Source organism: Onychomys torridus, chromosome 4 (assembly GCF_903995425.1).
Source record: "Onychomys torridus chromosome 4, mOncTor1.1, whole genome shotgun sequence".
NCBI lineage: Eukaryota > Metazoa > Chordata > Mammalia > Rodentia > Cricetidae > Onychomys > Onychomys torridus.
In genome coordinates this window covers 14,010,163-14,259,348 of record NC_050446.1, presented here as the reverse complement: position 1 = coordinate 14,259,348, position 249,186 = coordinate 14,010,163, and the positions used below count along the sequence as shown (strand labels likewise).

General features: G+C 49.8%; 19 protein-coding genes across 25 annotated transcripts; 9 read left to right on the top strand and 10 right to left on the bottom strand.

Annotated features, from left to right (window-relative positions):
- Positions 1-7,258: 7,258 nt before the first annotated feature.
- On the bottom strand, positions 7,259-10,353 carry Lcn12 (lipocalin 12). The gene is made up of 5 exons (XM_036183198.1): positions 10,207-10,353; positions 9,658-9,794; positions 8,601-8,866; positions 8,366-8,467; positions 7,259-7,287 (listed from the first exon to the last, which is right to left on the bottom strand). Exons 1-5 carry the CDS (start codon positions 10,351-10,353, stop codon positions 7,259-7,261), a joined length of 681 nt encoding a protein of 226 aa, XP_036039091.1.
- A 3,960-nt stretch (positions 10,354-14,313) lies between these two features.
- On the bottom strand, positions 14,314-16,332 carry C8g (complement C8 gamma chain). Its single transcript, XM_036185813.1, has 7 exons — positions 15,714-16,332; positions 15,472-15,608; positions 15,218-15,288; positions 15,031-15,132; positions 14,675-14,776; positions 14,565-14,603; positions 14,314-14,481 (listed from the first exon to the last, which is right to left on the bottom strand). Exons 1-7 carry the CDS (start codon positions 16,041-16,043, stop codon positions 14,468-14,470), a joined length of 795 nt encoding a protein of 264 aa, XP_036041706.1. The 5' UTR covers positions 16,044-16,332; the 3' UTR covers positions 14,314-14,467.
- Positions 16,333-16,343: 11 nt separating this feature from the next.
- Positions 16,344-21,007, top strand: Fbxw5 (F-box and WD repeat domain containing 5). Its single transcript, XM_036185812.1, has 9 exons — positions 16,344-16,482; positions 17,516-17,731; positions 17,962-18,119; positions 18,423-18,597; positions 18,677-18,825; positions 19,009-19,441; positions 19,741-19,888; positions 19,972-20,184; positions 20,264-21,007. Exons 2-9 carry the CDS (start codon positions 17,539-17,541, stop codon positions 20,505-20,507), a joined length of 1,713 nt encoding a protein of 570 aa, XP_036041705.1. The 5' UTR covers positions 16,344-16,482; positions 17,516-17,538; the 3' UTR covers positions 20,508-21,007.
- A 13,401-nt stretch (positions 21,008-34,408) lies between these two features.
- Positions 34,409-63,442, bottom strand: Traf2 (TNF receptor associated factor 2). 4 transcript variants are annotated; one of them, XM_036186166.1, is made up of 11 exons: positions 63,387-63,442; positions 56,342-56,560; positions 54,500-54,578; positions 54,101-54,199; positions 46,944-47,105; positions 45,106-45,180; positions 43,400-43,474; positions 40,068-40,349; positions 39,495-39,672; positions 35,857-36,005; positions 34,409-35,172 (listed from the first exon to the last, which is right to left on the bottom strand). In XM_036186166.1, exons 2-11 carry the CDS (start codon positions 56,527-56,529, stop codon positions 34,954-34,956), a joined length of 1,506 nt encoding a protein of 501 aa, XP_036042059.1. In that variant the 5' UTR covers positions 56,530-56,560; positions 63,387-63,442; the 3' UTR covers positions 34,409-34,953. The 4 variants fall into 4 exon arrangements, with proteins under 4 accessions (XP_036042059.1, XP_036042060.1, XP_036042057.1 ...); XM_036186167.1 differs by lacking the exon at positions 63,387-63,442 and adding an exon at positions 61,366-62,213; XM_036186164.1 differs by lacking the exon at positions 63,387-63,442 and adding an exon at positions 56,904-57,182.
- A 13,808-nt stretch (positions 63,443-77,250) lies between these two features.
- Positions 77,251-81,649, top strand: Edf1 (endothelial differentiation related factor 1). The gene is made up of 5 exons (XM_036184696.1): positions 77,251-77,431; positions 79,719-79,770; positions 80,120-80,280; positions 80,564-80,657; positions 81,416-81,649. The coding sequence occupies exons 1-5, from the start codon at positions 77,354-77,356 to the stop codon at positions 81,475-81,477; spliced, it is 447 nt and encodes a 148-aa protein (XP_036040589.1). The 5' UTR covers positions 77,251-77,353; the 3' UTR covers positions 81,478-81,649.
- A 1,112-nt stretch (positions 81,650-82,761) lies between these two features.
- Mamdc4 (MAM domain containing 4) lies at positions 82,762-90,107 on the bottom strand. Its single transcript, XM_036184192.1, has 29 exons — positions 90,096-90,107; positions 89,779-89,932; positions 89,528-89,707; positions 89,303-89,428; positions 88,994-89,124; positions 88,825-88,909; positions 88,561-88,686; positions 88,194-88,331; positions 88,019-88,107; positions 87,748-87,921; positions 87,466-87,550; positions 87,196-87,381; positions 86,970-87,095; positions 86,747-86,878; positions 86,527-86,651; positions 86,335-86,446; positions 86,132-86,248; positions 85,904-86,038; positions 85,658-85,794; positions 85,367-85,586; positions 85,152-85,289; positions 84,947-85,065; positions 84,767-84,857; positions 84,489-84,635; positions 84,221-84,355; positions 83,993-84,120; positions 83,804-83,915; positions 83,143-83,318; positions 82,762-82,961 (listed from the first exon to the last, which is right to left on the bottom strand). The coding sequence occupies exons 1-29, from the start codon at positions 90,105-90,107 to the stop codon at positions 82,920-82,922; spliced, it is 3,678 nt and encodes a 1,225-aa protein (XP_036040085.1). The 3' UTR covers positions 82,762-82,919.
- Positions 90,108-92,657: 2,550 nt separating this feature from the next.
- Positions 92,658-94,402, bottom strand: Phpt1 (phosphohistidine phosphatase 1). The gene is made up of 3 exons (XM_036183945.1): positions 93,869-94,402; positions 93,376-93,500; positions 92,658-92,909 (listed from the first exon to the last, which is right to left on the bottom strand). Exons 1-3 carry the CDS (start codon positions 94,023-94,025, stop codon positions 92,817-92,819), a joined length of 375 nt encoding a protein of 124 aa, XP_036039838.1. The 5' UTR covers positions 94,026-94,402; the 3' UTR covers positions 92,658-92,816.
- Positions 94,403-94,585: 183 nt separating this feature from the next.
- Ajm1 (apical junction component 1 homolog) lies at positions 94,586-101,734 on the bottom strand. 2 transcript variants are annotated; one of them, XM_036183941.1, is made up of 3 exons: positions 100,842-101,734; positions 99,249-99,362; positions 94,586-99,163 (listed from the first exon to the last, which is right to left on the bottom strand). In XM_036183941.1, the coding sequence occupies exon 3, from the start codon at positions 99,103-99,105 to the stop codon at positions 96,178-96,180; it is 2,928 nt and encodes a 975-aa protein (XP_036039834.1). In that variant the 5' UTR covers positions 99,106-99,163; positions 99,249-99,362; positions 100,842-101,734; the 3' UTR covers positions 94,586-96,177. The 2 variants fall into 2 exon arrangements, with proteins under 2 accessions (XP_036039834.1, XP_036039833.1); XM_036183940.1 differs by having other exon boundaries at positions 94,586-99,362.
- A 518-nt stretch (positions 101,735-102,252) lies between these two features.
- Positions 102,253-129,377, bottom strand: Rabl6 (RAB, member RAS oncogene family like 6). Of its 2 annotated transcripts, XM_036183942.1 has the most exons (15): positions 128,943-129,376; positions 122,959-123,093; positions 121,901-121,948; positions 118,125-118,177; positions 116,289-116,380; positions 112,647-112,787; positions 112,149-112,254; positions 107,748-107,851; positions 106,279-106,607; positions 105,853-106,006; positions 104,821-105,030; positions 104,463-104,730; positions 103,941-104,112; positions 103,340-103,398; positions 102,253-103,220 (listed from the first exon to the last, which is right to left on the bottom strand). In XM_036183942.1, exons 1-15 carry the CDS (start codon positions 129,070-129,072, stop codon positions 103,023-103,025), a joined length of 2,199 nt encoding a protein of 732 aa, XP_036039835.1. In that variant the 5' UTR covers positions 129,073-129,376; the 3' UTR covers positions 102,253-103,022. The 2 variants fall into 2 exon arrangements, with proteins under 2 accessions (XP_036039835.1, XP_036039836.1); XM_036183943.1 differs by lacking the exons at positions 102,253-103,220; positions 103,340-103,398; positions 103,941-104,112 and adding an exon at positions 104,119-104,385 and having other exon boundaries at positions 128,943-129,377.
- Positions 129,378-129,467: 90 nt separating this feature from the next.
- Positions 129,468-137,973, bottom strand: Ccdc183 (coiled-coil domain containing 183). Its single transcript, XM_036183537.1, has 14 exons — positions 137,904-137,973; positions 137,312-137,433; positions 136,818-136,895; positions 136,449-136,616; positions 135,698-135,802; positions 133,781-133,903; positions 132,183-132,308; positions 132,027-132,081; positions 131,481-131,581; positions 130,697-130,857; positions 130,364-130,532; positions 130,165-130,275; positions 129,995-130,091; positions 129,468-129,659 (listed from the first exon to the last, which is right to left on the bottom strand). Exons 1-14 carry the CDS (start codon positions 137,971-137,973, stop codon positions 129,541-129,543), a joined length of 1,605 nt encoding a protein of 534 aa, XP_036039430.1. The 3' UTR covers positions 129,468-129,540.
- A 3,168-nt stretch (positions 137,974-141,141) lies between these two features.
- Tmem141 (transmembrane protein 141) lies at positions 141,142-143,040 on the bottom strand. Of its 2 annotated transcripts, XM_036183946.1 has the most exons (5): positions 142,913-143,040; positions 142,605-142,671; positions 142,351-142,434; positions 142,077-142,184; positions 141,142-141,596 (listed from the first exon to the last, which is right to left on the bottom strand). In XM_036183946.1, exons 1-5 carry the CDS (start codon positions 142,964-142,966, stop codon positions 141,583-141,585), a joined length of 327 nt encoding a protein of 108 aa, XP_036039839.1. In that variant the 5' UTR covers positions 142,967-143,040; the 3' UTR covers positions 141,142-141,582. The 2 variants fall into 2 exon arrangements, 1 of the variants encoding a protein (XP_036039839.1); XR_004944714.1 differs by lacking the exon at positions 141,142-141,596 and having other exon boundaries at positions 142,118-142,518; positions 142,605-142,980.
- Positions 143,041-146,904: 3,864 nt separating this feature from the next.
- On the bottom strand, positions 146,905-150,190 carry LOC118581614 (ficolin-1). The gene is made up of 10 exons (XM_036183944.1): positions 150,026-150,190; positions 149,696-149,809; positions 149,538-149,591; positions 149,190-149,225; positions 148,855-148,898; positions 148,357-148,384; positions 148,089-148,216; positions 147,549-147,678; positions 147,328-147,462; positions 146,905-147,203 (listed from the first exon to the last, which is right to left on the bottom strand). The coding sequence occupies exons 1-10, from the start codon at positions 150,111-150,113 to the stop codon at positions 146,953-146,955; spliced, it is 1,008 nt and encodes a 335-aa protein (XP_036039837.1). The 5' UTR covers positions 150,114-150,190; the 3' UTR covers positions 146,905-146,952.
- Positions 150,191-164,531: 14,341 nt separating this feature from the next.
- Lcn15 (lipocalin 15) lies at positions 164,532-166,746 on the top strand. Its single transcript, XM_036183536.1, is given in 3 exon segments — positions 164,532-164,612; positions 164,802-164,910; positions 166,721-166,746. Coding segments are annotated over 3 exon segments (216 nt in total).
- Positions 166,747-170,235: 3,489 nt separating this feature from the next.
- Positions 170,236-172,694, top strand: Lcn8 (lipocalin 8). The gene is made up of 6 exons (XM_036183534.1): positions 170,236-170,328; positions 171,233-171,363; positions 171,813-171,883; positions 172,175-172,279; positions 172,362-172,451; positions 172,546-172,694. Exons 1-6 carry the CDS (start codon positions 170,236-170,238, stop codon positions 172,692-172,694), a joined length of 639 nt encoding a protein of 212 aa, XP_036039427.1.
- Positions 172,695-175,323: 2,629 nt separating this feature from the next.
- On the top strand, positions 175,324-185,937 carry LOC118581426 (epididymal-specific lipocalin-5-like). Its single transcript, XM_036183529.1, has 7 exons — positions 175,324-175,434; positions 175,604-175,740; positions 177,439-177,518; positions 177,986-178,090; positions 178,259-178,360; positions 178,463-178,576; positions 185,873-185,937. Exons 1-7 carry the CDS (start codon positions 175,327-175,329, stop codon positions 185,935-185,937), a joined length of 711 nt encoding a protein of 236 aa, XP_036039422.1. The 5' UTR covers positions 175,324-175,326.
- Positions 185,938-189,747: 3,810 nt separating this feature from the next.
- Lcn6 (lipocalin 6) lies at positions 189,748-195,353 on the top strand. Its single transcript, XM_036183311.1, has 7 exons — positions 189,748-189,870; positions 190,060-190,196; positions 193,713-193,783; positions 194,398-194,508; positions 194,708-194,809; positions 195,020-195,045; positions 195,209-195,353. The coding sequence occupies exons 1-7, from the start codon at positions 189,778-189,780 to the stop codon at positions 195,209-195,211; spliced, it is 543 nt and encodes a 180-aa protein (XP_036039204.1). The 5' UTR covers positions 189,748-189,777; the 3' UTR covers positions 195,212-195,353.
- A 1,239-nt stretch (positions 195,354-196,592) lies between these two features.
- On the top strand, positions 196,593-199,436 carry Lcn10 (lipocalin 10). The gene is made up of 6 exons (XM_036183372.1): positions 196,593-196,694; positions 197,301-197,443; positions 197,825-197,895; positions 198,114-198,221; positions 198,949-199,047; positions 199,408-199,436. Exons 1-6 carry the CDS (start codon positions 196,593-196,595, stop codon positions 199,434-199,436), a joined length of 552 nt encoding a protein of 183 aa, XP_036039265.1.
- A 17,481-nt stretch (positions 199,437-216,917) lies between these two features.
- Positions 216,918-221,776, top strand: LOC118581425 (odorant-binding protein 2a-like). Its single transcript, XM_036183528.1, has 6 exons — positions 216,918-217,004; positions 217,533-217,666; positions 217,902-217,972; positions 218,422-218,532; positions 219,107-219,208; positions 221,685-221,776. The coding sequence occupies exons 1-6, from the start codon at positions 216,918-216,920 to the stop codon at positions 221,774-221,776; spliced, it is 597 nt and encodes a 198-aa protein (XP_036039421.1).
- Positions 221,777-226,022: 4,246 nt separating this feature from the next.
- Positions 226,023-226,989, top strand: LOC118582185 (protein B-Myc). Its single transcript, XM_036184831.1, has one exon. It carries the CDS (start codon positions 226,120-226,122, stop codon positions 226,714-226,716), a length of 597 nt encoding a protein of 198 aa, XP_036040724.1. The 5' UTR covers positions 226,023-226,119; the 3' UTR covers positions 226,717-226,989.
- Positions 226,990-249,186: the final 22,197 nt, after the last annotated feature.

Genomic DNA, 249,186 nt, shown 5'->3' with positions numbered 1-249,186 from the left:
AACGATGCAAGGTACGCCCGTTATGAGTTCCACTGCATTTACAGATGGTTATGAGCCACCATGTGATGGTGCTGGGAATTGAACTCAGGACCTTTGGAAGAGAGCCATCTCTCCAGCCCTTAAATTTTTGATAAGTTATAATACATGTGTATGTCCAGGAAACCATCACCGCAGTAGTAAGATGGTGACTGTGGTGGTTAGAATGAACCCCTGGCCCCCACAGATTCCTAGAATGATATTATTGTAGGTGTGGCCTTGTTGGAGGAAATGTGTCACAGGGGATGGGCTTTGAGGTTTCAGAAGCTCAAGCCAGGCCCAGTGTCTCTCTCTTCCTGCTGCCTGCAGATCTGGATGCAGAACTCTCAGCTACCTCTCCAGCACCATGTCTGCCTGCATGCTGCCATGCTTCCTGTCATGACGATAATGGACTAAATCTCTGAACTGTAAGCCAGCCCCAATGAATTGTTTTCCTTTGTAAGTGTTTCTGTGGTCATGGTGTCTCTTCACAGCAATAAAACCCCAACAAAGACAGTGAGTATGCCTGCCATTCCATGAAGATTCCTTGATCAGGAGGCAGAGGCAGGTGGATCTCTGTGAGTGGAAGGCAAGTCTGGTGTAGGTAGTGAGTTTCAGGCCAGTGAGACCCTATCTTTAAAACAAAACAAAACAAAAAAACCCTTGAACTGGGGCTGTTGAGATGACCCAGTGGTTAAGAGAATTTGTTGCTCTTCCAGGGGAACTGAATTTGATTCCCAGCACCGTGTCAGACGGCACATGACCACCTGTAACTACACATCCAGGAGATCCAACAGGGCCTCTGCAGTCATCCCTCTACCCCCATACACTTAGATAAAAGATAAAGATAAATAGTATTCCTTGGGGCTGGAAAGATGGCTCAGCAGTTAAGAGCACTGGCTGCTCTTCCGGAGGACTCCTGTTTGATTCCTAGTATCCACATGGCAACTCACAATCCCCTGTAACTCCAATCCTGGGGAATCCAATACCCTTTCTGACTTCTGAAGACACCAGGAATGCATGTGGTGCACAGATATACATGCAAACAAAACATCTGTACACATAACAAAAAGTTTTGTTTGCTTGGTTTTGGTTTTTCAAGACAGGGTACACTTTGTGTAGCTTTGGAGTCTGTCCTGGAACTCATTCTGTAGACCAGGCTGGCCTTGAACTCACAGAGATCTGCCAGCCTGTGCTTCCTGAGTGCTGGGATTAAAGGCGTGCGCTACCACTGCCCAGCCTAAAAGTTTTTTTTTTTTTTTTATAAAGACTCCTTAAGCTTTCTTGGGGATTCCTTCCTCTCACTTGCTTCCATAGCCCTCCAAAACCACGGGCCTTTTCAGTCCCTACAGACCAGTTTGCCCTTTCTGTAAGGGAGCCACACTCTACACATTCCCATTGCCTGGACACTCTCACTTGGCTCAGTGAACTGAAGTCCCAGCAGTTCGTGGCATCTCTAGCCACAGGGTGTTAGTTACATGGTACCGCCTTCCACAGTTGATCACCTTCCATCAACTGATGGCTGTGGGTATTATTTGCAGTTTGGGGGCATCACATATAAAGCTGCCAGGAACACTGAAGCACAGGTCTTGTCGGGCCATGTGCTTACTCCAGTCATTGGGAAACCAGTGGAGAAGTGGAGAGGCCCAGTTGGATCCCTGCTCCATCTAAAACCACAGGAAGGGGACAGGTGCCCACAATACACTCCGATCATTTCTCTCCACTGTAAAAACTTAGGCAAGGTTGTCACAGCTTGTGGATCTCCCACCTGATGCTGACCCAGGCCCATGAGGGTCCACCTCACAGTAAGGGACCCCTTCGTTGAGTCACTGGGAGGTGTCAGCCTGTGCCTATCTCACTGTCCGGGTGGCCACAGCTAGCTGCAAAGAAAATAAAACTCCATGAGATGACACCCAGCGGCTGTCATCAAGCCAGAGCAGAGGCGGCCTGACTTGGGGGCACCCCAGTGCCTCTCTCCCCCAAGGGCAGCCACTCTTGTGTCATCCTCTATCTCCCTGAACAGCACAGTGCTCCTTCCCCCAGCTTAGGACAGGGCTAGCAGAGACCACAAACTTGAAGCAAAGTGCCTTTTCTTCAGAGTGCCTCAGATTGGCATGAACACTGGTCACACAGAAGACCCACGAAAAGTCCCCTCCCAGCCAAAGGGGCAGTCCATGTGAGTCACTCTGGCGCCCTGCAATTCTGAACTACACCCAGGAGGCCAGGAAGAGTCCAGTTGGCCCTTCTGGCAGTTCCTGGCCATAGATCCTGGGGACTCCCTGTCCAACCTAAGGTCAACCCCCTGTGCTGTCCAGGTTCTGGCCACTGGGTCTCTCACGGCCACAAGGGTGCTGTGCCATGATGCCCACTGCTCTAGAGATGGAGCAGAAAAGAACTCACTTTAACCCTAGACCACCTCCAAGGCCACCATGAGCACCTCAACTTGCCTCTCCCCGGTTCCAGGTCTAACTGACATCTTCTGTGTCTGTCACAGGAGGTAGGAGGATCTAGATCTCTATGACAATCTCAGGCTTCTCTGGAGGGACTCCCAGACCTAGCATGGGATTCTGCAATTGAAATCGCAGATTCCATGGCGGCCTGCATAACTCTGGCGCCCCCACCTGGCCATCTTCTTATTCACCTAGAGGTTCCTGCAGACTCCCAAGGAAACACACACCTAGGCCCTGCCTGCTGCTGTGTCCTCTATCTGAGCCAAGAAGCCAATCTCCTCACTGCCCTGCCAGCCTCTTAGCCCAGTTGTCTCTTCCAAGTGGCAACAAGCAGCAGGCAGTGGGCAGTGCCTCTGAAGAGCTGTTTGGGCAAGTTTCAGTCATGGTGCTGACAAACCATGGCAGGCAGCCCTGGGGCTATACACCCTGGGACATCTCTAGGTCAGCACCCTCCTTGAGGCCATCCTCTCTGACCACCATGCTTGGCTCCAGCTGAGCCCCTGGTTACTCAGGCCAGGCTTTGACTCTGAAGCCCTTACCTGGTCGGTAGTCTAGGATCAATTTTAGCCCCGAATCGTCTGACGTGGAGTTCCTCCAGACCACAGCAGCGACCAGGGGTAGAAATACAGTATGGGGATTCTTCCCCGACAGCACTCTGACCACAGGCAAGCCCCTTCACCAAGCTGATCAACACATTGTCCAATCCTGAGAGTCCCCAGTGACTGGCCATGCCAGGGGACCAGGACCTCCCACTCTACCCCTACCCCTTCAGATAATGGCAGGATAGGCTCTAGCCTCCACCCAAGAGTTGAGGACAGGCCCAAGGGGCCGAGGAGAAATCCTCAGCTAGGGACTTGATTGTCTTCCAAGGAGGTGCTGCTGGTGTTGCTGCCCCATTTCCCATTGAGAGGGGGGCCCCATCCCATGAGTAGGACCTGTCCCTCACCCTTCCAACCCTCCTTCCTGGGCAGCTTCAGTCTGCCTGCCCCCATGTCCTTCCAAGCCTCAACCTGAGCTCCCTCCTGTTTCTCTGCCCTATCCTCTACCCAGACTTTCAGCTCCCTAGCTGGTTATCCGACTCTCCTGCTGAGAGATGAAGGGCTCCTGCCCAGCCTGGTGGGGAAGGAGGGCTGTCCCTGTCATGGTTGATGTTAAGGACCTACTTCCCTACTTCCTCCACTGGCTCCCACCCCAAAAGTAAACAGCCCGAAGGGCTAGGACTAGATCTCCAAGTCCCCATTTTAAGCATGGTAGAGATGTCTCATATCCACAGAGGCCTGGGAAGTGAGATGGTTATAACTCTTTATCCTTCCCCACAGACCAAGAAGAGCAAAGGGACCCTTAGATCATGCCAGCAGTACGCGTGTCCTGATCCTGTGAGTGTCCCCAGGGGGCTTCAGGGTGTGAGACACATGGATAACTCTAAGAGGAATTCAGAGGGGACAGGACAAGGGTAGTACTGGGAAAAGTAGATCCCCCAGGGAAGGAGTAGGTGTGAGACCTGGAGGTCTTAGGACCCGGAAGGGAGGGATAAAGTAGAAGTGTCTTGAGGGAGGGTCAGGTCTTTCCCATGCCCAGTCCCCTGTCTAGCTGCTCCCTTCCACCTCCAGGAAACTGCAGGCTCAGCTCTGAAGCCCAGCAGGCCCAGGTGGTGACCGCAGGGGCTGCTCACAGGCCTGGTCCTTGTCCAGCTGATCCCATTTCACTTCCAGCAAACTGCAGGCTCAGTTCTGAAGCCCAGCAGGCTGCTGCAGGCCCAGCTGGCCCAGGTGGTGATGGGAGAGGCTGCTCACAGGCCAAAGTAAAGAGACTTATGTGGCCACTTGGCAGGGCTTAAAGGCTGGGTGTGTTGTCCAGGCAGAGTTAGGCAGCTTCGAACCCAGGGTCTAGAATTGGCACCTAGAAGGGCCCGCCCTCATTTGGTGGCAACACCAAGCCCCATTCTCACCACAACCAGCTGAGGATCCAGATGAAGCTAAAACGTGTTCAACCCCCACACTGACCCATGTGTATTAACCTCCAACCCCCTTGCTGATATTGCACTACCCCCTGCTTGCCATCTGGGCTACACCGGCTCTTTCACTGACCCCTGCATGATATTGGCTGCATCCCAGCCCCTGCACACTCGCCTCTGCATACTGACCCCTTGGAAGCCTGAGAGGAACATGGCCCCCTCCATAGTGGGGTGGGAGGGGTCCTCTGATTTTCCTGTGTCCCCATATCCATGACTAGCAAGGGTGTGGAGGGCTCTGTGAGAGGCCTCTGTGAAACTGTCCCCGCACTCTGCACAGCATTGCTCCCGTCTCCCAAGACTACTCAGACTAGATCTCCAAGTCCCCATTTTAAGCATGGTAGAGATGTCTCATATCCACAGAGGCCTGGGAAGTGAGATGGTTACAACTCTTTATCCTTCCCCACAGACCAAGAAGAGCAAAGGGACCCTTAGATCATGCAGCAGCACGCGTGTCCTGATCCTGTGAGTGTCCCCAGGGGACTTCAGGGTGTGAGACACATGGATAACTCTAAGAGGAATTCAGAGGGGACAGGACAAGGGTAGTACTGGGAAAAGTAGATCCCCCGGGGAAGGAATGTGAAATGAAGGTTACAAAGTCTGGAGGCTGAGCAGCTCCTATGACTTTTGCATGCTGTCTGCCGTACCCCACCCTAGACATTGTCTCCTGTACATTGATGTGGAATCAGCTGGGGATACAGGTCAAAACATGAGTCCCCCCAACTGTGTGAGGTATCACATTGCCTCTCTCTGGAGTTAGAGCTCTGTGGCTGTTCAAATGTGTGCTCAGGCTGAGAGACATGAGACATGTAACACACACACACACACACACACACACACACACACACACACACCCCTCAGGGCTCTGTGGTGGTGGTGCCAGTCTGTGGCCCTCAGTGGCAGGCTGTTATGACAACCCTTCTTCTCTCCTCCATCCTCCTCCATCTATCTCCCCAGTACATTTTTTTTCCAGAAATTGGCAGGTAAGATTCTCATCCTCGTTAGGTCTGAGCTCTGGCATTTCTCCTTTGTCTTCTCTGGGGCTTCTTCTCCTGGTCTTTGTCCAATTCATGGCCAACGGCTAGGCTGGTCCACCTGTTATGGGAGACTCTTGAGAGGCAGTTTACAGAGGATTTTTTTAAGCAAACATTCCAAAGAGGACTGGAATGGGCTGCTATTGCTGCCAGAGACTGCCTAGGGGGTCCTGCATTGTGGATTTTAAAGTTTTTAAAAAATATTTCTGAGGTGGGTGGCATATTGTTTTAAGTGACCCCTTTCCTATCAAATCATGGTGGAATCTATCTACAAAAGCGAATGTGAAAATCACAAATGCAAATGGTATTATAATGGAGTAGGGTCTTTGGAGGATCAGACCTTCTGTTAGTGGGAGAATGTACTGGTGCCTCAGTTCCTAATATGGAAAGAGCAACCTCACTGCAGCTTCAAGGATGTGTAGTCACAAAGGGGAACTCTCGGTCAGGAGCTCTGCAGCCATGTGCCCTGTGGATGCCGCTGTAGGGTGAAAACAGAGCCAGCCCATGCTATTCTTACATCTGTCCAGATTCAGCACCTTCCGCCACTGCAGCCTAGCTAGGTCAGGCTCTGGTGATTGCGGCTGGATTGGAACCCTCTGGCATGGGCACATGGGTGGCTCTTCTGACACCTGTCCCTGATGTCACATGGTGGTCAAACTCCCTTCCCTACAAGGAGGGCCTGGTTGGCAGAAATGGCAGCTAAGCCTGCTCTGGTGTTTCATACGTCTCTGTCATTACTGTTCTCATCTGTGAGACAAAGCACCCAGCGAGCAGCAGCCTATCAGAGGAAAGGGTCACCTCAGTTCCAGCTCTAGGGAGTACATCCATCATGGCGAGGAAGAACGGAACCTGAGGCAGCTGATTGCATTGCACCCACAGTACGGAGGGACTAGAGGGATGAATGATAGCGTTCAGCTCACTTTCTGCTTTCTATCTCGTCCGAGATCCCAGTTCATCCATTCATCCATCTGTCCATCTACATACCTATCCATTTACCCATCTACTGCCCTCCAGTCAGCCACCCATCTGTCCATGCATTATCCAGCCAGCCAATACAGTAAGATAGGTGTCTGTCACTTTCTCCAAGAGGTGCCATCTTGGATACATCTGGGATACAATTGAGGATAAAAGAGACCATGCCTCCCTTGTAGAGTTTGATTTAGGGGTCAGATATACAATTATATACTAGAATGGGGGTTGGTCTTATTGGTGTCATCAAGCTTCAGGTCTATACCTACAGTGGTCCAGCCCTGTTCCAGAATGTGCTTGGTTTCTGTACAACTTGTTCAATAGGAAGGAAGTGGGCATGAGGCCAGGGGATGGGGAGGTCTACCATCAGAGGGAAGGCCTAGAAATGTTTGTCTCCACATCCCAGAGGAAGAAGACATACCCTGTCCTTTCTCCAGCCTGGGACATCAGCATCAAGGCTTCCTTCTGCTCTGGGGTCTGACTGTTCCTACCTGGCCTCTGCCCTGGGCCTACCACACCCCATCAGGTGGGCCCCAGAGCTCTGCTAGGTACAGGTGTGGCCCGTGGTTTCACACAGCTGGGAGTCAGGGAAGGTGTGGAATCTAGTTGTGGGGGTAGAAAAGCCAGTCTGGGGCTGCTCAGAGGATCAGAGGCCCATGTTCTTGCCTCTCACCCACCCCATGGTCACAGTGGTCACATTCTGGAGTCATAGGCAGCGTGTTTATTTGTGTGGAGAGTAGAGGCAGAGTGTGGCTGTACTGGCAGGAACCATTCACTCTTCAGCAGATGTTTGGATCAGGTAACCAGTCTAATGGGGTGGAGACAGACAGTGTTGGGATGGCGGATAAGGAACAGCAGGGGAGAGACTTAGGAGGGGTGAAAAGCAGAGAGGTTGGGAGTTGGGTGGGAGAAGAGATCAGAAGCAGCTCCAGGGAAAGGGTTTAGGAGACATGCCCCTTGGAGTGCACCTCCATCACCAGTCTGGGTTCCTCCAGAAGCCCCTCCATAGCCCTGCCTGTCCCCGCCGGACCCTAGATTTGTGGTAGATCTGGTGGTATGGCACAGTGAATATTATGGTTAGTGCAAACATGTATGTGATCCCAAATGCATGTTCTATGGGATGTGACCCAAGTGTGGTGACACAGGCCTAAAATACCAGCATCCTGGAGACTAAAGCAAGAGACTCGTGATTGCCAGACCAGCCTGGGGTATACCTCAAGACCCTATCTCAGAATGACAAGGGAGCAAGGTGAACGCACATGTGTGTGTGTGTGTGTGTGTGTGTGTGTGTGTGTGTGTGTGTGTATGTGTGCATGTGCCTGTCTGAATGTTTGTGGGCACATGCTCAGGTGTGTGAATGTGGCTGGGCATGTGCATACTGGAGGGGGTATGATGGGGAAGGTCCTTGGACAGGGTGGGGGTTGGGGGTCCTGATCCATCCATGAGAGGAGTGAGGCTGGAGAAGGGGGTCAGCTCTGAAGCCCCTTGACCTTGGGCTCTCAAGAGACTTTCCTGCCAAAAATAGGCTGTCCACATTCAAGGACTTCCCTGAATGAACTCCAGTCTCCTGTGAACAGAGAACTACCCTCCCAGGGCAGGAGAACCATTGTGGGGAGGGGCAGCCTCGGATAGGGACCAGGGTTGGGAGGAAGTGGCCTGGGACTCAGATAAAAGCCATGAACACCTGTCTTCTGACTCAGGCTAAACTCTGTGAACAAGTACTTGGGTTCAGACTCTGGAACCACAATACTCCATACATGTCCCCTGAGGGTCTGCAGTGCCTGCCTGGAGAGGTGCCATTGGACTTGTGAAGGCGGGGAAGGTACCACCATTGTCTCCAGATCCCATCTCCCTTTCCCATCATGTACTGCTTGCAAACCCATTACCGGTCACATCAGGGAAGATGAAGTTATTCTTGTTGAGGTTCTGGGTTCTGGTCAGGCAGATGAATCTGTCTAGTATCTTATGAGGAAGCCTCCAGTTTCTACCTGTGGCCAGATGAACACAGAGTGGCTCTCGGCACTTGGTGATGGTGAGGTATTGGCCCTCAAGCCATCCCAAACTCAGGAAGCACCACCCTGACCAGTGTTCTGCATAGGGGCCCAGGGAAGCAAGGCTCACCCAGAAGGCTGACCCTGGTGACGGTCTGGCTGCTTGTAGTTCTGAGGGACAGTAGCAGGGCGAACTTGGTATAGTCTGTCTCGATCACCTGCACATCTTCTTTGTCTGTTCCAGTCCCTGACCCAGAGGGACACACACATATAAGGTTTCCCAAGGCGGCTCTGGTCCTCCCACTCACAACGCACTTACCTTTGTTTTCCATGGTGAACTGCCCAGGCTTGGTTGTTGGGATCAGGACATAGGACCAAGTGTCACAGTGCTTGCCCCTGTGGGAGAGATAGGTGGGGGGTGGGAGGGCAGGAGTGGAGGTGGGGCAGAGGGCTAAGGAAGCCAGTCCGGCTCACCCTGGGGAACCATTAAAAAAAAAAAAAATCAGGGGGTTGGGGATTTAGCTCAGTGGTAGAGCGCTTGCCTAGCAAGCACAAAGGCCCTGGCCAAAAAAAAAAAAAAAAAAAAAAAAAAAAATCAGCTATTTATTTGCAGAGGCCTATACCCCAGAAGGCTGCAGAACTCGGGAACCCTCCCCACCTTTCCGGGCCTCAGCTCTGGGGTCCTTTTAGTTACTCTGTACCCTTCCAAGGCTCACCCCAGCACCAGTCCTCAAATCCACAGGGACTTGCCACGTCAAAAAGTAAGTTTCTGGGCATCAGTAGCTCACCTCCGCTGGCACCCAAGCCAACAAACTCCAGAAAGGGCCAAGAACAGACTTCAGGTAGGGGCTGCCTGTAAGTCTCACTGGTAAGACCGTAGAAGAGCCTGCCCAGGATATCAAGGCAGGACAGGCCGAACCATGACAAGGACAGAGAAAGAGGTCCCTGACCACACAAGAGTACCGAAAACCCATCAGCCTTCTCTCTCCAGAGTGACTCACCACATGCCTCTCCTCCTGTATCCAGCCCGCCACTGGGCTGAGCTTTAGCAGTGGTCACGAAGCAGGCTGTGCCAGACATGGTCTCTAGATGTGTTTCCTCAACCCACAGTGTGGCCGGGCCACGCAAGGCTCCTGAACACAGTCCCCAGTCCTTGACTGTTTGAACAGCAAAGATACCCCACTCACCGAGTCATGGTGTTGGTCACCTGAAAATGTCTGTTGGTTGTTAGCTCAAACAGTGCGATGTAGGGATTCAGCAAGTCCCGGTGCTCTCTCTTGTAGATGCTGCCCGCCAAACCGAGAACAAACCATTCTCCCTGAAACTGCATGGCTGGTGGTGGGCACAGCTGGCCCCTTCCCATACTACCCTGGGCAGCCCCCAGCCAGCCAGGATCCCTCCTCAGGAGGCAACCTCAGACCAGGTCAGCATCAACGACAGGGGCAGAACTCTGAACCTGCTTTTAATCTCTCAGGTGGCCTTGGTCGGTAGCTAGGTGGCCTTCCCAAACCTCTATTTGTCTCCCTTCACAGAGGGAGCGATTCATGAAAACACAGACAGTACACATGGTTCTACGTCCTTTTCTCAGGGAGGTCATGGGCTCGTTCAGGAGCTCTGGCTTCAGGTTCTGCCCTGGCCTCCCTGTGTAGGGCCCACAGGCCGGCATACACCTTCCCTCCACAAGCTGGGACCCCAGCCAGCTGCAACCTGTGTCTTCTCCTTTGAAAGCCCTGTACCTTGTCATCTTCAAAGTTCGTCAGCTGGGGAAAGCCTTGAGGCTTGGCTGGAGTCTGGCCCTCCGGGATTTGGGGAAGGGTAATAAGGATCAGCCACAGAGCCCACCAAGGGCCCATCCTAGCAGCGACCAGGCTCCAGAAGGACATGCCTAACCGAGGAGCGGCTATTGGTGAAGCTTGCTCAGAAACCTGTTCCCTCCTGGCCCTCCTGGCCAATGCTCCTCCCTGGGAAGTGTGGCAGGCCAGGTGGCTGTGGGAGGAGGGCAGGGCTGACCCTCCTTACATCTTAAACACCTGCCAGGGGCTCTTAGGTCCTAGCCAAGAAAAAGCAAGTCTGCTGGGTCCATCTTGTGATTCCAAACACCTGCTCTAAATGTCCCCACAAGTGGGTCAGAAATTTGCCCATGTCCACCCTATCTGTCCCTCACGCCAAAGAACTTCTTGTTCTAGGCAGGGAGCGTGACTATCCCTAGTTTCCACAGCTTCTTACCCATGGAAATGGACTGCTAGCTCCCAAGCAGTTCCATAGCCCCTCGTGTACTAAAACCAGCATAGCATAAGCACTCTGTTCACCGTAGGAACACAGAGCTAGTCAGAGGGAGAGGGAAGGGCCTCAGGAACACCAGGGCCAGGAAAGAAGTCCTGGGGCTATTTCAAAGGGACCTTCCATGCAGAAGGGAGGGAGGAGCTGGGGGAAGGACAGTGTGGGAGCGGGGCTCTTATGAGAGCAGGCACAGTGGGGGCAGGGCTTCTCCAAGTCTCATTCTCTCAGAGCAGGGACCCTATAGAAGTAGAGCCCCATGGGAGCAAGGCCCTACAAGAATGGAGCTCTATGGAAGTGGGTCCCTAGGGAAGTGGGGTCCTATAGTTGCAAGGTGCAATAGAGCAGGATCGTGGGTAGGATCCTGCTAGAGGCTGTGAGAGGTAGGTGCCATGCTCTCCCTGGTCACAAGCCGTTGGTTGACTCGAGAGACAAGTTGTGCAAACGTAGTGGAGGTGGTTCCAGCCCAAGCTTCCTGAAGGAGGTTCAATGCCACCTCAGCCTGTTCTTTCCTGTGCGGTCTTCTCTGCAGAGCAGGCTTGGGGAGCACAGTAAGGCCAGACCAGGCCTCCAGACCCGGCCACAGCAGGGCTCTTGGTGGACCAGGCCTTCCCAGGCTTGCTGAAACGTCACAAAGGGGACTTGTCCTCAGGAGATAAGCCCCATGGTGAGGTAGGGCCCTAAGAAGTGTCCTGACTTTGCTCTTTCCTGGGTCTCGGAGGCTGTTTCATTCGATCTCATCCAGACTGCCCTGAAATGAAGACTAGGCAGCTCCTCTACCTTTGATGTGACTGGTGGATCCTCCAGCCAATACCCAGGGTGCCACACTTGATTTACAGCAACCAAACAATCCTGTCATCTTGGGACTGAAGGGGGGCTGGGGTCCTGTGTAGTGTCCTGAAACTGACCAGGGCCTTCTACAAGACCAGGATTGGGGGAGGGGCGGGTGATGACAGAGATCACACCAAGCTTGGGCAAGCAGACAGCTCAGGGTGGAGACTATCCCACTGGCAACCCCTGGCACCCTGGAAGGCAGAGTTCTGCTCCTTCTCCCCTGTGGCTCCTCCCCATCCTGGACCTCTCCCTCGCTCTCCTTCTTCCTTCTACCTGCCCACTGTCCTCCTTGTCCTCCTCAGCTGCCTCCACCTTTCCTCCCAACAGGGACAGTCAGAGCAAAATGCCCCTCTGCCCTGTCTCCCCTCTCTGGGAAGACTCCTGAGTGCTGCCCTCTGCTCACACCCCTCACCCCAGAATTCTTTCCTAGGACACTGTCTTGAGTGGCAGGAGGCCCCTGAGAGGGCTATAAACCGTCCTCATATTCACAGGGCTACCTGTCCATAGGGCACCTGGGAGGACAGGAAGGCTTCTTCCTGCCTGCTGAGACGGAGCACAGCCCTCATGTCCAGGAAGGACAGGTCACCTGCTCTGTAGCCCCTCCAGGTCCTCTAGTCCTGTGGCCTCAAGCAAGATGGTCAATTACATAGTGGCTTCTACAGGTTTTTGGAAGTTATTTCTTCTCAGATATTATACATTATCTATTAGAATTCAAAGGTTATATACAAATTATAACACTTGTGTATGAATATGTGTATGTATTGTACATATGCACATGTGTATGTGGGTGTGCGAGCACACAGAGCTTATTCCATCAAGAATGAACCAGAACTATGCTGGACTGCAGCAAGCTTCATACTCCTTTTGTCTGTGTCCCCTCCCTTCAGTGCTGGGGTGGGAGGAAGGACTGGCCATGCCAGAGATCCAAGCTCATGTCTGCCTAATGGGGCCGCAAGCTTTCTTACTAAGCCATCCCTCCAGCCCTGTAAGAAATATTTTACAATAAAAAAGATACGCATGGGCCAGTGAGACAGCTCAGCAGGTAAAGATACCGGTCTCTAAGCCTGACATCCTGAGTTTGGTCCCCAGAATCTATTAAGGTGCCCTCTGACCACCACAAGCATCCCCCAACCCCAGTCGGGCAGATGCGTGAGCGTGTGTGTGTGTGTGTGTGTGTGTGTGTGTGTGTGTGTGTGTGGTCTAGCTATCATTATTTTACCTAAAATTTTCAAATTTAACTGGAGCTTTTAAAACACTTGTATGAAACTAAAATGTGTCAGTTCTAGAGCTCTGTGTCCTCAGGTTGGCACAGAAGTTAACGGCTGCATGGTCCAGGCTCAGCCCATTCAGACCCACAGACAACAAGGCAGAGATTCAGAGGGCAGGGCCCTGGCCATGTGAGCTCACCAGAGTGAGACCATCGCTTTCTGTTTGGGAACACAAGCCAAGAAGGAAAAGGTGTTCCTGGGGCCAGGGCAGTGAGGCAAAGGCCAGGTGCTCACAGGTGCTCCTGTGAGCTCTAGTTTTTGTGGGTAGGACAGTCTCCTGAAATTCCTCCTTCCAAGGCTCTTGGTGGTCCTCTTTCCTGCCAGTCTGTTGTCCTGCCCTCCCAAAGTCCAGCTGCCCAGAGACCCTGTGTGACCAGAGCCTCCTCTGGGGCAGCTCTGGCCCCAAGAGCAGCCATCCACTCCATCGCTACAGCGCTCATTCATTCCTCCAAAACAGGCCAGCAGACAAGACTTCTTCACCTGTCTTTGCTCTAGGAATCCCACAGCAGTCTTGCTAGTACTACAGCTCATTTGGGGTATCCCGGGGAGGACATAGCGGGCTGGGGAGCCTAAGGGCGAGCCCACTCTGCCTTCCTGTCATCACTAGATGGCTGAGCCTGGACTTTAAGCTCCCAGGAGCAAGGACTTGGCTACTTTGTGTCTCCAGGGCCTGAGGCCCTTGAGAAATGTTCATCAAACGAACACTGGGAAGCCTCAGGCCACCAGCAAGGCGATGTCTGAGGCAGGAGCAGAGGTAAGCCCAGCCATGTCTGGGCTGATGCCCAGTTCCCTGAACGCCAGCCCCGGCCTTCGGAGCCAAGCAAACCATCCCAGGTCTGGAAGGAACAGTGTCTAGAAAGGCCCAACTCCTCCCTTATAGGGATGTGCACAACTTGTTTCTGGGACTGGTAACCCTGACTCCAGTCTGGGTCAGAGTTGCTGGAGAACAGCTGTATCAGGGGTTCGACCCACATGTTGAGAGCCCCATGCTCACCCCTAACTGGTCCATGAAGTAGGCTGTCTGCTCCCAGTTCCTGGAGCATAGCTTTCCACTGTGTGTGCTCCAGCTGCTCCCTTAAACCCACACTGGTATCTTCCTGGCAAGTGCTCCTGGAACTATAGCTCTTTAGCCTCCAGGGTCAAGGGTCAGGAGGGGCCTAGAGGACTTGTTCGAAGGCCTGTGTCCCTCTCCAGAGAAGGTACCCTAGGCAGGGCCCTGAGTCCCACCGGTCATGGGCACTAAGCCAGCACAGTGGGCTGGGATGAGGGAGGCAGGGAAGGAAAGTGTCTCAGAGTAAGCCTTCACTGCAGAGAGGAGACAGGCTCAGGGAGAGCAGGGACTCTTGGTCCTAGGCAGAAGAAGCTGTTTCCAGCCCCACCTCCCTATGGCAGGTGGACAAGTTGCCTTCCCTTCCCACCTCAGCCTGGTGGAGCTCCCATTCAGGCTGACAGAAAAGACCCAGGACCAAGTCTGATGTTTACTGAAAAGCCCCAGAACAGCAGAGCTGTGTGAAGGGTTGCTTCTGGGGACAGACAGGAGAGACTCCAAGAGCAAGTTCAGGGTGCTCAGAACTCTCTGAGGGCAGTCCACTGTCCACAGCTTCTCCGCCAGATGGTCTCATCTCCGAACCTCTGCAGTAGACACAAGCCTCAGCAGGGGCAGAAAGGACCCTGACCCCAACCCTGCTGCTCTGCCCTGCTCACCCACCACTCACCATTCAGGATGTGGAACTGGTCCGCAGTCTGGCAGAAACCTAGGGGCCCAGGCAGTAGTAAGGGAGGGCAGGGTGTCAGTCAGGAGGGTGACTGGGCTGGGGACACTCACCATACTTGGGAAAGAAAAAGATCTGGTGCTCTGTCAGGTTGGCTCCTCTGACTCGCTGCTCAAACACACTCAGGACAGAATCACTCACGGGTAGTGAGCGGGCTGTGGGACAGACAGAGTTTCTGTGGTTTCAACAGGGCAATGGACCCAGGACCAGGTCAGCTGTTCCTGCCCCATCTAATCCCTGCACTAGCCCATGTGTAGCTGCTCCTTCCAGGGTGCCTGCTACTGAGAGTATCTGGATAGAAAGGGAATGGGGAGGGTGTGTATATCCATCTGGGGTCACCCAGCCCATCGGGACAGCAATCCAGGATGCAAAGCACAAGGCCATGTGTGGATGCCGAATTAGCACGCACCATAGAGTTTCACAGTCAGCTTCCTTGCCTTCTCCAGATACAGGATAGCAAAGCTCTGGTAGTCAGTCTCAGCGACAACCACATGCACTGGCCCACGGGTCCCTGGGGATGAGGCAGAACCACAGCAGCCACACATCAGCTCCTCGCCCCCTGCCTCCAGCCCTCTTGCTTGATGCCCTTGACTCACCTTGGAGCAAGAAGCGGCCAGGGACCCTTGTGCCTTCAAAGAGTTGGCGTACCTGCCAACAGATCCCATCTCTGGGGAGGGAAGAAGGTTTGGTATAAAGAGTCACCCAGACTCTAGGAATTCGAACCCAGGTGGGGCCATATGGGATATCTACCCAGGCCACAGAAGAGCTAAGGGTGAGGCTTAGGGTCAAGAGGGCAGGGTAAGGTGGGCTCAGGGGCTGGGATGAAGGTAGAGGCCGCACTGGGACTCACAGGTTTCGGAAGGTGCTGACAACCATAGCTGTACCCTGGGGAGCTGTGTGCAATGTGGTAGCCTCAGCCCTGTGGCCCTGCTCCTGAAGAAAGCGGCATGCAGAGCCCACAGCCACAAGGAGCCATGTCCCTGCAAACTGGCATGGAGTGGGAGGGCTCAGGACTGGCTGAGGGAATGGGCACCCTGAGCCAATCCTGCCAAGCTGCTCCTTTACCTACCCCCACTCACTCCTAGCTTTTACCTGCTGAGCATTGAAATTGGCCTGGGCCTGGATGGTGCTGATGGGGGATGTAGACCCGGAGGGCTTTCGAGCCCTTTGGCCCAGCGAACTGGTTGTCAAGAGCAAGATGAAGAATAACACTGCCCCAGGGGACAGCATGGCGGTCATGTCAGGCACAGCAGGTAACCAGACAGGGAGGTGGAGGGCTTCACTGTCCCAGGTCAGAGTCCACTCACTGCCCAGTGCCACAGGAAGCACAGCCCAGGAAGTCCACCTCTGTCTTCCGCTTACTGAACCCCTACCCCGAGCTAGGGACCATCCTAGAACCTGGCCTTGACAGGAGCTTGGCATTGTGTCCCAAGTGCAAAGTCTGAGTTGACTTCTGCACTCCGATTTCTACTTGAGGCCAGTGCTCAACCCTTTGCACGCCAGTGACTGGTCTTATCCCCACAGCCAACAACAACGTGCTCATAAAGCTACTTGTTCAAAGCCCAGCAGCCGAGAGAGCCGGCGCTGAGCCTCGAACCCGTCCAGCTGGGCCAGGCTCATTACTGCCGCCCTTTCCAGGAGCCAGGAACACGCACTGTTCTAGGAGAACGGGAGTACGAGCGCGCGCAGGCGCATAAAGACACGCCGGCCCCGACTCGGAGCCCGAGGCGCAGGCGCAAGGGAAGTGGCCATCGATGCCTCGGGGCTCAGGGCGTCGAGCCTGGCTCCTCGGTCAAGACGCGGAGGCGGGGGCCAGAGCGGCGGCGGAAGCGGGCGCAGCGCAGCGGGCGGAGGCGCCGCGGTGAGTCCCGGCTTTGGCCCCGCCGTGCTGACCTGTGTCATCTGCCCTGTCCCTCGTTACCGGCCTTGTCCCGCACTACGCCCAGTCCTGCCGTCACCAGCCTGGTGCCACCTTCGGGTCTCCCTTTCCCCCGGCTCTGGCCTTCGGTTATTCTCTCGGGCCTTGTCCAGGTCGTGAGCCTCGCCCCGCCTTCGCTGGCCTTTGCCACCTTCATGGACCTTGTCCACTGTCACCAGCTTTTTTCCTGCAATGCCTACACATGTACAGCTTTTGGTGGCCTTATCTGGCTCGTGGTGGCCTTGGCAGGCTGTCACCATCCTGCTCCACCGGGCAGTGTTCAGTAGGTGAATGAAGGAGCTGCTGCCCAGTCTGGCTAAGCAGCAAGGCGGGATCCCCGCTGTCTGCTCTATTCAGAAACCCCATACACTCTTGCCACCCTCCTGGCCAGCCTCTTTCCTGAGTCCACAAGGCAGAGGTCACTCACTGGCCAGGAGGAGCCCCTTCTCAGAAGAAAGTCAGCCCTGGCCTAAAGTCTTGGGGCAGCTCGGTCAAAGACAGAGAGGGGTATCTGTCACTTGGTCCTTACTGCTAGACCGTGGAGCTGCCAGCTTGGGCAGCACAGACCTGTTTGCCTGGGCTTGGTGCTCAGATGTCTCCCTGGGCTCAGGAGAATGGGGAAGGTGTCAACCCCCCCCCACCACCACCTGGGAGGTGTGAAGATGGGGTCCCATCTCCCACTCTTCAGGTTGCACTAGGCCGACTGGTACTGAGATGCTTACCCTCTGGTCCAGGAAGTCCTTTGGTGCCCCTGGAGAATGTGAGGTTACTGTTTGGGTGCTTCAAGAAGTGTTGGGCGGGACAGTGCTACTGGTACCCCCTGCACATGCTCAGTGCAGTGGAATTCTCAGCTGGGCAGTTGGTAGGGCTGGAGGAACAGCTAGGACTGCCATGTCTGGAGCACGGGGCCATCAGTCTCTCCCTGGGGTTGGGAGTGAGGAGGCCTGGGCTCAGAGCAGCCACTGGTGGGTTTCAGGACCGTCTGGGCAGAATGTCACGATGGACGAGGGGGGCATGCCCCTGCTCCCCGACAGCCTTGTCTACCAGATCTTCCTGAGCCTGGACCCTGCAGATGTGCTGACTGCTGGGCTGGTGTGCCGCCAATGGCAGGCTGTATCCCGGGATGAGTTCTTATGGAGGGAGCAGTTCTACCGTTACTACCATGTGGCTCGAGATGTGCCCCGCCATCCAGGTCAGTGCCCACACACAACCTGCTAGCCTCAGGGCATGGGGCTCAGGGCTCAGGGACCTGACACATGGGCCATGTTGGGAGGAGGGAGTCTCTGTGACAGGTGAGGCCTAATGGGCGAGTAGTGGGTTCCATAAGCCCTACAGTATAGCTCTTAGTAGCCATGCTGTCAGCTCTTGGTCTTTATTAGTAAGGGAGGCTTGCATGCAGGAGTGACACCATATTGCCCACAGCGGCCACATCCTGGTATGAGGAGTTCCGACGGCTCTATGACATGGTACCCTGTGTGGAGGTGCAGACACTGAAGGAGCACACCGACCAGGTCCTGCACCTCAGCTTCTCCCACTCGGGGTACCAGTTTGCTTCCTGCTCCAAGGACTGCACGGTGAAGGTGAGGGTACCTCTCTCATGCAGCAGAACTCAGTGGGAAGAGAAGCCACTGGGGAGAAAAGCAGAGAGGGTCCGATAGGCCCTGGAGGCCTGATCTGGACCACACAAGACCCCAAAGTAAGAACAGCTGGAATCTCTAGCTCCAGGGGCCAGCCCTCTACATTGGTAGGGTGTGATAAGAGTGGGTGGTATGGGCCTAGGACGAGATTCTTACCCCATGAGGACTCAACCCCCTCGGTGGAGAAGAGTCAGGACTGGCCGGAGTGAACTGGCCAGGTAATCACCGTGTAGCCCTCTGGTACAGATCTGGGACAACGACCTGACCATCTCCCTGCTGCACAGTGCAGACATGAGGCCATACAACTGGAGCTACACCCAGTTCTCCCAGTTCAACCAAGATGACTCATTGCTGCTGGCCTCCGGGGTGTTCCTGGGGCCACACAACTCCTCCTCAGGAGAGATAGCTGTCATCAGCCTAGGTGAGTGTGGGCACTGGGTTGGGCTGCCCTCCCCATTGTGCCCTGTCAGCCGCATGCCCAGCTGTGGCCTTCCCCACAGAGTCCTTCGTCCTGCTGTCCCGTGTGCGAAACAAGCCCTATGATGTGTTTGGCTGCTGGCTCACAGAAACCAGCCTCATTTCGGGGAACCTGCACCGCATTGGAGACATCACCTCCTGTTCAGTGCTGTGGCTCAACAATGCCTTCCAGGTTCAGACTGGGGCAGGGACAGCCTGGGCAGACAGGTGGGGTAAGGCAGGGGAAGTAGAGAGGACAGTGTGGGAAGGGCTGGACATGGAACAGCAGATGCAGGACCTGGGGTAGGCTGCTCTCCAGGTCTGGCTCTCTGGCCAGCACCCACCTGTTGCGGGCCTTGGCTTGTGTCCCATGTAGGATGTGGAGTCAGAGAATGTGAACGTGGTAAAGCGTCTCTTTAAGATCCAGAACCTCAACGCTAGCACCATCCGTACAGTAATGGTGGCTGACTGTAGCCGCTTTGATAGTCCGGACCTCCTGCTGGATGCTGGCGACCAGCCTGGGCTCCCCTGCCGAGTCTTTGACCTAGGTGGGGACAGTGAAGAGGAGGAGGCCCCTGACCCGGGTTTGCACACCTCTGGTTCTGGCCGTGTCAAGGAAGGTTTGCGGCGCATGTTGGATAGCATGTGGGATGGACATGCACAGCTATCAGATTGTGCACTGGAGACCAAGGTGGCTGAGCTGCTGGCCCAGAGCCACACCAGGCCTCCAGAGTCTAGGGATGCTGACACCAGGAACAAGTACCTCATCTTCACCACTGGCTGCCTCACCTACTCACCACATCAGATCGGTAATGATGGGCAGGGCAGAGCTGGGCCTGGGAGGGTCGACAGCCACTGTGGTGCTCCCCAGACAGCAAGTCCACAAGCACAGCTTGGATACAGCTCTGGCCTTGACACACTTGATTCTGTGTAAGAGTGGTGAAACCCAGGCAGGGGATTGGTTGGCAAGTGACCAGGTGGGCAACTGTGCTCAAGGCTAAGTGTAGGCAGTGTTTGTGGACCACTAGGGCTGTTCTTGGAGTGGGAGTGCCCTGGTGGTGATGTCCCTGCAGGCTCTGGATGACCCCTCACCCTGGTCTCCATGCAGGCATCAAACAGATCCTGCCACACCAGATGACTACAGCAGGGCCTGTGCTGGGTGAGGGCCGGGGCTCCGATGCCTTCTTTGATGCACTGGACCATGTCATTGACGTGCATGGGCACATCATTGGCATGGGCCTGTCTCCTGATAACAGGTGGGCCTGGTGTGCTGGGTGGGACACCACAGATGGCCCAGATCTAATAGCATGCTTGTACCTAACATGTATCCCATGCTCAGGTACCTGTATGTGAATAGCCGTGCCTGGCCTCCTGGCTCAGTGGTAGCTGATCCCATGCAGCCACCACCCATCGCAGAGGAGATTGACCTGCTGGTGTTTGACCTCAAGACCATGCGGGAGGTGAAGCGGGCTCTGCGAGCGCACCGTGCCTACACACCCAATGACGAGTGCTTCTTCATCTTCTTGGATGTCAGCAGGGATTTTGTGGCCAGGTGTGGGCTCAGGTGGGCCCCAGGGCTTGGGTACGGGCTCAGCAGGTGGGTGTGGGCTCATCCAGATGCTATCCCACAGTGGGGCTGAAGATCGGCATGGTTATATCTGGGACCGCCACTACAACATCTGCCTAGCCAAGCTGCGGCATGAGGATGTGGTCAACTCCGTGGCCTTTAGCCCCCAGGAGCAGGAGCTCTTGTTGACAGCCAGCGACGACGCCACTATCAAAGCCTGGCGTTCACCACGCACTGTTCGTGTTCTCCAGGCCCCACGCCCACGCCCACGCCCCTTCTTCTCTTGGTTTGCCAGCCATAGACGCTGAAGGCATCAGTGACTCGAGCTGTCGGGACCCACTGGGGAAAATCATACCCCGCGGTTCTTTTCTGCACCGGGGCAGAGTAGCTCATAGCAGTAATGCCTTAGGAGGGGACAGCCTGACCCCAACACACTCACATGCAACCTGCTCACTTAGCCGTCAGGCTCAGCACTAGGGTAGCCCTTGTTGGCAGCACCAGAGATCCCATGTCAGCCTCTTGGCCAGCTTGGGGTACACAAGATAGTAGAAGTCCTGTTCGTCACTCACCCCCTTCCCCTGGGCTGGCAGCTCACACAGCTCCAGACTGACCACTGCCTGGGTACCTTTTACACAGCAAAACCCACACCCTTGGATGTCCTGAGTGTACCTTGGGTGACAGGCCATAGGCTCTGGCCTCTGATAACTTGGATTTGTGCTACTGACTGAGCAGCCTGCAGTGGACCATGGGTGCTGCATGTTGCACTCATGAGCTGTTTGGGTTAATGAATAAACAGTTGGCAACAGCGCATGCCATCTAGTCTGTTTATAGGATGGGCCCTGAGCTCTGCCCGCCAATGTCATTCTGTGACCTCTGTGTCATCCTGTGACCTCTGCCCCAGGGATCCTCCAGGAGGCTGAAGAGGAAGTGCTGGTTCAGGTGTGCATCCCTGGACATCAGGGATGCCTGTCCACGACTGGCTGAGTGCTGATGGATGCAGGAAGGTGGACACAGCCAAGCTTGGTTCAGTGCTTGGGAGGGGTGAGCCTTAACACAATCAGTGCCATCCGGAGAGAGCTCCCAGAGCAGGGTATAGTGGTACAGGCCTGTGATCCTTGCTCCTCAGGGACTGAGGCAGGAGGATAGGGAGTTAAAAACAGGCCTGCACTACAGAACAAGTTCAGGGTTGATCTAGGCAACTGGGTTAGTCCCTGGCTTGGAAAAGTAAAAGAAAGTTGGGGGTTGTGGCTTAGTGGTAACAGTGCTTGCCTATCATGCCCTGGGTTCAATTTCCAGTGCCACCAAAACAAAAACTCGAATGTGTGAGGACCCAAGGTGCAGAAGGGTAGCTTTAGGCCATCCTGGGAGCTCCTGTCTTCTACCTTACTTAGTTAAGGGTTCCGTGTGTGGGGGTGGCCGTTGGGAAGATTTGGGGCTTTGGCAGGGCTAGCTAGCATCCAGAATGACCCAAGTGAGAACTGGATCTCACTTATAAGCTTCCCTGCTACAAAGAACAGAGGAAGCTTACCCAGGGGACTGAGCGAACAGGGCAAGTGTCCCCCAGGTCCAAGCCAGCAAGTGAGCATTCTTCTGGAGGGAACCACACTGGCTGCATATCAAGGCGATGAGGCAGGCCTTGTCTGTGGCCTGTTGCTGATGTTGGAGGGCAAGATGCAGCAGCAAGCACCAGATGAGCAGCAGTGCCAAGGGCATGGGGCAGCTCCTGGAAAGCACCAGGGCCACAGGGCAGTCCACAAAGCCTTTAAGGAAAGCGAGGAGGAGACGGTTGTGTAGAGGCTGGGCCGGGTCTCACTGGGGAGCACTTGCATGTCTTAGGCCCAGGTTCCCTCCCCAGCACGACAAAGGGATAGTGCTGACCGTAGGAGTTCAGCGTCTGAGTCCAACAAGTCCAAATACACTTCTGAGAAGTTGTAGCAACTGCCTGGGAAGGACTTTGGATTTGTCTGATTTAAAGAACAAAGAAAACAGCACCTGGAAAACAGAAACAATGCACTACGGGGCAAAACCAGTCGGGAACATGCAGGCACACACTACAAGTTCAACTTCTAAATGTTGGGCTTCACTTGTCAAGTAGACCGAGCATCGTGGGAGGGCGGAAGAGGTGTCATGGGGCAGGCAGGATGGCTCAGTAAGGGAGCCTGCTACCAAGCCTATCTGACTTTGTTCCTCAGGACCCACACGGTAGAAGAACCAACTCCTGTAAGTTATCCTCCAACCTCCATACACCACCATGGTGTGCACCCCATGTGTACAAAATAAAAATAGGATGTAAGAGGGAAGACGCCCATCCCTACCTCCAGCAGTGGTGGTGAGAGGTTCAGTGTTTAATTCGGCACATTGCACACTGAAACTGCAGCCGGCAAGGACCCAGAGAAGCCTGACTCTTAGGGAGACGGTCTGGTTCCAGAATAGACAGAACAGGTTTGGGGGCTCCAGCTCCCAGACATGGCTGCAACTGACTGGTGTGAGAACTGAGAACCTGGAGATGCGGGGCGGGAGGCAGCCCTTTGCTGGCAGCGTTCACTCTGGGCCTGACCCATGCAGCTAGAGCCTGTAAAGAGCACCAGCTCCAAGCACTGACTGAGCGAGCTGCATCCATTTGCTGTCTCTTTGGGGCACCCTAGCGGTGGTAGGAGACAGCTGTATTGTCTTATAACGACAGTCCCAAGAAAATGGGGCACTGTGTGACTTTTCTCCCTCTGTCCTTTTGCCATAAGGACCTTACTGTGCTTCCACCGAGGAAGGAGGAAGGCAGGGCAGCTAGGTGACTAGAACCCCAATTATCTGTCTACCAAATGAGGGGGAGGCTCAGAAAAGCGAAAAGAAGAAATTCTACATCTGCTGGTGGAGTTACGTACAGATACAGTAGAACACACTGTGAGAATTCTACATTTGAATTAAAGGTCAAAATAACTCCAAGCAGACCACTGAAAACTTAAGTGCATATTTAAATTTTCTTAACATTTTTTGGGGCACCTGACAGCACTTTGGGGGCCAGAGGACAACTTTTAGGAGTTGGTTTTCTTCCAATGTGGGTTCTGGGGCTCAGACTCAGGTCCTTAAACTTGGCAGCAAGCACCTTACTGGATGAGCCTTCTCACCGGCCCTACAGTGTATTTTTTTTTTTTTTAATCTTCGGAATACTAAAACTATGATACAAAGAGTTAACATTATAATAAACTAACAGAACATTAAAATGTACAAATAACCATTCCATTATAGGTAGGCAAACCAGAGAACCAGTGAACACAAAATCTAAGCATAAATCAAAAAATGATATATATAAAAAAAAAAAGAACCTTTTTTAAAAAACAGGTATCACTACATAGTTCAGGCTGGCCTCAAATTTGAGATCCTCCTGCTGAGGCCTCCTGAGTGATAGGATGGTAGGTGTGCACCACATACTGAATACAAATTTGGATCCAACTCTGCTGGCCTGTGAGACTTCCTGAAGTCTGCCAGCACAGCTAGGTTAGAGAAGAGACCAATGTCACCCCAGAACCCAGGGTTAAGAGTTGCCACCTTAGTGCCACCAAAACTGGCACACAGGAGAAGCGACACTGTCAGGAACAGTGCTCTCAGGGAACTTCAGCAAGAGCCTCAGATGCAGTCAAAAGTAAAGCTGCCCAGGGCTGTGGGGCAGCCTAGTGATAGCCAGTGTCCCAGACGGAGCACTCCAAAGTAGGGTCCTTGGCTCTGGAGGTCAACAGGCCCAAGGGTTGTCCTTGTCCTTCCTGGCTCCTCGTGACCTGAACCAATCTTAGTCTGTGGCAGCAACACTCCTGTCATCTGCCATCACACAGGTGTTCTTCCCTGTGACTGTCACCTTTGCTGTGTGTCTGTCAAAAGCTCCCTTTTTAAAAGGACATTAGGCCAGGGCTGGGTTAGGAACCACTTTGACGACTTTGTCTTAATTTGGTTACCTTTCTAAGGATCTTACTTCCTATTCTGGTGGCCTAGGAGTTCTCTGGGGTGGTGTAGGCTGTAGAATTCAGCCTCTGACAAGGAACTAACTGCATGGAACATGTCTGTGAAGAACATCCTACCCATTAGCAGAACATATACCTTCTACAGTGCTCAGAGAAAACCTACCAAGTCAGACCACAGCCTGGGCCACCAAGCAAATCCCAGCACCTCCCAGCTTTGTTAAAGACGAATATTCCTGTATCTTAGCTCACTCACAACTTTAAGGAAACACCATAGCCTGAGAGGTTCCTGGATGGCAGTTTGTGAATCACAGTGCTGGAGGCTGCAGGTTTAAGGGTTTAAGGTCAGGGCACTGCAGATTGGGTGCCCTGTGAGGGCCATTTCCTGGGTAAGAAAGACTATTTTCTGACAGATCTCACATGGTGGAGCATGAATGCACTTTCCCAGGCCCACAAAGGTTCTATTTTCACGATCCAATCACCTCCAAATACTGTCTCATTAGACACAAGCTTCAACATATGAATTTGGGTGAGACAAAAATATTTAGTCTTGTCTTAGTCTATTTTTGCTGCTATAAAAAGGACACCTGAGACTAGCTAACTCGTAACTGACAACGTAACTGGTTCACAGCTGTGGAGGCCAGGAAGTCCACGATGAGGGGCCAGCATGTGGTGACAGCCTCAGCACATCACTGTTTGGTAGAAGAGAGAACTAGAGATGGTAGAACTCACCTCTGTATAATGGCACCAATCGTGGGGGCTTTACCCCTTAATTTTCTCTAAATACTGTTACAATGATCATTACATTTCAACATGAGGGGCTGGAGAGATGGCTCAGCAGTTAAGAGCAATGGTTGCTCTTCCAGAGGACCTACATTCAATTCCCAGAAACCACATGGTGGCTCACAACCATCTATAGTGGGATCTGGTGCCCTCTTCTGGCACAAAGGTATGCATGCAGATAAAGCACTCATAAATAAATAAATAAATCTTAGCTGGGCTCAGTGGCACATGCCTTTAGTTCCAGCACTTGGGAGGCAGAGGCAGGTAGATCTCTGTGTGTTTCAGGCCAGCATTTTTTTCTACAAAGCAAGTTCCAGGACAGCCAGGGCTGTTACACAGAGAAACCCTGTCTTGAAAAACAAAAACAAGGACTGGGTGGTGGTGGTGGCAGCACACACCTTTAATCCCAGCACTCGGGAGGCAGAGCCAGGAGGATCTTTGTGAATTCGAGGCCAGCCTGATCTACAAAGCGAGATCCAGGGAAGGCACAAAGCTACACAGAGAAACCCTGACTCAAAAATAAAACAAAACAAAACAAAACAAAAAGTCAACATGAGTTTTAGAGGGGATAAACATCTAAACCATAGTATTGTATGCCCGTTTTAGCTCATGCCTGCCTTAGTGCACGCAAAGGCTGCATGTGGGAGAACTATAAGACACATTAAAAGTCTCAACTGCTGGGTGGTGGTGACGCACGCCTTTAAACCCAGCAGCATTCAGCAGTTGGATCTCTGTGAGTGCAAGGCCAGTCTGATCTATAGAGTAAGTTCCAGGACAGCCAGAGCTACACAGAGAAACCCTGCCTCAAAAATAAACAAATTCATTCTATCCAGAAAATTTGCAAATCTTTTATTTTTAAAAAATTACTTTGCTGGGAGAGGTGACAACACACCTTTTATCCCAGCACTCAGGAGGCAGAGGCAGGTGAATCTCAGAGTTTGAGGCCAACCTGGTCTACATACTCTGTGAGTTCCAACAGAGCCTGGGCCACATAGAGAAAGCCTGTCTCAAAAACAAAACAGGTTATCTGTGTCAGGCATAGTGGTACATATCTTTAATTCCAGCACTCAGGAGGCAGATGCAAGCAGATTTCTGAGTTCCACGCCAGTCAATGTTATATAGTGACTGTCTCAAAAAAACAGCCAATCAAGCAAAGGTATCTGTGGGCATGTCTGTCACAAAGTGGCCACCTGCAGCCTCCCCTGCAAATGGGCTCCTCAGCTTAGGTCCTTGGCCTGGAAGCATGGTAGCCTTCCTTTCCAGTAGCTCACTTATGGCCACCCATGACTTCTATACATGCCACCTGGGCCTGGGGCCCTGGTCCAGCAAAAGCTCTTGTGAAAAGTGCCAATTACTCAGGGGACATAGTGCCCCACCTCTCAGGTTTTCCTAAGGCTGACCCTGATCACTAGCCATCTTCTTCTCTCTTCTTTTCTTCTTCTTCTTCTTCTTCTTCTTCTTCTTCTTCTTCTTCTTCTTCTTCTTCTTCTTTTTCTTCTTCTTCTTCCTCCTCCTCCTCCTCCTCCTCCTCCTCCTCCTCCTCCTCTTCTTCTTCTTCTTCTTTTTTAAGATTTATTTATGTTGTATACAGAAGAGGCACCAGATCTCATTACAGATGGTTGTGAGCCACCATGTGGGTGCTTGGAATTGAACTCAGGACCTCTGGAAGAACAGTCAGTGCTCTTAACCTCTGAGCCATCTCTCCAGCCCCTAGACATCTTCTTTATAAATTCCACTCTCCCATTCATGGCCACAATGTTTGAGTCCTCTAATCAGCTGGATCCCACCCCCACCCCGCTGACCTCTAGCAGTATGGTCACTAGTGGCCTGGCTTCTGAAACCATGAGGAAATAGCCAGCCAGCCAATCCCAACAGGCCAATGTCAGCTCCCCCCCCCCCCCAAGCTGGACCTGCAGAACCACCAGTCCAAGGTTCTGTGGTCTGGGCTGGTATCCTGCCTACCTGTCCTTCTCTCTCATCCCACTGAGCTTTCCTGATCCCGGAACTATTGCCTTAAACCAAACAGAAAATGAATTCCCAGCAGCTGTCTTCCCTACTCCAGAAATTAAAGGCAGAGAGTGAGAGAAGACACCTAGGTCAGCTTCCAGTTTCCACATGCATGTATACTACATGTACCTACAACCACATTGAAAGCCTCACACTAACAAGTACACAATACACAATAAATAGACAAGTAAATACTCAATACAGCACATTTCACCTTTTCTCCAGCAGGCTTGAATTACCAGCGTCACTATGCCTGTGCTCAGGTACCCACTAGGTAAAACAAGGGCTAGAGATAGAAGGCCTACGATACCATGCATCCATCTGATACTTGAGATGGTTAAGTGACCGAGTGGGTAGGAAACAGGGTGGACACGCTAGAAGGGTGATTGACACTTCAGGTGCCATAGGCAGGAAGCTGAAACCAGGATGCAGTGAGATTTCATACCATGTAATAGTGCATATTTTAAAACTTAGGAATCGATTATTTCTGGGATTTCTTTCCATTTAACTATCTTTGGATCTGTAACTGAACTGCGGAGTAACATAAGTAAATCTGCAGACCAATACACTTCATGAACAGATGAAAGTCCTCAATCAAATGCTATCAGACCTAACCCAGTGAGATAGAAGAATAGGAGCACACCACAGCCAAATGGTGCTCATTCCAGGGATGCAAAGCTGGTTCAACATGTGTATATCAATTAGCATAAGCTGCCACCATATGAGAGGACAAAGAAAATCCATAGGAATGTGTCACTTAAAGCAAAAAGCATGTGACAAAACCTTCAGTCATGATTTAAACAAAACAAACAAAAACTTAGTCAACTACTAGGGAGCAGCTCATCAGGAAGGGGGCACCAACATCCTCCAGTGACATCACAGCACCCCTCCAGTGACATCACAGCACCCTCCAGTGACATCACAGCACCCCTCTAGGCCATCAAAGCACTAGTAAAGGCTGGAGCACACACAGCAAGGACACCCACTCACCATGCCTGCTTAGTCTCATACTGCAGCCTGAGCAGGTGGAACAGGGTGAGCGAAGGAAATAAGCGACACAATGGAAAGAAAAAAGTTTTTTTCCCAGAGGTGATATGTTCATTTACATAACAGTCCCCGGAACATAAACCAACACATGCCTAAGTAGAAGAACCACCAAGTGAGCACCTCGGGGCACAAGCTGAGAGAGCAAGGGACTTAGTACTGCACAGCAGTGTCAACTCCACATATCACTGGACTCGACACAGCCAATCAAAGCCCCGCAGATTTTTTAACTATAGGGAAGCTAATTCTAAGATTTGTATGTATTGCCCAAAGAATAAAAATAGTTCAGTTTTGAAAACTGGGAATAAAGTTGTAGAGAACAAACTGTACCATTTGAGTTAATACTGCTATAAACAAGATGACCAGAGCAGTAGTGTTGAGAAGACACACCGATCCCATGGACGTCACAAGTAAATGCACAACAGCAAACGTGAGTTCCCTGGGGAAAGGCTAATCTTTCTCCAAAAGGGCCAAAGCCAAGCCAGGGGCTAGAAAAGCTGCCTTTTACACACAGCTGAGGCACAGGCACTGTCTCAACACAGCACTAGGCAAGCCACCACCATATGCAAGAATTAACACAAACTCTGTATCTTGTGCAAAAAAGATGATTAAGAAACAACACACTGACTGTTATAAGGGAAACCCCAGAATGTCTAGAAATCACAGAAGGCTGTCATGATTTGATGCTAGCAAAGAATTCTGAGAGGATCAGGGAGATGGTCAATTGGTAACATGTTTACAATAAAAGCATAAGGACTCAACCTCCACAAGTCACACACACAGAAGCTAGAATGAGCCAGTGGTGGTGGTGGTGCATGCCTTAAATCCCAAGACAACATGGCACCATATTTAATCCCAGGACATATGGCCAGGACACTATGGCACCATATTTAATCCCAGGACATACGGCCAGGACACTATGGCACCATCGCTGAAGAGGCTTTGCAATCCAGAAAAGATACAGTACCCCTTTCTTTGAAGGCAGCTGAACAGGCAGTGGGCCGATGGCTCCTGGTGTGTAGGGGAACAGTAGCTGAAAGTTATTCTTGAAGAGTAACTAGGCTGACGGAGTCTAACCTCTCATTGGTAGACTGGCATTTAATAAAGGAGGTGAAGCCACCCACAAGCTGAGAAGAATGGGAAGCTGAATTCCAAAAACACCAGCAATTTCCAGAATTTAAAATCCTGAATCATGACAGGGCACTGGCAGAACTCAGGTTTATCTGGTACATGGAATACTCGCACCGAATGTGAGGTTGAGCTGTAGGCCTTGTGTACATCCTACTTCACAAATGAGAGTCTGAGGCTGGAGAGATGGCTCAGAGGTTAAGAGTGCTGCTTGTTCTTCCAAAGGTCCTGAGTTCAATTCCCAGCAACCACATGGTGGCTCACAACCATCTGTAATGAGATCTGGTGCCCTCTTCTGGCCTGTGGGGATATGTGCAGACAGAACACTGAATAAATACATCTTTAAAAAAAGATTTTAAAAAAGTAAACAAAACAAAACAAAACAACAACAAAACAACAACAACAACAACAAAAAACAAAACAAAAAAAAAAACAAATGAGAGTCTGTCAGATACACTAAGCCTGTAGGCTGAAGATGATGCCCCAATGTGCAGAGAAACTTTAGGTGACTGTCCAGGCAGCTGACTGTTTCTGTCATAACTCATTTTTTAGAAGTCGCTTGTTTGCACTTCATGTTTTACTAGGTAGTATTATTTCCTTCTCGGGTCTCTGAAGGAGTTAAAGATTAGTTACAGTTACAGTTTTCCTTAAGAAATTCAGAAAAGAAATTCACTAAGATGCGTTAAGTGTGTAAGTTTGAAAGACATCCTAAGATAGCTTTCTGTTGGTAATGTAAGTTAGGATAGAAAGTGAATTAGGTACATTTTGGACTTACCAAAATAGGATAATGGAATTTGTCCAACGCAAATGGACCAGACATTGATGTATTTATTGTTTGTATATAGTTATTGTACTTACACGCCTTTAATCCCAGGACTAACCATAGAGACCTGGAGGTCTGTACAGAAAGACAGACAGTGACAGCTGTGTAGAAAGAGGAAGTGAGGTAGCTGGGCTAAGAGCCAATGAAAGGGCAGAAAAGCAAGGCATATAAGCCTGGGTAGACAGGAAGTTGTTCTCCTTGGAAGCTGCAGAGTTGGTGAGGTTAGCTGGTGGCTTTCCATATTTCCCTGATCTAAGGCTTTAACCCAAATTTCTGGCTCCGTGTTTGTTATTTAATAAGACATTCAGAAATTCGTCTACACTATGTTGCTTTGGTGTATCATCACAGCCAATAGTAACCCTAAGACACGGGAGGGAAAACAGACTGGAGTACCAGTACAGCAGTGGTGGGTGAGCAGGAGGGGATCTGGGTTGATGGAGACACCCATCCATATCATGTTTACCATGGAGCTTACACAGAACCGCCCAAGGTTTAATTCTCATAACTTCACCAAGAAGAAAATCTGATTTTATTATGTGATGTTTAAAGAATCTACTGAATATTTTAGCTGTAAGAAGTGTGACAGACCAAGTAGTGATGTTTCATCCAGGTGACAGGTGGCTTGAAGTGCTGAAAGGCTGATGAACCATATGCAATTAAAAAAGAAGGAAAAAGAAAGTCAGGCGGTGGTGGTGCACGCCTTTAATCCCAGCACCTGGAAGGCAGAGGCAAGCTGATCTCTGAGTTTGAGGCCAGCCTGGTCTACATACAGAGTGAGTTCCAGGACAGCCAGGGTTACATAAGAAACCTGTCTCAAACAAACAAACAAAAAGAAAAATCATCAAAAAGAGAAGGCAAAGGCAGGATCACCTCTGCAGTCTGAAGTCAGCCCAGTCTCAGCTACAGTTTCAGGCTAGCCAGGGATACATAATGAGACTATCTCATAAAGGGGTAGGGCAAGTGAGCAAAGGAAGAAAAAGATGGCAGGGGCTGTTGTTAAGGTGCCTGCTTTGAATATTAAAATTTATTGTTACAAAATATATGACGGAACTAAAATTGCAGGTAACATGGGAGGAGGCTGGAGAAATGGCTCAGAGGTTAAGGGCACTTGTAGCACACAGAAGTTGGTTCCCAGAGTCCATGCCAGATGGCTCATAACCGCCTGTAACTCCAACTATCAGGGAATCCGACCCCCTCTTCTGGCCTCCCCAGCCACCTGCATGCAAATGTGCACACACATACACAAAAGAATAAAATCTTTAGGGCTAGAGAGATGGCAGGGCAGTTAAGAGCATGTGTTGTTCTTTCAAGGACACAGGTTCAGTTCCTAGCAACCAATTGCTGGTTCACAATCACTTGTAATTCCAGTTACAGGTGATCCGAGACCCTCTTTTGGCTTTCTTGGGCACCAGACATGCACATAGTACTACATATACATACATGCAGGCACTCAAACATACACCTGAAATAAAAGTCAATATATATATATATATATATGGTTTTTTTTTAACTTTTTTTTTTTTTTTGCCAGAGCTGAGGACCAAACCCAGGGCCTTGCACTTGCTAGGCAAGCGCTCTACCACTGAGCTAAATTCCCAACCCCTAGCTATCCAATTTTCTAGCAGAGGCTGGTGATTCGGCTCAGTGGGTAAAGCCCTCGCTGCACAAGCATGGAGCAGAGTTTTGATCTCCAGCACCCACGTACAAGCCAGACAAATATGGTGGTGGCCTGTCTTCCTGGCACTCAGGAAGCAGAGATCAGATTCTTGGAGCCCTGTCTCAATATGTAGAATAGAAAGTGATTGAAGACTCCCCACACCAACTTCAGAATTTCACATGGGTGTCCACACATTATGTGCACACATGCACACCAAACACATAAAAAAAAAACATTCTCGCTGGGCGGTGGTGGCGCATACCTTTAATCCCAGCACTCGGGAGGCAGAGCCAGGCGGATCTCTGTGAGTTCGAGGCCAGCCTGGGCTACTGAGTGAGTTCCAGGAAAAAGGCGCAAAGCTACACAGAGAAACCCTGTCTCGAAAAACCAAAACGAAAAAAAGAAAAAGAAACAACATTCTAAAATTCTAACACATTCTATAACATGGGTGGACCGTGAAACCATCCTGCCAAAAGGCATTATGCTTCTTTTCATATTACTATCCCGAATATATTGCGCATGTGCTGACAGGAGGAAGTGGTGTAGTCACAGGGCAATGACAGTGGTTCTGTAAAATCTGTGGACTCGTGAGGTGCACTGTAGCAGTCACTCCCCTGGGAGGCAATGCACAGCAAAGCCATACCTGCTCATGAGCTGTCTCCAGAGAGCTGGTGTGATAGACCCCTCTTCTTCCCTGTAGCCTAATTCCCTCATGGCGTCAAGGAAAGGGACAAGTCAACATCTGTCTCATTAGGCAGCAAGCAAGGTCAGCTGCAAGCTTCTCGCCACCCCCAGGGACTCAACAGGTGAAGAGCTGACTACCTTCACCCCGCTTCTGCTGTCAGCACCCCACTTCAGACAGGCTCAGATTCTACCTGTCGTGATCCCTCTGACTTTGTCACTACACATATTGATTGCACTTTTTGTTTTGTTTTGGTTTCTTGAGTCAGGAACTCGCTGTGTAGATGGCCTTGAACTCGGAGATCCAACCTGCCTCTGCCTCGAGTGCTGGGCTGAGGGTGCATGCCACCATGCCCAGTCCTCCATGGATACTTTTCTAGTCTTCCCATTCCACAGTTCCATCTCCTGTGTGTTAGATGCACACACAGTAGGGATGAAACCCAGGGTCTTGTACATGACAAGTGTGTTCTACCACTGTACTACACTCTCAGTCCCTTCATTTGCCTTTAAGGAAAAGAAGTAACTCCAACGTAACAATCTACCAGTTTGGAGCGGAGATTGGTAGAGAGCTTGCAGGAGGCCTGGAGTTCATTCCCAGTACCACATAAGCCAAGGACAGTAGCATACACTTTATGACAGCACCTGGAAAGCAGAGGCAGGCTACTTAGAGTTAGAGGCCGGCTGAGCCTAGAAACTCTGCCTGAAAAAAACAAAAAAACAAAAAACTACCAGCGGGGCTTGGTGGTAGACACCTTTAATCCCACTGGGAAGGCAGAAACAGGCAGATCTCTTTGAGTTCAAGGCTAGTCTGGTCTACATGGCAAGTTCCAGAACAGTCAGGACTACATAGAAAGACCCAGTCTCAAACAAAACAAAACAAAACAAAACAAAAAACAAAACAAACAAACCAAAAGACAAAAAAAAAAAAAAAGCTTCAACCTGAATTACCTAATTCTAGTTTTAAAAACAGACACATTTCTAGAGAAAAGAAAAAAAAAGTATACATTATATATAAATAAGCTGCCAAACACAGAAACTGTTAGAACTTTAAAACCATTATTTAACTGATCGTATCTCAGCTTTGAATTTTTCTACATCAAAAAGGTTCAAATATCGGGAGGCAGGGGCAGGTGGACCTCTGTGAGTTCAAGGCCTGTCTGGTCTACCAATCGAGTTCCAGAACAGCCAGAGCAGTTATACAGAGAAATCCTGTCTTGAAAGAAAAAAAGTTCAAACACAACCAAGTATCAATGTTAGAAAGATCAGAAGCTTTTACCAAGCAGGAAGAAAGTCAGTAGAAAAATGGACAGAAATGGGCAGTTCCTATGGAGAAATTCCGGAGCAACAAATCTGGTAAAAGTCCAGAGTCCTCAGAGAAGTATAAGTAAGTTATGACAAGACACACAGGTCACACACAGCTCACAGGCTAGGGCCCTTGATGTAGTTCTCTGCAGAGCAAGTACAAATATCTAAGGGACAACCATATAACCCCAACTCTCCTGGGGCCCACAGGAGACAGGCAGGCCTAGACCCTGTTCCAGCTTAAGAACTCAAGGCACAAACTCAGGAGAAAAAAACAAGATGTGTTCTCCACCAGAAAGCCACAGGGCAGTCAGGTGAAGCCAGTTCTCTGCCATGACGCCATCCCATGCTGTTTCTGTATACTTTAAAAGCAACATACAGCGTGAAAATTCAGACAGAACAGGAACATGAACAGGTCTAGACAGCAATGTTTCCTCAATCACAGCATGCTCACCAAGATGGGCATGGATGGGTCCACCCTGGTGCTCTCCCCATTTCCTATTGTGGTGACTTGAAAACGGACCGAGGGAGATTGGATATGCCTTCTGACTAATAGACATGCCCAGTACCCAGACCATGGTGCCTCCATTCTAACCTCAGTCCAAAGAGCGAACCAGGCCAGAACCCTGAGGAAACAACCTTGCACATGAGCCAGGCAAGGGTCAGTCCTTCATTCTACATAGGCAGACCCATGATGGAGTGCTCACATGGAGCCCTGGGCTTGAAGGGTATAAGGAACAGTCAATGTGAAGAGGAAAGCAGAGGCCCCAGAGGGTCATTACTATCTAGGCTGGACACAGCAGGCATCCTGGAGCCAGATGAACACCACTTGTCACAGACATCTGAATAGTTTAATCACTTCTCCTCAATACAGGCCACTTGGCAGGGCCGTGCAGCCCAGGCAGGCCCTTTTCCAGTTTGTGCCTATGTCTCAGAGTGCTTCTCTCCTGGGCTGTGCTCTGCAGGTGGATGCCCTTCTCTTGTGCAGCCCCTACCTCCTTTCCACAAGCCAGAATGGGTAAGTTCAACCACCACGCTCTTGCTGCTGGTGCAGCTCTAAACTCTCTCTCCAGGCACTTTCTGAGTACCCCACCCAAGGGCCTCTCCCTTCCCCAGACAGAAAAGATAGCAAGAGCTTTTCTACTGGAAAGCTGAGAAGACCCCAGCTGGTCCCACAAGGACCCTGAGCTGAATGGACCCCCCCACTCAGTCTACCAGTTGAGGACCAACTGGAGGCTCCTTCCTGCCTTTCTGTGTGATGGTGACTGGCTTTACGCTGAGGCCTTTCCCAGCACTTGCACCAAGCCTGCCCACCCTTGTGTGGCAGGGCCCTGGCCCAGTGTAGCAGCTCCTCACTGAGCTGCTATTCCTAGTACGGGTGGCTAGAGTCCTGTTAGGTCCACAATAGCTTTGATGAAGATAGCATCATCCCGCACATAGGAATTCTTGGCCTCCATCTTGGACACAGGGCAGAAGAGGGGGCAGCCGCTGGCGATATTCATGTCACTGACAGGCCTCTGAAAGGAGGATGAGGTCACATCAGGCCTGAATGCATCGATTACATGCTCCCGGTTGTTCTGGTCCAGCAACATCAATGTCACCTGAGAGAAGTCAATCCAGAAAGGGGACAATGTGCCTGTGAGTCACCTGAAAACCCCACATCAGTCCTATCCTACCTCTGCCACAGCAGTGTGCCTAGATACACTGGCCACAGAGTATTCAGCTCCTCATCTGGGAACAACGCATGTCCATGGTTGTAGTGCACGCTCACAGTGTCTGGAAATTGAGGCTAAAACTTAGTACTATACACTGTACTCCTGAGTGCTGCTTCTTTCTAGTGTTCAGCTACAGATGTTTCCTTGCCGTGATCCGGAAGCACTTTCCAACAAGTACGGGGTCTGACTGTTGGCCCTGGACTGGTCAGGGTCTCTGGCCTTCTACTCCTCATCACCTGCTCTGCCTCCTCTTCTGGGGAGAGAGCTGGGCCCTGAGTGCTGAAGGGACCATCCTCAGTCTGACCCGGTCTCTGGAGGGTCAGTTCCTTCATTAAGGAAGACCCTGGTTTTAAATGATAGTCACAGAGGGCTCTGTGGCTGTGGCCTTCCCCTGAAGCCCACTTACTTCCCCAGAGACTTACAAACATGTGTGAGTCAAGAAGCAGTCACATGTGTCACAACCAGCAGTATGCCTGGTTATGTACACTGTCTTGGACAACCTGGCTACTTGGAAGTGGAACCCAACCTCACTCACAGATTCCCCCTAGGATCCTGGGGCTGCCCTCATACCTTCTGATTAAAAGGCCACCGTAAGAGAGCATCATTAGGGCCTTTCATCACCACGAAGAAAAGAGACAGGTGAGTTCCCCGTCCAGTGCCATCGCCATTCAAGTAGACACGGAGACACATCTTGTAGCCGTATCTGCTTGTGTAGAAGGCTGGAAGTATGGAAAAGCGCCAGTGAGAACAGGGCAGGACATAGCTCTTCCACCTGAAGCCCACCCTCAGAGAGATGAAAACATAAACAATCACTCAGCTTTTGGGAAATATCAGGGGAAGGTTTTCCTCTCAAAAGAAACCCCCCAAGTCCCTAGACAATCTTGCCATGCAGCTCAGGACAGCCCCCAACTCCAACTTCTCCTACCTTACTCTCTTCAGAAAAGTTATTAATGTGTGTGCTCATATGCAATATTCCAGGGAGGGACACACATGCTATGGCATGTATGTGGAAGCCAAAGGACAACTCTGTGGAGTCATTTTTTTTCTTACAGTTTTTTGAGACAGGGTCTTTCTAGCTAGTCCTGGGACTCACTATATAGACCGGGCTGGCCTCAAACTCAGAGAGATCCACCTCTTAAGAGTTGGGATAACCTGGGTGGTGGTGGCGGCGGCGGTGGCACGCCTTTAATCCCAGCACTCGGGAGGCAGAGAGGCAGGAGGATCTCTGTGAGTTCAAGGCCAGCCTGGGCTACAGAGTGAGTTCCAGGAAAGGCACAAAGCTATACAGAGAAACCCTGTCTCGAACCCCCCCCCCAAAAAAAACCCAAACCAAACCAAAACAACAAAAAAAAAGAGTTGCGATAAAAGGTGCATGGCTCTCTCCTACCACTTTTATTTGTTGTTTGTTTGTTTTTTGGGGACAGTTTCTGTGTAGCCCTGGCTGTTATGGAACTATCTCTGCCACGCTGGCCTTAAACTCACAGAAATCTGCTTGCCTCTACATAAAAAATTAAAGGCATGTGCCACCAACACCCGGCTTCTCCTACTACTTTTAACGAGGATTCTAGAGAGCAGTCTCAGAAATCCAATGAGTCATCTTGCTGCATCCCCCCCCTTTAAAGTTAGAATTAACAATGATAATTTTAATAAACTCAAACTGACAATATTAAAAACTACGGTGGCAAAACAACAACAACAACAACAAACAACAGCTGAGGTCCTCAGCAGAGCTATAAAGGGAGACCAGGCCTGCCTCAGCAGAAGCATCTGAGGAGCAGAAACTCAGATCAGCAATGTCCCTCAGCCCTGCAGTAGCGGCTCTCAATCTGCAGGGTGCGACCCCTTTGGGGTAGCATATCAGATATCCTGCATATCAGATATCCCCATCACTATTCATAACAGAGCAAAGTTACAGTTAGAAGTGGCAGTGAAAACAATGCTATGGTTGGCTCACCACAACGTGAGGAACTGTTTTAAAGGGCCACAGTGTTAGGAAGACTGAGAACCACTGCCCTACAGGTAATAAACAGCCAGAACATGGTCAAGGCCGTGTAAGACAAGAATTGGACCTGGTAACAAGCTTTTCAATGAGTTCAAGTTCAGCTTGGGCTACACAATAAATCAGGGGTTGCCTTGGCTATGGGCTATAGTATGGAACCCTGCCTCAAAAATAACAAAAGATACACAATATACTATTAAGTGCAAACAAAACATGTAAACAGTTGGTTGTGAAGACTAATTTTAGTGTTAAGTTGACTGGGTCAAGGAATACCTAGTGGGGTTGGGGAAGCATTATCTCTGAGCATCTGTGAGGGCTGTTTCTAAGAGACTGGTAGATGAGTGGTGGACCACATGGGAAGACGCTCTTGCTATAGGTGGATCCAACCAACTGAGACTCTGAACAAAAATAACAGAGGAAACCAAACTGGTCTCCCTGCCCTGGGTGTAGGATCTGTCTATGGAGTTAGACATCAAGCTTTTCAGTATCTGGACTCCACAATTTATACCAGCAACTAGGGTTTCCACATAAAGTTGGCCTATTGTGGAACTTAGCCTCAGTAATCATATATACCAATCCTTAACCACCTTTAGGAATCTATAATTGCACATGCTGTAGTATGGGTTTGCAATGTCCCACACCATGGCCATTTGTTAAACATCTGATACTGTCTTGAGAGGGTGGAGCCTTCCTAAGGTGGGGCCTAAAAGGAGGTGTTTCAGTCACTGAGGGTATGCCCTTGAAGAGGACAGTGGGATCTCCATTCATCCCTCTTTTTTCTGATTCCCAGTGGGAAATGAACAGCTCTGTACCACATGCTGCTTGCCATGATGTACTGCTGTGAGTCAAAAGAAGTGTATCCTCTTAAGGGGAGCTGACAGCAGTATTCAGTTGGTTTCCCCCAAAGGCTGCCTGTTATAGTGACCCGCACAGCAACAGGACTACCCACGCTCCACAGATCGAAGCTAAGCCTCTGCAGCAGGGCTCCAAGGGCAGCGCTAAAGGACTACCTTCCCTGTTCCTTGTAGCCTCTGCCTGCCACATGGATGCCCAACCATATCCAAAGCAGACCTTGTCCACAGACAAGTTTTCCCTGTCCACATCTCCAGGAAACTGCTGCAAAGGATACGGGCTCCTCCTCATGCTGGACCCTTACCACACTCACTCTAGAACGCCTGTAGCCTGCACACTCCACTGGTTACCACCTACTAAATAAATCACTTGCAAGGGGAGGCATTGCCCACACAGACTACCCAAGTCTAGAAATAGTATCAGGGACCCCAGGCTGCCCACGTGTCCCTTGACTTCGAACGAAAACACTTGTTTTCCTAGTCTCAATCCAGAGAAGACAGGGTCTCTAGGTTTGTCTACTTCTAGCCTCTGCTGATGCTACTGTGAGGATATGCTACAGAGCTGAGGGGAGTGCTCAGTCTTCTATAGCAAGGCAGGGACCACCAGTGCCAAGGCAAACGCAGGAAGGAGAGGGTCTCCCAGGGTCTCAGCCTTGACCCAAGAACCTCCACTGTAGTGGCAGTTCTGTGAAGTGAGCCCCAAAATAAAGTGTGCAGGACAAGTTCGGACAGCTGATGGCTACACTGTCAAGTAAGTCGCTAGCAGGAAGAAGACACTGACTCACAAGGGCTACAGACAAAGACCTGGGCCACCACATGGTCCGGGGGCACCTAGAGGGACACAGCAGGTACTGTGCAGTGTACAGGAAGTAGGAACAGTGGTATGGGGAGAGGTGCAGAGCAGGCAGGGCAAGGGAAGCAGACTGGACCTGGCAGTGACACAAACCCTCCCCGTGGCTCCCAGTGCCACCCTTCAGAGGAGCTCAAGAGCGCCCTCTACAGCCCTGTAGATGGTCAGGAGGAGAAAGGAGACTGAGGAACATCCTCACAGGCTCGCTGCCTGCAGCCAATACCAAAGCTCAACCCAGTTGGAAGTTGGACAAGCTTGAAGCCATGGCCATGCTTGGAAAGGTCTGCCTTTCTTTACTCACCCGAAAGCCACCATGCTCATCTGCAGGCAACAAGGGACATGCATACTCTATCCACATCTAACTCCTCATGCCTATAGACTCCCAACTGAGTAGGGCACGTTGCCCAGTTTGCTTCTCAAGGAGATGCAGACACAGTATGTGCCCTGCCCCAGCCAGAGAACCATTCCAGAAGGTCTCTGAAGCAGATGAGAAGACCACAAATGGCACCTGGGGAGAAGATAGCAGGTGTACGGCCAGCTACAGCTTCCTGACGCTTCCTGGCAAAGTCTGAGATCTTCCAGATGAAGACTCCATCATAGGTGGATGCTTCCAACTCTGAGACCTTCTGCTCCAGGTCAGCCATGGCGAGGTCCTTGAGGCCAATGCTCCTCTCTAGTTGCTGCACCTGCAGAGCAGAGACCACTTCACTTCGATAGGAAGGCAGGGACCTGACTGCCATATTCTGTGCACCCTGAGCTCCTGTTCCCACACTGCTAGGCTTTAGAAGTCTCTCAAGTCTTGTCTGTCCCCAGGAGCTACCTTCCAAATGTGAGGTACATGTTCAGTCCACTTGGAAGGCTCTGGGCCTACATGTACCCAGTATATTGCATGACTGATGCTGTGCCCTCCTAGGCCAAAAAAAAGTTTCAGTTGCTAGCCCATCAAACCCTACGGTTGAGTCTCTCAGAGCATGAGAATCAGAAAGCAAGAGGCCCAAGTCCAAATCATGGGGTGTAGAAGGAGTTCTATGCTGTCCAGACTCCAAAGATCCAGGACTCACCATCTCCGCTAGGCACAAACCTTGTTACTCAGGGCCTCAATCTTGTCCTGGTCTAGCCGATGCTGCCGGCTACAAGCCTCTGCAGTCACTGCCACCCGCTCTACTTCGCGGTTCAGGACGCAGACAATGTTCTCGAAGGTGGCTGTCTTCTGCTCCAGAGTGTGGCACCGCCGCAACAGCTCCGGCCCCACCTGGCTCGGGCCTGCCTGTGAGGCTGGGGCCTCCAGGAACGAGTGCAGCAGCAGTGCCAGGTGCTCCCGTAGCCTCTGCACCTCATGCTCCTCAAGCTCCTCAGTCTCCACCTGTGGTACAGGATGGGGTTTGTACAGAATCGGCCCGGGTAGTGCAGCACCATGGGCCACACGGGCCTGAGAGACGTGTGGTTGCTATCTCAAGATGGAAGCTCTCAGCTACTGCTCAGCACCATGCCTGCCTGCCTGCCGCCATGATGCCCACCATGATGATCATGGACCCTTCTGAAACTGTCGAGTCACAAATTCTTTCTTCTCTAAGTTACCCTGGTCATGGTGTCTTTACACAGTAATTATAGAAAACTAATTAAGACACAACTAAATATTTTCCAACTTGTGTAAAAAAAAAAAAAAATTTTGTTGTTTTGTTTTGTTTTTTTGTTTTTTGAGACAGGGTTTCTCTGTGTAGTTTTGGTGCCTGTCCTGGATCTCACTCTGTAGACCAAGCTAGCTTTGAACTCACAGAGATCTGCCTGCCTCTGCCTCCCAAGTGCTGGGATTAAAGGCGGGTACCACAACCCAGCTTGTGTAAAAATTTTAATTTTAATTTTTAATTTGTGTAAATTTGAAGTTATACTTCAAAATTATAATATCCTTCATCACACTGCATGCTAATTAAGAAAAATAAAAAGGCACAGTGGCAAATGCTTGTGGTGATATACTGTGTACCTAATAAAATTTACCTGAAGATCCGAAAACAGAACAAGTCACTAGATTAAACATAGAGGTCAGGCAGTGGTGGCATACACCATTAATCCTAGCACTCAGGAGGCAGAAATCTGTCTGGATCTCTGTGAGATCAAAGCCACCCTAGACTACATGAGATCATTCAGTCTACGAGAGAAACAGAGCCAGGCAGTGGTGGCACACACCTTTAATCCCAGTACTTGGGAATCACATGCCTTTAATCTCAGCACTTGAGATCTCACACCTTTTATCCCAGTATTTGGGAAGCACACACGCCATTAATCCCAGCACTAGGAAGGAAGTGACGGCTGGGTGGAGAAAGGTATACAAGGCGTGAGGAGACAGGAACTAAAAGGCTTTTCGGCTGGAAAGCTTTCGACTGAGGACATAGAGGCATTCAGTCAGAGGATCTGTGGAATTGTCGAGGTGAGATGTGGTAGTGGCTTGTTCCTTTGTCTCTCTGATCTTTTAGCATTTACCCCAATATCTGACTCTGGGTTTTTTTGTTTGATACAGGGTTTCTCTTTTAGAGCCTTTCATGGAACTCACTCTGTAGATCAGGCTGGCCTCAAACTCACAGAGATCTGCCTGCCTCTGCCTCCCGAGTGCTGGGACTAAAGGTGTGTACCACCACCGCCCCAGTTCTTTTGTTTTTGTAATTAAAAGACCATTTAGCAAGTCATGTTACAAATGCTTTTAATGCCAGTATTGAAAAGGCAAAGACGGGGGTGGGGAGGCGTGGCTGGAGACTAAGCTCAGTGGTAAAGCGCTTGCAAGCGCTAGGCCCTGGGTTTGATCCTCAGCTCCAAAAAAAGCAGAGATGGATGGATTATGAGTGCAAGGCCAGCCTGGTCCACATACTAAATTTAAAGCTAGCCTGGGCTACACAGCAAGAATCTGCTTCAAACACAAAACACCAAACTCAAAAACCAAACCCAACCTCAAACACAATTAGGCCTGGCAAGATGGCTTAGCATGTAAATGTGCTGTCACCAAATCTGATGACCTGAATTTAATCCCTGGGACCCTTATGTTGGAAGGACAGAACCAACTCTGAAAGCTGTCCACTGGTTTCACATAGTTGTCATGGCACACACACACACACAAAATAAGTGTAATAAAAACATTTACAAATAAAAAAAATAAACTAATTTTATAAAGACACTCAAAACATAAAAAGAAACCAAGATATCTGTGTCCCCAGTTGGAGGCACAGGTGCCTGGATGATGGAGGCATGGCAGAAGTATCTGTACCTCACAGGGCAGGCGGTAGAGGTGGAACTAAGATGAACACAAAAAGGACACGCTATCTGGGAGCTTAGCTGGAGCACCCTATGATCTGAAGAGGCCCAGGACCAAGGTGACAGCAGCTCAGTTCCTGGAAGCTCTGAACTTGCTTCTGCAGGGACTCGGCTGCTTTGAAATGGAGGCAGCAACCCTCCAACCACCCAACAGAAGAGGACAGACACCACATCCTCAGCTTGTCTCTTCTTACCCCTAATGCACATAGCCTATAGGCCTCTATGGAGCAGCCCGCGGTCAGGAGTCATGAAGGGAAATGATGTCAATAAGATCCCATTGTACAGAGAGAGAGAGACAGACAATAAACAGAGAAATAGCTCGTACAGGATGAAAAGGAGGGGTCTGCACAAATAGAGAAGGGGGACATGTGAACAGGGACATGCGGAGGTCTGAGGGAGTCCCCAGAAATATAGCAAGGCAAAGGGTTGGGGTGGGGAAAAGTCAACTGTCCAGGCCAGTGACCAGGGCAGAGGGCAGAGGTCTTGGGAGAGGGACCAAACAACTGTGAATCAGAACTTGGGGAGGACACAGCAGGGCCAGGTCAAGCCATATCTTATTTTCTACTTTAACAGATCAGAGCAGCAGAGTGGGCAGTAGGTACCCAGCCAACACAGGAAGGCTGGGTATAGGCAGGAGATGGCGAAGTGACAAGCCAGCAGTGGAGGGTCAGGATCCATCTGCCAACAGTCAAGGATTTGTTAGCATGCACGTGCAGTATGAGTCAAGAAGAGGATCCAGCAGACCACTGGGCACCGAGGATCTGGCAAGACAACGTAACAATCAATGTGCTTTTCTTTCCTGGGAGATATGGGAAGAGGGTGGAGAACAAGGAGAGAAGGCCAAGGTGTGGGTCTAAAGTGTCCACTAAGTATCCTGGGAGGCTCGAGGTGTCAGAAGCATATATATAGGTGGTTATCAAAGTCACCTAGAGATTTCAAGAGGGTAAACCTGGATACCTGAGAGCAGGAAGAAGGGATGGTGAGAGAGACAGCCAGGGAAGATAAATACCAGAGAGGCTGAGGAACCTAGGAGGAGCCAGAGCTGAAGACTATTTTGGATAAGGGAAAGACCCACTCAGGTCCCTAGTCCCTAACAGCAGACCCTTGGCTTACCATCTCAGGACAGCCGATGGTGTGGAATCTGCAGGGAACTCGACACTTGGTGCATGATCTAACATGGTCCTGAAACTGGAGGGTCAAGAGAATAAAGTTACCAGGGTCATTGTCATTACCCAGGTTCTCCTATCCCAACCTGCCCCATTTTCTTAATGTACCGATTATGTCAGATTTAACAAAAGAAACCACTAGATGCATCCATCATCCTATTGGCCTTCTCACTGTCATGCAAAATTAAGATTAGACAAACCACTGTCAATTACTGTGGAAAGGAGACATTTCAGGATTGCTGTGGAAAAGTCTAGTTCATGGTTTTGGGGAGGTCCATGCCACACAGAAACCAACCCAGCTGTTATTTCTGTCAGTCTGGAGAGTATACACATTGAAATCCCTGGACCTCAGGCAGAATATTCAGATGCACAAGCATAGAGCATAAGAACAGGGCAGCCCTTTGTGTTATGCAGAAGCAGGATAGAATAAAAAAAACTATTGATGAACACATGAAACCTAAGCATACACTCCACTGAACACAAACGTGTCTGGTAAAGGCAGGAGAAAGACCACCTCTTTGAGACCCAGTGTGAGGGTAAGGAGCCATTTTTCTTCTACCTACAATTCCAGGCAGCAAGTATGGTCAGACTTGCCCTGTGAAAAGCTCAACTTAAAAAAAGAGACCAGTGGAGGTTGGAGAGATGGCTCAGTGGTTGGGAGCACTGACTTATTTTCCAGAGGAGCTGAGTTCAATTCCCAGAACCCACAAGGTGACTCACAACTCCAGTTTCAGGGGACCTGAAGCCCTCACACAGACATACACGCAGGTAAAACACTAACACACATGACATCATTTAAAAATAACAATAAGCCAGGCATAGTGGTACAGTCTTTAATCCTAGCACTTGGGAGGCAAAGGTAGGAGGATCTCTGTGAGTTCTAGGCCAGCCTGGTCTATAGAGTGAGTTCCAAAACAGTCAGGGCTACATGCCAAAAACCTTATTATATTATTTGGAGTTACTAAATCTAGTTCCTTGGGCCATAGTTATTTGTATTTAGCTCAAAAACAAACCACCTCTTATTTCCTGGTGGTGAGAGGTGTAGTTGTCAACAAGAAGGAAGCCCAGCTCAGTGACAGAAAGCCTGCTTGGTAAGCATGAAGCCCTGAATTCCAGCCCCAACACTACACGCCCCCACTCCCAAAAAGGAACCTGCTCACTCATAACAACATAACCCATGATTGTGTGTGCACACCTACAATCCTAGCACTTGGGAGTTGGAGGCAGGAAGATCAGGAGTTCAGAGTTATCCTCGACTACACATTAAGTTCCAAGCCAGCCTGGGCTACATGAATCCCTGGTAGGAATGGGGGTAGGGGTAGGGGAATGCCAGACAAAGTGAAAGGTGCCTTTAAGGCAAATCCATGACTTTAAGGCCAGTCTTGTCTACATAGCAAATTCTAGGCACCCAGAACTATATAATGAGATCCTGCCTCAAAACAAATGAACAACAACAAAAAAATCCAAATGAATATTGGAGGATAAGCCACATGCCCAAGAACATGCCCATCCTGGTAACAGCATGTAAACCTCACTTTGCTACTCTTCTCCCTCTGAGCACTAGGTCATAAACTATCCCAAATGACAGCCCTTCACCACTGCCCATCGGGTCTAGCACCCACGGTCTTCAGAAGATGGGAGGAATTGCTCTACCTTCTCCCGAGAGATCTTCTTCTTGCCACAGCCTTCACAGGTTAAGGGGAACTTCGGGCAGACCTCGTAGTGTACCTTAGAGAAAACAGGGACATTAGATGGGGATGCCAACACCAGGGCAGGGCAGGGCAGGAGGAGAGGACACATGAAGTACTCAAGACAGTAGCAGCACTTAGGAGGACACTGATGTACTCCTGACTCCTCAGACCCTCTCTGAAAGCTGTGTTTAACACTGAGTGAGATCCTGTAGGCGCCCTTACAGAGTCAGACTTTAGGACTTTCTTCTTCCTCTACAGCCTCCAGAAAACAGGAGAAAGAGGAGGAAAGGGGAGCATCACCACTTTGCAACTCCTGACTAGAACAAAGGGTCTTTGTAGAGCTTGAAATGGCAGTGCAGTGCAGGACTTTCTCAGAACTAGACTATACTGTCCTCACATGGGCCTAGAGCACAGCCAGATTCCCTTAAGAGAGACCCTGATAAGCTACTACAGTATGTCCAACATCCAGATGTAATCATCCAACAGAGGAACACAGTGCCAACACCCAGGATGTGGGGAGCAAACAGAGTAGTGGCTGAGAAAGGGCCTGGAAAAAGATGCTGATGACCTTGACTCCAGCAGATGTGAGTGAAGGATGCTTTCTCACAGTGGGATGTAGGCAAGCCAGAGAGGGACAGAGTAAATATCATTAAATTTTACATATGCTCCGGCTTGGAAATGTCCCCCAAGATCTACACACTGAAGGCTTAGTCCCTAGCACAGGTGTGCATGTGATGGAATCCAAATGAAAATTCTCTAGGCCACTGGGAACATGCCCTCAAAGGGGACACTAAGTCCTCAGTCCCTCCCTCTTTCATTACTCCAAAGCCAAGATAGACCTTCTCTTTGGAAAGTGATTATCTCAGGCCCTGTTAAAGCTATGGTAAGCTGTTGCTGAGAATACATCGTGAACTACTGTAGACAAAATAACATGCAGTCAGACTAGCTCATGAACAGTCTGGAGGACAGGCACACAGCTGGTGAATCACAATGTTGTTTTCTCTACCTGCTGTGTTTCAACTTTTCTAAAATAAGACACGTTTTTCTTGTTGTTTAGGGGGGAAGTGGGGTCCTGAGTGCTGGGATTAGGAGTCACCACACTCGGGTATAAACACTTGAAAAAGAAAAAAACCAGGCAGTGGTGGCTGCACACCTTTAATCCCAACACTTGGAAGGTAGAGGCAGGCAGATCTCTGAGTTCGAGGCCAGCCTGGTCTACAGAGTGAGTTCCAGGACAGCCAGAGTTACACAGAGAAACCTTGTCTTAAAAAACAAACAAACAAATATTTGAAATTTTTTTTAGTCCTGCATGGTGGCACAAACCATTAATCCCAGCACCTGAAAGGCAGAACCAGGAGGATCTCTCAGTTTGAGACCAGCCTGGTCTACATAGCAAGTTCCAGTCCAGCCAAGGCTACAGATGGGAACCTATCTCAAAATACACATGTAAATACCTTTAGATTTATTTATTTTATACGTATGAATGTTTTGCCTGGTAAACCATGTGCTTTGCTGGTGCCCACATAAGTCAGAAAAGGGCACTGGATCCCCTGGAACTGGTGTTATGGTGTGTCATCATGTGGGTGCTGTGAACTGAACCCAGGTCCTCTAAAAGAGCAACAAATACTCTTAACTATAATTACATACCAAAGCCCAGTCCCACCAAGGACCTTCTAACCTCCATGGCACCATGGAGACAAGTATGAAGAAGAAGCTAAGCAAACTCCAACCATGGCAGCAAACTCTAGCTGACTGCCAGTATGTAGACAATGCCACCCAGGCTGTACCCGCCCAGCGCACCTCCAGGTCTGCGTGGCTACAGGGTGCCCTGCAGTGCTGGCAGCTCAGGCTCCTTTTGGGGCATTCCTGCTCAGTGTGGTGCTCCTTCTCTCTGAGGCGGACCAGGACTTTACATGCAGGACACTCGGTGAGCAGGAATGGGCATAGTCCTTCGTGGCAGCTCTGGCAACAAAAGGAGGTATATGAAGATAGTATGCAGCCCCTGCAGGTAGCCCAGCACATGCAAGTGGCTTGGTGTTCCATGTTATCCTGCCTATTCATCATGGAGACCGCCCTCCTCCAGACCACTCACTGTGAAGACACAGGTCAGTGCACCCTCTTTCCACTTTTGGAAAGCAGGGATGCTGGCTCCTAGCTGCACTAGATAGAGCTGCTCCATTGCAGCTAGTCTTTGGGTGAGTGGTACCCGAGGACACTCACCTCTTCAACTGTACATCCACGCCACCCCTTCTCCCTGTGTTGGCTCCCAACTAAGCAGTGGACTGTTCTCCAGTACGAAGACAAACACACCGTGGGGCCATGCTGCAGACCTTACCAGTTCTGACCTCATTGCTGTTACAGTGGAGGTGGGAGGCAAAAGATGTACAAGGGAGACATAGAGATCATGTGAAAGTAGCCACCTGCAGCTCTGGGCATGGCTACCTAGCAAAGGCCTATCGTACCACATAGACAGCCGGGTTAAGGTGCTGGGAGGTCAGCCTAGAGCCAGCTGTTCTCAATGTACAGGATGTATACCTGAGGTCTATGCTGTGAAGGGCCAGAGTGATACACGAGACTGCCCCAGACCCCACCCCAGCAGACTGAACAACAGGAGCAAACCACACCATAGATGCACTGTGCCTCTCAGCTGACCAATGAGCACCAATACAGGGACATCCTACCCAGTAAACCAGGAGAGACAGGGCAATGAGCAAGCCCCCAGTTAAATGCTTTCCTTTGTAAGAGTTGCCATGGTCATGATGTCTCTTAGGTTACCAGAGAAACAACATTAGAGGTTTGTTGGCTAAGCTATCTTCTTGTTTTCCCTCCTTACACTTTTTTTTTTGGGGGGGGGGGGGATGAGGAATGAGACAGGGTTTCTCTATGTAGCCTTGGCTGTCCTATAACTTGCTCTATAGACAATCCACCTGCCCCTGTCTCCCAAGTGTTGGGATTAAAGGTATGCACAAACCATGCCTTGAGACCCTAATGTGGTGATATATTGTTGGTAATCTAAGAAATAAAACTTGCCTGAAGATCAGAAGACAGAGCCAGCCACAGTTAGCCACAGAGGTCAGGCAGTGGTGGCACACACCTTTAATCCTAGCACTCAGGAGTCAGAGGCAGAGATCCATCTGGATTTCTGTGAGTTCAAGGCCACACTGGGCTACATGAAATCAATCCAGTCTAAAAGAGAAATAGAGCCAGGCAGTGGTGGCAAACACCTTTAATCCCAGCACTAGGAAGGTTGAGACAGGAAATGATATGGCTGAGCAGAGAAAGGAATATGAGGCGGAAGGAGACAGGAACTCGCTCTCTTTCAAGCTGAGAGTTGGTGAGGGAAGAGGTGTGGCTTGCTCTGCTTCTCTGACCTTTCAGCTTTCACCCTGATACCTGGCTCCAGGTTTTTATGAAGACCAATGAAGACTGGTGCAACACCCTACAATAAGCACACAGGTCAGGAGAGGAAGCACGCTCGGGACTGTGCCGCCCCCACTCTCCATCCATAGAACTCTCACCTTCTTAGATGCTAACTCAGTCTCCACTAATAGACTCCTCTGCCCCCTGCTATGGACACATGTGTGCATGCAACAGCAGCGAACTGGTCCCTCTGTCCCTGGCTCACCGCACTGAACTCACAGAGAGGCTCTGAAGCAGAAGACACAAGAGGAGAACCACCAGGAGACGGTTAGCAGGCAAGAAGTAAGTTCCTGAGGCTGAGAGACAATCCAGACAGGGCAGGAAGGACCATCAGCAGGGCCATGAAAATAGAGGCTACAGCTCAGAGTTGTCCAAACAATTCTGGAGGAAGGTTGTTCGGAGGAGACAAGGGGGTGAGGGACCCTCATTCAGATCCCAGGAAGCAAGTGGGATTCTGGATAAGACGTGTACATTCAGTCTGAATGGTGGGCAACCCCCAAGACAGGACACACAGGAACACAGATAACCACACGAACAGTCAAGTCTAAGGGGCTCTCTGGCCCAGCACAGATGTGCTGCATGCTATACTCCCATAACTCTCTGAGTAGACGACAATTAGTTATTAAAACACACACAAAGAGGGGCCTTGAGGAGTTCTATGCTGCAACAGTTTCTAGAGTGTAAACCTAAAGCACAAATAGTTAAGTTACTACAATTTAGCTAAAAGGCTATTTATTTATTTGGGACTGGGGAAATGGCTCAGTTGATAAAGTACTTGCCACACAAACACACTGACTTGAATTTTTCCATGTAAAAAGCAAGGGAAAAAAAAGCCACAAACAGCAGTGTACTCCTATAATCCCAATGCTGGGGGGACTCAGGCAGGAGGATCTCTGAGGGAAGATGGTCAGCCAGCCTGACTGACTGGTGAGCTCCAGGCCAGTAAGAAACCCTTCTCAACAAAGTGAATGGCTCCTGAGGAACAACACTCAAGGCTGACCTCTGGCCTCCACATGCACACACAGATGCGCGCGACACAGACACACACACACACAGACACACACACACACAGACACACAGACACACACACACACACACACTCAAAGCTGTACGTTCGGTAGTAGAAAGCCTAGAATGCACAAGCCTGGATTCAGTCTTCTATACTGAAAAAGAAATGACTGACAAGCAGCTTAGATTTGCTCTGACGTAATCCATAAAGTAAACAAGGCAGAGGCAGCTGACAGAAGTCTGGTAGGCCCCCTGAGCCCTAGCAGTAACTTGACTCTCAGCTCACTGCTCAAAGCTGCCATATGTTTCTCTTACTTTTTTTTGAGATAGGATCGTAAGCAACCCATTCTGACCACAAACTTTCTATGTAGCTGAGGATGGCCTTGAACCCCAGATCCTGACAAATTTCAATAATAAAATTTTTCTCCTGGGTTGGGTATGGCTCAGTGGTAGAGTATGTGCTTTTCATGTTCGTGCCCTAGGTTCAATGCCCTGCATTGGTGCTTCAAATTCCCAGCTGAGCTCAGGCCCTGAGAACTGGAGCTCACTGATTAGTTGAGGCTGGCCAGTCACCAAACCCCAGGGACCCTTCTGTCTCTGTTTCTCCAACACTGAGATTACAGGAGTATGCTGCCATCCCTGGCTTTTTTAGATGGATTCTGGGGAAACCAGAGTCACAGGCAGAAGATACACTTGTCCCAACACACTTAGGCAATAAGGACAAAGCTTTGTCTCCCCAACAGCCCCAGCAGACAAAATCCAAATACTTCAGCATTTATTCAACCAGAATTCAAACTCAACATCTTTAGCAAATACAGTTGCCATAACTGATTTTTTAAAAAAGATTTGTTTGTTTTGTTGTTTTTTGAGACAGGGTTTCTCTGTGTAGCCCTGACTGCCCTGGAACTCGATCTGTACACCAGCCTGGCCTCAAACTCAGATCATCCTGCCTCTGTCTCCTGAGTGCTGGGATGAAAAGCAAGGGCCACTTGGTTGAGGGCAGGCAGTTGAGACAGGATATTGTATGAAACCTTGGCTGGTCTGGAACTCACTATGTAGACTAGCCTGACCTCAAACTCCTCATAGAGATGAACCTGCTTCTGCCTCCCAAGTGCTGGAATTACACCATACCTAGCTTAGATTTTTTTTTTTTAATTTTATGTGTGTGTGTGTGTGTGTGTGTGTGTGTGTGTGTGTGTGTGTTTTGCCCACATCTGACTATGTACTATGTGCGCATAGTGCCCAAGGAGGCCAGAAAAGGGCAATAGATCCTTTGGAACTTGAGCTGAGGCAGTTATCAGCTGTCATGGGGCTGTTGTGACTTGAACTCAGGTCCTCTGCAAGAGCAGCCGGTGCTCTTAACCACAGAGCCAACACTCTAGCACCATAACTCAATTTCTTAAGAACACATAATGTGGGGCTGGAGAGATGACTCCAAGTTAGGAGCACTTGCTGCTCTTGCAGAGAACTCAGGTTCTATCTCCAGAACCCACAATCAACCTTAACTCCAGTTCTAGGGATCCCGGTGCCTTCTTCTAGTTCCTCTTTGGGCACAAGGCACATATGTGGTGCGCACACACACACATGAAGATAAAACACACAAAATAAAAAGACTTAAAAGAAGAAGAAGAAGATACAATGAGGCCATGCACACTGGCACACTTGCCTCCCAGTGTGCTCCCTAGTATTTGCAGCCCTGGCTGGTCTGGAACTTACTATGTAGAGACCAGGCTTGCCTTGAACTCACAGAAATCTGCCAGTCTTTGTTTTCCCTAGTGCGGGAATACTGGTACGAAACACCATGCCTTGCCCTTTGAGACAGCAGATTTGCACAGGGCTTTCAATCCATCTTCAGAACAACAGGCATCATCATAAAGGAAAAAGAGCCAAAGGCTAAGCAGGATTTTTCTCCAACTTTCCAAACATTTTAAATAATTCAAACCATTAAAAGAAAAGTTTTAGTCACAGTCTTAGTTTTCAGTGAAAACCAAGAAATAAAAAGTCGGGTGATGGTGGCACATGCCTTTAGTCCCAGCACTCGGGAGGCAGAGCCAGGCTCTGTGAGTTGGAGGCCAGCCTGGTCTACAGAGTGAGATCCAGGACAGGCACCAAAACAACAGAGAAACCCTGTCTCAGAAAAGAAAGAAAAGAAAAGAAAAGAAATAAACAAACAGATGTGTGACAGGCAAGAGAGACAGGATCATCTGCAAAGGTAGTAACAACCACACACAGAGTATGTAATTTCTGGTCTGGTCTGTGACATTTGCTACCAGTGAGAAGTTTTTATCAATAAAATCAGCTAAGGCAGAGCTGTGCCTGCCCTCCCACGTGACCAAACCCAACTCATCTCAGGGACTTTCCAGAGCTCTCAAAGGGTGCAGCCAGGGACTTTCCAGCCTGCATGCCGGCAAAGCCACATGGCACCAAGCCCACAGCCTGGCTGCAGTCCCTGGCCGTCAGTCAGAGGCCCACACAGCCACTGACCTCTAGTACCACAAGCCTGGAGGCAACAGAAATCCCAGAGGAATCTTGAGCCTAACAATGCTGGGAACTATAATTTTCCACCTGCCCCAGGGATCTCTCAAGCACCTTCAAGGGCAATAGGTTATACGGGCCCACATGCTCTACACCCACATTTTCCTGCATCCACCCTATTTCCCTAGGGGGCCATCTCTTTCTGAGACAGATTTCACTTAAATATATTGTGGACTATGGCTCCTGATCAGGCCCTGACACCATGCTAGAAAAGAAGACCACAGTTTCTCTTGTTCACCCAAGTGAAGCCCAAACTGCTCAGCTTGTAAAATGAAACCCAAAGCCTGAGATCACAAAGTGTAATCAATCAACAGGACATGGGACATGTAGTCAGTCACACACATGGCAGAGCAAAGGTGAGATGAGGTCTCACTAAGCAGCCCAGGCTACCCTTGAACTCTCGATCCTCCTGTCTCAGCCTCCCAAGAACTAGGATTAGATGTACATCACCATGTCTAGCTGAGACAAAACCTTTTTGAAGGTTGGTGACTGAGACATCAAAGAAGAATGAGTAACTTGGTGGACCAGAGTGGCCTACCTAACCACCTGGCCTCTGTGATACAGGTTTAACTGAAAATATCTAAAGGTAATGTGACATGAGGCTCACATTAATGCTCCCACTACATTCATATATCACCTCTGCTACTGGCCTTTTATATGTCTTTCCATAACCACGTAACAAATATACCAGTTTTTTTTTTCTTTTTTTCTTTTTTTTTTTTGGTTTTTCGAGACAGGGTTTCTCTATGTAGCTTTGTGCCTTTCCTGAAACTCACTCTGTAGACCAGGCTGGCCTCAAACTCATGGAGATCGCCTATACCTCTGCCTCCTGAGCGCTGGGATTAAAGGCATTCGCCACCACCGCCCAGCTACAAATATACCTTTTACTTGAACAATTTCCAGTGTCAACACAAATCACAAGAGGTAGCCATGGTAGTGCTTGCCTTTAATCCCAGTACTCAGGAGGCAGGCAGATCTCTGTAAATCTCTGGACAACCAGGGCTATAGAGACCGACCCTGTCTAAATAAATAAATAAATAAATAAATAAATAAATAAATAAATAAACAAACAAACAAACCAGGGCTATAGAGACCGACCCTGCCTCAATAAATAAATAAATAAAATAAATAAATAAATAAATAAATAAATAAATAAACAAACAAACAAACCAGGGCTATAGAGACCGACCCTGCCTCAAATAAATAAATAAATAAATAAATAAATAAATAAAATTTAAAAAGATAAAATAATAATAAAAACCAAAAAACAAATAACAAAAAGGAAAACCCTTGTTTGTATGACTTACAACACAGAATTTCACTGACTTTAGAAGCTGCAGTTTCCAACAAAATTGGAGATTTTACAATCTAAGCCAATGTGATGCTACCCTGACGCTAGCTCCTTACTTAAGATACCTCCAATTCCACATACCTCTGGGATGAGAAAGAAACTAAGACATGGAAAGAAGTGACAAGCTCTATGGTACAGGCCTATGCTGCACTATCTGGGTTTCAGAAAGAGTATTCTTTTAAAAAAAATAAAATAAAAAGATAAAAACAAAGAGTTCTTTAAATATGGCCTAGATTACAGGCATGTGGCACCATACTCACGTAAAGGAACACTTACTAAGGAGCAATTCTTTTTTCACATACATTAGGCCAGTCCCAGCAGGAGTAGAGAACAGCTTCCATGAGAACTGTTTTGTAGGGCCCGGAGAGATGGCTCGAAGGTTAAGAGCACTGATTGCTCTTCCAGAAGACCTGGGTTCAATTTCCAGTACCTACATGGCAGCTCACAACTGTCTGTAACTCCAGTTAAAGGGTCTAACACACTCACACAGACATACATGCAAGAAAACCACAAATGTATATGAAATAAAAATAAACGAATAATTGAAAACAAACAAACAAACAAAAAGCTTCGTGAAGTAGAACTCCCCAAGGTCTACTGCTGAAGACTCAGCCACCAGGCCAGAACAGAAATGTCTCTCTACCTCATATTCTTTCAAGGTTCCTTTCCAGGTGCATCCATCGTTGGGACAGACAGCTGGTAGGCTCTCCACCTCCCTGCGGGCAGCATTATCTGGAAAGGCCTGGAACAGGAACGTCCTTGGGTTACACCTTCTCCCAGCACCCTACTGCCTATGAAGCAACATCTAGATCAGAGACCCTACCCAAAACAACCTGTGCCACCCTCCTGAGCCAGCACATGGAGCAGAAGATAACTAAGGACCAGCAAAGCCATGTTTCCCAACCTTCCCCTCCTCCCGCCCAAACAGTCACGAGGCCACTTCTAGCTCCCAACTTCTCATTCTGTTACCAATGTTACTAAACAAAATTTCTAAATATTTTCTGTTCATTTTAGCTTGTTTAGCTCAATACAGTGTACTTACCGAACTACTCTCTAAAATAGAAATGCCTTCTTCATATAGGCCTTCATGGACACAGGCAGCACAATTCTGAGGCCCAGAGCTGGTGGGAACAGAGGAAACAGAAAATCCCACTGCAAAACTTGTGGCATGGATTAACTGAGTACTGTCTGCTCAGCCCACAACCTAGCTCCACGCCACTCATTCTTAATTTTTCTCATCTTTGATCAACAAGTATATCAGCTACACAATATTTTAAAAATTCACAAATGAGAAGATTCAAAAGTGGAAAAGGGCTTGAACTTGCAAGGCCAATTCATGTCTTCCTTTTTTCTTTTTGAATTTATTTATTTATTTATTTATTTTGGTTTTTCAAGACAGGGTCTCCCTGTGTAGCTTTGCGCCTTTTTCCTGGAACTCACTTGGTAGCCCAGGCTGGCCTCGAACTCATAGAAATCCGCCTGGCTCTGCCTCCTGAGTGCTGGGATTAAAGGTGTGCACCACCACCACCCAGTTCTTTTTGAATTTATGATGTCAGGGATTGAGGTATGGCTTCATGAATGCCAAGTAAGTGCTTTATCACAGAGCCTCAACTCCATTCCTCCCACTTGTGAACAAGGCACTGGCTCTCTGAAAAACCTGACACTCGAAAACACATGGGTGTGTTTATCTTCTCCATATGCACTGCTGCTGCCCTTTCATACCACTGTACAGTGACACGTCAGCCAACCACCCACATGACATTCAACCTATCTACCCAGAGCAGCCTAAGGGAGCTATAATCCTCCCATTAAACTTTCTAATGCCTATGAAACCAACAACGATGTATTATACTTAATCTCCCACATCCAAAAATAATATTCTAATATATAACCTATGTTCCCATCTGTGTGCATGCCTCCAATTCCACATGCAGAACAGTATGTGTTCGTGCATGAATACAGGTGCATACATGTGTGTATGCAGAAGCCAGGGGTCAGGTATTCCTCCTCAGATACCATCTATCTTTTCTCAGACAGAACTCTCACCAGTCCCTAGAACACGCAGATTGATTAGGCTAGGCTAAACAATGAGCCCCAAGACTCCTCCCCTGTCTCCAGGCATCTGATGTGATTGCAAATGCACATTGTCGTGCCCTAGTTCTCACACAGGTGGAGGAGATCCAACTCACTGTGCAGCAAGCACACTTTACCATCTGTCCATCCAGCTCCACTGTGACGGTTTCCATGTTTTAATTGCATTTTTTAAACTGTGTGTGTAAACATGTACCAAGGTGTGCAGGTAGAGGCCAGCTTGTGGGGGTTTAGCTCCCTCCTTTCACTCTGTGTGGATCTTAGGACTCAAACTCAGGTCATCAGGCTTGGCAGCAAGTGCCTGAACCCACTGAGCCATCTCTTGGACTTTCATTGTTATTTTTTGAGACATGGATCTAAGGTTGGTTTTTAACTTACTATGTAGTCAATGATGACTTTGAACTTCTGATCTTCCAGTCTCTACCTCCCAAGAGTTGTGAACAAGAATATACTACTACTATACCTTGCTATGATCAATTCTGATTTTTTTTTTTTTTTTTTTTTTTTTGAGACAAAAAGTCTATGTAGCCCTTGAACTCACTTGTAGACTAGGCTGGCCTTGAACTCACAAAGATCCTTCTGCTTCTGCCTCCAGAGTGCTGGGGCTACAGGACTGTTTCACCACACCCAGCTATAATCAATGTTTTTAAATGGTTGATTTTACATTCCTGGTTTGGGCTAAGCCGCCAGAATCCAAGAAGAATTTGTACTGGTAACCACTATTCTAGACAGTGCAATCTAACATCAGAGCCACCCACTTGCCCCTGCCCACTGGGCAGCATGCCATGCACACCTGAGGATGCTGGTCAGGCAGAAGGAACAGTAGCGGTGACCACACTGGGCCTGGAAGGGCCTCCGCAAGATGTTTCTGCAGGCTGAGCACAGGTACTTGGCTTCTAACTTGGTCCCCAGGAGGTTCTTGGAGAAGCCAGGCTGCAGCAGGTCTAGGGAGCCAGGGGGAGTCACACTGGCTGCAGCCATGTGAGTTATAACCCCCACACGCCACAAAGCCCTAAAGAAAAACACAGACCATATCACATCTCAATTCAGAATAATCTTCTAAAGCAGTGGTTCTCAACCTTCTTAAAGCTTCAGTCCTTTAATACAGCTCCTCATGTGTGGGGACCCCAACCATACAATTATCTCCGTTGCTACTTCATAATTGTACTTTCGTTACTGTCATGAAACGTAATATAAATATCTGTTTTCTGATGGTCTTAGGCAACCCTTGTGAGTAGTTCCACCTCCAAACGGGTCACACCCCACAGGCTGAGAACAAATGCTCTAGAAGGAAAAGGAAGATGATGGAGTCTACCAGGAGGCACATGGTGAGGTGCCTGGGTCACTACACTAACCTTGAAAGAGGATCGAAGAAACAAGATTTTGGAGTTCTGGGAAGGCTTGAAGATAAGCCAAACAAATCTCCTGTTACAAATGTGGGAAGAGATGTCAATAAGGGTGACAGGGACCTGGTGGCACCCACAGTTACTATCCGATTCGTGAACTTCCTACCTTCTGGCATCAAATCAGTCCTGGCTGAAGCACTTTCTGCTGAAACTAAGAGTCTTCCTTCTATACCCACGGTCCTACACTAAGCGTGGTTTAACCTGGTGGACAGCTTCCTTAGGTCCTAAACAGCACCCGGAGGTGGACATACCTGGGCTTAGACATAGCCAGTATGGTGTTGATCACTGTGCTCCCTAACTGCTATCAGTTTTCCACACACTGCAGGGAGCCCACAGCCCGCAGAGCTGATACCTGCCATCCTCACCAAGATGTTTCCCTCAAAATCAACTAGAGCCCATCTCCCTGCCCTCCTCCCAGCACCCACTATACCAGAAGAGTCCCCTCTGCCCACTCCATCCTGTTTCCCTGTTCTATCAACTCTGGCTTCCACCCCAGGCTCTTCCTCATCCTCCAGCACAGCAGCCTCTACGGGGTTCCCTCTCAACTCCCAGAGTAATGACACAGCAATCAGGCTTTCCTCTCCTCCATTTTCTCAGGTAGCACTTGGGAGCCCTCACACTCAGTAGCCCAGGAAGACAGGCCTACTCAGGCTGAGGCAGGTGTGGAGAGGCCTGGACTACCTAAAGTAGCAGCATGGTACCTCTATGTCTTCCAATGGCCTCTTATACTTGTAATACACCATTTCCCAGTGACATCCTCCTTGTCATCTTTCCAAGTCTGAAGCGGCCTAAAGGCTGAGGGCAGCTGCTAACCATACTTTCTGCTAACCATTCCTCAGAGCCTGTGAGAAGGTGTGGGAAGAACACTGGCTCTCACTCAAAAGGGCAGGCTAGGCCGGGCGGTGGTGGGGCACGCCCTTAATCCCAGCACTCAGGAGGCAGAACCAGGTGGATCTTTGTGAGTTCGAGGCCAGCCTGGTCTACAGAGCGAGATCCAGGTAAGGTGCAAAGCTACACAGAGAAACCATCTTGAAAAAACAAAAAAATAAAACAAACAAACCAAAAAAAGCAGGCTAGTCCCAATGAGGGCAAAGAGGTCTGGGGTGAGGGATGGGAGGACATGGGCATGGAGTCCCAGGGTCTTTGCTGCCAAGAAGGGGTTTAGTTTCAGAAGGGGAGCTTAAGGAAGAAGTGGGTTATGTGCCCTGGGATACAGATTAAGAAGTGGGTGGTAACTTAGATGTACTGGAGGCAGGAAGGCCATAAGCAGCAGGAGCAGCAACATTCCCAGAGTCCTCTCTTCCCAGCAAATCCATGTCATGTTTCATTTAATTAACAAATCACCTCTTAGAACCATTCGCTCAGAGGTTAAGAGCACTGCTTGCTCTTCCAAAGGTCCTGAGTTCAATTCCCAGCAACCACATGGTGGCTCACAACCATCTGTAATGAAGTCTGGTGCCCTCTTCTGGCCATTTCCACATTTAAAGCCCCGAGGCAATTCTCTGGCTCCAGGAACAATGGCAGCATTGGCTGCCTCCCTCAAACCTTGCTGGCCCTGCTGACTTGCCTGCCCTGCTGTCTTGTCCCTCAAAGCCTTGGGGCACTCACATCCCCGCATGAACAAGGCCCCATCAAGTAGTCAAAGCCCTGGTAGAAGGCTACAGAGAGAAAACCAGAGTGTGGGTCTAGTGCCACACTGTAAGTCACTTGGTTCCAGGTCTACTGGCCTGCAAAAATGAGGGACTGGCCAGTCTGCCAAGGCCCTCCATCCTCTTTCCTGCCAAATGCCCTCAGGATTACTTGCTGTTCTCCAGGGACCCATCAAGCCCATGGGTTCTGAGCCCACTCCTTGCCCAACTCTTGGTCAATCCTGCTAATTCTGCCTCCTCTGATAGACACCCTGCCTTCTGTTCTCCTTCACACCTATAGCAAACACCATCACCCACAGTGCTGAGCCACACTCAGAAGACACCTGCACAACTCCTACACTAACTATGCCCTGATTCCACTGCTTCTTTCTATTGCTCCCAAACACTCCTGCCCTAGACCCTTCTTCTAACTCAATGTCACTTGCCTCTGCCGGTAATCAGGTGCTCAGAGTCCCAGGAGACCACAGAGAGACCCAGGCATCAACAGGACATGCCTGGATATACACCAGCATGGCCTTTCAAAGCAACGTTCACTATCAAGATGACTGTTACTTACAAGCAGCTCACTACCCTTTCAAGCACACCTTGATTCTGATTACACATATTAAAACAGTCCCAAGCCCTTCACAACGCACCGGGGACAGCTGTCACCTGCCACCTTCTTCTCACTCAACCAATGGTTTCCAGATGTCAGGCACCAGTATGACTGGTTTCTGTGAACCAGCCCTCAGCTGAGGGTGTTGAGTTCAGAAGCACGAGTCCTATAGCCTGCAGAGCTTTCATTGAACTCCTCTGTGCTGTCTGTATGTCAGAAAGAGGAGAGACATTTCCTCTGTACACCTAGATGGGGTAACTTAAGAGAGAGCCCAAGCAGAAGGCACTTTAACTCAGAACACCTGAGATCTAGGACAAGTACACACAGCTACTGCATTACAAACAGCATGTCATCTCCCCCTGCTCACCTCTGGGAAACATTAAGCACCACAATGCGCCCCCCCCCCCCACACACACACTCATGGGTATGCTTTACAAAAGAGGCACATGGATGTCTAAGGCAGCAACTCCTGAAGGGGACCTGGCAGGACAGAGATGAGAGCTTCCGTATGGAGCACCAGAACAAGGCTGTTGGGTGTCCCTAATCTGCAGGACACAGCTCACCTGGGCCCACATTCACTCAGTTCTTCTGTACATACAATTTAATGACTCCTCCATCCAAGTTCACAGAGCATATGTATAACCTACATCTACTCTAAGCACCCAACAGGGTGGATAGCCCTGGGCAGGAGGGCAAACCTGACTCTATCCCTTTCTGAGGTGGATGCTTCTCCTAGCATCACATGTACACCTGCTCTGTGGGAGGGAACTCAGTGAGACACCACGTCAAAAACAAAAGAAATAAAACAAAAACCCCAGCTGGCACAAAACAACCAGAGAGACATGAATGTAGGACAGGTTTTATAGGGAGTACTTCGGAGCTGTGTGTGGAACACCAGTACTCAGAAGGCATTTAAAACATACCCAAAGTATCAAAGAACAAATTAATTCAATAAACAAAGTGTAGGGCTGAAGAGATGGCTCAGCGGTCAGGAGTACTTGCTGCTCTTCCTGAAGACCAGAGTTTGGTTCCCAGCACCCACAAGGGTAATCAACAACCCACCTCTAACTCCAGTTCCAGGGGATCCAATGCCCACATCTGGCCTCTGCAGACACTGTACACATGTGCTACACAGACATCATGCAGATAAACACTAATGCACATAAAATAAAGATTAAAATTTTAATAACTTTAATTAAAATTTTGGGAGTGGTTGTGGTTTTGAGAGTTTCTCTATGTAGCCTTGGTTGTCCTGGAACTCCCTATAGATCCGCCTGCCTCTGCCTCCCAAGTGCTGGGATTAAAGGGGTGAGCCACCACTGCGTGACTAAGTAAAAATGTTTTAATTTCAGAAAGGCCACAACACACAATAGAGCTTTAACCTCCCTCCACATCTATCCTTCTCTCACATATGCCCCTCAGAATCTCTTCTGTTTCAGTCTCACACACCTGGCAACACAGATTTAGATTTAAATCACACACACACACACACACACACACACACACACACACACACCTCTAACCTGTGAACAGAGCACCTGGGCTGTCAGGACCTCAGCATTCAAACATAGCAAATGGATAGCTCCAGCCCTGACTGCATAGCTTCCCCCCTGGGAGCCAGAGGGACCTTCATCACAGCATGAAGTCTGGGCCTCTACTCAGCTCAGAACGTCAATGCTCTCCCAGCTCTGGTCATGAAACCTAAAGCTGCCCCAACTCCACCTGTCTTCCCTACCCCTGGCTCCCAAAAGTTCTTACAGGTCTGCACCATGCCATCCTGCCAATGCTTTGCTCCCAGGACTGGCTGTCAGGAGGAGCACAGAACTAGGAAGGGGGAGGAGGGGTGCCGGCTTCTACAGCTCTCCCCTCTTGGTAGCTGCTAGGGTAGCAGCCCTCCACTGATGGCTGCAGCCACATCAATAACTAGACAGCCAGCTCAGCTATCTCTGGCACACAGTGGCACACAGCCCCAAATCTCATTTCTCTGACAACTGGTCCAGCCTGTCAAACTCACCTCCTCACCCAACCCATGCCCTCTGCTCTAAACAGAGCACCCCAACTCTGGGTCATGTGCCAAAGTCCAAATTCTTGATTTTCTTGTGTTCAAGTTTCCAGTTTCCAATCACCTAAATTACAACCTGCCCCAAGTACCAACTACACTGCCTACCTGGGTCCCAGATCTTAGGTACAGACAGCATCCATTGGGTTTCCTCCCCTATGGACAGGAGCACAGTAGTGATGTGATGGATGCCCAGTGTGGCATCCAGGTAGAGCCTCCACCATCTGTAAAGGGGGTAGGGCCTGTAAACAGGGAGGAAGACGTCCAACAGAAGCCCTGAAGCTGCACACCTCATCTTTGGCATAATCTGTAGAACCTATGGGCAATTTTTTCCTAGAATTTTTTTCTTCTTCTCCAGGTTATCTTGTCCATGACTGTACAAGCTCACAACTTCCCATAAAATCCACCTGCCAAACCATTCTCACAATTTATGTAACGACCACACGAGGAGCGGGGGCCTGGCATTCCACTGTCAAGGAGGAAACCCCAAGTCCACTCCCAAAACAGTAGTGAGATGACAGGGAGGAAGCACTTCCTTCTTGGAAGGCCTTCTCTAGGCTGCCGGCTGCCATTCCAGTGCAGCCCGGTCTCTACTCCTCTATGGGTGCAGAAGGAATCACAGCCCAGCGATTCCTAGAGGGCTCTGACGGAAGGCGCCCAATGTGCCCAGGAGCCAGTGAGACTGGATGAGCATGTGCACAGACTTCACTCTAGACCTTTCCAAGCTCCCATCAGCCATCAGGTGTGTGGAGGTACTGAAGCCTAAGCTCTTCCCCACGATGACCAGCAAATAGGAAAGAGTAACAGGGTTCCTGGTAGCCTGCATTGTCAGAGAATAGTTTGTCCAGTTCCTGGGGGGTGGGGGGTAGAGTGCGAGGGGGTCCCAGGAAAAGAGACAGCAAATACATAAGCACCTCTCAGACCTGCCCTGCAGTTCAGACCAGCTATGCACACAAGGCTTGATAAAGAACTACCCTTGAGCCAGGTGGTGGTGGTGGTGGTGCAAACCTTTAATTTCAGCACTTGGGAGGCAGAGGCAGGAAGTTCTCTTCTGAGTTTGAGGCCAACCTGGTCTACAGAACTAGTTCTAGGACAGCCAGGGCCACACAGAGAAATCCTGTCTCAAAAAAAAAAAAAAAAAAAAAAAAAAAGCAAGCAGCAAATAAACAAAACAACCATTGAGCTCTGCGCTTTTGCTAAAACTCAAAAGTGCTTATAAATGCTGTGATATGCAAAGTATGCAGCAATAAAGGTAATTTTTTAAAAGACTTAAACACCAATTTAGGACTGGTTGGGGCCTCCACCGGTAACAGTAACTTTGGGTCACTAAATATCACTTTTCTCAGCCAGTCACAGGCATGGGGCACTCTGGCAAGGCCCAAGTGTGACCTCTCTGGGCGACTTCCAGCTAGTGAACTGCATGCACACAAGACGACCTTGCACTGTGTCCAAGGGGCCGAAAGTTTCCTGAGTCCCCCAACTCTGTGCTTCTTAGACTTTAGGGCCCGCAGGGAGTATGCCTTTGGGTTCTAATCAATCTCATGTCCTCACTACCTACTTGGGGCTTCGTGTCCATCATGAAGAGTGCCCACCAGGTCCAGCCCCCACTAAGCCACCAACAGGGAAGGGGCCTGGGGGAGGGGGGAGTCCGTGGGTTGTGGAGTCGAGTGTCAAGAGTCCGAAAAGGCGACGCCTGAGTACTGGGAGTGTCAGACCTAATTTGACCCCACAGGTCCAAAAGCCGAAGCCTTTGGTGGGGAGGTGGGCGGTAAAAGTGGCCTGGGAGACCGGGTGTTCGCACAAGAGCAGCCACCCCCGAGCCACCAGCAAGGCACAAGCCGGGCTCGTGGGTCCCACAGCCGGGAAGCCGGACCGAGATCCGGAGAATGGACCATAGTGCCGAGACGCAGAGCCACCGCGCCTCGGCCGCGTAGCCACGCACCGCTGCCGACGTCGCGAACTTTTCCGGCCCCCCTCCCGCCGACTTTCAGTTTCCGGCTCCGCAGAACGCCCCCCACCCCCGACGGCAGCCCCGCATCTGACCCCCGACCGCCACTCCCACCTCGCGCCTGACCCCGGCCCGACCCGCCGTGACAGTCGACCCCCCGCTCAGATCCGCGCCGCCTCACCCAACGGTCTCCGCGCGCCCGGAACTCAGCGCCCGCCGGGAACCACCCCCGCTGCCGCGGCCCGCCCCGCCTGACGGACAGGCGCACGAGCCTACCAGGAGCTCGCAGGGAGCGGCGGCAGGCGCCGATTTGTCAAATAGGCCGCCTCTTGGGCCTACCCTCTGACGGACGGAAGCAGGAACCTATCAGAAGCGAGCAGGGAGCCGCAGCGAGCGACGATTGGCCGGCGTCGCGCGGCGTGGTCCTAAGCTTGTTTCCCGGCTTCTTAGCAAAGTCGAAGAGGGGCTCACGTGAGCTGCCGTGGATTGGCATAGGCCCCCCTGGAACATTCGCGCTCCTAAGATATACTTGGTGCTCTGGAGATCAGAGGGTAAAGTCACTTGCCACCAAGCTTGATGACCCGAGTTTGGTCCCTGAGGTCCACATCATGGAAGGAGTGCAAGGAATCATGTTATTTAATCACACACGCACACGCGGAATATTTCATTTTTACTTAATGTGTATGAAGGTTTGCCTGCATGTATGTATGCATGTGGGCGAATGGTGTCCTAAAGCCCAGAAGACAACAACGGATCCCTTGGAACTGGAGTTATAGACAGTTACAAACTGCCATGTGGCTGCTGGGAACTGAACCCAGTACTCTGCCAGAGCAGCAGGTGGTCTTCACCATTGAGCCGTCTCTCTAGCCCTTCCTATTTAATAGGCTGGGGAAACGGATGGGCAAGAGTGCTTGCTGCCCAAGCGTGATGGATCGAGTTCAAATCCACACCCATGTCTGTTTAAAAAGCTAGGTGTGTATTATTCTTGCAGAAGAGACAGGAGATAGGATTAGTATGGCTTGCTGGATGTCAACCTAGCTCCAGGTTCAGGGAGAAACCTCAAAGGAATAAGAAAGCTGTAGTGGTACAGACCTTTAATCCCAGCACTTGGGAGGCAGAGGTGGGTGGATCTCTGAATTAGAAGCCTGCTTGATCTACAGAATGAGTTCCAGAACAGCCAAAGCTACACAGAGAAACCCTGTCTGGAAACTCTGACCCCCGGCCCCAAGGAGAGTGATAGAGCAGGATATCTAATGTTGTCTGGCCTTTGAATATGTGGTCACACACACACACACACACACACACACACACACACACACACACCATGTATACATAACACCACATACATATATGTATATACACAAAATAATTAGATCTCACCAGTCTTATACACCAGATCTGTACAACCTGCCATATGTATCCCAGGATGGCCATGAATGCATCCCAATGCTTATAGGTGTTATATCACAATGTCAAAAGGACGAACACTTCTGCACTGTACTCTCTGAGTCTCATCTGTGTTCATTCTGTAGCTGACTTTGAGAGATATTTGTGCCCTTCTCTTTGGCTATTAGATTCTTAATATACCCCAAGAAACAGAAATATTTTCCAGGAATCTCATGCAGGAGAAAAGCAAAGGCTAAAGCCTAGGCCAACCAAAGCAGAAACTTGTCTCCTGGAAAGAGATGTGCAGCTCCAGGCCACCTCGAAGGGCAGACTGGAGCTGAGACAATGAGATGGGTCAGTGATGGGCAGGACCACACTCTGACCTAGCCTACTTAGTGATTCATAACTCTGGACTCTACTTGAAGCTAAACTTCATGCAGGACCCTGAAGGTAGATGTGAGGGAGGTTGTGTCACTGGACTGCTTTTTTTCAGACAGGGTTTCTCTGTGTAACAGCCATGGCTGTCCTGAAACTTGATCTGTAGACTAGACTGGCCTCAAACTCACAGAGATCCACCTGCCTCTGCCTCCCGAGTGCTGGGATTAAGGGTGTGTGACACCACCGCCTGGCTTTTGTCTTTCTTTCTAATGTGGCCGCATTGAATAAATCTTTTTTTGCTTTTCACTGGTGATTTTTCTCTTTGATTGGCTTATTGAGGACAAGTAACTGAGCATGGCTTGCTAGGGATGCCGGAACAAGCTCTGACCCTAATAACTACAGCAGCAATATCATGAAGACTGCAAGGCTAGGGAGCTGAGGGGAGTCCAGGTGACATCCTGGAAACAAGGAGGTCCCCTGCAGCTGTGGAAACTGTTTCAAGCCGGGACTACTGATCCAGCCACACTGACTGCGCCCTTTCCTTGGTTAGGAGTTGGAATTCCCCTAACTGAGCCAGGAATCCCTCCAATAGGACAGCATGGTTGTCCCCCTCTGATCAAACTCAGGCAGCCATGGGCCAGTTAGCTTCTTAGAGCCTGTTTGCCCCAAGCAGCCCTGGGACTCACTCACACTAGTGAGTCCCGCTGCAGGGACTTCTTCAAGACCCCTAACTCAGCCCTACCAAGGTAAGGAGGTATCTCCTCCAGGCTGCACCTGAGAGGCCTGAGGGTGTCCTGGGAAGCTAGCAGCCTAGCCTGAGAGCAAGGAGGCTCATTCACAGCAGAACAAAATGCATGTCTGTTCCATCCTCCGGGCCTCCCCTCACCCATATCCACCAACAATTTCACCAGCAAGACACTGCCCACTGCCCTTAATGGCAGCCGAGCCAGAGATGGACATTACTATAGCAACCTTAACCCTAGTCTCCTGCCCGATGCTGCCACCATTAGTGTGTCCCTTTAGACTTCTCTACTCTTGAGATTTTGTGTGCACATTTGGTTTTTTGGACTGGTGTACAGAGTGTACAGAGTTAGACCAGGCCAAGAGATGGGAGGTGTCCTGAATGGGAAGTGGCCTCACTACTGCCCCACCCACCAGCACAGAACTGGGTGACACCTTGGGGACTCACCTCACTCTCTGGCTGGGAAATGGGTGAGTCATTGTAATTGTTAGACAACTCAGGGGATTCCCATGTGGGTTCCTCCCTGCTAAAAAGAAAGCAAAAGTTACCCAGCAAGACAACCACTGAGGGCCAGGCAAAGGTTGAGGGTGACCCTTGGGCAGTCTCAGGAGGACCCACACAGCACCTGCTCACTCCCTGAGTCCTGGGATCAGCCAAGAACCCCCTCTTCAGTAGAGCCTTTGGCTCTGCATGGGGCACGGTGGTATTTGTGCTGAAGATGGCTGAGATGACACACTGAAGCAGGTTGGGACCCCACGTGCTGACAGAGCTTGTTGGGGTGGACTGTGGTGATTGGACAGGAGAGTATGTACCACAACATGCGTGTGGAAGTCAGAGCACAACCTTGGGTGTCTTCCCTCACCTTCCACCTTGAGACAGGGTCTCTTGTTTGCCACTGATAACTTAGACTGGGCTAGCTGGCTTGTCAGCTTCCAGCAATTTTCTTCTCTCTGCCTCCTATCTTGCCATAGGCATGCTGGGACTACAGAGGTGAGCTACTGCATCTGGTTTTACGTGTGTCCTGGTGATCCAGCTCTACTGAAGAGGCCCAGCCTGGGCACAACCCTCTGCACTAGGCTGTACCACACTTCCTGTGCTTGCCTTGGGCCTTTTTCAGGTCTTAGAGACTCAGGTTAAAGCTGCTGACTTGCCTGGTGACCCTGGGTTCTCACAACCACAGACCCATCATCTGTACAAGATGTAATAGTAGCATTTCTGAACTGTGACCCGTGTGGTCCAGGGCCCCGTTCCATCATTCACACTGGTTGGCTGTCAGGTGATCGGCAGAGCGCAGGGCTTCCTAGCTTCTCAGAGAACAGCAAGTCTGCCACCTGCTGGCCAGAGAGGGTACTGGAGGGATCATGTTGAGAGGACCATGGACCTTCTTGGCATCTGACAGGTGACTGGGACCCCACAGGGCAGGCTTACTGTTGTTTCCCACACACCTGTACCAGCTCTGCTCCTCCTCAGACTTAGCAACTAGAGTCACCTGCCCAAGGCCATGCAGCCACATGTCTATGGTGATGCACAGTTGTAATGTCAACACTCGAGATCCCAGGGGTTCCCTTCCACCTGCCGCAGCTGGATGTCCCTGCCCCTCTATATCACATTCTCCATAGGGGCTCCCATTGTTGTAGGATGCTGTCCTCCAAGCATAGAAGCCTTATCACGGGCTGGAGAGATGGCTCAATAGTTAAGAGCTCTGGCTGCTCTTCTAGAGGTCCTGAGTTCAATTCCCAGCAACCACAGGGTGGCTCACAACCATCGTAGTGAGGTCTGGTGCCCTCTTCTGGCCTACAGGTATACATGCAGGAAAAACATTGCATACATATAAATACATAAATTTAAAAAAAAAAAGAAAGGAAGGAAGGCAGGAAAGCAGGAAGGCAGGAAGAGAGAAAGAGAGGAAGAGAGGAAGAGAGAAAGAGAGAAAGAAAGTAAGAAACTTTATCACCGGCACCAGAAGCAGCTGTGACTATTCACAGGTGATCTTCAAGACTGGGACTATTGATATCACTTCATAGAAGAATTGTGTGGGATGGTCAAAGACCTGAGATCTCAGCCTCTCCTCCCTTCACCCTCTGCCAGATATATGCAGTTCTGCCCCAGATATATGCAATCTTTTGTTCTCAGGAGGTGCTAGGGTATATAATGTGAAAGATTAACTGAAAGGGAGACTCCATCTATGCAGCCATAAGGAAGTCATTATCCATGCTGGGTGAGACTTCTATGGCTGTTTTGGGATTTGCTCCTCTAAGAACCACTCAGCTATGCTTTGTGAGTACCCAATAAACTCAATGGTTTGCCAAGTTGGACTTCAGTGGAATTGTACCTTCATCTCTAGTTGGTGCCTTATTTGGTATGAGTAGGCGCCTATGTGTGTCTCCCAGGAAAAGTTCGCACAACAACAACATTCTCTCAGCTCTTATGCCCTGGTCCAAAGAAGAGGCCAAATGGAGACTCTCTCCCTAAATTCGGACACAGTCTGCTGCTTTCTTAGTTGTTAGGCTATCTGACCAACTCTTCCCTCACTGCAGCCATTCACTCACTCAGACCTGTCCCTGTCTTCCATCCCACAGTCTGCAGCTGCCAGGGGCTCCCAGTTGCTGGTGGAGAAGATTGGCCTGGCAGCACTTGGCCGGCTCCATCACCATCCTTGAGCTTCCTCTGCACCATGATGCTAGTAGAAAGAACACAACGTAAACTTTAAGGTGGATTCAACACTCATTCAGCCAGGCCGGGCAATGCATGCCCCTAACCCCAGAGCTCAGGAGGCAGGCAAGCTGGAGAGCAGTTTGAGGTACACAGGAGGACCTTGTCTCAAAAGCAGCACGTAAACCAAGTGTACCGACTTTTGAAATAACAGTGTAGTCCAGTTTCTCTTTTGAGTTTTAATATTTGTGAATTTGACTTGGACTTTATCAAAACTGATCTTTTGAACCAAGCATGGCAATGCACACCTGTAAACCCAGCATTCCAGAGGCTGAGACAAGAACTCCAGGCCAGCTGGGAGCACACAGACCCTGTGTAATAAAGAGAGAAAACTTGGTTGTCTTTGGTTGTCAGATGCCATAGACAGCTCAGCCACATTTGCCAATCTATGGATCAGAACACCTTTTGCCAAAGTAAATTTTAAAAGTTTTCTTCTGAACCCACGAATATATGGGAAGAAGTTCAGTGGTGTACCTCAGATAGGGTATTTGGTAAGGATTCATGAATCTTCCACATCATAGTACATGCTACAAACTGTGACTCACAACTATCTGTCTGCATCTCCAGGGGGTTCATTGCTCACTTCTGGACTCGGTGGGCACCTGTTCCTACATGTGAACCCCTCCACATATACACATAATTAAAGAATAATTTTTTGGGGGGGGCTAGAGAGATGCCTCAGCGGTTAAAAGCACTGGCTGTTTTTCCAGAGGTCCTGAGTTCAATTCCCAGCAATCATATGGTGGCTCACTACCATCTGTAATGAGATCTGGTGCCCTCTTCTGGCCTGTAAGCATAAATGCAGACAGAACACTGTATACACAATAAACAAATAAGTACATCTTAAAAAATAATAATAATTTTTGTAGCCAGGCAGTGGTTACCCAGCACTTGGGAGGCAGAGTCAGGCAGATCTCTGTGATTTCGAGGCCAGTTTGGTCTACAGAGTGAGATCTAGGACAGGCGCCAAAACTACACAGAGAAACCCTGTCTCAAAAAAACTGAAAAAAAAATTTTTTGTTTTGTTTTTTCAAGACAATGTTTTTCTGTGTAGCCTTGGCTGTCTTGGAATCACTCTCTTGATCAGGCTGGTCTCGAACTCAGAGATTCTCCTGCTTCTGCCTTTCAAGTGCTAGGATTAAGGGCATATGCCACCATTGCCCAGCTTAAAAAAATGTTTTTAAAGAACTGTTTCCTAAAGCTAGAGACCAAGGGACAGTTGAATAATAAAATTCTAGAAATGCTACTTTTATTCATGACAAGATGGTAGGTGAGCTTTTCTGGGGATACTATTTTCATTCACCCAAGAGGTAGAGAGCAATGGCAGATCACAGAAAAAATTCTGTCCAAGTCCATTTTGGTGCACAATGAGTTTATTAGGGTCATTTACAGGAGTGTAGGCAACTCAAAGGCAGCTCTATTACCAGAAAGACCCTGTGCAACTCACAGGCAGTTATACTACCATAATCTCCTCCCCAGCAACCATTGGCTGCTTACACATCAAGAAGGGGCATACGAGCATCGGCTCTACATGAGGGAATGGCAATAGTTCTGATCTCCTGAGGGTCACCTATGGGTGATCACTGCTTCTCTGCTTCAAGATGGTAGTGATCATGGGGAACACAGAGGAAACAGCTACACAACGCAGTGTTGGGTCCCTGACTGGCCACCATGAAAAATCAGAGAACTCACTGGATATGAAAGCCACTGTAAGCTATGGACAACAGTCAGTACAGAACTGAGAATCTGAGAGAGGAGGGACAGGAGAGGTTGCCTATGTTCTCTCTGGCTTTCTGTTTAGAACACTTCTCCAATATCCTCACAGGGAGGAGGAGAACAAACACAGGGTGGTGATTTTGCTGTGCTGAGGAGGTCAAAAGCAAGCCCAGAGCAACAGGAGCAGCTGCATTGGTAGACTATGATGCTGCCTGTAACTCCAGGTCCAGGGACTCTGACACCCTCTACTGGCCTCTATAGGCACTGCACTCACATGCACAACACCCCCCACCCACCCACCCACACACACCACATATAACCAAAATTAAAAATAAAATATCTTGGGGGGGGGGGCAGAGGGATGTTATGGAATATTTAACTATGTAAAGATGTGTTACATTTGTTTATGCTGTGGCATGTTACTTTAACTGTGTAAAGGTGTGTTGCTTTTGTTTATGCTGTATTTGTTTAATGATGTAAGGATGTGTGTTTAATTATGAAAAGATAATGTTGCATTTGTTTCACCTTGCCTGCCTAAGGCACCTGATTGGTCTAATAAAAAGCTGAATGGCCACTAGCTAGGCAGGAGGAGAATAGGCGGGGTTGATGGGCAGAGAGAATAAATAGGAGGAGAAATCTAGGCTCAAGAGGAACAACAAAAGAGGAAGAGAGGAGAGGATGGGGGAGATGCCTGGGGCCAGCCAGGCAGTCGCCAGCTAGCCAGACACAAGAGGCAGTGAAAGTAAGATAAACAGAAGGAAAGAAAAATAAAAACCCCGAGGCAAAAGGTAGATAAAGAGAAACAGGTTAGTTTATGTTAAAAAGAGATAGCCAGAAATGAGCCTAAGCTAGGCTGAGCATTCAAAACTAATAATAAGTCTCCATGTCATGATTTGGGAGCTGGTTGGTGGCCCAAAAGAAAAAGCCTGCTATAGAGGCAGGTGAATCACTGTGAGTTCCAGGACAGCCAGAGATAAATAATGATATTCTGTCTCAAAATAAATAAAAATCTTTATTTTTTTTTTAAAGAAATGGGCTTATTTCCAGCTTACTGAGCTGTATCTCAATCCTATAATTAAGGATCCATACAATTATCTTTCTACATTTTGTAATGCTGTGGTGTTGTTTTTTTAAAAAGTATACTGACTTTTCCCACACAAGATTATTTTAAGATATTATGTAATTAACATAACACAAAACCTTACATATTAATAAAAAATATACACACTGCCCTGGAGTATGGCTTAATGGTAGGGAGGGGAAAGAAAGGAAGGAAAGAGGAAAGAGGGACTGGAGAGATGGTCATTCAGTAAAGTGATTGCCATGGAAGTCTGAGGACCTGAGTTCAGATCCCTAGCATCCCTGTAGGCATCGGACACTTACAATTCCAGTCCTGGGGAGGTGGAGACAGGAAGACCGCTGGGGCTTTCTGGACAGCCGGTCTAGTGGAGCTCCAGGTTCAGTGACAGACAAAACTAAGGTACAAAGCAACTGAGGAAGACGGCCAATGTTTATTTCTCTGACTTAAAAAATAATAAATAAATAAAAGGAATGAAGACAGGATGGGTATCCAGACTGGACTGGAGAGCACTCAGATCCTGAAAGGAATAAATAAATCAATCACCCTTTTTGTGTCCCAGCAGGCTACAGAAATGTGTGATGATTAAGTGACTGACGTTGGCAGCCTGCTTACATTGAATACTATGAACAGAGAACTCACTGTCTCTGGAGGTAGATATAGTTTCCCATGCTAGTTGCTGAGACTTCGCTCCAAAGCAGCAGCCTCTGAGCCCAGAACACACTGGAAGACCTTGAGCTGGGACTGAAAGTCTATCTGAGCCTAGAGGGTAGGGGGGTCAAGATTGGGTAGGAAACATCAGGGCTGGATTCCTGAGGAGAGCCATGTGGGACAATGGGTCTTTTGAACAATGGCAGGGAATGGAGGGGATCCTTTCCAAGCCCAAGCTAGCCAGAGCAGATGCACCATGGAGCTGGCTCAGATGTTCTTGCAGAGCTCACCCATGGCCTGGGAGATGCCTCCTAATGTGTTCGTGCATATCAAGCACCAACTAGGGTATCTGACCACAATTCCTTAGACTGCAGCCTCTATCGGGTGTCTAGGTGGACTCCTCATTTTACTCTCTTGGAGTCAAACAGTCTAGAGTGACTATGTGCGCTTGTGCCTCACAACTAAGAGGAATGGGTTAAGATGGCTTATAGACAGGCATGTCTCCTAAGGATGCCTCACAGTGCTTGGACACTTAAGTCAGCCAGAAGTGAAGGAAGGAGAAAGGGGTTTTGCACATGCCAGGCCAGTGGTGAATCTTTTCCAATTATTCATCCAAGTTACAAAATGTAAACAGAATTGATACTGCCCCCCACTTAAATAGAATCAAAACTCTTAGGCTGGTGAGATGGAGCAGATTAAAATACCTGCTGCCAAGCCTGAGGACCTGAGTTCCATCTCCAGGATCCATGTGGATCTGACTCTTAAAAGCTGCCCTTGGAAGTGCATCACACTACTCATGTACAGCCCTCCACCCACACATGAGTGCACACACAAAATAAATTTTTAAAAAATGTAAAAGAAAAACAAACACTCTCATCAGCCAGGCACTCACGTTCCCATCACTCAGGAGGCAGAGAGAGGAGGAGGCCAGACTGAGCTACATAGTGAGACCCTGTCCCCAAAACAAATGAGACAAAAATCTGTCTCATTGAAAGATGTGAGTTCAGCCAGGCGGTGGTGGCGCACACCTTTAATCTCAGCACTTGGGAGGCAGAGACAGGTGGATCTCTGTGAGTTAGAGGCCAACCTGGGCTACAGAGTGAGTTCCAGGAAAGGCGCAAAGCTACACAGAGAAACCCTGTCTTGAAAAACCAAAAAAGAAAAAGAAAGAAAGATGGGAGTTCAATTTACTAAACTATGGATGTTTTTTTCATTCATGGATGGAATTGTATTTATCAGAATTCTAGTTTCAGGGACTATAGTAGCTGGTTTTGTGTGTCAACTTGACACAAGGTAGAGTCATCAGAGGAAATGCCTCCAGCTGTAAGGCATTTTCTCAATTAGTGATCAATAGGGGAGGGCCCAGACCATAGCAGGTGGTATCATCCCTGGGCTGGTGGTCCTGGGTTCTATAAGAAAGTAGGCTGAACCGGGCGGTGGTAGCACATGCCTTTAATCCCGGCATTTGGGAGGCAGAGGCAGGCAGATCTCAGTGAGTTCGAGGCCAGCCTGATCTATAAAGAAAGGTCCAGGACAGCCAAGGATGTTACACAGAGAAAACCTGTCTCAAAAACAAAACAAAACAAAACAAAAGGCAGGCTGAACAAGTCAGTGAGAAGCACCCCTCCATGGCCTCTCTGCACCAGCTCCTGCCTCTAGGATGCTTGAGTTCTTCTTGTTCTGACCTTTTCCAGTGATGGGCTATGACCTGGAAGTATAAGCCAAATAAACCCTTTCCTCTCCTGCTATGGGCCATAGGAATATATCATAAGAACTCAGCTGGTTATGGCAAAGTCACTACACTATCAAGGAATTCCTTCAGATGAAGCCAAATTCCAAGGAGCATTTGGTGTTATTTGGCTTGCTATATATCAGCTGTCTTCTGTTATGAAAATCATGTGTACCTTCATTGTTTTCCCAATTGATTTTTCCCTAAGAATTGCTAATAGTGTGGACTGATCACTCTCTGGACATACACATTCCAAGTATTTGGAGAACAGCCTCAGGAAAGGCTTCCTTCCTCCCAGCCCATCCATTTCTCTCTTTTCCACACTGGAATCAGAGATCTCCCTTAGCCACTTTCAAGGACTAACAGAAATAACAGTCCAGACCACCACATGCTAGTCTCCTGATTTAAGGTAAATTCCACAAGGAGACACTACCTAGGTCAGGTGGACATTAAGTAATAGCTTTACACAATTTAGCTCGGACCCTCCTTTCTTACAGCCTTACTAACTTTATAGATCTCTAACTCTTTACCTAACCAATTCTAGGAATATTTAGATAACCTTCTGCGCTGACAGCTGTGCATTGAACCCCAGTTCAAGCCTCCCTGTAATTATCGTCATTGGCAGCATCTGGCCAGGTCCATCCCCAGATGGAGGAAAGAACCTTATCAGAGATACCTCTGTACTCTCTAAGAACAGACTTAAGTGTCCAGACTACCCGTTTGAGAAGGCCTGGTGGATGTACCAATTATGTTTAACTTCCTCCTTTCCCAAATCTTACCTCTAGTTCCAGATCTCCCTTTAACTATCACCAGAGGCATCTAGCTGTACACAGGTTGCCTAGCAACTGAGCACACTTTCCCCCACCCTGCAGAAAAATGGCAGATAGCTTAGACAGATAGGAGCCACAGGAAAAAAAGGCAGTTTTATTTTCTTCCATTGACCTAGCAACTTATAGGTTCTTAACATTTTCCACCAATCACATTTAAGATTATAGCTGAGCACATAAGATCCCTCTTCTCAGATATTACCGAATTTAGCCTTTAGTTCATTCATTTCCCCATTAGTCACTTCCCTTTGAGGTTGCAAATGATAATTAACAATTATTGCCCCTCTTTGTGATTATCACCCCTCCGTTTGACCCTGGAAGCCTGGCTTTGCACTGCCAAGGGATTACTGCTTGCAAGTGTGTATATGCCGGGACTGCCAGGTCATGGGACAGAAAAGATTTGGAAGAATAAATGACTGGATTAAGAGCTCGGTGTGCTGAGATTCTATTTCCCCGAAAACAGTCCTCGCCATTTGTAGTTAGTTCTCTCTCCTGAGCTCCTGGGATGTCTATATAACATTAAGGCTGCTCCTTCTAATATTATCCAAGACTCTCCAGCTTGCTTTTGGTCATGGTGTTTCAGTGCAGCGACAGAAACCCTAAGTCAGGGATCCAAACCTGTAGTGTCTGCTACCAGTGAGTTCATCAGTGAGAAGTTTTGAATTTTCTCAAGCTAATGCTGATATTGATAGAGAAAACTGGTCAAAAACTCGGAAAATGACTGAGTCATCTTTCTATTCTTTTCAGAAAACAATTCTGCAGAAAATCATAACAAGGCAATCAGAGAGAACACAGCTGAAAACAGCAAGCAAAAGCATAAAGAGATGTGTACAATATATATTACTATTATTATCATAATTGTTTATTTTCTGAGACAGGTCCTCAACTGTATGTCCTTGGCTGGCCTGGAACTCCCAGAGATCTATCTGCTTCCCAAGTATTGGGATTAAAGGTGTGAGGAACCACACTCAGCTTCTTACAACCCTCTCGAACTCCACTTCCAGGGCATCTGATGCCTTTTTTGACCTGCACAGACATGTATGTGGTGCATATACATGCAGCCCAAACACTCAAACACATAAAAATAAAATCTAGCCGGGCAGTGGTGCCACACACCTTTAATCCCAGCACTTGGGAGGCAGAGCCAGGTGGATCTCTGTGAGTTTGAGGCCAGCCTGGGCTACCAAGTGAGTTCCAGGAAAGGAGCAAAGCTACACAGGGAAACCCTGTGTCGAAAAACCAAAAACCAAAAAAAAAAAAAAAAAAAAAAAGACAAAACATCACCCCACCAGTGTGTGTGTGTGTGTGTGTGTGTGTGTGTTTAATTTTGTTTTATGCGTATGAGCATTTTGCCTATTTGTCTGTATGCCACATGTGTGCTTGGTGCCCTCAGAGGCCAGAAAAGGGTATCAATCCCCCTGGAGTTGGAGTTACAACTGATTTGGGTGTTCTTGGGTCCTCTGCAAAAGCAGCAAATGCTCTTAACCACTTAAGCCCCTCTATAACCATTTTTTTTTTCTCCCTCAAGCAGAGTTTCATGTAGCCCCCGGGTGGCCTCAAACTTGCTATGTAGTTAAAGAGAAACTTAACTTCTGATCCTCCTGTCTCCACATCCCAAGTATTGGTGTTACAAAGGTGAGTTTTTGTTTTGTTTTGTTTTTCGAGACAGGGTTTCTCTGTGTAGTTTTGCGCCTTTTCTGGAACTCGCTTTGTAGACCAGGCTGGCCTCGAACTCAGGGATCCGCCTAGCTCTACCTTCCGAGTGCTGGGATTAAAGGCGTGTGCCACCACCGCCAGGCCAAAGGTGAGTTATTTAATCTTTATTTATTTCAAGATAGGGTTTCTCTGTGCAGCTTTGGCTGTCCTGGAACTCGCTCTGTAGACCAGACTGGCCTTGAACTCATAAAGGTCCACCTGCCTCTGCCTCCCAGTGCTGGGATTAAAGGTGTGCATCACCATCGCCCTGACAAGTTTTTATTTTTAAACCAATTTTGTTTTCTTGTATTCCAAAGAAAGTCATCTAAGGTTCACATGTTTCAGAGCCCACAAAATTTGCCAACTGTTGTTTCTCTCTCCACCCCCCAACCCCCCCACCCCGCCCCGCACACCTCCAAAGGACCAGAACTTCAAAATGCTGGTAACAGTGCAAAGCTGCAGCTCAACAGAACCTGAATTTTATCTCAGGACCCCAAAAGGCGTGGCCTGGAAGACACGTGTACCAGTGTACCGACTAGTGTGTGGGACGCTGGCACAGGTTGCTCAGAAGTTACGTAGTGGAGACCCGCTGGGATCAGTAGGGTCTGTACTCCCTTCTCTCCACTAGTACACACCAGTGCTAGCACGAGGGGCGTGTGTCGCCTGCGCCCCTCTCCACCCAGTTCCCCACTCTCTTCTCAGGTCCCCAGCTCCACCACAAGTCCCCACTCTTCCCGCAGGTCCTCTTCCTCCTCTCTCCTCTACTCTCTCCTGTCTGAATTCCCCACTCTCCTCTCCTGTCTGGGTCCCCCACTCTCCTGTCTGTCTGGGTCCTCCACTTTCTCAGGTCCTCCCATCTTCTCTCCAGGTCCCCTCTGCTCTTCTCTCTTCCAAGGTCCCTCTCCTCTCCCTTTGGCCCCCACGTTCTTCCCGGCCCTGGCGCTCTGCGGCTCGTATCCCCATAAACCGAAGACTAGATGAGTGGCGAAGATCACACGTCGCCCTCCACGCGCCGTCCGTGTGCAGCCCCGGAGGGTCCCTAGACTAGCCCGGCTCGGATTGGCTGCGAAGCTCGGGAAGTGCCGGCTCCTGGGACCATCGACCAATGGGAGTCAGGGGCGGGACCGCGGCGCAGGCGCCGGAAGCGGGCAGGCGACGAAGGGACGTCGCGTTGCTGCGCCGGGTCTCGAGCAGCTGCCAGAGCCGTCGGACGGACCGCCGCCCCCGCCGCGCCATGGCCGAGAGCGACTGGGACACCGTGACGGTGCTGCGCAAGAAGGGCCCCACGGCCGCCCAGGCCAAGTCTAAGCAGGTGCCCAGCCGGCGGGGGGCGGCGGGAAACGGCGGGGCCGCGCGGTGCGCTGTGGGTCGCTGGGCCAAGTCTGGGGAATCCGCCAGTGGGTGGGGACCCGAAGGGAACAGACGAGGGTGGGGACCTTGTGGGACAACAGGTGGGGACGAAGTAGGGGGAAAGACTGGAGCAGAGGGCAGCTGACCTGGGCGAGGCTGGGGCAAGGGTCAGGGGTTGGGGGATGGGATGTGACCTGAGCTCTGGACTGGGACAGGCCTGGGTGGGGACCTGGATGGAGATGGAAACAGGGTTGAGGACAGGTGCAAGAGTAGGTCAGAGAACCTGGCTGGTCACTTAATGTGGAGTGGGGAGCAGGGGCGTTAGGCACAAGAGACTTGGAGCCAGGGCAGGGGCGGACTTCTTGCTGAAGGTTTTGTCCTTAGCTGGTATCAGCTTGTGCTGGCATCACTGGTGGCTTGGTGTCCATGAAGCCCGCTCATGCGATCTCAGCCTGTAAAGAGTGCTGTCTCCTGTAGCCTAGTGTCCTCCCCATAGGTGCACTCTGCTTTCTTGAGCCCTGAGTGCTATGGTTCCTTGAGTAGTACTGACCAGCTTTGGCTTTATTTGCTGCGTAGTCGAAACCAAATTCACAGTCCTTTTCAAGGGAACTTGGAGTCATCACAAGTGTGTAGAAAGTCTGAACATACTACACAGATAATGGCTCATAAGCCACTTTTCTGAAGCATCATATTAATACTCAGTGACTGTGACCCAGGCATCACTATTAGTGGCCTTGTTTCCAGGGAGACTGCAGGGTTCTGTGGGGTGTATCATCTCTTATTAGGAGTCATACTGGCTGAGGAAGCCAGGCCAGCATTCTACTCCTTCCTCCTTTATAGCAGGGTTTGGAAGAGAAATAGTTCTATTTTAAATAAAGAACCTGCTAGCACAGAACGTGTGTGTGTGTGTGTGTGTGTGTGTGTGTGTGTGTGTGTGTGTGTACATGTATATATACATGTATGTGTATATACACATTTGTATGTAAATATATAATTTATTTATTGTAGTGTTGATATTGAATCCAGGACCTTGTGTATTTAATACTAAGCAAGTCTTGCCTGTAACTGACACTGGCCTGGATTCCCTTCTGAGCCTCCTGAGTACTAGGATCACAGTCGTGGGCCACCACACCCAGCTCAAGCCTGTTTTAGTGTAGAAGTGAGTTGGTTCTTTTAGCAGTAGTTTAATGCACATTATCTGGATATTTGGATATTGAGGGTTTTGTGTACAGTGTACCCCTATTTCTTTGGGGACACATTCTGAGGCTGCTCAGTGGGTGCCTGAAACTGTGAGTTGTGCTGGATCCTGTATGTACTGTTTTTTTTTTTTAAAATCATATATAAACATGACAAAGTTTATAAGTTAGGCTCAGTAAGAAATAATCATAAGGGTTGGAGAGATGGCTAAGAGTGGTTAAGAGTGCGTGCTGCTCTTGCAGAGGACTCAGGTTTGTGTATCAACAAACATGGCAATTTACACCTGTCAGTTAATCCAGTTCTAGGGGAGCCAACACCCTTTTCTGGCCTCTGTGGGCACTGTATGAATGTGGTACACAGACATATATGCAGGCAAATACTCATACATGTAAAGTAAAAATAAGTACATCCAAAAAAGGGCCAGTCATAACTAACGTTTGGGGGAAAAAACCTGTTATAACAGTGCACTGTAATAGTTGTGCAAATGGTTTCTCTCAGGCTCCTACATTCCTCTTCTTTTAGGGATGGAGTGAAATGATACCTTATCTAATTTGATGCCCTAAAGTGATGTGAATCACACAGCCATTTTAAGGTAGCATTAGGCTCCTACATCATGATTTATTGAACGTAAAGTCTGTTTTGGTGCCTTGGCAGTTATCTGGTAACCAAAGAGGTTGCCAGGTAGATGAGTAAGAAGCAGGTAGCATGTATATAGCATGGACATAGCTGGACAGAGGCATGGTTTATGTCTCAGTGGGGATGGTACGAGACCACATCACACTTTTCAGAACATACAAAATTTCAAAATTATGAATTGTTTATTATCTGTAATTAATGTTTCTGAACTAAAGTTGACCATGGATTAACCAAAAACATGGAAAGTGAAACCAGAGTGGGGTGGAGGACACGCTTGTGATGAGTTTGGATTGTCACCAGCATTGTGTGTTAGTCTTTTAGAACAGTTAGCATGTGGTTGGCAAACAGCGGCCCAAATTGTGCCCCACTCCCCCGCAAAGCACCTTTTGATCGAAAACCACTTTCTGGTTTTCTAGGCCATCTTAGCAGCTCAGAGACGAGGAGAAGATGTGGAGACATCCAAGAAATGTAGGTACTCAAGTTTCCACTTGCAAAACAAGGAAGTGCTGTGGGATTGCTTGCCTGATGGTATGGTTGGGTAGTGCCCTGGGGACCTGTCAGGAGCAGAGACTACTGGGCAGCCAGGAAATATTCTTGACCTGTCCGTGCAGCCCTGGGTGGTGTGAGGTCAGCAGGGACTGTTAACTTTACATCTTCTTCTCACCACTGTGGGAAGATTCAGATTCAGGGCTCTGAGGTCTGAAGTCCAGGTCAGCTGGGCCTGGGATCCTGTCAGTCTGGTTTCCATTTGAAATCCTTTCCCCTGTGTTGACTGCAAACCATCTCTGCTCTGTTCTGCTCTGCTCATTGCCTCCAGGGGCTGCTGGCCAGAACAAGCAGCATTCCATCACTAAGAACACAGCCAAGCTAGACCGGGAGACAGAGGAGCTGCATCATGACAGGGTGACCCTGGAGGTGGGCAAAGTGATTCAGCGGGGCCGCCAGAGCAAGGGCCTGACGCAGAAGGACCTGGCCACGGTGAGGCTTTTTTACGGCTCTGGAGTGGGGACAGGGGACAGGTGCTTAGACAGCATAGGGAAGGTGGGCTTACTGCATGGTAGCTTTGGGACCTTACCCTAGCATACCCCAAATCCTCTGGGAAAGCTAGGCCAGAGAAGCTGTAGCTCTCCCTTGCACAAGACTTGTCTGTATGGGGGTACCAGGGACCCCAAACAAAAATGGCTGCCTGTGGGCACCTCCCCTGGCTTCTACAATACATCTTATTGAGCTATAGTATGGCTAAGGTGCATCTTTTCTTCAGAAAATCAATGAAAAGCCGCAAGTCATCGCAGACTATGAAAGTGGACGGGCCATTCCGAATAACCAGGTTTTGGGCAAAATTGAGAGAGCCATCGGTGAGTGTCTTCCCTGGCAGTCTTGAACGAGGCATTGCCCTTCTGTGAGGGTGGCAAGGGCTGAGGGGGCAGGCCCCTGTCCTCTTGAGGCCATACTACTAGACTCCTGCCTAAAGGCTGGAGGATTGGTGGATTGGTGAGACTCCAGAACCCTAAGGAAATGGGGTCTTGGGTCCTTCTATAGCTAGCGTCCAGCCAGAACACACTGCCCTCAGGGTGCCTCCATGGCACATGCTTACTTCTACAGTACACCTCCATGGAGGCCCAGTGCAGTGTTCCAGTTCTTCTGGGACAAGATATCAAGATGTTTGTCTTCTCATCTTTTTAGATTGTATTTATTATTATTATTTTGGTTTTTTTTTTCTGTCTGTTCTGGAACTCACTATGTAGACAAGGCTGGCCTTGAACTCACAGAGATCTGCCTACCTCTGCCTCCTATGTGCATTAAAGGCGTGCGCCACCACGTCTGGCTTAGATTTTATTTTTTTATAGTCTCTGTAGCTCAGGCTGGCCTCAACCCCCGTCAGTCCTCCTACCTCAGTCTCCTGAGCTCTGGGATTGCTGGTGTGAGTCACCAGCCTGGTCCTCAACCCTTTATGAGATGCTTGGCTCACACTCTGATGTGAGATGTGAAAGCAGCCCTCCGTGTGGAGGCCTTGTGACGCCAGTAGGCAATGATGGAAAGCTCGAGGAAAGCAGGGAGGTTGGGTAGGTGCAGGAAGCTGCAGAGTGGTCAGCGTCTTGCTGGCTCGTTTCAGGCCTCAAGCTCCGGGGGAAGGACATCGGGAAGCCTATCGAGAAGGGGCCGAAGGCGAAATGAACACAAAGCCTCGAAGCCAGTGGTTCCGGCTGAGCTCTTCTGGCTGGTCCCCCAGGACCACCAGCACTGCCGTGGGTCTCCTCACATGGTCAAACGGAACACGGGGGTCAGGCCTGTGTGCCCCCTCAACCCATACCTGCTGTCAAACAAAGCAAAACCTTGCAAAGTGATAGCCTCTTGGCTTTTTCCTCCCTGCTTTCTGACCTCAGCAGGGTGCGGACCTGCACCTTCTGTCCCATGGACAGCTGGCTGCAGCGGCGGGGAGTTCAGATCTGGGGAGGGGGAAGAACTCCCCGGGAGGAGGTGATGTCTTCTAAGGTGATGTCTATGTTCTGCTGGAGAGAAGCAGGTTCTAGCACTCTGCAGCCTCCAGTTCTCTCCACCATAGATCACAGTTTGAGGGATGAGAGCACTTCCTTCATTATCGTCTTATTATCTACCCATACCCCACAGGGACCTGAGGAATTAGAAAGTGCTTTCTCTGTCTGCTCAGAGAAGTGGGCATCAGTCAGCCTTGTAGTACCTGAAGATGCAAGGTGGTGCCTGGCCGTGTCCCACCACCTCTTTCCCATGGAGCTGAGTATTGGACAGGCAGGAGCCTGGCTTGGGACAGGTGAGGACAGGTTTCCTTGGATAGGAAGGGAGCAACTGATTGCTGAGGAGTAGATGGCCACTCCCTTCCCCTGAGGACAGCCTCAGGGCCTCAGTGAAGCCACAGCTGAGGCATATGTGGAAGATGGGACCGTCAGAAACCACTCCTGGTGTGTCACTATTATAAGATCCTGGTTCAGGGTGGCAGCCTGGGCTCTGTTTTCACAGCTCTAGTCCTTTAGTGCAAAGGCCAAAGAGCAGCTTCCCTCGGGTGTCTTGCTGTGACATGTGATGGGCATACCCAGTGACCTCAGCATCACCACTCGCAGCCCTAGGCTTGTTCAGGCCTTTATCTGAGGTGGTGGTATTTCTCTGCACCAAAACAGTTTCCATGGCACTGTATTCAGGTGCCTGTACACCTCCAGTTTTCCTGTATCTGTGGGGTGATTCCATCCTCGTTGGGTATAAAACCACCTGGTAAGTTAGAAGCTAAGCTCGTTCCTTGCTGGGTAGGGTGGTGGGTCCTTAGGTGGATCTTGTAATTTCTGAGCTGCACTAATTGAGGGGGTTCCATACCCCTTTTCTGAATTCTGTCTCAGGTTAGGTCTTGAACCCCGGGAGGGACACCCACCTTCCAGCTATGATATATCCTGCCAAGTACAGCATATATGAAGTGCAGCCTGAAAGCCTGGGTTGCCCTCACTGGTGTAGAATGTTTATTCACAGTGCAAGGACCCCTCTATCCTTGATCACACCAGAGGGCAAAGCCACAGATGGAGGAAGAGCTGTAGAAGCTTGGGTTCTGTGAGGGCCGAGTGCTGGGTGGCATGAGGGGCCAGGCCTTGTCTGGTCTATGAGCTGCTGGTGATAGACTCCGGGAGGGTAACTCGATCCTAGGGAGAAGGGAGGAATGTTGGATAATGGCTGCTGAAAGGGCTTGCTGAAAGGCAGTCTGGGCTTGGATGGATGGGGCAAAGTGTCTTCCTGAGTCCTGACCCACCACTTCTTGCTTTCCCATCATTAAGCATGGAGGTAGAATCTCCCACTTGCCCACCCACATCTGGAGGTTCCTACCGCATTGAAGAGGATATTGTCAAAACCAGAGGTTGCTATATCTGTACTCCTCCGGAAGGGGCAGTGTTGTTTCTGTAGCCAATGCCGACCCCCAAGGCCCAGGAGCACCAGGAACATGAAGAAGAGGAGGGCCCCCCCAACAGCTACAGGCACAGACACAGGTGCTACCCTTTCACCTGAGGGCAGAGAGGGCGCTCAAGTTCTCCACACAGCTCCCAGTCCTTATGTCAGGGCTCTGCGTCCAGGACTACTGGTGAAGCATGAGCCTGGACTGCCCAACCCCTCCAGCCCTTGTTGACTCCAAGGTTCACCCTTGGTGATCTGTCAGTGCGATGCTGAGAGCTGCTGCACCCCTTCCTCCCAGCATGATGGCAGCCAGTGACTGCCCAACACTGCTCCCATTGTGGTCTCTGGCTTAACCCAGAAGCTCCTTCAAGACAGTTCTTGCCCGGAAGGAAACAGTGAAAGCTGATGCAGCCCTTATGTACAGCCCACCCCATGTGGGTATGGTTCTGTGGGGAAAACCACAGCGGGAGAGCACAGCCCAGCCTCGGTTCAGCTGCTTTCCTGAGTGGCCACAGAGTATGTGCAGCCATTGGAGCCACCAACCGAAGCTTGGCAGGTTCAGGACAAGTCTGCCATCCCGGAGCCCAGTGCTTACCCTGGCTAGGTGGAGGCTGCTGCTGGCAGTGCCGCCCTGCCAAGTACTCCACGTCATCGAGGGCAATGGGCCCCAGAGCTGGCTGGCCACCCAGAGTAGCTTCAAAAACAATCTGACAGGGAAGGGAAAGGCAGTGAGTATCTGGAGGGACTGAAGAGGGAAGGGAGGACAGCTCCCCTGGGTCCTCACCTGGAACTCCTCAGAGTTGGACACTTCGATCTGGACTTGTATCCACTGGTGCCGCAAGTGCCCGCCCTGGGCCCACACAGCTAGTTGGCCTTGGGCACTGCTCAGGAGCACTCTCAACTCACCCTTATCTGAGAGCAGGAACCAGGGCAGGTCAGTTTAGGTTCCTGGGGAACACTTTTGTGCCTAACCTGAGCCCCATTCCCCTACACCCAGGGCCCAGCCACTCACAGAAATGCTCAGGAAAGCCCATGAAGTACCAGAAGTGGAGGCATGAGGCTGTAGTTGCTGGTAGTGGCTCACTGCGAAGCCAGGCTTTTTGGCCCCCAGCACCTAGCACGCTGGTTTCAAAGAAAGCAAAGTGGCCTGGAAATGAGAGGGTGGGATGTGCTTGCTCCCTTGACACGATGGTCTCTAACTAGAGGGAAGCTGGGTGAACACAGCCCAGGCTGTTTTGTGAGGTGGTATCAGCTTAGGCCCCACATAAGCCAGTGCGTACCTGCCTCTGTGCCCAGGGTGTGGTCCACTGTGGGTTTGGGATAGCGGGATGGGGTGGCTCCGCTGCTCCAGTCCCAGCTGTACGCACCTAGGCTGGGCCAAGCAAGATGGCTCCACCCACAGAGCCCGGATTCAAAGTCACAGGACCCTGCAAGGAACTAGCAGGTGAGCAGAGCTGCCCCACTAAGCATCACCATGACTGGGCAGGGCCAGGTGAGGCAAAATCAGAGAGTTGTTCTTGGCATACACAGGGTACTCGGGCCACAGCAAGCTGCCTACCTGGCTGAGCACAGGGCCCATCTTGGAGGAGAAGGTCGTCCAGAGCTATGTAGGAATGCTCCACACCTGCAGCCACAGCCTCAAACACTACCTACAGGGTATAGAGCCACAGATCATGCAGGCTGGTCCTGGCAACCCTTGAGGATGAGAAGGCTTTCCTCTTCCCACCCAGGCACTCACCCTCCACGTCTGCCTAGCCTGCACATTCACACTGCCCAGACGCCAGGCAAATCCACCATGGGCACTGATGCTGAGCTCCTGGCGCCTTGTACTCTCTTCCAGGTGTACCCTCAGGGTGCCTACCCACCAAGAACCAGCCAGGTTAGCTGCTTTGGGAGCTCCCCAGTCATGGACAGGGGCCTTTCCCTTTCCTATAGCCCTTCACCTGGGTTATGGAGGCTCAGATGGTACCAGAAGGTCAGGCAGGCAGGCTGGGTCAGGGGCTGGTGCTCCTCTGAAGTCAGAGAGGCCACATGACCCTTGGGCAGGAAATTTGGGCTGGTGTCCACCACCATGTAGTGCCCTGGGGGAAGGCAGATTGGCATCAGTTTTCCTTCCCTTGGCTAGCCCTACGTACCCCCACCCCAGCCATACTAGTACCTTGGGCTGTTTCTGTGGTGTGGTCTGTCCAAGGACCCCAAGGAGCATGGCCTGAGGCATTACTCTGGCGCTTCCACAGCCCCAAGCCCCCTGGAGAGAAGCCGCAGTCAGAGTCTTCAAAGGAACAGCTCTTGGGGGCCCAGCAGGGGCCTGGCCGTACAGCCATGTCATCCAGGGCCATTGTGCCATGGTACCCATCCCGGAGGCCTTCAAACAGCAGCTGAGGGTGGAGAGTGGTAATTGGCGGGGGCCAACCCTACACCATCTACCAAGTGCCAAGCTCACCCTCACCTGGTACTTGGTGCTAGCCTCTAGCTGATGGTGAAGAGTGACCCAAGCCTGGTGCCAGCGGTTGCCATGGGTGCCTGACCTGGACCACAGTAGTGTGCTTTCCTCCCCATCCTTCTTCATGGCCAGGCGCAGTGTCCCTGAAGAGGAGTGAGCGGAGTCTGGAGGGGAACAGCCCCCCAAACTCCAGGTGCCTCAGGCTGCAGTGGGCACCAGATACATCCAGAGGCTCTAGCAGCTGAGACTCACCAATCTGGGGCCCATATAGGTGGTACCAGAAGCTGAGACATTCCTTGGTGACAAGTGGCACCTGGGGTCTTGTGAGTAAGAGAGCGCCTTGTCCACGAGCAGGTGGGTCCGTGGGATCCAGGAACATGAAAAAGCCTACAGGGGATGAAAAGCAGAGCTGCAGAAACGCTCTCCCAGTTTGTACCCCCTTCCCAGGCCTCGGAGAGCATGGGTCTGGGAACTCCCTACCTTGGCCAGTGGTGTGGTCATACTCAGAACCATGGCTTTTGACACGGTGCCAGTGGGTATCTGTGAGGTGGCCTGTGTGCCAGCTGCATGCGTCCCGTTCAAAGTTACAGGAGACCTCTAGGGGTGGGGTGGAGTTGGGTGGGTGTCAGCATTCCCCCCCTCCCAGCTGTGATGGGTGGGGATGGGAGGTGGGCAGGGGAAACCTTGGTCACTCTCGGTGGTCACTATGGGGTTGCAGTCTCTCATGGTCACATTATCCACCTCAGCCCATTGCTGGCCAGGGCCATCCAAGTCCACCAGACCGACAATCTCCAGCTTTAAGCAGATGGAGGGGAAAGACTGTCAGTAAAGGGCAGGCTCATTACCGAGTCTCCATCCTGCACTGCCATCCTCACCTGGAATGGCCGGTGCCGTGCCCCAAGAAGAACCTTCTCCACAGTCCAGCCCTTGCTGCTGCTGCTTGGAGCCTGCCACACCATCTCCCGGAAGCCATTCTCCACCACAACCAGTGCCAAGAAGCCTGACCAAGGGAGTTGGTGTGGGTGGGTCATCCTCAGACCCTGTCCACCATGGAGGCTCCTGGGGGCTGGGCCTGGGCCAGAGGGCATGTCGCACCTTGAGGATGGCTGTGAAAACGGTAAGCCACGTGGAGTTCACAGCGAGGGCCTGAGGGGCCCAGGGCAGGCGTGAGAGCCCGGGCCGCAGATCTTAGCTGCCCCCAGGCCTTCTGTAGAGACAGGAAGTGCCCTATGGGAAGAGCAAGGCACCCCCTAACTGCTCTGGTAGCCCCAATTTACAGACTCTCTGAGGAGGGGCTCCTGTGGGGAAGTGGCCTCACCAGGAACATCCCGGTCGGCATCCCTGGCAAGCTTCCTGTTCTGGGTTGCAACCCGTTGCCACTGCAGCCTTCCTATACTTGTGTCCTCCCAGCCTCCAGCAGAGGCAGACTCGAAGTCTGTGGTGCCTGTAACAACAATAGTCTGCTCCAGAAGGCAGCAAAGCCCAGTTCTCTGGCCTGCCTGGGCCCCATGCACATGTGGAACCCAGGCTCTGACTGGCCTCACCACACTTCTGTTCATCCTCGCCCTCTGCACATTGCTGCTGGAAATCACACAGCTGCTCTGGGGGCACACACAGTTCTCCACAGGAGAGATGTCCTGGCTCACAGGCTTCCTGAGGCAGCTCCATGGATGTCTGGGGACAGAGGGCTAATGCCTCAGATCCAGAACATGACTGCAGAGTGTACACATCTGGAGAGGAATTGAAGCCAGGTCAGAATCAGTGAGGACCTTGCTTTTCCTGGGCAGGCCAGGGGAGGGCCTTAGGTAGATCACCTGGAACAAGTTTGCAGTAATTGGACATGATGAGGTCGTCCAGGCCCACAATGCCTCCTGGACCAGTCTCCCCAGCTAGAAGGATCTGAGGACAGGGAGGGCCAAGCATTATTCTGTCCTGTCTTCTTTCTGATACCCTCAGTTTATTCACTGTTATTGCCAGATACTCTCCACCTCTCCCACTGAGCAGCCCTCAAGAGTGACTGCAAAATGCCCCATGTTCTCCTGAGCATGCTCTAAGCAGGGTTCCCAGGATCCCAGTCACAGCCTGGCTAGCCTCACCCTGAATGGATGGGCACTCTGAATGTCAACACGGTCTCTGACCCAGGCTGTCCCCAGCTCTCCATGGTGGCTCCGCAGCAGGACAGGATCCTGGGGGGTGTTGAGCCCCTGTGCCTGCAGGAACAGCTGGAAGCGGCTAGCCTCAGACCCATGCAGATAGTAATAGAAGGTGAGCTGAAACAGAAGAAATTACAGGTTGTCAGGGGCCTCTGGCATCAGACAAGCAGGATGGGCAACCCCGTGTGTCTTTTTTCTCACACATCCATCTCACCGAACAGTTGTAGGGGACTGAGGCTTGGAATTCAGGGCTGAAGAGGACAGCAGTGGTGCCAGGCTTGGCCATAGAGACCAGGAAAAAGCCTGTGAGAGAGGGCAAATATGAGCCAGGGTTATTAGGAGACAGATGGGTGGAAAAGGCCATGGCCATGGTCCCTTGGAGACCTCACCGTATGCACTATTCCGGCTGTGATCTCGGTGGGGCCAGGCAGGGCTCGCCATGCTGCCAGCACTGTGGTTCCGGGTCCAGCCCTCCAACTGGTTCCACGGTCCCAGGCCTGTCTCAAAGTCAGTGGCCATGTGGTGGCCTAAGGAGTGGGGTGAGGGGTTATTGGGGACACAGAGCAGGGCTTCCTGTAGTCAGATGGCCCTGGTTCCAGGGAAACATTGGCTGTCCCACCCAGAATGGCTGTGCCAATGTCCACTTTCCTGGACTAGCCCCAGTGTTCTTTGGAGGACCCAGAGATCAAGGTCTAGCCTCCCAGTCTTATTCTGCAGTCCCTCACCCTGCCCGGCCCTAGATGGCCCCAGCCTCACTGCAGATGAGTGGGTCTTCATCAGATCTGTCTCCACAGTTGTCTTCTCCATCACACAGCTGGTGGGGCTCCACACAAGCCTTGTTCTGGCAGTGGTGGTGCCCCAGGGGGCAGCTGGCCTGAGGACCTGGGGTGGAAAAGAGTTAACAACTACTTTGGCCCCAGGGTTTGGGATGGAGGTATCCTGGGGAGAGGCTGAAGACTCAAGGAGGTGGGCAGTGAGGGTCTCCCAGCTTTGGACAGGGTGATGTATATGCAGCCTTACTAGGCAGCCCACAGTCCCGGAACTCCACATCATCCAAGGCCACAGCACCCCTGTGTGTGGCATTTCGGGTGGCAGAAAATGTCACCTGAAGAGAGGACAGATCCTTAGGATCTAGGTCGGTGCCCAGACCCTCCTCATTGTCCCCAGCCTGGAAGACCACACAGCTTACTTTGAAGTCACCCTGGACACGGCCAGTGTTCACTGCCAGCTCCTGCCAGCCAGGACCCCAGGGTCCTGAGCTCTGCCACAGGGTCAGTGTCTCTACACCATGGGTCAGCTCCAGCCGCAGCTCAGCAACATCTGCAGTATTTGAGTGGTCTTGGGGGGCATCGCCAGCCCCTTGATGCTTCCCTCTAGCCTACCAGCTGTACCCTGGCCCAGTTTGGAGTATCCGCCTGTTTCTATAATTGTACCTTTCCTCGCCCAGCCTTTTCCCAGAGCCACTTGGCCTTGAACCTCAGGGATCCACAGTGCATACCTTTAGAGGCTATGTGGTACCAGAGCCTCAGTTCACAGGTAGGAGCTGCCTCACGCATGACAGGGGAACGCAGAGTTGCAGTGGATGCCTCCTTCCCATTGTGGGTTCCCACAGCCATGTACCAGCCTGGCCAAGGGTGAAGAGGTTAGGAGGCCAGATGGAAAACCAAGACAGAAGGGTGGTGGAAGAATAATGGTGCATGTACATGGATTCCCTAAGCCTTACCCAAGTCAGTGCCATGTGTATGGTCAGAACGAGGCCCAGGACTATCTAGCACTGCCCCTGCCCGGTCTCGAAGCCACCTATAGCCTGAGGTGCTGATGTCCTGCCAGCCACAGGGGTCCTGCTCAAAGGTGCAGGTGAAAGGGATGCTCATGCTCGGGGTTGTTGACGCACCATGGAAACCTATGAGAATGAGTGGTCAGGGGTCTGCCTTTACACCGCCACTCCCTGCCACTCCCACCTGACCAGCTCACCACACTGGGCTTCATCGGAACAGTCTCCACAGTCACACACAAAGTTGCATACAGCTTCGATGGGACTTCTGCAGTGGCTGGGCACCCAGGTCCTGCCTAGGGACTGTGCAGCTGGCAGAGTATCAACCAGGTGAGCGGAGGGCAAGGTGACTGGCTGTTTTTATTTTTAAAACATATAGATGTATGTATTTGTGTCCATATATGTGCTGTGCAAGAGGTGTGGAGGTCAGAAGACAACTGAGTCATTTATTTCCTTCCACCGTGTGGGACCCAGGGACCAAACAAATGCCATCAGGCTTGACAGCCAATGCCTGTACCTTCTGAGCCATCCTGCCAGCTCTGACTGGCTGTTTTGAGCAGTATAAATTCTATGTCCAGAGAAACCCCAGACCTAAGCAGGCCAAGGTACTTAGCCAATTGACTTCGGGGCTCAGCCCTATGAGATCATATAGAGAAGAACATGATATCTACCAAGAACTGCCACTGTGGCTCTATATCAAGAGTAAACAGAATGCCTTCCCACCTTCCTAGCCCCACAGAGCCCCTGCACTCCAGGGAGGGTAAAGGGCTTTTGACACAAGAAACACCCCACGGGGAAGGCACAGGAGCCCACATGACTAGGAATTGGAAGTTTCCAGTAAGATCCTCCCCACCCCCCATTGAGGACAGCCAAGGAACTTCCTCCACATGTTCTAATAGGGAAGGTGGCAGGCAAAGGCTCAGGGAGCTGGGTAGATGGTCACCTATGATGTCCCATGGCCTCTCTAGGACAGGGAGATAAGATGTAGGTGGGCAATCCCCGGCCTGTTGGCTTGTCCTGGATGTCCCCATTGTAGACAATCTGCTCTGACAAGTTCCTGTATTGGCCGTGACACCAGCTGGCATTCAGGCAGGAGTTTACTCACCCACAAATAGGACCAAGGTTGAAAGGAGGCGGCTATGCAGGTACATGGCCAAGCTGGGATATCCCAGGGCTAGGAAGGCTGTGTAGCCTAGAGGAGACTGCACAGTTATCAGTCCACAGTGGCTTCACAGGCTGACTTAGCTCTCACTGCAAAGGGCTCAGCTCCTTTATACCTGCAGCCCCTTGGCTGGGTCCCACGCAATGATGACAGGCCAAGCATCCAGCTGTAAAAGTATCTCTGGAAGGGGGCCCCTGCTTGGCTCTTTCTGACCAAAGGTCAGGTCTTGGCCATCCTATGCATCCATCTAGCCCTGCCCTGCCCTGCCCTGCCCACCCCACTGGAAGTTTCTATTGGAATGTGGAAAGGTTGGGGACCCCACTTGCAAGGCTCTAAGGTTCTCTAAGGGGGCCTAGAGCCCCACCCTAGTGCAGGCCAAGGATGTCAAGACAGTCTACTCAGTGGCTGCACATGGCCATCCAGTACATGTTCACAAGCTCCCTCCTCTCTGCTTAGGGGATCAGATCAGAACAAGTCCAGGATCAACAGCTTGCCTCTGTGGACCAGGACAAGTCCTATGTCAGGATGTGGTATCCTCTCTTCCATAGCACCTGTAACTGAAGCTGTGCCACCCTGCCAACTATTCTGGGGTGTGTGGGGGGTGTGTGTGTCTCACATGGCCCAGGCCTGCCTGAACTTGCTATGTAGCTGAGGGTAACTTCTGATCCTCTTGCCTCCGCCTCTCAAGTGCTGGGATTATAGGTGTCCTTGCCATAGTTTATGCGGTACTCCAGACTGAATTTGGGAATTTCATGTATACTAGGCAAGTGCTCCAACCAGCTGAGCTCCATCTTTAGCCTCTTATTCATCTTTAAAAACTGTCCTGAGGGGCTGGAGAGATGGCTCAGCAGTTAAGAGCACTGGCTGCTCTTCCAGAGGACCCAGGTTCAACTCCCAGCACCCACATGGCGGCTCACAACTGTCTGTAGCTCCAGTTCCAGGGCATCTGATACTCTTACACCAATGCACATAAAATAAAGTTAAATAATAAATTATTTAATAAAAAAAAACTGTCCTGAGAAGCCATGTGCTGGGTGGTCTGTGATAGGAAAGTCTTGATGAACCCATAAAGTTCATTTTCCCACAGGTGAGGCAGGAGGAATGTCAGAGTTTTGAAGAGCTTGTCATATGTAGCTAGGCTCTGTCTATGGCTTCTTAGTGTGACCTTGGGACTTGTCCCACTTGAGCCTGTCTGCTGGCCTATTATACAAGGGTGTCTCAGTAGTGTCTACCTGCAGGCTACAGGAACGCCGTGAGCTGACAAACGCTGGCCCAAGGATGGTAAGGGATGCCCCAGCCCTGGCTTTCCCTGGTACCTACTATAATCGCACACTGTGCGTGGGACTTCTTAGAGCAGGGGTTAAGCTTGTCCTTAACCCCTGTCGTGTTCAGTGAGGTGGAGGTGGTACAGGGACTTAGGCTCAGGGGCTGTGAATGGTCCAGGGACTAAGACACATAAACGAAGTCAGAAATCCTCAGTGAATGAGACACAGGCAGTGAGTGTGCAGTTGCAGGGTCCTAGGGTTTGTGGGTAACATCCTGAACCTTCCCTGCTGGCGGGACGAAGAACAGATGAACAATGCAGCCTGTTAGCTAGCCAGGACAGGGACTTCCAGGACCCTTTCCTGCTGGGATTCCTAGATGAACTACAGGAAGGCGGCACTTGTGGGCACCCCAGGACTCGGTTGGCAGGAACTGACTTCTTGTGCAAGGCCTCGTGGGGCCTCCTCCCAGATGTCCTTGGAGATAGCAGTTCCATGGAGGAGCAATCAGGCCATAAATGGCAGCAACTCAGGGGCCCCTTTTCTGAACTCAAAGGGCTGAGTATGCACCAACAGTCCCCAGGGCCTCCTGGAGCTGAGTAGGTCTATCCTGTGGCAACCCAAAGGGAGAGAAGCCAAGACACAAGTCAGGGACTAGCAGGCATATGAATGCTTTTAATTCCTATGGACAGATTGGTTTCTAAGGCCTGGCAGGTGGCATGCTGCCCAAGGCACGGCAGGAAAGCACAGGGCCAGCCCCTCAGAGACAACACAGCAAGAACAGAGTCCTGACTTAGTTGCTGGGGGCAGGGCCTCAGTAGCCATCATCAGCCCAGGTGACCTCATAATCAGGATACTTGGCTTTGATCTTCTCAGTTGAAACAGAGTGCTGGGCACGACCATAACCCTAGAGAGAAGATGACTCTAGTCTGCCTGGCCTTTTGCTTTGTGAGCCCACCCAGCAGCCATAGCAATAGCAGGCATGGGAAAAGTAATCAAACCCTGCCATCCTAACCATGCTGGGAACAGAAAGGGGACTGAGGGGGTGGATAGGCGATGCCTGAGGCCCCAGAGTGTCTTCATAAAAAGAGATGGAGATGGTCAGGGCTGTGACTTGTCCCCAGCAATGACCACCCCAAGGGCCCTCCAAAGAGCCAGAACACAGGCCCATAAGGATCTAGGATAAGGAGGGAGCACAGCCCAAGGCAGGTGGCTTCCAACCACCCTGGTGTCATACAGGAAATGGAAAGCCACAGCCCTCAAGGGTTCTGTAGCTTCAACTTTGAGAGTCTCGGAGGTGGCCCGAGTGGCAGGACAGGGGGTCAGGCTCACAAGGAGGAGTTTTGCAGTCTGGGCTGGGGACTGGAGCTCACCATGGAGTAGCCATACACGTGGATCTTCCTGTCTTGGCTCTGATGGGAGATGCGTCCACCGCCTAGGCACTCACAGTCATAGCCATTCTTCTGCAGCTCGCCTGACACTTTGTCATAGATGTCCGCTGGGGTGGGGAGAGTGGCCTCAGGATATGCTCTAGTCGCCCTTGTTGGTCCCATAATGTACTCTAGCGCTAGATATGGGGGTCTGAAGCTCCAGGTGTTGGTGGTCTTTTTCCCAGTGGAGATGAGCCCCGCCCCCGCAAGCACAAAGATGAACGGAAGAAGTTACTTTCGAAGTGGGAGAGGGGATTAAAAAGGGTTCTGTCTCGCACTCCTGCCCAGAACCCCGACTTTTCTAGGTCAGCCTAGCTAAGTGTTAGTACAAGGCACAGTACATTAGCATTCACAGCCCTGCCACTAGCAACTGCTAGGTTCATGCCCCGCCCCCGACCTTCGTTCCACCCCTCAGGCGCAGAGGCCCCACCCTCACCGTGGTACTCTGCCCATTTGTAGCCACGCACGATTTCCTTGCACTCCTTCGTCGGATCCCCGGAGGGCGGTACTAAGTGGACTCGAATCAGCACGTACTTGAAGACGCCGTCCGAGTCGATGTCCACATCAGGAATCTGAGCGAGGTCCGCCGCCATGTTCCCCAAAGCGCTCGGCCTCAGGACCCCAGAACCCCCTTCCCAACCCGACCGAGGCCTTAGCGTGAGGGAGGCGGGCCCTTTGGCAGCCCTGGCCAATCGCGTGAAGGAATGTTTCCCGAGGCCCAGAGCCTCAACCAGTTGTACTTCCGACCCGAGGCACTGACTAGCCAATTGCAATCCAGTTCTTTGCAGCTTTGAGCTCTTGAGTACCAGTTAAAGGAGCGGCAATGTAGGGAAATCCGTGATGCTGCCAAGCAAGCTGCTGGAAGTGGGGCAGCAAAAGAGGATGCAGTGACTCATCCCGGCTCCACTCCTGGGTCCTAGGGCTTCAATCCCCTAGCATAAGCCATTAAGTCCGAAGTCTTCTCTTCCCCAACACCCATAAGCCCGAAGATCTATCTCCCACCTCTCCAAGTTCAAAGAGCCCCTTTACACCCTCGGGCCTCCCTCCCCTTCCACAGTACCCTCTCGTCCAAGGTCTCCTGTTGCTAAGCTCCTACGACCCAAAGCCTCTACCCAACGCTCCCCACCACCATGACCACAGAGTTCGCAGCAGCTACATTCAAGTTCTATTTTACTTGGTTCGAAAGCACTTGCCCTTTAGAAACGGGCGAGTTCTTGCCAGGGGCATTGTTGCCAGCCTGCCGCAGGAAGGAAAGTGGAGCCCCTGGGGAGGGCGGCAGGCTGAGCGACAGCAAGTGTTGCAAGAGCGGCAATGGGGCACACAGCAGGGAGGGTAGTGACGCACGCGCGCCTCGCGCGCTGCAGGGGAGTTGTCCCAGGCTCTGCACTTGACCTCCTCTGCCTCTGAAGGGGCTGCGGGCTCCTGGAGGGCACTTGTCCAGCTTCTGGTCTCAAGCCTCTCTGGGTCACACCCTCCACGGAGCCCTGGGCGCGGACCCCAGTGCAGTTAGGCCTGCACGAGTCCAGCAAGGGGCGCAGGGCTGCCTAGGCCTACGCTCTCCACAACACATCAGGCTTGGAGCTCAGCCAGGGCGTGTATGCGGCACTTTTGTGCATAGGATAGGCCTCAGTACCGGCTCCCTAACGGCTCCCACACCTGGTGACTCTGCACCCCAACCAGTTCCTAATTAGGGCCAGCGTTCCTTATTCATCCCAAGTCAGTCAGCAGGTAGGTGTTACTCTCTGTAGGGTCCCCTGCTAGGTCATTAGCACACACTTCCCACCTCCCTGGGAGATTAAGGCCTGAGCTTCCATCTCCTCTGGAAGGTGGGTTTTTAGGGCCATCTTGTTGAGTAGGTGTGGGGGAACTCAAACCCTCACCCAGTCAGATTTTGACTCTGGCCTGCCCACCACCCACACTCTGCTTCCCCTGCTCAGGTTCCCCTCTGGCTGGGTGGCTTGTGCCTAGGCCTTGGCCTGAAGACACCCCCCCCCCCTCCCAGTATTCCAACTGGTTCTGCAAGGGCCCAGACCAAGATGGCCAGAGGTGAGAGAACCTCAGGATAGGCAGAACTGTTAGTGTGTAGTGCCGGCCCTGCCCATTGCCTCAGTGGCATAGAGATGCACAAGGACTAGGCCTCTGAGCCCGACACCCCCCCGACACAGGAGAAGGGGTAGGGGAGTGCTTTCAGTAAGGACGTTAGGCTTTGGTCATCATGAACTGGACTAGGAGGAAACTGCATGAATCTAGGGTTCGGGAGCTACAGCAAGCACCCACAGTGTGTATCAAGTTTGTCCCCAGGGGATGTATGTAATAGTAACCTTCCACTAGAAGGCAGAGCCCAGCGGTCCTCAGGCCCACCCCACCTCCCAGCGGGGAGCACCAAGGGCGAGGACCGGGCTCTTGGGGAGCCTCCTCTCCCTGGCTGACTGGGGGAGAGCCCAGGATGTGGGATCTGGGTGGTCTGGCTGAGAAGAGGAAGGGAAAAGAAGCAGCTAATGGGAAACAGGGCGTCGTGGGGTGGGGTGGGGCGGGAGTGGGCTCCTAGGCAAAGTCAGAGGTTTGGAGTGGGTGGAGCTCTCAGGGCTTTGTTGAAGACTAAAGGAGGCTCGGGGGACTTGGCGGGGCGCTGAACCAGGTGGTTCAGATTCTGCGGGCGGTCTTGATGGATCAGGCAGGGCCTGAGTAGAGTAGGCAGGGCTCTGGTCAGGGCCTGGGCCTAACAGTCCCATGATGTCGTCCAGCTCACATGATGTCGTCTAGCAGATTGGCACTGGCTACCCAGTCGAGTGCTCGTGGCTCGGAAGCAGCCATGATCATGCACATGAAGGGGCGGCCAGTGCGCCGATCCGTGGGATAGATGGTGGTGGGCGTGAAGCGCCTGTTAGCCTCCACGAACTCGCAGAGCTGCTCGTAGACCCGTGGGAACTCGTGGCGGAGGAAGACGCCGCGCAGTCGCAGTTCACGCTGGATGTGGATGAAGGCCACTTCACGTGCACGCCGGCCGGCCTCACCTTCCTGGTCCAGGCCCGCAGTGCCTGGAGGTGGCGTTAGGATCAGCGTTTCCATGTCTGGCTCTCCACCACGCGCAGGAGGCGGCCGCGTCGGGCTGCCGGCGGCCAGGGCCACCTTGGCGAACTTGCGCACCGTGGGCCCAGGGCTGCGCGGTGCTGGCCGGGCAGCGGTTCCGGAAGGTGCAGCGCCGGGGCCTATGGCCACCGACACACTAAGCAGGAAGCACTCCGCGGGCTCATAGAGCCTCCCGGCAGCCGCCAGCTCTCGTGCATAGCTACCCAGGGGCGCGGCATGTGTAGCCAGCTCACGCAGTGATAGGTAGGTGGGCGATAGCAGTAGCCCTTCGAGGCCGAAGCGGAGGAAGTTGTCGGCAGAGCCCGGGCTCGGGAAGCCCAAGAACAGCACGCCACGGCCGCGCGACAGGAAGCCGACGCGCGCTATGCGCGAGAAGGCGCGATGCACTGGGCTGCTGTCGCGGCAGAACTGCAGCACGTGGCGGCACACGCTGCCCACACGGCCATACACGCAGCGCGCTTTGTGCGCATCCCAGTCCTCTCGGCGGCACAGACGCGAGCAGTAGTAGGTATAGCAGCTGTGGCATGACTTGAAGTAGAGGCAGGCGTTGAACATGGTCTCCGTCCGCCGACAGCGCGCGTTGGAGCAGGTCATCAAGTCATCCTCGTCTGCGCTGGGCTCCGGGGAAGCGTCGGCTGCCTCCCCCGAGCCGGTGGGCTCCTCATTGCTGCCAGCCGAGGCTGGGGGCGAGCGCGACGGCGCCAGCGCCTTTGCTCCTCCAGGGCCCACAGGCCGTGAGTCCAGCAGGCGGCGCAGTTGGCGGCCTAAACCTTCGGCGGCAGGCTCCGGGGCCTGGCCCGGTGGCCGTGAGTCGATGACCAGGTCGGTGATGAGCTCGTCCAGCTGCTCGAGGCTGCGCTGGCGGCTGGCGCCAGGTCCCTCGGGGACCGTGGGTGCGGGCTGCCGCGGTCGGCCTCCAGGCAATTCCCAGCCTCTAGCAGTCGGGCGCTCTACTGAGCGCAGGTCGTTGTCAGTGATGGTAATCTCCGGCGTGATGTACCAGTTGCGGCCCAGGCTTTCTCCACCTCGGCCCTTTTCTGTCAGTGACGTCTCGGACAGCGACAGTGCTGCATAGCGTCTGGGTGAGGTGGACAGGTTCACGACGACGGGTGGACGCCGGCCTTCTGGGGATGAACCCCGTGTATCCCGAACCTCGCGTCCCAGCAGGTTCTCATAGCTGCGGCCGCGTCCTAAAGGGTCTTCACGGCGAGGACCAGGAGCCAGGATGTTGTCCCAGGATCGAGAGTAGTGGCGGCTATCTGTCACCAGCCGAGGCGGGCTTGTGCCGGTGCCACCATGCCACGAGGCCAATAGCGGTCCAGGGGCGGGAGGAGGCACCACCTGAAGGGTGCGGTAAGGCCTCGGACCCCAATCGGCCCAGGCTGGGCTGCTGCGCGGATGCGGGTAAGTCCGAGCCATTGCGTCGCGTTCACGGACCCTCCCGTAGTCCTCTGTGTAGAAGGTGCGGGCACTGGGGTGTGCCCGGGGCTCTTCTGGGACATAACGGGGGACGAAAGGCAGGCCGTAGGCTCGAGGTGTCTCCCCGTAGTAGGAGCGGGAGGGGGGCTCCTGGATCGGGAAGGTGCGTACTTCCCCAGCATAGTAGCCGCCCACACGCCTTGGACTGGGTCTAGGGGGTTCTTCGGTCAAGTAGGGCCTGGAGCAGTAGCCATCAAAGGGAGGGCCTGGGCTTGCGGTAAAACTGCCTGCGTAGCCCTCAGGTTCCTCGGTGTAGAAAAATTGGGTGGGACCTGGGGGCGTCGTGAAGGCTTGACTGCGGTGCTCCAAGTAGTCACGGGGCCCAGGCAGCGGCCCATCGCAGTACACTGCTCTGGGGTCGGTACAGTACAAGTCACTAGGGGTGGGAGTACGTGACAGGGCCACATGGCGGGGCCCTGGAATTGTGAGGCCATGGAATTGTGGGGCAGTGCGAGCCCAGGGCGTCCCCTCGCTGGGCGCGCAAGGTCGCGAGCTTCGGGCGGCGTGCTGCAGCACTGCCTCATCCGGCTTGATGTCCAAACGGCAGCGGACGTGGGGGACAGGTCCTGTGGGTGGTTCGGGCGGCGGCGCGCAGCGGCCTGGGGTGGCGCACAGTGGCGCGATGCGTCCCGGGCCGCCCCGCTGTGGCTGGAGCTTGATGGGGTGCAGCTCATTGGCGAGAGCCCGCAGCGCAGGGTACGAGGGCTCCCGGTGCGGGGACCCCTCCAACCTCACCGAGCGCTGGGCCTCCCGGCCTCTGCGCTGCAGTACGGGCGGTGAAGCTGGAGCAGGCGCCAGGCCGTGGGGCGCACGGGGTGCGCTCTTGGAACGGGTGCGGCGCCGAGACTCGCTGTCTCGGGGCCGGGCACGCGGTGGTGCGGGCTCGGGAGGTGGCGGCTCTGGGTGCGTCTCCATGGTGGGCTCGTCCAGTGCCTCTAAGAAGTCGAAACTACGGCAGTGGCGCTTGTTGAAAGGCGCGGGCGCAGCTGGCCGGGTCACGGATCGCTCACATGGCTGGCGTTTGGACGTAAGCCCTGGGGCCACCACCTTGATGTCCTGGTACACGGTCGACACCAGCAAGTCCGGCGGGTCCGTGCGGGTCATCTTAAAAGACGTCCCCAGGCTGGCAGCTCCAGTCACTTGGCCTTTCGGGGATTTTGCCCTGGGAGGAGATACCGGTCAGGGCAGCCTCCTCTGCACCCCAAGCCCTTTACCTCCACCCCACCCCACGTACTGGTCCGGCTTACCTGGGGCATAGGGGATGGAGCAGCCCTGGCTGCAGGTCTTGGTCAGGGCTTCTGGTGCTGGATCCATATCTGTGTTAGAAGTACCTGCAGGAGAAACCTCACAGTCCATGCAGCCTGTGGGGACAGATATGCCAGGAGAATTGAGTTTACAGTGAACCCACCTTTGTCCCCGCTGCAGGAACTCCTGAGTCTCTCTCCCTATGCTAGGGTCTGCTGGCCAGACTTGGGTAGATCAACCGGGGATGTGTGGCAGGACTACTGCCCTCTGGTGCCTACGGTTGGAATGATGGGCTTTGAGATTTCCTTACAGGTGAGACTGTAGCCCCCTCCCACCAGCACTGCAGAGCTACCCCTCAGAGTGCTGAGTCCCAGGTGAGACAGTGGTCTCTGCCTGCTGACTAGGCTGGGCCGAGAACCCCTCTCTTAGCACTGCAAGTGCCCTTGCACTTGGGACAGTCCTTTTTACCCAAGTAAAGTATGTCCCCTCAGTTTGATGAAGTCCTAGGCAGAAGAATGACCCCAAAGCGTTTTCTTGGGTCTCAAATCCCTTTTTCTTTTGAATAAATCTCTGACCCCAGTTCCTTGGATGAAACCCATCGAGCTTGTTAAGGCAGAGAAGGCTGCAGAGCAAGCCCCTCCCTGTTTTGAGTAATTGCAGTGACCCCCCACCCCCAGTGTGTGCTTGGCGTTCCTGAAGCCAGGCTGCAGAACCACGTGGGGGCCATGTGAGCCACGAGCTAACAGTGTCATTTCCCTGAGCTGCAAACTAGCACTAGTGTACCAAGGCAGGAAGCTGCCAGCTAGGAGGAGGCAGAGGAGAGGGTGGGAAAGCAGAGGAAAGGGTGGGAAAGCCCCTCCCGGGGACAGAGTCTTCCCCACTCTGGCTTTGGAAAGCTCCATGGAAACGTGTGGTTGTTCATCCCTGGCGCTATGGACTGGAAAGGATCTAGGCTAATGTTCAGATGTGGGCCACCAGTGTCTGTGGTCCCCAGGGCCTGGAGCTGGCTGGAGAAAGAGGGTTTCAGAAGGTGATGACACTCCCTCCCCCCATAAGGCACCTACTCCCAAGTCATTTGCTCCAGAGTAAGCTGAGTGTGTTGGGGCCTGGCAGGACTTGTAGGTGGATGGGCCTTTCAGGGTCAATCTCTAGTCCCGGGTGTATAAGGGGCGTTCTGTTAGAGGGGCTGCATTTGGAGGCAGGGCTACTAAGTACTAAGGCTTGTTCCAAACCCAGGTTCATGCCGACCCTATTCAGACCCCTTTCATTCTAAACTCGATGCCAGGTCAGAGTTTGGGCTAGATGACAGGGTCTGAGGCTCCGCCCCAGGAAGGTGACAGCAAGCTTTGCTGGCTGCAGCTGTCAGGAGCTGGGCGCTGTGGCACCCGCTCCCTGTGGGCTGGGGGTAGGGCTTGCTTTTGTACCCTAGGTATTTTGAAGCCCCTTCCCACATAGCAACCCTTCTCTGGCCTGTCCCGGAGCAGCCATCACCAGGACCTAGTCTGCGTTGCTTGGGGGCGGGGACTCATCCTTCCGTGCAGCCCCCTCCCGTGCCAACAGCTCCACATGTTGGACAGTTTGGCTTGGCCTCTTACCTGGTTATTTCTCCACGAGCTGAGCCCAGGTAGGCTGCATAACCCAAGTCGGTTCCGGTGTGTACCTGGCCCCGCTATATAGCCGGTACCGGCAGAAGGTTGGAGGCAGCAGCTCTGATCCTGGCCTGGCTGCTCAGTGCTGCCCCCAGCGGCGATTAGTAGGATGGCACTTAAAGGGGCCGCGCTGAAAGGGAGGTGTATAGTGGGGGTCCAGACACTACTGGTCGCCCTAGCTCTCATTTGGGCTGTGTAGAGTGAAGGGTCACGAATAGCATACCCAAAGTACAAGTCTTTGGATCTGAACAGGGGTTCCCTGCACCAAGAAAAGCCTGCCAGCAGGATTCCAGGCAGGGCCTTGCAAGGGACCCAGAATCTTGGCTTGGCGGCAGAGAATCTGGGTTTGGGGAGTTTCCAGAATGCACGTCTGTGGTTGGACCCAGGTGGAAGAAGATGAGCATTGCCTGCCCCATTGGCCTCTCCCCAGGAACCGTCCTCTTTGGCTCTGAAGACGCCAAAATCTCAGCAGGTACCCGGGAGCCAGATGGCTTGCTCAGCCTGGAGTGCAGCTGCAACCTGCAGTGTCCAGAATAGCCTGGGCTGCCGCGGTCTGCTTCCTTTGGGAAAGGTTTCCATGTGGTCTCCTCATTCTAGTCCCGCATTCTAACTTGGTAGATGATGGGCCACAGATGTCAGACCTGAGAGTAAGACCCTGTCTTGTCAGGTGTTAGGACTGGCAAGATCCTTTTGCTATGGCTCATTGTGCAGTCCTGGGCTAATTTATTGTAGACCCTTTCTCCATATCAGGGGTCCAAAAGGCCAAGTTGCATGTCCTATAGCACCTGCTCAGCTACCAATTTGTAGTGTGTACAGCTTCATAGCAGAAAAGTAAGGGAAACCCTCCCTCCCAGGCCTAGGAAAGCACACTCAGCCTTGGCCCCCAAGAAAGCACAGCAATACGCCCCGCCCCCAACGTCACTAACAGTGCTAAACGTCTGCCTGCCTCTGGAGGGTTCTCATGGTAACATGTCCGCAGTGGGCGAGGATGGAGAACTGCCAGCGGGGGCGAAATATTCAGTTGCAGGCACCCCCGGCCTCCTAGCAGGCAGGGAGGTAGAGCAGAGTGGGACACTACTGCCTTCCCAGGCTGGAGGTCCCAAGGTACTCTCCCTGCAGTAACCCTGCATCAGCTTGTGGGGTAAAACCCGAGCCCTGGCCAAGCAGGTCCTCTGGCTGACATGCTAAGGCTAGGTACTGAGTCCAGACTATTTGGGCCAGGATTGTGGAGCGATCCTCTTGGAACAACTACCTCTCCAAAACGGCTCTTTCGGCTTCATGCCGGGAACCCGACCCACAGATTGGGTGGTCTTATCTTTAGCAGCTTAAGGAACCAGAAAACAGTCACACACCGCAGTAAAATCGGAGAGCTTTATAGTCTGGGCGGAGTGTCTAAGAAGGCGCCTTCTAGGCTCACCTGCGCAGGCGCTCAACGGGCAGAGGCACAGCTGGCACACAGTGGCAAGCTGTTAGTGCCTCTCCCACAGGAGAGGTGGTACATTGTGTTCTCTTGCCAGCCTTACCCAGTGCGGGGACTGGCCACTTTGCAGTAGCAGATGCTGCCACACCCTCCCGAGTACACATCTGTGCTCAGGGCATGACCCTGCTCTACTCTGGATCCATGGGGAAGAAGGTCCACACCCCAAGCCATGCTATGGCCCTGGGAGAGCTCAGGAAGGCAAGCAGGAGTGGGGCTGGGTGTGGACATCTGAGAAGCCAAGCAGTCCCACACCCTGCCTCTGTAAACAGACCCTGGTGGGTCCCTTCTCGGCCCCAGGCACATCCCTGAGAAACACCGGGGACTGGCTGCAGCTCTATCTGGGGAGGACCAGGTGGTCCACCAAACCAGCTGCAACTCTGTTCTGTCCCCTCCCTCCCTGCAGAGCAGGCTTCTGCTGGGTTAATGCCCAGTACCTGCAGCGCCTGACCCCAGGGCCTGACCACCACCAAAGTCTTCAGTACAAAAATCAATGTAGAGTGGGCCAGACCACATGAGGGCAGACACAATGGCTGGGGGACATAGGTGGCAGGGTGGTCCTGGGAATGTGGGTGCATAGGCAGCAGCCTCCTCAAATCAGCCACTGGCAGTTCCCCTCTTCCCAGGACAATCAACTGCCTCTGGCAAGCTTAGAGTTCCTCATAGTCCCCACCACCAGGGTGGCGGCTGCTAGGGGCCCCACCCCCCAGGAAGGCTTCCAGCTCATCTGCAGCCTTCTGCTCTTTGCTCCGAGGGGGCTTCCTCTTCTTCCTCCGATCCTCCTTGCCTTCCTCCTTGTCCTTGCTCTTCTTGTGTTTGCTTTTCTTTTTTGTAGCCTTTTCTTCCTCCTGAAGGTCATGAAGAGCAGATCTAGAGTCAATGGGCAACCCACAAGGCTATTTCCCACCTTCCAGGACCCTGGGCTGTCCAGGCTAGCTGTGACATAAGTGATGGGCAGGGCATGTACCTCTTTGCCCTTCTTCTTCTTTTTCTTCTTCTCTTTAGAGGAGAGTTTGCCGTCTTTATCTGTGCAAGGAAGACAACTGAGCTCCTACCTGCAACCACTTTGTATGGTCAGGCAGAGGCTGCTGAGATACCCCGTTCCCACCAAGGCCTGGTCCCACCAGCAATCTAGGGTGTTCTCATGTATTTTTGTGTTGGTGAGCTTTGAACTAGCCCGGGATGAAATTTTTTCCCCTCCTTTTAGGGCTGAGTTGGCTCAAATCTGCCCCTGGGCTGCAATTTCAAGCATATCTATTAGACAGCTATTATTTTTTTCCAAAACAGTTCTGTCCCAAAGGCCTGGGACACCTGAAAGCCTGGAATGTTGGCAGAGCAGATGGCACAGAGGGGGACCCATATGGAACTATGAACAAGGTGACGGGTGACAGTCTTAGATGGCAATTTTGGGCAGTTCCTCCCATTCTAGAGACTCATAGCTATGATGAAGAAAAATGGTAGGCAGGCTAGGATTTCTAAGCACAGGTCCCTGGACTAGCACAGGATGAGGACCTCCAAGTTATCCCAGGCCCCAAGGAGAGGGTCAAGCTCTCGGCCCTCCTACCTACCTTCATCACTGCTTTCCTTAGGTCCTGTCTCCTCCAGGCCCAGCCCGAAGAGATCTGAGTCATTCTTCAGTCTGAAAGCAGAGACTGGGGGCTTGGAGGGTAGGGGTAGCTGGGCAGAGCCAGTGTCCTCATCAGTCACATCAGAGAGGTCTTCTCTTACTGGGAATGCCTCCTGAAGAGAGAGATTAGCTAGTAGGCCGATTATCCCTGACCACTGCCCCTGGACCTTTGAAACAAGGTGGCAAGTCCCTCTGGGAATCCAGGGGCTGGGGTGGGAGAGAATGGGAGGGGTTAACCTGACCCAGATTTAGAAAGACCAGCAGGGCCTTCATGTGGACAATGGACCTCCTCCCATGGACTCCTGTTCACTTTCTCCAGCAGGCTTCAGAAACACGTTAAGGGACTGGAGCCAGGAACACTCTCCTGCCTCTCTTCAGATCTTGCTCTGGGAAACACACCTTGATTGTCCTCTATCTCTGGAAGGATGGAGGCTGAGCTTCCCAGCCAGCAGCCTGTCCTTACCACTCTCCTCTGTGTGTCCGATTCATCACTTTCAAAGTCAGGGTCATCCATGACGAAGGACAGCATCTGAGCAGCAATGGGCCCCTCAGGATCGCTTTCTGATGACACCTGCTTGTCCTTCCCTTCCTGGGGTCTATGAGAGCCATCAGTGGGTGGCTTGGTACTGCCGAGGTCAGGCCCTGAGCCAGCGGTGAGACCATCTGACCATGGGGGTATGGCTCGTGTGGGAGCTCCCTTCTTTTGTGGATGTGAGGCCTTAGTGGAGGACCTTCACATAAGAAGAAATGTCAGGAGTTCTGAGGCCACCCTAGGTTGCCACTACCTCAGATGGCCATACCCTGGGGACCTCAGCCCATACCATTTTGTCTCAGGCTCTGAGCACTGCTGAGGAGCCACTCTGGGGTGGCCTGCCGGTCCTTCAGCTTCCTCCTCACTGGAAAGACTGATGTTCTTACTGGGGATGGGCTCTGAGCACAGCAGGGAATTGCCATGTGGCTGGTCTTCTATGTCCACGTCATCCTGGAAACCTGCCACCATTGGGTTCCCTCCTATGGCCTCCCCATCATCACTGCAAAGAGGGGGTAGGCAGTCAGAAGTTCTGCAGGGGTCTACGTGCTCATTTCCCACCCCAGTGCCTGTAGAGCTACCTTGTCTATAGTACCGTATAGGGAAGACCTTCTGGGCTGTCACAGGGGCTGCTGAGTACAGGTGGGATAAGAGTGAGGGAAACACTGCCTTGTTGCTGGCCAATGGGTAAGTCAGTGGAGAGGAGCCCACAGTTGGAAGCCTCCAGTCTACCTGTTTCTGGAAGGGAAACCCTTGACCCCGCTGAATATGGTGATGCTGGAGATCTAACAGTCAACTAGACCTGCTAGAGGGAGTGCTCTCAGAGCTTAGCTGTAGACAGGTTTTAGGATGTTGTTAAAAGACAGACTGGGTTGTGGGAAGGGCTAGCTACAGGAAGCCAGACCTGGCCAAGGCCTGCTTGTCTGGGTCCAAATGGAAAGACTCCGGTAACCTTCACTATACCTACACAGACTGTGCCAGGATATATTCAGAGTACCCCTGTACCTGCTAGGCCATCTGCCAAGGTTCCTGCTGTCCTAGGAAGATTCTAGCTCAGTGTTCTCCAGTCGGCTGTGGGCCTGAACTGCCCCACTCCATGGTGAGCTGTCTGTCTACTCCAGGGTGGTGATTGGTCTAAGCAGGCCTTGGACACATGGCCTGAGCCCTTCCCTCAGAGCTAACTGCCAACCAAGCAAGCACAAGAAAGGCTGTGTCCACAATCCCCAGCAGTGTCTTGGGAGATGCAGGTATAAATGGATGGGGAAGCTGTGTTGGCCAGCCCTTGAGGTGGACCCTGTGCTGAGCTCCACCAACCCACCGTTACCTGTCACTGTCCTGCTGTGGGTCTCTGGCTCCAATTTTCTTCTTGTTTTTAGGCAGGGTTGTGTCTTCCAGGAAGCTTCGGTCAAGGCCATCTTCAGGGACAAAATCCTCAACATTCTGGACTCTTGCTGGGGCCTCTAGAGCTGGAGCTGGCTCTGTAGAGAAATGCTGTTTCCTCCTTATATGGTTCCTGACCCCATGCTAGGCAAGCCCCAAAACTGGGTTTGTAGGACTGGGACTTGATAATTCATACATCCTGGCTTAAAGTCATAGGCTACTTTAGAACTGGACCAGGTAGTGACTGGCCCATGAGGGAGGAGCGTGTCAGGGACACAGGGACCACATTCCAATCTCTGAGGACATGAGGCTCAGGATGCCAGAAGCTAGCCCCCAAACCACATGTTGAGAGGGCTGCTCCCAGGCCTACCTGGAGGTGAAGGGGTCACTTCTGCAGCTGGTGAGGTCCCAAACAGCCGAGAGATGATACTGCGACGCTGGGCTGGAGCTGGGGCTGAAGGTTGTACAGAAGAGGGCGTGGCCTCCAAAGGTGGTACAGGAGATGGTGTTTGGGGACAGGTGGAAGAGACACTGAGGGACAGCTGGGGGGCAGGCTGGGGGGTGCTGGGGCTGGAGCTCCCTGTGGATACAGCACTTGGAGGCACAACTGGCGACTGGGAGCCTGAGGATGGGCTCTGCCCATTGGCTGCCAGAGGGGATGCATGGCCTCGACTTCGAGCCTCCATCATTTCAAGGAAGCTAGGAGCGGCAAAAGGATAGGAAGTGAGGAGCTGGCTCCCCTGGACCTTTCTCCAGGGCTTTCAGCCGCCAGTGTCACTTTTGCACTCATACTATTAAGTAGAGAACAGGGCACGCCTGCCAATCAGCTGCCCCAGTCTTTGGGACCCAGACTACTGCCTCGCTTATCCTGTCCCTTTATACTGGTACCAGCCTGGGGAACTGAGTCTCATAGCAGATGCATGACCAGAGCCTACCAGGACCACTATTCTTTTTTAAAAATTTTATTTTTATTTTATATGCATTGGTGTTTTGCCATGGGTGTTGGGTCCCCTGGAACTGGAGTTATAGACAGTTGTGAGCTGCCATGTTGGTGCTGGGAAATAAACCCAGGTTCTCTGGAAGAGCAGCCAGTGAGTGCTCTTAACCACTGAGCCATCTCTCCAGCCCTCAGGACCAACTATTCCTACAGGATTTGGGTAGGCCAGTGGCTGTCAATAGTACCCAACTAGTGACCAAGAGGGAGGTGTGGCTGGTTATGGCCAGTGGGGTAGAGTTGCCGATCACACATGTGTAGTTTGCTCTAATCACAGGTTTGTGCTGATCCACATGTAGGAACCATACCAGATGTCTGAGTACTTTGTAGGTTCTGTTGGCTCCGAAGTATTTGGGGGTATAGAGTGCCAGAGTCAACACAGCCCACCCTCAGGAATATCTGCCCTCACTTTCTACAAGAACTCAGGGGGCTACAGGGAAATTAAAACTGTTCCCAGATCAGCATAGCTCAATTCACAGTATTAATCCACTTGTTCTAGACAAGTGCTGATCTGACTAAACACTTTATTAGATGAACAGGAAGGGCTTTGGCTAATAGCATGGAATACTGTCCTACGAGGTTGAGTTGAGCTGCTGAGCTATGTTACTCAGCTATTCCCCATACTGCTGCTCCACACTGAGTACTCAGGTCTTGGCTGAAGAATACTCAGATCTACCATGCATGCACATATATGGTGCTTTCTCCACTGCCTCACAGGTGCAGACCAAAGCTTGGCACCTGGCTCCTATCTGTGGACACCAGGGCCCATTGGCAATAGTGCAGTACCCTCCCTTCCCACTCAGGGCAGTCAGGGCCTGCATATCTGTAGTTGCTGGCTCACGTACATGCTGTAGTTCTGGTCCTCGGTTTCCTGCTGCACTGATAGCTCCTCCAGTGTGGCATCAATGTCTAGTTGGTTTGTCTCCAGCTGCCTCAGCAGTGTCTCCCTCTGTAGAGGAAGTGGACATAGCTGAGTATGCCTCTTCCTATGAGGCATGAGGTCTGGCTGGCTGCAAGGTCAGCGTGTGTGGCTTGGAGGATACAGGTCAGTCATACGGAGCCACACCAGAAAGCGCCACCTTCTGTTTCCACATCATACTTTCCTGTTGGCTACAACAGCCTCTCAGGTCATAAAACCATAGCAGCAGGTATTTAAGACATCTGGGGAGCCCCAGGGGCAACTGGATGAAACTCTGTCAGGTACAACCTGAGTAAACTGTACACTTCTAGCCTGATGACCAAAGCTGATCAGATCAAGCCTCTGGGTCCATTTGCCATGTCTTCTTGCATTTAGATTTAATCTTAAAATACAGCAGCTTTCAGGCCATGTGAGGGACAGCAGATGAACTAGGACTGCATTTTTAGCTGGAAAAGGTCCCGCTGGATAGACACCACTATCACAAAAAACACGACCCTGGCACTGGGCGTGTCTCAAGCTTACACCATGAGTGCTTTTCAGCACAGAGCAAACAACCCAAATGGAAAAAGTGGAGTGACTACAGACCAAGAGCCCTGGGGTTTGTTTATATTCTGACAAATGGAAAAAAATACATGAGAATGATGCTGATCAACACTCAGGACAAGCAGGCATATATAACAGACAGATGAGGGTCCTAATTTAAAACTAAAGATGTAGTATACCAAGAAAAACCCAGACAGCTACATCAAATACATTACATAAGTCTATTGAGACTTTACTCTGCATATTGACCAATAACTGGTGATTTAAATAATTCTGGAATTATAGTTTATTTTCTCAGACAGGGTTTCTCTGTATAGCCCTTGTTGTCCTAGAACTCGCTTTGCAGACCACCTGACCTCAAACTCAGAGATAAGCCTGTTTCTGCCTCCTGAGTGTTGAGACTAAAGATGTGTGTCAGCACACTCAACTTAGTTTGTTTTTTTTTTTTTTTTTTTTTTTTGAGCTGAGGATCGAACCCAGGGCCTTGGGCTTGCTAGGCAAGCGCTCTACCACTGAGCTAGATCCCCAACCCCTTTTTTGTTTGTTTGTTTGTTTTTCTTCCTTCCACCAGTGTTTCTCAGGATGTCCTGGAACTCACAGAGATCCTCCTGCCTCTGCCTCTAGAGTGCTGGGATTAAAGGCGTGCACTGCCACTGCCCAGCCTGACAGTTGTTTTTTTTAAAGATTTGTTTTTGTTATTTTTATGTGAATATGTGTGAAAGCCACATGTTTGAATGCCCAGAGTCTAGAAGAGTACATTGGATCTCTTGAAGCTAGAGTTACGACAGCTGTGAGATACCCAATGAGGTTGTTGGGAACTGAACTCAGGTACTCTGGAAGAGCAGCAGGCTTTACTAACCACTGAACAATCTCTCCAGCCTCATTGCTGTCTCGACTGTATCTGGGTCTGGCCTTGAACTTGCTATCTGACTAAGGATGGTGTTGAATTATTTTCTTCCTTGCCTCCACCTCTCCATCGCTGCAATTACAGGTATAAGCCCCACCTGGCTTATATAGCACTAAGGACTGAACCCAGAGTGTTGTGCATAGTAGGTAAGTAATCTAACTGAGCTACATCCTGAATCCAAAAAGTCACTCTAAAAAAAGTTATCATTTATTTAATGTATATAAATGTTTGGTCTGAATACCATGTATATGCCTGGTGCCCACAGAACCAAAAAGGCATTTTGGGTCGCTTGAGAATGAATGGAGTTGCAGACAGTTGTGAGTCACCTTGCGGGAGCTGGGAATTGAAAAGCCATCTTCTAGAAGAGCAGCCAGCCCCTCCAAGATGGAATGATTCAATCCATGGCTACTTCCAAGTAGCTACCACCCTGCCAGCAAACAGTAGCCATCACATTCCCTGCAAATAACCATGGAGGAAGAAGGCTATGTGGTCTAGATCTCAGCTCAGGCTTCTAACACCAGTGACTATCTTGGCATCTCTGTCTCCCTTGGCAGGAGGCAGTGGTAAAGCTTTCACAGAGTGGAGCAGTGTAAGGGGTTGTTTTCTCCAAGAAGGAAACATTCCACACTGCAGGCCTCTTTAAGCATGAAGGAAAACAACCTAAAACAGCTTCAGGACGTCCCTGAAACTGGCCAGATCCACTAGGTCCTTCCTGCCTGAGTAAGCAATAACAGCAGATTCTCCCTTAAGAGGGAAGGGAGCTGAGATGAAAAGAAGACCGTCAGAGGAGACAGGTTGCAAAGAAGACGCAGACCAAACCAGCTACAAAGAAGCTTTGACCGGTCACTTGGAAAGGACACTCTCTGACCTGTTGAGCTGCCTGCAGGCTGTGCAGTGACCAGCTTACCAGCTTGTATAAGCTGTGGACCTGTACTGGGGTGGGCTTTGGTGACGTAGCTGTCTTTGGGTCATTTGCTCCTATAAGTAACCCCAATAAAGCTCATTGGTTCACCAGGCTGGACTTTGGTGGTATCTGGAATTTGGTCTGTTGGGATCCCTGTCTGGGATGAGTAGATGCGTGTTGTGTCTCCCTAGGTAAAGTTTTGTCTCACAACAGGACTCTTCCGTGGAAAGGCATTTAGTAGAGGCTCCTTTTGATCCTGTAGGCTCCTCAGCATAACCCTACCTGCAGGAATCTCATCTTTCTCAAAAGGACACAGAGAGGAGGAAAAAGAAGGCTTTACTTTCCTGAGTTTGGTGTCCTGGATAAAATATGAAGGGCCCAATACACTTAGGGGAAGCTATAGGTCACAGGTCCAGAAAGGTGGCCAGGCCTGTTTGGCCTTCTTGTTCAACAGAGACCCCACACCAAGCTGTTTCAGCCCGTGTTTCCAAAAAGGATTGGTCTTCTGTTCTTATGCTTAGAATCCAGAGCCTTGTTCCACTTTCTGCCTACTCTGCTGCTCTCCTAATTCTCAGAAGCTACAGCATACCTCAGGACTAGAGAAGATGACCACAGCTTAAGCAGGCTAGGGTCCTAGGGCGAATCTGGGACTAGACGGAGCTTTGGGTTTAGTTTATAGACTTACACTGGTTCCTTGGCCTTGACAAATGTAGAAACATAAACAGGAGGCACTGGGGGCTGGGTGACAATATGGTCATCTTGTACTATCTCTGAAACATTTTGCTTTTTGTTTTTCTTTTTTTTAAAGATTTATTTATTTATTATGTATACAGCATGTATAACTGCAGGCCAGAAGAGGGCATCAGATCTCATTACAGATGGTTATGAGCTACCATGTGGTTGCTGGGAATTGAACTCAGGACCTCTGGAAGAGCAGTCAATACTCTTAACCTCTGAGCCATCTCTCCAGCCCTTGTTTTGTTTTTCAAGACAGGGTTTCCCTGTGTAACAGCCCTGCCTGTTCTACAACTTGATCTGTAGACCAGGCTGGCCTCGAACTCAAGAGATCTGCCTCCCTCTGCCTCCTGAGTGCTGGAATTAAAGGTGTGCACCACCACCATCCGGCTTGTTTTGTATGTTTGAGAAGGGTCTCATGTAGCCCAAGCTGGTCTTGAACTTGTTACATTCTAGGGATGACCCTGAACCTCTGACCCTCCTGCTTCTACTACCTAAGTACTGGGAGTACAGGTATGCAGCACCATGCCCAGCACTTTAATATTTTTGAGACCCCCACTTACTGAGCCTCAGAACACAGCCTTAACCCTGAAGTGGTCTTCTTGACTCAGTCTTCTGAATGCTGGGACTGCAGGTGTGTGCCACCACGCTCAGCCTATGCCACTTCTACTCATCTAATCCAAGAGATCCCGAGAGGAACACTCAATGAACAGCAGGGCAGGTGCAGCTATTCACCCTGGTAGGCCACCCTACTTGCCTCAACAGCATCAAGGAAGCTAGACGCTTCGGACAAGGGTGCAAGTTTTCTGTTCTTCATGAGATGGCCAGAGGGCTATGGGTTAGAGGACAGTCAGCACAGCATCTGCATGGAGAGTCACAGACGTTTCATGTCTTGGAACTTGCCTCTTGACAGATAGCTCTGTGTGACTGGGACCTCCATAGCTATGTGTGCATCTGGTGAAGGGGTCTGCACTTTAGTCAGTGTCCCACAGAGGCATAAGGGCTCTACATGGTGGACTGAAACTTCCAGATGCTCTTAAAGAGCAAGACATGTTACACACTTCTGGCCCGCTGCTTTGAGTGCTGTGTAGGCCATCTCCAGCCCACTAGATACATGTTGGTCGCCAGCTTCCAAGAAGGTGCCCAAGAATGCTGTCAGGCTCAGGGAGGCCAATCCTTATGCAGAGCCACAAAAGTGATGGCTACCCACTTGTCTGCCCTACCTGGTAAGCACTTACCTGTAACTGCAAAAATGGAATGTTGAAGAACTTATGCAGGTACTTTAGGCCAAAGCTGTTCTTCATGGAAGACTCAGCATATCGGAAATAGGAGGAACCTGGAGGTCTGTTTTCAAAGAAAGATAAAGGGACTTAGTGGCAGTGGCTTGATTCCTATGTCAAGGGTTACACCCAAGCCTGAGGTGTCCTGCCTACCTAGCTTCCTTCGGCAGAAGGTTCTTAAAGACATTCTGTAGCTGACTCCTCTGGCGCTGATCGGAAGAACTAGACAGTGGCCAGGAAGGCCCCACAGTCCTGGCATATGGTCCTCACATCTTCTATAGCATTACTAGAGACCTGGAACTCCTCACCCTCTGGCCATAATCCCTTTCCTGGGCCAGGATGCTGACATTTTATCTCCAACACAGGATGAGATCATGCCTTGTCTACAAGCTTCCCCCAAGACTTTGAGAGCACAACATAGGACCTTCTTACAGGAGCAAAACCGGCAGCACCCACCTGTCCAGGTGGTCAATGAAGTCACGCACATCATCTGGCAGAATGACTCGATGCTCGCCCATGTCACGGTAGTTGCCCAACACACACACCGGCACATGGGTTGGCACTTTGGGAAGCTCTCGGAGAACATAGTTGAAGGTCCTTCAGAAAGGGAGGGAGTGTTTTGCCTTAGCTGTGTGGCCCTTGGAATGCTGTGTACACTTCCTCTTTGTCTAACTTCCCAGAGCACGTGTCACTGAACCAACAGCAAGTGCTATAACCTCAGCCTGCATCCCTGGCCACTGACTCTCCCAGGCACCCCCTGCACTCCACAGCAAGGTGCTCCATTCTCCTGCCTTGATCGGTGTGCCACCTGTCTGTGTCCCTATGAAAGTGCTTCAAGGGCTGGTAGGATGGCTCAGTAGATGGAAGTGCTTGCCACTGAGCTTGATGACCTGAGTTTGATCTATGGGGCCACATTGTAGAGTAAGAGAGCTGACTCCTGTCCTCTGGTCTCTATCACATAACTTCCTACCCCAAAATTAATGAAAGAAAATCAATCAATCAATAAGAGCTGCTTGGAGCCTCCCTGTTTGTAGCATCATTCTGAACTGTACGTATCCTGGGGTAACATGTCCCTCAGTTCTGTGGCACATTGAGGCTGGGTTGCAGCTCATCTGCTCCTCCCTGCTTGTTGGCTCTTGCCTCAGGGATACCGTTACTGAAGTATCCTCAGTGAAGGCTACTTCACTTATTCTACAGTGAACCATACCACCTACAAAGTCTGCTGGTCTCTGCAAGACTGACTTAATGTAGGAGGGCCTGTAGCTCCACTTTACAAGTCATCACAATGTCTCCAAATGACTTATAAAGACACAACCAGGACTAAGACTTAGTTCAGTGTTGAGTACTTGCTTAGCATGAGTAAAACCCCAAGTTCAATCTCTGGTATCTGCCCTCTACCCCCAATTCCCCAACAAAAGCAACAACAACAAAAACCCAGAAATGGCAGTACATATTAATAACCCCCGTTCTCAGAAAGCTGGTAAGAGGATTATGAGTTTGTGGCCAGTCTGGGCTACATAGTTAGTTCCAAGTTAGCCTAAGCTACACAGAGACCTTGTTCCTATAAAATCCACTAATAGCACATGGGTGGGGGTGGTGGCCTTTAATCCCAGTGCTTGGGGAGCAGAGCCAGGGGGATCTCTGTGAGTTCGAGACCAGCCTGGTCTACAGAGTGAGATCCAGGACAGGTACCAAAACTACACAGAGAAACCTTGTCTTGAAAAACAAACAAACAAACAAAAAAACCCCCAACAAACAAAATCCACTAACACCTCCCACAAACAGTGAAATATGTATGACCCAGCTTCCCTGCCAAAAGAAAGCAATGAAAATGCAACATGCCTCTAACAATGACAGCCTCTCCTGACTGATGTATTCTCTTGAAGTGTGCTCACTGGTCTGTAATTGCAGCTGTGCTCTGAAGTGACTATTGCCTCCCAGCTACTAGCTGAACCAAACATGCTAGTGTCCAGGGATCTCAGAAACCGAGAAATGATTGATCCTTGTGGCCTGACAACGGGTATTTTGTGAACACAAGGGTCTACAAAGCCTCCTGGCTGCCAAATAAGCATCTGCATAACCTTCCTCATCTGCATATCCTTCCTGATCTGGCCGAGCCTCCTATCACTCTAGCCCCAAACTCAGGTCCTGATGCTCAGCCAAGCTGTCAGGTCCTCACAGCTCTTTGGTGCACTACCTGGTCCTCGGCATTACCCTGATAGCTGCAGGGCCTTTTGACGTTAGATTGCAAAGGCCATAGAGCACTTCAGTGGAGTACAGGAGCCTTCAGTGTCCAGAGGCAAAGCCGTGTCCTCACTACTAGATCACCCACAGAGGCAAAATGTACCTCTCTGCTCTGTACCTGAGATGGGAGTAGAGCTTTGAATATAATGTCCATGACACATGTTTACTGCTGAATTGGAGCTTGTGGCCCAGTCTGCCTCCTATAGCCCTAAGAGGATTCTAGCATGTGCCAGTTGCCAGCTTGTCAGGCAAACATATAGGTCCCTGAAGGTTGGGAGGGCTGGATCTGGGCCTGTGAATACCATACAAAGGCTGTAGGAAGTGTGTTAGTGTAGACTGTGGCTAGCAAGGATCTATAGGTTCAGGACCCTCAAACCACAATCAGTGTCATGCACAGTGCTAACTTCACTCCAAAGCACATTTTTTTTTTTTTTTTTTTTTTTTGCCAGAGCTGAGGACCGAACCCAGGGCCTTGCGCTTGCTAGGCAAGAGCTCTATCTACCACTGAGCTAAATCCCCAACCCCATTTGTTTTGTTTTTTGAGACAGGATTTCTCCGTGTAGTTTTGGTGCCTGTCCTGGATCAGGTTGGCCTTGAACTCACAGAGATCCGCCTTGCTCTGCCTCCTGAGTGCTGGAATTGAAGGCGTGTGCCACCACCGCCTGGTGAATACAAACCTAGACAGATAACGTCCCATTGTACATGTATGGGTCCAGGAAATCTAGCTGGTTTGCTCTGGCTATCAGCAATGATAGTCTTAGAAGAAGGAACAGAATGCTTTTCTCTGCCTTTTTCAATCCGAACACAGATTATACACGTAATACTAATAATAGAACTGTAAAAGCAGAGTTAAAAGGCAAGGTGAATCTCTAAGGCTACTTCTAAAGGTGTCAGGGCTTCTTATAATGTATGGGGTTTTTTTGTTTATTTGTTTGTTTTTTGGTTTTGGTGGTGGTTGTATTTATTTTTTGGGTTTTTTGTTTGTTTGTTTTGTTTTTGTTTTTCGAAACAGGGTTTCTCTGTGTAGCTTTGGAGCCTTTCCTGGAACTTACTCTGTAACCCAGGCTGGCCTTGAACTCACAGAGATCTGCCTGCCTTTGCCTTACAAGCACTGGGATTAAAGGCTGGTGGTTGTTTTTAAAGTAAGGTCACATTATGTATACTTGGCTGCCTTTGAACTCTCTAGACTAGACTGGCTTTGAACTCACAAGATCTGCCTGCCTCTGCTTCCCAAGTGCTGGGGCTATAGATGTGCAACTCCATGTCTGGCTAGTAAAGTGTTTTAAGAGATTGTTTTTCAGTGTATACAGAGTAAGACTTTGAGACATCTGGGAGCCTCTTCTGTGTTTTCCTGTTGTTTCTGACAGGAAGGCTCCCAGTCTCACAATGATGTGTAATGTAGTCTCCTGAGCACATTTCTCATGGTGTGCCCTCTCAATGGGAGTTTGGTGGTCTCAGGAGGCTTGCACCTGACCTCTGGACCCACTGCCCACTTTTTTCTTTGTCCTTTGTTGTCATTAATCTTAGCTGTGACTGAGAGTATGTATAGGAGCCTATTTCTGGTACCCTCCCCACCTCTGCAACAGGCCACCTGATTCTAATAAATTTTATATGGTATCTTCAGGACAGTGGGGTTGTGCAAGGTAGCACCTAATCTCTACCACTGTTGGCCATCAGCCTGCCCCTGCCCCACCCTCTGCAGAGGTATGAATCTATGCCCATCTTGTGGCTTAGATGCCTCAGCATCTAGGGGTTCTGCCCACAGCTGGCAGAGCAGGAAGCTCATACCAACAGAGGAATCACATTGTACTATGTGAAGGCATGCAGCCACTGCCAGCTGCCTGCCCCTCTTACCACTGCTTAGTGATGTCAAACATCATGACCACCCCATTACAGTTCTTGTACACGTCCAGGAACTCAGCATCCAGAGCCATTTCAGACTCTGCCTAGAAACAGGAGGAAGAAAGGGTAAGACTGTGTCCCTGGCCAAGTCCCACACCTGTGGACCCTGAAACACCCCAAAAATGCAGAACGGGCCTTTTCTAATCTAAAAAGTGATTTTGTTTTGGAAAAAAAACACAAGGAAACACCTGTGAGTGTGTGCAAGTTAGCTGTGGGGACTGGAGCAGCAAGTTTCATCTCTACAGGGGAGGCCTGCCCTAGGATTCCTAGAAGCAAGTACTGGAGCTGTCAGCTGCCCTTGAGATGGCTTCCAGAGGAAAAACAAAAACAATACAACAGTGCTGTCCAATCTGGTCAAACCCCATAGCTGGGAAGTCATAGGCCCTGGGTGGGGGTGGGTGGGTGGGTGGGTTCACAGCTGTTCTTTAGCTAAACTGGCATGGAGCCAAACTACATTCTAAACATTATGTTTATATCCATAGATAAACACTACTTTCATCCTTAATCAGGAAAAAATCTTTTCTTTTTGGCTGCTCAAGGTGTTGGGAATAAATGACAGTTGAATGCATAGCCCAGATCAGATTCAGGTAACATCAGGAAATAATGGGAGAAGAAAGAATCTAAGAGCTGGAAGACCGAGAGGACTGTGAAATGCTTTCAGCAGCCGTGGTGGCCTGCACAAGACTGAAACTCTCAACAGCCAATCATGGGTTAGGGAGGTCAGCTCTCATGGGGCCCTACCCCCGTTAAACTACTGTCTACTGACAGATTCCAGGGAGGGTAGGTATTATCTTCAGTTGTGTACCTAATAGTAAGCTCACCAAACGCCAAACATGTGGTCAGGCAGAGGCCTTAGTTTAAAATCATTGGTCGCACACGCCTTTAAGCCCAGCACTGGGGAGGCAGAGGCAGGTGGATCTCTGTGAGTTCCAGGCAGCTAGAGCTACACAAAGAAACCCTGTCTCGACAGCCAAAAAACCCAAATCAAAACAAAACAAAACAAATCACCAATGGGTCACAAAACCAAAGAGGGAAATGACGGACAGGACTTGTATAAAGGAGAGAGTGGATGACAGGGCAGAAGGGAGTTAAGAGAGTAGGTAGAGAGTAAACAGAATGCATTATCTGCACGGACGAAAAGGTCAACAAATATACAAAACCTAAAGAAATAAAAAATACGCAAATGGTAAAAACAAACAAACAAAATCAATCAAGATGTGTTCCAGAATACACACTCCATGGAAGAGGGCCAAGGAGGGTATATGTATCACTTAAGCTTCCAGCCTTGAAGCGGAATGAGGCCTTCTATTCGCCTTCTATTTACAGAGGGAGAAAACAGGGCAGAGTTCTCTAGAACAACTGGCAGGCAGGTGTGTCGGGGGACCACACACAGATCACCTAGCCCCACCTAGAGTGCCAGGGCCACATCTCCAAGATATGCCAGTGCTTTTAAGGACAAAGCCACCGTGACAGAGATGTAAAATGTGTCCCCTTACAGGCCATTCACATCATTCAGTTTCCTGCGATGTCTGCAGAGTGAAGCAGAGCAGCCATCACTCACATAGGGCAGGTGGCCTAAGTAATCAGTAACCCTAAGATAGAACACTGCAGCACGGGGTCGTGAGAGCAGTGAAGGACAGTCAGTGACTGCTACATCTATAGCCTAACGAGAACATCCAGGGTCTCAGGATGGGCAGGAGGCCCAGTTGAAAGGGTTGGAGACCACCGAGTGACCACAGGCACCCTGCTCAGGACACTGACACAGACCCACCTGACAATGTGGCTCACCTCCTGGGGGTCATTCTCCGTCTTCAAGCCATCACCTCGTTTTTTACATTTCCCTTTTTAAAAGACAAACACAAATTAGGAATGTAATTGCTGGGTCCAGGATTTGCCTAAGTGGGGGAGTATCCTTCCTTAGACCCATCCTACCTGTCACAATGCTCCACTCAGCCTGAAGAGATAGGGAACTGTGTGAAACAGCTAGGCCAGCAGTGGATAGGAAGTGCAGGCCTCAGCAGCTGATAAGACAGGCCAGGAAGTAAGATGCCCAGTCTCGATCTGCCTCGAGGAAAAGGGTCCCTCTTGACAGCCCAGTTTCCATGGAGACATAGGAGCCAGTGTGAGGTAAAGGGCTTCCACTGGGTCAACGCTAAGAGAGACCAAATCTGGAATTCCCTCAAAAGTTCTCCTGTATCACTAGGGCACTAGCACATAGGGAACAGAGAGGAAGACCAGCCCACCTGACACTGCCTGTCCTGGTTACCAAAGCATTTTATGTGACTGACAGCCACAGGTCCTGTCTGGGGTCCGAGGGTCTTGCTATCTAGAGATAACAAGATGACATCCATCACTGTCCTTCCCTCTTTTCATGTCTAAATTTCCAAATGGGCAAATGAGCTACTCACAACCTTGGGAATTCCATAGCAAACAAATATTCCCCAAGGACAAACTCAGATTTATTTGCTTAAAACACCAACTCTGTACCCCTCTCCAAGTCCTATCTGAACACCTATTACACTCTGGTCAGTCTGGGGAGTCAGCTTCTCCCCCTTGGGTGCAGTGGATGGTTCAGCCTGACCCTCATGGGCTGAATGGCAGGTGGGCCATTCAGGGTGTGCCACATGTAGGCCAGGAGCCTCTAGCACAACCAGCAACTTCCTACAAGTTGCTGTAGTGTCTGTGGGAACTACTCTTGGGGCACAGCAAAGTGCTGGACAGGAGCTGGTAGGTCTGGGAGGCCAGAGTAAGCAAACACTTGCCAAGCTGCTTTCCATCAAAGTTCCCTCTTAAAGCTTCTGAACATGTACTGTGAGCACTGCTGAGCCTGCCCAATCTTCTGGAGAACGTACCCACTGCCCTGAGCTCTTAGCTGCTTTAACTTCTCTCACATCTGAAGGTCCTCTGCTGCTGTGGGAACCAGGCAGACTGTGGACCATGGAGATGAGGGGTGTGTGGGGGGAGGGGGAAAAAGAGCCTTTCTATGGGCCCCTCTGGTAAATGGGTGACAGCAGCCATGATCATGCAGGCACTCCTTGAGTTAGGACCACTCTTTGCTGGGATCCAGCCTGATTTCATCAGAGCAAGGATATGAGTGGATCCCTGAGAGCGGGGGGAGGGTAGAGGATGTTTGAGTCTGACACAGTGGGGAAAAAGGTGCTCCATGACTCCTGGGCAGTGGAGGTGGCAACCTCTGCTTCATGGGCTCTTGGGCCAGCTGAAGGCATAGCATGCCACTTTGAAGGGTCCTGAGTGAGAGGTTGAGGTTGCTGCATTATGGTCCCAACTTCTGACCCCACTCTTCAAAACTTTGTCTCTAGGACAGTGCATCCCACCACAGCAGGTGCAGACATAGAGACAAGAGCAGAGGCAAGAGACAAGGAAGGCACTTTGGTTCCAAAGTGGTGGCCCCTCTGTGGACCAGCAGCAAGTATCTCCTCACTTGATGGGTTCATGGCTTGTGGAAGATAGCTGACCTAAGCCACCTGATGGCTTCATGTGGATGTGACTCTTGTCATCACAGTATATCCAGTGATGGGCCGCAGATAGCAGGTCACCTATCAATGCTCCAAAGATGCACACACAAACATGCAGAAGTGTACACACATACAGAGATCAACAGAGGCTCAATGGATGGGGTCCAACTAGGCTGTGTTACTGCAGGAACCACAGAAAAAAGTGGCTTCAACTGTTCGCAACACTTGACCCAAACTAATACTCAAAAGGAACTTGGCTGAGGAAGGAGGAGAAAGCACACCCTGTGCCAGAAACCAGAGCCCTGGAGACACATCTTCCTACAAAGTCCTGGAACCCCATGCTGATGAGGCCAGGGGGTCAGATCAAAGGTGGTGCCTACAAAGTCAGGGGTTGTGAGAGGTCAGAGGCTAAGGTGTGTGATTTCATAGTGCTTAGAACCACCTGCATGCATGTACACACACACACAGAACGTCAGCACTGGGGAAGACTATGAGCTCTCACCCTTAGGATCACAGAGGAACTTAATGACCCCACAAAAGAAGATAAGAATGAGATTAGTCCAGGCGGTCGTGGCGCACGCCTTTAATCCCAGCACTCAGGAGGCAGAGGCAGGTGAATGTCTGTGAGTTCAAGGTCTATAAAGTGAGTTCCAGAACAGGCTCTAAAAGCTACACAGAGAAACCCTATCTCAAAAAAACCAAAAAAAAAAAAAAAAAAAAAAAAAGAAAAAGAGATCAGATGCTCTCATGAGTGCACTCTGAGGAGTTCTGTTGATGCCCTCTGCAGGTTTAGATGAGACTAAGTCTCTGTGAGGCTGGTCTAGTTAGGTACTTGGACTTGGTGACCCACTCTGTAAGAAATGCTATATATGGGTCCCTAACCTCCATCACATGGATGACACAGATAGGCTGAAGTAACAACATGCAACTCCAGCTTGCCTTCTCTCTAAACCGAATTAAAGCTTCATGTGGGGAAAAAACACACAAAAAACTCCTTGTGGGAAATCTGAATGATATTCTGGACCAAACCAGGGTGCTGGCCCAAGATGTGGGGTTTTTTTTTTTTGTTTGTTTGTTTTTGTTTTTTTTTTGTTTTTTGAGACAGGGTTTCTCTGAATAGCTTTGCACCTTTCCTGGAACTCATTCTGTAGGCCAGGCTGGCCTTGAACTCACAGAGATCCGCCTGGCTCTGCCTCCCAAGTGTTGAGATAAAAGCATGCACCACCACTGCCCAGCCCAAGATGTGCTTTTACTCCATTTGACTCTGCCCCCACCTCTCACAGCCTTCCTGATTCATGCAATCTTGCATGTTTCTACTGTGCTGGTGCACTGCACTTAGACTATCCATCTCAATAATTAGGGCTGCCCCAGGCCAGAAGGTAGAATAGGTAGCTATAAACTGGACCAGAGTCAGACAAGAACCCTGTGGGTGTCTGCCTGTGAAAATAAGTTCTCATTAGAGGGATTATTAATCATGGTCAAAACAACATGGTTGGCATTAAGCCATCACCTAGTAAAAGACAGGTGGTATCCTATGAATGTCCAGGTTACTTTCTGGCTCTCTCAGAGCAGGGCTGCCAAACCACTAAGGCTCTAGGGACCAGTAGACTATGGGTTACCAAGGGAAACACACAGAAGGGCTTTGAGAACAGCTTCATATGGGTTAGAGTTTTAAGCTGACCAATGGTCAGCTGTTCGGTAACTAAACAAATACTAAAAATAGCCAAGTATATGTGACAGGTCCACTGTTGCACATCTACCATGCCTACCAGACATGGGAAGGAACTGACTAGGATCCAGAACCTAGATCAGGTAGGGATCAGACAGGGACTCTGATGTAACCTAGACATTAATAGTTGGTAGCAAACCCAAAACTCCCATATTCTTGAGTAGATATAGCTGGTGCCTGTGACATGTCTCCAAACCACAAGTGGTTCTGTGTGACAAGGCTAAATAGGACATGGGGCCCGAGAGAGAATAACCAGACCAGAAGTAATGGGAGTGAGGACACGCAAATAAGGTGCATGTATGGATACGGAGGGGCCCTATTTAGAATCTATTAAGCATTAAGGAGAAAATGTACCTTACCTTTGTCAACTACATCCCAGACTTCAACTTTCACTACATCATCAGTGGCTGAAACAAGGAAAACTCTCAGATTAGTGCCTAGCATCACAGCCCCTTCTGGGCTCCCAAATGGGGTCAGGGGTATTCTGGTGTCACTAGCTTCCTGGGACCTCTGTAATACATGCTGCAAGGTCTGCAAGGCTGTTCCTCAAGGCCCTGGCATGAGCAATACATCTACTGGCGCACAGACAAAGCCATCACACTCAGTAGTCTGTGGGGCCCTGGGCCAGTCCAGGGACCTGAGTAGATGCTCACATCCTAGACAGATTAAAAATGCAATTCAGCTGTCTAAGTCACTTGTCCCCCACCTTCACTACCTCATCTGACTGGTCAGTATTCAGTGAGGGTTGAGCAGAATCTAAGAAAGTCAGTGCTAGAGGCTAGAACGCTGATGTTGGGCCATCTGAGCAGGCCCACGATGGCTGCAGCCTTCAACCTACCTGGCCATTTGTTCTACAGTCTCCTAAGGCTTTCTCTGATACTGCTAGTCCTGAGTTGCCTCATGAGAACAGAAATGGTTTCCAAGTTCCTGTTATCTCCTCAAGCCCTCCTCAGCAACAATTCTCCATTCTGGGATGTCCTAGGGGCTAAGGGAGCTGAAAGGATGGTGGAGACCCCAGTACCCAGAAGGGGAAGACAAGGGGTAAAATAGTCACACTGTCCTCCAGGGATGAGGCTTGCCAGGGTTCATAGCATGCGCTCCTATGGGGCAAAGCAGGTATGTGTGCTGTTGATCTGTATGGGTGTGTCTGCTCCTAGAGGTGTCCAGGGAATTCTAGTCTTTGAAGGGGTAACCTTGCTTTTTCACTTGCAACTATGAGTGTCCTGGGCCTGAGGCTTGAGTGCTGAGGAACTTCACAGATTCAAAATGCTGATGGGGTGATTGACATGCAGTTTTAATTGGTAGGGCCTCCCACATGTAGGTATTATTTTCTCAGTTTCAGAAAAGTACCTTCCAAGAACCAGGGTGGGAGGCAGGACACTGTACTGTATAGGGAGAAAAGGGGTCCTGAACTCACTTTTGTAGTTCCAGTGGATGCTGGTGACTTGGATTTCCTGGGTGGGGATGTATTCTTCCACAAATTTCTTGCCCTGCAGTCGATGCCACAGAGCAGTCTTGCCAGTGTTCCTGTCACCCCGGATCACAATCTTCACTGGGGCAAGGATAGGCAAAGGGGAAAAGAAAGGAAGATTAATCCGTCACACTTAAAACCTTTAAAGTATCACATCTGTTCCATCTCACCTTGAACTCCTATTTTTCTCAGGTGATCAGCATGCAGGGGAAGAAGAGGTGAGACTGCCAGCAGCTTCCCAACAGGTCAACTGTAGCTCAGCAGGACAGACTCTCCCTAAGTGCAATGGTGCCCGGCAGTGGGCAGAGTGTAGCACCAAGAACAGAAGCCAGGGCTGATGGTAGGAGGTAGCAGTAGAGGACTTCCTCTGGGCGGGCTTTCTCCTGGAGTCATATACTCTGAGGGACTGCCAGGGAGCCTTAGGATCAGGGTTGGGCTGCACAGAGACTTAATCTGGCCAATTGAAGAGCAGGGCCCATGACAGCACCCCAGTACTTGGTTTTCCATTTACTTGTTCTTCTCATAGTTCTGATGTTTTGGGTACAGTTTTGTCTAAGACTGTATCCTACTTCACTCATTCCAATGTATACCAGGCCTGAATTCAGAAAGGTCTGCTGGCTTTGGCAGGGACAGGTGAACGGGATAGGGTGTTGTCCTTATGCCCCTAAACCTTTTAGACAGGCTCACCACTGGGCTTTTTGAAAAGGTAATAAAGAGCAGTTTGGAACTGATGCTGTCAACAAAGCCAGGAAGAACAGGAACGAGAGAGAGTGGGGACAGGCTTAGCATTTGGCTGGGAAGATTGACACCTTGGATGGGTGGGACAAGAGTCATGAATGACTGAGGATGCTGAGATGGGCAGGGAAGGCACAGGTGTTAGGCTGCTGCTTCCTGGGCAGTCCCATGGGACGTGGAGAGGGTTAATAATGCCACCAAAACACCTTTAAGGGCAGGAGGTTCAGGCTGTCTGTAAGACTTCCAAGGGCAGGTCAGGAAAGGGTCTAAAAAGATGTGGAAGCTTAAGAGGTAAAGCAAGGGGAAGCTGTGGGTTCCTCTGCCAACCTGCTTCTTTATCCTAGGCTGTCTAGTCTGCCCACAATCAAGTGCCTCCCCATTTCCAAACCATTCTATAGCACCAGAAGCCAATGGCCACCCTGGCCTCATAGCTCAGCTGGACTCCTAGGATGTACCTGACCTGGCAGCCCCAACACCCGCAAAAACAAAACAAAACAAACAAAACAAAACACCTGCCATTTGTGGTGATCTGAATGAGAATGGCCCCCACAGCCCCACTTATTTGAATGACTGAACAGTTGCTGGACTGATTAGGAGGTATGTCACTGGGATTGGGCTTTAAGGTTTTTAAAGTCTGTGTCAGGTCCAGTCTCTGCCTGCTGCTTGTAGATAAAATGTAAGTTCTTAGGGTCATGCCCACCTGTCTGCTGCCACTGTAAGCTCCAATAAAATCTCTCTCACGTCCTACTGAAAAGCAACAAGCACTCTTAACCACCAAGCATCTTTCCAGCCCTAGATATAAATTCTTTGTGTTTTGCTTTAAAAAAAAAAAAAAGAAAGAAAAGAAAAGAAAATCTTGCCAGGCAGTGGTGGCACATGCCTTTAATTCCAGCACTTCAGGAGGCAGACGGATCTGAGTTCGAGGACAGTGTGGTCTACAGAGCGAGTTCTAGGACATGCTCCAAAGCTATACAGAGAAACTTTGTCTCGGAAACAAAACAAAACAAAACCAAACCCACTAAAACCAAAACCAAAAGACCTTTTACTTTTGTGCATATGTATGTGTGGTTGTGTGAGTTTATGTGCCTCTAGGTGTCAGTTCCCCTAGAACTGGAGATATAAACTATTGTGAGCTGCCATGTGGGTACAGGAAATTGAACCTGAGTCCTCTGGAAAAATAGCCAGTATCTTAACCCCTAAGCTATGTCTCCAGACCCCCATCCCTTTCTTTTGAGACAGTCTCTCTATGTAGTCTTGGTTGGCTTGGAATTAGCTATGTAGATTAGATTTGCCTCTACCTCTCAAGTGCTGGGACCAAAGGCCTGCACTACCATGCTCACAGAAAGTACTTTCTAATTTCCAAGTAATTTCTTCACAGACTCATAAACTATTTGGAAATTGTTGCCATCTGGATCTTAAATCCCCCCAACTTTTAGCCAATGTGTTAAAAGTTTGTTAGGACATGATGCTGTTAGGAGGTCACCTTTAAATTGTGGGACCTAGGGCTAGAGAGATGATGGCTAATTAGTTAAAAGCCTCTTCCAGAAGACCTAGCTTTAATCCCAGCACCCACATGGCAGCTTACAACTGCCTGTAATTCTAGTTCCAGGGCATCTGATGCCCTTTTCGGGCTACCAAGCACATGGTGCACAGATATACATGCAAGTAAACCACACATTGTACGTGCTTGAAAAAAAAAAAAAAAAGGTGGAATCTGAGGCAATAGGGGGACTTGGGTTCTCTCCCTACAGCACATATTCATTGCCACACATCGAGTGGTCTTGCTTCACCATGCATTCCCACAATGACGTGCTGCCACAGGTTCAAAGCAACAGGCCAAGGGGCCATGAACTGAATCTACATGCCCCTCCACTCTTTGCAGAGCTAAAGTAGACTGGGTAGATCTCCAACTCAGAGTTCTACCTGCCTCTACTGCCTGAGTGCTAAACTTTTACTTTTTATAAATTGACCATCCCATATGTAGCCATTGGAGAATAAAGAACCACTATTAAGCTTCAAAAAGAAACCTGAGAGTTGAGTGTAGAAGTAGATGCCTGTAGTCTCAGCTACTCAGGGTACTAATACAGGAAGACCAGATGAGCACACAAGTCCAACAATTGGAGAATAGTAAGACTATTTCAAAACAAAACAAAAACACAGAATTACAGACCTTCACCTCCCTTACTACAATCCATTCTCATCACCTCTAAGTGTGTGTTGCATGACAATATTGAACCTACAGCTGACCAGGCCATAGTTGGGCAGTCTTCTTATAGTCAGACTTACCCAGGATCCTTTTCTAACTTTTATTTCAACCCTTTGCTGTTATATGCTAAATGTATCTTTTTTGTTCTTTTGAGACAGGGTTTCTCTGTTTAACAGCCCTGGCTGTCCTGTTGTTTTGTAGCCCAGGCTGGCCTTGAACTCACAGAGATCCGCCTGCCTCTGCCTCCCAAGTGCTGGGATTAAAGGCGTACGCCACCACCCTCTGGCCTAAAAGTATCTTTCAAAGATCATATCGCCCAATTAGAGGGAATTCCCCCCAACCCCCAATTTCTTGATTGCATTGTGACTACTAAAAGAAATGGAGTTATTCAGTAATTTTTTAGGAGCTGGGGATGTAGCTCAGCAGAAGTGTACTAGTTTAGTGGGAACCTAGGTTCAATCTCCAATAACAGAAAAGAGAGAAACAAAGTGACATTGGCGAAATGGCCCAGCAGTCAAGGGCGCTTGCCACCAAGCCTGACAACCCTAGTTTGACCCCCAGGAGTCACATGGCAGGAGAAAAATACTTCTACAAGCTGACCTCTGACTGTCACATGGACACCAAGACATGCACACTGCCCCAATAAATACATTTTTAAATTGTACTTTTTTAGTTACTATTGTAGTTCCCTTCTAGCCATCTCTGCCTTTTATTAAGTTGGCAAAACTTTTCCTCATTTTGCCTGGCAAATAGTTGGAAGAGTTGTATCTACATTTTAACATTCACACTTAATGTCTAGGGTTAACAAATTTCTGAATGCCATGCCAGCTGCAGTGGTGTACCATTTTAATCTCAGCACTTGGGAGGCAAAGGCAGGTGGGGGTCTCTACAAGTTCGAGACCAACCTGGTCTACACAGTGAGTTCCAGGACATCAAAGCTACATAGTAATATCCTGTCTCGGACCCGTCCTTCCCAAATCTGAATGCCTTAACTCTGATCAATTCCATTCTGTACGAGGGGGTCACTCCAACTGTTTCAATATTGTGAAAAAGAAAGAAAGAAACAAGCAAAAAACCAATTGCCCATAAAAACCATTATTACCCATGACTAGTATAATCACTGCTTATTTAAGGGCTTACCACATATGGACCCATTCTTTTGCTTACCTTTGCTTTTTTTTTTAAATCCCATGCTTATCTTTTCAGCTTAAGTTCCATTTATCTAAAGAACACCCTTCAGGCCGGGCAGTGGTGGCGCACGCCTGTAATCCCAGCACTCAGGAGGCAGAGGCAGGTGGACCTCTCTCTGTGAGTTCAAGACTAGCCTGGTCTACAGAGCTAATCCAGGACAGGCTCCAAAGCTACAGAGAAGCCCTATCTTGAAAAAACAAAACAAAAAAGAATACCCTTCAGTATTTACTTTCCCAGGAATCTGTTCAGCAAGCTGTCAGTGACACGCTGAACAGCAGCATTCTGGCATCAGTTCTCTGGAATATGGTCTTTCTACTCTGGTTGCAGTTTCCTTTTTGCTTTAGAAATTTATATAACTCACATGATGTGGTGATTTGCGGGTGCGTCAAAATGCTGGAATTCTTGGAGTTTGTTCTTTTTCTATTGCTTTTTTGAGACAGGGTCTTACTGTGTAGCCCACACTGTCCTGGAACTTGATAGGTATACCAGGAAGGACGTCTTTAAACTCACAGAAATCCACCTGGCCCTGCTTCCCAAGTAATGGATTAAAGGCGTGTGTCACCACACCCTGTCTGAGTTATTATTAGTTTGACACATTAAAAAAAAAAAAAAGATTGCTGTAACCCTGGAGGGACAGCATTCTACAATAGACAATTAAAAGTTTGGAAAGCATCAAGTTAACTGTGCCTCCTACCCACAAGAACCGTGAATCTGTATTATTATACGACTGATTTGTTTGAGTAAGATAGTTCAGAAAATTTGGAAGAGCAGCTCTTTTAGGTCCCTCTCATCAGGACCACCAGGGGGCGGGGTCAGTAGGGAGCAGGTTTAGAATGTGAGAAACTTCCAGTTTAGACCTCATTTCTAGGATTAGGTTTCAAGTAATACCATATAAAACTAAATAAGGAATCCAAATGTAGATTCCAAAGAACACAGACCTCTGAATATTTTGACTCCATATTGTCTTCTGTAGATTCAAGAGAAATACAAACTTTCAAGTTAACAGGTATGAAGTGCTTGCTTCTAATACAGTTCATAATGTTACCCAACTATCACTGACCATGAAAGACACCCATTAAAATGAGTAGTGTGTAGTGTGTGGGGAGTGTGCGTCAAAAACCTAGCAGTATACAAATAGTTGAGAAGTAAACAATGTCAGACCAGGAGACCGCCTAGAAAATAGAAAAGAACCTGCAAATGGAAAAAGTCTAAAGAGGTCAAGGGGACGGTCTGCTTCTAGCTGCATCCATACATAATTTATAACTAAGGATACAGCGGGCCTTTCTTCCTGTGGGGCCAGGGATGCAGTGAGTGCCTTTTGGAACTTTTAAAAAATATATCCCTTAAAAAAAACTCTCTTTAAAAGAAAAAAGGTGAGAACGTGTGGCGTGGTGGCTATTGTTTGCAAACTGGCTTCGAAGTGAACAACAACAAAAAACCCCACGGCTCAATGCCAAAGCCGACCGACTTTCAGGAGGCTCAAGAGCGAGCACGCGCCGGGGTCCGGAGGGGAGGCAGGCGGCACGCAGCCACGAGCCACAGACCCGCGCGTGCACCCTCGCGTTATGTAATGGTCTCTTGCAGCAGGGTACCCGCGCCAATCAGGGTCCTCCACCGCTGCTCCGCCAGTGTCGCTGCACAGCTCTTCTCTGGAGGTCTCCTGTCAGGTGACGGCCCTCAAGGAGCGACCATTATTCAGAGCCCAGGGACCCCGTCCACCCCGGTCCTCTAGGGCTGGGTGGACACCCCAGGTACCGCCAGCCGCCCCGGCCTTCCCGACGGCGCGGGCCGCACTCACTGTTGTATTGAACCCCCTTAGCGAAGCGCCTCTGCAGCGCCTGGTTCATGGACTGCAGCCCGGCGGGGATGTTCTTGTCCCGGCCCGGGGCCTGCTCCGAGCCCACCAGCTTCTTCAACGCCGAGAACATCTTCCTGCTGGACGTGCAAGCCGGGTGCGGCCCGCGAGCTCAGGAGCAGCGGCAGCGGCAGCGGCAGCAGCAGCAGCGCAGCGCGCCTCGCACCATGTCCGGCCGGCCCAGGCTTCCTCCGAGGTCAGGACAGGCGCGGCCGCAAGCCGAGGCCCGACGTGGGAGCGGCCTCGAGCGAGACTCTGAGGCCTTAGCCTCTGTGGCTCCGCTCCGGCTCCTGTGGCCCTCGGAGCGGCAGCCAAGCATCCGTCAGCGCCGCCATCTTGGCGCCGGCGCGGCTACGGAGCGCCGAGAGGGACACGTAGACGCCGCCTGCGCAGCGGGCGCACTAGATCCCGCCCCTTTCGAGCATCCCCTCCCCTCCCCGCCCAAGCCCCGCCTTCCTGCCCTCAAAGTACCCCTGGGTTTCTTGTTTCTCTAGAGTAGTTGTGGAAAAATGTTTATTTGTGTATTAAAGCCCGGCCCGGGCTACTTCTTCTTCTTTTTGGACACCTTGAGCTTCCCCTCGATCAGCCGTTGGCCCTGTTTCTTTATCTCAGCCCGCGAAGGGACGTAGCTATGGTCCACGTCAGCAAACTGGAAGGTTTCTGCACAGGCAAGAAGGGAGTGACTTTCCAGAGACCGACCCCCCCTCCCCACCCTTACCCGTTTGCTTTTTTGCTGCCACGGGCCTTCTCTTGCGTCTGGAGCTCATCTCACAGATGGATCGATGACTGAAGACTCTATGATCTGACCCCTGCCCTAAGTCACCCAAGGCCAGGTGCCAAGGAATCAGGATATGCCATACTAGCCATCCTTCTCTGTTCATCCAGTATGTTCTAGTCAGACAGTGTATGCCATCTCTTGCCTTGAGTTAGTTCCCGCTATCATCCCTGTTCCCCCTTTTCCATCTCCTCCCTGTGGCTGACATCTAGGGCCTTACCTATCATGTCCTCCTCTTGGTCCTCAAAGGTAATTCTGGTATTATGTTTCTCCTTTAGAGTTGAGGACTCCAGGGCGTCCCTCACCTTTGTGTCGACCTGCAGGGAAGCACCCTTATCAGCTCTGAGAGGACATGGGTTTTGTGGGTACCCCTCCATGGCCCAGGGCTACCTCCTCGTTTCTGGACAGCGTTTGCATGCGGTCAGCCAGATGTGTGAGCTTCCCCTCGCAATAGTCCAGCTTGCCATACACATCAAGGGTTTCAGATATTGATAATTGTTTCTGTAGGCCAGAGGAGCAGCTTGTTTTTCTGGTGGCCCCACCTGAGGACCCTCTGCACAGCAGCTCCCCCCATCCCCAGGGCTGGTACCTGGGTAGTTGGCAAGGCGATGCCGATGAGCCGGATGTAGAGGTTGTCAATGCCTGTCTGAATGGCCAGTAGTAGCTGCTGGCTCTTGGTCATGTTGTTTTGGGCCAGCTGGAGCCTTGCTTCTTCTTCTTCTAGCATGTTCTTCATCTTTTTTTCAATAGAACTAAAGCTGTGGAGGAGGTAAGCACAGCAGTAAGAGTGGGACAGTACTCAGGGCCCACGGGGGTCCCGAACCAGGTGTTGTGTTAACTTCAGGGTCTCATAAACTCAGCTTCAAGCGGGTACAGCTACTAGCTTGTACCCGTGGGGCCATCTGGCAGCCCTGGAACATACCCAGCAGAGCTGGGTATCTGGTGGAACTTGAGCAGAGCCTCTTCAAGTTCCAGCTTCTTCATCAGGGCCTCCAGCTGTGTCCGCCGCTCCTCACAATCCTCCATCTGTAGCTCCAGGTTCTCCTCTGTATTCTTCTGAGCCAGGAAGCGGCCCGCTATGTCCTAACCAGTCCAGGGCAGAGAGTAACAGGGGTGGGCCTGAAAGGCAGTAGGGCCACATAGCCCTGCTTTCTCCTGGGCTCCTCCCAATGGATAGTGCAGCTTCTTGGAACTTGGGGCCCAGTCATGACACTGAATACTTTTGGGTGCTAAGGTTTATGAGGTGCTGGGCAGAAGGGTAACCTGGGTATGTCCTGATACATAGCTTTCATGACAGGCAGAGGGTAAGTAACCCCATCTACCATGAAGAGACCATGTATCACCTTCAGTCAAGATGCTGTGGCTGGGAGCTCAAGGCCTGACAGTGGTAACTCAGGTAGGTCTATGACAGTTGTTTCCTGTGGCTGTCAACCTGGGAAAGGGCCTGAGCTGTGGTGAGAGGCCTGGCCCTTCGCATTTAGACTTTCAAATTCTGGCAGACTCTGCCCTGTATGTAGAATATGGTGAGGGACATGCCATCCATATGCTGGGGGTATCTTCAAACCTCAAAAAACCCAGACTTTTTCCAGGCTTGGGAGCATCATGTTTGGGAACGTCCAAGGGGAAGTTAAGCTTTGTGAACTTTTTGCAGAGTACCCCAGGCCCTGGCCTAGCTTAGTCACCCTCCCAGTGTCAGGGAGACTTACCCAGAGGTGGGAGCACTGCACAGCAGATTTAACCCTCTCTACCAAAGCAGTCACTTCTGTCTGGTATTCCATATCTGCTATGGAAGTTTCTCTTTTCCTCACTGGGCAGAACAGAGAAGGAGGGCCTAGTCAGTGTGTAGGAATGGCTACCTGGTGGCTTTACAGACACTTAGGCTTCAAAGAAGACCCCTAGGATGTTGGGTGCCCTCATGTGACCTGTACCTGTTCTCCCCAGCCTGACCCTTCAGAGTACCTTGGGGAACTCAAGGACAAACAAGGACCAGGAGCAGAATTGCAGCATGTGGCTCTGGGGAGCAGTTCTGAGATGTCACTGGGTGATTGAGCTCTAGCTGCTAGAGATAGCATCTCTGCAGCCACCTTGTGCCATAGGCTCTCAGATTCTTCAGGGACAGTCAGGGAAGAGGCAGGGGCTGTCTGTCTTCCTCACCCTAGTGACCACTGGCCTCATGGTACCTGGCTGAGCAGTTCCAATCATTGCTGGCTACTGGAGACCTTGGCTGTACCAGGCAGGGAGCTGAGACTCACCTTTCATGGTGTCCATACTCATCAGATTGGAGGGGAAATCCAAGTCCCTCCGGCCCTAATTGGGGAAAAGAACCAGGTGAGAATGAGAACTGAAGGGTCCTCCCAGCTCTTCCCCCAGTGGGAAAGGAGAGCCATGGGGTGTGGCTCCAGATGTACACGGCGGTACTTCTCGCTGGTCTCCTTGGTGTGGATCTTGTCAATAAGCTTCTTTTGCTGATTCAGCCGGTTCTCTCGTGCCCTTCGCTCCTCGATGAAGGTCGCCTCCCCTTGCCTCATGTTCCTCTGGGGACATAGAGATTCAATGGAGATACTGTCTCACCAAGGGTCCTCCAGTGGTTCTAAAGCCAGGGGCCAGTTTTCAGTCTTCATCTTATTGGATGGCGGGAGAAAGCTGGCCATTCTTTTCTTCTTACTGGCTGCCACTGTCCTCTTGGGTGCCCCATTGCCTCTGTAGTGCAGAGATTCCTGGCTAACACATGCCTACTGACTTTTCCCTCTAGCCCAGGCTCTCTTTTTTCCTCTGGGCCCTTGCCTTTAGTTGCTTCCTGGCCTGTTCCACTTAGAACCCGTTAAATTGGATTTAACATATCTGAAAGTAATTCACCCTTTAATTCTCAAAGCTGGTCTCTCCTCCATTCTGCTTTTGTGGCTGAAAACTATCATCCTTCACTCCTTCCTTCTGCTCTCTTTCTTTCACCCACTCCTATCACTAAAGCTCACTGTGGTCACCCCTTAAAGACTTCCCTGCCCTGTCTACTTCTGGCCACCCCCACTCTACTACTGGCCTGGCCACACAGTCAGTAGTTCTGCTCTGGCACCTTAAGTTAATGTGTGCCATTGTAAAACTCAATCTGGCCGGCGGTGGTGGCGCACACCTTTAATCCCAGCACTTGGGAGGCAGAGCCAGGAGGATCTCTGTGAGTTTGAGGCCAGCCTGGGCTACAAAACAAGATCCAGAACAGGCACCAAAACTACACAGAGAAACCCTGTCTCTACAAACAAACACCTCCACAATCTGTGGTGTTTTCCCCCCCTTTTCTTTTCAAGACAGGGTTTCTGTGTGTAGCCTTGGCTGTTCCAGAACTCACTCCATAGACCAGGCTGGCCTTGAAATCAGAGATCTGTCTGACTCTGCCTCCTGAGTGCTGGGATCAAAGGTATGCACTACCACACCTGGCATAAAGCACAATGTGCTCATGTGTCCCTCTGTGTTCTCTGAGGCTGTGAGCCTGAGGACCCTACAGCCTCCACTGACTCATGCAAGGAAGCTACGTCAATTTCTGTGCACTCACATGTGGCAACAGCCTTGGCTTTTCTGCGCTCTAATTACCTCTGGACTTCGCTGGTCCTTCAGAGCCCATTCAAGCACATTTCCTTGGAAAGCCGCCCTAGAGACTTCTGAAACCCTTTGCCTATGTCTGCCATACTGACCTAGATATGATGAGGTGTACTACTAGAAGAATTGCCCATTTCAGGAAGATGGAGGCTTGCTGGCCTCCCTAGTCCTATCTCCCTAGAGACAGGGATCTTAGTAGTGACAAGGTGAATAGACGCCTATTGTCCTGGCTACATCTATTATGGTCTCTGTGCCCAAATTGACTTTCTCTCCCTGGGTGAGCAGATCAGCTGGTAGGGCTGACAATGGATTTCTCCAGGGATGATGGGTAGTGTAGGCATAGGATGTCCAGATAGGTTCTGAACAAGACAGGATCAGGCAAGCCAGCTATTGATGGCTCCCCAGTCCTGGGACTCACCTTGACCTCATCAGTAATCATCATGGCATCTTGGGACATGACTGTCATATCTGACAGCTCTGAGCAGTAGTTGGTCACCAGGTTCTGAAGTTTGTCTAGCTCTGTGGGGTAGCCTGCCAGCACCTATCAGTATGGGCAAAGGCAACAAGGTCATGAGGCCATGGATTCCTTTGGTGCCATCATACCTTATTGCTGGCTTTCCCGAGCCCTCTGATTCTCTTCCATCCTTCACTCCCAGACTGTGTGAGCTCTGGGGATAGGATAGGGGTTCCGTCTGTGGCCCAGCCTCTGGGCAAGTCACAGAGAAGGAGAAATGTTCTAGTGTGGATAGTCATTGGTGACCTATGGACTCTCACTACCTAGGACAAGAGGATGTAATGAGGTCCCAGCAAAGGCCAACTCTAAAACCCAGGAGGGAGCAAGGCATTAGTGATGCACACCTTTAATCCCAGTACTCAGGAGGCAGAGGCAGGCAGATCTCAGTTCGAGGCCAACCTGGTCTACAAAGAGAGTTCCAGGACAGCCAGTACTGTTAGACAGAGAAACCTTGACTTGAAAAACCAAAATCAAAACAAAAGAACTCTAGGAGGGTTTGCTTGGGGGGCATCTTTGGAAGTGGAACAGAAGGGCTTGAAAGATGGGCTTGGAGCCAGATAGGGCTCAAAGCAAAGTCTACGTCTAAGCAGCTACTGTGTGATCTTGGGATTGCACCTAGCCTTTCTAAGGTGGTCCTGACTTTTTCGGAAGGTTTCTGTTAGGATGGAGGGATAAATAAGATAGCATATTTAGCACAAGGCTAGGTGCATCATGGGCAAGAAAGCTTAGCTATTGATATTTTGTTGTTAAAACCTGCACATGCTGAGTCTTTGCAGATTTTACAAAATGTGGATGTGGGGATTTGATTCAAGTATTGTCCTGGAGAGAAAGTTCTACGAAGAACACGCAGGTGTGTGGGGAGGGGTGGACACAGGAAGGAAGGGTGGGCAGGGCCTCCAGTTGAGCCTCCAGCATGAGGGTCAGGTAAGAAGGACAGACCAGAGCATGATGCTGAGATCCTGCCTGAGGGGTATGACCCCAGCAGGGAAAAGCTGCTACATCTGCCCACATACCAACCCTTTCTCTCCAGGGATGCCACACCACTCATTTACCTCCCTTTCTCAGGGCGAAGGCATTAGGGCTTTCTCCTGGACACCTTTCCAGGCCTGTCCACAATGCTGCTTTCAGTACCCTGCTGCCCTGAAGTCCTTTCTCCCTCACTTCCACTGCAGATGCTCTGCTCTATGGTAGCTATAGTGGGAATGTGCCCAATGAGATACACGGTCGTGGTTCCCTGGGACTTCCATGAGGCAGAATTTGCTTCCTTCTGGCTTCCAATACAGAAAGCAGGGTAGCCAGATCTAAAGTGTGCAGGAAGCTGTGTGCTCAGCATATTTTGAGAGGTGGGAGATGAAGTCCCCATGTTAGGGGACTTCTGGGAGGAGAGTATAGCCCATCTCTGACCCTCAAAGACCCAAACTAAACTATCTAAACTATTTAATATGTGAAAGAAAGAGTTCTGTGGTTTTGTGGTATGTGTGTGTGTGTGTTGATGACGATGATGATGATGATGATAATGATGATGATGATGATGATGATGATGATGATGATTTGCAATCTGTTTTTGAGACGGGGGCCTCACTGTGTAGCCCAGGCTGGCCTGGAATATGTAATCTTCCCATCTTAGCCTGTTGAGTACTGAGATCACCGACCATGCTACCATGCCCGGGCTTAAGCCCCCTAAATGAGTTTAACCCATAATACGCTTGTGTGGGGCAACAAAACTGAAGTTCTCTAGGCAGTTTCCACATACTTTTAGGGCTGCTTTGCTGGCTGCTTGCAAGAGAGTTGCAGGTGGGGCTCCCTGGGTGAGGGGCTCACCTTCTTCAGGTAATCCAGCAGGTCTGTGTACAGCATGTGGATGTTCCGGCTGGTGGTGATCTTGATCGTGGTCTTTTCAATGTTGTTCTCCAGCTGGCGGATAATCTGATGGTGGGGTTGGATCATTGAAAGGGCTTGGTGACAAGACCCACCTCCCCACAACCCCCGATCAGGTGTGAAGGGGGCGAACCCTGCCCAGGGAGGGAGCGGGGTGGGGGTGGGGGCTGGGCTTTCACACAAGGGTGTTGGGCTCCCCAGGCTTGCCCCTGCCACCAGGCCCTGCAGACCAAGTCATTATTGTACATCTTATCCACCACCCAGTCACCATGTGTAAAATGGCTTTGATTCCCAACTTCGTGTTTACAGCTGTGTGATAAACATTACCTCAGATCATCGGTTTTCCGCTCTTTGTTAGAAAGTTTTCCTGTTTGTACACAGCCATGTAAGGGCACAGACTAACCAAAGGGTCTTGTCCATCCGGAGGACCTACTCTTCTGATGTAGTCCCACCCCTCAGTTGGAGGCCAGTGGTTTACAAAGACCCTCACCAAAGGAGAGGCCCTTCCCGCAGAACCCTGCCTAATCAGCGGTCCAGCCCCGATACAGAATTCCTGTCTGAAGGTGGGACTCCGTCCCTTTTTCAGATCCTCCGGCGCACACCCACCCTTTGGGAGTCACACTCGCTGAGTCCCGCCCCTCCCCGAAGCTTGCGCGCACCGCCGGAGTCCCGCTCCCGCCGGGTCCCCGGGCACCTGCAGCATCTTTAGCTCTTCTTTAGTGGCATCCGGCTGGTTCCGCAGGCTGGCCAGCTCCCCCTGTAAGCTCTCCAGCTTCTGTCCCCGTCGACGAGCCAGATGAATCAGCACGTTGTGTGCATTCACACGGTCGAAGACGTACTTGCGCAGCTTCTCCCGAGCCACCTACGTCCAGGAGGGTGCCCGCGCGTGGGTGCGAGGCGGAGCGCCGCGGGGACCCCAGGAAGGCTGCAGGTCGGGGGCCCGCGGCTGCCCCACGGGAACACGCGTTTCGGCCTTGTAACCTTTACTTTGGGCGGGCCTCAGGGACTGGGGCTGAGAGGGACAAGGGATCCTTTAGGTACCCTCCCCGCTGCCTCACGTTACCTCCATAGAACTGCGGCAGTGTGCCAGCCTCATGGACGCGTCCTTCGCGCAGGCCTTGGAGATGGTCCACTGGTCATACTGTGGAGTGGGAGCATACTGCTGAGCTGGGAGCCTAGCCCTTTTGCGTTCCCCTTGGCACTGATATACTCAGACATATCCCCCAGGGCCTTTTACTCGCTACTAGCCCGGCAAGGAGACCATTGATCCTAGGACCCCTGGGCAGAGTGCGCAGGACCCCTCCAGGGCCATCCCTGCTCCAGTGTGATTCCCCCCCCCCCCCCCCCCGGAAAGGAAGTTAGAAAGCCCAAGGTAGTCCCTTACTGTAAGTGCTAAGCACTCCGGGTGGATGTTGGGGAACCTGCCCTGGACACCAGTCACAAAAGTACCCACCCCTGCAAGCCTTCTGGTCCAGAGAAAGGGTTAGGATGTATGCACTGGTTAAGTGGGCCACCACCTCCTATCCCCAGACTGCGAAGGGGGTGGGGCTTTCGCACCTTCTTTGCCAAAGCCCACTCATGGGCGCCTCGGCGCAGGTTGCTGCGCAGAAGGCCCATTGTAGCCTTATTCTGTGCTGTTTTCTCCTTCACGCCCTGGATCTGGAGCGCCCGACATTGTTCTGTAGGTGATGGAGGGAACAAGATTACCAGACGGTAGGCCAAAGCACCGGCTGAAAATTTCAGCAAAACATCCAGAGATGTTTTGTATCGGAATATGGCATTGCCTCTGAGATCATTTCTCCTCTTCCTCCTCCCTGTTCTGGAAGACACAGGCTTCCCTGCTCTAAGTGGTATTCTAGAAGGCTCTCCAGGGATGGATGCAGGGTAGTAAAGAAGGTGAGGCCAAGACCAGAGATGGGAAACTCTTGTCTCTTTCAGAGCTCCTGTGTCTAGAAACAGGCAGATCCCTTTTCAGCCCCTCCAACTTTGGAACAATATTGTGTTAAATGTACAAATCTCCCTGAAGTTCCCTTCACATGGCAGGCCCTTCACGTGGCGACTTTTGCCCACTGTGGGGGCCTGGCTGGGTAATAGGCTGGCAAGTTGCCTATTATCAAGCCCGAGTGGCAGTCCCCGGTGTGAGGCTCACCCTGGAGCCGGGTGATGGTCCTTAGCTCCTGTATCTGTGCCTCCACAGCTGCTTCGTTGTGAACCTTCATGGTGGCCTAAAAGTCCTCCAGGGGTCCTGTGTGCCTCTCACCCTCCCTGTGCAGATGCCTGCTCAACTGAGCCCAAGTTGAGATTGTCCTTGGAATTTCAGGTCATTGTGATGGGACCAAGGTTCTCAATGCCCAGGGAACCCTGAAATCCCATCCTTCTAGAATTTCCTTCTCAAGGTCACTTCTGGGTGCTTGCCCTAAGGGAAATGAGTCTCGAGGCTGCTGCTTAGGAGTTCTGTTGGACACCAGAGACCTCTTGGTGGTGGTGGGCAATTTCTGATGGCTCAGTATAATATCTCACCCACTACCCCTCCTGCTTGTCCCCTCCCCTGCTCCCAGGACCATAGAGCAGCTTGACTGTGCCTCCCACATCTAACCTCAGTGTCAGTGTTTGGTAAGACCTCTCTCCCCAACCCAGACTCCTAGTTCAAAGCCCAGGCACTGGGTGACCTGGCACCCCACCCCAGCTTCTGCCTATCACTGTTCCATCTCTTTCAGCTTTCCCAGCCTGTCTGGTACCACCCTACTTGACTCCTGCCTCCCTCAGCCCCCTGGACCTTGGATCACAAATTATTGGCAGAAGCAAGTCCACACATCTATACCCTACCCCTTCCCTTACAGCGGTGTGCCAGGAGCAATCAGCAGCCCAGAACACCATGGGGTATGTGAGACAGACACTTTCTGCAACCTAGTCTGCGTGGGTCTGCATAACTAAGTACCAGCGGGCAGCTTACTCTTCAGGCATTTAGTCTTTGGTCTGGGAGTAGAAGGCTGGATCAGGGTGTTACATGGCTGGTTCTTCCACTGTGTCTCCGCTTGGCTGTAGATGCTTTCTGCTCCTGTGATCTCATGTGGGTGGCCCTCTGTGCCCATCTGTGTCCTAATCTTCTCTTATAAGGATGCCAGAAAGACTGGATTAGTCCCTATAGCATGAGTTAGCCCTAATCACTTCATTAAAGGGCTCATCTCCAGTAGTTGCCTTCTGAGGTCCTGTGGGTTAGGACTTCAGTGTATGAATTTGTGGGAGGAGGGGATTAGGTAGTCAGAACATGTGTACAACACAGGACACATTAGTGTCTATCTTCCTATGCCTTCTCACATGAATCCTTTACCTTCTAGCCACTTTGCTGTCTAGTCTGAACTCTGTGTTCACCCCCCTGCCTCCCTTCTGGTCTATGCCTCATCCAGGAGGGCTGGAAGGACCTGCTATGGCCACGGCTGCTCACCTTACCTCCCTAGTTTTTCGTGGCCCAGATTGGTATCCAGCTGAGACAGAATCAACTTACATCCCCTAGTATTGGCTCTTTTCCCTCAGATACAGAACTCCTGAATTTTAGTGGGACAAATGGCTGTCCAGAGCAAGGCTGCCGTCCTGGTTTCCTTCCAGTAGATGCACCATGTGACTTAGTCCTGGCCAGGAGTGTGTATACAGACATGGTGGAAGAAATGCCCGCCTCCCTCTTTCTTCTTCTGGTTAAATGGGATGAAGATGCCGCAGCTGGAGCTGGTGGAGCCACCTGGCATGAAGAGCTGGATTGAGAAGTGGGAGCCAATACAACAGAGAAGAGGTTGGAGGAAGCCTGGGTCCCTGACCCCAGAACAGCTCTTAAAACATGCCTGGGGTTTGAAGATGGCTTGTCCTTGCAAGCTCTTGCTGGAGTCTTAAGCCCTCACCCCATTGTGAGGTTTAAGAGGGTAGAAAACAGGAATGTGTCCTTCAAGGTAGGGCTTTTGAGAGGTGATGAGAATTTAAGTTACCAGGGTACAGCCACCATGGTCAAACCTTGACGGCTTTATAGGAAGAGGAAGCAACGTGTGTGTGTGTGTGTGTGTGTGTGTGTGTGTGTGTGTGTGTGTGAGAGAGAGAGAGAGAGAGAGAGAGAGAGAGAGAGAGAGAGAGAGAGAGAGAGCTGTTTCTGGCCTTGTGGTGACCTGGGATGTTTCTGGACTCTTCCAGAATGACCACCACCAGGTGGCTGTCAGGCCTTGGGCCTCCAGAACCATGGGATAAAACAATTGCTTTTATTATAATGTGCCCAAGTCTGTGGTGTGTTGTTGGCAACAGCACACACAACTGATAGACCACCTGCCTAGATTTCTACAAGAAAACTAACGTGGCTCAAGCTTCCACTGTGTGAGGTCTGCTGCCACTCTGCCCACTGCTTTGTTCTCACAGACCATCTAATTGACAAGCTCAGTAGAGGCGCAGGAGCAGGCGAAGGCCAAGTCTCTGTGCTCCTGGGATGCCAAGGTTGGGACCATCTCTGTTCCTTCTAGTGGGGCTGGTCTGCCCATCCCCCAGGCATTTTCTTTGTCGCTCTGCTGCTTGGTCCTTCTTGGAGAAGGGGCCTCACTGAGCCCAAGCCCTGCCTGGGCTCTGGCTGCTCCCGCCTCTGTTCTGCTTCTCTGGCTGTGTTGTATAGGTGCAGACTTCCAGGAGGAGAGGCATTGGCATAACTACATGGCCCAGGCAGCTGGAGGGAGCGTCCAGTTCTGGGATTCTGCATTAGGAACTTCTTGCATGTCCTCCAATGTCAGCCGTGTGGCCACAGAGGTGCATGGTCACACCTTCTCATCCCTACATTCTTTTTGTTTGTTTGTTTGCTTTCCTGAGACAGGGTTCTCTGTGTAGCCCTGGCTGTCCTAGATCTCACTCTGTAGATCAGGCCAGCCTCAAACTTAGAGATCTGCCTGCCTCTGCCCAATGTGGGGACTAAAGGTGTGTGCCACCACCACTGCCCGGGCTTTCTTTTTTCTTTCTTTCTTTCTTTCTTTCTTTCTTTCTTTTTCTTTTTTTGGTTTTTTTGAGACAGGGTTTCCCTGTGTAGCTTTGTGCCTTTCCTGGAATTCACTTGGTAGCCCAGGCTGGCCTCGAACTCACAGAGATCCACCTGCCTCTGCCTCCAGAGTGCTGAGATTACAGGCATGCGCCACCACGGCCCGGCCTTTCTTTTTAATATTACACCCGTATTTATATTCATGTGTTCCTGTGCATGTGTAATGAGAACCCATATACTATAGTAGAGATTAGAGGACAATGTGTGGGCATTGTTACTCCTTCCACCATGTGGTTCTTGGGGATTAAACTCATTCATCAGGCTTATCAGCAGGTGCTTTAACCCATTGAACAACCTCACTGGCCCTTGTTTAATGGCTTTAGAGCTCAGGTGGGAAAAGGACAAGCTGTTTATTAGCTGCAACCCTTCACAATTCTCCTTGGACTTGGGGCACAGAGGTCAGAAAAGGGACCCCAAAGCACCAGAGAAAATACACAAGTCTCTTCCACCTCTTGCAGGCTGCTGCCCCCACAGTTGTGTGTAACAGGATATACAACCTTCTCTGATATCCTGGCTTCTTGCTCTCTGGAGGAGACCCCCATCTCTCAAGCCCTCTTCTGAACTGGACTCTTGGGCGGGCCCTGGATTTGGGGCAGCAGTGGTCTCACAGTTGCCAGGTAGGCCTGCCCATACACACTCCAGGGCTTGTCAAAGGCATGTGCGCATGTGTGTGTGTTTGGTGAGGTAGAAGGACCAGCCTGGAGTTAGATGGTGTCAAAGTCCAGGATTTTCTCAGCTTCAGCTCCTCCACATCCCAGCAGCCAGAGCTCTTCTAGTTGGGGTGATCTGTAAGAGGCAAAGGGAGACAGCTGATTCATATCTGTGGGTTTTGAGGGTCCCTGACCCTGATCTATCATGACAAGATTGGAGCTTCTGTCAGATGTGGTTACACAGGCTTATAATCTCAAGCCTAGGGGGTAGAAGCAGGAATTCAAGGCCAGTCTGGGCTATGGACCCTTCCTCAGAAGAACAAAATAAACAAAATCTGAGTTCTGTACCAAGGACAAGCAGGCCTGAGGGCCACCCACTTGGTTTCAGGGTCTCAGTCCTGGCCACTCTATTTTGGGTTGCCGGTGTAACTGCTGTAACCTGTCCCACACCTTACAAGGCCTTCCCTCTGTCTCAGGGTCACCAGGATCTTCCTCCAGGTGCTCAACCTATTAGCCTCAGCCCCTCAAGGGGGAAGCAAGAGTGGCTGGTGGGAAGGGGACCAGTCTATTTGAGTCTCGTGGGCTTGTCTTCCTGAAACTTCTGGGGCCCTCTTACCTGTGCTCACGTCTTTGGGGAGTTGCCCTGTCTCCAGGAAGAGCCAGAGATCTCTGCACTTCTGAGACTCCGTTCTGGTCACTTTGTAGCTGGCCACAGATCCTACAACTGGAGATCAGGAAGCAGGAGGGTGGTGGGTTGGGGACCTCAGCTTCCGTACAGGGTGGGTGGGCTCCAGCCAAAACAGGGGTCTTTATCGGAAACACACCAATACTGTAGAGTCCCCGGCAATGAATGTATTTCAGGGCCTAGGCACCCACCATGGAGAACTCACCGGCAGCCACCAGGAAGCTCCACTGCACAGGGTATGGAAACTTCCGTTTAATGAACAGCTGCAGGCCAAAAGTCGCACCAGTGCCTGCCCAGAGCCAAGGAACCACTGGTCAGCCTGCAAGGTGACTACTGCACCTGCAGTGCAGGCAAGATGACTTGGCGCCACCTTCTGGGCAGACAGGGTAGGACAGTAGGTTACATTTTTTTTTTTTCCCTTTATGGTGTTTTGCCCCAGGACTCCTGGAACCAGCCTACCTGTGACAAGGGTGAAAACGCCCTTCATGAAGGCGTTCGACTGGCACACGGCATATTCCTCGAGACCCTGGGATGAGGGTGGTGGTGTTCATGGCTCAGTCCCCTTTTCTTCTTCCCTCCTGCTTCGACCTGGCCTTGGGGAGGGGCACTGGGGACTGGATACAATCCCACCCTCCCCTAAACTCATTCAGGGTCTCTTTCCCTACGGTAGGAGGTCCCTCCCCCTCTGACACCCACTAACAGGGCTCCCCCTGCCTTCAGGTCAGCTTCTGAGGCCTGGATCCAGCACCGGAGGCCAGCCTTCTCACCGGGTGTTTGGCGGCCACCGCATCATCCACTCGGGACAGGCCCAAATTCACCATGGCTCGTCAGGTTCCGCCAGGGAAAATAGACTGGAGGTGGGGGTGGGGCCTAAGACTTGAGCCTGCGCAGAACGTAGCAGAGAGGGCCAGGTCCCCGAATGCCCCGCCTAAGGGGAGGAACCTGGAGCAGCTCATGTGGGCGGGGCGGGGAGGGATTGGATTTCGCCTGGACCCGTACAAATGTTAGAGTTGAATTTGGGGGTCTTGTGACTCCGAAAGCAGCCCTGGTTTTCGTCACTCCTTCAAGAGCGCAGTGGTCGTTTTTTCTTACGTGAGATGGGGCTTTACTTTAAGACTACAGTTAAGGGCTCTCCAAAAGTCACAACGAAGTAGAGACTTTTGGAATTCCACAAGTTCAATTGAGCCCCTTTTTGGTGCCCGTTCTGTGTCAGGGGCTGGGGTCTTATAAAGGAGTCCACAGAGCTAGGCTGGTTGCTCACAGGAGGTCAGAAGGCACTGGCTGGACAGGGAGAGGCCAGGACATCCTTGAGGCTCCCAGAAGGGAGCAGGTGGGCTGAGCGTTCTGGAAAGTACAGCAGGGGGTGGTGTGTGTGTGTGTGTGTGTGTGTGTGTGTGTTGTGTTATTAGATGGTATGTGAAAAAGTCCCAGCAGGGGGTGGTGTGTGTGTGTGTGTGTGTGTGTGTGTGTGTGTGTGTGTGTGTGTTGTGTTATTAGATGGTATGTGAAAAAGTCCCAGAAGGGAGCAGGTGGGCTGAGCGTTCTGGAAAGTACAGCAGGGGGTGGCGTGTGTGTGTGTGTGTGTGTGTGTGTGTGTGTGTGTGTGTGTGTGGTGTGTTATTAGATGGTATGTGAAAAAGAACTGTGGGGCTTGTTTCGGAGCTGGAGGGGGTCAAGGACACAGGTGAGTAGACTACCTGGTATTGACTTTGCCAACAGAGCACGAGAGGAGCTGGAGACGGAGAGGGCCAGTAAATGCGTTTCAGGGAATGCAGTGGGTTGTGTGGCTTCCATGGAGTGTCCCTGCAGATCCCTCACTCCAGATTAGAATCCCTGTTGGCGGCATAGCCTGGTCGTCTGTGGCAGGACTCTGTATGGGTTGGGCTCAGAGACTGTGGATGGCAGGTTTGGGTGGGGTTAGGGTTTGCCAGGTGTTTATGCCTAGGTGAAAAGTGTGTCCAGGATCTGGCTGTGGTGTGCACCGGAGTTATCTAGCACTGGGGAAGTGAAGGCAGGATGATTTTGAGTTCAAGGTCAGTCTGGGCTAAACTTAATGGCCTGTTTCAGAGAGAGAGGCGGGAGCGGGGAGGAGGGTTGGACTCAGGTCTTCATGGTTGTACAGTAAGCACCTTAAAGACTGGACTAACTCCTCAGTTCCATCTTTTCATTTTTTAGTTATATATGTCTGTGTGTGGTTATGTGCACATGTATGTAGGTGCCTGCATAGGTCAGGAGAGTGTTGAATTACTCTGGATCCAATTTACAGGCATCTATGAGAGGCTTGATATGGGAGTTGGGAACTGAACTCCAGTCCTCTCTAAGAGGAGTAAATGCTCTTATCTACTGAGCCATCTCTCCAGCCCCCCACCCCCACTGTTTCTTTCCTATCCTCATCTTCTTTTTGTTTTTGCTTTTGTTTTTCAAGACAAGGGTCTCTGTGTAGCCCTGGCTGTCCTGGAACTTGCTCTGTAGACCTGGCTGGCCTCAAACTCAGAGATCCGCCTGCCTCTGCTTCCTGAGTGCTGGGATTAAAGGCGTGCACCATCACCACCCCAGCAAAAAGATTGACAATTGGGTGCTAGAGATGTCTCAGCAGTTGAGAGTGCTGGCTGTTCTTGCAGAGGACCTGGGTTCCATTCCCAGCATGTGCATGCAGTTCACAACCATCTGTAACTCCAGTCCCAGGGAATCCGATGTCCTTATTTGGCTTCCATAGGTACCAGGCACACACATTCTACACAGACATATATGCAGGCAAAACACATATATAACATGGAATTAAAAAGGATTGATTATTGCTTATTAATTAAAGTAATTAGTACTTTGTATGAAACCTAGAGGAATGCAGATGCTCCTAAAAATAAAAATGCACCCCCAAGTCCCATCAACTGCCTTTAGCTGGTACCTAACGGTGGAAGAGACATGAAGAAGACTACAGCCAGTGTTAGCAGTGCCTGTTCCCTTCACGACTCTTGGGCGCCTGAGTGGGGATCCCTGTCGTCGGAACTCCACCCCAGCCTCTCTCTCAGGCTTCTGCTGCCCCCCTTCTTCATCAGCTTCTGCACCTGTTCCTGGCTCCTCCTGCTGCTCTGTGGAGGACCACGATTGGGTTTGTGTTCCCTGCTGAGGCTCTGAGATGCAGCCTCCCTATCATGGGAGCAGTGGCTGTCCCCTGCGTCCCCAGATTTGCCCCAGGGAATCACTTTAGTTTGTTGCCATGGCCTTGTGTGTCAGTAAGGATGAAAGTACCATTTGCACCCCCCTAGGACTGGACCCAGCCTACTCGTCCTCTGGCAGCTTCGATATTTTGGTGCTCCTCTTTCTTAGGGTCCAGGCCAGTAGGTCTCACCCACGCTGCTCCCTCTGCCTCCTGTACTTGCTGCCCATGGTGGATCCTGGGTTTGTACTCCATGGCCTGGGCCTGGTCATAGCCATAGCCCTGTAACCACTTGCTTGTAGCATGAATCTTAAAGGTACTTGTTAATAAGAACAAACATGAGCCCAGTTATTGGGGTGAATGCTGGAAGATCAGAGAAGCAGAACAAGCCACAGTTTCCTCACCTTGCCAGTTCCTCAGCTGGTCTTGCTTCCTCAGACTGCAAGCTTCTGAGTCCTCATCCAAAATGGATCTCAGCTGAACTGTGCTACTCCAAAGCCTGGATGCTAATCCAGCCAAAATGCTTAACTCTAAATGCTGCTAGTTTCTGGTCTTCACGCCTTATATATCTTTCTCTTTCTGCTGTCACTGCCTGGGATTAAAGGCTGAATTTCTGGGATTAAAGGCATGTGTCACTTAGCTGTTTCTAAAGTGGCCTTGAACTCAGAGATCCGGCTAGCTCTGCCTCCCAAATATTGGGATTAAAGGAGTGCATCACCACCTCCCAACTTCTGCTATGGCTTGCTCTGACCCATTTTCTAGCCACCATTTTTGGCTTTGTTCTAGTGGCTGTCTGTTCTCTGACCCCAGATAAGTTTATTTCGGGGAACACACAATATTTCGGGGAACACAATACCACCACACTTGCTCCATGGCTGTGGGGCTGTAGTGTAAGCCTTACCCTCTGAACCTTCGGGAGAGAGACACTTGTCCCTTGAGAGTGAGCCAGGGATGGCTCTCAGCAATACTCAGTTCTCTGGGCCTCAGTTTGCTCTTAGGTATAGCATGCATATCTTCACTGGCTTTTGGGTTCCTTCTGACTGAGTCTCAGACACCTAAAGCTTCCCTGTGCCCACCATCTGGGCCTTATTCATTCTACTGTCTTCCCAGAGTTCCTGAGGTCGCCACCCCTCATCTGTCTGCCTTTTGTTCTCTGGGGCTATATTCAGCACTGGCCACTTTGACCTGTGTCCTCTGTGCCTAGAGTGGCCATGGAGTTGCTGTGGTCGAAGAGGCTTTGGGAAGTGACACCAAGCCCCATGAGACCCTTGTCCAAGCTTGAGTTGGCTTCCCTTTGGTCTCTCCACTCATTAATGGGTTTGTTCCCCGAAGCGGGTCTTGGAAGGCTGTGCTGACTTCTCCCCAGGCTGTAGTCTTGGTGACTCTCTGGGTCTCAGCCTCGAGGTTGCGTGGATATTTGGGGGCCTCTCTTGCCTGCTGCCCTTTACTGCTACAGAGTTCAGGCCGCCATTTTTGCTACTTTGACTTTTATTAGTGCACACTGTTCATGTGCTGGACAGCGTCCAGAGGGGAGTGTAGGGAGCACACAACAGACAGCAGACAGACATACAGACATCATCTTCTCATGATCTCTTCCTTCAACACCTCCACCTGGCCTGGACATGGCTGCAGCAGGGAGGTAGGGGCACCTTAGGATGCCCGGATCTTCATCTCAACAACCTTGTAGGAGTAGTAGTAGCCTCCGCCTGTGTACCAGTTGATGCCATCCGCATAGCTTTTATGGGAGCCAGACAAGTAGCGCCCATTGAGGTTGGAATTGTGACAGTTTTGATACCACCAGGCCCCATGGTATAAAGTTGCACAATTCCCCATGCTATTTGAGTCATTATCCTGGTCATGGGTTGAGAATGACATGTTGCTGTGACTTGTCAGGGAGTCTCCTGGAAAAATTCACACTTCTCAGCCCTCCGGGCTAAGGCAGAGCTCATCCCAGATGGGCAGAGGCAGCTTGCAGGCCCCTTTCTATGTCTCCAATACTAGCCTCAAGCTTTCTGTGTGATTTACCTGCAGTGCCCTCCAGAAACTGCCCCAGGGTCAGCTTGTATTTCTCCTGTTCTCCAGACACCTGGAATGAGCTGTACTTGGCATGGGAGGTTCCACCTTGGAAATCTCGAAAGTCCACCCGGAGCTCTTGGTTGCCTAGCCACATGGGTGGGAGGAAGGAGAAGGCTGAGGCCAGGCAGAGCCGTGGAGGGCAGGCGCTGGCCGAGGCGCTGCTTTCTCACCATTGGCTGTGAGCAGGTGCAGGTAGTCATTGCCCAACCAGAACTCTGTGCCCAGGTTGCCAAAGCCTCTTTTATAGGAGTCCCAATCCCGGAAGAAATCGACGGACCCATCCACTCGTCGTTGAAAAACCTGTGGGGTGGGTAGGGCAGCCTGTGGGTGTGGGGCTGTGAGGAGTAGGGACTTGAAGGGTAACTAGGCTACCCCCCATAAGGAAGTGGCCGAGGACAAGGCTTCAGGAGGCAGGTGGCACAGGTGAATACAAAGGTGACTGATGGACTCTAAAGTCCCAGTGCAAAACGCAGGGGGACTGCCAAATGTTTTGATGTATCTGTCATGACTGGGGTCCTATCGCCCACTTAGCTCACTCCACAGAATTCTAGATTCTGGTCCATCGGTGCTTAGGCTTTCCTTTGTGGAGGCACTCCATTTTTTTTTTTTTCTGGTTACTTTGACATCTCTCTGGCATCTGCCTTTGTTTCTCCTGAGGGTGGCTGTCGTGTACAAACCTCACATGCTCTGCATTGAGCTTTCTTACTCACAGTCCAGCCCCCACCATCCACATCCATGTCACAGAGCACAGTCAGTGGCCGGCAGTCAGAAAGATAGATGGTGTACCAGCCGGTCAGGAAGGTTTCCCGAGTCAGCATATCTTTGCAGCTCCGGGGCCCTGTACCATGGGGAAGCAGGCAGGATTGGGCTGTGCCTGGGGTGTGCTCCAGGATCAAGAAAAAGGACCCAGTCATGTGGGTTCCTGCACTGTATTCTTGCTGGCAGGAGGTAGGAGGGGCCAGCTGGGAGGTCACTTACCTCTCTGGCACAGGGCGTCTCCTAGTTCCTTCTCATCTGGGCAGGAGACATGAGTGTCAGTCTCTTCCTTGGTCCCTTCCCAGCACAGATATACCCCCTAGCACTCCATATTCTACTTGGCATAGCTGGTGCTGACTCTCTTGCAGAAGAGCCCAGCACACCCGTCCTGGCTGGCCCCTGCTGCCCTCGGGCTCCTTTCTGTGTCTGGCTTTGTCCGGTCTGTGACTATGTCTGTAGTTGGGACAGGTCAGGGTTCTGCTGGGAGGCTGGCTGGGCACAGTGATGCTCCAGGCTCCGTTAACCCCTGCTGCTGGGATGGTGGGTGGGTGGGTGGGTAGGTGGGTGGGGGAGTCCTTCCTCCTTGTGTCTTTGGGCTTTGATACCTTTCTGCTGCTCTTTTGCTATCATTCAGGGCTCCCTGGGCCGCAGTCAGGGCTCATTTTCCTTTACTCACAACCACAGGGTGATGATGCTGGGAACTGTAAAGAGCTTCGGGACGGACTCACCCAGCGATGATGCAGCCCCCGTGTCGCCTTTCTGCCCTGGAGGAATACAGCGTACCAGCCTAGTCCCAGAGCTGGGATCCTGCCAAATCCTCTGTCCTGCACTGCCCCCAGCATCCAACCTCTCCTCTGGTCTGTGAGCCCCCCAACATTTGGATATGCATAGTGAGCCAGGAGACTTTGGGGGGGGTCCTGGAGTGGTGCTGCTGGGACCATCCTCCCCTCTTTGTGCTCAAGGCCTCCCTCAAACCAAGACTCGAACCCTGTATTGCTCCATGTGGAGCTGTCCTCCTTGCTCCCTTCCTGAGATGCCTTGGTTACCAGGCTTACCTTTGGCTCCTGGGGGTCCCGTGATTCCTGGCTCTCCTGTAGATAGAAGGGGCATTCGTACAGTGCTGGCCTCCACAAGGGAGGAGGCTCCTCTTCCCTGCAGTGTGTGTGTGTGTGTGTGTGTGTGTGTGTGTGTGTGTGTGTGTGTATGTGTTCACCTAGGTGTCCATGTGAGCAGAGCTTGTAGGAGGGAGACCTGAATACCCAGCCTGCTAGGAAGTGGGTAGGCATCATGCAGCTGGGTAGTGCATAGGGGAGGTGGGTGTGGGGGCCAAGGTGCTATGGGTACTGCTCCCAAATCCTGTCTGGATCTTGGGCAGATATACCCATAGGAGAGTTTCCTCTTACCTTTGCTGCCAGCAGGCCCCATCTTCCCTGGGCTGCCTTGGAAGCCCCGCTCTCCTGCAAACACAGGGACTAAACTGGATCCTATCCCCTAGGTGGGACTGGAGAAGGAATGGCCAAGCGGGAGGTCATACAGCAATCCTCCCTATCCAGATCTCTACCTTTCTGAGCGGGGCTGCCACGATCCCCTTTGGGCCCTGGTGGGCCAGGGAAGGCAGGGCAACTTTGGATGACAGCCACCTTGTCCTGGGCCCCCAGACCTACAATCTTAACATCTGCACAGAATAAAAAAGATAAAAAAGGGGGTGGCTTTGGAGTGACATTGAAAAATCACAGCTTTCTGCATCCACTCATACCTCAAGGAGGCTGAATGACAGCCTGCCTCTGGATGTGTTCCCAAGCTGCTCTTCTAATGTCCCATTTCCTGCTGCCACATATGCAGGCATCTTCAGGTATGCGTGTGCCCACATTCCTGAGCGGACCCCTCTCACCTGGACAGGCACCTCCCTCCTGGCCCAGGGCCTGGGAGGGGCCGAGACAGAGTAGTCCTGAGAGTGCCCACAGGGCAGGCCACCCCATTCCTCTGGGTACAGGAGCCACCCCTTGAGTCCCTGGCTCCAGAGTTGAGACACTAGCGAACGATGTATGAGGTGAAGGTTCTCCCTGCCTGGATTCCTCAGAGCTCAGCTTTTCCTGACAAGGAGCCCAAATTAAAGGCAGGCACACTTCCTGTGTGTCAGCAGATGTCCAGCTCCACACCCCGGGGTACCCTGTAGCACGTGAGTACAATACTCACAAACAGCCTTCCAGGAACCACATATGTGCAAACAGTGCTGTGCTTAGCCCACTCGCATGGCCAACACTGGGCATTTGTGGGCACGAGGACACCGCCACCTCCTCATCCTTCACCTTCCTCTTTCCCCCCCACCTTCCTCTTCTGCTTTTAATCCTTAGTGAAGACAGTTGCCCTTAACAAACTTGGAGACTACTGATGGAAAGATTCCTGAAGAACTAGCTCCAGAAGACAAGGTGGGACAACGGACTCCTCGGAAGCGCAGGAAACAGCTTGATGGTGTTGCTAACTACTGAGCCCCCTAAGAGCCAAGCGCTGTGCTGAGAGCTCCTCAGCCTCGCATTCATGGTGCACAACAGACAGAAGTAGCCTTGATGAGAGAGGGTATGAGGCACTAGCTGGCCACTGGGCCTGGAGGGAGCTGGGCCTGGGCCCTCCAGGCCATTCTGACTGCTCTGCATGTCTTAATGCCTACCTACTGCAAAGTCTGGCATTGGCCTGGCTAGGGTTGGGTATAGCAATCCAGAAGTCACTGCAGCCAGTGAGCAGGGTGCCCATGGGGACCTGAGTGGCTGAGTAGTCAAAGAGCTGGTGACAACAGATGGATACAGCTAGGGTGCAGAGTATGAGCTGAGGCTGCTCTGCTTGTGGTACTGACCTCCAGCTGGCCTTCCTTCTGTTGGCCCCTGGGCAGCTGCTGTGTCAGAAGCTCTCTAGGAGGCCCTGTATTTACAACTGGTGACTCTCAGAGGGTTCCTCTCTTTCTGTCTCTGGATTTGGGTCTCAGCCACCAGAGGAGCCTGCTTGCCATTACTACCCAGGAAGGAGCCAGAAGACTGTTGGTTAGAGCACCAGTCTCCTCAGCCATTTATTGGTCACCAAATTAGAACCAGTCAGGCCAGGTCTTGGCCTCTGGCAGTCCCTCACTGGCTGTGTGATGGCCAGTGTCCAGAAAGTGCCTTTGTTGTTCCGTATCTTGCTTCTACATCTACTAAGAAAGCAACAGAAATTACTGCCCCGTGCTCACCACTTGTCTGTGCATTTCCCCTGTGCCCATCATCTGTGGACTGACTCAGAGTCCTGGGCAGAGTTCCTATGGCCAACACTGAGGGGCTGTAGTAGGCCTCAGCATGGCCAACACGGCTCTGACAGGCCTTGCCTTTCCCCTATTTCCTCTGCCTTGCTAAACTGTTAGATTACATTCTTAAAGTTAGCCACCAAGGTCTGTTCCCTGATTAGGCCATGTCTTCCTCCTGAGGCTGACTGGCAAGGTCCAGCTATCAAAGTATTGAAGTCCAGCAATCAAAAGTCCCCATTGGTTCACCTAATTAACATGTCCAATTAAAATATACCACCCCATCCTAACAAGGGGTTTCCCCTTTCCCTTTTTAAATTGCCATTTGCCTATGGACCATTCTGTCTGCTCTCTATCCAGAGGCAGTCCTTTGTCCCTCTGGAGCAAACATCCCTCCCTTCTCCCTTGCTCCCTTTCTCTTCTCCTTCATCCTCTATCTCCTGTCTTTGTCTCTTATTCCCTGCCCTTTGTCCCTCTGGGGTAAATAAATCTCCTTCGTGCTGAGAACTTGGTCTTGGGGTGTCTTGTGTCAACTTTGAGGTCCTTTCAAACACTGTTACTTTATAAAAAGAAGTTATTTTTTTCAAGAACAAGACATAGCCATGTTGATGAGTTAGAAAATGCATCAGAGCACAAAGGCTGTTCTTTTACTACAGGGAAAGGTGGGAGGCTCTGAGGCCCCCTTTTGCCTATGGGGCTCTTTCTTCTTTCCTTGAAAGTGATCCACTTGCAGCTTCCTGGGTCTCCCCGCCTGCAGGCCAGATTAGGCAAACCATGCTCCTTTCCTTCTCCACCCTGCCTTCAGGCTGCTGACTTCCCTCTCCTCTGCCTTACTGGTCTCAGTTCTTGCTGAATGTGCTCTTTCTTGTCCCTGGTGTGACCCCTGAGGTTCATCAGAAAAGCAAACTTCCTTGCTTAGCAGTAGCTTCCCTCTGAATCTCCCACCTCTAGCAAGCTGAGATGTTGTGCCCCTATCGTGAATCCCCCAGAGACCACCAAGGAGCCAGTTCCCAATGCAAGCACACAACAGTCTTTATTTTCAGATTCGAACCTGGACAGCTACCCTATGCTCTGACACAGCAGATAGTAGAAGAATAAGGAGGCCCCCAGACTGCTGAAGAGTTTGGGATGAAGTTTCAGCAATGTTTTTAGTACACAGGGGCACCTGCTGAAGGCTGCAGGTCTACCCTACTCCAAATTAGACAGTTATCTTCTCCTGATGGCAAATTGACAGTTGCCAGCTGAGTAATTCAGAAACAGAATGAATGTTCCTTAGGAGGCTTTTCTCCTCATCCTCTTTTTTTCCTTTTTGAGCTTGCTGTAACTGAGATAGCTCTTAATAGAGTTGTTGTTGTTGTGCTTTGTTTTTTTTTTTTTTTCTTTTCTGAGACAGGGTTTCTCTGTGTAGCTTTGCACCTTTCCTGGATCTCACTTGGTAGCCCAGGTTGGCCTCGAACTCACAGAGATCCACCTGGTTCTGCCTCCCGAGTGCTGGGATTAAAAGCGTGGTGAATTAGGCTCCAGTTTCCAACTGTCAGGAGAGCTTTAAGGATATCAAAACTGACTGTGAACTTAGAAATAAAGCAGTGTTAAGTTCACTTATGATTTGTGTACTCTCTATCTTGTTGAAAGAAAATGGGTTAGTTCTGTTAAGAGATTCTTTCTAGTGTAAGTTAGTTCTGTTCTTTCTAGATGTTTGCTAATAGTTTCCTCTTAAATATAAGTTTGGTAAATATTTCTTCTAAGAAAGCTCTTCTAAATGTTAAGAAATCTCTTCTATAAGCTTGGTAAATAGTTTAGTTAAGAAATCTCTTCTAGATATTTGCTAATATCTAGAAATCTTATAGAATTTCTTTTTGAGTATAAGTTTGTAGGAAGTATAAATAAGTATATGTTGAATGTGAGTTTGGGAAAAGTGTATGTAAGTCTAAATGTTTAATGTAAGTTTAGAAAGGTGTAAAATATGTATAATGATAATATTCAGTTAAGAGAGCTCTTCTAGACGTTTGCTAGGGTTTATAAAGTAGTCCTATAGAATGTAAGTTAAAAATGTATATTGATGTAGGTTTGTAAAAAGTGTGAAGTAGACAGTCATGCTAGTTGTAAATATGTTTATACTAGAATTATGTTGATATTAATGAACCATGATTTGGTAAAAGCTAAGGGAATCTTTAAGTTTGATGCAGTTTATCTGAATCATTTGCATTGAGGGTTTTGATTCTGAAAAGGGCTTGGCAATCCTAGCACTCAGGAGGCAGAGGCAGGTGGATCTTTGTGAGTTCAAGGCCAGCCTGGTCTATAGAGCGAGAGCCAGGACAGGCACCAAAATTACACAGAGAAATCCTGTCTCAGAAACAAACAAACAAACAACAACAACAACAACAACAACAACAAAAAACAACCCAGAGCACTTGGGGAAGGAGCCATCTCCATGGGACACGACCAGAATGGTCCTGAACATTCTGCCCAAAGCCAACCTGGGGCCCAGCTGCCAATCCTGCAAAGCCCAACAACTTGGAGGTGTTGGTGAAATTGCCCTACTGATCAACCTGTTCAGCTGAGATCCATTCAGGAGAGGTTGCAGAAGCTGGCAGCCTTCAGTCTGAGGAAACATGATCAGCTGAGGAGTTGGCAAGAGAGCAGAATGTGACCCAAGGAGGCAAGAAAAGAAGCCATCCAGCCACTGAACCAGATCATCAGAATCATAAGCCCACTCTGCACTGACTGGGAACAGGTAAGGCCCCATCTCCAGACTGGTAAACCAGGTCTCTAGCCTCTAGGACCCAGCCAGTAGAGCCCCAGTGACCAGGCAGCTACCTTTCCCTGCTTTCTCACCAAAAACCCAGCCCCTGTGAACCCAACAACCACTGAGCCATAGGCCCACTCTGCACCAATTGGGAACAACTGCTCCCCAAAACAGAAGCCACTAACACTGATTGGACTAAGCTGCTCTTGGAGAAATAGAGCCCAACAGCACCGATTCAACCAAGAACTCCTAGTGGACCAAGACTATCAATTAGAACAAGAGAAGCACCTTCAGATACAGACACCACCTGCACCGAACAGAGGAAGAGATGAGTAGACACCAGGGCAAAAAATACAGGCAACAACATAAAGACCTATATGACAACATCAGAACCTAGTGATGCTACACCTGCAAGACCTGAACATATCAATACAGAAGAAGTAGAAGAAATCAATCCTAAAAATGGCTTTAAGAAGATGATAGAGGCCCTTAAAGAGGAAATGAAAAACTCCCTTGAAGAGGAAATAAAAAATTCCCTTAAAGAAATGGAAAAAAAAATTGCAAGAAATTAAAGAAAGCCAAGAAAAAGTAATTAAACAGATGAAAGAAACAGTTCAAGATTTGAAAAATTAAATCAAGACAATAAAGAAGACACAAACTAAGGGAATGCTGGAAATAGAAAATCTGACTAAATGAACAGGAACTATGGAAGCAAGCATAACCAACCGAATACAAGATATGGAACAGAGAATCTCTGACATTGAAGACACAATAGAGGAAATAGATTCATTAGTCAAAGAAAACACTAAAGCCAAAAGAGTTGTAACACAAACCATCCAAGAAATTTGGGACACCATGAAAAGACCAAACCTAAGAATAATAGGGATAGAAGAAGGAGAAGAATACCAACTCAAAGGCACAGGAAATATATTCAACAAAATCATAGAAGAAAACTTTCCTAACCTAAATCAAGAAATACCTATGAAGATACAAGAAGCTTACAGAACACAAAATAGGCTGGATCCCCCCCCCCACCAAAAAAAAGTCCCCTTGCCACTAAACATACAGAACAAAGAAAAATATTAAGAGCTGCAAAGGAAAAAGGCCAAGTAACATATAAAGGCAGACCCATTAGAATAACACCAGACTTCTCAATAGAGACTATGAAAGCCAGAAGGACCTGGACAAATGTTATGCAGACACTAAGAGACCATGGATGCCAACTAAGACAATTATACCCAGCAAAACTCTCAATCACTATAGACAAAGTAAACAAAATATTCCATGATAAAACCAGATTTAAACAATACCTATCCACAAATCCAGCCCTACAGAAAGCACTAGAAGGAAAAATCCAACCTAAGGAAATTAAACACACCCATGAAAACTCAAGCAATACGTAATCCCTCACCAACAAAGACCTAAGAAGGGAAACACAACACTACCACAGAAAGGGGCTTGGCACAGCTAAGGCTGTTATAGACATCTTAAGATCCATTCCAAAAAGATATTCCATCTTTATCATCCTCTACTCCTGTGCTGGGAGGTGTGGCAGCTATGCAGATTACTGGTTGTATACTCAATAGGAACCTGGGCTAGAGCTGAGTTAAGCTCAGTACCCCTCCTGCCAGAGGCTGAGAGTCAGGGATAGGCAACTTTCTTCTTGATAGCTTCCACCCTAAGACAAAGTATGCTTGACAGAAAGATGGAAAGCATATCTCTCTCCATGACAGGAAATGGAAGAAATAATCAAGGAGAATGACTTAAGACAGACCTCAGTCTATCTAAGGGGCCTGAGGGGCTCTTTAAAAATTAAGAAGAGGGGCCGGGCGGTGGTGGCGCGCACACCTGTAATCCCAGCACTCGGGAGGCAGAGGCAGGTAGATCTCTGTGAGTTTGTGGCCAACCTGGTCTACAGAGCTAGTCCAGGACAGGCTCCAAAGCTACAGAGAAACCCTGTCTTGAAACCCCCCCCCCAAAAAAAAAAAATTAAGAAGAGGGAATTGTTGGGGTCTGCAGAGGTTTCCTAATAAGATCTGAGCTTGCTTTACACAGCAGGGCTGTATTAGGGGATGGCTTGACCACATGCATGGTTACCAGGAGTTTGGAAGAGTCTGCACTTGGCTGTGCAAGGGGGACGTCTTTTGCTCCACCCTTTGGCATTTCTATAAATAGCCCTTTAGAAGAGACAGAAGGGGCTGGTGGGTTTTGACCTAGGCCTTCCCGAGGCTATCCTGTATTTCTGTCTCTCTCTCCTCTATATTTCTATCTAAATATTTCTCACTTCTCCCTGCTCAAGAGTACCCTGGGGGAAAAGTAGGGGCATGCCCCCTGCACAATAGTGCACATGTCTGCAATGCCAGTGCTTTTATGGGGAGCTGGAAGGTGGAGAATTAGCCAGAAGTGCCACAACAAGCCAGCCTGCAGTATACAATGCTACAGAAACAAATGACTCTCTTGTGTAAAGCAAGCTCAGATCTCATTAGGAAACCTCTGTGGACCCCAACACTACTGCTTTTGGATTTTTATGTATGCAGGGTTCTGGGGGTTGAACTCAGATCATCTGGGCTGCTGAATTGACCTCCCCCTCCTTGAGAGGTGGGGAGGTGGCATGGAGGGCCTCTCAGTGGTCTGGAGCTGTCAAGTAGGCAAGACTGGTTGGCCATCTAATCCAGGGATCTACCTGTCTCTGCTTCTCCAATGCTGGGATTACAAGCATGCATTACTTTTCTAGTTTTCTAGTTTCTAGTGTGTGAGCTTGAGGCTGACATCCATGTCTTTTTCAGTTGTCTTATTTATTTTCCTTAACACACACACACACACACACACACACACACACACACACACACACACACACAGAGGAATATTTACCTTATATTTTGACAGGGTCTGTCAGTAAACCTGAAGTTTTGGCTACAATGGCTGGCCAGGTAAGATCCTGGGATCCTCCCACAGCACCTGGCTTTTTATGTGGGTACTGGTGATCTGAACTCAGGTCCTCATACTTGTTCAGAAAGCGCTTTGCCCACAGCACCACCTCCCTGATCCTATGCTTGGATTTTTTTATGTGGGCTCTGGGGATCAAACTCAAGTTCTCCATGCTTGCAAGTAAGTACTTTACTGACAGAGCATTATCCCATTTTATCAAGTTAAAATTTCTTTCATTTAATTTTTATTATATTTTTATTATACCTATCATCCATCCATCCATCATCTATCTATCTATCTATCTATCTATCTATCTATCTATCTATCTATCATCTATCTATCTATCTATCATCTATCTATCTATCATCTATCTATCTATCATCTATCTATCTATCTATCTATCTATCTATCTATCTATCTATCTATCTATCTATCTCTGTGATAGGGTCTCTCTGTATATCCCTGACTGTCCTGGAACTGGCTCTGTAGACCAGGCTGGTCTCAAACTCAGAGATCCACCTGCCTCTGTGTCCTGTGTGCTGGGATTAAAGGTGTGTGCCATGATGGCCCAACTTTCATATTTTTAAAAATTTGTTTTTGTAGTAGTGTAGGATTGAATCCAGGGCCTTGTGCAAGTGACACAAGCTTTGTACCATTGAGCTTCGTCTTGAACCCTCTTTTTGACAGGGTCTCACTAAGTTGCTCAGGCTGGCCTTGAACTTCCTGTGTAGCCCAGGCTGGCTTTAGATGCTCCTTAGGAGACCACAGTGGAATCTATTAGTTACCTCCAGCTGATCTTTGTTCCTGTGTTCCTCTGAGACAAACTCAGAGATCGACTGGGTTGGCTTCTAGAATTAACCACCTCTTCAGCATGCCTTCACATAGCCCTTCCTTGGTGTCTATCTGTTGTTATGGACTCCAGTTCTGCTGGCCTACCCTCAGGCTCATCTCATGATGCTCCCGTCTCTGCAGACCATCCCCATAGGCAGGCAGGGTGCTAAGGCCTCCACCAAGGAATTAGGGGAACACAATTTGCAACACTATCCTCCAGCCAGCCTGGCCCTGGCCTTAGGCACAGAGGCCTTGGTGGTAGATGGTACAGTCCAACAGCACAGTGAACAGCGAGAGCTGACCATGAATTGAGTTGCCCAAGGTGCTGGACATGGAGAAGGTCTATAGTACTTTCCTGTTTTTGTGATTCCTGCCACCGATAAGTGGAGGCCAAACTCTTTATGACCTGGCCTTGGGGTCTACCCCTCTGTTGTGGGACAATCACAGGACAGTGATTTATCTTTTAAGGATATGGACCTACCACTAGGGGAGGAGTGACAGAATTCACACTGTGGCTCCAACAACCACAATTATGGCGTGTCCTAGAGAGCCAAGGCACAGTTTATTTTGAGTCTTCCTGTCTGTGATCAGTGATGTGAGGCAGTGAGAGTTAGCAGGTGGGAGGAATGGAGATTCAGAGACGGGGGCCGGCCCCCAGAGGAGGCCTGTAGCTGGCGCTGCCTTTCTCCTCCAGGCCAGTAGAGGGTGCTGGTGGTTGGAGGAGGGAAAGTGTTCTTCAGGCTAAGTATTTTCCCTGCTCCTGTTCAGACCAAGGGGTTGTGGTCTGCTCTGGCTGGTGGCAAGCAGTACCCCCGCAGCTTGTTGTACTTCATAAAGCACCATACTGCATAGCTCACAGAACCCTATGGTGCGTGGTACTCCATCCAGCCTATTTTCCCTGTTTGCAGCTTCCCAGCCTCTGGGACTCTGCAGGCATGCCCATGCCTATAAAATCTGGGGAGGTCATTCTGGGTTCTTCCCCCCACGAAGGGAGGTTGGGTAGTTTCAGCATAGAGGCGCATGACCACTTCTGCCAAGGATCCCCACCCTCCAAAATCACATGGTCACTGTTGCTTCAGTTCACACTTGTTCCTTGGTGAGAAGGAAGTTCTCACAGGTCAGTGCCCATTCCTGGGTGGACCCCTTCCCAGTGGATCCGGGGGACAGGACTTCGTGCACCCCCACAGGTGGTAATCACCCTCAATCTGTTGTCTACACCCATGTACAGTCCTTTGCTGCCAACCCAGGGGCCATTTTAGGGAAAACACTGTTGGAGGTTCTTTGAGGTCCAAGTGTCCCCACCCTCTGGTCCTGAGTCCCGCCTGCTGACCTCCCGAGGGGAGAGCTGGGGGTGCACTGGCTTACACCACTCTTCTCTGAGGATATGTGGCCATAGGATATAGCAGAGGTCTCACCCATACCTCATGACCTGTGCTGGACACCAAGGGGAGGGTGTAGGAGGTCTGACTGGCAGGGCTAATGGCTAGGATCTGGAACATTATCTGCTCCCATGGACCAGGAAGATGCTGCCACCATGTAAGTCCTGCCAGCTTCAGATGCTACTGCTCTATAGAGACCCTATACTTTGGCAATGGCAGGTCACAGCGACTCCATCCATTCATCTGTCTTTCATTTATGTTCTTCATGTGTCAGATCTTGAATTAGGGATTGGGGATATGGAAATTCATTTTCAGTTCAGTGTGTGTGTGTGTGTGTGTGTGTGTGTGTGTGTATGTGTGTGTGTGTGTGTGTGCGTGCGCGCGCGCGCGTGCGTGTATTTGTGTGTAGGGAGAGTTTTAATTTTTGAAATTTATTTTTATGTGTGTGAGTGTTTTACCTGCATGTGCATCTGTGTACCACATTCATGTGCTTGGTGCCCGAGGAGGTTGTGAGCCTCCATCTGAGTGCTGGGAATCAAACCCATGTCTTTCACAAGTGCCCTTAACCACTGAGCAAACTCTCCAGCTGAGAGAGAGGGAGATAGAGATTGATTATACAGAATGCATAGGGAAGCATGTAATAAGACCCCTTCCTCATGGTTGCTTGAAACCATGGATAGCGTTGGACACTGTATAAAGTATGGTTTTTCTTTTATATATCTATGATAAATTTAACTTACAAATTAGGTACAGTAAAAAATGAACAACCAATGATAATATAAAACAATTAGAACAGTATACTACAATAAATCTGTGCTGCTGGCCATGTCAGAGGAGCAGCAGATGGCAGTTGACTTCAGGGTGTCAGCCCACCAGGAGGAAAATACCTGATGGGTGAATCTTGGCTAGACAAGGCCCCACGACCACAGACCCCAGAATGTCTTTTGCTTCTGCTGTGCCTTCACGTGTTTGCTGTTGCCGTCTTTCTCTGGTGTCTGGCGTGGTGTGAATGAGTGTGGGGAGATCCCCACTGCCTGTGATGCGGTGTGTTTATCTCATGGAAACATCTTGCTTTACTGGGCATTTTTACCTGTGGATTATTGTGAAGATGATTCCTCCCTAAGTTGTACTGTCTAATTGATAATAATAATATTAGTTTAAATAGTTTTGATGGTTAAAAAATAAAACAAGGAAATGTGACACAGCTAGAACACATGAGTTTCTACTGAGGAGCTGTATAGCCTGTGGCTTAGGTTAATGATTCAGAAAACCATTTGAGTCCCAGTAGCCCAGCTAGTTTAAATTCTTCTACTGTTAATGTTGGGAGATGTGTTCACAGGTTTTGGAGTGCATCAGTGCTGGAAAAAAGCTTTGAAAATAACTTAAAGTTAGATAAAGATATTTTGTTAAATAGCTTTGAGGTGAAAAACCAAAGACAATCTAAAGTTTTAGAAATGCACATAGCTGAGTGAGGAATTCTTTAAGGTCAGGGAACAAGAACAAAGCAGCCCAATTATCACTAGTTGATGTACTTGCTAGGGTTGGTTGACGATCAAAGGTGAGGATTAATAATTCCTTAGACCCATTTCTGCCCTCAATCTCCTGATATAAAAACTACTGATGAGTGGGTGTGCATCCTAAAGATTTAAAGTAGAGCTGACTGATTCCTTTTCATATATAAAAGTTTAGGTTTGTGATTCCTTTGAGATTTCTTATACAATTACCTTTCAAGATAAATAATAAAGTGATTGGCCCTTTCTTTTTAACTGCAAAATGCAACCTCCCAGTAAAAGACTTGGCTGAGAAAAATAACTTGCTTGCTTACACCCTGTTAATCTATAACAAGTTGCCTTGGGTATGAACGTATGTGGGTTCTTGGGGATAATTTGTTTTTCACCTGTGATATGTAAAATGTTTAATCATGTAAGGAATATGGAAAACATGTTGCTTTTTACTTGTAGTCATTCATTTGAAAAATAGAACTTAGTTGGGTAGTGGTGACACATGCCTTTAATCCCAGCACTTGGGAGGCAGAGATAGGTGGATCTCTGTGAAGACCAAGGACAGCTAGGTCTACAGAGTGAGTTCCAGGATAGCCAGGACTGTTTCACAGAGAAAGCCCATCTCAAAAAACAAACAAACAAAATGAAAAAGTAGAATGTAACTGAAAGGGAAAAATCACTAGCCCTCTGGAGAGACGCTCCCTCCCTGCCCCCTCCTCTAAAGGTGTTTGCTGACCAGCAGTTTTAGAACTGACCAAAAATTGAACTCATGGGAAGATAAAGCTGGAACAATAAATCTATATATCCTGGACTTGCAAAACAGGATATGGGGAGTAATGGCCTCAACTGAACAGAAATTGAACTTATGGAAAGATAAGGCTGGAACAATAAATCTGAATATATATATATATATATATATATATCCTGGGCTCAGCAAAAGCAGGACATAGGGAGTAAAAAATTTATGTCTCTGTAGATACTCTGAATCCTGTCAGCCACTAGTAATTTCATGCTTATAGTTCAGCTAGTAACGTCAAAGAGCTACCTCACCCTAGCCCCCTCGTCCAATTCTGAGATATGTAACCCTCTGCATGTAAGCCTTCCTTATATAAACCCTTTGAAGTGAGTGATGGGGCCATCTTCCTCCACCCGCTTCGTCGAATGTTTGGCTATGGACCAAGCCCGGGTTGTTTTGCTATTAATAAACCCCTGTGTGCTTCCATTGGACATCGGCTCTGTGGTGTTCTTTCTTGGGGGTCTTGTGACACAGGCACAACATAATCACATTGTATTTGAAAAACTTTGAAAACATTGCTTGAAAAACTTTGCTGGGGTATATCAGCTGCAGAGAAAAAGTATACAGAAGAATACAAAAGAATAAAGAAGGAAACCATCAAGAGTGTGAGTGTCTTTTCCCCTTACCCTCTCAGATAAAAAGTCTTAGTATGTGCTGACTCTGTGGATTTCCCATTGAGCCCTGTGCTGCTGGGGCCTGGGCCCCCAGGCAGCAATAAATTTGCTAGCAACACTACCCTTGAAATTACGGACATTATCAAGCAAAATGTGAGCTACCGGGAGATAAGCCCTGTAATACTGCTGCACCAGTGATGATCTGGTGGGCAGTATATACGACATGGATGGTCTGAGAAAGGGAGACTCGCAGGCTGGGTCAGACAGAGTGGGACCTTAGGGGATTTTTATCAGGCTACTCAGAACTGTTCTCAATTTAAAACTCATACTTTGTTTAGCTCTGTAATGTCCTTTACTATTTTTAGATGAGGTTATGTTTAACCTTGATGGGATTTAAAATTGCCATGTAAACAAAGCCCTGAACGTGCCTGTGATGGTGTTTCTAGACTGGTTTAATTGAGGAGGTAAGACATAACTGTTTGTGGTACTATTCCCTGGGGTGGAGTGCTGGGCTAAATAAAAAGAGTTCATCATAATGTCTGACTTCAGTCCCTGGGAAGGCTTTATCTGCTCTATCCTGTGACATTGGTGAGCTGGTACCTCTGAAATGTCTTAAAAGTTTCAAGCTTTTGACTCTCCCTGCCCCTCACTCTCTGAGGGACACTGAGGGTCTTTGTCTGATCCAGTACCTTGTCTGTTCTGAATGGCATGTCTCTGACCTCTCTAGTGGGCCCTACATCCTAATTAGAGGGTTCTAAGTAGTGTGCTTGCAGACCAGGGTCCATAGGTACTCTGTGGAGACAAAGGTCACTTGGATAGACCTTCCCTGGTCCCAGCTTACACCAGCCCTGGTGCCTCTCTGACATCCATTTCCACATGATTGCTTCTGAAACTAGTGATAAGGTGGCCATTGATACCATAATCCACTTTAAATGCTGCCCAGCTCCTCCTGTCCGAGGCCTGCTTGTAGGAGGCCCAACTTGGGGTACCTGGAGGGAGGGTGTCCAAGGCTATCTCACTGCTCTGCTGGCACAAGCTGTGCCCCAGAATGAGGTCCAGAAACCAGCCCAGAAGTGACCCAGCCACGAGTTGGATATGAGAGAGGGAGGACCAGATGGTACTCAATCAACATCCTAGGGGTGTGTGTGGGAGCGTTCCCAGGGTAAGCCCAAGCCTGCCTGTTTCTCAGCAGCACCCTGTATCTAAGCAGGCTAGAGGGTGGACAGAGATGTGTGGGATGTAAGTCCTGACAACATGAGAAAGCCTTTGCCATGCTGTGTCCAGTTATATGGGGTTGTGACTGGTGATGTGCCCAGCAGGTGTGAGGACAAATCCTTTGCTGGTGTGTCAGATGCCAGCCTGCCTGCCTGCCTGGAACCCTCTAGGAAGCTATTCCCGGGGCCAGAGGAGACATGCAAGTGCTTATGCCAAGGGACAAAAGGGCCTGGGTTTCCAAGGTGCCTTCCACTCATTCCCCCAACCCCAAACTTTGCTGGTCTATAAAGCCAGTGCCCCTGGGGCTGGTGGACTTGGTTGTCAGGGCTGAGAGCAGGTGTAGGGATGGGCCAGTCCTTACGAGCTGTGTAGTAGTAGTTTCTCGTTGGGACTGCCAGCCCCCAAATAATGACATGGAGGCTTATTATGAAAGCTTGGCCTTAGCTTAGGCTTGTTCCTAACTAGTTCTTGTAACTTAACCCATATCTTTTAATCTACATTCTTTTATGTGGCTCGGTTCTTTACTCTGTACTGACCATCCTGCCCTCTCCACCAATCACAGCAATACATCTTCACAGTGTACAAATATCCCACAACAGAGCTGAATACTGGTGCAGTTCTGGGTGTCTACGGCTCCGACTGAGGTCTTACTGTGGCCTGAATTTGATGGGCCAAAGGGTACTAGGCCTCCTGCTGTGCCCAGGTTGGGCGTGACCAAGCGTCAGCTGCAACTGGTCAGGGAATGCTTTAAACCTGGGCACAGGCCATCCCTGTCCCCCACCCCCAGTGAGAAACAGAGGCTCAGAGTGATCAGTGGTACAACCCTGACAGAGTCTCTCACTGTGTGACCCCATGCAGGCCCCTGCTTTTCTGGCCTTTGGCTTGTGCCTAGGGTTTCTGGGTAAGGAGGCCGACATGCTGGCTATGGGCCGGTAGTCACAGAGCCACCCTGCAGTTCTCAGACCTCTGGTATGTCATTGCTGTGGTGACTGACGGCATAGTCTTCCTAGACAACAAGGATGCTGATGTCCACCAGAACTGTCAAGGTCCACGTGGAGTTCCCAAAGTGAGTAGCCTGTGAGCTGGCTGGCTGGGGCCAAGTGCTCTAGCAGGAAGTGATGGCTATGTCCACCAGGGTAGATGGCTGTAACCAGGTTGATGCTGAGTTCCTGAGGATAGGGCCCCAGGGGCACTTCTGAGTTCCAGGTCGTTCCTGTTGGGGACCAGGAAGTCTCCTGGGAATGTCTGCTGGGCTTACATAAGGGACTCCTGGGGGATCCCTACTTCCACACCCACCCTCTCCAGGGTGTCACTTGTGTGGCACAACAGGGGCGCACCCAGCTCCTGTCCGGGTCTTGTCTTAGCCTCCTGCGCCACTTCCTCTGCAGCCCTGGACTACCCGGGTGTGCATCTCTGACGCTGGCTATAGGTCCTTTGCCCAGGTCTACAGCTACAAAGAGCTGTAAGGCGTGCTTGGCGCTGTGGTGCAGCTCCACAGTGAGAGGCCTGGGCTTCCCCTATCCCTGGCCCACCTCATTTCTCTGTGTACCCCTCCCCCCATTCAGCCCACTGCTTTCTCCAGAATCTCCCTCCCCTCTGGCCCTCTCCAGCTTCTCCTCACTCCTTCCTTACCCCTTTGAGGTCATGCTCGGGACTGCCCCACATCTCAGCCCTCAGGACTTGCTCCGCCTTTTCCTTGTCTTCATTTCATTAATCTGGAGTAGCCTGGCTAGGACAGGGATGGTGGGTGGTAGGTGGAGATGGGCATTAATTAGAGTATGGCAGGGGGAACTCCTCTCAGCTGTTGACCAGGAAAGGAGGGGTCCCTGAGGACCAGACAACCCAGACATAGCAGTGCCCCTCTTTAGGGCGGGAACCCTTTCTTCCAATCTTGGTAAGCCTCCCCGCCTGGAGCCCCAGACTGAAGCTGGCTCTACCTTAATTGTCCCCCACTTCCCAAAATGGAGAGATGAGAGCTGGGGGCTGGTGGGAAAGATTCAGGGAAAGATATTCGAGGAGATAGGGCTTAGGGTGGAAATGGGCACCCCAGCCTCCCTTTGGACCTTACACAAAATGAGGAGAGGCTGTACAACAGGCATCCCGAGTGACCAGTCAACACGTTCCCGGCTGGGTGCAGGGTGAGTTCTCTGCTAAGATTGGGATGGCGAGACCCCTGGTGCCTTCATCTCATCCCCGAAATCTACTGTCCCTTCTACCGGTCCAGCCTCATGCTTATGGCTTTAGCTTAGACGTGTCTTGTGGAAGAAGCCACCATGGTTTCCTGGGCCCACCTCCATAAGCCAGGGCAAAGAGACAGAAAGAATTCTCTCCTAGTCCAGGAAGCTCAAGTCAGGAATCCAGGTGTGTGGAGCCAGGGAGAGGTCTCTTGCCTGGGTCCCTCCCAGCTTCCGGTGTGCCCCCTGTCCTGGGCAGCTTTAGTCTTGGCTGTATCACTCTAGGAGCTGCCTCTTTCCTCTGCCTGTCTGCTTCTGAATTATTTCTTCTGTAAGGATTCCCACACGATTAGGGCCACAATAACCTTAGGATGATCCCATCTGAGATCCCTAACCAATATGTCTGCAGAAACCTGGTCTTCCCGTAAGACATCATTCAGAGGTTCTGTTTTTGTTTGTTGCTGCTTTTTTGAGACAGGGTTTCTCTCTGTGACAGCTCTGGTTGTCCTAGATCTCTCTGTGTAGACCAGACTGGCTTCAAAATCACAGAGATCTGCCTGTCTCTGCCTCCTGTGTGCTGGGATTAAAGGCATGCGCCACCACCGCCGGCTATCATTCAGAGGTTCTGGATGGGGCATACTGTTCAATCCATTGTACCCCATGTCTTCTTAGCTTTTGGGCTTCACTCTCCAAGGCTTACAACTTCTATAATTGTATCATCCTGTTCCCCAAACCCCCATGATGGCAGAACTGCCAGCTTCCCATTTGCTGCCCCACTACAGAATTGGACTAGAAGCCCTTGGGACCTTGATGCAGGCAGGTTCTTGGGGAGATGTACCCAACCAAACCACAGCAGAAAGCTGCCAAGTTCCTATCCAAGCTCATTGCTAACAATTTTGGCACTCACAAAACCGTGAATAGTAGATGACTTGTAAATGTGTGAAAATTACCTGCATCCGCATCTAGGGGGTGGGAGGTGACACCCTTACAGATTGTCCTGGTATGGTGGGGAGAGACATTTGTGGTGTTTCTTCAAATCTGTAGCCATCTTTGTTATTTTCCTACCCTCCTAATTCTCTATGTCTTGGTACTTTTCCAGTCCTCACAGGCCTCTGATTATTCTCTTCTCCCAGGCCACTTGCCCCAGGGGCTGTTTTGACTTTCCATGTATCTAAACAGCCCTGCTGAGATTACTTAAGCCTCCATCAATAGGTGGTTTTGAAAATATAAAAAGAGAGAATCAATGCCAAATCACTGTCATTTTCCTGTCTCTTTGGGTCCCCTGCCCAGGGTCTGGCAGAGCCAGGGGTTACCAGTCCTGTAAGAGTGAGGGACTCAGAAGTGTGGTGGGTCTCTGGGCAGGTGCCATGGAAAGGCATCTTTAGTCTAGGGGAAGAGACAGCAACAGCAGTGTGTGCATGAGGTGTTCACAGGTTTGTGGAAACTTTGGTGACAGAGTTATCTTTCCTTGTTTTTGTGGGTTGACAGCCTTGGGGGCAGGGCTTAGCTTGTGGGGAGTAGCAAGGATATTTGTCAGGGAGTGGTGATGGAGTGATTGGGCCCTTTTTGTGTAGGAGCAGCCAACCTCTGTAGGCAGAGTTTTCCTGTGCTGGCGGCCACTCCCAAATAACCACTCAGAAACTTAGTATTATTTATAAATGCTTGGCCAATAGCTCAGGCTTGTTACTAGCTAACTCTTACATTTAAGTTAACCTGTATTTCTTATTTATGCTTTGCTATGTGGTTTGGTACAATGTAAAGAAATATTCCACAAACTTCAGGAGCGGTCAATCTCACCAAGACCTTAGGAACCAAGTGAGGCCCTCTTGGGGCCACTCTGGACCCCACCTCTCTCCCTACTATGTCTCTAGTCTTGCCCTTCTCCCTCCACCCAATAAACAGATTCTGTATCCCCATGTCTCCTTGACTCTTTGGAGATGCCCTAGGGCAGGGCACAGTGAGCCCTGTCTTGAACCTAGACCTCCAGGGGAGACTGAAGTGGACTCTGGCCACTTAGGGTTCTCCTGGGAGAGGGGGCAGGAGGTTTCATTTAAATTTGGTGCAGGGAGGTTGCTGCATCCACAGGGAAAATTGAGCATAGCATATATGGCATCCATGAGTTCACAGTGTCTTTGGTGAAACTGAGGTGCCTTGTGAACATGAGTCCTGGCTACCAGGTTCCTTTGGGTCTCACTGGTAGGATGTAGGAGCTGGAGCTGGGACAACATGGAGTTGGCTTGTCTGGGTTTTGCTTCCCACCACTGCTGTGATCTTGGGCAAATGGTTTGGACCTCTGGGAGCCTGAGAAATGGGCCGGGACAGTGGCCAGTGTGCTTCTAGACCTTGCTTGGCTAGCTGTCATGTGTATTCCATGACAGACCTCCTGGACACATGTAGATTAAGACACTGATGCACAGAGGCTGGGCAAGTTATTCAAGGTCACATGACAGGCAAATCTGGGCTCAGGCCCCATGGTGTAGGCTCTATATTGCTCTTGAATGAGAGGTGGGGTACAGGGATCCCTTCCCAGGGACCATCACTGCTGTTTTCTTTACATCACAGAACCCCCATTCTTTTAATGGGTCTAGTTCTCATACTTCAAGGGCCAGGTTGAGTATCCGGAAGGTGCTGGAGTTCTGGTCCATTGCTCATCAGTGTCTGTGGTCCTCAAACAGAAGAACCTGAAGTAATCAGCCCGCACAGGTGCTGCCCTCATCCTGTCCTGGTCATCCAGAGAGCCAGATGCCACCCACTCTACTTCCCTTTCTCTCATTCCTGCCAGCTAAACCCATCTCTGTGTCCCCAGGGGTCCTGGCTTGTCAGCCTGTTGCTGGGACCAGTAGGTCCTCAGCTTCTCTCCTGATGTCCCAAGGTCTTTGGATGGTTCCTTGTGTTACCCAGTGTGCTTCCTCTCCTAACTCATCCCTTACACTTTCCCAGCAGCTCACCCTAGTGTCTTCTCTAGCCTGGTTCCCTCTGGAGGTTGGGCTTCAGTAGCTGTGACCTCCCTGTGAGATGTCCAGGTCTTGAGCAGCTCCATGGGGGTCCTAAAGATTGGAGACCACTCCTGAAGGATGAGGGATACTGACATGGGTAGAGTTGTTTTGAGTACCCTGGGGCCCCTCTGCTGTACAATCCATGAGCTAGAGAGTTGGGTCTCGAGGCAACCAAGCCCTTTTGGGGGTACCAGTTTTATATTTTTTCCCAGAGAGTGAGAGGCTTGAATATCAATCACAAATAAAGTTGATATTGAAAATAAAAATTGCCTTAAAAAAATTCTTGGTGGCCCTAGAAACTGTGTCTGTCACTGGGACTGGGAAGATGGCTCAGTTGATAAAGTGCTTTCCTCAGAACCCAGGTAAGAAGGCAGGCATGGTAGTGTGTATTTGAAATCACGTGGTGCAATGCTTGGAGAATGGAGATAGGTGGATTTCTGGGGCGGGGGGGAGGGGGGTCAATGGCTTGGCAGCCTGGACTACTCAGAAAGCTCCAGGTTAGTGAGAGACGATCTCAAAGACTAAGTACCAACCAACCAATCAACCAATTGATGAACTAACTAACTAACTAACTAACTAACCAACCAACCAACCAACCAAGCAAAACAAAACACAAAGTGAATGGTACCCCAGGAACAACACCCAAAGTTGACCTTTGGCTTCCACACCCATGTGAATATGTGCACACCTCTCCCCCAACAAGAACACACATACACATGCACAAACACACACACACACACACACACACACACACACACACACACACATCTCCCAAACACATACACACACAAATACCATATACAAATATACATACACCACACACACACTCAAGTTGTGTTATTATCTAGGGCTTCCCGAAGCTTGCAGCCAAGAGAGGTAATAGGCAGAGAGGAGGGTGGTCCTGGAATGAAAGATGGTGCGGGAAGTGAGGTTCCTGGGGAGTGGGTGACCCAGGGTTCCATGCCCAGTTCAATATTTTACTGTTTTTTTTTTTTGTTTGTTTTTGTTTTTAAAGATTTATTTATTTATTATGTATACAGAAGAGGGCGCCAGATCTCATTACAGATGGTTGTGAGCCACCATGTGGTTGCTGGGAATTGAACTCAGGACCTCTGGAAGAGCAGCTGGTGCTCTTAACCTCTGAGCCAGCTCTCCAGCCCCCCCCCCCTTTTTTTTTTTTTTGAGACAGGGTTTCTCTGTGTAGCTTTTCCTGGATCTCTCTCTGTAGAACAGGCTGGCCTCGAACTCACAAAGATCCACCTGCCTCTGCCTCCCAAGTGCTGGGATTAAAGGCGTGCATCACCACCACCCGGCTGTTGTTTTTAAATATACTGTTACAAATGGGGAAACTGAGATAAAGTAGCTCACCCAGGTCGCCACACAGAGAGTGGTGCTGGGGTTGGTTTGTACAGTCTCAGGGCACGGTCCATCACTGTCCAAATACTAGGATGGAGGCAGCTTGACTGCCGTCTTAGCTCGGTCCAACCCTCTCTGGATGTGGGTTGATGCAGGGTGAGTCTGAGTCTGAGTCTCTGAGCAGCTGGCAGCCAGCTTTGCCCAATGACATTCTCTGGGTGGTTGCACATGCTTGCACACTCTCCAAATATAAGCCCGTGCCCTCCATAAGCAGAAGCCACAAGGCAGGCCCTGAGATGGAAGCCAGGCTGCTGAGCACCGTCTGGGGACTCTTCCTGGTGTCCGGGCTGCAGGCAGAGTCTACAAGGGTAGACCTAGTACCAGAGAAGGTGCCTCTCTCTTCTTACCTTGCAGGCACTCCTGGGGCTTGGTGGGAAGGTGGACGGGATGGAAGAGAGTGTATAGCCATTGTAAGTCTTGCTCCCCTTCCACCCAACTCCTACTTGGCTACAGCACAGCTGGCAGGGGTAGGACCGTCCCCAAGAGGGCAGGCAGTGTAAGGCCCTAGTGAGGCTGAGCTCCATGGGATTCTCCCCTCCCTGAGTTCTCTCATGTGCCACCTGTGTCACGGCAGAAGCTGCTGTCCTCAGGCTGGTCACCTCTGGGTCCTTGGTGATTTACAGATTTGGGGTCCCTTCCTGCTCCCTGGTTCATATGACCCGATCACTCTGCACTGTGGAGCCAGAAGAGGACTTCTCCAGAGTGGACAGCTTGTTTGCTTAGATTCCTTTTTCTATGCCCTGGATCCTTCGAGACCAGCAGACTCACACTGTAAACTCAGAGGGATCAGGCTTTGGCGGGGACACAGATTCTTTCACTTGTAACAGCAACTAGTTTCTAAAAGTTTCAGGTGATACCTTGTGCTCTGGGAACATTGCAGTTATGAGAAAGCATGATCCCAGGGAAGTTGAGGTTAGTAGAGCCATGCTCCATTCAATGTGCTAGCTGTAGGCCTGGATGCTTGCTCCCCACACACCTGTTGGAAAGGTATCCTGGCAGACCAGCCTTGTGTCAGGATCTTCTGGAAGGGACATTTCTGTCTGTTGTCCTGAAAGGTCCCCTGGGAAGGAAAACTCAGCTAAGGACAAGTGGCCTCCCAGGCTCATGACTATCTATTGGCCTCCCAGAGCCCACCCACTCCCTGCCCGAGGGTCCCTGAAATAGCCCAGGAGCTGCAAACCCAGTTTGGTTTGGTTGCTCAGAGCTAAGGATAGCTTTAGTTCTGTTCTCTAGATTGCAGGATTCTGGAAGGAAGTGGCTGTGACTTCGGACCAGAACCTGGTGCTGAAGGCTCAAAAGAGGGTAGAGGGTTTGTTCCTCACCTTCAGTGGGAGGAACATCACTGTGAAGGCTGTGTATAACAGGTAAGAGGCCTGGATCATTTGGGGATGTGACTTGCTGGGAAGGAAGAGACATATATGTAGTTGAACACAGTCCAGGCTGTACCTCTTGTAGTGGAGAGATCATCAGCATGTAGACTAGCCTTCCCTGTATCCACCGGCCTGGGCCCTCCAACCCCAGAGAAAGCTAGATCTCAGGCTCCTAGAGCTGCATTTCTGCCAAAATATAGGCAAGGGCTTAAGATAAAGTCTTATTCATTGATAAGAATGTGCAGGTAGTAGCTGGCTGACTCCTTGAAGGTGAGAGGCTGGGGCAGCCCTGCCCCATGCATGACCCCTTTCCTGTGGGTCCTAGGCTCCAGGATGTTCCCCAGTTTGCCAGCACCCTTTCTGAAGGTATGCCCCACTCACAGATGTGCCCATCAGGTGGAACACAGGCTGGCAAGTTCTTAACAAACACTGTTGCTTTTCAGTTCAGGAAGCTGTATGACAGAAACATCTGTGGGTTCAGAAAGAGATATGGTGGGGGAATTTGCTTTTCCTGGTAAGTACTGTTGCCTTGTTGCTAAATTTGCAGCTGCCTGACCCTGGACACTATCTCCCCCTGGCCTTGAGGCTCTCTGTGCCCTTCCTGGGGTTCTCAGGCCCTGGATTCCAGGCCCCTCATCTTTACTAGTGTACTGGATTGACCTTGAGAAGTTATCTTCCCAGGATGTCACAGGCAGGTCCCAGCACTAGGCAGAAACAGAAAGGAATTAGAGTCTGCAGACCCAGCCTTCAAGGTCAGCCCCCAGGTTTGAGCAAGGCTCCCTAACTCTGCCACTGACTCCTGAAGGCCAGAGGAAGATCTACGTGCTGGACACAGACTATGAGCACTACACCATCCTGAAGTTGTCCCTGTTCTGGCAAGGCAGAAACTTCCATGTGCTCAAGTATTTCAGTAAGCTCAGCCTGGGTTGAGGGGCAGAGCCCTGTGGCTGCCTTCCTTCAGGCTGCCAGCCCAGCCCTGCTGTACCCCACAGCTCGGAGTCTTGAGACTGAGGATGAGCCAGGCTTCTGGAGGTTTTGGGAAATGACAGCAGACCGAGGCCTTTACATGCTGGCCCGACATGGTGAGCACATTACCTTGGGGAGGAGGCTGGACCAGGCCCCTGTTATGGGGTCTGATGCTCTCCTGACTATACCATGCGCTGTCCCATCCCACAGGGAGGTGTGCTGAGCTCTTGAAAGAGGTGAGCCTACTACCCTTGGTCTGCATTGCAGCCTGGCCCTCATGGAGTCCCTGCTGCCACTACTGGTCCTGGAAAGGAGAGGTCATTCATCCTTCCACTGATCAGGACAACCAACAGCCCTGATGGGCAGCTTCAGATGCATCTGTAGTTTGGAAAGAACAGTCTACCATGTCACCCCAAGCTGTCATGCGGGGCCCTTGGGTGTGGGACAGAACTAAGTTGGACAAGAGAGGTCCCTTGTCTGTATTGTTCTGTCCAGCAGGGCTGTGCAGGCCTTTGGGCCAGCTCTGCCCCTTCATGTTCTGCCAGTTGGTGGGATGGGGGGTGGGGTGTTCAGCTCTGTTGGATATCTTGGGGTTTCCTGCGTCTAACACCATGCTAACCCGCTACCTACACAACCTCACTGTCACAGCCCAGACCCCAGAGGTTGACTCTATAACTCCATTTTGCAGATAGAGACTCCAAGGTTCAGGGAACCAGTGCTTTGCCAAAGCCAGGCAGTTGGGGTACCAGCGTCTCAGGATCCCTGGAGGCCACACATGGCCCTAAGCTCTGCTGTTCTGCCTGCAGGGACTGGTCTGAACAGCTTCTGCCCGGGCCTGCGGCTGCAGCCCCACCTACCTGGCCTCTCCTGCTCCTGCCTGAAGGGCCTCCTGCATCTGCTTCAAATAAACCCTGCTGCCAAAAGCTGCCCAGCATCTTTCCTGGGGGCAGGGAAAGGGGTGGCGGGAACGTTTCTCTGGCCCAGGTGGAGGAAACAAGCCTGCATTTTCGGTTAATGCTTGGTGAAGAATGTGCCTTCCACACAGGTCCTGCTCCACCCTGCCCTGCCCTGCTCCATTCATGCTACCCTGGGCAGTGGGTCCCACAGCCCCCTCCTCATTCTGGAACAGTGTCCATTCTGGGCATGAATGCTGGCGACATCCCAGGATGCTATGAGCAAAAGTGAGAGCAGGTCTGGAGCTTTGCGGGCATCTGGGCAGAGGAGTAGCAGAGCAACGCTTTGCAAAAAGGCTGCCAGATGGCCATGCTGGAGGCTGAGCCTCCAGGAAAGACATGCGGAAGTGTGTGGCTCTGGCTGTGATGGATCCTCTAACCTTCTCACCGCCCACTTTGTTGGCTGCCAGTTCTACACCTATCCTTGACACGTGCCTCTGAGATGCCTTGTCCCCACTGGGCAGATGGGCAGCTGGCACTCAGAGGACAGAATTGAGTCCATACCGGAGCCCCTTTCCTGAGGCCAGTACCTGGCACCTGGTGCTACCTTCTGGAGATGGCAAAGGTGTTGCCGTGCCCACTGTGTGTGTCTTGTGAGAGGATAGGCGGGGCGATGTGCAGTTAGCAGGATCTTGGAGGGGTTCTTTATTTGTTCAAAAAGCAGGAAAGATGCTTTCATCTCCCCTGAACATTGTTTAACAGAGAGATTCTCTAAGAATACAGACCCTTGCAGTTACTGGAGGGCATCATCCCACCCAAAACTCCTGGTGCTGGAGGCTCCTTGCGTTTCCTTTATTGGCCTTCAGTGATTGCTTATAAACCACAGCTTCTGGGAGAAGATCATTAGCATCGGGATAGCTCAGTTCTGAAGACCTAATGTTCTTCTGAGGTTGGAGGGGTCAGGGAGAACTGAGCTGGTCACTGGCTGCTAAGGTGGGGCTTGCTGAGATGAAAGGGGCTCTGGGCACAGCGCTAATGGCTGCCTGACTTTATCTGGGCTCCAGAAGAGCTAGTGACTGATGTTCAAGAGGTGTGCTGGGGACACTGGCTTGTGGCTTCTGTCAGGAAGAAAGAGGGTGCATCAGTCCACTAGCTGGGCTACCAGAAGATCCAAATGGCCATTGCCTCTGTGTGCATTAGCCGTCCCTTCCCGCAGGGCTCTGAGCCTGAGTCGTGTTTTATAATCCTTAACTGTTCTCTCTGTCTCCTCATTCCCACTCCTTACAATTTGAAGGCCTGCTGTAGCTGCCAATACTCCTCGGTCTTGTCTGTGCCCTGCAGGGTCAGGGCCTGGGCTTTCCCTGGGGGTGATGTCACAAGGGACTGTCTTTCCAGGTGGCTTGGCTCTCTATGTGTCTCGCTCTTCACCTGAAATCTGGAGATTGTGGTCTCGCCCACAAAAACAAGCTTGTGGATAAAGATAATGCCGGGCAGCAGGGCTGGCTTTAGTCCAAGCACGTTGGCTGCTCATCTGGTGGCCCTTGGCTGATGGCTGTGGCTTCTTTAAAGATAGTGATAGGGCAGGAGGGGTCACTGGCCCACTCCCAAGATTCTCAGCCTGCTGAGCACAAAGCTGCACAGATTCAACCATGCATGGCTCCAGTATGCTCAGTCCTGCCTCCGCCATTCCCAGGCCTCTGTTGCCTGGATCATTGCCTGGATTTACAGTTGACAGAGCTCTGACCCTAGCCAAGTCTTCCTCTTCTCTGTGCCCGTGACCAAAGCCTGCCGAGGGGCCTTGGTGGAACACCTGCTCTGTCACCCACACACAGCTGGAAAGGAGCAGTTCAGTTGCTGAGTGGATTGATGCATACATGAGTGCACACCCAGAGACAAGATCTGTGTCCCCTGGAGGCGGTCCCCTGAGCCCTGCTATCCACCTGGCTGGTTTACAGTCTACTTCCAGCCCACCTAATGAGAACCTTCTATGCCTATTCCAAGCACCCACAGGGAAGGATATAAAGTTCAGAGGCTCTGAGCCAAAGGCTGTGGCTTCCTGTGGTTTAGAGCTGAACCCAGGTACCTGACTGCTAGGCACATGGAGAGCAACATGCTCTTCACCCTGCTGGGGCTGTGTGTGGGGCTGTGCATGGGGCTGGCGCCTGACTTACAAGATGCAGAACTGAAGCACTTCAACATTAACAAGGTAGTCACAGTTATAGTGACCCAAGTTCCGTGGGGGTTGGGCCCTCCCCAGAGTCAGGCTTCAGTACTCTACCATCTTGGGTGCCCTTCACCCCTAGAACTTTCCAGAGTCCCAACTCCTGGATGCTGGTACACCCGGGCAGTTCCTTTCTCTAACCCCTATCTCCCAGTTTTTAGGCCTCTGGTATGAGATTGCCTTTACCTCCATGGTGAATACACATGGCTTAGTGCACAAGGAGCAGAAGTTGGGAGCCATGACAGTCAAGCTGGAAGAGAACCTTCTGGCTCTGACCACCACCTTTTACAAGTGAGTTAAGGCCTTGTCTATGGCCCTAGAGGAAAGCTGGGGTATCCTGGACAGTGCTTTCTGCTTTCCCCAAAGATACATCGGCCCATGTTTGTGCCTCAGCCTCAGCTGTAGAGAGGGATGAGTGGGCAACTATTTCAGATGGGACCAGACATCTTTGGCATCCTAGGTGTCCCAGTGTCCACTAAGACAGTTTATGGAGTGGCCTACAGCTCTACAATCATGGTAGGGATTTGGCCTCTGGACTGCCACCCTGGACACTGAGCAAAGCAAGTAATGGACCAGACAGCTTTAAGGTCCAGTTTTTTAGCTCTAGGGTCATGAGACATGCCAACTTCTGACTGACAGATGGCAAGGCCTGAAGAGAAGTGAGGCAAAGATGACCCGAGTCATCTCTTCATCTTGGCACACAGCCCAGCAGTGCCAAAGTTCCCACGTAGCCATTGGCCAGTAGACACCTTCAAGCTGCACATGTGAAGCCAGTCACTTCCACAAGGATGTGTGCATGTCCCTGTTCTAGAATGTCCCTTTAAAGTGTGTCCTTTCATCACAGAGTGGCCCTCAGATATAAATGTGCTTCTCCTCCTCAGAGACTGTCTCCCTCAGTCATGTGTGGATTTGGTCCCCAGGGAGCATGTCCTCAGATGTATGTAACCATGCCTCTCCGAGTATACCTTCAAATATGCGCCCTTCCACTTTTGTCGGTGTCCCTGGATGTGTTTATGTCAGAATGTGTTCTTCAGCTCTGAGTGTGTCCCTGATGCATGTCTCTTTACCTCAAGATTGTGTTCTTTGGATGTGAGTGACCATGTTCCTCAAAGACTGCCTACCTCGCCCATGTGTGTCTGCTCCTGAGTGTGTCCTTCAATATTTGTGTCCCTGTATCACCAAGTGTGTTTCTCAGTCGTGAATATCTTCCTGTTTTTTTTTAAGAGGTTCTTCCCCACATGTGTGTCCCTTTACTCCAGAAAGCCTGTTGCTCACTCCTGAATGTGTGACTCTTGTCAGTGCGTCCCTCAGTGGGCAGAGAGTGGGTCTCTCAGGTGTGTTTGTTCCTGTTCTTCAAACTGTGTCCTTCAGACACAAGTGTGACACTGTTCCCCAGAGACTATATCCCTCAGATATATGTACAACCCTGATCCTCAGGGTGTGTCTCTTGATCCTTTGTTTATCTGTGGGCACAGGTAAGTGGTTCCTCAGGAGTCACCCGGGGGCATATTTCCACAGCCAGTCCCTCTTGCTACTCCATCTTCTTCTCACTGGGTGGCCACTGGGTAAGGGTCCTGCTTTCTGGGGTCACAGGCTCAGCAGATATTAAGACATGTGTATTTGGCTGGTTTCTGGACTCCTGGGTTGCACACCATGCCCACCACCTCAGAGCATACAGTGTAAGGCCTGGTAGGCAGGAAGCTGGGAGTCTCCTTCCTTTCTTTATTCTCCTTCATTTGCCTGTTTGTCTGTATAGCCCAGGCTGCCTTGGACTATATGCTCAGGGATGTACACAGGGATCAGTCCTGTGTACAAACACGCCTCAGAGACCCACTCTTGGCCACTGAGGGACATACTGTTTTCCCACTTTATCAGTATCTATAGCCCAGGATGCCCTGACTTGGGCATCAAACTGCAATCCTCTTGACTCAGCTCCCCTCACCTCCCAGTGTTGGGATTACAGGCTGGCCTACCTTCTTGTCTTCATAGCGGGGACCACTGTGTGTTGGAGAAGGCCGGGGCCGTTCAAGCAGACCATCCATGGAAATTCAAGGTCACCAAAATATCAGGCAAGGACACTGTCACAGCCTTGGTGGGTATGGTGGCCTATCTGAGGCACTTTGGCTCATTCTTAGTGTATACTTACCACTGTTCTGGATGTGGAGGACCCTGCCTCACTGGGGGTGTTGTCTGGTGTATCCTGACGGAAGCTCTCGGTGCAGGGCTGCTCAATACCAGGGTGTCATGCCCAGATGTCAGGAGCCCCTGCAGCCACTGTACTCAGCCTCCATCTTTGCCAGGATTTTGGTGGCTTCCTCTCTGAAATCCTAGATGTGATTCAGCATTCATTTATCTGAGTCAGTAGGGAATCCCTGTCCTCCTCTTCAGACTGTCCAGGCCCATTCCAGGCTGCCCATGTGTATTTCGAGTACACGCTTGTGTGTGTGTGCATATGTGCTAGGCAGAAGCATAGCTAGGAACTGAGAGCCCTGGACGAGCAAGTGGGAGGGTATCTAGAATTTTGCTCTGTTCCCAGGAAGCAAAGAGGTTGCTGTTGTGGCCACTGACTATCAGACCTATGCCATCATAGATATCTCTTCTCCAGTAGCTGGGACAGTCTACCGGGCCATGAAACTGTACAGTAAGTCCAGCCTAGACTCATCTGGGTGTGGGGTGGGTGTCACCCCTCCTATACCTCATCTCATTGTCTTTCAGCCCTGGGGTGGGGATAGGAGAGTATCCCAGGGCTACATCTGGATGGGCGGAGAAAGTCTATAACTACAGAAGTTCAGTCCATACTCACCTGCAGGCCGGAGTTTGGATAACAATGAGAAAGCCCTGAGCAAGTTCCAGAAGGTAGCCTTGGAGAATGGGTTCACCACATCAGACATAATCATTAACAAGCATGACTGTGAGTAGGCCTCACCCGAGTCAGGGCCTCCCAGGAATGAGCAAAGACCTGGGCCTGCCCTGTCCCTTTCCTTGTCTCTCATCATTTGGTTTTTGTCTACAGTAACCTGTGTGAACATATTGCAATCGGTGAGTCTCCAAACTAAGCTGGGACTGTGCTGGGCACCCAGGCTGGGTGGGGACTCTTTCACATGTCCTTTCCATCACATTGATGAGGGTAGGAGCTTTCCACTGGCCTGGTATCTGTGGGCAGCTGGGTAGTGTGTTTGATCACATTTACTGGAGCAGGCAGATCCAAGTTCTGGAACACAGGCTGCCCAAAGATCAAGAGAACTCAGTTACCCTCTCTGGGCTGTTTTTCCTCTGGCCTCAGCAGCTGGGGGAGGCTTCTGTGGTGGGGTCTGACACTCTCCTGCCTCCATTTCATGCTGGCCTGTCCTGTAGGGAGGTGAACCAAAGTCCTGAATAAGGTAAGCCCACATCCTTCATTCAATACTGCAGCCCCTGTGTTCTGATACTCGATCCTGATCCTGGTGGTGGTGGTGGTGGTGGTAGTGGTGGTGGTGTGTGTGTATCTCTCTCCTCTGATGAGGACACCCAACAATAGCATTGCTTGACAGTTCCAGAGAGGCATCTGTTTTGTTGTTTGGAAAAAAATGTAGTTGGGAATATGAGCCCAAGCTGTCAGGCTAAGTCCTAGGAGGGAAGTGAGTGTGTGGGTAGGTGTGGGTGTGGATATTGGGACAGAGGTGCATGGTAGGACCCTTGTCCTCAATGTTCTGCCCAGCAGGGATGCTCAGAACTGCTGATTGACCCTGTCCATCCCTTCAGGTGCTATCAGGGGGTGGGTCAAGAGGAGATATGGGCCCTGTTAGATGTCTTAGGTTTCTGTATATCCAGCACTGTGCTGGTCCATCACCAGCATGACCTCATTTCCACAACCTATCCCCTAGATATTGGCAATACAACTCATTTTACAGATAGAGAAATCAAGGCTCAGGGAACCAGTGCTTTGCTAAAGCCAGCTAGCTAGAATGCCAGGCCCTTAGCCTGTGACCTTGAGCAGTGCCTCAGGGTCCCTGGAGGCCACACATGGCCCTGAGCTCTGTTGTTTTGCCTGCAGGGAATAATCTGAGGAGGAAGCAATAGCTCTGCCCATCTGGCCTCTCCTGCCCCTACCCAAGGTGTTCCTTGTACCTGTGACAAATAAACCTTACTGCCACATACTGCCTAGCATCTTTTCTGAGGGTGAGTGGTGACAGATGGGAGGTAGGGGTACACCTGTGATCGATCACCTTGGTTTCTGTCCACAGTGACCCACATGAGTGCAAATGCATTACATTTTTTTGTTGTTGTTGTTTTGTTTTTCGAGACAGGATTTCTCTGTGTAGCTTTGCGCCTTTTTCCTGGAACTCACTTGGTAGCCCAGGCTGGTCTCGAACTCACAGAGATCCGCCTGGCTCTGCCTCCCAAGTGCTGGGATTAAAGGCGTGTGCCACCACCACCAGAACACCTGCATGAATACTCTGCAATGGACATACCTCATATAGCTGATCAGGATCCACCGACTGATTCAGGCCCACAGCCCCATCCTCACTCTGGAGCAGTCTCTCCTGTCCTCTTAGCATCTGGAAGCGGTCCTAGCAGGCCACAAGCAGAGATAAGAGCAAACCTTCTCTTGTGGTCTCAGTAGGTCTCTCAAATGGAAGAGGAAGAATAGACCCCTTTGCTGCCTGTATTTTCCTAAGGCTCCCTCCTGTGTGGAGTTCAAATCCCCAGCTACTGTTTCCAAGGTCCTCCTGGGTGTGGCTGCTCTCTAGTCCCCTGCTGGGCCCCTCCCATTCAGTTCCGAGTCTTCTTCCCAGCTGTGCTCAGTGCCCGAGTGCCCATCATGATGTCCCTTCCTCCATGGCCTAAAGCCACTGTCTGCTTTCGTTGCTGCAGCAGCTAGAGGGCAGAAAGGACAGGAATGTGGGGTGATGTGAGCACCAGCCCCCTGGGGGAAATGGGTTCTGTCCTGAGAGCAGCAGCCCCAAGATGGAAGCAGGAAAGTGGTACCTTGAGTGAAACAGTATGGGATGGGGGAGAACCAGCCCAGCTGGAGTGGAGAGATGTTGCCGACCCCCAGGCATCTGAGTGAGATACCACAGAGTCTCACAAAGAGAAAATTCTACACCCCTTGCCCACCTCAAATCCTGAACCAAATGCCAGAGAAACCTCAGAAGAGGCCATTCTGTGGTGAGGTTCTGACGTGCTAAGGGCATGAGGAGTGTTGTGATTTCCTTCAGATCTTCTGGTCCACACCTGCACCAAGTCCCAGGAGCTTAGCGATGTTACAGATGTTACAGACTGTGGCCTCCAGCCCCAGTTCATCATTGCACAGTTCTGGAACTTGACCTCTAGTCCATGAGCATGTGACCTCCAGTCCACAATCATGGGCCAGAAGTTCGTTTTCAGGGCTGGGGACATGGCTCAGTCAGTAAAGCAGGGACATGCAAGCATTCAGACATGGATTCAGTGCCTCGAAGCCCGTGTAAAAAGGTGCCAGACACTGTGCTATATACCTGTAACCCCAGAGATGGAGAGATGGAGACAGCAGGATATCTGGGGCTTGTTGGCTAGCCTATTTGGCCAACTTTTTGGGCTCCAGGTTCAATTAGCAACCCTATATCAAAAATGGTAGGAGTGAATGACAAAGATACCTGATCTGACCTTTGGCCTCCACATGAATGTACACATATGTACACATGTTCTCACACATGCACATGCATAGACACAAGAAAGTCCACCTTCAGGTAGGGGCTCTCTTCCTGGATGGTAGACATGGAAGTGGGGGACAGAGTGCTTTATATGGTCGGTCTCCCAGTCCTCATATGGACTTTAGTCCCCTTGTATAGAGTCATAGTGAGTGGCTTTACTGGAGCCTCACTTACCACCCAAGAACCCCAACACAGTAACATGAGGGTCAGAACTGAGGAGCATTTGCCGGGCGGTGGTGGTGCATGCCTTTAATCCCAGCACTTGGCAGGAAGAGCCAGACAAATCTCTGTGAGTTCGAGGCCAGCCTGGGCCAAGTGAGTTCCAGGAAAGGTGAAAAGCTAGAGAAATCCTGTCTTGAAAAACCAAAAAAAAAAAAAAAAAAAAAAAAAAGCTGAGGAGCATTCAACCCAGTCTCAGACAAAGTATACTTTGCAAAGACTACAGAATGCAGGGTTTTTATATTATTTATTTATTTGTTTGTTTATAGTAGGGCTTTTATATATTTCTTAAAAAGTATTTTTATGTGTATGGATGTTTTGCCTGTGTGTATGTCTGTGTACCACATGCATGCAGAGCCCAAGGAGGTAGGAAGAGGGGGTTGGATCCCCTGGAACTGGAGTTATAGATGAGCTGCTGTGTGGGTTCTTGGAATTGAACCTGGGTCCTCTGGAAGAACAGCCAGTGTTGAATGTAGGTAGGGATTTTATGGTGTGTTATTGCTGATGCTTCACAGAAAGGTTACTAGATATACAAACAGAAAAAGCAGGATCTATGGGAGAAAAAAGGAACCATTAGTCCAACCTGACCCTGAGAAGAAACAAAGTTGGATTTGGAAGAGAGATATCTAACGAGGCATCATAAGCATGTTAAAGGAAAAAGGAAATTCATGGCATGGTAAAAAGAAAGGATTCACGAATAAATAAATAACCAATGACCAAATCAGAGAGAAATTCAGCACGAAGTGGGACTGTCACAAAGAGCAAGAAGGAAATCTCAGAGCTGAAAGGACATTGCATGGACTCAGCATCAGATTGGACATGTCAGTGTCACAGTCTGAGGAAGAGAGGACAGAGGGGCTGAGGCTATCTCAGAGGTTTCCTGGAGAAGAGCTGGCCAGCTTGTTTAGACACGTTGTTGAGCTCCAGGCTCAATGAGAGACCCTGTCTCTGGAAAAAGAAAAAAAAGAGGAGAGTAACCGAGACACCTAACGCCAGCCTCTGGCCTCTACATGCATGTACGCCAGTGTAGTGGAAATTAGGGAGGCAATTCCACGTAGCTTATCTGCTAGTCAAAAGAGGTTTATTTTGGGTAAACTTACAGAAAGCAAAGGGGCTGGTTACGGGATCCAGGAGAGGTGAGGTGCAGTCCAACGCAGTTCTCTGGAGAACTCTGACTTGGTCTGCAGTCCAACATCCAGCATCCAGGATCATGAGGTAGCCAAGAGAGAGTAGGCACATATGCATCTCAGGTATTAAGGGGTCCCTGTCTTGGCCACGCCCTGGGTGGGGGCAGGTACCTAGCAGTTACCTGCTGCCTACTAGGGGCAGGGCTTCAGGGGTGAAACACAGACAACCACCCCTACACACTAGCAAAGCAGCCATAGAACTAGAACAGAGCAAGAAATGTGCAGAAACATATCAGAATCAACAGTGTCTGTGTCAGTCACTTTTCTCACTGTGACCAAATACCTTACAAAAGCAATCAACTGGTGAGGGCCCTGTCCGTCATACTGGGGAAGGCATGGCAGAGTTCATGGCAGTGGGGGCATGCAGTTAGGACTCTTTGAATCTTGACAGGTCATGAGGAGGGTGGGGACAGTGAAATGCCAACAATGGCTTCTTCCTTTTCCTCTTGTATTCAGTCCAGGAGACCTCAGCATGTGGGACAAAGACGACCTGCATTCAAGGAGGATTTTCAGTTAAACCTCTGTGGAAACACCCTCACTAAGGCCCAAGGTGTTTATTAATCTAATTACGTTGACAAAGTTAGTCACTACATTACCTAAGCTATCAAGTTTAGGATAATATCAAGTTACAAATTTTATATAGACAAAAATATTTTATAAAGTCATAAAATGCAAAGTTATTCCTAAACTTGATGAAAACATCACCTTAGAGACCCCCAAAATTTAGAGAAAATGAGCAGAATCAAACAAAGAAGCAGCTGAATGGTGGTGGCCCACGCCTTTAATCCCAGCACTTCGGAGGCAGAGGCAGGGAGATCTCTGAATTCCAGGCCAGCCTGGTCTACAGAGTGAGTTCCAAGATAGCCAGGGCTACACAAGAAACCCTGTCTTAAAAAACAAACAAACAAACAAACAAACAAACAAAACAACAAAAAAAGAGAGAGAGAGAGAAATCCACAAAAAATTACATGCAGGGATGTCACATTCTGCACAGTAAAGCCAATGTTCTGGAAGAACATTAAAAGTTAAGAATGTGTGGCAAATGGAGATGCAGGTGCCTTGTGTCCCAGGATAGCAGGCGGATCCAGGAGAGGGCAGAAGGGCATTTTTATGTAGTTGAGAGAAAAACCCTCAGCTCAGATTCCAGTCCTTGCCCCTTGTAGAGACAGCCGTTCCTGCATCTGAGGGCCACTTGCTTGCCTGACCTCTTTCATAGGTGTGTGTCTCTCATACTGGAGACTGATTTGTGCGTTTGACTTGGAGACCCTGAGAGATTTCCTTTTATCACTAAAAAAACTCCTTTTTTATTAATTTTTATTTGTGTTTGTATATGTGGCTGCATGAGTGTGTGTGTATACCAGGTGTGTTCAGGTATCCACAGAGGCCAGAGGGCGTCAGAACCCTGGAACTGGAGTTATAGGCAGCTGAGAGCTTCCTGATGGGGTTTCTGGGAATTGAATCCAGCTACTCTTTTTTTCCTCATTATAAATATTTTTATTTTATAATTAATTTAATTTTACATATCAGCCATGGATTACCCTGTCCTCCCTCCTTCCATCCCCCAGCCTTCCTCCTCAACCCCCCCCCCCCATTCCCATCTCCTCCATGGCAAGGTCTCCCTTGGGGAGTCAGCCCAGCCTGGTAGATTCAGGTGAGGCAGGTCCAGTCCCCTCCTCCCTGCACCAAGGCTGAGCAAAGTGTCTCACCATAGGCCCTAGGTTCCAAAAAGCCAGCTCATGCACCAAGGACAGGTCCTGGTTCCACTGCCTGGGGGCCTCCCAAACAGTTCAGGCTCATCAACTGTCTCACTTTTCCAGAGGGCCTGGTCCAGTTCCATGGGGGCTCCTCAGCTATTGGTTCACTCATGTGTTTCAGTAAGCATACTAAACCACTGAGCAACCTCTCCAGCCCCTTATTTTCTTTAATGCTTGTCTTAGTTAAGGTTGCTATTGCTGTGATAAAACACCATGACCTAATGCAGCTTCGGGAGGAAAGGGTTTATTTCAGTTTATAACTCTGAGGTCACACTCCATTAATGAGGGAAGTCAGAGCAGGAACTCAAGGTAGGGACCTGGGGGCAGGAGCTGAAGCAGAAATTCTGGAGGACCACTGCTTGCTGGCTTACTTGCATGGCTTGTTCAGCTTGCTTTCCTATACAACCCAGGACCACCTGCCCAGGGGTAGCAGTGTCCACAGTGGGCTGGGCCCTCCCGCATCGACCATTAAACAAGAAAATGCTCTAGCGGCAATCTGGATGGAGACATCTTCCCAATGAATATTCCTTCTTCCTAGATATGCCTATGTTTGTATCAAGTTGACAAAAACCAATCAAGACAACACCCACACGCAGGGCTCTAACAGGCCTGAGCATGGCAAACATGGCTCTGGCCGACCTTGCCCACCCCATTCCCTCTGCCTTGCTAAACCATTCCATCACATTCCTAAAGCCAGCCACCACGGTCTCTTCCCCAATTTGGCCACTTCCTCCTCCTGAGGCTGACTACCAAGATCCAGCTATCAAAAGCCCCCTTCGTTTCACCTAATTAACCTGTCCAATCAAAATTAAACACCTCATCCTAACAAGGGGTCTCCCTTTTACCTTTATAAACCACTATTTACCTATGGGCCATGTCTGTCTCCTCTCTGTCCAGAGGCAGTCCTTTGTTCCTCTGGGACAAATTTCTCTTCCCTTTCTCCCTTGCCCCTTCCCCCTCTTCTGTCTCTTGTCTTTGTCTCTTATTTCCTGCCCTTTGTCCCTCTGGGGCAAATAAATTTCCTTTATGCCGAGAACTTGGTCTTGGAGTGTCTTGTACCAATATTGGTTCTTTTGCTGTATATACGTTAGCACATTCAATTCAGCTTAGAGTGTTGTTATAATTTTCTTTCTTTTCTTTTTCTTTCTTTTTTTTTTTTTTCTTTTTTCAAGACAGGGGTTCTCTGTGTTGCTCTGGCTATGCTGGAAACTCGCTCTGTAGCCCAGGCTGGCCTTGAACTCACAGAGATCTACCTACCTCTGCCTCCCAAGTGCTGGGACTTAAGGCATGCACCACCACCACTGCCCGGCATAATAATTTTCTTTCTTTCTTTCTTTCTTTCTTTCTTTCTTTCTTTCTTTCTTTCTTTCTTTCTTTCTTTCTTTCTTTCTTCCTTCCTTCCCTCCCTCCCTCCCTCCCTCCCTCTCTCCCTCCTTTCCTCCTTCCTTCCTTCCTTCCTTCCTTCCTTTCTTTCTTCCTTTCTTTCTCTTTCTTTCTTTCCTTATCTATTTATTCATTCATTCATTTATTTTTTGACTTAATTTACAATTTAATGGCTATGAAGGCCTGGGTCCCTCACTTCCGCTACTCTCAGGTCCACTGCTCTGGGGTCAGAGTTTTCTGCTCAAAGGCATGGATGTTCAGGAGCCCTTCGGCTAAGCATTCATTCACCAGCCAGTGTCTCTGCAGTGGCTTTCCCTCCAACTTAGCCGTTGGTCAAGTAATGGTTGAGAGTTGTGTCCTCCATCTCCACATGCTCTGCCTCCACATCCCGCGCTGCTGCCGCCGCCGCCGCCGCCGCTTCTTGAGGAAGTAGCCGGCGCTGAGTACCATGGCCACAGCCCAGTGAGGGCACAGCAGGCATGCCCAGAACCTTGCCTTGGGTCTCGCCACTCTACCTTCCGCCCTCACTGGTGGGACCATTTTCATTAGCTGAAATCTTTTAGCTTTTATTTAGCTTTTTCTAGTAGCTAAGTAGAGACAAGGATGCCTTTATTTTTATAGGCCAGCTTGTATTCATTTCACAGGCCTGGTTGGTTCATAAGAGTCCTAACTGATCTGTGTCGTTTCTGTGAATGTGTGTGCTCTGCTTCCTTACTGGTAGTTGTCTGGAAGTCAGCTCTGGATGCCACAGCAGAGTGCTGGAGGCCGAGCAGTTTAAACAACAGAAACATATTTCTCACGATTTGGGATCAAGCCATCTCTCCCCCCCTCCCCCGAGAGAGTTCTCTAGGTTAAATTTTTTAAATTTATTGATAATGCAATTGTAGTAGTGTAGCATGAATTTTTTTTTAAAGCTTTATTTATTTATTATGTATACATTATTCTGCCTGCATGTGTCCCTGCAGGCCAGAAGAGGGCACCAGATCTCATTACAGGTGGTTGTGAGCCACCTTGTGGGTGCTGAGAATTGAACTCAGGACCTCTGGAGGAACAGCCAGTGCTCTTAACCACTGAGCCATCTCTCCAGCCCCAGCATGAATCTTAAAAGGACTTATTAATAAAAAAACAAACCTGGAGCCAGGTACTGGGGTCAACACTGGAAGATCAGAGAAGCAGAACAAGACACAGCCACCTCACCTTGCCAATTCCTCAGCTGATCCTGTTTCAAGTCCTCATCCAGAATGAATCTCAGCTGAACTGCTGCTAAAAGCCTAAAAGCTTAACCAGCTCTAGTTCCTGGTTTTCATGCCTTATATACCTTTCTGCTTCCTGCCATCACTTCCTGGGATTAAAGGCTTACTTCCTGGGATTAAAGGCTTACTTCCTGGGATTAAAGGCTTACTTCCTGGGATTAAAGGCGTGAGTCACCATGCCTGGCTGTTTCCATTGTGGCTTTGAACTCACAGAGATCCGGATGGATCTCTGTCTTCCAAGTGATAGGATTAAAGACGTGTGTGCCACCATTTTCTGGCCTCTATGTCTATCTAGTGGCTGTTCTGTCCTCTGACCCCAGGTAAGTTTATTAAGATGCACAATATATTGGAGGTCACAATATATCATAGTAGTGCATTTTTTCTTTTTGTTTTTTTAAGACAGGGTTTCTCTGTAGCTTTGCTCCTTTCCTGGAACTCGCTTTGGAGACGAGGCTGGCCTCGAACTAAGAGGTCCACCAGGCTTTGTCTCCTGAGTGCTGGGATTAAAGGCATGCACCACCACTGCCTGGCAGTATATTTCGTGACTAGCGTGGCTATAGTTTTCTTCTTTAGGGGCATAACTTTTGCAAGTGGTAAAGAAATTCAGGCACAGTAACCCTTTCTGACCTGACTCTCATGGACATTCCTTTCCTACACCACTTTCTATGATGTCTGGTGGCCTCCAAGAACTTCCAGAGGTGGCTTTGCCTGTGAGCACTGTCTTCAGAACTCTCAGTCTGCCTTGGAGGACCCAGGCATAGTCACAGGCCTGCTCTTCCTGTGTGTCCTCCCACCCCCACCCCGCTCCCCTCTGCTGCTTATCTGTTGTCCTGGGCCCATGTGTTTTGACTGGAAAATGTGTTTTAAAATGATTGACAGATTGATCTGAAGATTAGGATGGAAATTTTGGAGCATTGTCTTCCTAAAAGAAATTTTATTTTCTTCTATCAGGTATCCGGGAGGTCAGCAGCCAGGAACCATCCTAATCCAGGTTCAAGGTCTGACTCTGGGTTACTGAGCTGGACAGAAGGACACTTAGCTGATGTTAACACAGGGTCTGGTTTGTGTACCTTTATCTCTCCGGCCCCCTGGTTATTACTGACTGTGTTTTTATGCTATCACCTAGGCATCTGGCACTGGGAAGATTGTAAGTCTAGGTTCTGTTAATCCCACTGATTGAGACTAAGACCACTACCACAGTTTGTAGCCAAATTTGAAGCAAGCTTTAATTGATATTGGCCAGTGGATGAGCTCTGGCCAGGTCCATAATGCAGGTTCTGGGAAAATGGCCCCAATTCAAGCTGTGCAGTGGTTTAAGTATTTTCCATAAGGGCCAGTCAGGGGCAAGCCTAATCCTGATGTGTTTCCTGCCTGTGAACCTTCCACCCACATGTGATCAAGCCCATAAGGTACAGATGGGTAAAACAAACTTGTTTAGGGGAGCAAAAACATGTGGCTTGTTATCTCCCATAAACAATAGCCTCCACTATTTCAGGAACTATGTGTCTTTGGGCAAGAGGCTTGCGGATCAGAGGAATTTTTGTTTCATGAGGCATAGTATTTAAAACTTAAAATTCAGCTTTGGCTCTCACAGTGCTGATATATGTCTTGTCTTTGTTGGGTGGGTGTTTTGTTCCTTGGTTTCTGATTCTTATCTGGTTCCTGGGAGAATATGCTGGCTCTGTGTTGCCTGTAGGAAAATCCTCTATGGTCCACAATAGATGTGAACACTGGGGACTCCTCTCAGGGTCTGGGGGGAAGCTCTATCACATCGCTCTTTTGTACAGAGACTCAAGCTGTGGACACATTGCACCCATGGATTCTCAAGTCTGGCTTGGAGGGATGATGAGGGGCATGGGTGTACGGGGCAAAGTGTGAGCTTCAGTTTGCTCTGTGGTGGGTCCTGAGTGCCCTGCAGCCTTGTTCTGCAGAAGTGTTCAGTACATCTTTGATGATGAGTGAGGGAGTAGATGAGCCAGTCTCAGGGAGTGTGTGACTGAGGTCTTTTCTGGAGGCAGCAGGATTCACCTACCACCTCTACCATCCCTTGAGTATGGTGGGCCAGATAAACCCCACCCAGAACTGCTCCTGATAGCAGCTCCAATGACTTGGTGGTGGATAGCCCAGGCTACAGACCCCAATCAGGGGAGCCTTAGGGTCTGGCTGAAGTCTGTCAGGATTTGGTCTTAGGGAGCAGAGAGCTAGATGTGGCCCAGCTGGAGATGGATGGAGAATGGATAGAACCAGATAGGGGGACAAATGGAACAGGGCAGTTAGGCTGCAGAACTGGCTGTTGGGATCAGTGGGAGGCCACAGGTCAGCAAAGCAGAAGGTTGTGTGGGGCAGTGTGTGTGGGAGAATGGAAGCATAAAAGGAAGTCTTTGGGGGTGGCCTTTTGTATTTTTAATGATTGAGACAAAAGATGTCTGAAACTGCAGATTCTGGACAGACTATTTGTGCTTGACCAGCCGAGACTGGAACTTGACCTCAGCTAGGGCCTGCTTAGCCAGCCCCTGAAGAGCAGGCTCAGCTGGGGAGATTGCTGAACCTGGGATGGGGAGAAAGCAGGGCGGCCAGCTTTAGGAGGCTTACTCTGGAAGCTTCTGAGGAGTTGGCACTGTTCTGTTGATTTGAACAGGTTCCTGGGCCTCTCTCCTTTCTGTCACAAGCCTGAGCTAGACACCGAGGCTGCCACAGTTTAGCAGTGCCCTCCCCCACCCTGAGTTACTTTGCTTTGTGAGAGGTCAGGATGATATCCTGGCATTAGTGGCCACCCACACTGAGGCACTCAGAGTCATATAAGCTGTTTCCTGGTGGGAGATGGCACATCCTGGCCTACTGCGTCGCCCGGGCCTCTGGGAGAATGAAGGTGATACTTCTGACTGCTGCTCTTCCTGCTTTGGTCTCTTTGCCCTGGGTCCAAGCAGTGTGGCTGGGAAGGCTGGATCCTAAGCAGGTAACAGCTTTCTTGGGCAGCAGGTCCTAGGGCTAGGCCCCACCTTGGAGGCTTCATAGCTTTTGGATCCCCAAGAATCAATTTGGATAAGCATGGACGGAGGGAGTTAGACTGCATGAAGGGTGTTGGAGTTCTTTGACTGTGCTTTGAGGGAGGACAGCCGAGTGTCTCAGCTGATGCTTCCTCTAGCTCACTGGGCCTTGGTACATCCTGGCTGTGGCCTCCCGCGCAAAGGACTTCATGGAGAAGGACATGAAGAATGCGGAAGGTGTTGTGGTGACTCTTACTCCAGACAACAAGTTGAGAATTCAGTCCTCTAGGCACGGGTGAGTAGGCAACCCTTGAGCTGGGTGACTCTGTTTTAGCTTCCTCAGCAGGAGCACCTTCACTGGAGGGGCTGCAGGCTTCGTCCATCTGGTTCGGGTAGAGGACTGGACTCTGCAGACCTACTCTGGATACATGGTTGGTTCTGTGTGCTCCCCACTCCCCTGTGCTCCCCAGGTTAGTCTCCTCTTTTCCCTGAGCTCTTCAGAGTGGCATGCTCCTGCATCTGTTTTGCTTTCTTCTTTTCTGTAGAGGACTCTGCTCTGACTCAGCCATTTCTGCCATCCTATTAAATCTGTATTTCTGGCCTCCAACTGCATGACTTGATACTCCTTTGTTCTCGGTGGCTTGCCTGGCCCTGGTCAGTATGCAGCCCCTTTTTCTCTGTGAGTCTTTGGAGCCTGTGGAAGTTGGTTCATGCATTTGGTCCTCAGGGCCAATGGCTTGGCCTCAGGAAGGAGGTCACCAAGGTCTCATGCCAGTCTGGCCTGTGGGATCAAGTGAAGTACCACACAGCCGTCTCTGAGGCAACTGGAGGGAGTCAGGGGAAAGTGGAATGAATGTCTCTTAAATGCGTCGCGTTTGGTTTGGCAGGCTGGTTGCTTAGCGAGGACCCGAGCCCCCGAGACAGACTGGGGCCCAGAGAAAGCCTCTCTCTCTTCCTGAGTTGTCTCCAGTCTGCTCGAAGGACGTGGCAGGACCTCTGTCACCCAAGGGCCTGGGAGGACATGGGGACAGAGTGGTCTCGGTTAAGGTGTACCTTCCATGTAGCTTTTATGAACACCAGACCACATATCTGGCCAAATGGCTCAGCAGCATATGGATGGTGGGCTCCTGTGAGTCCAGCAGGCTGTCACTCCAGCAGAACAGCACACTCATGGGCGTCTGAGGAGTCTTGGGCCTACACGGGGTTGGGTGGGTCTCAGGGGAATCGAGGAGTAGTCTGTATTTCATTAGTGCCTTGTTGCTGGACTTTGAACTATATTGGGTGATTAAAAACCAGAGTCTCTAAAGGCAGGCAGCTGAATCCTGCTTTCACCCTGTCTCTGCCAGCCAGGGCTTGGGCCTTGTGACTGCTGTTTTGTAGAGTTCATTGTTACCCTGTGTCATAGCAGTCATTCCCACCTGTACACAATTCCATCTTCCCAAACTGAAACTTTGCCCACATGTGACAGCATTCCATCACTGTGGCAAATTTGTAAGGATGGAAGGTTTGCCTAGGCCCATGAGTCTCAATCCTTGGGTACCCACTGATCCTGTTGCTTTGAGACTATGGTAGCTCAGTACAGCATGGAAGAGAACACATGGTGGAGAAGGCAGCTCACTTCACGGTGCTAGAAGAGAGAGAGAAGAGAAAGAAGGAGGAAAAGGAGAAAGAGGAGGAGGAGGAGGAGGAGGAGGAGGAGGAGGAGGAGGAGGAGGAGCGTCATCTCAACATCCCTTTGAAGGACACATCTCCAGTGGCCAAACTTCCTTCCACCAGGCTCTACCTCTTCCCTCAGATATGGAGACATCAAACTTTCAACAGGCCTGTGGGGACACTCCAGATCGAGTAGCACTGGATCCCCATCCCCACCCCAGCCAAGGACACTCCCTCTGTGCTTCCTGTCTTCCCATCCAGGGATGGGAGACCCCAGAGAAATGTTCCTATAGAGCCCGTCCTGTTGCGATTGGGTGTTTTCCTTAGCCCACATCCTCCAGGTCTACCCTTTCCATCTTGGCTAGGTGACACCCCACTATGTGTGTTTCTTCTCCATTGTCCCCTGATGGGATAGTGCAGCTGTTAGGAGCCAGCCTCTGCTTTCAGTTCTTTTGGGCCAGGAGTGGGATCCCAGGCCACATGGCAACCTCACAGTTAACCCAGAAGTGCCCTTGGTTCCCTTACAGAGTGTGGTCCTTCCTTCTCTTAGCCAGTGTTACACACGGTCACTTAGGTGGCCTCCACCTTCTGCACTAGAAATGTGGAGACCATGAGCCTTGGTACGTTGGCTTCTTAGAGCAGAGGGTTTATTCTAGAACTGGCAGTTCTTTGTCATCTGCTGTCTGCATATAGTTCTGACCTCGGCTCCTCTCATAAAGCCCACGCTGTAGATGAGGATGATGTTGGACTCCTGACCTCACAGTGCTGGGATTGGAGGTATATAGGTGTTTCACCACATCTGACTAGTGTTTCTGACACTAAGAGCCACAAATGTGTAGATGGCAATGTTTCCCTCCCAGTGAGCTCTCTTTAAATATTCTGTATATTTTCCTCTAGAAAGTTTCTTACTGGTTTGTCAGAAGGGGAAATTTTAGCAATTAGTCTGTGATAAAAACTAGTTATGCCAGGTGATGGCAGTACACACCTTTAATCCCAGCACTGGGGGGGGGGGCAGAGGCAGGCAGATCTCTGAGTTTGAGGCCAGCCTGGTCTACAGAGCGAGTTCCAGGACAGCCAGGGCTACACAGAGAAATTGTCTCAAAAAACCAAACCAAAACACACAAAAAACAAAACAAAGCACCCCCAAAAAACAAAGCAAAAGACCAAACTAGTTACAGACATACTTCCCATTTTGTTTTTCTGATGTTGGAGTTTTTTTTTTTTTTTTTAAATGTATGTGTGTGAATATTTTGCCTGCATGCATGTTTGTGTACCATGTGCATGCCTGGTGTACACAAGGGTCAGAAAAGAGCGTCAGATCCCTTGACAGTGGAATTACAAATGGTTGTGAGCTACCATGTGAGTACTGGGAACCAAAGCTGGGTCCTCCGCAAGACCAGCAAGTGCTCTTAACTGCCGGGCCATTTCTCCAGGCCCGAGGGGACCTTTTTTCCATGAAGTGCTTTTTAGTTCTGCACTGTATGTACACCAGCCTTTGCTTCTGAGGGTTCTGGGTGCTATGGCGTTGAGGCGGGGAGAGGTGCTCCTTTCTCTTTCTGTCTCTGGAAGTCTTGAATCTTTGGTACTCCAGGATTTTGGCTGGGGCAAAAATGTGAGGTGCACTCAGGTAGCTGTGCAGCCCCACGTGGCTCATGACTTTTGTCATAGGTACGTGTCTGGGTACGTTTTCTTTGTTTCTTAACTTCTTATTCTGTTCCTTTGATCTCTGTATTTACCCAGACCTTGATGTGGCTTTTGGGCGTGTCTCCTCGTCTGCTGGACCAGCTTCTGCTGCTTTTCTTTCGGAAGCCCAGCATCTGCCCCTGTGGTGTCTTGTTCCCAGCTGTCTTTGCAGACACTTGCTATGCCTAACAGACCCCGCTGCGTTTCTCTTGCATTTGCTCCCCTCAGAGGCTGACTCCTCGGGGACTTCTGGGTAGTGTCTTCTCACCTGAATCACAGGCTGCTGTCTCTTGAGCCTCAGCACCCAACAGTGTGGATCCCTTGGGAAATGAAGGGGGTGATACGTGCTTCTCAGGCCCCAGGGTGGGTTTTCTGGGTAACCCAGGCATCATGAAAGAGGTGAGCCCCCTTTGAGGCCTTCCCCTCCGGTGGCCCACGTGTGAGTCTTAGAAGCTTTCCTCCTATTGCTTCCTAGGCCAGATGGGTGTCGTCAGAGCACTGTGGAGCTGCGGAAGCAAGATTCCCGATGGGCGTTTGAGAACCCCTGTGAGTGTGACGTCACTGGGACCGCCTCACAAATCACCATGAAGACAGCCCCTGTGTGTTCCCAGGCTGCAGTTGGTAGAGCCAGGCCTGGCAGAAGGAGACCATTCTGCTCCAGAGCCCTTGGCCTAGCACTGTGTGCCATTAAAAGATCTGACAGTCGGGACCCTGGGGTCAATCCTCAAGGGAGAGAGGTTCCTGAATGGAGGTCTTAGACCTCATATTCTCCACCCTCGTGTGCCCAGATGCCTGTGGGGGTCCTAATCTCAATCCCTGGCTCCTTCATGAGTTCAGGGGGCAGGGTGGCTGGTTAGTAGCATTCTACCCCCATAGGGTGGGCCTGGGAAGGTGTGACCCACTTGCTCTTCAGTCTCCCCAGGCTGAGCTGGGGCAAACACTCCTCTGTCTATCTGTCTACCAGCATCTAAGAACTCCTTCTTGCTGGCACAGTGTAGGGGTCAGGGACCTGGGGACAGCTTGAGACCTCTGCTGAGGTTGGATAGGGTCTGGTCCTGAATCTTAACTCCCCATCTTAACTGCCAGTCCCGGTTCCATGTCTGGATGGCATGATGGCCCGGTCCCCCTTGCTGCCCTGGGATCTTGCGTTTGCTCTCTAGCTCTTGGTATACTGGATTATCGGGTACTGGGCACGAACTTCAAGGACTATGCTGTCATCTTCACACAGCTGGAATTTGGGGATGAGGCCTTCAACACAGTGGAGTTGTACAGTAAGTGGGGACAGGCAAGGTTGCTCAGGGTCCCTGGTGCCCCCAGACACAGGTACTCTGTGTCCTAGCAGGGAGCCTACAGGGACAAGCCCCAGGCACCCTGAGGTTGGCTAGGAATTGGGGTAAAGAAAGGGGCAGGGGACACAGCCACGCTCTCCGCACTCTGACCATCTCTCAGAAACTGCTCCTTTGTGTCCAGGTCGGACAGAGATGGCCAGCCAGGAGGCCATGCAGCTGTTCACCAAATGGAGCCAGGGTCTGGGCTTCCTGTCCCGTCAGCAGGCCCAGCTGCAGAAGGACTGTGAGTGTTACTGGTACTGGCCACCGGGAGCACAGGCAGTTCTGACACACAGGGAGTGGCTGGATTGGTGGAGGTGATTCCCGCTTTTACTGGTTTATGGGTGCTTCAAGGGATCACCCATGCCTGTCATAGTCAGCCCCCTCAGGAAGAGGCTTGTGGGTAGGGTCCTGGGAGCTGCTACAGTTCTCACAACTGGCTTGGTTCTTACAGTCACGTGTGCACACAAGATCCTCCAGGTAGGCCACCTTTTCACGAATCACATCTCCCTGTGGAGCCTGGGACTGAGGGTGGAGCCCCTTCAAAGCCTGTGTAGCTCGTGACTCTGCTGGTGGGAAGGTCACCGAAGGTGAGGATGATGGCTGTCATGAGCCCCACCCCAACTCTTGCCCTGGTTTTCAGTGAGTGCCACACCTGGGAGAAAGTACCACAGCATCCTAACATCCTGGTGGAGGTGGGCAGGCGCTGTCTTTGCTCAGTGGCTGGTTGGTTCTCTGCTCTCCTAAGCTCAGGCTTGGGTTGAAAATAAAGTGATTTCACAAGTAAACCTGCCACAGTGTGTCTTCTCTGGGGGTGGGATGGTCCCCTGTGCTGAGGGAGAGGACCTCTCCAGAGAACAGACCATGGAACCACAGAGCCAGCTTGGGAACAAAAGAATTTGATGCACTAATGTCCCTTGCCAGAGTTCTTGAGCCTGAAGCCAGGGCTGGTGGCTTTTCACTGGGGACAGGATGTAGCCACTAGAATGGCAAAAGCTGAGGTGCCTGGGCTAGACAAGAGCTATGTGAGTAGGTCAGGAAGCTATGAAGGCAGCCGCTGGACCGTCAGAATCCACGGATGGGGGCCAACCACCTGTGCACTGCCTAGTAGGAAGGAACACTGAGTTGCAAAGTAGGAGAGCCCAGATAGCATCTGCCAACAGCCTAGCGGGAGGGGCAGTTAGCATCCACAGGCCGCCTGCAGCAGGACACAGAATTCACAGACTGTCTAGCGGGGCAGGGGAGAGGTCAGTATCTGTGAACTTCCCAGCAGGGAGATGCAGGGCTCTAGATCTTCTTTCTCTGCCTAGGCTCTGGCTGCTGGCTGGGGGTGGACATGGTGGATGATGGTGGAATTCCCAAAGGTCTGAGCCTGCAGGCCCTCACTACAAATAGGGTATCTAGTCAGGAAATGGCAGAATGATATCATCTATTGGAAAGTAACATGGGAGAAGAGGGGGTCAAAGCTTGGGTACATGTGAGTACTCTCTCTCTCTCTCTCTCTCTCTCTCTCTCTCTCCTGGCCTGGTCATCAGCAGCTCCTCAGGCACTATAAATAGTCTTAGGTAGGGAGCTCCAAAGTTCATGCCTACTGTCTCCCTCTCTCTTGTCTGCACACCTGCCCAAGAGGCTAGTCCCAGAGACACCCTAGGCTTCTGCCTCTCACCTTTGGCTAGGGTTGAGAGTCCCAGGCCCCCAGTGCTAGGTGAGACAGCCCAGGCCGCAGTAGCATGCAGATGTGTGGGTCTCTAGCCCCTCAGTGGTGAGGAATGTGAGGACCAGCCTCCATATGGCCTCTGAGAAGGTGTCAGTGTCCATCTTCAGGGGTCGCCCAGGCAGGCAGTGGCTGCTGTAACCAACAGTGACCAGGCTGAAGCCCTCAGAAGGAGGGGCGGAGCTTGAAGCCACACCTGCCCACTTCTTACCCCGCCCATCCCAGCAGCCTGAGGCTCCCGGGTGGGTCTGACATCACAACCAGGCAGACGTGGCAAGATACGGGTTTATCCTTAGAGCTGCCCCTCCTAAGGATGAAGCTGGAGTCGGCCCTGGCCATAGTCCTAGTTCTGGCTGTGGCGTCCTGGACACAGGAGTTTTTCCCTAAGGAGGCCCACACTCTCAACTGGGGCAAGGTAAGCCACGTGCCCCACTTGGTACCTTCATCAGGTACTAGGGTTACAGGGTGCCTAGACCAGTTAGGACTAGAACTCCAGCTGTGGGACCATCTGGGCTAATGTCCCCAGCAGGAGGGCAGAACGGTATCTATTGGGTCCAGCTGTGTTGGTTACCTGTCCTCTCCCACCACCGCCCCAGCCCTGGGACCCTTTAGATACCTCTGCAAAGGAGTGGAGAGCTGCAAGAAGAGCAGGGTGGAGGACCAAGCACTAGACGAGTCCTGAAGCAGAAGGTTCCAGGTGGGGTGGCGGTGGGCACAGTGGCCAGGTGGACAATGTGGGTAGCATGCACAAGCACAGGGTTATGAGGAGCAAGGAGTGTGCAGCAGGGAAGAGCTGGTGGCTATCGGCTCAGGCACAAGTGGAAGGGGACAGGCTGGGCACCGGTGTCACAGGGAGGCCAAGAGGGAAGGAGCCTCTGAGGTGGGTAGGGTGGGAATGGCCCAGGCTTAGCCTCCTGGCAGCTGATCAGCTAAGCCCCGGCTCCTCTTGGCCCAGGACAGGGTAGCGCCCACTTGCGTGGTGTGGCAGCTCCAACACTGTCCTCCCCCAATGCCCCTGCAGTTTTCAGGCTTCTGGTACATTATTGCCATCGCCACAGACACCCAGGGGTTCTTGCCGGCTAGAGACAAGAGGAAGCTGGGAGCAGCTGTGGTGAAGGTGCACAGAACAGGCCGCCAGCTCAAGGTGGTCATCGCCTTCAGCCGGTGAGCGGCTAGGGTGTGCCATTGGTCCCGGTACACCTTTGCAGACTGGCCAGGGACACCTTTCTCTCTGGAAAGAAGGAGTCCTCAGGAAGCAGAGTGGAGTCCTGGAGGAAACAGACCCGTCAGATGGTTTCACGACCTCTCCCTCCCCTAAAACCCAGAGGGTGATTTTGGGTGAAATGCCTGGCATTAGGGAGGGAGTGTTGGGCCTCTCAGCTCTGGGTGGGCCTTTGCCCAAATGAGAAGATTCCTACCCAAAGTGGTCACCTTGGCCCCTGACCCCCCAATCCCTAGGCTCTAGGGGCAGAGGGTGAGCAGAGCTGGAGAAGTTGGTGGTGGAAGGTGGCCCTCTGGCTGCAGCTCACAGTACCTGTCCCCCAGGCCTCGGGGATGCTGGTCCATGGAGGTGACCCTGAAGAAGGACAGAAAGAAACCTGTGTTCAGGAATACCTGTGAGTAGGATGCCTGGGCCATGGAAAACTGAGCATGTGGCAGGCAGGCCAGACCCTGAGGATGGGTGAGCAGGGTGGCTGTGGTCCCAGAGTGGGCCTGGGAGGTGAGGTCAGTGAGAAGAGACCATGCTGGGCTGGCTGATGTGTTGGGCACTGGGTTCTGTACTGTGGGTGGGCATGGATCCAGGCACCAGTGACTACTGGTACTTCTCTTGCAGTGAAGGGGATAAAGGGTTTCCATGTGCTGTCCACTGACTACACGTACGGCCTGGTATACCTCCGCTTGGGGCGTGGGGCCAACAACTACAAGAGCCTGCTGCTCTTCAGTGAGTACTGTGCACAGCGACCTCTTTGCGTGCCAGAGCCGTGCTGGTGGAGGGCTTAGGGACCAGAGACATAGAGACACAGAGGTGAGGGAGGGTGAGGGAAGACAAGGCTGGAAGGTGAGGCTGGCTGACTGGGAGGGAGGATGGTTGATGAAGGGTGCTCTGAGGAGGGCTGTGGCGGCAGAGCTTGCTGTGTGTAGGGTTGGAGGCGGCAGCAGCGGAGCTGAGTGGAGACCCTCACCAGGAGGGGTCTAGATGTGGGGGCTGCCGTAGAGGACAGTGAGAGTATTGGGGTGCTGCCCGAGAGGAGTTTGAGATGTGGGCTGTGAGTTCTGAGCTCTGGGAAATGGAGGGTTAGGATGAGGTGGCTGGATTCAGTGGGAACAAAGGGCAATGTTAGGGAAAGTATTGGGGAGGGTGGATGGAAGTGATGTGGTGAGGAGGAGGGCCGTCAAGCCTGGGCTGCAGACAGGGGTCTGTGGGAAGAGCAGAGGAAAGGCGTGTTGAGAATGTAGCAGGCCTGGACATGCCCAGGGGGTGGCTGGAGTGGATTACAGGGACAGAGGAGACTTCCAAGTGTCCACTGGCTGCAGAGTGACCCCATCTCCTAGCTTTGGAAATGGGGCACAGGCACAGAATGACAGTGAGTAGGAGCATGGGAGATAGGGTGCAGCCCTCCAAATGTCATATGAGCATCCCTGCTGCTGTGATTCTGTCCCCAATTCAGACAGACAGAACATCTCTAGCTTCCTGAGTCTGCGAGAATTCCTGGACAAGTGTGATACTCTGCAGCTCACCAAGCAGGCCACCATCCTTCCGAAAGACGGTACCTCATGGCCTCAGGCTTTTATTCTCCTGCCCTCATGGTGTCCCATTAGACAGCTGGTCCATGTAGGAGATGTGCATGCATGTGCATGTGTGAGTGGGGCCATGTTGTCTGCAAAGTCAACTGTGAAGATGCCCAAATGTTCCCATCCCCCCTGGACCTGGGGGGTTCCTGTGAGCATTGGGTGCGCAGTGTCCCATGCAGACAGCGATGGCTCCTAGAACATACCGACTCCAGCCAATACTCTCAGTGGAGGCTCCACCCTTTTTAGAGCCCAGGGCAGCCAGGACCAGGACCCTCATATGGATTCCCGACAGAGGGAGCAGCAAGGCCTCTCAGTACCTTTGTTCTTGCCCACAGATTCCTGTGCACACACCATCCTGCCGTGACAGCCAGCCACCCTCTGCTCATCCCTTTGACTTGAGAGTCTTCCTGAGCCTGGGAATGTTGTTCCAGATGGTGACTGTGACATTCAGAGGTATTCCGTGACTGACTGACTGCACAGAGCCTGGGCTGTGATGGCTGCTTGCATCCTCCAATCCCAGCAAACTTCCACTGGCTGTGCTCACGGCTTTCTCTTTGGTCCACCTGCCCGGGCAGTGTCCTGGGCTCCATTGGAGGCCAAGTCTGGCGCTCACCATCACTTCACCCTGGGGAGGCCAAGCACAGACCACAGGCTCATCACACTCCCATTTTTTCCCTTTCTTTTAAAATGGGTTTCTTTATTTTTGGGGCTAGAGAGATGGCTCAGTGGTTAACAGTACACATTGCAAAGAACTCAAGTTTAGTCTCCAGCATCCATATTGAGTGGCTCACAAATGCCTGTAACTCCAGCTCCATGGGATCCAGCAACCTCTTCTGGCCTTTGTGGGCCCTGCACACACATGCACAACCTGCCCACATATACATATAATTAAAAATAAAAACATTTTTAAAGTTTTTATTTTCATATATCCTTTTTTTGTTTTATTGTTTTGTTTTGTTTTTCGAGACAGGGTTTTTTCTGTGTAACAGCAGCTCTGGCTGTACTGGAAGTCCTTTGTAGACCAGGCTGGCCTTGAACTCACAGAGATCTGCCTACTTCTGCCTCCCAAGTGCTGGGTGCCCAGCAGCGGTCATACAGTAGTTCTAATTTCTGGTTTTAGGAATGTCCATGCTGACCTCTTTAACCTCTGACAACTCAGCCATGTTTCGTTACAAGGAGCAAGGACAGCAGGAGCTCCTCATTAGGAGGCCTCCTGGGCTGACTCACCTGCTCGCTGGGTCAGCTTTCTGCTTTTCATGTAACCAGCATCACTGGCTTTCCCTCCTTGTGGGTCTCTCTCCTCCAGTCCCAGGCACGAGCATCTTCTTCTGTGGCCTCCTCACACCAGCAGGCTTCCAGCACCAAAGCAACTGAGCAGTCTTGTGTTGTCGATTTTCACTTCAAACCTACCATGTCGCCATGTGAGCAAAATGTTGGCACACTGACTCGGTTCTCTCCTTTCATGATGTGGGCCCTAGGACTCAGGTCATTGGGCTTAGCAGCAAGGATCTTTATTTACTGAGCCACCCCTCTGGCCTTCTAATACTGGCATTTGGAAGGAGCAAAATTACAGCAAGAATGAGTTCCACCCTCCAGGAAATTCTCAGACGTGCCTCTAGGTCTTGCTGCTGACACTCAAAGACCATAGTCTGCCTCTGCCATTACAAGTGGCTTCGGTTTGTTGGGATGGGACATGCCATGCCTTCCGGAACATGCTGCTTGGGGAAGTCGGGCCTCTTTCATTTAGCTGTGATGCTCTGAGAGCCCATGCTGATGAGCACATGGCCAGTTTTTCTTTCTAGTACTGGCTGCTGGGTGTTACCAGGCTGGACACACAGTTAAGTCACACGGAGCCATCGAGGTGTTGCAGAGCAGGACTGCATTAGGGTTATTTTGCCTCCGTTGCTGGTGGTTCTCACTGGCTACCCTGTCATCCAGGTGTGGGGACTGGGACAGAATCTGACTGTCTCCAATGGTCTGGAGGCTCGCTCTGTGATTGACTGCGTTTACTTAAACATTTTTGGCAAGAATAACCAATAGCAAGTGACCTGTGACCAGCCATGTCAATTGGCACAGGATTCTGTTTGTGATGTTCACAGTCACGAGGCTTCTCCCTTGTAAGACACTTGCTCTCTGTGCTTTTCAGTTCATTACCTGTGTGTGTTCTGGTCACCGGCCTTTTGACTCCAGGGCAGTTAGACAAGATTTCTGGCTTCTGAATGAAAACAGAAGCCCAGGAGCCCAGACTCAGAGAAAGGCAGTTGATGTCAGGCACAGCTCCACTATTTCCTGGGAAGGATCTAAAACTCACATGTGGTGAAAGGGTAGCAGCTGACATTGGGCATGGACCTATACCCCTCCTGGGAAGGACCCAGGAGTTAAGTATGGTGGGGTCCTGAGCACCTCTCTAAGTTTTAGGTCCAGGAATGCCATAGGAAGCTGAGCTTAGGGTCCCATCTCTTCCTCTGATACTTTTGGTCCTTAATGATAGAGGCAGAGTGAAGGACAGCCCTGCCCTGCCATCTGGCCTTAAAGACCTCTAGATTGTTGTTAAATCGAGGTGGGTAAGACTATCTTTACTAGGGGCCTCAGACTCCCAGGACAGATGCTTTCTACTGCTGGGCCCTTCCAGTGGTGGGGAAGGAAGGAGAGAAAGGAGGAGGAGGGGAAGAAAAGGGGGGGATGGGTGAGGAGAAGGGGTGAGGCAAAGAAGGGAGAGGAGGGGGAGCAGAAGGGGAGGAGGGGAAGGAGGAGGGGGAGGAGAAGGGAAGGAGGACGGGAGAAGGAGGGGAGGAGGGGAGGAGGAGGGGAGGAGGAGGAGGGGAGGAGGGGGAGGAGGGGGAGGAGGAGGGGAGAAGAGGAGGGGAGGAGGGGGAGGAGAGGGAGGAGGAGGGGAGAAGAGGAGATGTTGGAAAGAGGGAACCATGGAAGGTCCCAGAGGGTAGGCATGAGTCAGTCAGTAGGTCCGGATGCCTACATATGCCCCCCAGGGTAGACTCAGAATCTATCCCTCTGCCTTTGAAGGTAGCCTCCTTCGGAGCAGCCGGCTGGATGTGGGCAGAGTTGGTTCCAAGTCCCATAGAGCCAGCCTTGCACATCCTTATGCTGTTTGCCACAGCCAGGCCTGGATCTCATGTGAGCCCGGTAAGGTTAGGTCTACCTCAGGGTCCTGGGAAGGGCTCACAGCCACTGTGGCCTCAGCAGCATTTCCGTTGCCATTTCTCTGGCTCAGGTCCCAGAGGCAGTGGCAGAGCTGGGTTCTCCCTGCAGTGTGTGCTGTGGCTGGAGAGCCATGCATTGTCAGGCCACAGGTGAGTCCATGGATGAGCATCTGTATTCATAATCCCAGACCACATGCTGCCTGTTACTGCAGAGATGGGAATTGAATCCTTAGGCTGTGGTTTATTCGGAGAGACCAAGAGGTTGTCAAATGAAGTGGGCATGCTGGAGGAACGCTAGACTCCGTGGACTTGATGTGTGTGCCCTCCAGACCTTGAGAGGAAACACAGGAAGGGGAAAGCAACCGCATCATAAAGCTCAGAGACAAGGCTGGCCACCTAGACAGAAGGACAAGATTTTGGAGTGAGTATTGCCCCCGTCCTGATGACAGATAGCTCAGACAAGGCAGTGCCCCCTGGCTTCCTTGATTGCCAGCTTTTGGAGTAAAGCACAATTTAGAGCACCCGTTACTGTCCCTGCTCATTGAGTTATTGCATTCCAGTGACACATATAGATGAACCTATGCTTGATTGTAACATGACCAATGACAGGAGAGGGGCACAGGAAGCTCTCAGGTGTCCCTCAGTGTCCACGTGAAGCTCTGGCTTGCAGTGGGATAATGAGGAGAAGGACCCTTTGGGAGGTTTCTGTTGGATGAGGCTGAGAAGATGGGTTCTTATGATAAGAATGAATCCTGCCACATGGAGACATGGTAAGCCAACACCCTGCCAACCGGGAGGAGACTTTCTTCAGAATTCCATCATATGTAAACCCCCTTGGACTATCACCTCCAGAACTTTGAGACACAATGCTGTTTAGCCCTCTATCTGGGACCCTTGGCTCCCAGCTGATGAATCTACATACATGAACCCACCTTAAACATGCAAATTCAGCTTTTCCTGGGGGTCCAGTCTCTGAGGGGAGAACACTCTTGGACAGTGTTGCCCCACTGGCCATTCTGAGTGTGTGTGGGATGATGAAAACCCTTCCTGCGGGAAGGCGGAGGAACTTAGGCTGACAGAGAGAGCCTCACTCACAGGTCTGGACACTGTGTTCTGATGGAGGAGGCATAATGACTCTGCTCGGTGCCAGAGACAACCTTTATTTTGAGCTCAGCCCACAGGTCCAGGGCCTCCGGGATCTCTTCCTGCTTCCTAGATCAGTGTGTCCCCCTGATTCCCACCCCCACCACCTCACGTCTGCTTTTCTGAGTGAGAAGCTAGACAGACTAGTCTCTGTTTCTTGAAAGCCCTGGTTGGGGTTTCTGCATTTCTTTTTGTAGTTAAGCCACAGGACAGGAGCAGGTCTCATTGACTTCTGCAGAAATAGGTATAAAAGTGAGTGGCCACAGACAGCCACTGACAAGTTTGTGCACACATACACAGCAGTGCATGCATGTTCATGGGTGCATCGCACCCTGACAAACAGCTGCATTTGAACATATGATTTATTTGCAGAGAATGCAGAGCCTCATGTTAACACATGCTCTAGCATATATAAAGAACACACCCCATTTTGTGCATAGAGCACACTCACAGTGGATCACATACCTGCATACACACTCCAGATATATGCATGTATGCAGAATTTACATATGTGCACCTGGACACCTACACAGGCACATGTATATACACGGTAACCATGCATGCATGATCTATATGCATATATGTATATATAATACACATATTCATTCACATGCATACATATTCATCCATACATGTATATGCATGCATATAAATGCCCATACACTCCTGTTTGCCCTATCTCTAGCAGAGTCTGCCATGTTAGCTTGCAATGGAGGAGGGGCTGTCCAGTGCCCCTGCCCTTTTCATAAAGATTAGATGTCTGGAAGGTTCTGTTTTCCAATTACAATCAACACTCTGTTGGATTGTGGGGGTCTAGGTTGGGGTAGCAGGTAATAGGGAGCATCTTGGTGTTCAGTGGCCCAGAGCTACAGGCTTGGTCTGTCTTCCTCTAGTCCCAGAAGGTCTCTATATGGGCCCAGGTACCAAGGAGACCTAAGTATTTGATGGTCCAGTGACTTTGACACCATCTGTTAGGAAACATTCCTCCTCTTTGCTAAGGGGGATGCCTGACAGTTACACAGAGCCAGAAACAGGCTGAGGAGCCTCAAAGGAGGAAGCCTGATGGTGCCACATGCTGCTGGCCGTGTCAGAGGAGCAGCAGATGGTAGTTGACTTCAGGGTGTCAGCCCACCAGGAGGAAAATCCCTGATGGGTGAATCTCGGCTAGACAAGGCCCCACGACCACAGACCCCAGAATGTCTTTTGCTTCTGCTGTGCCTTCACATGTTGGCTTCTGCCATCTTTCTCTGGTGTCTGGCGTGGTGTGAATGAGTGTGGGGAGATCCCCACTGCCTGTGATGTGGTGTGTTTATCTCATGGAAACATTTTGCTTTACTGGGAATTTTTAAAAAAAGATTTATTTATTTATTTATTTATTTGTTTATTTATCTATTTATTTATTTATTTATTTATTTATTTATTATGTACAGAGAGGGCGCCAGATCTCATTACAGATGGTTGTGAGCTACAATGTGGGTGCTGGGAATTGAACTCAGGACCTTTGGAAGAGCAGTCGGTGTTCTTAACCTCTGAGTTAACCTTTACTGGGCATTTTTACCTGTGGATTATTGTGAAGATGATTTCTTCCTAAACTGTACTGTCTAATTGATAATAATAATGTTAGTTTAAATAGTTTTGATGATATAAAATAAAACAAGGAAGTGTCACACAGCTAGAATATGAGTTTCTTTTCTTTTTTTAAATAATTTTTTTATTTAAAATTTTTCCTTTCGTTTTATATACCAACCCTTGTTCCCCTCCCTCCTCTCCCCCCCCCCACCTACCCCCATCCCACCCATGAGTTTCTACTGAGGAGCTGTATAGCCTGTGGCTTAGGTTAATGATTCAGAAAACCATTTGAGTCCCAGTAGCCCAGCTAGTTTAAATTCTTCTACTGTTAATGGGAGATGTGTTCACAGGTTTTGGAGTGCATCAGTGCTGGAAAAAAGCTTTGAAAATAACTTAAAGTTAGATAAAGATATTTTGTTAAATAGCTTTGAGGTGAAAAACCAAAGACAATCTAAAGTTTTAGAAAGGCACATAGCTGAGTGAGGAACTCTTTAAGGTCAGGGAACAAGAACAAAGCAGCCCAATTATCACTAGCTGATGTACTTTCCTTGCTAGGGTTGGTTGATGACCAAAGGTGAAGATTAATTCCTTGTACCCATTTCTGCCCTCAATTTCCTGATATAAAAAACTACTGATGAGTGGGTGTGCATCCTAAAGATTGAAAGTAGAGCTGACTGATTGTTTTTCATATATAAAAGTTTAGGTTTGTGATTCCTTTGAGATTCCTTATAAGATTACTTTTCTAGATAACTAATAAAGTGGTTGGTCCTTTCTTTTTAACTGCAATATGCAGCCTGCCAAACAAAAGAACTGGCTGAGGAAAAATACCCTCTGCTTGCTCATATTCTGTTAACCTGTAACAAGTTACTTAGATGTGAATGTACGTGGGTTCTTGGGATGGCTTTGTTTTAATCATGTAAAGGAAATGAAAAACATGGTTTACCTGTATTCATTATAATCATTCATTTGAAAAATAGAATGTAACCACAATGTAATTCATAGATTGCCTGAAAGACTTTGTTGGGGTAAACAAGTTGTAGAGAAGAAGTATACAGTAGGAGAATAAAGAAATCATTGGGGCCGGAGAGATGGCTCAGATGTTAAGAGCACTGCTTGCTCTTCCAGAGGTCCTGAGTTCAATTCCCAGCAACCACATGGTGGCTCACAACCATCTGTAATGAGATCTGGCGCCCTCTTCTGGCCTGCAGGGATATATGCAGACAGAACACTGTATACATAATAGTTAAATCTTAAAAAAAAAAAAAAAAGAAAAAGAAAAAAAGAAAAGAAAGAAAGAGAGCGTGTGTGTCTTTTTCCCTAACCCTGGACTCTGTGTATTTCCCTTTGAGCCCTGCGATGCTGGAGGCTGCCCCCGCCCTGACCCAGGCAGTGGTAGTCACAGATCTGGGGATGAGGTGTTAACTGTCAGGGGCATGAACCAGAGTGACTTGACCAGCCACTGCAGGGGGTCCCGGGCTGCAGAAGTAACCCTTAATACCTGGGTTGTTCCAAACAAAAGAATGCACACCTACAGACTCTCAGGCAATCACTGGGTCCCAGGACTGCGTTCAGTTGTAGGGTTCTAGGGAAGTCCTTTGGGCTTCTCCCAACTTCTAGTGATGTTAGCAGGGTCCTCTTGCCAGGGTTATGTGGAGACTTCCTGGGTGCGCAATGACCTTGAGCAGGCAATGCAGACTGACAGCCTTTCCGCACCTGCACTTCTGGAGCTTTCAGGGCTGATTCATTTGTCTCCTAGGAATGCACTCCCTGGAAGGCAACCACACCCAGCTGAGGGTTTTAATTCTTGGAGTAGGAAGTTTAGGTGCAGTTTTGGAAATGACCACTGGGGGGGGCATCACTGTCTACAGTGCTCAATGGATCAAGAGGAATCAGGGAAGAGCCCTTAGGGACATTCTGTGTATCTGCCTCACTCAAAGGGACCTTTATCTCTAGCATTCCAGAGTAGGGTAGGCCTCTTACAAGTGGGAGGCCGCTCCTGGCATGTACACAAAGGCTGTGTGCCATTGTTCAGGGCCGGAGCCGAAAGGAGGGATGTGGCCTTGGGGTCCTCAGGGACAAAGGCTACCAGGAATCACCCATACTTAAATGTCAACCGTTGAATTGATGTATGAATGCACTGGGTTTACTATGGTGAGGTAATTTTTGGTTTTGTTTGTAAACATTTACAGGTGGATCTTCAAGTTCATGTTAGTTAACATAGTGAGCAACCACATTGCTGTCAAGACCCTGGAGAAATGGAGACCCTCAGACTTTATGTGTGGAACTGCGAGATGGTACAGTCACTGTCCAAGCAATCTTCCAGCTCTCCAAATGTCAGGATGGAGAGGAATCCTGCAACCGGACAGGCAAGTCTGTACCTAGGAGCATGGATACTGAGAACGGACGTCCACATGAAAATGGGTCTGTGAAGGTCCACAGTAGCATGGTGGAATCTGTGCTGATGTCTGTTCACTGAAGAGCAGACAGATGCATGAAAACCTAGAAGTGAAGATCCGCAGTTGCACGTTTCCTAATACTCTCATGATGCAGTCCCTGCTTGTCAGCTGAAGAGCAGATGAACACACGTGGTCTGATCTTTGACAGCGGGAAGGGGAGGGTTTCACTGAGTTACAGAAAGGAATGGAGTTCTGACACACGCTAAACATTTGTAGGTCTAGAAAATGCTCAGGGCAGGAAGCCAGTCAGAGGAGCCACAGCTCTGTGACAGAGCACACACAGCTGGAGGAACCTGGCAGCCAGAGCTGCAGGCTATGAACCAGCTTTTCTTCACAAGAAGGCGAAGCCAGCTGTATGAATGACTCTCCAGAGATTGCAGAGCATGGAATAATTGTATGATACCCACTTCTCTGTGGAAGAGCCAAGCCAGTGGGAGCCAGGATGGCATGGATATGACATTGGCTCTCTAAAGGTACAGATAACTGTGTAATGGAGACTCACTTCCCTGTGGAAGGGCCAAGCCAGTGGGAGCCAAAATGACACAGATCCGAGGCTAGCTTTCATGGAAAGCACTGCACGATTGCTTGGGTTAGGACTTCCACAGGGTGATGAGCGTGTCTTTTGCTGATGTTTGAAAGGTCAGTTGCTACAGCTTTAAAGACACATCCTGTTGCCTTGTCATGGCTCCTTACTCAGGGCTGGAGTTGGCAGTGGTACTGCCTATGATGGGTAGGTGGCCATTCTGAGCTCCACATGACTCTCCCTGACTCCTCACTATCCTGCACCTCCCTTTCCACGACATCCACATCCCCCTAATTGTCATGGTACAGCTATCCTCTGACACACAGCCTCCATACAAGGCACTGCCTGCCTCACAAGCTTAGCCTACAGCCCGAGCCTCTGCTCTGTGGGCTGGAATCTAGGTATTGGGCCAGCTTTTGTGATGTCATGCTGGACCTGAATGTTTCCTGACTCTATTCAAGGGTCCCCAGGGTGGGCTTCTCTCACAGGTCTTCCTCTGGGGTTCTCAGACATCCCCCATTTGTTTCTCTGGCCAGCACCAGCAGCACAGACAGAGGGACAGGTCACTGTATATCAGTCAGAGCCTCCTTGGAGCTGGGAGTGGGGTAGGTGTGTCATTACTAGTGTGGACACTGGTCTGCGTTGGAGGAAAGAGGGAGAAATAGGTGGTGGGAAGCCACCAACAATGCCACCATCAGCCATAATAGACCCTGCTTTTGCCTACTTATACTATCCCAATGTTCACATCTTCCCACACACTTCTGTTGTACTTAACTCACAGGTCTGCACGATGCTTGGGGAACCTAACAGAGGACATAGCACATGTGAGAAGAACCTCATGCAACCTTCTTTCAATAGTTGATAGGACTGTTAGGCTGAAGCTCCATCTTCCTGCTCACCCACTTCATCTTCAAAGTGAGGACATTGGGAACCCCAGGGAGGAGATTTGGACTCATAGTGTGTATTTATCATTAAGGGAGGCTTTTTCCTTCCCACTGGCTCATGGGAGTTGGATGGCCAAGCCCATCAGGGCCCTACATTGAGCCCATGGGGAGCCTGCCCATGGCTTTCAGATCCTGCACCTCCCCTTCTTGGGAGCAACTTTCCAGAACAAGGGGGTGGAGTGGCTGTGAGGAGTTCCAGCATGGGTGGCCCAGGGTGAGGCAGGCAAAGCTGCAGGCAGACCATGTCCATGGACATCAGTTAGCATCCAAATGCACAGTACACAGGTTGGGCAACCTCCAGTCATGTTCCTGTTCATGTGACATTTGCTGTGACATGGACCAAGGTGTCCTACAAAGTGTCCTGTATGCAGGTAAGCAAGGCCTGGGAGGAACTGAAGGAGAAAGCCACGTGGTCAATTCAACCTTTCCCTAGGTGTGGCCTCCCCTGCACAGAGGACCATCTGGGAGTGGTCCTGGCCCAAGAGGACACAGGCCATGGCAACTTCCCTCCCATCCAACTTCAGGACACTCTGCCTACATTCTATTCCTTCTGACTCCCAGCCTGTGTCATACAGCTCCTGCTGGCCGCTGCTCTTCCCACATCCCAGCTCTGTGCATCTTCCCTCTCTTCTCAGAAGCACATGTCTCTAAATTCTGCTCCTTCCCACTGTCCAGGGAATGAGCTGGCCTAGTTCCTCAGACACCAAGTCCTCCCACTAGGCTTAACTGCACAATAGAGTATTTGTTCCCTTTGCAAAAGTCCATTGCTCACTCAACACATGGCTTATTTGTTGTTTCTTCTCTAGAATCCTATCAGATGATTTTTTCCCCTAATTAATGGGAGCAGGGAATTCACAAAACCCCAAGCTAACAATTTCATGTCATTAGCTGTACTCAGGAGTGTGCAACCACCAATAACTGGTTCGATGGCATTTGACCCCCACAATACAGCCTAGCCTGTGAGTGTTCCTCTCATCCCTGCTCTGGAAATTGACAGTCTTCTTTCTGTCAGAGGAGATGATATAAAATGATGAATAAAAACACATTAGCAATTAGGGAAGTGTAAATCAGCACTACACGTGTATAGCTGTTTCCTCCAAGACTAAGACCTTCTCTCATGCAGGGGAACTCATTAAGACACATGGTGCTAAAGGGGAAGTGAAACAAGAATGCTCTCAGGGAGATGAAGCATCCCATCCTTCAGGGAAGCTCCTTAAGCTCAGGAAATAAACAACTTAGAGGAAGTCCCTGAAACTGACCAGACACACTAGTCTCCTCCTTCCTGGAGCATATATAATCTGCAAGGACTGATGAAAGATACTCTCTGCCAGCCTGGACTGTCAGGAAGAGGCTCAGGTCAACTGAACTACCTAAAAGAACATTCTCCAATCTGTGGAATTGCCTACAAATTATGTACTGTGCTCTAGGTTTCCAGCTTCTGTGAGTTGTCACCTATGCTGGGGTGGGCTTTGGTGATGCAGCTCTCTCTGCATCATTTCTGATCCTGCAAGCAACCCCCTAAAACTCATTGGTTCACCAAGTTGGACTTTGATGAAATCCTTACTCTGACCTGTCACCAGTCCTCTGGGAGGAGTAGACAGTTGTTCATGTTACCTCAGAATAGTGTCACACAACAACATGAAATATCACCTCAGTCCACTGTGATACTTAGAATCAGAGTCATACCACAACCATGAACTGCCTCATGCTGCTGGCATTGGGCCTTCCCACCATAACTGACGGTAGCCCTTCCTAAACTACTAGTCAAAATAAACCGTTCCTCCACTAAATTGCTTTTTGTCTGGTATGTTCTCACAGCAACAAGAGAACTAACTAGTACAGATGCATCAGACACCAAGATGCCATCACAGCAGAGTAGGCTGTACTTCTGTTGGTAGATGCCTGACAAGCATGTACAAAGCTTTGGGTCCAGTCCTCAGAAGTGCACAAATCCAGTGTGATGGTAGACATCTATAATCCCACAATCAGGAAGATAGAAGTAAGATCAGAAGTTCATTGCCATCCTTGGCTACACGCAGCAAGTTCAAGACCAGCCTGGACTACATAAGACAATGTCTGAAAAAAAAATGGCAAGGCATGGTGATTTTAATCCTAACACTCAAGCAGCAGATGCAGGCAGGGGCTAGCTTGATCTACATGGTGAGTTCCAGGCCAGTCAAGTGCTGCATAGTAAGACCCTTCTTTTTATTTTATTTTATTATTTTTTAAATTTTATTATGTATACAGTGTTCTGTCTGCATGTTTCCTGTACACCAGAAGAGGGCATCCGATCTCATTATAGATGGTCATGAGCCACCATGTGGTTGGTGGGAATTGAACTCAGGACCTCTGAAAGAGTAGCCAGTGCTCTTATCCTCTGAGCCATCTCTCCATCCCAAGACCCTTCTTTAAAAAAAAAAAAATCCATCACATTGCTGACATGGTGCAGGCTCCCCTCCAATGACTGAATTAAGGCCACTAAGGCCCTCTAGGATGGATCTGGGATGTTCCTGGAACGACATAGGTTTGAGTCTGGTTGCTCAGATTTCTGTTCTTGGAATGAACCAGGCTAACTCACTGAATTCTGTTTCTGTTTAAATTAACCAGAATTCAATCCTGGTATTTGGGATCCTGATAGTTCTACAAGCTTCTGAGGAAAAAGCAAACCTAGGCTGGAGACATGGCTCAGTGGCTCAGTGCACCTGCTGCTCATATAGAGGAATCAGTGTTGATCCCAGCACCCACAGCACAGCTCAGAACTGTCTGTAACTCCGGCCCAGGGGATCTGATGCCCTCCTCTGGCCTCAGCAGGCACCAGGCACACATGTGGTCCACGGGTACACTTGCAGGCAAAAGACCCATGCAACACAGAAATAAATAAATAAAAATTTAAAAAATCATAAAATAAAATATAAATAAATTTTAAAAATAAAAATAAAAAAAGAAAGCGGGTCTCCCTCAGGGCAGCAGTTCATGGGGACAGACCATTGTGGCTCACGAGGGACAAGAGGAGACTCTGCCAGAAGCACACTGTGCCAGCCATTGCAGCAGAACTTCCCGAGAGGGGAAGAGTTCCTTCATGAAGCAGCCAGGCTGGAGTGGGAACAAGTCCTCAGGCACTCACTGAGGATGGAGAGGTTGATGAGACAAAGAGGTGGAGTACTGTGGTGTGGGGAAGAGGTTGGGGGTGAGAAAAGCAGCCATGAGTCAGCTGTGCACACTTAGAAATGGTCATGGTTCTCTGTGTGACTCACAACCAGAAAAGAGTGGCAGCACCACAGTCCAAACATCAGCCATCAGACACCCACCCAGGCCAAAGAGAGGAACCAGTGACTTCACAGAGGACTGCCAAATCCCTGGGATCAACCTGGGCAAGAGCGGTCAGAGGCGTTGTCTACCGCAGAACTGTCCAACACTTCTAAGTTAGTGTTGCTAAAAATCAACGAGAAGCAAGTAAAACTACAGAGTTTATTCAAGGCTTCTTCAGTGTCAGGAGCAGCTCCAGTCCTCAGAGCAGTAGGGGAGGATTTAGCAATGAAAGGAATGAATTTCTGAACCATGCTGAAGCATGAATGAACCTCAGGGGACAGACACAGCAGACAAGCTGCAGGACTCCATCTACACAAAGTGTCAGCTGCTGGGTGTGGTGGTGCACACCTTTAATCCCAGCACTCAGGAGGCAGAGGCAGGTGGATCTCTGTGAGTTCGAGGCCAACCTGGTCTACATAGTTCCAGGATAGCCTGAGCTGCATAATGAGACCCTATTTCTAACTAACTAACTAACTAACTAACTAACTAACTAACTAACTAACTAAAATTGTCCTCTGGAGAAAGGTCTACTCAAATCCATTGTCCTTTATTTATTAGGTTTATCCATGAATTACCAATGTTTTACTGACATCAAATCCTCATCAGATATATAATTTGCAAGTATTTCTCACAGTCTATATCCTGTCATTTAATTTCATTCACAGAGTCTTTCTTTAAAATATTTATTGTTATTTATTTGTATGTATGTGTGTATCTGTGTGAGTGTATAAGCATACATAAATGCAGCTCCTCTAAGAGGCCAGAAGAGGGTGCCAGATTTCCTGGAGCAGCAGTTATAGGCAGTTAGCTCACCATGCGTGAGCCATCTGATGGTGCTGGGAATGGACTTGTGTCCTCTGGAAGAGAAACAAGTGCTCTGAACTACTGAATCATCTCTCAGCTCCTTTACAGAGTCCCTTGATGACCCCCAGTTGTACACACTGCACATTGATGAAGTCCAATCTGCCTCTTACTCCTTTTGTTTTCTGTCTTGTCAAAGCCATGGTCAGAGGTTTATACTTTCTGTGTATTTTGGTTTTAGCTCCTGCATTCAGGCCAGGCCCATTTTAAGTAAATCTGTACAATAATGTGAGGTCTGAGTTCATTCTTTTGCAAGTGGATGTCAATTGTCCCAGGGCCATATTAAAGCTGTCCTTTTCCTCTTGTGTTTGTGCTCCAATACATAAAAATGATTTTTTAGATTCTTTCCCATTTATTCTTTATTTGGGTGGGTATATAAGTTCATGCCTTGTTCTTCCCTTCTGCCCAGATAGGCAACGTTACATCATTATTCTTGCCTGGATCATTGTGGTTTTTCCAGCTGTTACACTTGCTGCCTCCAATCCATTCTTTTTTTTTTTTTTTTTAGATTTATTTATTTATTATGTATATAGAAGAGGGTGCCAGATATCATTGCAAATGGTTGTGAGCCACCATGCGGGTGCTGGAAATTGAACTGGGGACCTCTGGAAGAGCATTCAGTGTTCTTAACCTCTGAGCCATCTCTCCAGCCCATCCAATCCATTCTTAATATAACACATGGAAGGAATCTTTAGAAATGTGCCACATATTGCTTGTGTCAAAGCCCTCCAGGTCTCCCTGTTTCTCTCAGAGAATATATTCTATGCATCCTTACAGTGGTGGCCCACAGCCAGCCTTGCTGGCCAGGCTCTCTGGTGACCTGGCCTTTGCCCCGTCTTCTCAGGTTTTGTTTGCTGTCGATGTCCTGCCCTCTAATCTGGTTCTGGAAGCAGCCCAGCTCTCTGCCCCAGGTCTGTACCCTGTGTTCCTCCCATGTTGTTCCTGAACCATTTCCTTCACTGTAGTCAATTTTGTGTTCAAATGTCACTTTGGTGAGGTTGGCTCAGACAATTCCACTTAAAGTACAAACACTTCCCACCCCCGCCCCATGTCAACACTCTCTGAACAACTTGTTCTGTTTGATTTTCCCCATAACATTTATAACCTTTTAAATAATTTATAATTCCATGAATCAGGGTTCAATCAGGAGACAGAATGGTACAGTAGACAGAACAGGAATGGTTTATGTAATGAACAATCACCAGTACAAATGTAAAGACAGCTCTAAAGAATAGCTTGAAGTTGTAGGAGGTGGTTTGGGGGTGGAATCCCAATCACAGGGCTTGATTCAGACCGGGTGGGAAAAGGTGTGGCTGCAGCCCAGGGTATCAAACGGAGAAAGGCACACTTGCTTCCTGGCAAGCACAAAGCCTGCCTTCTCTTACAGGTCTGTACCCTAAAGAAAGCCACTGGGGCCCACTGAGGCAGTGTTACTGAATGCCCTGCATGGCCTGATGTTGTTTAGAGCTCAGTGGGATAGACAAATAGAGAGCTCTGAAGTAGCCCTGAACAAACACGCCCAAGTGAGATAAATATATAATCTCCTGCAAGAACACCAGGGATGTCTGTCTTTCCATCTCCTGTTGCTGTCACTTGTCTGTCCGTCAGACTATCTTCCCGCCCACGGTCATCCTTGTACTTGCATCTCATATAAACGTGCAGTATATGTACATATTAAATGCAAATGAAAGAAAACATGCAAAATTAGTCTTTCTGAGTATGTTAAGAATAGGCCGGGATAAGATTTAGCTGAAGGACGTATTCCCAGTGACTCATTTCTACCAGCCCTATGCCTTCATTCTGCAGAATACCCCAAACAGGGCCACTAGCTGGGAGCAAGTCTCAAACACATGGACCTGTAGAGGATGCTTCTGATCCATACATGATGATGTGTTAATTTATTTCACCTCTGTTCTTCAAGTACGTGTGTTAGGGAAACACAGAAGGAGATGCAGGCACTAGATTGGGAAGCTGTGAGGCTGCTAGCGTGTCTGGAAATGTCTACCACAGCTTCTGGGGGCTCTGAAGTTCAGGCTTCAGCACTTTCAGTCACAGCCCAAGTCAGCAGCAGACTGAGTGTCCCTGGCTCTGTCAATCACACCTTCATATCATTCTTTTGTTCAAGGATTGAGACACATGTGCCTACGTGGTAAGGTGCTTCCAGGTATGACTCATGCATGCTAATGAAGGACAAGCTGACAGGTACAGAGACGCCTCTCCCATGATATGGAAAAGCTAGCCTGCTTCCTAATCTCTGGTCCTAAAGGGCACTGGCCCCACCCTCTCACACCCAAAATGTCAGGCCTTCTGCTCAACACCTTCTATAGTGAGGACAAGACCTGGGTCATGCCAGCTCCTCAGCACAACCCAGGGCCTATCAGAGAGTGCTCATTAAGATTGTTTGTGGAAACATGAGCCTGTCCACCTTTGGTCCAGACAGGCACAAAGATGCCATTGTAGGACCAGCCCCCATCTGAGAGCCATAGAGTGTGGACAGCCCCACAGGAAGTGAAACCCTTCTCCAGAGCTGACCTTCTGGGTCTCAGGGCAGGTGGCCAAGTTCAGGAACTGCAGAGTGGGGAGTGGAAGGCCGAGTTCCTACTAGGAAGGAAGCTGGGCTAAGGCCCAAAGACAGGTCAGCCAGGGCAGCCATCATGAACTCAGAACACAGGCTGGCACATGAAATCATGGTGCCTCTAGAATCATTGACCCAAAGGGAATGAGATCTGGCTGTGTTGAGAGCAAGTGGGTGCTCAGAGATAATGAGAAGGAAAGCTGTGGACTCCAGAGGAACAAAGTCCAACAAGAGCACCAGGGGTCAGGACAGGCTGTGATGGACCCTGGTTCTTCATCCCACCTCAGGGCACAAGACGGCAGGAAATGAACACACATGGGCCTCAGTTGTACCAGGGCAGCCCTGCCTCTGAAAATGTCCTCTCAGCAGGTCCTCAGGTGACAAGAGCAGCAGAAGATCAAGCCCCCTTGTTGGAGATGAATCCCCTTGAGTTTACAGAGGTGACCCCCCTACTTCACCGATTCCTTCAGGGGACAAATACTCATGTGTGGCTGGAATCCTTCATGCAGCCAACTGAAAATTGTGAACTATGAAAACTGAACCCGAACTGGTGGTTGAGTAGATGGGCACTGGCTAGTTGGTGAAAAAGGACCAAGACATTTGGAGTAAGAAGTGTCCTGCAGAGCGCACAGCTGGCCTCAGTACAGAATGAAGTGGGTCAGGGTCAGGGTATCGCCTAGTGTGGCAGGGGGTCTACCCTGATGATATTTAAACTGAGTGGAGTCAGGAGTTTGTGTCTCCACTTACAGGAAGGTCCAGGTGGGGTATCCAAGCAGGGACAGGACAGTGAAGTGGGCTCCCTCCCAGGCAGGGGCCAGGCCATCTGGGAACGACTAGACATTCTCTAGGGGGTGAAGCTCAGCCCTGTCCTCAGCAGCAGGAGGTCAGAAGCCAGGTCTCAGGGGGCACAGCTCAGGGCAGCCATGGACAGATGGAGGGCAGGGGTGTGAAGGGAAGCCTGGCCCTCCCTCCCTGCTCAAAGTGCAACCTCCCTGCCCCTGAGTCACTCATCTCCCCAGGGTCCTTGTGAGCACAGCTCTTGGTGGTGCAGACATTGCAGAGCATTGTGGGTCTTTCTTCATCTGTAGATGACACTGAGTTGATATTCATCAGATCCCAACAACAACAACCTTCCACTTCCATGATGGATGTGGATTTGGCCATGATAGAAGGACAGGAGGGACGTGGCCAGTGCCAAGTGGGCACACATCCCTGACCATGAGGGATATAAAGGGCACCTTGTGAGGATCTGGAGCAGACATTCCCGAGGTGACCTGCCTTGTGTGAGAGCCCAGAGACTGAAGATGAAGAGTTTGCTCCTGACCCTCTTGCTTCTGGGGCTGGTGGCTGTTCTGAAGGCCCAGGAAGTCCCATTGGATAACCAGGAGGACGTGAGGAGGGGAGGGTCAATGGGTGGGGGTAGGATAAAGGCATAGCCTTTTGCTTGCTGCTGGTATAGATTTGAGCTGAGGTGCAGGATGTTTCCTTGAAGGTTGAGTTTGACCTTGTCTGAGCGGTCAGATCAGGGATTCCACCATTCGACCAGGAGACAGGCATCTCCTGAAGATAGGGGTCCTCCTGAAGACAGGGGTTTAAATAGAAAAACAGATTTTGGTGAGAGGTCTTTGTTCAAGTGACACCCAGTGCTAGAAGGCCTCTTAGGCACAGACATTCATCAAGTGCTGAGGTGTAGACCTCAAGAGTTTAGTTACCTGGGGTAGGGAACACATGCTTTCTACTGTCGTGGGACTGGGTAGCCTGTGTTCTAGTATCTCTTTACTGACCAAAGGTCTTCAGACATACGGGCTTAGCCCACATTAGTTAGCCTGGGCTCTGGTGCTAGGTGCTAGCCCATATGCTGGGGCCTGGGATAGAATCGGGGCCAGACTTGCGTGTTCTCAAAGCTTTGTCTCCTGCAGTACTCTGGGATCTGGTACACAAAGGCCATAGTACACAATGGGAGCATATCCAGTCACATGATGCCTTCAAAGGTTTTCCCTGTGGTGGTAACAGCCCTGGAAGGAGGAGACATGGAGGCCAAGGTTACATTCTGGTATGTGTCCCCTACAGTGGGTCTGTATAGATTTTTGTCTCTCCCTTGCTCTCCATTATTTGAGTTTGGGTAGCTAAAAGATCACCGCGTTTGAGGGGACACAGTGGCAGGCAGTACCCTAAAGCTGGAACATGGAATTTAGGAGATCGCCTGACCAGGGCTGATACACCAAAAGAGCCGAGAGGCCCCAGCTATATTGCTGAGAGTGGCCTGACTGTGGACTTGTGTTTCACAGGAAGAAAGGGCAGTGTCATGAGTTTAAAATGGTGATGAAGAAAACCGACGAGCCTGGCAGATACACCACCTGTGAGTCCCCTTGTCTTAGGGTCTCCTGCAGTGGCAAGACCTTGGATGAATGGGTCCCTGCCTGGTCCAGCTTCTAGGACAGCCTATCCACTCACTTTCCATGCACCAGATATTAGAGGCCATGGACTGGCCAATCCTAGAAACTGGTTCCTGCTGCCCTGCCCAGCTCAGCTCTTGACTCAGGAGAAACCAAAGCTAAAGACAGGAAAGGCAGGCAGGGAGATGCTCAGACCTGGGTCCAACCCCACCCCCTACTCTGAACTCCTTAGCTGGGCTTGGCCGCTTCTTGAGAAATGGCTCCTGTCTAACTACGGGGACCACAGTAAAGCCAGGGGTAGGCTAGCTAGGTCTCCTGGGTGACCACCAAAGTGTTCCAAGGTGTTCCTTCACATGGTCTCCAATAGTGTCTGAAGGATGAGGCACTAAGAGTGATTTCTGTTCCCCTGCAGTACGCGGCAAGAGGTTCGTTTACGTTGTAGAGCTGTCAGTGAAGGACCACTACATCTTCTACTGTGAAAGCAATCAACGTGGGAAGTTGTTTGGCATGGGAAAGCTCGTGGGTGAGGTGCCATGGAGGTCCCAGGTCCTGGTCTCTGCTTCCAGTAGCTATGAGAAGGGCAGCAGCCATGCCTGGTACTGGAGACTGGGAAGCCTCTGGCTGCTGAACCCTGGGTGCTGCCCAGGAAATGTATGAAATCCAAAGTGGAAAGTGATCAAACAGGGTGGGGATGGGGCTTTTGTGGCTTTTGGAGACCTGAGCACCCAGGAGAGGTTCCCTTCACTGGAGCCAGAAAATGCCACTTCCAGGAATCTCTGCCAAGGGTTAGGTCAACTTCAAATGGAATGTCTTGGCAGAGGCCTTTATGGTAGGTAGGGATCCTCCAGGTTCAGGGGACAGTCTTATACTCCTGAGATTCAGGGCTCTTACAGGTCTGTGGAGTGACCCTATAGGGCTACAGAGGTTCTTCTTTGGGCAAGAGGGTCATTCAGTGTCTGGATGTCCACACTCTATAGTTCCCTGTCCACTGCCAGGGTCCTCTCTCAACCTTTGTGCTTGTCAGTGCTCCCATTCTGGGCCGCTGGCTCTCTGCAGAGCTGAGCACCACCTCTCAGTCCTGCCCCACCTCCCCACAGGGAGAGACCCTAAGGAAAACCCAGAGGCCATGGAAGAATTTAAGGAATTCGTAAGGCACAAGAGACTCAGAGAGGAAAACATCTTCGTACCAGAGTTGAAAGGTGAGAGCAGGACTGGCCGTGCCTCTGCCTGTGTCCCCTACGTCACTGCTGTCAATGCCCCAAACATGCTTGTCTGTGTGCCTTCTGTGCCTGGTCCTATTGTCCCTTGGGTTGGGTGTTGTTTCCTATCTTTCCACGTCTCCTGTGTCTCTGTGATATCTCCATCCTGTTCTCAGTGTCATCCATAAGTCAATGTCACAAAGAGGACATTCTGTCCCAGTGTCCCTCAGTGTCCCCATGTACCTCCAAATCTCCTGTGCTTCTGCCTCCCTCTCTGCCCTGTTCTCTTTGTATTCCTGGATTCTGTACTGTACCTTCAAGGTCCCCTCATCTCTCACAGGCTTGCCAGGGCCCTGCTTCAGGTCTTGGCTGTGGGAGGGTCTGAGCTGCAGGTGTGATTGGGGTCCTCTTACTGGGCCCTTCTCACTCCTGGGGTTCTTTTGGTTTGTACAGAACAATGTGTGCCTGAAAGTTCAGAAAGTGACTAGGGTAAGTCATCCATTCTCCCCTGCCCCCCACGTGTACCGCATTGAACTGTGGAAAAGCCTAGAACGCAGGGCTCGGGAACTAGAGGGTCCTTATCCCATTCACACAGACAAGTGTGGTCACTTGGGAGGTGGCCCTGGGTGTAGTTTCCGGGACAGTAACTCCTTCCTTTGTGTCGTGATCTCTCCCAGTCCCTGATCTCTGCCTGGTCCCATCCTTTCCATTCTCTCCAAGGAGGCTGAGACTGGCTTCTCATGGGAGTGGTACAGGGATCACTTTAGAGGGCCCCAGCTGCTAGCAGGGAGCTCACAGAGACGCTGGGAAAGAAGATCTCTGACCCATGTCTGCCCAGTGCTATCCCTGCCCATGACTCCCTTGACTGCTGCTCCCCAAAAATGGCGGCAGGGGTGGGAGCCCTTGTCTGTCTTCCTCTCTCCACCACAGCAGCTACCCAGGTCTGCACCTGCTGAGCAAGCCTTGACTCCAGCAGCTGGCTGGGACATCCTGCACCATCCCTCGGCTGAAGCCAACTCCCCACTGCCTCCCCACCCCGTGCCTTGGCCTCCCCTCCCGCACTAACTCCAAATAAAGCCCTCCAGCAGTACTCTGGCTCAGCTTCTCTGTGAAGGCTTGTGTGGGCTCTAAGGGCTCTGCTGGCAGCAGAGACGTGGGGAAAGTTCAGCGACATTGGCGGACCAATGCCCAAGGAGCATGGCATCTGACTTTCCTGAGAGCCACGTGAGTTCGTAGATGTCCTCACCCGGTGAGCCACTCGCTGGGAGGCTGGACCCCGGCAGGAGTGTCTGCGAAGCCCCTGGGGACAAGGCTGTGAGGAGCCATCAGGGCTCTGGGCAGTGTGACTGTCACTGAGGGCTCCTCCTCCAGCAGGACTTGGTGGACTACTTGAGAAGCCGAGCTCAGTGACAGGGTGGACAAGGGTGGCTAGCTCCTCCATCATCTTCCTCAGGAAGGACAGAAGCAGCCACAGCCTCCAGCAGCCCTGTCCCCACTCCAGCATCCCCCCCCCCCCCCAGGCTTTCTCTGTCCAATAGGGACATGGTGGCCACAGGGTGGGTTAAGATGTTCCCTACCCCAGGTGATTACAGCCTAGTGTAGCTCCCACGTGTCACCTTTTGCTGAGGGGTTGTTGGTACTCAGGCTAGTGTCCCTCGGCTCTGTGACCCTCCAGTCTAACCCCCACCTGATCACGGTTCTCTTTGAATTCCTCTCCTATCTGGATCTAGTTCTTGCTGGGAGCTACTGGGTGTTCCTGAGGTGGAGCAACCCTGCTGGTATGGGTGGGGCCTGAGGCATCCAGACACTTTGGAGGGCAGGGCCTGGCTGGATCCCACATACATACCAGGCTGCCTTCTTGCTTAAGACAGGGACTATGCTTGGCTTTTAACTGTGGGCCCCAGGACCACCCCAAATTCAAATACTTGATATTGTTTTCCTTTGTAATCAGTACATCAGGAAGACTTCTAATTCAAGCCCAAACACGCAGAGATTGCAATCTGACACCACATTACAGTATTCCCTCTCCCTTCCCCCCCCCGCCCCTCCCCCCATGTGTCAGTGCTGGGGACTCAGGGATGACACTGTGGACTTGGTGTGGAAGCTCAGGGTCTTGCCCAGGGGGAATGGGCAGAGTCCTAGCTGGACACAAAGTGAAGAGGCGTCCTGCTTTTCTGCCAGCTGCCCCAACACTGGAGCCTCTTCTGAAACTTCTTGGGCTTAATTACTGCTGGAAGAGAAGCACCAGGGACTCCATTTTGGCAGGGACAACTTCCCCCTTCTTGAACTCTGAACCCATGGTCTTTAAAGACATTCTGACCGACCAACCATCTTGTGGTTTGCTGTGGTTTGTTGGTCCCTTGTGACCTGGACGGAGCTTTTCAGGTGGTCTGATCACATGTTAGGGGCTGGGCAGATAGCAAGATAGAGCCAGAGGACCTTCAAGTGTTATTCTTACACCGCTGTGTTTATGCAGGTCTGCACAAGCCACGGCCTAGGTGTGGAGGTCGTGGTACAACTTTATGGCAGCAACTCTCTTTCCAGTTACACGAGCCTTCTGGGGATTGAGTCAAGCGGTCAGGCTGTGCATGGCAAGTGTGTTTCTCATTCACAGACCGCCCCTGCTGGTACCAATAGCGCTTTTTCTTTGCTGAATTTAAGCAGCTGGAGGCTCTGAAGGACGGGGTCTTTAGACTACTTCGTTAGTTTTCTGTTGCTCTGATAAAATACTCTGGCAAAAGCAACCTAAGGAGGGGGGTGTGTGGCTCATGGTTTCATTTCACTGTCCCTCATGAAGAGGAAGCCATGGTGGCAGCAGCTAGAGGGAGCTGGTCACTTCCAATCCACAGTCAAGCAGCACAGACTGGGCCAGCCACATGGCTCAGAGGGTAAACCATCTTGTCCCCAAGGCTGACCCTGAGTTCAGTCCTCATGACTCACATGACAGAAGGAGAGGCTTGATTCCTGAAAGCTGTCCTCTGACCTCTACACTTTGGCTGTGTTATCTGAGCACACACACACACACACACACACACACACACACACACACACACACACAAATTAATGCACAGAAAATAAGTAAATAATAAAATGTAATAAAAATTAAAGCAGCATAGGTTGATAAAAGTCTGTGTTGATGAGTGTGCTCAGATTCTAGACAGCCCAGAATCCCAACCCAGAGAATGGATCCACCCACAGTGGACAGTTAAACCCACCTCAACTAACATAATCAAGCCAATCCCCACAGGCGTGCTCAGAAGGTGTTCTCCCTGGTGATTTCCATCAGGCTGACAATTGAATGAACCACCCAGCCAGCTGGTTTACCTGGAGTGTGTGCTTCAGTTCTGTCTGTCCTGTGGATGGTGTTCAGCAGCCAAGCACAGTGTGCCAGGCTGTTTGAAACTGTACATTTGCAGAATGTCAACAGGGAACACTAAAGCTTTACAGGAAACGTGCTGAATGTAACCACAAAAGCAAACATGTAATGGCAAACTAGCTTTCTTAAAAGTAAGTGCTCGTTAGAGGTGTTCTCACCAGCTTGGCTGTAAATGCTTTGGGGTGAGGGTGAGGTGAGAGACCAAAACTATAGATGGCAAAGACTTACAGGTGGCTAGAATCACGTAGAGTGTCATGGTAGAGATGGGTGCACAGCCCAGCTCTGAGCTGCCACCCAAGGCAGCCTGGGGAGTGGGGGGAGGTCCCCTCTATCTGGAGCCCTTGACTTAGGCCAAACACAGGTTCTTGGCTTCAATGCAGAGAATTACAGGTTGAGCCAGTATGAAGCAGAGTTGGTGGTTGGTTGAAAGAGAAAGAAGGTGTTCAAGAAGAGAATACTGGCACTCTAGATTTGGGGGCATGGGCTTCTCAAGTTTATTATAGTCACAGTTTATTATTAGATGACATTTAAATCTATGTTATTAACACAGGGAAAGAATAAAACATACCCAGTTCTCAAGGGAGAGTTGTTATTTAGTTTTAGTTATATGTACTGTCTTGATGGCTCTCACATTATGTCTCAACATAGATATTAAAGATTACATTAAAGCCCTCATTAAATTTAAAACCCGGAAGAATTAACAGTAAATTTTAAATTTTAAATTATTGTATTTTTTCTTTCTTTTTTTCTCTCTCTGTCTCTGTCTCTCTTTTTTGAGACAGGATATTTCTGTGTAGCCTGGCTATCCTGCAACTCACTCTGTAGATCAGGCTGGCTTGAACTAGGAGTTCTGCCTGCCTCTGCCTCCCCAGTGCTGGGATAAAAGTTATGTGCCACCACATTCTTTTTGGTCTTCTTGAACTTTTACTTAAAATAAATCAACTTTCTTTCTTTCTTTCTTTCTTTCTTTCTTTCTTTCTTTCTTTCTTTCTTCTTTTTTTAAGATTTATTTATTTATTATGTATACAGTGTTCTGCCTTCATGAGTCCCTACAGACCAGAAGAGGGCACCAGATCTCATTACAGATGTTTGAGAGCCACCATGTGGTTGCTGGGAATTGAACTCAGGACCTCTGGAAGAGCAGTCAGTGCTCTTAACCACTGAGCCATCTCTCCAGCCCATAAATCATCTTTCTATACCTTATATGAAAATTCATTTAAAAATTAAAAATAAATGAACACAAAATCAATAAAATAATCTTTCTAAGAAAGTCCAAGTATTTGAATATATGGTATAAGAACACCCTATAAGGCATATGTGGGTTATATCTAACTTAATTACATATAATTTCATATATAATGCTTTATTATTTTAAAAAGTATTATTTATTTTTTCATGTGTTGGTGTTCTGTTGTCATATGAAGCTGCATACCATGTCCAGGCAGTGCCTCTGGAGGCCAGAAGAGGGTGTCGACCCTCTGGAGCTGTATCACAGTCTGTTGTGAGCTACCCTATGAGTTCTGGGAATCAAGTCTGGGGATTCTCTTTAATCACTGAGCCGTCTCTCCAGCCCCTAGAATGGTTTTTTTCTTCATAAGGTGTTAGGGAGAATGCCCAGCCAGTCAAGTGTTTGCTCTGCAAGCATGAGGACTCGGGTTCGAGCTTCAGGAGCTTCAGGAGCTTCAGAATCCATGTTAAAGAAGCCACAGTGATGAGTTTATGAGCCCAGCACCAGATGGAGAAGACAAGAGGATCTCTCAAGCTCACTGGCCAGCCTCGCCTGCCTAATCGGTCAAAGTGAACTTGTCTCAAAACAACATTGTGGGTGGCATCCTGAGAAAGAACACCTAAGATGGACTTCTGGCCTACACATGTTTGAACACACACACACATACACACACACACACACACACACACACACACACCCCTGCACACACAGGAACACATACACACAAAAAGTATTTATTCCCCATGCTTTTTGTATCTCTGCAGAACTTCTGTAACTCATTTACGTCTTTAATGCAGACCTCAGATAGCTGTAAGATGATATTGTCTAGAAGCCAGAAATCATATTTGTCTTATCAGTGTTCTTTACATCATTTATTTTTCTTTTCTAAAATTTTGGTATAAAATAAGGAAAGGAAAGAGAAAATAAAACTAGATCTTTTGATTTTAGGAATTCTGCATTATGGATTTTCTTGTTTGCTTGAGAAAGGTTCTCACTTTGCAGGCCAGGATATCCTGGAACTCACCATGTAGCCCAGCCAAACTGCACTTACGTTAATCCCCCTGTCTCAGCCTTCCAATGCATAAGCTGCCTTGCCTGCCTGACGTTATGTAACATTCAATCATAAAGTAGTTTAGAATTTTAGTTCATGCCTAATTTTAATGTGTAACTCACATTTATTTGTATCTACTACACTCTAGACAAATTGTAGATGCCATATATATAGATATAGATATATCTATCTGTCTAGATATCTTGTATTGTATTGTTTTGCTTTGTTTTTGTTTTTCGAGACAGGGTTTCTCTGTGTAGCTTTGCCCCTTTCCGGGAACTTACTCTGTAGCCCAGGCTGGCCTGGAACTCATGGAAATTCACCTGCCTCTGCCTCCCGAGTGCTGGGATTAAAGGCGTGCACCACTGCTGCCCTGTGCAGATGCCATTTATACTCATTACAACTGTGTGGGGTGGTGCTGGAGAATTGCCTCTGCATTTAGGACCTCTTGTAGACCTTCTGGATTTGGTACCCAGCACTCACATAGAGGCTCACAGTGTCATAACTCCAGTTCCTGGGGATCTGACATGTTCTCTGAGTCTTCATGGGCCCTGGGCATGCAGGTAATGCACTTACATATATGGAGGCAAATCACTCATACACATAAAAATATAAGTAAATATAAAAAAAATTTATGGCTTTAAGAAAATGCTTAAAAAGGACACCAAGCCAGTATTCCATGGAGATCCTTGTACAAGCGTTTATTGCATAGTTTTTCACAGCAGCTGATATAGAACCAAGGTGTCCATCAACAGAGCAACAAAGATGTGGTTTATATATGGAAATGGAATATTTTCAGTCATAAATAAGAGCAATGTACGTCATTTGCAGGAGGGGGATGCAACTGGAAATTATCATATTAAGTCAGTTTCAGAGAGACAAATATCTTTGTTTCTCTCGTTCGTGGGTTCTAGATTTTATAGGTACATAAAATCATACCTGTTACAGATGACATGAAAGTAAAAGAGAAACTGGGCGAACAAAGAGGACTAAGAGAGGTGGAGGACTACAAAACAGCAGGGGATGAGCGAGAATTTGCTGGAAGTAGGTTATCCGCCTGCATGAAAATCTATCCTGCGCGTGCACAACGTGGCGCCTCTAGCCTCTCTCCATAAGGTGGCGCGATACTTTGAGCGTGGCGTCTGGCGACTGGCAGTCGCCTCCTCCCTCTGCTCCAGACCGAGACTAAGGCCTGGTGAAGGGACTGTCGGGATAGTAGGAAGTGAGGACCGGGGAAGGGGAGTGGTTCGGGGCTGATGCGCACCGCGCCAGATTTCCGCACCAGCTCTGCTCCCCTCGGTGTGGCCTTCAAACGCACAGCCGCGACCATGCCCCTCCACGTGAGCCTCGCCAACCGCAACCGGGACCTGGACTACGACTCGGTGCAGCCATACTTCATGTGCGACGATGAGGAGGAGGACGTGCGCCAGCAGCCGCCGCAGCCGCCGGCGCCCAGTGAGGACATCTGGAAGAAATTCGAGCTGCTGCCCACGCCGCGCCCGTCCCCGGGCCACGCCGCCGGGCTCTACTCGACTCCCAGCGAAGCGGTCGCCGCGTCTTTCTCCCCCAGGGAACACGATGGTGATAGCTTCTTCACCGCAGACCTGCTGGAGATGGTGCCGGAGCTGCCTGGAGGAGACGCGGTGAAGCACAGCTTCGTCTGCGACCCGGACGACGAGACCTTCGTCAAGAACATCATCCTGCAGGACTGTATGTGGAATGGCTTCTCGGCCTCCGCCAAGCTGGTCTCCAAGCTGGACCCCTACCAGGCTGTGCGCAAAGAAGGCGCCAGCGCGAGCCCGGCCGCGGACACTGAGCCTGCTACGCCTCCAGACTGCACCTGCAATACCTGAGCGCACGGCACCGGGCCTTTGGACTGTAAGCTTCAGCCATGTTATCGGCCTCAAATTCTGGGCATAAAAGAACCCCCTCCCCCTTTTCCTTTTTAAAGCTTGCCATCCTTCCTCACTCCCCTTAACAGATTTGTATTTGTTTAGTAAAAATATCTTAAAGTTTATCAATTTTCCAATGTCAACTGGACCCTTACAATGTAAATAACTTCAATAAAATGTTTTATCAGTTGTAAGAGATGTTAAGATATGCAGTATAAAAGTATATTTTCCTTTTGAAAGTAGATTCTTTTCTATTGTGTTAAGGAGGAAAACAAAGTAATTGGCAAATATACTGAGCCCACGCTAAAAAAGCCCCATGAAATCCAATAAATAAGCAAATAAATAAACAAACAAACCAAGGAGTGACAGAAATACAGAAAATTAAAAGTATGCTAGCAGTAAAAAGGGGGAAATTGATGTGACCAAGAAGGAAAAATAAAATGAACAAAAAAAGACAAAAGATTGCCCAATAATGAAACAAATGCGTAAACAAATTAAATAAATAGACCAAGGGGTTTAAAAACATGAACATAATTTTAAAAATGAAATCAAGGTACTATTGAAGTATAGAAAAAGAAAAAAGGTGTATCACAAGAGGCAAGGAAAAAAAACACTAAAGTATGGGGTGTCTTCTTTCTGGGTCCTGTGAATTTGGAGCCGGCCAGGGGTGTATGGGGTCAGCTGAGCGTGTGGACTCTTGTGTCTCCTATCATTTAGGCTGGTGCTGACCCTGCATGGGACAAATGTCCACCATGCTGTCTTCTCTTCAGCCTACCAAGGGCCTCTGCTGGCCACACTGGGCTTTGCAGCCTGTGAGCTGGGCAGGCCCTCTCACCTTCTTACCAGCCTGAACTTCCCCAGTTCCTTCACCCAGGAGTAGTTAAAGGTCTAACCGAGGGGAGGGCAGTGTCTCCAGGTGTGTTGGGAGTGGGAAGTGAGCACAGTGCTGCGATCTGTATGGGTGGACCTGTCCTCCTACATTCAAAGCCCACTAAACTGGAGGCTGTGGCTGGAGGCAGACTGTGGCCACTGGATGTCAGGGCTCTCAGAGTCCACAGAGGGACACTCAAGGCTAGGCGCTGATACACCTGCTGGCCCCAGGCTCAGTGCTGACAAACTCCAGAGTCCTCTCAGTTGATCGGGTCAGCTCCAGGCGGCCAGGGTGGGAGTCCCTGTCCCCATGCACTTCACTGCCTGGGCCCAGCTTCTTGTCTGTTGGACCTTTGGACTTCTCAATACCAGCCGCCCCCTCTCCATAGCTGCCTCCCAAGCTCTCACCCTGGAGCTGTGTAGTAGGTTAAATTCGGACCCCTGAATTGTGATGGTTCCCTGTTCTTGGCCTCCAAGGTACATCAGGTTTACTTAACAGGCTCCCTCTCAGGATGGCTCCCGGCCACAGCCCTCGGAACTGGGACACTGCTCTTTACAGCCGACGCACCTGGCCAGAAAAGTGACTGTCTCCACAAGATCAGCAGCTGGATTTGAGGCCTGTGTGAGCTGTGGCCTTGTCCTGTGGCTCTTTGCACCCAGAGCCACCTGGCTTCCCTTGGGCTGGGGCTCTGACTCCTCCCCCGCAGGGGCCACAATGCTGAAGCTGTGTTTGGCTTTCTTCCTTTTGATGCGTTTATCTTCCTGTTTCTACATAATTTCCAGCTGTCCTGTCTCTGCTTTATGAATGTCTTTGTAATAGTATCTCTCTCCCCCCTCTATATATGCACACATAATACATATATGTATATACATATATTTTAATTTTGTTTATTTTTCTTATCCAGACTCTTCTCCTCCACCAGGGCCCATGATGTCACTTCTCAGCCTCCATCCATCTGCAAGTCTCTGGCTTAGGTTTTGACCACGTTGGAGAACCACAGTAGGTGCCATTGAGCCTTTTGTGGACTTTTTCCACGTTGCCCATTAGTAATTAGTTCCAGTCTGTTTCATTCCTGGTCTTGTGCCCTGTGACCTCTGGCTAAGGGCAGTCAGCCGGGCCCTCTTCGAGAGCTTCCTCAGAGGTGGACTTGGCTATGAGACACTGATTTCACAGCTTCAGAGCCTGGGAGCCAAGGTCAAGGAGCTGGCAGGTTTGACTTTTGCTGAGGGCCCACTTCCTGGTTCTCAGATGGCTGTGAACCACTGTGTGCTTACATGATGGAAGGGAAGAACCCTGGTCCCCTCTGCTGGTTTAAAACCACCAATTCTACCTGTGAGGCCTGCCCCTCTGAAAGGCCGCCTCCTAACCCCATCTCCTTGAGGTAGCTCTCAACACATGGAGGGTAGGTGGGCACAAACATCCGGGCCCCTGTGAGGCCCTCTGAATTTCATCACCTGTCTGAGCTTTGACAGCCAAGACTTGTCCCACTGTCCTTCAGTTCTTGGTGTCGGGTGGTCTATCCAGCCATCTTTGAACTTCTCAAGAGAATGTAGTTTCCAGGAGCTCTCCCGGGCAGAGATGTTGCACAAAGTGTCCCCCTGTCTTTCCATAGCCCCGTCTGGCTCACTACTCTCATAGCTCTGTATCTTGAGGCCTTCACCACCTGGCAGAGGCCTCAGGTGATGACTTCGAAGGATCAGTGAAGCTTCAGTGCTCGGATGGGAGGTTCTGAAACTCCAGGGCCACCTTTGTGTCGGTTGCCTCAGTTTGGCCTGTGTTTTAGTTCCTTTTTCTGTTTCTGTGATAAAAAACACCCAGACTGAAGCAGCTTCAGGAGGAAACGTTTATTTCGGCTCACAATCTGAGAGTACAAGCCACCATGGTGGAGAGATCCTGGAGGTAGGAGCCTAAAGGCAGCCCATCACATCATCCACAGTCCAGAGACAGGCAGACCGTTGCTTGGGCTCGCCTCCCTGTCTCCTTTTTTATGGGAGAGGGAGAAAGAAGGGGAGGGGGAAGAGGGAGAGATGAGCAGAGAGAGGAGTGGGTAAATGGAGAAGAGAGAACGTGTTGCCCCAGGAGAGAAATGACCTTGGCATTACCACAGGTTCTGTCTAGAGGCAGGAAAGGCTGATATTATGAACGACTTCATAGAACATATCTGGTAAATTCTACAGGATGAGCCAAGACACAAGCTCCTGGAGCTCAGTCACCTAGCAGCTGTGGGTTGAAACCTGAGATTCCTTTCAGGGGGTGCTGGCCGCTCCCTCACCTGAAGAAGGGGGCTTCTGGGAGCTCTGGTCACCCCACACCATATTCACAGCACAGAGTGGCCAGGGTGTGGGCGATAGAGGAAGCTGCAGACAGATGTGTGGAATGCCTTACTGTGATGACAGAGCAGCTGCCGAGCTTCAAGGGCGATCAGAGCAGCCCAGAGAGGTGGCACCAGGTCTCTCTGGCCATCTCTTCTTGAATGGGGGGAGGGGGCAGAGTTCAGAGAGTGGAAGCAGAGCCAGGGAGGTCAGGAGTGCAGAGCCACTTCCGGGGTCGGGGCTCTTTCCTCCGCAGATGTCCCAGTGCTCAGCCTCTGGCCAGGGTTTTTGCTGGGCTGTATCACTGAACTACATGGACTTCAAACTGCTAGGTGCTCTCTACGCCCCTCCCCCCCTTTCTTCCTTCTGCTCCCTCCTCCTGCAGGAGAGAACTGTTCATGCAGCCTCCTGAACTGTGTCAGTCTTGAGGAGGATGTCATCGACATCAGTGGTGCAGGGCTCCTGTGACAGTCAGCTTGTGGTCTTGGGTTTGCATCACAGGAGAAAAAGAAGCTGTCCCCAAGTTCCTGATGCATCTCACAGACGAGAATTACTAAGTGATATGGAGAGGGGCAGTCCACCTCCAGAGGCTCCAGCCCCAAAGGGTGAAGCCCTGAGAGCCCTTGATATGAGCCAACTACCTCACCCAAAATCATGGCACAGATGGGCTGTCCCCTTTGAGCCTGGCCTCACCATAGAGTCATGTGCAAATCCTGGCCAGTTACTTAAGTGATAGGAATTTTGACAGCTGGTTACTTAGCCACAAACTCGGGAACCTCATCGTTCTTCCATCCTTACCCAGTTCAGTCTGATTTGGGAGACAGTAAAGCTGCAATGTCTATTTCTGCCATCCTGTCTACATTCCTTAGTATCAGCCAGAAGTGAAGCAAATGTTTTCTATCTCCGTCTGTGTTTTGTGTCTCAGCCTTGCTACAATCCCATTGATTAAAAAATTATCCAGATGCCGGGCGGTGGTGTCGCACACCTTTAATCCCAGCACTCGGAGGCAGAGGCATGTGGATCTCTGTGAGTTCGAGGCCAGCCTGGGCTACAGAATGAGTTGCAGGAAAGGTGCAAAGCTACACAGAGAAACCCTGTCTCGGAAAAAAAAACAAAAAAACAAACAAAAAAAAAAACTACTCAGAGTGCAAAATGGCAGATTAGAAGCTGTCCCCAAGAGTCAGGGTAACAAGGCTAGAAAGAACAGAAGAGCCTGGGAGCTGCAGGAGAGGTGACTGACATCCATCCTTCTAACTATACACCCACTCATCTTTTCTTTCAACCATTCACTCTTCTCATCCATTCATTCATTACTGGTTCATTCATTACCTACCATTCACCCACTAGTCTCTCATTCACTCACCAGTCCTCCTGGCCACCTCTGCCTACATACTCACCCACCCATGCATCCATTACTGAGCAACATGGGATGGAGATGATTATGACTCTTTGGTCATACCTTCATTTTCCTTAATGACATCGAGAGCCTGATGTTCACCCATTAATGTTTAGAGAGGAGCTTAAAATAGCAAAATTCCTTCCAAAAAATGGCTTTGACCCCTGAGCCTGAATGTTCCCACTTCCCAGCACCATGACAGTTTACAGGAGAGATTTCCCCTCCTGGGAACTCACCATTTCTTACAGTGGCCTGCATGAACCAATCCCTGGAAAACGGAAGGGTGTATTTCCTCCCTTCCTAATGCCTGTGCACCCTCCCTGTGGCATATGTTCCCATCAACTGTCACTTAATCTTGACTGTCCCATTCCCACTATGTAGGAGCCTCACATGATGGAAACCTGCTCATTCTCACAGTACCAGAGCCCCTGAGTGGTGCACTCTCTCAGCCTTGATGCCTGTGCCTGAGGAGGCCTGAGAACATGTGATGGGATCCTTTGATTCCAAATCTTTCTACTCTTTTTTTGGCAGAGAGAAATAAGGGTCAGACTGAGATGTCCCTTGAACCCAGAACCCTGGTCTCCCTGTGCCTTCCAGACAGGTGCTAAGGAATCCTGGGAGACAAGGCAGAGGCTGATGCTGAAGAACAGATGCTTCATCTCCAGTGTCAGCGGTCCCAGCTAGCCTTCAGCTACTCCTGGGGCTGGGGAGGGTACTGGCTCCTTACTCAGCTGCATTCTATACAGCTCCTTGCAGAGTCTACAGGGAACTTGGCAAACAGAACCAGGTCCTTCTGAGTTACGCCCAGGACACCTGACAAGCTCCTGGGTTTCCTGTAGAGCCCAGCTTTTTGACAGCCTGCTTCCTGAGGTGTCCTAGATACACTCTCCATGCTCCCCTCCCCTTCCTGGCCTTCTCTTCCTCAGAGCACCGGCAGGACTTGCCTGGCTGCTGTAACCAACCACCTCCAACCAGGTCCTCAGAACCTCACTTCTGTTCCCCTCAGCCATGGAGGCTGGGGTGAAGACCGGGCCAGAGCCACACTGCCCTCGGCTCTGGGTAGACTCCTGGATGATGGACAGTTGCCTGCACTTCACAGCCTTTTCCTTGTCCCAGTTCTGTGTTTGTCTTCACTGGGCCTATCCCCAAAGGTCCCTCAGTCTGACTGTGACAAGAACCCTTGTCAGTGGATTTAGGCCACTCTGACCCCCTGATGGTCTCATCTGAGATCCCTATTCTCTGTTGCAAGGCCTCCTTGTCTAAATGAGCTCCCAGCCACATGTCACTGGGCCACAGGATTTAATGGGCCACCAGTCAGCTATTCAGCACATGTCCTTCCCTGAAGAGATCTTTTTCTTTTTCTGAACACAAGGTTTCTCTATGTAGCCCTTATAGACCAGGCTGGCCTCAAATTCAGATATCCACCTGCCTCTACCTCCTGAGTGCTGGAATTAAAGGTGTGCGCCACCACCACCCAGCTCCCCTGGAGAGATCTTCGTGATCTGTGGGTGTCTTTATTGGTGTCCTCCCGCCTTGGGATCTGAGAGATAGAGAGAGGCCCAGGTCTCCGGGGGACATCATCCCAGCTTCCTGCCAACACACAGATCCATCCGACCTCTACAGCCTGTTGTCAGATGGACACACATATTTCTGGTTCTTATAGTTCTGGTATTATATTCTATAATTTTTTTTTTTTTGTCGTTTTTGAGACAATCTCTCACTATGGCTGGGAACTCGATCTGTAGACCAGGCTGGTCTCAAACTCACAGGAATCTACCTGCCTCTTCCTCTTGAGTGCTAGGATTAAAGGTGTGTTCCAACATGCCAGGCTTATTTGATGAATTTTTTTGTTTTTTTGTGATGATTTGTTATTATAGAATAAAATAATGCATTCATTACAGGCTAGACAGGAATATATATGTATATATGTACATATATATTTATGTATTACAACTCACATTTATTTTTTAATTTTTAATTTTGATTATTTAAAACAAAATTTAAATTTAAATATATTTTTATCATATTCTTCCCTTCCCCAAGTCTTTCCAGGTCCTCTCCCCTCTCCCCCTCCCTACCCACCAAACTTTAAATTCTTTTCTAAAAAGCAATCAAAAACCCAATACAACGACAAAATCAGAAAACAAAATAAAACCACACTCAAAAAGAAAAACAAAACAAATAAAAACCCAAAACATTGCCAGGCGGTGGTGGCGCACGCTTTTAGTCCCTGCACTCAGGAGGCAGAGGCAGGCGAATTTCCAGAGTTCAAGGCCAGCCTGGGCTACAGAGTGAGTTCCAGGAAAGGTGCAAAGCTACACAGAGAAACCCTGTCTCGAAAAACCAAAACAAACGAAAACAAAATACTAAAAAAAAAAAAAAAGAAAGAAAAAAGAAAAAAAAAAAACTCAAAAAAAAATCTTAAAACCCCAAACACTAAACTTTTTTGTTTTTTTTTGTTTTTTGTTTTTTTGAGACAGGGTTTCTCTGTAGCTTTGGAGCCTGTTCTGGACTAGCTCTGTAGCCCAGGCTGGCCTCGAAATCACAGAGATCCACCTGCCTCTGCCTCCTGAGTGCTGGGATTACAGGCATGCACCACATGCCCAGCCTGCCAAACACTAAACTGTAACTAAATAAAAACACACACACACACAAAACTGGAGCCCATTGTATGTTAGTCATATTCCTGAACATGAGGCCTGTCCTGGAGTGGTTGATTGATATACCCAGTGTCACTCTGCTGGAGAAAACTGATTTTCCCTCTTCCAGCAGGTATAAGTGACAGTCCAGTTGTTAACCCTTACCCTAGTGGCTAGGTTTTCATTTATTCATTCTTTTTTTTTTAAGTATAACAAAATAAAATACAATAAAATAAAAACTGTCACATCGAAGTTGGACAAGACAAACCAACAGAAGGAAAAGGGCCCAAGAGAAGGCACAAGAATCAGAGACTCATTTGTTCACACACTCAGGACTCCCATAAAAACACTGAATGGGAAGCTGTATTATCTACGTAGAGGACCAGGTGCAGACCCATGCAGGCGGGTGCATGCTGCTTCAGTCTCTGTGAGTTCATATGAGCCTTGCTCAGGTTGATTTAGAGGGCCTTGTTCTCTTTGTGTCCTCCATCCCTTCGGCTCTTTACTCTTTCTACCTCCTCTTTCTCGGGGTCTTCTGAGCTCCGAGGAGAGGGGTTTAACGGAGACATCCCATTTAGGACTGATTGTTCCAAGGTCTCTCACTCTCTGCCTAATGTGCCTAATGTCTGGCTGTGGGTCTCTGTGTTTGTTCCCATCTGCTGCAGGAGGAAGCTTCTCTGATGATGGCTGAATAAGACACTCATCTACGAGTATAGCAGAATATCATTAAGAATCATTTTATCACCCGGCGGTGGTGGCGAGTATAGCAGAATATCATTAAGAATCATTTTATCACCCGGCGGTGGTGGCGCACGCCTTTAATCCCAACACTTGGGAGGCAGAGAGGCAGGCGGATCTCCGTGAGTTCAAGGCCAGCCTGGTCTACCAAGTGAATTCCAGGAAAGGCGCAAAGCTACACAGAGAAATGCTGTCTGGGGGGGGGGGGAATCATTTTATCACTACATTTCCCCCCTTTCTTTTAGACCAGTATTATTAGGTTTTACCCTAGGCCCCTGGGCAATCTAGTCTCAGGTTCTTGGTCATCCAAGCAGTGTAGGGTATGGGTTCCATCTTGTGGAGTGAGCCTTAAGTCAAATCAGTTATTGGTTGGTTATGCCCACAAGCTTTGGGCCATCATTGCTCTAGCATATCTTATAGGCAGTAAGAACACCATTGCAGATAAAGGGCTGGGGCCGGCTTGGTGTTCACATTACTCTTTTGATAGCATGCAGAGGACCTGTCACTGGAAAGTTGAGATATGATCCAATCTCGTACTGGAAAGCTTTGTTTGGTTACAAGAGATGGCCAGTTGGGACTCTGTCTCCCCATTATTTGGTGGTTTCATTTAGACTGCCTTCATGTATGTATATATTTTATGAAATTTCTTTACTGTGTTAGGTTTCCATACTATCTCTCAAATGCTACTTAGTTTTAGCTGTTTCTCCATGTCTTCCCTTCTACAACCTCCTCTCCCCACCCTTTCCCACTAGATCCTTCCATTCCAATCCCCAATGCATAATTGTCTTTCTATTTCCCCTTCCTAATGAGATCTGTCTGTTCCCTTCAGTCCCTTGCTCTAATACCTGCCATCTGTGGTTCTGTGAATTGTAGCTTGGTTATCATTGGCTTCACAGCTAATACCCACATACAAATGTGAGTACATATATTTATCCTTTGGGTTCTGAGATATCTCACTCAGGATCATTTTTCTAGTTCCATTCATTTGCCTGCAAATTGCATGATGTTGTTTTTTTAACAGTTGAGTAATCTTCATTGTGTAAATGTACCATATTTTCTTTTCTTTCCTTCCTTCCTTCCTTCCTTCCTTCCTTCCTTCCTTCCTTCCTTCCTTCCTTCCTTCCTTCCTTTCTATTTTTTTCAAGACAAGGTTTCTCTGTGTAGTTTTACGCTTTTCCTAGAATGCACTTTGTAGACCAGGCTGGCCTCGAAACCCACAGAGATCCGCCTGCCTCTGCCTCCCAAGTGCTGTGAATGAAGGTGTACGCCGCTGCCGCTGCCACCGCCACCGCCACCGCCGCCACCACCACCTGGCTTTTTTTTTTTTTAACCATATTTTCTTTATCCATTCTTCTGTTGAGACACATATAGGTTGTTTCCAATTTCTGGCTATGATAAAGAGAGCATCAAGTGTCTCTGTGTTAGGATACAGCATCTTTTGGGTATATGCCTGAGGGTAGTCTATCTGGATCTTGAGGTAGATCAATTCCCATCTTCCTGAGGAACCACCACACTGATTTCCACAGTGGCTGTACACGTTTTGCACTTTTGTACTCCCACCAGCAATGGATGAGTGTTCCCTTGCTTCACATCCTTGACAGCACGAGCTGTTTTGTTTTGTTGATCTTAGTCATTTTGACAGGTATAAGATGAAATCTCAAACTAGTTTTGATTTGAATTCCCTGATGGCTAAGGATGTTGAACATTTTTACGTGTTTCTCAGCCATTTGAATTTCCTCTGTTGAGAATTCTGTTTAAATATGTACCCCATTTTTAAACTGGGTTATTTGTTTTCTTGATACCTAGTTTTTTAAAGTTTTTTTTTATGTATTTTGCATATTAGCCCTTTATCAGATGTGGAGCCAGTGAAAATCTTTTCCTATTCTGTGGGTTGCCTCTTTGTCTGATTGACAGTATCCTTTGCTGTATAGTAGCTTTTCAGTTTCATGAGGTCCCATTATATTAATTGTTGATCCTATGTTAATGGTGTTTTGTTCAGAAAGTCTTTTCCTGTGCCAGTGAGTTCAAGGCTATTACCCACTTTCTCTTCTATCAGGTTCGGTGTATCTGGTTTTATGTTGAGGTCTTTGATCCCTCTGTAGCTGAGTTTTGTGCAGGGTGATAAATATGTATCTAGAGTCTTCTACATGTCAGTGTCTGGTTAGACCAGCACCATTTGTTGGAAACACTTTTTCCCAGTATGTATTTCTGGCCTCTTTATAAAAAATATCAGGTGCCCATAGGTGTGTGGGTTAATGTCTGGGTTTTTAATTTGATTGATCAACATGTCTGTTTTTATGCCAACACCATGTGGTTTTTATTACTATAGCATTGTAGTATAAGTTGAAATTGGGGATCTGACACTTCCAACAGTTCTTTTATTATTCAGGATTGTTTTAGCTTTTCTGGTTTTTTTGTGTTTCCATATGAAGCTGAGAATTGTCCTTTCAAGTTCTATGAAGAATTATGTTGAAATTTTGATGGGGATTATGTTGAATCTGTAGATTGTTTATGGTAGGATGGCCATTTTTACTATGTTGATCCTACTGATCCATGAGCATGAGAGCTCTTTCCATCTTCTGATGTCTTCTTCAATTTCTTTCTTCAACTACTTGAAGTTTTTATCATACAAGTCTTTCACTGCTTAGTTACAGTTCCCCCAAGCTATTTTACATTATTTGGGGAATTGTGAAAGGTGTTGTTCCCTGGTTTCTTTCTCAGATGGATTGTCATTTGTGTATAGCAGGGTTAATGATTTTGTGTGTTAATTTTGTATTTGGATACTTGGATGAAAATGTTTCTCAGTTATAGGAGTTCACTGGTGGAATTTTTCAGGTCACTTATGTATAACTATCATATCATCTGCAAATAAATATACTTTGACTTTTTCCTCTTCAATTTGTATTCCTTTGTTCTCCTTTAATTGTCTTATTGTTCTAGCTAAGACTTCAAGCACTCTATTGAATAGATATGGAGAGAGTGGACAACCTTGTCTTATTCCTGATGTTAGTAGAATTGCTTTGAGTTTCTCTCCGTTTAAGTTGGGCTTGCTGTAAACTGCCTTTATTATGTTGAGGTATGTGCCTTCTATCCCTAATCTCCCCAGGACTTTTATCGTGAAGGGATGTTGGATTTTGTCAAAGGCTTTTCCTGCATCTAATGAGATGATCATGTGATTTTTGTCTTTAAATTTGTTTATTTGGTAGATTTACATATGTTAAACCATCTCTGCATCTCTGGAAAAAAGCCTACTTGATCATGGTGGATGATCATTTGATGTGTTCTTGAATTTAGCTTGCAAGTATTTTATTGAATATTTTTGTATCTACTTCATGAGAAATCAGTCTATAATTCTCTTTCTTGTTGGGTGTTTATGTGGTTTGGGTATCAGGGTAAACTTGGCCTCATAAAATGAATTGACAATGTTTCTTTGTTTCTATTTTGTGGAATAATTTGGGAAGTATTGGCATTAACTCTTCTTTGAAAGTCTAGTAGAATTCCACCCTAAAACCATCTGGCCCTGCACTTTTTTTTTTTAATTTGGAGACTTTTTTTTTTTTTGAGACAGGGTTTCTCTGTATAGCCCTAGATGTTCAGGAAATTGTTCTGTAGACCAGGCTGGCCTTGAACTCACCGAGATCCATCTGCCTCTCCAATGTTGAGATTAAAGGTGTGTGCCACCTCCCAGTATGGTTGGGAGACTTTTAATAACTGCTTCTATTTCACTTAGGATTATAGGTCTGTTTAAATTGCTTTTCTGATCTTGATTTAACTTTGGTAATTTAGATTTTCCAATTTAGTAGAGTACAGATTTTTAAAGTATGTCCTTATGATTCTCTGGATTTCCGTGGTGTCTGTTGTTATATCCCCCTTTCCATTTCTAAGTTTGTTAATTTGGATATTCTCTCTTTGCTTTTTAGTTAATTTGGGTAAGGGTTTGTCAGTCTTATTTATTTTCACAAAGAGCCAACTCTGTTTCACTGGTTCTTTGTATTTTTGTTGTTGTTGTTTGTTTGTTTCTATTTTATTTATTTTATTGATTTCAGCGCTGAGTTTGTTTATATTTCACAGTCCATTCCTTTTGGGTGTGGTTTCTTTTTGTTCTAGAGCAGTGGTTCTCAACCTTCCTAATTCTGCGACCCTTCAATGTAGTTCTTCATGTTGTGGTGACCCCCAACTATAAAATTATAATTGTTGCTACTTCATATCTGCAATTTTGCTACTGTTATGAATCATAATGCAAATATCGGTGTGTTCTGATAGTCTTAGGCAACCCCTGTGTGTAATACAAATTATTAAATGGTCTTATTACTAAAAACCCAGAGCCAGATATTGAAGTGAAAACCAAGAGATCAGAGGAATAGAAGCCACAGCCAACCTCACCTTACCGACTTCTCAGCTTCCAAAGACCTACTTTCTGTCTACCCACGCCTATATGCCTTTCTGTCCCTGCTATCTCACTTCCTCTCTCCACCCAGCTACATCACTTCCTCTTCCTGCCCAGCTCTGTCACTTCCTGTCTGTCTGTATAGACTTCCAGACTTTTATGGTTTAACTAGTGTTGGAATTCAAGGCATGTGCCACCACACCTGGCTCTGTTCCCAGTGTGGCCTTGAACTCACAGAGATCTGGATGAATCTCTGCCTCCTGAATGCTAGAATTAAAGGTTGTGCTACCATTGTCTGACTTCTATGTTTAATATAGTAGCTGGCTTTTTTCTCTGATCTTCAGATAAGCTTTATTAGGGTGGACACCTATATTTTGGGGACACAATATATCACCACACTTGTGAAAAGGTCATTCGACCTTCAAACCTTCAAAGGAGTCGAAACACACAGGTTGAGAACCACTGTTCTAGAGCTTTTAGGCATGCTGTTAAGTTGCTGGTATGAGATCTCGCTAATGTTTTTGTTTTGTTTGTTTGTTTGTTTTGTTTTTTTTAATGTAGGCACTTAGTGCTATGAACTTGCCCCTTAGAACATCCTTCATTGTGTCCCATAAATTGGGTATGTTGTGTATTCATTTCATTCAATTTTAGAAAGTCTTTAATTTCTTTCTTGACCCACTTTTCATTCAGTAGAGAGTTGTCCATTTTCCATGAGTTTGGAAGATTTCTGTTGTTTTGTTGTTGTTGATATCCAGCTTTAATCCACGGTGGTCATATAGAATGCATGGTATTATTTCTATTTTCTTGTATCTGTTGAGACTTGCTTTGCGACCGAGTATGTGGCTGGTTTTGGAGTAAGTTCCACAAGATGCTGAGAAAGAGGTATATTATTTTGTGCTTGGGTGAAATGTTCTATAAACATCTGGCAGGTCCATTTGGTTTATAACTTCATCTAACTCCAGCACTGTTTACTTTTTGTTTGGATGACCTGTCTATTGGTTAGAATGGGGTATTAAAGTTCCCACTATCAGTGTGTAAGGGCCAGTATGTGATTTCTGCTGTAGGGGTGTTTCTTTTACAAACTTGGGTGTCCTTATGTTTGCGGCACAGATGTTAAGAATTGCAATGTCAGCTGGGTTAATTCCAGCACTCAGAAGGCAGAGGCAGGCGGATCTCTGGGAGCTCAAGGCCAGCCTGTTCTATAAAGTTCTAGGACAGCTAGGGCTGTTGCACAGAGAAACCCTGTCTTGGGGAGTGGGGAGAAGAATTACAATGCCCTCTTGGTGGATTTTTCCTATGATGAGTGTGTAGTGTCCTTTCCTGTCTCTTCTGATTAGTTTTAGTTTCTAGTCTAGTTTGTCAGCTATTAAAATGGCTACACCAGTTTGCTTCTTAGGTCCATTTGCTTGGAATATCTTTTTTTTTTTTTTTTTTATACCCTTGGGTGATGTCTATATTGATGTTAAAGTGTGTTTTTTGGATGTAGCAGAAGGATGGGTCCTATTTTCATGTCCATTCTGTTAGTCTATGTCTTTTTATTGGGAAATTGATACTTTGATGTTGGGAGGTATTGTGACCCATGATTGTTGATTCCTGTTATTTTGTTATTGGTGTTGGTAGTGTTGGTGTGGTGTGGTATGGTGTGATGATGGTGGTGGTGGTGGTGGTGTGTGTGTACATGTGGAAGCCAAAGGTGTTGGATTTCCTGGAGCTGCAGTTACAGATAGTTGTGAGCCACCTGATGTGGGTGCTGGGAATTGAACTCTGGGTCCTCTGGAAGGACAGAAAATGCTTTTAACCACTGAGCCATCTCTCCAGCCCATCAGGTATAATTCTAATAGGTCTGTTTTTATATGTTACTTGATCTTTTTCCCTTGCAGCTTTTATTATTCTTTCTCTGTTTTGTATGTTTAGTGTTTTGGTTATTATGTGCTGAGGGGACTTTCATGACTTATCCAGTCTATTTGGCATTCTGCATTGCTTCTTGTACCTTTATAGGCATCTCCTTTAGGTTAGGGAAATTTTCTTCTATGATTTTGTTGAAAACATTTTCTGCACCTTTCACCTGTGTTTTTTCTTCCTCTATTCCTATTATTATTAAATTTGGCCTTTTCATGGATTTTTTTTTTTTGTGCCAGGAATTTTTTTAGATAACATCTTCCTTGACAGAGGTACCCATTTCTTCCAGTGTATTTTAATGTCTGAGATTCTCTTTTCCATCTTTTGTAATCTGTTGGTGAAGCTTGCCTCTGAAGTTTCTGTTTAAGTTCTTAAGTTTTTTATTTCCAGATTTCCCTCAGTTTGGATTTTCTTTATTTATTTTGTTTCCACTTTAAGGTCTTAAATGGTTTTTATTTATTTTCTTCCACTGTTTGTGTTTTCATAGGTTTCTTTAAGGGATTTATTCATTTCCTCTTTAAGGACCCCTATCATATTCATAAAAAGGCTGCCTTAAGGTCTTTTATTTGTACTTCAACTCTATTAGAATAGAGGCCTGCTATGTGGTAGGCTTGTTGGGCTGTAATGGAGACATAGTGTCTTAGCTATTATTTTTTAATTTATTTTTATTTTATATTCATTGGTGTCTTGCTTGTATGTATGTCTATGTGAGAGTGTCATGTCTCCTGGAACTGGAGTTCTAGACAGTAGGGAGCTGCCATATGGGTGCTGGGAATTGAACCCAGGTCCTCTGGAAAAGCAGTCAGTGCTCTTAAGCACTGAACCATCTCTCCAGCCCCCTGGCTATTACTGACTTTTTTTTTTTTTTTTCCTGAGCTGAGGATTGAACCCAGGGCCTTGTGCTTGCTAGGCAAGTGCTCTACCACTGAGCTAAATCCCCAACTCCATGACTGTGTTTTTATGCTATCACCTAGGCATCTGGCACTGGGAAGATTGTAAGTCTAGGTTCTGTTAATCCCACTGATTGAGACTAAGACCACTACCACAGTTTGAAGCCAAATTTGAAGCAAGCTTTAATTGATATTGGCCAGTGGATGAGCTCTGGCCAGGTCCATAATGTAGGTTCTGGGAAAATGGCCCCAATTCAAGCTGTGCAGTGGTTTAAGTATTTTCCATAAGTGCCAGTCAGGGGCAAGCCTAATCCTGATGTGTTTCCTGCCTGCGAACCTCCCACCCACATGTGATCAAGCCCATAAGCTACAGATGGGTAAAACAAACTTGTTTAGGGGAGCAAAAACATGTGGCTTGTTATCTCCCATAAACAATAGCCTCCACTATTTCAGGAACTATGTGTCTTTGGGCAAGAGGCTTGCGGATCAGAGGAATTTTTGTTTCAAGGGTCTCTAAGGCATAGTATTTAAAACTTAAAATTCAGCTTTGGCTCTCACAGTGCTGATATATGTCTTGTCTTTGTTGGGTGGGTGTTTTGTTCCTTGGTTTCTGATTCTTATCTGGTTCCTGGGAGAATATGCTGGCTCTGTGTTGCCTGTAGGAAAATCCTCTATGGTCCACAATAGATGTGAACACTGGGGATTCCAGGTAAAATGTGTTTCTGGATATTGGGAGCTGACACTTAGGAATGCGGAAGGGCTGGGGGCAGTAGAGGGCCTTTGCAAGAGGGAGGAGAGCAGGATGTTCCTCTGGGATCTTCTTAGTTAATCACCTGGGAATGGAGACAGAGAGTGAGAAGAGGCAAGAGCAGAAGGTCTGCTATAAAGCTGGGGATGAGACTGGGGGATTGGATTTGGAGGAATGAAGTGCTGTAGAATGATCCTTTTGTATACTGTGGAGATGTGTTGCTCTCATTGGTTTAATAAAGAGCTAACTGGCCAATAGGTAGGCAGGAAGAGGTTAGGCAGGAGAGCAGGACTAAGAGAACACTGGGAAGAAGAAGAAGGGCAGAGTTGCCAGAAGACGCCATGAGACACAGAGCAAGTAGGATGGGAAGTGAGGCAAACAAGTCTTGGGGCAGCACATAGATTAATAGAAATTATTAAGTTATAAGAGCTAGCTACAAACAAACCTAAGCTATTGGCCAAGCTTTCTTAATTACTAAGAAGTCTCCATGTGGTTATTTGGGAGCTGGCTGGTGGGACAGAAAAGTCTGCCTACAATGGAGAGAGAGGTAAACATCTGCAGTTAGCCTACTTGCTTCCCTGGTCAGAGTGGCCTGTGGGTTCCCAGGGAGTGCCTGCTGGAGTTGGGGATTGCTTCCTTGGTTGGAGTCATGATGAAATTTTAAAATGAAATAAATTGGCACAGTGTGTCAATGTAATCATTGCCGAGAAACCCATTTGCCAAGAAGTTCCCATTCTTTCTCCATATAGTCTGCTATTAGTGATTTGGGTAGATTAGTATTTTCTAATGTTAAACTAACATTGCATTACAGGAACAAACCACACATGACTACAATGTCTTCTTTAGAAAAAGATTTATTTTGTATTTAACTATGTGTTTGTATCAGTGTGAGTACATGCACATGTGTGTGGGTGTCCGTGAAGTCCAGAAGAGGGTGTCTGGTCCCCTGAAGTTGCAGTTATAAGCAGTTGTAAGCCACAAGACATGGGTGCTAAGAACTGAACTCAGGTCCTCTGGAAGAGCAACACAGGCCCCTACCTAGTCTCCTGTACTCCACATACAGTGACTCGGGCTTGCTCAGATTCCGTGTCTACCCTCATAATGGGAATGTCCTGCAACTTTTTAATACCGTTAATGTCCTTGTTAGGCTTTGTATTAATGTTGTTCCCATTCCACAATATGCAAAGATTATTGTAATTGTTTCCCTAATTGAATTTACTAGTAAAGTAGTTGTCTATCAGGTCAGAGAATTAGTATGAAGATTTTCAATATAGGTGTTTTGTTGAGTCAGGGTCTCACCATATAGCCCAGGCTGGCCTTGAACTCATGGTGATGGTTCTGCCTCAGCCTCCCCAGGGCTGGCATTATAGGCAGGAGCCATGATGCCTGGCTATACTCTCACATATACCGTGCTCTCCTCTCTGCTTCAACACTGTTTCTTCTAAGGAATCTGTGCATCTCATGTAGGTTGTCAGATTAGTTTCATAAGGTTAATCAAAATAGTCTCTTATTCTGTAACATGTAATGTCATGCTAGTACCAGAACAATACCTTCCTTTTTAATTACTGATGTCCCATTTGTTATTTCCTTTTGCTTGATCAGCTTGGCTAGAGGGTGTCAATATTGCTCAATTCTGTAAATATTCAATTCTTCTTTTATTATCAGCTGTATATTGTTAACATCTTGCATGTGATGTTTTAATGGTAGCATGAGATGGAACTTGAGAATGTGGTTTTTGAGTTCGCCTTCTTTTCTACCACAGTTTTTACAGCCACAAGACTCCACATCAGCTCAGACAGCCGCACCTCACAAAGTTCCCTGGGCTGTACTGAAAATCCTCGGGGCTGACCTCAAAGAGATTAGCGTCATCTCTACCCAGCCAATGGATGGAGTGGTTCTGTTCATGGTGAATTGTGTAGATTGAGTCTTCAATGTCAAACTAACCTTGCCTTCTGGGGATAACCTCACTCCCACCACAAGGTCACATTCCATTCCCACATCTCCCTCCTGCTTCCCCTTCACGGTCACCTCATCCCTATCTCATAGCATCTGGACCCAAAGACCTGTCCTCAACCTCTCTGTCTGTCTCTCTGGAGTATTACAGATAAAACCTTACTGCATGTGACCTCTCTGGACTGATGAAGTTCGTTCAGCGTGATGCCTTTGAGAGCAGTCCACATGCTGTCTCTGTCAGCAGATTGGTCCTTTTCAGTAGTAGCTAGTACTTCTCTGTGTGGACACACCATAGTTTGCCCTGTCCTTTCTAGTTCTGGACCATTCTAAAGTAAACTTACCTGTAAGCTTTAGTATGATCCCATGTTTGCATTTCTGCATGTACATCTGAAAGAAATTGCTAGACCATATGCTGAGTTTGTATGTCAACATAAGAACTTGCAAACTCTTTTCCAAATACATGTACACCCTACTGTGTCCCCAGCAGCCCCCATGAGTTGCTGTTATCTAACAATGCCTGGCTGCTGTCTTGGGCATATGGCGTCTGACATTCCCTGGTGGCTGGGACGTTCCTATGTGCTTGTGAGCTTGGCTGCCACCCATGCATCTTCCTGGGCCATGTCTGTTCAAGTACTTTGTTCACGTCCAATGGGTGGTTTGCTTTCCTGGTGTGAAGGGCTGAGGGTTGACTCTAGTGTTGTTCCTGTAATTTGAAATGCTTTTTCAATGCAGAGCTTGTTTTTGTGTTCAGCTGACCATGTCCTACATAGCTGTTCTCTCTGTGAGGAAGTCAACCCACTAATTTCCTCCACAGGGTTATTCCCTGCTGGCAGATCTCAGAAGTGCCTTGTCACCCAGGTCATGACAATCCTTCCTTTGTTCTCACCTCACTGCTTTGAGATCAGCAGGAAGTTGTGGCCCGCAATCCCATCAGAGCTGACTTTGTGAGGAACACCCAGGCTCTTGTCAAGGTCTGCTGACCTGCCTGTGGTTGGCAGCTGATCCAGTGGTGTGGGTTGGAAGGGTGTCTGTCCCTGGAGACTGCTTTTGTACCTTTGTCAGAAACTAAATTGCATTTGATAAAAGGTATTTTACTGAGAAAGTTAGCATTGTCAGCAGCTGAGACTTGGCCCACCTGAGGACCCTCTGAGTCACAGGGTGGGACATTTCATATTATCTCAGGGGAGGAAAAGGCCAGACCCATTATCCTGTCAGTTCTCATCCCCGCTGACTGTGTTTTAGCCAGGTTTCCATCATTGCCTTAGATGCTCGAGAGGACAACTTGACAGGAGGAGGCTTTATCCTGGATCCTGGTTCAGGGGTTCCGCCCACTACTGTTTGGTCTCGTGACTGAGGGCCTGTGGTGATTCACAGCATCATGGCAGGGAAGGTGGAACAGCTGGCCATCTCATGGTGTCAAGGAAGCAGAGAGAAGGACAGATGCCTGGATAAGATTTAGTTGAAGGAGGTGCTCTCAGTGACCGATTTCCACCAGCCCCAGCCTTGGTCTGCAGAGTCTCCCAAAATAGGGCCACCAGCTGGGAATAAGCCTTCAACACACGAACCTGTGGGGGACACTTCAGACCCATCCATGACAGTGTGGTTATCCACATCATACCTGCTCTTCAAGGCTGTAGGTTGGAGAAACAAAAGAATAATGCAGGCACTAGCCCGGGTGTCAGTGGGTCCAGAAGTGTCTATCACAGCTTCAGGGGACTCTGAGGGCTGGCCATCAGTACTGTCAGCCCCAGCCACCATGGACACTGACTCTTTAGGCTTTAAATTGAGTCCACAACTGGGCTTTCAAAATGTTGGAGACAGTCTCTGAAATGGTTTACTAGACAGTCACGAGGACAAGTTGTAACCCACTGTGTGGCTGCTTTGTAGTCTTTGTTGACATTCATCTGACTCACGCTTTCTGGATGTGCTCAGCTCTAGCCAGTGACCTTCTGAGAGCCTTCAAGATCTCCTTACATGTAAATGCCGTGTAAAGCGCAGACAATGGCCTTCCAGTGAGTATCTAGAGAAGAGCAGCACCATGAAGCTGGGACCTCACTGAGACTCAGAGGCAAGGGTGGAGAGGTGACCAGAAGCTGTCAGTCCCACAGCAACTGACCCCAGACAGTGATGGAGTACCCCAGGGAAATACTTCCTGCCGTGCAGCATTGGGGACAGGAAGCTTCTCTGTCTTGCTTTACCTCCTCCCAGTGGTGGCCCTGGAATCTGTACTGCTGTGTCCTTGAGAGTGTCTCCCGCAGTGAAATATAACCTCAAGTCCCAGGTCCTGTTCACCATGGGCTGGCCCCAGGTCCTGTCCTACCTAGAGTTGAGCACTGTCCTCCATACATACTGCGATGCCCCTAGCAGAGCAGCTATTTTCATCAGAGAGACTTCAGCTACTTGCAAGAGACTCTCAACATCTGGCCTCTTGACTGTTCATGTTTAGTCATAGAAGGAGGTGTTGGGAGAGTTACTGGATCCTCATCTTAGATTCTGGTTATTCTCTCCTGTACCTCCCATCTCCCTAAAGGTAATTCTGACCTAATTCCATGTGGTCTCCTGGTCTCAGGAGGTGCTAGAGTATATATACTGTGAAGGGTTTACTTGAGGAAAGGATGGAGAAGTCATGACCTATGCTGGGTGATATTTTTTTTTTAAAGATTTATTTATTATGTATACAGTATTCTGCCTGCATGTGTCCCTACAGGCCAGAAGAAGGAGCCAGATCTCATTACAAGTGGTTGTGAGCCACCATGTGGCTGCTGGGAATTGAACTCAGGACCTCTGGAAGAGTGGTCAGTGCTCTTAACCACTGAGCCATCTCTCCAGCCCAACTGGTGATACTTTTAAGTGGAAGGGATGCTTTAGGCTCACCCAGGCTCTGTAAATAAAGTCCAGTAAACTCATTGGTTTTCCAAGTTGGAAACTGGTGGAGTCATACTTTGATTTGTCGTGAGTACCCATCTGATGGGGGAGATACTTGCTCGTGTCTCCCCAGGAAAATGTTCATGCAACCTACCCATTCCAATTAGCATCTGTCACCACTTTACCTTGACCACTACCTACAAACAGAGGGAGGCCTGGGAGAATCCAGACCCGGGGACATAAGCAAGGGAGGTGGACAACAGCAGGGTTCCACCAGCAGTCAGAGCACTGCTGGTGTCCCAGGATCTGCTAATCATGTGTGCTGTCCCCTCCTGTCTCAAGGGTTGAAGCATGTGTACCTATGTGGTAAGGTGATTAGATAAATGATTCATTCATGCAAGCAGAAGAAAACATGTCAAGTAGAATGAGGACTATCAATGACATGGAAATGCTAGCATGCTTCCTAACCTCAGCTCTCAAAGAGCACAAGGACCCATCTTAGCAAGTCCAGGTAGCAGCTGCATCCTGCTCAGCAGCAGCTTCCATGGTGGGGACCCAGGACTGGTTCATGCTGGCACTTTCACATAACCCCAGAACATGTCAGAGAAAGCTAATTAATATTGTTTACAGACTCTTGGACCTGCCTGATCTTGGTCCAGAGAGGCACAAAAATGCTATCGTCGGCCCAGAACTTGTCTCCAGGGACTAGGTCAGTTGGATCTCAAGGAAGGAGATGAGCTCAGGAGCCACATTCTGGGCTGAGGTACACACACACACACACACACACACACACACACACACACACACACACACACAGAGTACAGCCATAATGAACTCTGAACACATCTGGTGCCATGTGAGCTTATTGACCCAAAGGGAATGAGATCTGGCTGTGTTGAGAGCAAGTGGGTGCTCAGAGATAATGAGAAGGGAAGCCGTGGACTCTAGAGGAACAAAGTTCCACAGGAGCACAAGGGTGGGCTCAGGACAGGCTGTGGTGGACCCTGGTTCTTCATCCCACCTCAGGGCACAAGACGGCAGGAAATGAACACACATGGGCTTCAGTTGTACCAGAGCAGCCCTGCCTCTGAAAATGTCCTCTCAGCAGGTCCTTGGATGATAAGAACAGTAGAAGGTCAAGCCCCCTCGTTGGAGATGAATCCCTTTGAGCTCACAGAGGTAAACCCCCTATTTCACTGATTCCTTCAGGGGACAAATACTCATGTGTGGCTGGAATCCTTCATGCAGCCAACTGAACATTGTGAACTATGAAAACTGAACCCTAACTGGTGGTTGAGTAGATGGGCACTGGTCAGTTAGTGAAAAAGGACCAAGACATCTGGAGTAAGAAGTGTCCTGCAGAGCGCACAGCTGGCCTCAGTACAGAATGAAGTGGGTCAGGGTCAGGGTATCGCCTAGTGTGGCAGGGGGGTCTACCCTGATGATGTTTAAACTGAGTGGAGTCAGGAGTTTGTGTCCCCACTTACAGGAAGGTCCAGGTGGGGTATCCAAGCAGGGACAGGACAGTGAAGTGGGCTCCCTCCCAGGCAGGGGCCAGGCCATCTGGGAACGAGTAGACATTCTCTGGGGGTAAAGCTCAGCCCTGTCCTCAGCAGCAGGAGGTCAGAAGCCAGGTCTCAGGGGGCACAGCTCAGGGCAGCCATGGACAGATGGAGGGCAGGGGTGTGAAGGGAAGCCTGGCCCTCCCTCCCTGCTCAAAGTGCAACCTCCCT

What these genes read in the sequence shown, in the direction of transcription:
- Tmem141 (XM_036183946.1), bottom strand. Translation starts at nt 142,966, where the DNA reads ATGGTGAATTTGGGCCTGTCCCGAGTGGATGATGCGGTGGCCGCCAAA. An exon ending in CGGTGGCCGCCAAACACCCG is followed by an intron (nt 142,672 to 142,912) that starts GTGAGAAGGCTG and finishes CCCTCATCCCAG; the next exon opens with GGTCTCGAGGAATATGCCGT. An exon ending in CGTTTTCACCCTTGTCACAG is followed by an intron (nt 142,435 to 142,604) that starts GTAGGCTGGTTC and finishes GGCTCTGGGCAG; the next exon opens with GCACTGGTGCGACTTTTGGC.
- LOC118581614 (XM_036183944.1), bottom strand. Translation starts at nt 150,113, where the DNA reads ATGGGGTGGCCTGCCCTGTGGGCACTCTCAGGACTACTCTGTCTCGGC. An exon ending in GGGACCCCCAGGAGCCAAAG is followed by an intron (nt 148,899 to 149,189) that starts GTAAGCCTGGTA and finishes GTATTCCTCCAG; the next exon opens with GGCAGAAAGGCGACACGGGG. An exon ending in CATCATCGCTGGGTGAGTCC is followed by an intron (nt 148,385 to 148,854) that starts GTCCCGAAGCTC and finishes CCAGATGAGAAG; the next exon opens with GAACTAGGAGACGCCCTGTG.
- Mamdc4 (XM_036184192.1), bottom strand. An exon ending in CACGGCACCGGCCATTCCAG is followed by an intron (nt 86,447 to 86,526) that starts GTGAGGATGGCA and finishes ATCTGCTTAAAG; the next exon opens with CTGGAGATTGTCGGTCTGGT. An exon ending in AGGCTAGGCAGACGTGGAGG is followed by an intron (nt 84,858 to 84,946) that starts GTGAGTGCCTGG and finishes TATACCCTGTAG; the next exon opens with GTAGTGTTTGAGGCTGTGGC.
- LOC118581426 (XM_036183529.1), top strand. Translation starts at nt 175,327, where the DNA reads ATGGAGAGCAACATGCTCTTCACCCTGCTGGGGCTGTGTGTGGGGCTG. An exon ending in CCGGGCCATGAAACTGTACA is followed by an intron (nt 178,091 to 178,258) that starts GTAAGTCCAGCC and finishes ACTCACCTGCAG; the next exon opens with GCCGGAGTTTGGATAACAAT. An exon ending in AATCATTAACAAGCATGACT is followed by an intron (nt 178,361 to 178,462) that starts GTGAGTAGGCCT and finishes TTTTGTCTACAG; the next exon opens with TAACCTGTGTGAACATATTG.
- Fbxw5 (XM_036185812.1), top strand. Translation starts at nt 17,539, where the DNA reads ATGGACGAGGGGGGCATGCCCCTGCTCCCCGACAGCCTTGTCTACCAG. An exon ending in CTACTCACCACATCAGATCG is followed by an intron (nt 19,442 to 19,740) that starts GTAATGATGGGC and finishes GTCTCCATGCAG; the next exon opens with GCATCAAACAGATCCTGCCA. An exon ending in GGCCTGTCTCCTGATAACAG is followed by an intron (nt 19,889 to 19,971) that starts GTGGGCCTGGTG and finishes TCCCATGCTCAG; the next exon opens with GTACCTGTATGTGAATAGCC.
- Rabl6 (XM_036183942.1), bottom strand. Translation starts at nt 129,072, where the DNA reads ATGTTCTCGGCGTTGAAGAAGCTGGTGGGCTCGGAGCAGGCCCCGGGC. An exon ending in TTTGACATCACTAAGCAGTG is followed by an intron (nt 112,788 to 116,288) that starts GTAAGAGGGGCA and finishes CCCTTTCTGAAG; the next exon opens with GACCTTCAACTATGTTCTCC. An exon ending in TTCCATTTTTGCAGTTACAG is followed by an intron (nt 107,852 to 112,148) that starts GTAAGTGCTTAC and finishes CTTCCTCTACAG; the next exon opens with AGGGAGACACTGCTGAGGCA.
- Ajm1 (XM_036183940.1), bottom strand. Translation starts at nt 99,105, where the DNA reads ATGACCCGCACGGACCCGCCGGACTTGCTGGTGTCGACCGTGTACCAG.
- Lcn8 (XM_036183534.1), top strand. Translation starts at nt 170,236, where the DNA reads ATGGAAGCCAGGCTGCTGAGCACCGTCTGGGGACTCTTCCTGGTGTCC. An exon ending in GTGAAGGCTGTGTATAACAG is followed by an intron (nt 171,364 to 171,812) that starts GTAAGAGGCCTG and finishes GTTGCTTTTCAG; the next exon opens with TTCAGGAAGCTGTATGACAG. An exon ending in GGGGGAATTTGCTTTTCCTG is followed by an intron (nt 171,884 to 172,174) that starts GTAAGTACTGTT and finishes TGACTCCTGAAG; the next exon opens with GCCAGAGGAAGATCTACGTG.
- LOC118582185 (XM_036184831.1), top strand. Translation starts at nt 226,120, where the DNA reads ATGCGCACCGCGCCAGATTTCCGCACCAGCTCTGCTCCCCTCGGTGTG.
- Lcn12 (XM_036183198.1), bottom strand. Translation starts at nt 10,353, where the DNA reads ATGTCCTTCTGGAGCCTGGTCGCTGCTAGGATGGGCCCTTGGTGGGCT. An exon ending in GTGACCAACACCATGACTCG is followed by an intron (nt 8,867 to 9,657) that starts GTGAGTGGGGTA and finishes TCTCTCCCACAG; the next exon opens with GGGCAAGCACTGTGACACTT. An exon ending in CATCTTCCCTGATGTGACCG is followed by an intron (nt 7,288 to 8,365) that starts GTAATGGGTTTG and finishes CCACCCCATTAG; the next exon opens with ACTGGTTACCTGATCCAAAC.
- Lcn10 (XM_036183372.1), top strand. Translation starts at nt 196,593, where the DNA reads ATGAAGCTGGAGTCGGCCCTGGCCATAGTCCTAGTTCTGGCTGTGGCG. An exon ending in GTGGTCATCGCCTTCAGCCG is followed by an intron (nt 197,444 to 197,824) that starts GTGAGCGGCTAG and finishes CCTGTCCCCCAG; the next exon opens with GCCTCGGGGATGCTGGTCCA. An exon ending in CAAGAGCCTGCTGCTCTTCA is followed by an intron (nt 198,222 to 198,948) that starts GTGAGTACTGTG and finishes TCCCCAATTCAG; the next exon opens with ACAGACAGAACATCTCTAGC.
- Phpt1 (XM_036183945.1), bottom strand. Translation starts at nt 94,025, where the DNA reads ATGGCGGCGGACCTCGCTCAGATTCCTGATGTGGACATCGACTCGGAC. An exon ending in CAAATGGGCAGAGTACCACG is followed by an intron (nt 93,501 to 93,868) that starts GTGAGGGTGGGG and finishes TCCCCACCCCAG; the next exon opens with CGGACATCTATGACAAAGTG. An exon ending in ACGTGTATGGCTACTCCATG is followed by an intron (nt 92,910 to 93,375) that starts GTGAGCTCCAGT and finishes TCTTCTCTCTAG; the next exon opens with GGTTATGGTCGTGCCCAGCA.
- C8g (XM_036185813.1), bottom strand. Translation starts at nt 16,043, where the DNA reads ATGCCAAGCTCCTGTCAAGGCCAGGTTCTAGGATGGTCCCTAGCTCGG. An exon ending in CCAATTTCAATGCTCAGCAG is followed by an intron (nt 15,609 to 15,713) that starts GTAAAAGCTAGG and finishes ACTCCATGCCAG; the next exon opens with TTTGCAGGGACATGGCTCCT. An exon ending in TGGCCGCTTCTTGCTCCAAG is followed by an intron (nt 15,133 to 15,217) that starts GTGAGTCAAGGG and finishes CCTCATCCCCAG; the next exon opens with GGACCCGTGGGCCAGTGCAT.
- Ccdc183 (XM_036183537.1), bottom strand. Translation starts at nt 137,973, where the DNA reads ATGAAGGTTCACAACGAAGCAGCTGTGGAGGCACAGATACAGGAGCTA. An exon ending in TGCTGGATTACCTGAAGAAG is followed by an intron (nt 133,904 to 135,697) that starts GTGAGCCCCTCA and finishes CCATACTGATAG; the next exon opens with GTGCTGGCAGGCTACCCCAC. An exon ending in TGATTACTGATGAGGTCAAG is followed by an intron (nt 132,309 to 133,780) that starts GTGAGTCCCAGG and finishes CTATGTCCCCAG; the next exon opens with AGGAACATGAGGCAAGGGGA.
- Lcn6 (XM_036183311.1), top strand. Translation starts at nt 189,778, where the DNA reads ATGAAGGTGATACTTCTGACTGCTGCTCTTCCTGCTTTGGTCTCTTTG. An exon ending in GAAGGCTGGATCCTAAGCAG is followed by an intron (nt 189,871 to 190,059) that starts GTAACAGCTTTC and finishes TGCTTCCTCTAG; the next exon opens with CTCACTGGGCCTTGGTACAT. An exon ending in ATTCAGTCCTCTAGGCACGG is followed by an intron (nt 190,197 to 193,712) that starts GTGAGTAGGCAA and finishes ATTGCTTCCTAG; the next exon opens with GCCAGATGGGTGTCGTCAGA.
- Edf1 (XM_036184696.1), top strand. Translation starts at nt 77,354, where the DNA reads ATGGCCGAGAGCGACTGGGACACCGTGACGGTGCTGCGCAAGAAGGGC. An exon ending in TGTGGAGACATCCAAGAAAT is followed by an intron (nt 79,771 to 80,119) that starts GTAGGTACTCAA and finishes CATTGCCTCCAG; the next exon opens with GGGCTGCTGGCCAGAACAAG. An exon ending in CGCAGAAGGACCTGGCCACG is followed by an intron (nt 80,281 to 80,563) that starts GTGAGGCTTTTT and finishes TCTTTTCTTCAG; the next exon opens with AAAATCAATGAAAAGCCGCA.
- Traf2 (XM_036186164.1), bottom strand. Translation starts at nt 57,070, where the DNA reads ATGCCAGAAGGTAGGAAGTTCACGAATCGGATAGTAACTGTGGGTGCC. An exon ending in TTCTTCGATCCTCTTTCAAG is followed by an intron (nt 56,561 to 56,903) that starts GTTAGTGTAGTG and finishes GTTTTTCTTTAG; the next exon opens with GGCTTTGTGGCGTGTGGGGG. An exon ending in GTAGCCACGCAGACCTGGAG is followed by an intron (nt 45,181 to 46,943) that starts GTGCGCTGGGCG and finishes GTTTTCTCTAAG; the next exon opens with GTACACTACGAGGTCTGCCC.
- LOC118581425 (XM_036183528.1), top strand. Translation starts at nt 216,918, where the DNA reads ATGAAGAGTTTGCTCCTGACCCTCTTGCTTCTGGGGCTGGTGGCTGTT. An exon ending in GCCTGGCAGATACACCACCT is followed by an intron (nt 217,973 to 218,421) that starts GTGAGTCCCCTT and finishes GTTCCCCTGCAG; the next exon opens with TACGCGGCAAGAGGTTCGTT. An exon ending in TGGCATGGGAAAGCTCGTGG is followed by an intron (nt 218,533 to 219,106) that starts GTGAGGTGCCAT and finishes ACCTCCCCACAG; the next exon opens with GGAGAGACCCTAAGGAAAAC.